Genomic DNA, 286278 nt, shown 5'->3' with positions numbered 1-286278 from the left:
TCACACCACACGGAATTCCCTCTTGAACAGTTTTACAGCAACGCAGCACAAAAGTAATGCAGGTACATTGAAATCTTTCATTCATTTTGTTTTGTTCTCATATGTGACTCTTCCAAAATCCTGCTGAACACTTGTTAATGTCTATGTTGTGTCACTATTCTGCAGCACGCCAGTTATAAGACACTGGTGTAGAAGAAGCAGAAGTTTTACATGTTATGGAAACATTAACAAATCTCCAGGACTGAATCGTATTCTCCCAGTTGTACTTGAAGAAAATGGAAAATTAGTCTTTAAAATTTTACATTTCCGGGTGGCTTCTGAAATTCCTTGAAAAGGAAGAAGATGAACAGTGCACTACTGAACTCGTAAGTTAAACTCAAAGAACTTACTTTTGAAGCCGTTGACTGACACTCTGCTGGGATGATAAAATCCTTTCTTGCACTGGCATTTATATTTATCCAGAACAAATCCATGGCCTCTTAGTGGTTTGCACTGAAAAAATAAGATAAAGTGTTCTGAGGTCAGATAAACATGTTGTTCAAATGACATGGATTCCAATACCATAGCTCTCTATTTTGCAATGCATGTTTAAGAGAAAGACAGTTTAATTTTAAGTAAATTATTTTTAAACAGTGATCTTAACTTGATTAATCAATTAATTGATTAATTGATCTTAATTTCAGAAAGGCATTACAAATGTAAATAAGGGGATTAGAACCAATAGAACCTGATGCATTTTCATAACGCCTATCCATATATTGTTATACTGTATACAGTATATACAGTGTATCAATGGGATTTCTTCCCATTGGTCCTGACAAGTTTGCCAGTCCCTCTGAAAAGCATCACCATAACATGAACACTGCTTAGCATTCAGGCCTAAAAGTGCCACTTTAGTCTCGTCAGACCACAAGTCTTTCTGCCACATCCCTGCAGTATCTTCCAGACGGCGTTTCGCTAACTCTTTGGGGGCAAGGATATGTTTCTTTTTTTTCCGCCAGGGCTCCTTCCTTGCAACTCTCTAATACACGCCCTCTTTGTGGAATGCTTCGGAGATTGTTGACCGATGTACATTAACGTACACCGCTGACTGACTTCTATCAGCCACTGACTTCTGTAGCTCGCTCAGTGTCACAGTGTCCTTGCAGTAGCTTCTCAGATAAGTGTCCTTCTTGTCTGGCAACTAAGTTTAGGAGGCCATCTGATCTAGGCAGTCTGGCTGTAGTTTCATACTTCTTTAACTTCTACACAATGGGCTGCACTGAGCTCTGATTCATCTCATTTTGAGTCTTTTTTTTCAAAGGTCTCTACCTCACAGAGACCTCACAGAAACTTAACAACTTTGTGTTACGTTGTCACAAGACTTTGTGTGACCTTTGAGGTATTGTATTGCACCTCTGCAGATTGGAGCTTGCAATTACAAAGCTTATGAATACTTTTTAAATTTAATCATTTCTGCTTTTTTTTTTCATTTTTAGAAAATTGTGGAAAGGTTTTGGAACATTTACAGTATTTTATTTTGACACAGTACTCCGTACTTTGTGGATCAGTGCCAAAAATCCTACTTCAATCTATTTCAAATTTAGAATCTGCAGCAACGCAAAAATTGTTGGGGGCTGAATATTTTTTCAAGGGATTGTACATCATCTTATTAAATGGAGGCAAATAGGGGATAAATCTAAAATTGCACAATACTAACTTATAGGCTGCATGGAATGTTCGGTCTTTGTAATTTCCATATTAAAAAAAAAGACAATTTGAAGTAGACAAATGTTCACATACCACACAAAATAAATACATAGGACTTAAAATATACAGTACAGCTAGGGAAATTAGACTATTAACAGTACATCTCATTTCAGATGCCTTACTAAATTAATTCCAAAGACAAACTACTTCTCTTTTACAATACGATCATTTTAAGAACCTCAGCTTCAATATTATATTTATACTGTTAGGAGTGCAAAAACTCTTCCAAGGGATATTCACAAAGTTTTGTTCTTAAAAAGCAGTAAACGAGCTGTTCAATAGTCAGCACATTCATGCTTCCCTTTGGAACCTATTAGAGTACAGAAAATACGTTATAACAAGGACCAACTATAGAATTGTTCTGTTGGTCTAAAGAAATGAATGATGATTTGAATAGCCTAGAAAAGAGGACATTTAATTAGTATAATGATGAACCCACACACAGTCATACTGTATCCATCATCTCTTCACAAAGAGCAAAATACTCCACTTTCACACTTACAATGCATGGACTTTATTCACGATTGAATTGTAAACTGCATTCTTTACAAAAGAAAACTCAGCAGACAAAAACTACTGTATATTATGGACGTTTTTTGCCACCCTTTCATTTGCACTAAGTTTGGATTCCTGATATTTTTAACTGGCATTAAAAATCCATGGAAATGAGTTTCCCTTCTGAGATTTGTAGCATTGCATAAGCAGAGAGTAACAAAGTGAAATCCACTGTAGCAAAATAACACCACTTCATGAGCTCCAATTAAATTGTGAAAATAGAGTATTAATCTCCCCCTATTTAATTAGTTTACAAGATAAACATCTGTTACAATAGATGGAATATGTTGCCATCATCATACTGTATGAGTAAGAGTTTCCCAGAGTTTACCTTACAGTCTCTAATTAGAAATTTTCATTTACTTTGCTAATACATGATCGAGAGTTCCTAGAAGCAATAACCATGCAGTAGTATCAGGGGGAATCCTTGGCAGAGTTAATTTCATACTTGCTAATTAAGGTGATATAATTAATATCTAAATAAAGTACAGCCTTATTTGAAGGGTTAGAACTGGGTTCACATAGATTTTGAATTAATGAAAATAAGGGACTCTGCAATGTACAAAATTATCATAAAGCTTCATTCAAAATACAGTGTTTTATATGTGTTTAGGCTTACGGTATGTTCATCTACTGTATGTGCAATGTCTACAAATTACTAACAGTTACATTACAGCTACTACTAAAGTTGCATTACAGATACTACTACATAGCAGTTTCTAAAGCAGAATGTCAGAGTAGACTTTCTAAACTTTTTCTTTAGTGGACAGATAATTCTAATATAGAGGATCTAATCTTTATATTCAAATTGTAAAGGACAGAAATACTGTACCAGTAAACTAGAAGCCCACAAAAGTTGTAATAAAAGCAATATGAATTTAGTTAGTATGGACGATCTGTGCATTAGGTAGGGCTTGCAAAAAAACTGGCTTGAATTTTTTGCCCATAATGAAATGATAATGCAATTATCTTATGATTTATAACTTTTGTCAGTGTTGTTTAAGGTTTTACCAAAAAAATCTCTATTATGTTGACATTTGAATCTTTCCAGTGCACGCGTAAGTTACGAACAGAAAATCTGAAGTCATTTTAAGGAACAAGACGACACTTTTTGGAGAAACAACATACTGTAGCCACAAGTCTGCAGACACCTAAGATGTTTTGGAAGCTGCTCTTTCACCATGAGCTAGAGGACCCTGGAGGTAGAGGACAACTGATCTAACCTGACCTCCTGCTCAGCCAATTATATTATTGTGATATCTGGATCATAGAGCCCTGCTCGCAAACAAAAGACTGCGTAAGTTGAGGCTTAAAATTTTAATTGGCTCATCCTTCTGTTACTTTCACAGAAGTCCTTCAAAGTGCAGGTGATTTTGGTCACCTTTTTTGACACCTGAAATAAAAGATGGAAAGAATTCTCCCATAATAAATGTGGATTTTGTGGTAAGGTAATTAAAATTGTATTGGCTGCACATAATCTGTATAGAATATTTTAATCATTATCCTTCCCTTCTGCTGGTGTAATTGATTACAGCTCCTTAGCTACTCTACTTTTAAGCACGTGATTAACACCTTCTTATTCAAATGGATCACAGATCTGTGCCTTAAGGAAGATCCAATACAGACATAACAAAATATGTACTGATTCTGTAAAAATGAATGAAGAATTAAAGTCTCTGAACATTACTTGGGCTTCTGAATTTTATAACACAGAGTGTTTTCTTTTTTATTGCATTCCAATCATTGTTATGTTAATCCATTTATAATTTATAATCATAGAATGTGAAAAATTAAGTAGCAGATATAATAATTGCTCAATTTATTGTCCTGGACTTTTGGAAAAAAAAAAAAAAGCAAACATTTTCACTGAGAAATCAACCTTGTTATTAATGGTAACACAACATGATCCCCAATTCCATGAGAGTTGTCACCATCACTGCAGCTACAGTATATTGTACATAAACAATGTCTTAACATCGCTTCAGGTTTGTCCCATCAAATCACAGCCAATGCAACAAATGCAACCAACAATTTCGGTAGTCAAAATTGGTATATTTTTTTATTGCTGTTCTGGCATTCTGTGGCATTATATACAGTACCATATATTAAAGGCTTATCTTGCTGCTTTATGTGGTGATTATGGTGATCATTGTGTTATTGGTTTAATCAAATATGTATAACATCTCCAAATGTAATTAAATGTCTTTAACAAGGAGTTAAGAAGCACTAAATCATCAAGCATCAAGAGATGCATCAAGCATCAAAATGTAGAGATGTTTTACATGTCTGAAATAAACATAAATACATATTAAATTATGTAGTTAAGCATTCCAAAACTATTTTCAGCAAAAATGCCTGTATGAGAAATAATTGTAGCCACACAAAGACTGAAATATCACCCTATAACAGCCCTTGTATTTTCATTTGGCCAATAACTAAGCTGCAGTATAAACACAATATACTACTGTTTACATTTTTAAGTAGAAAAAGGCTTTCACAAAGAATGCAACAATTGTAATTTATAAACAATCTATACATTCACATTACAGCGGTACCAATTACAGTCATTAGAAAAAAATGAGCGGCCATTGTTTGTTATTTGAACAACAATTTGCACAACACTGAAGACACATGAATACGTATTTGATTTATTTTAGTGACTTACTCAAACACGTCTCAATTTTCAGTATGCTCTTTTATTGTTGCAATGCTGTTACAAATAAAACACCAAATGATAGTTGAGCAACAGGGAAGGAAGTCCAAAATAGACATCGAAACAATAATAAAATCAATACTGTACTGAATACGGTGCTTCTGTTTCAAGCCTTCAAGACACCATTCTTCCTCCTACCTGCACTTTCAAAGTCATTACAACAAGACTAATACTGAGTCCACTGCTTTTCTTGGGAGACTTTGTTTTCAGCAGCATCTGAAATAAAGTCAAGAATGTGTTACACAGATGATGATATGAATTTCCATTCCTGGCAGCAAAACTAAAGGTTTTGGAACTTTGCTGTTTCTTCAAATTTTTTTCCATCCTGATAAGAATGGTACAGTACTTTATAATGGTTAATGGAGCTACACTAAATAAGTTCCCTAATAACACTCCAATATGATTGTGCTTTTTAAACCTGTATGTATTAAACATGTAATGTATTAAGCATTATGTTGACATAAAAATCTTCAGTTTGTTTCCTGACCAATTATGCTGACATGTCTGAGCTGAACTTTGAGTTCATCCATGTCTGAGCACCGGGAAAATTAGGTTTTCCCAGTTCATAAGGATAAATTCAAGACCCAGTGAGGCAAATTTGTATCTTCACAGCCCATCACCAAAGACAGAGCTTAATCAGCTGTGTTATTTACCCAGGTATTAAACTAATAAACCGTTCTCATCAAATATTTTAAAATCCTTAACTTTTTTTTTTAAACAGGAGGAAAGAAAAAAATTCCGCCTTCAAGCACTGACAGATGAACAATTCACTGATTAGAAGAAGGTTCTTGATTCATGATGGCAAACACACTAGGAACACATGCTCCTTTAAATCGCAGACATGGGAAATTCTCGCTCATTCTAATGGCCAATGATATCAAGAGAAATATCGAGAAAAGGACAGCAATCTTACCGAGTGCTGTGGCTGTGCAAGACTCTAGTTTAATGAGGAATCTGTTGAATCTGCTGATGCAGATGCATCTCCTCAGAATCTGAGGAGAAGCACTGTGGTAAAACATTTGAAGAGGTAGTTAACTTGTTGGAAGCTACTTTCAACGTTAAAACCAAAATCGAGAGAAAATGTATAGTGATCTATGGTCAATTCTCGGAATTAACAACAGAAAAAAAAACGTTGCGGATTAGCTATGAAGCGATTAAAATAATTGGAGTCTAATTTGTGGGATAAATAATGACTGTATCCAGCAATGTTTGTTGTCAGTAGTGGATTTAACATGTGTGAAAGTGCCGAGCACAGCTCAGGACATCGTATTTGTTAATGGAAATTTAACAGATTTACATCTGCCATCTAGGGAGGTCTTTAATGTCAGTCCAGATGTGCAAAGATCACGTGACAGCTTTCAGCACTGAAAAGCAACAGAAGCAAGCCAGGCTTCAGAGTCTGCAACCAGTCTAGAGGGAAATATTGTCCCCAGAACCACAGCTTCATGAATGAGATGCTTTGAAACTATGGTTGCATTGAAAAGGCTGGCAGAAATAAGGACAATGTTACACAGGAGCAACCTCCAAAGAAAGGAAAACCTAACCTCTACAATCCCAAAAAACCCAAAATACTTGGATGCATCCCACCTAAGAGGAGACGCACTAGGTAGCAGTAGGAGCTGGTCCCAACCTATTAGGTAAAGCCTGGATAAATGAAGTGACCTTCGGCTGGAATAAAACATCCAAAAAGAAATAGAAGCAAACTACCAGATACTACAGGGTGTGCTAAAATACAGTACGTGAGATGGTTTTTAATGAAAAATTATGCAAAATTATGCAGGGTACAGCACCAAACATATGCCGACAGAAATGCAGACCCAAAGATCTTTCTTCAAACACAGATCAGTTTGATTTCCCCAATGAAACTGTGGATGGAGGCTGAACTCAACCATACCTTGAAAGAAAAAAAAAAGATCAAGCTAGGGACAGTCCATACTGGCCAGTGATAGTGACAGTGGCACCCATATTTCCTATTCTAAAGAAGGATAGGTGTGTTAGAATATGTGGTGATAATCCATCCATTTTCTGACCACTTTCTTCAATACAGCGCTGCAGGCGAGCTGGATCCTATCCTGGCAAGGAGCAAGGCAGGCTACACCCCAGTGGGACGCCAGTCTATGTAGTGAATATAAATCAGCTAAACCATGTCTCCTGGAAGAGTACACCATTCCCAAAGCTGACGATTTGTTTGCCGCTCTAGCGAGATTTAACTTAATTCGACATGACCCACACCTTCCGTTAGTTCACACTATATGAGGACTCTAAGAAGTATGTCACTGTGAATATCCACAGGGGGTGCTCACATACTGTATAACCAGCTATCTTTTTGGTGATAGGTTCAGTGATCCTGTTGGCTTTGAAAGCAGCTGGTACAGTCATTGGATATGTTAGTGTGCTATGATGAGAACAAGGAGATCCCATTTTTGTGTGGTCTCACCATATGAAGAAGGGGCTGTACTCTCCCACTTAACACCATATGGATTGGATAACCCTATTGCCTTTGTCTCCAGAACCCTTAAAGCTTTCTTACATCATTTAGACCAAATTCACAACAGGCACGAGATACCTGTCCAATCTACAAGGAAAACATCAGGCATCCAATGGAAGAGACGTACCGTAGCACAGAATAGAGAAAAGATTCTGAGTCTGATGAAGGTCTGCTCAATTATTCAGATGCCTGTGTTTTATGCCTGTATTAGTGAAACATGAATGTAAAGTGATTTGAAATAGATCTAAGAGCTCCAGAAGAATGTTTAGTCAAAACTGGAAATACCTTTGTGATAAAGAGAGAATTTACACAAGACAAAAAACTTGCAGTGGCAGAAATAACGTATGTGGACCATGATGTGTGATGCCGGCATACTGTAGCGACCCTTCCATTGGCTGCAGAAATAAGATGAGTTCAAAGTTCAAACATGTCAAAGATTGTTGTGAAAACAAACATAGTGGGACAACCAAGAGCAAAGCTCTGGTGCAGAATGTTTTAGTGCCGTTTAGTCAGGAACATTTAGTTACAGACCTGAAAAATGCACACTACTTTGGGCATGTGTTCCCTTACTGTCAATGGTTCCCTTACACACTTCAGTATTTCAGAAATTGTGTTTTGCCCTGCAAAAACGGTTGAAGCCCTGAAAAATTTGAGTTTGTTGCAGCAGGGTATAAGGAGATACTGAGATGTGTAACTGCACACAGTGGTTTTTACTACCACATGCCATGCAATGGATCCTGTAGTGTTGAACATTAGCCTGTACTGAAACCTTTCTTTTGGTTTCTTTGTGAGAATGTCTGCCTGCAAATTATCTAAAGCACAGATAGGGAAGGTGGCATAAAGTGCAATGAAGCTCTATGAAGATACTACTATCCTTAAAGATGCGTTTGATCTGATAATAATCAATAAGACAATAAGATCTGATGCCAGGGAAAGAATGGGCCTTTTTTACACAATGAAAGACAAGCAACTGAATTGGGAAAAGCCATTCCCCTTGTTTTCTGAGTTCTGTTCATTTGCTGAACATGCCTTTAGTCACATACGGTACAGTATAAGCTATATGGTCAAATAAAAGATACAGGTTCTCAGTTGTCATAAAGTCCATTTTAATTTTGGAATGGAGAAGCACACAATAGCACAGAATATAAAATATTGAAATGTAAAATGCCTTTGTGCTGCAAAATAAAAGGCAAATAAGAATGGAAACTGAGGTGTGTAGGCAAAGTCATGCACAGATCACTAAATTATACATACAGTTATCTAGCATATTGTGTTTTTAAGCTGATTTTAACATTTTATTGGTATCTTGTATTTGCTATTTGGCTGTAGAGATTGCATAGTAATATATAAGAACATTTTGATATTAGTTTTATTAGCGTTCCCTTTGATGTTTTTTACCAAATATTTCTAGTCTCCAGTTTGACATCAAAGATCCCAAAACTAGTCTGTTCACATCCCTATATTTATACCAGCACTTTTCACAGGTTAAATAATTTAAAGGATAGAATTAATGTAACAGCAACACTTATAATATCACTGCTATAATCTTTTAAATATTTATTGCTTTTAGATCAAGTTTCACTTACCATGATAATAAGTCTTCAGAGTCATAGCTGGCCTCCGAAGTGTTGAGGTTCCCAGGAGCAGCAGAAGGTTGTGGAAGAGCTACACAACTCTTGTTGTGTGGAGAACTTACTACAACATTCTGAAGAAAAAATCACTTAAACAACAGACTTCAGTACCATGTTTCATAGTCATGTTAATCACTTCGGGAGACAATTTATTTTTCTGCTTAAAGGCCTACTAAAAGAATAATGAAAGTAGAAAGAGAGCACCTACTCTCTCTTTGCTGCTCTGCTACACTTTCTCTTGCCAATAACCTTAGAATTTCTGTTATAGCACTGTTATAGGGGCTATGAAGAAAGGAAATTAAACAACATAAAAACAAACTAAATGTTTTTTTTACAATGAAATAACATACAGTACTTTCATGTACTTCTCTCTTTAGAACCATTGCCTGTAAAGAGGTAAAACCCTTGCCAGTTGCGTATTGTGATTGGTCCTGCAGGTCGATTATGTTAAGAGCAGATGGGTCCTACAACAGCTATCCATGAAATGTCATATAAGACGATATTTCAGTTGGTGAATGACAGAATGGCCTATTTAAAAAAAAGCTGGGCAGAGTTGACAGTAATCTGTGAACCAATCATAAAGATGAATGCTTCGTTGCCCACTTTACAAAATTATCTTGGAATATATCTATTTATACTGTATAAATACTGCACCCATAACTAAATTGTAAAGTGAGTTACATCATTAAGAGGCCATATTCAAAAATCTTGAGTTACTTAGGAGGTTCCCTTAGCTTTCCGTGGAGATCGTCATTTTTCTCCTCTCCAAAGTGTTTTATTTATTAGTACTGTATTAATTTAGGGCCAGCTGTTTCTTTTTTCACCTGTTGTATTCTACCATGTCGGTGTCAGAGTCGGGCCACATTGCTTGTAGTGCCTTCTCTGGGCTTCACTGGGGCCAACACAAGTTTCCAGAAGCTTTATACTGCTACTGTATGTCACAGGGTTTACAGTGAAACAAGTTCTTCTGGAAAACGTTACACCCACTGAAATGTCATTGAAAAAAAATCAACAAAACAAAATTCAAGTAAAACAATTACATTAAAAAATACTTTTCATATGATTTTGTTATGATTAGTAATATATAGAAGTTGATGAGCACAACGGAGCATTCCACAGAAACAAGAAATTGCTGTTCTATGATTTTTTCCCTCCTCACCGAGGGATTTTGTTTATTGTATTATATCTCAGAATTGAAAATGTGTTTTTTTTTAATCCAGTTCTAAAAAAATATTTTACCTCAATCATAAGGACAATAGTGTCATATACTGTTTCTCTCTGTTTGAAATGCATGAGAAGCAGCCTGAAAATGTCAACAGATAGTGAAGTGCTTGTGAAAAATCTATTCTATTAATATTTGTGAAGAGGTACTATTCATTGCATTATTTTTACAGCCCTGACGTGTATGAATTTCTGATTGCAATAAATACCATAGATCATCCTTTGTCACAGGTACAGTAGAAAGTAGAAAGATAAAAATAATGAGCTTTATGATGTGTTCATTTCTGAAAAATAAACATCTGAAATGAATGATTTCAGGTAACCGTGGACGTTTGCTCAAAATTAAATCATTTGTAATTTAGCAGTTCCATCTAAAATTGCCTGTGATTATTGTGTCTCAAGTGTGCAGTCTAGGTCAAGAGAGGAATTCAGAGATATTCAATAGCATGGTGAAATGTGAATCAAAAGACAAGTAAGACATGTCTATTGATAAAAAAAAGCAATTCTAGAGACTATCACTCAATTTTTTTTAGTGTTTCATGGACAAAGTGGTACCAGGTCAATTAAAATCTAATCAATAACTGGGCACATTGTCTGATTCTTCTCCTAGATTATAATGTTAGCATGTTCTGTACATGTAATACGTTGAGCCAGAAGCTATATTGCCCTGAAGAATAAAACTTATCATATCTCAGAAAATAAATTAGGCCAGACTTTGTTAGTACTTGGGTGAGAGATGTCAAAGGAAAAGAAGACTTTCAGGCTTTCCTTGGAATAGTCTTGATAGTTGGTTCGTGTACGAAATCCAAACCAATGCTTAAGTGTTATTCAGTTTGATAGATGAGACTGTGCTAAGCCTACCTTTTAAAGTGTTTCTGGCTGAAACGATCAATGAAATGTGTGCTAACCTTTAATACCAGAACGCAGAATTTTGCTTTGAATATCATCATGTTCTTTTCACCTGTCTACTGCTGATATGTAACATTCACTGTGAAGCACGTTGAGCTGTATTGACACGGCACTATGTGAAAAAATAAAATGATAAAATATTTCACAAGATTCACAGATTTCCTCTTCCAGTTGAGAATTTACATGTTATAATAACCGCTTGCAATTTTCTAGCACTTTGTATCTCGGAGGATCTCAATGTATTTCATTGGGTTTCCGCCCCAGTTGCCAGGCAGAGTCTTATGTTCCCACATACTGTATGTAGAAGAGAAGAAAGGCTTTTAAATCAATAATAAATGCACTCACTCATCTACTACAACTGGAATTTGTGCATTTCAGGGATTGACCACACTGTAGCGAAACTTCCTCGCAAGAGGAATTTTTAGTCACATCTTTTTGACAAGTTGTGGCAAACCAGGCTGGGGAACATGATGTTGCGAGGGTGGGGGGCGAGGTTAGGGGGGGTTATATAATTTTAATAATTAACAAACTGACACCCAGTGAGCCTATTTACAGGAGCTGGAGATCTTTTGGTTGTTACTGACTGGCCTGCCACACAAACCCGCCACGTACATCAGTTTTCCAACTGTTGCTTTCAAAAAGATGGCACAGAATGGCAATTATGGTCACTTCCGATCACTCAGGATCATTTACAGCTGGGAGATCTGGTAAAACACTGTCACATAAACATCAGCTGGTGGCAGATCCCAAACAGCAGAAAAAATATTGGAAATAGAATTATCAGAGATGCTTAGCTGTTATTTTTTATTTTAAGATGAAAAGTATCACTGTAGAAAGGAAAAAACAACAGGATGGTTGTTTAAAAGGAGATGTTTTGCAATCATTTATTGCTGTTATCACCAAAAACATAATCATATCCATTAGGTTTATAACAAAACTGAATTTTCTAGGAAAAATGTACATTATCAGTTTTCAAATTGCTTGTCACTGCATCAGATCGGTAAAGTTGTACAAAAAGAATCTCATGGAGTATTTCTTTATGTTGGAGTGCTGCAGTCCCTAACAGGCAACTCTCTCAGCCTGTAATTCCTGTAGCCTAAATTCCCTTGTGATCCTAAGTAAATTATATAAATACAATGTGACTATATGGGCACTATTTCCTATGCATAATGTAAACATGTTGTAGCGACAATATTTTTTTTTCTCTTCTAGGTTTCTAATCACAAGACGTTAAAAGAAAGGTTATGACAGTAAGTGCACTTGAAATGAGAAGTTTAAAAAAAACTGATGTGATGTGTTTGATCTGCACAAGATCACTTTATGAAGCGTTCTCTGTTTGATAAACATGAATTACGAAGTCTCGGGGAAGGCAGGATCAAAGTTGAACAAGCGGGTTTGCAAAGATCCTTTTCTTGCATGCCTGTGCTCATAAATTTGACTACTGTTGAGGACTGCCATCAAACATAAATGCTACTTGAATGAGAAATCCCTGCGTAATTCAACTACTTTAGCTGCAGTTCTTCCAGTAGTAGTATGCTTCTTCAAATCATAATATATCATATTTAAATCTCCCTGTTGTGTCTTAAGCTGCAGGAAACCCAATATGAAATCTACAGAGCTAAATTCAAACAATTTATGGTCAACCCTCCAAAGTAAGCAATTCATTTCAAACTGTTCCCTTTGGAATGTCTAGGATCAAGCACTTAGTAAAGGAAACATCCTTTAATTGTTTGACAAAGCAGAATGTGACTTTACTGGCTTGAGCTATTTTCATTTATCACTAGCCAGCAGACACACAAGAATGTTGTTAGAATTTATATTTAGGATACACAGCCTAAGAATCAGCAAATGTGAGAGGATTGGATGTCTGCAAAAGCTGCTACTGTCAGATAATCCAGACTCTTTTCCACTGGTTGCCATATGTGCAGGATGCCCAGCTGCGAGTCAGTGATATTGGCTCCTCATGCCGCAAAACAGTAAAATTAACAACCATATGGGGCTATATTCAGTAATATTCTTATGGGGCTATATTCAGTTCAGTTTGGTAAAAGTCTTGTATAGTATTGCAAATTTTCTGCTTTACGTTATGTTGTACAGTATTTTTAAATAGCACCATACACAAAACTGTTCCAGTTTAAATTGGATTTAGGTATAATTTCAGAAATAAAACTGCTATACACCATGCAGTATTTATAGGTACTGACTGGCAGGGCTGATCTGAGGAGCACACTAAACCATGCAATCAGTAGGAGCGACGGACAGTGTACACAAATGGCGAGGGACTTAACTCAAGACAATGAATTTACTGGGAATTCTTCATTCAGGGCAATAATTAAAATCCCCAATACTCATCACACATGGGGACCCAGCTTGTGGTTCCAGCACCCTGTCAATGAAAGAGTAGAGACACACTGATCCCTTCAGTGTGCTGAACATCAAGGGGTGTCACACTTGTCCTCTCAAAGGCCTCCTCACATCCTTCCTCTTATGGCACTCTCAGCTCAATCAGGATGATCTTCCTTGTCTCTGGGGACCACATCACAACTTCTGGCCTTAGGGATGTTTGTACAGCCTTAGGAAACTGCAGCCTTCCTCCAAGATCCAGTCTCATGTACCCCTCTCTCCACAGAGGCTGCACAGTGGATTGTCTCTCACACCCCACTTGTACAGATCTGGGAGGGTGTCGTGGACTGCCCGCAGCAGGAAAGAGACGCGAAAGAGCCACAATTCTGTCCGAGATGAACTTCTTTCAGGAAGATTCCACTTTGTCCATGCTCCCTGAACTCCCTAATCCACTGCTGACCTTCGTCTCTCCCGATTCCTCTTCCTGTACCATAACTCTCCTCTCTCTCAAGCTATTCCCATTATTTTTCCCACTGCTGGAAGTTGACAATAACGTTCTCTATCTCTCGCCAGATGCTGGTAAAATATGCTGCCTGAAACCGTACCTTCATTCCTCCGTAGTAGCTGGTAATCATCCCCTTGAGTGGTGTGGAATATGATAGTGCTCCAATGCAACCCAAATCAACTATGTGGGATAAATCCACATGCGTTAGCCAGACAACTGTCAGGTCTCCTCTACTGGACGTCACCTCCTGGGTCATCTGACCCCTGTGTTCACCAAGCATCCTGAAAGGCCTGGGATTCCCCCTTTCTGTACAGATGTGTCAACGTACTTGCTCTCGGTCACGCATGTTGACAACCCTGTGGCTAATTCTGGAGATCGTCCCCTCCACGCTCAGAAGCAAGATGGTTCTAAACTGTCCAAGAGATGAAGAGCTCTAAAGACAAAATTCATAATTTAATCCTAAAGACAAAATGAACCTACCTCATACATTGCATTGCTGTGTCGCACTCCCTAATTCCTATGATTACTTTAATATGATTCTCTTTGCATCCGCTAATTAAAACGCGTTATTTCTAACAGGAAAACTGATGACATTGCAAAGTAAACTGACAGACATATCCCTGAGTGATTCACGTATAGATGTAGCTGGCAAAGGTCTCCGAGCTGTGAATGCAAACATGATTCTGGGGGATCTCAGGTCTACATACTGCAAACTAAAAGAAAACTAATCAAAACAAACACATTAATATCTGAAAAATATCTGAATATCAATATCTGAAAATATGAATTCTTATGCTTATACTTTTTTCCAGGTTCATTTTTAAGAGATTTGTTTTGTTGTTTTATTAACACAGTATATGAAAACACTGTGCTTTGGGTGAAAAATGAGATAGATGCACACTATATTTGTTGGGTCATGTGTTTGTTTCAGCATCATTGAGTAGATTTCCCATTTAGGTGAGTGAAAATATACATTATCACTAAATATTTTCTCCATTAAAACAAAGGCTGAGTAATTAATGGATTATAAGACTCTGTCCACAGTGAAGGAAGAGCCTGAAAGCACGGATATGAATCTATACTGTGCTGCTTCACACACAAAGTTAATTGGAACTGGGAAAAGTTAACAGGAGATCTTGGACTTGCCTTGAAAAAATAGTCACTGTCTAACTCAGACACCCCAACTGTAGCTGCTCTGGATTTTTTACTGTTTTGTATCACATTCAATACACAAACAAAGTGGTACATTTCAGAGGATTTGTGTTTGATTTCCTCTGATCAAGGCATTAATGTGAGTAACAAATGACAATTAAAAACTGTCCATGTGTAATACACCATGAATAAACATCTCATTTTCTTACGTTTGGACCTGTAACGAGAACATTTATAACCAAGAGCACACACAACCACATACGTAAAATGCATGTAACACAATGCACAAAGGAATACATTTTGACAGTTTTCTGAAAATACAGTATAGTCTGATATCAAGAGGACATAACACTTTTTCACAGCTCACAGCTGCACACAAGGAGGGAATATCAGGCTGCTGCACCAGCTCCGAGAGGGCGACTTTCTGATCTGAATTGCATATTTGTAATGAAGATTAGTTATGTATTCAGGGACACCTAGACATTTAGTACTGTACGTCATCCGTCTGAAGGGAGAACAAATTCCCATTCGCCAAGAATTTACTTTATGTACATCACATGTTGCTTCCAAACTCTTTGTTTTTGCAAAATCTGTGAAGGCACACAATCGGGAATATTGTCTTTATCAAAAAGGCTATTTTCATCTTACTATGACTTCATGAATCTTTCAGATCTCCATTCTTTTCTTATAGAAGTTGAGTAGTTGAAATTCTTTTTGAAATATCCCAGAAAAACATCTTAGTGCATACATATTATTTTAAAATATGACAATGAAACCTCTTTTTCAGAATTTCTCGTTTTAAATATACAGTATACAGTATATTCAAAAGGATGTCATTAATATTGCTGACAAAGTTTATTTTTCAGAAATAAGTAGCATTGGATATTCTATGTAAACAATATAAAAAATTAAAGAAGCATCCAATATAAAGTCAATACAATTCAGAGAATACAATGCCATACAATATTGTTATTCAAGAGACTTGATAAAGTTAATGAAATGTGATATGAAAGAATCTAATGATACATGCTACATTGAAACTGTTTTATAAACCTACTTTTTCATGCATCTATGTGGTAAATTTTAATAATAAGTGTATCTTGGACAGGTTTCAGATATCAGCAATAAATAAAAAAATTGGGCTTGAACAGTTCCATATTGCAACAACATCCGCAAGGTAATATTTGAGTAAATTGCCTATCATAAGCTCAGGTATGCACAAATGCCTCTTTATGATATCAACTAATGGTATCTCCTATCACGGTAGGCTTAAAGCCCTAAACAGATGTAAATTTGTGGGAATGTTGCCCACAACTTTTAAAATTAATTAGTTTAAATTAATAGGGTTGGAATGGCCAATTTCATTTCATTTGGCTCTCTCCTTTTCATGTCTGAGTTATACAGCGAAGGCAAAAAGTATTCATGAAATAAATTCTAATTGTCCCTTTCTAATAGAGCACTCATTTTTTAATACTAAATTGGATGGACAGTTTCCATAGAAGGTTTTTGGAAGTAAATGTGCAACAACAAAGCCAGGGCAGAAATGTTCTCTGACCATCAAGTAGAGTGATAAGTTATTTGGCATCGCTGCATCCCATTCACTAAACACTTCACTTCCGGGGTGAATACTTTCTTCCCAGCTCTGTAAGCAGCTTCTTCACACTCTTGTTTCTCACCTCACCCTTCTAATTCATGTTGCCATGATCAGCATATAACACTTTACACTCTTGTGTCAACTAAATCTCTTCTTTTTCCTGGTGTCTACCCAGTCCCAAATTTTGCCTGTCTTATCGAATTCCCTTTTCTCTGTCTACTGCAGTCTTCTATTTTAGTATTATCTGCAAAGTTCACTGATTTACAGACCGTACTCGAATCTAGGCCACTGATAAATTAGGAGCAACAGCGGTTCTAATACATATCCCTCTGGCCTACAGGGATGTCCTTAAGGCAGCCAGAGTTTCCCTCTACTCAAGTCATACTGAGAGGGGTCAAAGCAATTTCCCATCCCTTTCCTCCACCGTCATTAAAAGGCTGGGACCAGCTAATAAGTCTGTTTTTCCTCATTGCATCAAACTATGTAACACATTTATGCAGCTCTTTTATAAGAAAATACAAAATATTAATAACCCGTTTCTGACTTCACCTCCTCCATGACATCTACTCATTCTCCTGTTCTCATAGGATAGTTTCCCTCATTTTTCTGCTTGTTTTAAGCACTGTACTGTAGCTATAACGAGACCTACTTTATTGCCTGTGTTTTAATTTCTGTTTTGTTACTATTCAATGTTAGCTTTTTGGCTAATGGTTTCTGATGTTCAGTGACCTCATATTTCTCTCCTTTTGGGCTTTTGTTACTTTTGTTTCCTTATTGTGTCCTTTTGTACAGCTTCTGTTAATCACAGCTGATTACATGGAACGAATACCTAGCAGCCATTGATACAAACATCTACCTTCTTTGATCTAGACTTTGACTAGCAGGAGTCAATTTAGAAATCTTCAACGATCAGGGTTCTGTTGTAGAACCTTTGTTATTCAGATGTTGCCCCTTAGTCAAATCATGATTTGTATAGTAAATATGCTGTGGCTGAGATTATCGAAAGCCCCAGCTAAGCCCAGAAGAAGAAGAACATTAAGTGACCTACTGAGGCCATCAGCAGATCAATAACTACCAACGGATGTTTAATAATCATTATTAGAGATACAGTAGGTACATATTTATTCCTGTACTTTTATAGCACTGTTTCCCTTGTGTTGTTTAAGCTGATATTACCCAGGTGTATGAAATGTTCCATGCACATTTTTCATGTGCATGGCTTATATACCACCATAAAGAATATTACATTACACCATAAAGGCCATAGATAAGATATGCCATTTGGAAAATTGTGCTTAGTTTGCTCTACTACACGATAGTCCTATGGTCAGTACTACAAACAACCCTCCCTGGAAAAGTTATATTTAAAATAGTTAATCAAATATAAACCGAATTCTAAGAATGAGACATCACTCTTTTTAACGTACTCTATACGAGACCTGTATTGTAAGCACTCTGTCATTATTTCTCAGGTCTGGTTTTACTGATACTCTGTTAAATGAGAGTATCTCTTTTAACAGAGTATCTGTTATCTCTTGCTAGGAACCTCTCCTGCGTTCTCCGGGTCGTCTGCCATCAATCACACTAGGGGACCAGCTGACCAAGTTGGTGATATATTATTACATTATAAAAATAAATATTAAATAGTACTTTATTAGTTTATGTTATTGATATAGCCGTAAAAAAGAATGTGTCCTAATATTGAACTCTGCATCACTTCACTAATTACAGTAGCCAGCTGTGCAGGTTCTGCCCTTGTCACTGTCCTCTATTTTCGAACCATTGACTAGTCGCTAATTTACTACATTGTGTTGTTCCTAGAGCACACCAATCAGTTTTGTTGGGTTTTTTTTACTCAGAACTGACTTCCATACAGTGATCAGTCTAGCTAGTATTTATTTGGTTTGAAAAATTCAAATGCACCAAACCTCCTACTGTAGAGTAAAGGATTTAAGCAAAACACCTACGGAAACAAAAAAAGTAAATGGCGACATATTGCTCTTTCTAAGCTTTACGTACAGACTATAAATGTGGGTCTTTTTATTTCTTTCTGGCAAGCTACTGTCTTTTGTAATCAATCACATGGAAACATATAACTCTATAACAGCGACGTGCCTAGCCAATGTCCAGTTGATATTGATGGAGTGTTTATTGATGCTGTATCCTAGGATTTTCTGATCTTGCCAGAAAAAAAAAGAGTTTAAAGTACAGTATATTAAATAGCAGTGCCTGTGTCAAAAGATTTGAAGGCTTCATCTATTTTCAGAAGATTAATCTATTAATGTAGTAACTTTATAAGAGGTACTGCAAAGAATAAATATATAGAAATGCAAGGAAATAAGTCATTTGAGATTAGATACTAAAGTATGTTACCTTCATCCCCTCAATTAGATAGATTTATTGACCCTGTGTTAATTAAACCACGGCTATTTTGGGCCTTGCATAATTTCCTTCTATGAAAATACATTACCTACCATAAAGCCAATGAACCACATTTGAGAGCAGATGGAATTAGACAATATTACTGTCAGCTGCCGATATATATTTGACAGGTCTTATTACAAAACATATAAACAATTTTAACTGTCGAAGTAAATAAATGATTCAGGACTATTTCATAGTACTAGAAAAAAAACTGCACTTAATCAAAAGATCATGGTCCTTGGGGGTCTGAGTCTTAACCTGTGTGTCACATGAAAAAAATGAAAGAAGCATAGAGCAATATTTAATAAGCTTTATTAAGATGAGAAATGTTCTATTTTCAAAAACCATGAAACTGCAGTTCGTCTAGTTTAAAGTCCATCCAGCACAGACTGCTTCTCCTCATAAAATGCCACATTATTTAGCTGTCTTGCCTCGAAAAACATATGTACAGTAGTGATCCTCATAAAATTTCATGATGCTGTTTAGAAAGGAAGAGTTTAGTCCAGATGCAATATTTCAAAATACAGGTCTTTCAATAGTAAGGATCAGCACAAAAAAGATACCCAACGACACTAGTAAATTTGATCAGGTTTCAGAGATTTAACCCTCTGCTTCAAATTCAATTCTGGACAAAACAAATGTGAAAATTAAAAAATATATAATATTTATAGTGTCTATGAGTACTTACAAGCCTTTACATTTTTTTTTTGTATAATATGCTGTCTTAGTGTGTCACATTAATTTCATGCCAGTTTTTGCCCAGCATTTTTATTCATATTGTTTCATTTCAAAACACGTCTGGTTCATTTGGTTTCACTTCCTCTGCATGCAGTTACAACATTGGTAATTTTAACTATTAAGCAGCATTTCCATAATATTTAGATATTATATATAATGCTACTTTGCAGTGTAATGGAAAATGAAACTTTCTTTCAAATAAACCCATCACTAAGAAGTATTCCCGGCCAACGTACAGGTTGCCCCTTGGGGATAACTCTCTTTCTTAAAAATATGTATATTATATTGCCATTTTTGTTTATTTTACATATCACAGTATGTTAAATATTAAATCATTATTAATAACACATGTAATAACTAACTAAGTTATAAATAAATAATGTTCAGAAAATGCAATTATTTATTAATATTCCCTTTTTAAGGCTAAAACAGCCACATTAAGATACTTCAGACATTTAATTTTACTATGCACACAAATGCACATAAAATATTACTCAGATGCAAAATATCCACCACACACCCCCTACCCGGACAGACAACCTGAACAAAAAGACTACGTTTCCGAACGTGTCACACAAGTTAAAAAATCACATGAAGTCATATCCATTAAAATTATATTGCAGTGACTTTTTTTAGTGGCAAATTGGAATATTAACAACTTAAATCTAAATATAGTGCAGACTTGTATTAGCTATAATACAACATACTGTATTGTACAGTATGTGATGACAGTCATTCAGGTGATTGCCCAGAACCTACTGTATTTTTATCTACCCTGTTTTTTTTTACGTTTATTTGCTTTTAGCAGTACAACGCTGTGTAGTTATAATATGTCTATAAAATATTGTTATAGAATCAATTATATAAAATTACTAATAATACTATACACTCTTTTTAAGTACAATAAATAATAATTCTATTAAACAGGGAGTGTGATGACATTAGTCTTATATAGTAGTGTGACATACTGTACTGTGTTTAGAGATGTAGTGACCACATGGTAACAACATCCCGTTTTAACAATGCAATCATTGTATTTAATTAAATTGTCGGTCACTAGTACAGTACACACACAGTATGATTAGTGCAAGAAAGCAAGATCAATAGTAACTATAGCAACATATCCTTGTTCCTTAACTTGGTCAAAGCAGGTCAAAGCCTCCAGTTCCCACAATTTTGTTATCTATTGCACAACTGCCAGGTGTATAACTGCCTGTTGCTGGGCAGACTTGCGCCTTATAAGTAATGGGAAGTTTTTATGTTTTTGGTGCGTTTATGCTGTAACCAATCAAATTGTAGTACTGGTCTGTGCTTATGAAAACGCTAGGTATAAATGAAGGGACTTTTGAGAGGTGCTTCGGACTAGCACTATACACTGTGCTGTACGTGTGTGCTGCTTCTCCTATATTGCAATATTAAAGACCTTACTATTAGAATGAAGAATCTATTTCTGCTCGTTTGTCAATGTCAACGTCAAGGGGCATTCAGGAATGGAACCCATACATATTTAAGGTTAGAAGACACTGCAATGTATTTTTTCTATTTCAAATGATCAGTTTATATGAATAATGTCAGAATAAATCTGGACCATTGTAAGCTACTGTGAGTTAGTTCCCCAATACAGGCTGTTTCATCCATACTTTTGTACTTTGTCACCAAATTACAACATCAAAGAAACAGAATCTCTGTGTTATCTCATATCTCATTTTTATTTCAGTTTTGTAAAATAAAAATTAAAATTATTTTTATAATATCTACTTCATAATTACATTTTTATAAATCTTAACTTACTAATATTTATGGTAAACACCTGCATATGACTAAATAAAGTAGAATACTACAAAGTCAAGGTAGGTCATACTGTAAGTACTGTATGCTTCTTGAGTGAGCATTAGAGATTAACTTTCTTTGATTAAAGAAAAACCCTAAACAAAAATTAATAATTCTGTATACTGTGTGTAATTAAAAAGCAATAATTCTGTTAGTGTTATACAGCAATGTGATATACAGTATCTTATTTGGGGTTTTGCATAATCATTTTATTAGTGTGTTTGTCACTAGTACATGAATTGTGATGTGATGCAGCCCTTCCTGCTCACTTGTCACTGTACATGTACTGTAATGACTAATGTAATGAGAAGTAGGAGTGAATAAGTATAGGTTGTGCAACATTTTTAAATGAAATGTTCCAACATGATCTCCATGCACAGTTAACAAGTACTATAAGTAGTATTTGTTGGCAAAACCATCTCGAAGTTGAGAGCAATATTTCTATTGGATTAAATGAGATTCATATTTCATAAACCCATTTCACATCACCAGAAGTTTTGTTGCCTCATTCTGAATCGTAGAACGTGATGCTATGCATACCGCACCAGGAAACATTGTCTATGTATGATGTCAATTGGAGGTTTTACAAGTTACTATGTACATTTTACTTTCACTGTGGTTTGAAATGCACACATCAATGCAGATTTTTTCTATTTCTGAAATATGAAAATAGCGTTGCAGTTTAATGTCCAGCTCTTGTAGAATAGGATCCCTTTATGCACAGTATACCAAATGATGTATAAATAATAGAAGAAAATAAATGACCATTTAAAAATAAACTAAGGACGAGTGTATTGAAAACCTTAAAGCAGCTCTTCCCAGACAGCTGTCTGTTGTCTGAATCTGAAGGCATTCTCCTTCATATTGAAGCCCGGTAGAAGCTGCCAATCAATCATTCTGTCATTCTGGCACATTCATTTGCTGATTGACAGGTGCAACTGGGGACATCTGCGTCAAAATGAAGGCCTTTTGGCAGAAGCAATCATAGAAGCATGTGGTTTGTAAGTGTAGATTGTTAATGCTAGAAAGAGAAAACAATGTTATACTTATTTTCAGTCAAGTCATACAGTATGTGAACCATACCCCCTAATAGTTTATTTTTGTGTTGACTCTATCAAAGTTGTATTGCACTTTGTTTCGCAACTAGTTTAAATGTGATTTCGTCCATGAGTGAATTTTTTCTGCTTTAAGCCCTGGAATGTATTGGGTTGCTCTTTAAGTACTTAATAGTACATCAGAGAATATTGTTAATCATAATTCTTATAAGCGCTCAATATGCATTTGCATAAAATGAATCAAATCACGTTATATATGTTTAGTAGGACTAACTGTACATATGTCAGTCTATAAATCATACATCATTAGTAGGACTTATTATTCAGTATATTATGAAAGACATTGTGTCTTCCATAACTTTTACTTGATAAGTCTCCAATTCAACGTACTTTGTACAAACTGTACTGCAGCAGTGACAATATTTATCTGATGGTAAGAAACAGAATTTTAGAAAGTCCCCAAACACAGAAAATGCCAACTTATTGTGATACCTTGAGCATTCACGATCTAACAGAGGTACTTAAAACATTACAAGAAAATAAGGCTGATAATAAATGCATCTCACTTCAGACTGTATGTGACATTCAGGAAATAGGGCAGTTAATTACACTTTAAAAAACATTGCTTTTCATTTTTAATTAGAGCAAGACTGACTATTTTTGGACTTGTTGGTTAAAACCTAATTAGATCCTATACTGAAATACACTTAATGCCCCATTGTCCCAGTATATCAGGCACCAATTTGTAAGATATAAAAGTTTAAATTCATCTTGACTCTAAACAAAATTTATCTTAATGCTGAACCAGAATTGCTATGAACCACGTGATACCTGCTTTTCATACTTGCAATGATTTTTTTAAATTATATTAAAAAAACATTTTCAGATCAGTACATAAGGATGAAATCCTTATTTCTGGCAGTCCCACACCCTGAAAGCCTTTCAGCTTTTAAAGCAATGGGAAATAGGTTTCTGGTGAAATTATGTGTACATTGCTGTAGATTGACTATAAGGCAGACGTTCTCTTATTCCAACAGGAAAAATACCCTGTGGGGTCTCCTTTGTGCTCGATAGTACTTGACAGCCTCACTAATAATCACTTCCAGATTAATCTTATACTGTACTGAGAACAGACGATTCCAATTGCTGAAGTCTTGGCTGCTAAAGGTCCAAACAGAAAGCAACGGCGCTAAAGATACTGTACACCTGTAATGTGACATCACTTTTCAGCGACATCACCCATCTATTGAAAATTGCATTTATTCTCATCAAAGCTAATTAAGCCAAATGCATTAAAATTTTGGAAATGACCTTGGACACACTAAAGAAATTTAAAAAATGATTAAAAAGAGGAATTACAAAGTTGTCTGAACGTGACCCTTAAAACCTTCAACCAAAAAACAAAATGTGCTATGTGTGGGGAATAAACTTAGAAACTGCGATAAAATATAGCATCTGTGCTCAAATGCTGGTCTTATTTTTTTCTGCATTTTAGCTCAAGAAAAATAAGGAAAAATGAAAAAAACAAATATCTTGAATGTCACGTTAAAAGATATTTAGGTGCTTAATGAACCCCTTTATTAAGTTGAGTTAGTATATTAAAATGCCCTGTGATGGACTGGCGTCCCATCCAAGGTGTACCCTGCCATGCACCTGTTGCATGCTGGGATAGGCTCTGGCTTCCCTGTATTAGATAAACGTTGCATGCTGCATACAGTATTTCTCACAGGTCATACTGTACATGATGAAACCTAGTTTACTCCCACATTACTTCACTTGAAGCAAAGTGACTTGAAGGACTAAAGGAAAACCTTTAATATAGGTTGCCACGTTCCATAACCTTACATTATGGAACAATTATTGGAGCTCATCCATATGTATAATTAACATAGGCAATAGTCTATATTGATCTAGAAAAGGTAGGTCTTGTTAGAGTTATTTGAAAAAGCAACAGCTGTTTTGGATACACAGAGGACATACTGTATGACAGTGTATTTATATTTTTGGAAAAAAATTTAATTAAGTCCTTCATAAAACATAAAAGGTTAACTCTCAAATCACAGGCAGAAGGCATTTGGGCAGACACAACAGTTTGGACTAAGAACTGGCTAATAAATAGAAAACTGAGTTCATACGAGGAGGAACACTGGAATGGGGATAATGTAATTAGCACACTTCCCAGAATACAAGGGACAGTTTAGATAATGGTGATGAAACAGAGAAGGAAATGTAATTAGTGAGACCATTTTCAACCATTGCGATGACATTTTCGAGGTACATTTCATAATTAGTTGTTGAAAATAGCCTCACATCCACATGGATGAAGGCATAAATAACTACTGCATCTTCATGTTTAACTTACAGTATATAAGACCTTACTGCTGGTCTTTAATAAGATGCAAAGCTGTCCAGTTTATTACAGCCTAGTTAGAAGTAGGATGACTTTTGATAGCCAGTTAATATGAGCTAATAATGTAGTTAATAATTCCTTACACTTATATAGTGTTTTGACACTCCACTCAGAGCACTTTACAGGTAATGGGGATCCCCTCCACCACAACCAGTATGCAGCCCCACCTGGATGATGCTCCAGTCTGCTCACACACACCAGCTCTCAGTGGGGAGGAGAACAGAGCGATGAAGCCAATTTATAGATGGGGATTATTAGGAGGCCATGATTGGTAAAGACCAAGGAGAAATTTGGCCAGGACACCAGTTAAGATACAGGTTATCAGTAAATGAGTACATATTAACTTGTTTTTTAAATGTTGTCAATAATATGTATTTTTAAAGTGAAGATTGTGAATGTTAATGTGAAATGGAGTAAATAAACCAGCAGAACGTTAGGTAAGGCAACATCTGAGACAAAAAGTGATTTTTGTTCTGATAACAACCTCCACAAGCATGCTTACAGTGGGAACTGTCAGAATGAAAGTGGACCAGAGGAAACTGTAACGAACAGTTCTTTCCGGACCCTATGCGGACGACACAATCTGAAGAAGTGGGGGAACACTAGGGAAACGTCATGCAGGAATACGGGGCTGAAGACAGGGGGGCGTGTCCAAGGTGCGCTGGTGCACGGGGGAGGTGTGGCCGAGGCGAACAATCCGAGAGAGTAGTCCTTAGGGATAATCCAAAACGCAAGGGTAAGTCCAAAACCAGGAGATCCATCAGAACAAGTTAAAAACCACGAAGACCGGGTCGGAACCGGCGGACGGGGAACAGGAACGGGAACAGAAGTTAAAACCTTAACGGGACCAGGCGCTTCCAGGTCCCGGACTCGCACGATATGGAAATCAGATGCAGAGCCCGGATGAGCGTCAGCGCCTGGCTTTTAAGGTGGGCTGGGAATGGGAAACAGGTGCAGAGAATAAAGTCTTGAGTGAAAGGGCTGGAGCACCCTTTAGGAGGGGGGACTATAATCGTGACAGAAACAGGCAGTTTGTCAAGATCCTCATCTGCACACACAGGACAGGCTACCCTAATTTATCCTACTGAGGCACGTTAAAAAAAGATACTGTAATGATATACAATAAAAGGTCTGTTCTCGAACTCCTGATGCCACTTTCACATTCACATTCCAGAGGGGAAGTGTTAAAAGTAGAAAGAACATGCAACACAAAACTCTACAATTTGCAGACTTTTAATAGATTGCTTGTCTTACATAAGGCAGCATCTGTCTCCCATAGATCCAGTGTGGCTCTGGTGAACTGATCATTACAGCTGGAAATTTTCTCGAGCTATGAAAAACAGTTTCACCATTAATATGAGGAAACTGATAACTGAGGAAAAACTATATAATTCTTTAAATTTTTGTGAGCATGCTGTGAGAATCTGGTGTGATGCCTCAGGGGGGTAGTATACCGGAGGGCGGCTATTTTTCAATCCCAGTGGTGTCACATATGGTGGAGGATGCGGTCGTGTGCTGTCGCAGAGCGGGGCAGTGCTGTCGCGGAGTGGGGCAGTGTAGTTGAAATGTAGTGTAGTGGAAATAAAAAATACTAAGCTCATCATAGCCACGTTTTAACTGACGAGTACTTATCATATCTGTTACTATAGCATTGAGTTTCTGTGTATGGATTGGACACTAGAAAAAGTTGTCAATTGGCTCCATACCTCTTTGAGAAAAATAAAACAGGCAGGAGTTCAGACACTTTGTCACAGCAACATGTCTTCATACAGTATATGCCTTGGATAGGTAAACAAGTTGATTAAACTGGCCAGAGCTTTCATAAAATGACTGGCTTCCCTGTCCAGCAAGACCACGGAAGCATATTATGCCAGTCTATTATGCTAGTTCAATTGCCAAGGAAAAGAATTACCTTCTATGTAGTACTGCATTTCATTCAAGAATGTTCTCCAAAATAGGATGCTACATCTCTGTTCAAAATAAAATACTAAATGGCTGATATCATACTAGCAATATCATGCTTTTTTAATAATTCTTCAACGTTAACATGTCAGATGGGAAATGATTTCATTCTGATTTTCATACTAAACGTTTCTCTGGCAACTTGACTGAAGGTATGAAATGAGGTCTGGCTTGTTGGTTATTGAATCAACATTTTCAAGACTTCGTGGAAGAATGATGCGTTATGCTTCATTCTGAAACATTAACAGCACTGCACAGTATTAGCATTACTGCCTCACAGCTCCTGGGTTCAAACGCAGCTTGGGGAAACCGATTTGTGTTCGAGTATTTTAACTGGGTTCACAGGGATTTTCAGCAGGTGCTCCAGTGTCTTCCCAAATTCCCAAATGTTTGATTGGCTTTAAATGATCCATTTTTTTGTGGGGTGTTAAGATATTAACTGCTATAATTAGTGGGGGAGGAAAAAAGTGTTTGTATCTTTATTTATCTCATTAATATTTACATCAATTATCAAAAGAGATGGGCTAGCATCTTGAGGTCAACAGCCTGTCTTCTCCAGTTAATCTGAACTCTTGCTCAGTATCTTTACTGCCTCTCTTCCCTTATGCAAATGCTCTGCTTTACACTCTTCACTTGCTGCACCTACTGTCACATCTGTCTAAGAATTCTTGTCCTTTCTACACCTTCTCCCTCTTCTGACAGCCGCAACACATCATCAACCCACTGGGAAAAGCTTTAAGAATACAATAAGCTAAAAGGGCAATACTCATTCTCACTGTTTTGTGGCAAAATCGTTTATAGATGCTGCCTCACTGATGAAACAGAAAGGTTCAGAAATCTTCTCTGCATTCTTAGAGCAACTGAGTTGAGAGAGCTTAAAATGTGCTGTCACCAATTTAGAAAACTACAAGCAATGGCAACTTCATATAATATATAATAGCAAGATGAAACTACAGCTTGGCTAATGGTTTTGTGTTATTTGTCAAATGAGGTTGGTTGTATCCACCATTAGCCCTTGATGAGGTGTAGGTGACGTTCAAATGTGTTAAATCATAAAATCCTAAGGAGGTTACTTACTTTTTTATCACACTGTACTGTACTGTATATGTTCACAAAAGCCAACATAAATAGTTAATGACATTATAAAAACAGCATGCAGGACCTTTAAAAAGTAAGAGTTCTTCCAAGAATAAGAAATACATCAAAATGTTGTGGAGTAAAAATAAAAACGTTCATACACATAAATACACATTTTTTCTGAAATGCAAGCTTGTAAATGTCTGTTAATTTCATGATGGGATGGAGCATTTGAGAAAATGGCTTTGAAAATCCATTTATATCACATCCCTCATTAACTTCTGTTGCATTTACTGTTTTGTTTAAAAAGACTAATTAGGTGTTGCGGGATAAAACTCCCATTATGCAGCATTAAGCAGCTTTTTATAAAGCCAATGAAGTTTCAAGCCATTCTTGTAAATCGTGAAATATTGAAAATGAAAACAATTATCAAGTTGTGGCCTTTGATAATAAAAAGTTACCCAAACACAGAATTGTATTAAATAAAATAACTTATTGTGTTCATCCCATATAAACATCTATTTTGTTTAATATGCATATAGTATATCATATTTCAAGTGAATATGCTACACTACAAAATATTAATCTATGGGTTTGAAGTATTAAGTTGGCTAATGTGAAATTTTTCCAACATCTTTTTTTCTTGTCTAAAAATGTATTACCATTTCTTGCAAATGAAACTTGACAGAATATTCTGCAAAATGAGAAGGACACATTTATCTATTCTAATCTTCATCAAGTGATTAATCTATAAACACTTGATTAAACATGACCTTTCCTTCGCATTACTGAACAGAATAACTCATAAAATAAGACCAAAGCTTTTATATTCGAAGAGATGTTGCTACTTTGTAGCATTATAGGCTGTTCTGTGAGAAAGCTTTGTTATTTAAGCTTTTCGATGAAAAAAAATCTATTAACGTTTATTTTTTCATATAAACAAACTGCACAACATGGCTTGACTAAGTGAAAATAAACTTTTTTAAATCAGTTTACTAAAGAAGTGCAATATTTTGTATGTACTGTCATATTTTTTTTTACAACAACTAAAAATTGTTAAAAAAGACTTGTGAATAAACCATTTAGTTTCATGTAAATGAAAGAAAAGAAAAGGTAGAGAAAGTAATCAAGACAGTTTAACATTATACTGTAAGATATGCAGTATAATATATTCCATCAGCAAAATACTATCCATGAAATATTACATTTTATAGGAGATTCCTATGGGCCATAAGACTTTTTTTAAGGGTTATCCAAGAACAGCCATGGAAACTTACTATAAATAGACAGGTGGTTGCTGAAAATAACAGATTACAAAAGCCAAAAATACTTTTAATTCTTTTAAATAATAAGGTTGCTCTGAGGTGTTTCCTGTGTAAATGGTTTTAAAAGACTGACAACTAATTCATCTAATATAATTTTCATAAGCATTCAATGTAAAAACCTTGGGATCTACTTTTTAAAGAAAGGTTATCAATATTTCTCTAAAATGCGTATTATGCCAGACACCCAAGGATTTACATATACAGTATAAAAGTGTTTTATGCGCCTTCCACAGCTCCAGAGAAATCTTATTCGTTTTTCAAAAAGAACAGCCTGTGTGTATCACACAATTATACTGTAGAAATCCAAAAACATTTCTTTTTTCCTGAATCAAAGATTCTTTCTGTGTTATTGTAGACCTTTGCAAAAAGCGATATACTGTAGATTGGTTTCTCACAATTTAGCACTAAACGTTGTTGCTTTAACTTAGAACCTTCTGTTCGTCTGCTGCCCTGTCTTTGGAATGGGCTAAACCTTAATTTCTGTTTTATTCCCAGTTCATGTGGATTACGGTCAGGTTAAGTCTGACGATAACAACTGACCCAAGCTTATTACTGGTGGCTTGTTAGAAAGGTTACTGAAGAAACCTCTTCTAGTCCGTTGTACCAAGCTAGGGACATGGTATTTTTCAAATAATCAATTAATGATTAAGCTAAATGAAGCTATTCCAACATACTGTAGATACAAAACTGCTCATTACTGTATATAAAAAGAAAAGTACCTGGATAGTTATTAGTGTCAAACGTAATGAGAACAAGCTAAATCCTTATACTTTGCAAAGTCACTTTCAGAAACAAATTTCTGTATCAGTATGGGCTCTAGAGCTGGTATATGTCCTGAATGGACAGTAAAGGGAATTTGATAAGATACAGTACAAACAACACATGTCCACAGGACTGCACTCCCACAGACCTGTTTCCAAATCGAGGATGGACAACCTCATTCAAACGTGAGGGTAGAGCAAGCAAATAAAACAAACAGTTGGTTCAATTATTTGCTGACATATTTAATGTTTTGCCCAGGGTCAGACCAAGGTGCTACGACACAAATGTGGTTTTCCTGTACACTTCCTTGCAATGGGCACTAAAGGTATAGGATTTTTATTAATTGTTTTCCAGCTCTGAAAGAGCATGATTTTGACTTCATTCTCTCATTTCACTACACATTTGTGTTTGACGCAAAGCTTCGCAGGTAATTATAGGGGGATTCAGTGCTGCACATCGTTGTCCTTTATCAAGCGATGACAGAGTCATATGATTAAAGCTGCATATTATGACAACCTGCCTCCTTAGTTCTTCCAGTTTCCAAAGGAGCACTCACTGTTACTGAGTCTGATTTTCAAGTTAGTAGGAGTTGCAGGCTTTTTTAGGAGGTTTACAGTATGCTAGTTGCAAAGGTTTTGGATGTTGTGGTTTCCATCTTGTGTATGTTTAAAGTACACTTGAAAATATAATGAAAATATACTCTGACTTGTAGTTATCATCTAGGTAGATGTTGTGATTTTAAAGATCAGGGGTGTATAGTTAGTAATGGAGATGATGGTGTATTACTAGTAGCACTGTTAGTATTATGTGCAAAATGCTTGTGTGTTTTCATAGTGCGGATGCACAGCAGGGTTGCATGTATTTTGGATGCAAAAGGCCTAGTTGTTTGTGCCTGTGTGCTGTGAGGCCCACTGTGTGGTTACTTAAATGAAGTAAATAAGATTCAAACAGTATTAGCTTGTTAAATTGTGTTATGTTGACACCCACTTTAATATCATTATCTAGGCAGCTGCTGCAGTGTAAATACTGGCTAAATCTCAGTTTTCCATGAAGATAAATTATCCTCCATGGGGTAGTCCATCTGAATTTGACAGAAGAGGGACCTAATATTATTTCTCACAAACATTGTTTAACAAGATGTTCATCTCTTCTTTGTGAAGCCTAGAAAGTATTATGGTGTCAAAGCAAAATTAAGCAGTTATTGCTCAAAAGCAAAGACAAACAAGTACTTTCACTTGCATCTTGGAGAATAATTCATGTTTTTCTGCTTGAATCACTTACTTATATACTGTTATCTTTTAAAAATAGTGTTACAATTCCATACAGTAGCTAGCCATACAGTAGCTAAGTAAGTAAATACAGTCAAAGACTGGAAAACATGAATAAATGCTATGTTAATCTTAGTTCTCAGTACAAACAATAATACAAAAAATACTGTGCATATTTGTTGTAAATTACACTAGTTTTAAACTGAGAGAAAAATACAGATGTCTTTTCATGGCAGTTTTGGAACCTTTTTTAATTGTACAACATTACAACTATTCATGAGCCTAGCATTTACAGTAGGCTTGTTAATCTATGAAACTACCTATGAAAGGTAGTTTCAAGTAAAAAAAAAACTGTGCTGGTCATTAAAAGCCAAATGTACATTGACAAGCCCATGATAGTGTCCAAGACATTCACGCCACTTATACTCTTCATGCCTTTATAATATCTGAAGGTGTGATTTTGACCAGTTAAGGTGCTCTGACTGGGTTCTGTGATCCAGAGGAGGGGCAGTAGAGCAAGGGCCATGTCACTAGCCGACTGTGACTGGTATTTCCCAGGCTGTGGTGCACAACTGGCTAAGCACTGCCAGAGGATGTATCGTCTTAGTCGGCCCGGGCGCCCTTGGCCCCACATGATACAGCTGAGACACGATACACTCATGGAGGAGCTTGGCCATTCCGGATTGGGCAGCGAAAAAAATCATAGTCGATTCTAAGACATGTTCCTCATGTTTTAAAAAAGGGAAAGCTTTCCCCTTGCTAAGAGAAACAAAAAAACCTCATCCCCCATCAGATTTTGAAAATGTTAGATGTTTCCAACTTGGGTACTGGAAAAAGCTGTGAACTGTCAACGCTGATGCAATGTTTTAGGCAACAAGACAGTTCTTACTGTATGTTTTGACTGTATGTTTTGACAATATCCGTAGATGCCACTTCAACTGTTAAATTGTTGACATGTTTACTGATATACAGTAAGCTGCCCAGTTTGAAAATGTCAAGTGCCAGGGGTCAAAGTTCAAGTTTTCCTTTAAAAGCATGTGAACTAAAACATCATGTCACATGGAGAAATCAAAGCTGAACACGTTTCAATCACATCTAAACATGCTAACCAGGTATACAGAATTTCTTCATGGATTACACACATTACATAATAAATCACTCTACAATTCACTCTTAAGTCATTAAACACCTTAACAGATAATGATTTGTTCCAGACAGGACAGGAACAGGAGAAATATTTGCGGAAAATTATTCTGTTTGCATTCATTCTTAGTTTTTCATAATTCAGTGTAAGATTAGAATGGAACTTTGGTATCATTTTTACATTTGAACCATGCTCAAAGACAGACAGATATAAACACAGACAGACAAAGTAAAAGGCTTGTTACACAAATCCTCTGGTGTTTCTGTGATAAGCGGTAGAGACGACGTGTGCAGTACTATAATACAGTGTATGCAAAGCATCTCCAGCACACTCACAGTAGCCAACAACTATGTGACGCATTCATCAAGCTTGGGACATATTTATTGGAGCCCTGCCAGCTTGTAGGGTAATTTTTTTCAAATGAGATGAGCATGTTAATTTTCATTTGTTTCAAAAATTCATATAAGTGCATGCTGGTATAGGCTCCGGCTCCTCCATGACCATGAATTGGAAGAGGCCATTAGAAAATGGATGCATGGATAAATATAAAATCCAGATAGAGACAATAAAGGGATTTCATATATTTATTTAGCAAGTGTTAGAGTATGGGAGGTTTAATTTACACATTACTTTTGACAAAATGTCTTTTATAAAATGAAACGATGAGTTCAGTTCTTTAAGTCTCAGGTGAGATATAAATGGTAATAATCGATTAAGGGCTGGGAAAATTAAAGTTATTTGAATTTAGCTTTTCTTTGATACATGTACAAGGAAGGCGCGAAGGGACTGATGCACTCCTCCGGATATGTTAATAAAACAATGTAAGAATGACTAAAAACTGACAGAATTTATTTTGTAAGTGCATCACCTGCTCACCTGTAATACAAACAGATGCCAAAGCACATTTAGAACTTATGGCAAAACCTGGAAACGGCACTTTTCATACTGAGGAGAAGAAAATCCGGGTCTGTACAGTCAAAACTTAAGTAGAACTAAATTTCCAGTGAGCATTTCTATCACTTTAACCCCGACAAGGTCATTGAAGGGCAACGACTGAAAACCAATAATTCAGAAAACTATTTCAGCCGGAATTTTTTCAATCTCTCAACAGATCCTACTCAGGTTAAAAAGTCACCACTCCTGCTAGAACACTAGTTGCCTACAGAAAAGGCTTCAAATTGTTTTTTTTGCTGAGATTGTTTTGAAGGGTATACTGTGTTTATAAACACATTTCAGAAGTGACACAAAATGAACCAACCTATTTCCTTCTAGTCAAAAATTCAGAAATTCCTGGGTGCCTAAGACTTTTGTTTTCAAACAAAAAGACATTCAGGATGAATACTGATATTCCTTAAATAGAAACCTGTACACAAAATGTATATATTAATCAGTTAGTATTGATTAATATATACTAATTGAAGCTGGCAAGGATATTATCATAAAAGTAACCTTCAAGCAAATGCATGTGGTTCACTAAAATGGACACTCAAGTGCCACTGAGTCTTTAAACTTTTAACTTTTCTTTGACTTTTGACAATTCTTGAAGTGTACCCAGTATATGTTCATTCAAAGCAAACTTCAGTTGCTTTTAGGTTTCATACAAAAATGAAACTGATATTGTAATGAATCAGGAGGCTTGAAAATCAGTTCCTGACACCTGCCTGCTGTGCTTGCATGTAAGAAAGATTAATAATTTAACCACACGAAGTCAGGGATTTCTGAGTGTAACACCTCAGGTACATTCTTTTATTCTCTAACACATTGTAATAACAGAGCAAAAATGACCCGACTTTTATTTAGGACAAAGATTTATTTGGATAACTAACACAACTACACAGCAGACTATATACACTATGAGGATATTTACAATTCAGCTGGTTTCAGTGTCTTACTTGCAATGCCTTACTAAAGTATTCAGCCACTTGTACAGCTTGCACACCAGTTATTCCACTCATTCACAGCAAAAAAAAAAGTGAATATATAAGTCACGTAAAAGAAAATTTCAAAAGTCACATAACTACTCAAACCCTATGCTGTGGCAAACCTAAATTAATTTAGGTGCCCAGCATTACCTTTACAAGCCACATAATTAGTTAAGTGCCCTTTGTGGTTTATAACAGTGGTTTACATGATTTCAGAATAAATACTCCCATCTCTGCAAATATCTCAGTCAGGTAGTGAATTTCAGGCAAAGTTTCAACCGTGACGATAAAGGAGCTTTCAAAAGAACTCAGTGATGGATGAAGTTACATAAAGGCTCAGGTCAGGAAAATGGTCTAAAAACATTTCAAAGATCCACAATGTCAACTATCAAGCAATGGAAGGCTCCCAAATGGAGCAGCCGGACAAGGAGGAAACGGAAAGGAAAGGTTAGGGAGGCTACAGTCAGGCCAACGGTGACTTTGAAAGAGTTATAGAGTTCAGTGGCTGAGATGGGAGCAAATGTCCTTGGGTAAATGGTAGCCTGATTACTCTACAAAGAGGGTTTGTATGGAATTAAAAAAAACATATTGGATCCCACAAGGGGTGTTGCCACAAACGAACTCAGTGATACTTAAAGAAATTGTGCACAGAGAAGACAGAATCTGATTTTTTTACATGAAGTGCACAGTTTCACATCTGAGGCAAACCCATCAAGGTGCATCACTCAGTCAACATCATCCCTACTGTTAAGCAAGGCCATGGCAGCGTTATTTTATACAGTAGTTCTGTTTCTCATCAGAAGGGACTGGGGAGCCTTCAAGACTGATGAAAACATAGATGGGGCAAATTACTTGCAAATCTTAGAGACGAACCTGCCTCAGACCTGCAGCTGAGACAAATATTCACCACAAAACAATGATCCAAAGTACAAGACCAAGGCTACATGGAGTCGATTCAGCACAAGAAAGGGAATATTCTTGAGTGGATCATACTGAAAAAGTGTAGAAGGACTTGAAAGCTACACGTCATTGTAAGAAATCCCCAAAGAAGAGGTATGAGGGTCCTATGCAGACGCAGGAGCAGGTAGATATCGAGACAGGCGTACAATCCGGGACGTCAGGCGAGATCATGGTCGAAAGGCGAAAGGTAGTTCAAAATCCAGGAAATACTAAGAGAGGCGAACAATCCAAATCATAAGGCGAGGTTCAAGGTCGAGAGGCAGAAGGGTAGTTCAGAATCCAGGAGAAGTATAGTAAGCGAGGTTGAAATAACTGCGAGGTAGAGCTCTCTACAAGCAGACTCAACACCGAGTAGCGGGAAGCGGGTTTGGATGGTATAAATAGTGCTGTTTACCACACGGTAGAGCATGTGCTGATGGATTTAACACGTGCGGTGGCGCATGTTATTATTAACCCGCTGCTGGTACTGGTTAGTTCTCTTATGAGTTGATCATCGCTGGTTGGCGGTCGTGACAGTCATAAGCAATCCCCAAGAACTTGAGAGAACTTGAGCAAATCTACCTAAACAAATCGACTAAGATAACACCAACATGCTGGTGTGAGAAGTGAGTAGTGATCTATCCAAGATCTATCCAAGAAGATCAGAGGATGCAATAGCTGCCGAAACACAAAGAAACATAAGGACAAAATCTAAATCGCCTTTGTAGGAAGGATATTTTAAAGATATTAAAAGTCTGGTAGCTCCAAGTTGTCATAATAACGGGCTGAATAACAGAAAAAAGGGCTTCCATAAACTGTGTGGTTTATTAACATAAAGATCCATGAAGAGCATATCTGATTTTCTTAAGGAAAGGGGAAATTATTTTTTAAGTTAAAAAGAAAAAACATTATATTTCTTCCACTGAGTATAACTGAGCAGTACAGGTTGCTTCCAGTTAATCAAAATAATGTATCTTTATTGGAAGAAATAAAAATAAAAATGTGTCCAAAAAACAACATGGGTTATTGGACCAACAATGACATGATATATAAACTGTAAGTACATCAATTTGCAAGTGAGAGCTGACTAAGTCACGTTGCTCATTTGGTTGCCAGTAGCTAAATGTTCCAAGGATCTCATCTGGCATTTTGTGAAAGAAGCCAGAGTATCAGATGCAACAACATGGCTGGTTAGCTTTTTCCAAGCTCCTGTGCACATTACTGTTGTTTATTGGTGAAATAACTCTAAGATGTCATTTAAGGAAGATCTGTATTTTCCAAAAACATGAGGATTATCTCCTAGAACCCATGTAGATTACCTGTCATGTCGCCCTCTCTGAAGTGCAGCATGGCAGGCAAGCTCCCGGGTGGCAGACAGCCACGCCTCTTCCACCTGTCAATCAGGGCCAGTTGCCAATTATACACAAATAGACAGGAAGCTTGGTTCACCTGTGGTAATCACCACCTTCCCCGTCTCCAGGTAGAGCAGGCTATTTAAGTTCAGTCCTGTCTGTGCTCCGTTGTAGAGTTTGTATGTGTTTCGTTGGACTCTCAACCCAGCTTTGTTTTGCCCCCTGCTTTGGATTTTCCCTTATGTTCTTTTTGCCACATGCCTGGACTGCTTTGTTTGACCTCGACTTTCGGATAATCCCTTGTGCCTTCAGTGTGTCCCCCTGGTTTTGACCTCGGCTCATGCCCTGACTGTCACGATCGTCATCCCTCCTCTTAAGGGCACTCCCACCCTTTCGTATTTTACTTTATTACGTGCACCTGCCCCCTGTTGAGTCCGTCATTATTTAAGCCTGGTGCTCCCGCTATTCCTGGCTCAGCATTGGGAGATGGACGCTCGGAAGCCTGCCTACCAGCGGGTCCAGGAGAGACCTGACAGCACAGGCTTCATCACAGCGTCCTGACTTTGCCTCGTTACCCTGGTTTTATTCCCTGTTCCTGTTCTGAATCCTGTTCCGGATTTTAACCTTGTTTGTTTCATCTGGGATGGATCCCCCAGTTCCGGGACTCTGGACTCTCTCCAGATTTCCCCCTTGGACTGTCTGGGTTTGTTTGCCTGTGGCACGCTCCCCGAGCACCGGATCACCGCCGTCACGCCCCCCTGTCTGTCAACCCATCCTGATCCTCTAAGTCTCTTCCTTGTTGTCCTTCTCCACTTACTTCCAGATTATACCGTCTGCATAGGGTCCTGAACCATGCTTCACGGGAGCCTGGACTGGCGACCCATTACACTGACGCCGGAAAATCGCTTTGTCTGTTTGTCTGTTCGCTACACTCATCTGCTGCTCACCTGTTTACCTTTGCCTGCTCTTGGGTTCATCTTACAACCCGAAGACCTCTTCTTAACTCTACTTGAGTGACGGTACATTACATTATACTCATTATACACCAAATTATACATGTATAATTTAGTCCTAAATACCTTTTTTCCTAACAGAATAGCAGAATATGTTTAAACTGTTGCCATTCATTCTCTGTTGATTCAGTACCCATCATAACGCTTCTGTTAAGATCTGATTCTTTCACAACGAACTTTCTTGAAATTGCAAACTTTTGGACTCATATCCATAATGATTATAATAAAGCAGTTCATTGTAGAATTTGTGTCTGAACCTCTTATAATCTTGTTAATCAGAATATTATCATTTTAAAGACTCAACCTATTCAATGGGTGGTCAAATAGGTGTGCTCAGAAAGGCACTCCCATCAGAGAACATTCTGTATGCAAATAAATCCTTGCACTGTTATACTATTTTGTGATTAACCAAAAGTTAGCATTAGGCCTTAGGTCTTAGGTTAGCATTAGGTCTTCACACGTTTGATTTACTACACCAGAACAAAAGCAAATAATGGAAGTGTTCAAAGCTAGACTGTTACTAAAACAAGAACTCCCAGGGCAGAAAAAACTGCAAAAAACAACAACTACAGCAACAACACCCAGCAACGCAACAGCAAAAAATAAGCAAATGAGAGCTTTTTACTTGAAATAAGCTTCTAGGCTAAACTAAGCCTGCTTTAAAAATAGTGTTTATTGGAGGTTTTAAATCACTCTCTGAGCTGGCTTACCCACAGAATAACTCAACCTTTTCATCTCAGTATTAAACTTCAACATGATTATATATACACAAAGGGGCCCAAAGCAGATAACGTTAGATACAAAAACAAGTAAGGGTTTTTGTTTAAGAAACTATGCTCCTTATGTCTATCTCCTTCATAAGACTGGAAAGCATGAAGTCAATTCCTCAACAGAGCCAAAAGCATAGAATATAAATATACTGTAGGATTGTCCCCTTCTCTGAAACAATGGAGACCAAATACTGTCAATTAATTTACTGAGGCATTTTATGCATTCACTGCAACACAGAACCAAAAATGAGATACAGAATCTGGACAGTAAAGGCCTGGCATTTGCAGAAATGATCTGATTCATAGTTTCCATGGTCACACAACAGTTTCCTGCCATGATCAGCATCAGACCTCGTATATTTGACACTTATTTATTTACAGGCCCACAAATGTTTTATGAATACAGCCCATTGTGTTCATCTGCCTACTCTCATGTCTGTTTTGGCAGATATGATTATCTGGGATTCTGCCCTTTCTCATATCTGCACAGTCTAATCCCAGTGGAAAACTCTCAAAGGTGTGTTATCAATGGCTAAACACTCATTGTGAACACCGACCTTTTTTAAAGAGAATGAAGCTCCCTTATGTGTTCTTTTCGGGGGTTTTGGGGGGCTTAAACCAAGTAAATATCATATAAAATGACATCCTCACATGGATAGGGTGTGATGGATGTGAATGTAGATGTGCATGAATCTTTGGGCTGTTGCACTTGTTTTCATAAAAATGGAAATGTGTGGACTTCACATAACTGTCCTTCAGATAATACAAAAAAACAAAACTCAAGCTGTGGTCTTAAAAACATTTTCTAAGGCAAGATTTTCTAAGGCAATCTGACACACTAAATATTTTTTTTAAACAATGTGCTGAAATTCAAAAAAGAACACCATGTACTGTATATGTACTTACCTCTTTCCAGCACCTCATGATAAAAATAAAGCACAAGGTGATGTTTTATCACTAAGGAGAAGAAAACAACCGGAAAATGGTGCAATACACCATGAGGCCACTTATTTTTTGCCACTATGAATTAAGAATAAACTCTAGAGAATGTTTTGCTGAAAAAAAAAAAAGGTTTTGTTAATGGTGTTCCTGAGTCGGGGACAAGTATGAAATAAATGCCACAATGAATGAATGTGATAGACTGTCATTAGGTACAAGGATGTCATGAGGCATGAACATTGTGTCCATCCCAGCCCTTTAAAAACCCATTATTGACACGCTACCATTCCTCCATGAGATGTCACGACTGACAAGAGCAGGTAGGATCTAGACACTTGGGATAATGAACTCTGAAATGTCACAGCATTTGCTTGCACATTATTTTAAAGCCTATCGAGCAATCTTTTTCACCTGTTAGGCTATCTAAGGACAATTGTTATTGTTGGTGATCAATCTTGTCCTGGAACATCATGTATTAACAAAGCAAGCCAGAGCTTGTCGTCTTCAATATCGTCATCATCGATTTTAATTGGCCAGAGCTGCAGAAATTTCTACTGTAGTGTCTGGATTTGAAACAGACCAATAAGTGATAGAAAAAGTAGTGCTAGTCAGCTATGAGCTGTAGTTCTTGATGGCCAAATTCGTGCTCAGCACTGAGGGAGATAGCAATATACAGTATATGAGGACAACCCTGGGCACAGACGATGGAAAGATCTCCTTTTTTTCTGAGGTTAAAGCTGAGCTTTGCCTATGACTGAGTCTGTGTGTGTGTAACAAGAGTGGTTTCATGACAGAACTGTGATGCTGTGGGGTGAAAATCAGTTCCAATCCAAATGTTGTGTTGTACAAGGTAGTCACACTGGCCAACACCATGTGGACAATGTTGTGACCCGTCCTCATTCCATTGTTAGTGCAACCTGGTGGTCACAGATAGCTGGTATTTCAAGGCATTCCTTCCTAGTCCTATAAAAACCCATTATTGACACGCTACCATTCCTCCATGAGATGTCACAACTGACAAGAGCAGGTAGGATCTAGACACTTGGGATAATGAACTCTGAAATGTCACAGCATTTGCTTGCATACAGTGTACATGCATATTATACATATAGTGTTCAAGTGCTTCAGTAGACTTCACAGCCACCTGTTACAAGCCCAGGTGAACACCTTAAACAAAAAAACATGGCAAGCTCTTTTGAGATGTACTGTATGTGACTTGAGATGTATGTTGTGTGTTAAAATCACATCCATTGCTAGGCATCAGTTACCTGTACATGCCCTCATGACCTCATTACATTCATGTCAACCTCAGTTAATTGCATTCATCATATAAACTAAACAATGTTACTGCCATACACATCTCTATTGAAACATAAAATTATTTTTTCAAACACATGACAACATTGTTATAGCCTCACAGAATATGTACTGTATATGTAACCCAATAGCAGGTGATAGCCGTTACTGCCTTGTCTGGGTGCACAGGTAAACACAAATTGTGGTTGTCTCAAAGATGATGAACTACATATGCAAACTATACCTCCCATAAACCCACTGGGTGAGTTCTTGTAGCATTTCTGTGTTATGAGTCACTAAGCTGCCAGACAGTTGTGATGCCCTGCAGGTCGCACCCAGGAATGATGGTCTCACTGGTGGTGGTCTGGTGTAATACCCAAGAATGCACTGAGAACAAAGCCACATGGGCTCACTGAGTTACAAGGTTTATTTCTGAAAAATGAGAAAAATACTATGGAGGGTTTCCAGATTATTCCTAATGGTGGCCCAGGACACAAGCAGCACTGGTCCACATCCGGGAGAGAGAGGTCCATAGCTACAGCACTTCTTTTCAGTATTACACCATCCCAAGGCAGAACCGGACTCAGGGGTGTCCATCTCCACTACCCACCCCAGGGATCAAATCCCAGCCACCTGGCACCCTCTCTGGATCCACACGGGGTGGCAACTGATATTGTATAGGCAGACCACAGTGTTCATCAATCACATGTCTCCCCATAGTTCAACTGTGCGGATTGGCTCACCAGAAGGCACACCCATGTGACCCCTCCTCTCCCAGACAAACAGGAGTCGATGCTCTGGCTATGGCTGGGTGTACTAACACTTCCTCTTATTTTACCAGTCCTGGTCTTAGATGGGGTAAGATCACCCTCTCATTTGCTTCTCATCTGTAGAAAATATTTGATTCTGTTATTGATGTAGTCCCTAGAAAAGTCTCAAAACCCAATTTCGAAGACATTCAGTTTGCAATTATACTGAGCTACTGTATATTCTAAATCCTTAAACTATTTTTTTTCTTATTCAAGAACAATGATTGCTTTGCATTCTTTTTTTGTAGCGTAAACAAGTTTCTTTTTTATTTCCATAAAGTAATTTACGATTGACTCATGCTAAGTGTATTATGTTTCGAGGACATTTGTCCCAATAACTGAATACTGATTAAACAGAGAAAATAAATCCCCAAACTTCATACAAACAGGAACAGACTGATGAGACAGGTAGAAAGGCAGATATAAATATTTACATCCTCGCCTTCACAGACATTTAGACAGAAAGCTAATAACTTTTACAGCACAGCATGATGTATTTTAAAATCCAAAAGACCTCCATGAAGGGGAAAATCTTCACAAGCTGTCAGCAGAGCCAGGTCTCATTAACATCAGAGTTCTTTGAAGCTATTTATCTCCATTTTGACAGTTCTATAGCGCTATAGAAAAGACTCAATTAATATTTATTTTTTCCAAACTTACCCACATATGATAAACTCCTATTAACTCCTATAAATATATCAAATGCAAATACTTCTGAAACTTACAAATACTGAGCATTAAAAGAAATATATAATGTTTTAGTCAAATAAAATATGTAGATTTTAGATAGTGATTAAAGGTTTCTGCTGTCATTTTAATTAATCGATCATTAATAAATAATCATGTCATACTCAAGTAATCATGGCATGCTTGCACACATACAGTAAGAGCATAACACCATGCTCTTATTCACTAGTAACACTAACTCACCGCATTAGTGAAAGAGCTGACTGGACATGACATGATTTAAGATGAATGTCAAGCTCAGTGAAAAGAAAAAACAATCGCAGGAACCAGAAGAAGTAGCCCCTTCTTATCAAGAGAGCATCATCTTCTTTCCACCGGTACCCTGGGGGCTGACTAAGTCCAGGAGCACCTGAACACAGCCCATCAATAATACGCAATGATCTGGGAGACAAGACACCTCCCCCTGACTGACACATAACTGTACTCCACCTTCGTGATCACGTTGGTGCTGCCAGTTCCACTGCCCCAGAGATGCCACGTCTTATCACCCCAGATCACACAGGGGTCCGGTTCTCACCAAAGTTAATCAACACCACAAAATGTGGGGATCCAAGCAACACTCCAAAAGTATTTAACCAGCACCAGCTGAGCCAAGTGCTCACTCTTAATGAAGGAAAGTTTTGATTGACTTCACCAAGTGTGGAGCAGTTGAGCATTCAACATACTGACCAATAGGGAGGTCAAAGCGTGGTACTCTTGGCAGGTGAGACCAGTTGCACAGAGCTTCTCGTGACTGATGGCAACCTACCAATACCACTCTGATCATGACCGGGGACCCTCAACCTGCTGCCCTTCCTGCGTGCTCATCCTGATGGGACCCCACACCCCATTAAAACAACACACTTCCTCAAGCTGCTCATGTCCCAGTCCTGATTTCCTGACTGTCTTGAACTGAGAATCTGACCGTTGTGTGGTTGTGTGGGCGAGGCTCTACTCGCCAAACCTGAGCCAAATTCCGCCAAACTGTGTGGGAATGAGCCGAGATTATGTGGTGACATCTAGGGGCCACAGAGACCAGCGAACAGGCCAGTGCTTGTTCAGGCTCCGCAGGAGAGGAATGGGATAGAACCCTGCATGTCAGCATCTGCATCCCAGTGCAAAGCATTGGCGGAGTGGAGCTTGTCCTGCTTTCAATAGCAGCCACACATGTCACTAGCCTGAGGCTTTCAGAGTAGATCTCCCGTTGATCAACCCTATTGATGACAAATGTTAATCATCGTAGTCAATTCATCTACGCTATGTCATGTCTCTCCAACACAATGTCAATGCAACTGCAATAAAAAGATTTTCTGGTTTTCTTCATAATAAATTTATTGCACTTACAGTCGCATACTCCTTTTGATACTCAGTATAAAATGCTTTCAATAGTGCATTCAGCATCAAGAGAGGTTTTGTGCTCTGTAAGATGACTAAGAGCAGTGGTATCTTTAATATGAGTAGTAGTTTATGTCTCACAATTGATGGGGCTAAAATAGACTTTTGGATATCAGGTGAGGTAGGATAAGGAGTGGATGATTCACAGGTTTAAATCAATTGTTGGACAGGTCTTTTAGGATATTTCTCTGAATAGAAAATTCTATTGGCTAGAAGAAAGATGTACTGGAAATTTTCAAAAAAGCAATGGGGTAAAAGCCAGGAATAAGTGACCCACACCTTCACTTTCCACTGTGTTTTTTAAGGTTTGTACAGAATTAGCTCAAAAAATGTACAGCTAGGTCAAAACAGTGTAAAATGAATTCATTTGTCAAATAAAACAAGTATGACACATAAAATGCAAAAACAAATTCGAGAGCACATTCCGGAAAAGCCCCTAGATTTTAATATGAAACCAACACCTCTGTATTTTTTCCTTCTTTTATCGTAGCTCATCACGCTGGTGCTTTCTTTTACACAGTACAACACCCTGCACAGGCAGTGCTACCTGCCCTGGTTTGGAAAGCAGAAGAGTGTGGGAGTGGGATTTCTCCTCTGCCCAAGTCTCATTGCCTTTAAAGAGCTGAGGGGCTCCAAAACCAAGGTGGCAAGGTGATGACTGGTTGCAGGTCTCGTATGAAAAGGATCAAAGCGAAAAAAAGATCAAAGAGCGCAGAAAGCAGTTTATGTGCACAAAATGAACATTTAGGAGAAAGGACACTGCGCCACCTCGTATATTACTCCTCCAAAGTTGAAGCAAAATTAGTCTCAGTAGCCACAGACTTAATATACATGTAATGTTGGCAAAAAAATGTGATTAGGTTTACTGAGAGCATCTGTAAATGAAAGTGTGCCGCCTGAACTGTTCACTAACTCTACCTGCTTATTCATGCAGATGACCAAGAAAAAATGTTGACTTTTCTTTTTCAGTACATCCACTTTCTAATTTTACACAAAGTGTCATGTCATGAAGAACAGCAAACGTATTTCAATTACCCTAACCGTAGCTCATACTATAGAAAACTGAGAAGGGTACGTCATATTGTCCATATGTTTACAATGATGGAGGCAAAATAAATTCAGTGCAGTCTGTTCAAAAAGCCAGTGACACTAACAGGCTTCTTGACTTGTTATTCCATGGTTTTAACCTGAAGTGGATGTCTGTCTCATTATAAATAATTCTGTTTGTTTCATACATTCTGCTTCATTCTGTTTGTTTCATACAGAATTAAGCACATAAAAATGTTTAGATTGATTTTTGACCTACAGTACACTGAGAAATGCTGGCTTCTGTATCTCAGGTTGAATCAATTAAGTAGCTCCTGTAGCTATTTTTGATCTTGTGCATCATTCCGGATGTTTTCCAGCCCTGTTCTCCTGGGACAAATGTTTGCTAGAAGGTTTCCAGTGATAAAGTGAGATATATTTCCTTATTAGCACGTTACAGTACAGTACATGATGTATTCTGTATAATATTTTGAGAGGGTGGATTCCTGAATATTTTTATTGCATATTTTAAATGTCTTTCCAGCAGCGGGTTTAAAAACATCAAAAAATTATTTACTGTATACGTGAAGCCTTTAAACAAATGCTATTGGGATCCCCTGAGTGCAATTTCTGGTTACATTGCAGATTCCTAAATTCTATTTACACTAAGCATTCACTGACCCCCTGAACACAAAGACTGAGACAATTCCCAGGGTTTGCATTAACATGCATGAATTTCAGACAACACATTCAGCAGAATAAAAGCTAAAAGAAGAAGCAGTGCACTCTCTAAGGTTGTACAGGAATATTCAAGATCCACTCTCATACACCTCTTATGAGGCGTGGTGTACTTTTCTTAAGAAAGGTTTGACTAGTCACTTAAATTCATACACAAATTTAACGAAGACAATTTGGAAATATCTGGGTAAATACAATATTGTAACTTAAAGGCCTGATGTACTCCAGCAATCTCAAGCAAGCAAGCGAACCACACAGACAAAGAGCACAGTTAATTATTTAGGATGCCTGCTGCAATCCATTACTCTACATTTATTATAGAAGAGAAGATCCATGCTAGGTTTAAAATAACCTTTCTATATAATAATCTGATAATATTTATTAAAACAATTGGAAAGTATGAATCACCAATATTGAATTGGGTTTCCAGTTAAATTATAATGGGTTTTTTTTGTCCTTTGTATTTTTGAATAAAATTAAAAGCAGGAAAGAACGAAATCATCAAATCTAAATCTGACATCACTGACATTTCCAAATGTATCATACCACAAAAAAAAACCAAATGTCAATGTGGTGTAGAGCCGAGATGCATTTTCAAACTGAAGAGCAAAAAAACTTAGGAGCTGAAATATATTTTTCAGCATTCCTTTTCAATTCACAGCTTGTGTAATAATAAACTGGGAATACAAAATATTACTGCGTAATAATAAACTGTAAACATAATATTAGTGTGTAAAAATAGTCAATTATGGAAATAACTCAATTGCTCAAAAGACTTTTCATACTGTATGTGGAAAATATGTTATTTTCTTAAAACCTGCAAACATTTAAACTAATCATGCACAGAGTGATGTCTTTAAGCTCTTCTATAGACACATCAATCTGAGGGAAACCTCACCTCTGTGATGTTCAGGTTACATCTGTGGGTCCCAGCAAACCATCCATCATTGGAACACTGGTCAACATCCACATTCTGAAGGTTGACATCAACTCGAACCACTCCCCTGAAACAAATATTAGGAGAAAACATTACAGTTCTTGAAAATATCTGAATTCTACCTATTAAATACTGTACATGTGAAAAATGTATAAAAATACAAGATGCAAAACCCCTTCCTTTCAACTCACGATGTAGTTTTTTTTTTCAGTTGTGTTTCAGTTATGTTGCCACAAACAATAAATTATTAGCACAAAAAAACACTTCTGCTCTTGAAAACAGAAGCAGGCTCATTTCTGTCCTCCTCAGATCAATGTGCTGTAGCTAATGGCGTATGAAATTCTGTAATTAGCAGACACATTAAGAAGAATGAATTTGCATTAGAGTACCATACTTCTAGTAGTTTCTAAATTGGTTTTCACTTCACTGTGCACATTTTATAGCGGCAAAAGAACAAAACAAAAAACCTGTAAACTTCTTAAATTCCGTAATTAACTTGTGTAGATATCTGCGTTTTTCCTATTCAGTTCAAAACATTCCTGGCCTTTTTCATAAAAATAACAAAATGAGGATGAATGCTTAACATCTGTCTAAACTACCAGATTCTCTTTGTTTATGCTGGCAATTCTCCCCAAAGCTTTACGGCAGGCAGTTACTCTAAATGTGTCCACTTTGTGTGGCATACATGAAGGAACTATTGTATAATACTATTAAACATTGATTTTGATTGTTTCTTTTTAAAACAGCAAAGAAGAAAGCATAGGAAGCTCCAGCTAGTTGATAGAAATGTACTGTAGGTGCTTATAATTTCAGCTACTCGTTCAATTATTAATGCTTTTGCCCCTGGTGCTGCTGATCTTTAAAAAGCCATTAATGCTCTGTGAGACACCAATAAAATGTTACAAGTTCCAGCTCAGCACTTGCTCATAATGAAAATCCCTTTCACACATTTAACAATGAGGCTGTCTGAAAGGCCCTCTCATTATAATTAGTAGCAATAAAGGATAAGGTTACAAGAGTCGCCTATCAGATCAAAAATCATGCAAACAATTCCAAGGGCTATAATTTCATTAATATGAGGTTTTGTACTGTTAAATCTATAAAAGTAGTTGCACTTTACATCCACTGATTTATTTCTGGAGATCCGTACCCAAAATCTGCAACCCAGTTCCAATGTGTGGTAAATGTGGCCACAGCAGTTTCGAACCAGAATTTTGACTAGTTCTGTTAATAATTGTTGTAACCCATAGAAAATTATAAATAGCTGAAATAGGAAGTTTTTTTTTTAGAAATAACAATGAAAATACCACATCCCCAAAAAACTATGTGAACGTTATGCAGAGCTGCTTCCAGAAATTGATCGTTGGTGACATATGCGTCTCTTCTTTTACAATGGCTGTACAGCCCGCAAAGCAGATCTCTGCTTCAGCCTCAGCAGAGACCCAGTTTGCAATGAACAGGCAGCTACGTATCAACTTCTTCAACAAGCTTTCAAGCAAGCAATAGGGGTCATCTCAGGGGATCTCACTGGTTCATCCTTGCTTTTGATTGCTTCCGACTCTAGATGAGCAGTGGTCATCCTTGCTCAATGTGGGTGAAAACTTCATCATGGGCACCACCCGTATTAGCGGAGAGCCTCAGTACTGGTTGGACAACCTCATCTCAATGTTGTAACAGATACTACTCTGAACTTATTTAGTTTCGCAGAGTGAGAGCTCTAAAAACCGGGACTAACCAACACCTGTATAGCTTCTTTCCCCAGGCTATAACTCTCATAAACAAGGACACTTCTTAAATTCCTTCTCTGTGACTAGTTGTACATCTTTATTTATCGGCACATGCCACTGATATTTTTTTTGTAAATATATGCAGTACTCATTGTACAATTTATTATTATACTGTATATACTTTAAAATTGTACATATCACTGAGTTTGGTTTTATCTGTAGGTTTTTTATTTTATTTTATTTTATTGGAATTTATGTTGACACCTGCACAAAGAGAAATTCCTTGTAGATTTTGTACTTGGCAAATAAAAGTTTCTAACCCCAACTCTAATGCTTCAGTAAGAAACCTTCAGTGTACTCTAGACATCAGGTCTACCCCTTGTATAAACATTGTCTCGAAACAAAAAGCAGTTTTGTATTAGAAACATCTGATAACATCTGAAAATTTGGAGAGAGGACCACTGTTTAGTGATTATTAAATAATGTATTATCCTCACCACCTGTATGTGAAACAATTGTTTAATTTCAACCACTATTCTGAAAGCATAGTGTTCGATCCTTCTCTAACTTTTCTAAACCCACAATTTATTATAATTTGTCATCATCAGGTGTTTAAAGTAAAGTGATGCGTCAACCATTCTTTCCTCATATTTTCAATATGAGATGAAAAGAACAGCAACTAATTCAGTAGTTTGGTCAAATTCTGATAACAATGAAACAAGCAGGCAAATATAAAGGCATAGCATACATAAAACTATGGCATTTCCTGGCTGAGGAAATCACAGGGCTAGCCAAAGATCAGTAAAATACAAGGAATGAACCAGGGAGACAGCTATAAGGATGCAATTGGGGTGGAAGAAAAGATGTGCAGCGCCAGCGAGTAGAAGCAGACCAAAGTACATACAGTAGATGAGCAGGAGTGCAAGATCAGAATCTGACCTCCACCCAAACTCCTATTCAATAACACTCAATAGGAAAAAAGCAACAGTAATAATAGTTACTTGAATGAAGTTAGTAAAGGGTCAGCTGATCAGTTTGCCTGAAAAATATGAGAATTAGCAGCTAGCATTAAATCCATTTATAGAATATGGCAGCTGCAACACTCAGGCCAGGCAAAATGAGCCTCAACAGATGAGATGGAAAATCTGTTAAAATATGAAAACTCAGGAGACCTTGAGCTCAGTAGCACAATCAAGCATCCTCTGTAGAAAGAAACTTTAAGCACTCTCACTTGTATTATATATCCTAAAAACTCCGTTATGATTTCAGCATTTTAAAATTCAGAATCACAGCTTCTTATGTCACACCCTAACAGGCAGAATTAAACAATTAAACAGGACAATGTGTATATTAGTCAGAGATGAGAATAAAATAAATCAATGCTGTAAAAATGACTCAAAGCACTGCATTTGAAAGGCTTAGTGGCATCATATTGAATTAGCTGGCAAAACATCTTTCTTCTTGCATTAATATTGCATCTGTTTATTGTGAAGCAAATGCCCAAAATATATTAAAAAGTCATCACAGCTGGATAATATAACTGGATGATTAATAAAGAAAATAAAACTCTTCATTGTAGATTTTAAATGGTTCACAGAGGAAATATAATAGTCTGACGTTTTAATCATTTTACAGTCTATCATACGGCTAATGTCTTTTCTCACCATCACCTTACTTATTTTATGAATTAATTAAGAGAAACAATGTGTTTTTTTTCCTTTTATGCCTGTGATGTTGCGAGAGATGGCTCTGTGAGAAAGCCAACGTCTTGGCTCAAAACTCGGGCCCAGTGGTGTACTAAATACCTGGTAATTGGGAAAACCAGCAGAATGAAGCACACCTGATCTGAGCAAGTAATTAGCATTCAGAGGGAGTAAGATTCCATGTGAGGGAAAGGAGCTATCTGGACAGGCTCTGTATGGAATTATCCATGCCTCTGGGCTAATTAAGAGGCTTACAAGACCAATTAGGAGGAAATTGAACAGATTCAGTTTGCATCTAGGTTCCAGTGGGGAAGACAAGGAAATGACAACTCTTGCTTATAACAGATTGGGCTGGTTTAGAGGTCTGTGGGACTCAATGAGCTAGGAAGGCCTGAGAAGATATAACCTAGGCTGTACCGAGGGACTCCAAAGGTTCTGGGCAGACGGGCTAAGTGGTAGTTACAGTGGTTCAAGCAGGGAGCTGCGTCAGCATGCATCGGCTGCAAAGGAACAAGTAAAGGTTTATTCCATGCAGAAAAGACACCCGAAGAAGTCTCCACAGCTGAAACGTTGTGTTTGTTTTCTTCTCTTTTCAGCAGGGAATAAACCCTTACTTGTTCCTAAGTGGCAGTTCGTTTACCAGGCCCAACGAAGATCAAGAGCGATGATAAGGAAATGGGGTTGGAATCAAGGGTGAATCAGGGGCAAATGGAGGTGTTGTAGCATAAAGACAGCAGGGTAGCAGGGAGTCACTGGACACAATGTGGCAGCATACTGCACGTTCTCCCCTCTCCCGGGAGAGAGGAGTTTTGAAGGCACAGGTTGAGTCCCAGGTGCTCCCTGTGCCTTGAATTCAGCAGACAAATGGGCAGCCTTGGAGTGAAGTGAGAATGAGAGTGGAAAAGGCAAAGCTGAAGAGTTGAAGTGAATTCACTTGAAGGCAGGGAAATGGGTGACACAGTGTACATGGGGTTGAATACTCCAGTGCCTGGTGATTAACAACAGTAACATAACAGTAAATGTGATGTAGCGTGTGTGTGAGTAGAGCAGAGTGAAGACCAGCAGAAGGAAGAGGGATATGAAGTCTTCTCCAAGAGGAGGCGGACTTATAAGATATAGGATCCCAGAGAGGCACAAAAGAACCGGAAGGAGCAGTAAAAAAGTAAAAAAAGGTGGCAGCACTGGCACCAGACACAATGTCTGAGCTTGATTTATTAACAGATTTTTAAAAAAATGTTTAAAAGTAACAATTGCACCCTTATAACATCTGCATTTTCCATTACTTGAAATTGAGGGGTCGTGCCTCTAAAAACTGTTATGATTTCATATACTGTATATCAAGCATGGACATGCACAGTTTTTAGACTTGAGAAGAATTTAAGCTAACCTTTTAAACCTGCTGCACAATATACCTCGCCATATACAGTATATGCTGATGATTACATCAGAAGGAAATTCACTAAACATAATAAGCCATTATTACTCAAGGATTTGTTTTTTAAACCATTTTCATTTCTCGTCAAAAGCCAAGACTGATTTATTACCCTTTTCTTATTAGATATTTTGTCATACGAAGCATTATTATTAATATGAAAGGTCACACAACTTTTCAAGAAAAAGAAATGCTTGAAAGAAAATGACATAATTGCAAAACTGTTTACCATTTGTGTGATGCTGCTGTGTAAACATCAGCTGAACTCCCCGACAGACACACAGACTGCCAAGTGAACACACTCTGCCAAGAATTAAGCCCTCCAGAATAAACTCCCAATATGTGCTCTGATAGCAAGGCATTCATTTGGAAACCATTCCCCAAACCCCGAGAAACATTTGTTTGCTCAGTGGAGCTTTCCTTCTGTTACACCATGAAAAGCTGAAAACCGCAAACTCCTCTTTCCTGAGCATTCACTCCAGCCCCATCGCAAGCCTCTCAAGAACTCATCATTTTCTCTTCTTGAGCCAAAGCACACATATGGCCCAAAAAGGAACACTTAACATAATACTAATGCTGGGTCTCATCTCCTGGAAGCCACCTTTGTAAACATTCAGCGATTCCTATAAAAAATTCCGGGCAAATTGAATAAGGAACACAGCCTACAGGCCCATCGCAGCTGCCTTTCACCAGGTAGGAAAAAAAGACGTTAGGTAAAAGGAAAATAGAGGAACCTAATTGTCAGGTACTGTCCTTAAAAGTGGGTTTATATGCCTTATCATTATTAGTTGTCAGATTCTAAATGGATAACTGTTACCTTTGAAGTGGTATCCAGCCAAATGCCTATTTGATTTCTCACAGCCCCTTGATATAATAACATGTGTATATGTGTCAAATGTATATTGATGTAAAGAGGGAGGTTCAATAATGATTTAAAGAATTAATTACCAAATCTCATTATTAACTATTTTTCCCATGCAAACTAAATCATTTTTGCCAACAACTGTTCATTTCCACGCAAATATAAACGTGCAAGTATTTATAATTGTGCCGTCCAATAACTGTGCCAGGTCGGACTGTCTACTTGCAGAATTTAAATACCTTCGCCTCCCAAATGGCTTTGTTACAGATACTCCCTTGGCAGCGAAACTAGCAGGCCAGAAAACAGAAAACGGAAGTGGAAAAAAATGTTCTTTTTTCTTAAAATAAAAACTGTATTACACAGTCCCAAATTCCTTCCGTATTAAGCTGAGTGAACAACAAAGCAATGGTTTGCTGTCTGTCTCATCCTGTTCTACAGTGTTTCACAAACCCTGTACCTTTTTCCAGTCTCCTAATGTCAGTCCCTGCTGACTGGTAACAGAATATATCCTCAGGTAATGTTTACATTGGCCAGACAGGCACTTCCTGGAAACGCTGTATTGATCTGAAAGCCAAGAAGTATCTGTAGACGTAAGAGATGAATTGTAGGAGAACCCTACATATTTTTCTCCAGTTCCTTATTCTTTCTTGGCTAATATTCCAAACGCTGCCTTATAACACGTAAGAAGTACATCTTGAATGTGAAGTGTGGTAAAAAAAAACCTCTACTGTGCAAGTTTTGGAAAAAGAAATGCAAAAATAAAGAAGGGTATTTACTACAATTGTCATAATTCTTGATATAAAGAAGATAAATAGAAGGCCAATACATAAATAGCACTTAAGTGAAAACATTCTTAGTTAATAACAATTTTAGTGTTTTGTTAAGCTGTTTACTGATGCAATAATGATCCCAGATGTTTTGAGAACACACCTTGTCAAAAATACTCAGATAAGGCAATTAGGAAATCACAATATTAATGCTAACCATAAATCACCTGTTATTCAAATGCATTTTGTACACTGGAAAGTCATATCCTAATATTTTTAAATACATCTCCACCTTATTTTGAATGGTAGAAATAATATTACAAAAAGTCACAACAGCTTAAAATACATCCAATAATACATCAATCACAGTAAATAACACATTTTGAATACATCCGTCTCTTCTCACTTTTGTGACGGACTGCTTAGAAGTTAACATCGGAAGCATATCTTACAGAACAAAAACAACGTCTGAACCAGATGGATAAATTCATTTGGGCACGAAAGGTGAATTAGAACAATTTAAGTTGTTCTTCTGACTATTTTGTAGGTACTGTTTCAATGGAAACAACATCAAAATACTTGTTGCAGGTTTGGAAGTTACCTGTATCTGCATTTCCCTTTATTGTCCGGACTAGTAAGAAGAACAGAGCAAGATAAGAACAAATACCATGTGTCTAATCCCAATATCAGACATGCCGATGGTAAATGTCATGAAAATGAATTAGAAAGCAACTTCTTATGTGTTATCATATTCTTCTCAAAATATTTAAGGGCTCAAGAAAATGCTGGTCAGGATTAAATCAAAACCCTGAAGTACTATTAGTGCACGGATTCCAAGTGTGTGACTTGAGGGGTTTGGAATTAGCCATTAGCAGGAAGACTGATGTCTTGATTTGATCTGGGATCATTATAAAACAAATAATTTAAATGGTTGAATTGGGAAAACAAACTATTCAGGGCACATCGAGCTTTTTTCCAGAACAAGTGGATGTTCGGTAGCAGGGTTAGATCCTAATGAAAGCAATAGAAGGACGAATGTCTTAGAGGTTATCTGGCATACCTCACCTAGCTGAGAGAACAGCAGGCTGACCCTAATTCGAGAGGAATTACAGCAGCCGAAGCGTGGGAGCAGGTAGAATTGTTGTTGTTTGAGATGTGAAGACTTGGTCTAGCCCGCTTGGCTGAGGGCCAAGCTCCCGGCCCCTGGACGGGGAGGATAGGGCCCCCATGTGACCGAGAAGGGTGGAGCAAGGGAGAGGAAAGGGTGAAGTGTGGTATACATGGAGACTGAGCGCTGAACGCCAGAATTAGTGCGAGTTGCAGCAGCTGAGTTTAATTACTTCGGCTGCCTTCATCCCTCCCGAGCCTTCGTTAAAAACTCTATGGACTCCATGGATGAAGCTGACTGAACCCCCCCTTGCTTTCCCCCACTACAAGGAATGAGCTGGGGAGCTGCTGCAGGAGTGTAGATAGGATGGCAGGAATATCGTGAAAGAAATGCAAAAACGGATGCCAAGAAGGTGAAATAGTTATATACAGAGGAGCGAAAATAAGCAAGACCAGAGTCTAACCTCCTCCTGAAATATTGCTATAACCTCCGTTTTTAGGTGGCTACATTTTTAGCCAGACACTTTGAAACATTCAATACAATATTTTATGTTGATAAAATATTTTAATTATCCAAATAATCCCATCCAGTTCAATTACAGTATCTAAAGAACCAACATTTTTCTAAACAGCACATGGTGTATATTACTTAGGCAATGGATTACCAAAACTTGAATTCAGAGGTGTGTGCTTGTTGTGAAAAAAATCGTAAGAAACTTATGTTCAGGCTCAAAATAATTTTATTGAACTGAAGCAACTGACATTTTTTTAGGAATATTAATAGCTTTAGATTTACAATATGTTCAAACAGCATCTGCTCCATCTGTGCCATTTCTGCTAGTCTGAGGTATTTCTTAATTTGTTAATATGGAAACAATAATTGTTAATGAGCTATTGTATCACACACAAGCCTTCTACAAAACAAAGTTTTACATTTTGGGCTATCAAGGGCTTGCATCTGAGATTCAGGGAGTTTCACTGAGAGTGGGAATAAACCTCAGACCTAGTAAATTTATTAGCATACGTTACTTTACCACATAAGTTACATTATACGGTACCTCTGTGTTATTTTGATTCCTAAAGAATTTTCATAGACTGAGGATATATGGTACAGTATAGGATTCTGATTTGTAACAGAATCACTTTTTGATCTGTATTTGGAAAGTACAGTACGTTTATCACCTAATCACATCACTTTCAATAACCATTTCTCCAATTCAAGGTCATAATGACCCGGAGCCTATCCCACAAAGCACTGGGCACAAGGCAGGATACACCCTGCACAGGGCACCAGTCCATCACAGACCATACCCAGACACACACACTCACACCAGGACCAATTTAACAGGAGCCACTTAACCGATCAGTACGTCTTTGGACTGTGGCAGGAATCTTCCACAAGAACAGATGGAACATACAGACTCCACACAGACAGCACCCCAGGAACTGAACCCAGGGCCCCAGCGCTGTGAGGCAGCAATACTAACCACTGCGCCTCTGTGTCATCCGTAAATACATAAATCTATTCATTTCGAAATGAAACGAGGGCTACAGTACATCTTCTAACGGGAAACTTCTTGGCGATGAATAGGAAATTGCTGATGTACTAATAGAGTATGTCGCTCAAGCGTTCACTAAAGAGAAAAGCCAACAACATGCCACAGGTGTGTTGTTGTGTTAGGCCATGAGCCATTATCATAGGCGTTTAAAGACATCACAGAGAGATCTCTGTAATTATCTCTCACAGATTACGTTTTATTTTGTCATACTAATATACTGTAGGTGGCTCACATGTCTACTTTAATGCTTAAGCTTCCATATTCTTCTAAAATATTTTGGTAAGACTGCTTTTATTACCTTATTATTACAAAACTAAGAAATTACCACACATAAAAAATGTATACAACTGAAGAAGTAACAAACATGCATGAAGCTTTATTTGAAACAAATCTTGCATATTCAAAAATGTTTTCAAAACTACGAAGCTCTGAGACTAGTGCACAATACTTGCAAATATTTTCTGTTGATTTATGGTGTTGTTAGTAAAGAAAGATGACCTGGTTACACAGCTAAACAAATGGAATTCATTGCTTTGTTTACCTTATCTGAACAACTACTACCATAGCGTTCCTGTCGATATAACCCTGCCACACATTCCTTCTGAAATGTTTTGTCGTGTCAGGCAAGGTATTTTTGGAAGCAGAGCAAAGATCTGTTATATTTATTCTCCATGAGCTCGGAGTCAACAGCAGCTATAATAGCAATTACCCAATCGCGCCCTGAATGTAGCAGGTCCCGTGTGAGTGGAGACGGCCACACAGCCACACACTAACGGCAAGCACAGGCGATAATCGTGTACCAGGCTGTTCCCACGCTAGCGAGTGGGAAACTGCGACTGGGACGACTCGACAGTTAAGGCAGCGCATTATATATGAAGAGTAAAACAAAAACAACGGAAGTCACAGCTTGCCGACGCATTGCAATACTTCGATTCAAACTTCCACTCAATTCTGCAATTTGAAATCAGTCCTTGTAAAGGAAAAGATCTTTCAGCAACGAGACCACAACGGGATGGCTTTCTTTCAAGTAGTTTAGTAGTTCAGTGCATAGGGCAAGTATTTTATTGCCCTATGTACTGTACATACTGTATTCACTGGAATTCTTCATCTAACGATCTCTCGGGACATACTGTACACAGTACAGACAACACTTCACAATGTAGACAACGGGAACAATAAATATATTGTGGGGAAATAAATAATTATGTAGTAGTGAGACCGAGGGAAAAAAGAGGGTAAGAGTATGTAAAAAGTGCAGAGAGCAGAAGTGTATTGAGTCTGAGGCCCCGCGGTTAGCTGTTGAAGGCCAGTCTAGCAAAATGAAGAGCTGTCGCGATAAATCGGTTTATCCATGAGGGCAAGTGGATTTCTAAAACCATACAACAAGAACAGCAGCAGCAGGCAGGGGTTGTTTTTGTTGCTTTGTTTGCAGGCGGCGCGCTGTTCTATTTGTGGCACTAACTAGTATGTTTTTTTTCCACTTCAATGTGGAAAATACTCTTATTCAGCTGGGGACCCTTGTGAACTTACCATGTTTATTTCCTCCGAGAAATTACAGATGCACGGCTTTAAAGTCGTCCCTTTCTGACGTTTAAACCGGGAGAGTTATTTATAAATTATGAGCATGCAGCAGAAATACTGAAAAGCCAGATTTCTGAGGCATTTTAAAAAAAAATCTATAATGACTTGATATTTAGTATATCGATGTCCTTGCATCCTAAAAGTATTGCACAAAAATCATTTAAAGAGACATTCGGTACATTTGCGCATTATTACACATGAATATAATGAATTATTTGAATGTTCTGTATAAAAAGAATTCCCTGGTATGACACAACATATTGAATGTTCTGTATTGGTATACCTAGCGTTTACTCATTTATACTTTGAGACATCATACTTTGGTAGTATGCCTCAGTTGTTAAAGGAGAGCTTTTTATCATTCAGTTGTGGGATTTATGTAACAGCTCTCATAGTATGAAATGAGATTATTATGGTATTGTCACTCCCAGGGGCTACCAGTTGTATAGCTGTATTGCAGTCTTGCATGGTGGGAGGCTGTCCTCCTGGCCTCGTGGGATTGCCCACTGCCTGTGTGGGCAATGTGTGGCAACTGCTCGGTGTGGATTTGAAAAGCAGGTTTCATCACACACACTTCAGGCCAAATGCATCATCCTCTTATAGTCAGTACAAACAGCCCACGAAACGCAAGTCGTTGTGGAGAAAAAATGAAGTAGGCTGGAGTGAAAAAAAAATGTAAAGTTTATTTAGCTGGTTTGAACCCTGGACTGACCATTGCGATCTATATATTTCACCTAAAAATGCTGCAAAAAGGCAATTGTTTTATTTAGCAGACCTGTAAGAACTGACAGCTAATCCCACATGCTGTGCATGGATATCTGTGTGTTTAGCTCCTATCAACCTAATCTCTGAAACTGTGCTCAGACGTATCCATGAGTTTAGATTTCCATCTGTTTTATATTCTAATTATAGGCACTCCTTTTGAAAGGCCTAAATGTATCGTATAGTCAGCATCAAAAGAAGCTGAACATTTCCAATTGCAAAATGATAAATTAATATTTCTTATTCTAAATGTTTTGCTCCTGGTTGCAATCTGTCCCCTTCCTCTCTCAGAGTCTGGTCAAGCGTTTACCTGTTCATTAAACTCGGAGAGCGAGATGTCACATGTCACCCTGGCTTACTGCACAAATGCTCAATGAGACTCAAGTCTGGCAAGTACTGTAGGGCTTCCCTGACAAACATGTCACCTTCCTTTCTCTCACGGAAGCCGGTCTTGCACAGGCAGCCTGAAGACCCATGCTGTCCTGCTGGAGTGTTGTCACTGCAAGATGAGCTTTCGGGAAAGGCAACAGGGGGAGGACTTGCCTGGACTTGAAGTGCTGTGTGGTCAGTTTGCAATCGGCCACTACAAGTGGAATAATAACAATAATAATTCCTTACATTTATAAGGTGCTTTTCTGGACACTCCACTCAAAGCACTTTACGCTTCATGGAGGAGAGCAGAGTGATGAAACCAGTTCAGAGATGGGGATTATTAGGAGGCCATGATGGGTAAAGGTCAGGGGGAAATTTGGCCAGGGGCCACCCCTACTCTTTTCGAGAAACAACCTGGGATTTTTAATGACCACAGAGAGTCAGGACCTCGGTTTTACTTCTTATCCGAAGGACGGCGCCTTCTTACAGTACAGTGTCCCCGTCATTATACTGGGGCATTAGGACACACACAGACCGCAGGGTGAGCGCCCCCTGCCGGCCCCACTAACACCTCTTCCAGCAGCAGCCTCAGCTTTCCCAGGAGTCTCCCCTCCAGGTACTGACCACCAGGCTCATTCCTGCTGAGCTCCAGTGGGCTGCCAGCTGGGAGCTGCAGGGTGATATGGCTGCTGGAATATTGTAGTGACCATCCTTTCCTGGCCAGACCATCACACTTTGTGGTCCCCTTCAATCAGTATGTTGTACATAACAAGTGACACCACACTTGCTCACACTACCTCGTTCTGTTGTGTCAATGAACAGAATGACTGGCCCCTGTGTAGTTATCTCCTCGGCCATGGTGACTGTTTTGTTGCCTCCAATTGAAATGCTGATGTGCAGGTTGGTGTTTCTGATGCTGTGACATTGGCAGCACAAAACCAGTCACGGAGATGGAACACGATAATGAGTTGATCATGCTGATCTTTCATGACCAGCGGTCTCCCAGATCAGGGCCTGTCATTGACAGTGTGTTTGCCTCTAACATCTTGCCTGGTTAGAAATTGCTGGCTGTGAATTCACCAGATGGTGAGCAACAGTGCGCTGACTTATCCTGCCTCAAACAGACCGATGGCATGAAGGCGTTTATTGACAAGCAGGGCATATTGCTTCTTTCCTGTGCTTTTCTTTCTCGACTTTCAACCAACTTGATATTCAACATGTTTAAGCACCTCATACCCTTATCAGCTCTCTCCAAACTGAAGTAATTTAGTGTTTATGCAACACTCATTTGAGTGTTGTCACAACTGGTGTTGAATAATCCAAATAATAAACTTAATAAAATCACACCAAAAGCAAGAAGTTAAAAATGCAAAGTCTGTATATTCTATTTCTTTAATGTGCATATATTGAGCAATGCACAGTATATATTATCTGTAAGATTATTTTGCAAGTGCATGTAAAGAGATTTTACAATGATTTTGGATGTATTTTACACAATCACCAATTGCATACCGGTCAACCAAATTTGGCACCCAGCTATATTTTCACTAGTGGATTCCTTAATTAAAAACAACACTCATTGCCGAATCTGTAGCAGGGCTCACATGAAGCTGAGGTTGTTACAGAGGGTGACGTTATCTCAGGGGTACCTAGAGAGCACTGAATCATCCCACAGCTGTTCACGCGTAGCGGTATTCTCTGCAGGGCAGTGATCTGCGGCTCAGCTGAGGGCACCTGGTTTTCCTTACGCGTGCGCCGCAAAACAGAGAAAGAAAGGTGGGAAAGGCAATCATGCTTTTTAACATACTTTCACCAGAGTTTTTAACGAACGTCCGGAAGGAAGGACAGGACGCCAGGCCTCCCTCATCTGTGCTACTTTATGTCACTTACTCAAGAGGCGCTGAAGGCCATTCTAAGCCTCTCTCCCTTGCTCGCAATCATCTTTCTCCATCCTGCCTCAACACCATCTGCAGCTGCCCCTTGGTTAACTTCTCTCTCGCTGTGGGGGTCCTGACTCCCTCCTCCCGTGGCCAGGTTGTTGACCCCCCAGCCAAGTGGATGAAGCCAATGTTTCTTGGGCCTAAATGCATTTTCCTAACGGCTGACACATTCCCATCTGATCTGACTAATGGTGATTATGGAAACAGGGGTTATCGAGGAGGTCAACTCTAATCTCGCACTTCCACTCTTCTGCATGGACACGCTTGCTGGCGGCACGCTGAGCCACACACCCCTTCTTCTAGCACCCGAAACAGCAGCGCTGCGGCGTTTTCTCTCTCCGGCTCGTCCCTTGAGCGGGATGGGCTACGTCACTTCCTCGGCCTAGGCTGGGGCAAGCGAACGCCAAAGTCTTAGGTTCTCTGTCCCTTTGTACTCGCCGGCTCTTTCCGCCTGTGTAAGAATTCAACCAGACTACTGAAATAGTTATAAAACAACTTCGCCGAAGCGATAAATCAGAATCCCGAGCTGCCGGTTTTCTTAAGCACGCTTCATCAAATGCGGAAGATCTCAAGGTTGACACGGTCTGTATCCGAGTTTGTTTTACACTGTGTAAAATAGCGCAGGTGTCTGGAAGCATTGATTTTCTGTGCTCAGTCCGCGTCTTCCTCACCCTGATATACACACATTCACAGCTGGCGCCTCTGGGCACTTGGCTCAGAACGGCTGCCTTGAGTCCCAGCTGTTCGGCTGAACATCTACAGTACAGCCCAGATCTATTCCCCTTTTGCACTTACTTTATCTCCCATTAGAGTTGGGCGCATTTAGTCTTTTTTAACCTGATAAAAGAAAGTGTAGACATAAAGCTATTTTTTCTGACCCCTTTTACTCCATCTGTGTGCCAAAATAGGAATCTGTAGATATGCCTGTGCAATAATTTTTAGTGATGACAACCTGCATCATGTGACAGCTCCGTTGTGTCATATATAATTGTAATGATAATAATTGCTATAATAATAATTGCTTACACTTAAATAGTGCTTTTCTGGACACTCCACTCAAAGCGCTTTACAGGTAATGGGGATCCCCTCCACCACCACCAATGTGCAGCCCCACCTGGATGATGCGACAGCAGCCATAGTGCGCCAGAACGCTCCCCACACACCAGCTCTCAGTGGGGAGGAGAGCAGAGTAATGAAGCCGGTTCATAGATGATGATCAATCTTTTGGGTAGTGTGAGGGGAAAGCTTACTGGAGGAGTAAATGTGAGTTAATTTAGCTCTTGCCTCTCCTGGCAGCTCCAGTAACAGTTGCCCTGGTAAATACATGAGCACGGTAAAAGGTGAAAACAGGAAAAAGTAGGAGTGAATGAAATTAAATGGCAAAGTAAAAGATGGAACAACAACTGGAGCACTTCTAAAACACGCGAGCCAGCTTCAGACACAGCTTCCAAAGCGTTTTCTTCTTTCGTTTTCCATTTGCCATTTCATCTTAAAAAAATCTATTTCAGGATTGGTGCACTTTCTAATGCATTGTACTGGACTTTAATCCCGATGGAAAGTGTTTCCAACCAGTTCCAGAAATGTAAGGAAACACAGAAAAATGCATTAACTTGACAGAACAGGCCAAACCTAACATAGCTCAAGCCTTTGGCAAGATTGTGCTCTCTCGATGTGATAGGTGCAATTCTGCGTGCTAGAGTCACTGATCATCAAACCCATTCTCTCGTTATTGTCCATAAGCATGAACAAAATACTTGAACTGACTTATACGTTTGCATGCTCTGGAACTCAATAGACCCTGGACCTGCTGTTGCACTTTCTAAACTATTCCAACCTCTCAATCAGTATTATTTTTTTCTGACTTGGAAAATATGACATAAATGGTTAATGAAGCTCATGGACTCTGTGCTAGGGAAAGAGAGTCGAATTCCAATTTTCAATCCCATAGTGAAAGTTAGGTAAAATATTCTAAATGTGTATGTACTGTATATGAATACTTTCTTCCATTATTTGTTTTAATTCAGTACACCGTGAACTCTACATAAGCAGAGAATGTTTCAAGATCAAATGGACTGTATTGGCTTGTGGCGTACTGCACTGGTTTATACTGTACAATGAAAAAGCAAAATTTAAAAAATAAATAACTTTTATGCCATGAAATCTGGTTGTTGTAAAAGCTCAGTCTTCAAATCTATCAAGAACCAGGGAAATGCTTTGGAATGAGGTATAAGATCCTACCTCCAGGTACTTGCGTGACCAGATTTATATGTTACCTGTAATATTTTTTTGATCAGTCTGGGCAATGACTTTCTATTCATACCAGAGGTTCTATGCCAACTATTTAAAGACATGGCTGCTCTGTAAAGGGCAACAATGAAGTTATCTATCACTTCATAGATCGGGTATAAAACTAAAATTGAAGTCCTAATATTACCACACAAGTTCGAAAAAATACACGTTTGTATAAAATGTGTCTTATTATTTAATACTTGGAATCTATTCTCTCCATGTTGTATTTTTAATATCAATGTTTAAATATAGACAGTTTCACAGATGGCAGAATGTTGTGATTAAAACTGGAATAATGAAATTCACAGCATTGATAAAAACGTAGGGGGATGCAATAAAAAATATTAAGAAACTACAGGGAGAAAGCGATACTAACTTGAAATTACAGGATGCAAAAACAAAAAGATTTAAAGTAAAATGGATGAATGAGACAGAGACGCTTGAAAATTCAAATGTTACTCAGATTCAGGAAACTCCTCTGAGAGTAAAGAAAACAAACGCATCAATCTGTGTGCGTGTTTTCAGAGGGAGGGAGTTCTAGAACAGCAAAATACTTCCAGTAACAGTAGCTTCTGGTATCACTCATTTAGTGGTTGCGTCTTACACACCAGAGTGTATCGTATCGTATCCATACGCGATAAAAATACTATATCACGAAAATTCATTTTCATTTAATCATTTTTTTACATTGAAATCTGTAGTCCAAAGTAGATCAGGGTGTCTCCAGTGTAAAGGTACGTAACAAGCAGTCCTGTAGCACCTGGCCAAGACTGAAATCAGGCCGGATCCACTCACCCATTCGTTGGCTGGCGATGGGTTTGAAATGACACCTGCGAGAGGCAGCACTTGACACCCAGTACATACCTGCAGCTGTCAAAAAGGGAGGTGGGTAATGACCTGGGGCCGAGCGGATGGCCGGTCTGGCACAAGGGCAAGGGAGGAGGGAGGCAGCGTCTGACCTGCTCCGGCGAGCAGCGGGTGACACGTCATCCAGAAACATCATTTAAGGGACAAGTGCTAAAGGCTAAACGGGGGAGGCATGAGAGCTTTCCCCATCCTATCTCTGGTCAAGTCGTTGCAGAATACCTCTAAAATCCTAACACTGCGAAAGGCAGCACGGATTTAAAGCAATATACTACAGTATATACTGTAGGTGAAATACGTTACCACATGCTGTACCTCGCCGTTTCCCAACCCTGGTCCTGAAGGAACGCTGTCTCTTCTGAGTTTTGCTCCAGTCGAGTTCTTAATCAGAAGCCTAATTGATTTCAGTTTCCTATTTGGGGAATATGTGTTCGGCTCTGCAGGTGCGTTGTCTGAGAAAAGGTAACCACTTGCACCTTTCAGAAGGAAAGGAAGAAGACAACGGGGTACAACACTCAAGGTCGAAGCTCTCCGACCTAGATTGTGCAGTCGAGGTCTAGTCATGGGGATCTGATGGTCAGTGAGTCCTCTTTCAATTGCCTTGTGCCAGCCGGCAAAATTCCCCAAATACTTTCCCTCCCTCTTCCCCTGAAGCCAGATATAGGGGCACCCGTGTCTGTTCATCGCCAGTCTTCCAGTAGTAAGAGCTGTTTCATGAGAAACAGCAGCGAAACAAGCTGACGAGAGGCTGTGTAAAGTTCTGTATGCTGATGACGTTGGAAACGTGCGCCTTTGAGGCCAGGTGTTTCTGAGGCTCAGGACTGACCGAAAAAACAAGTTAAGTACAGGTCCGAACAAAGCAAGGAGATCAATTAGTTCTTCAATTAGCAGTAGAAATTTAGAGTTCATCTGGAATAAAATCCAGCAAAAACAGTGTTGCTCTAAAACCAGGATTGGGAACCACTGCTGCATTCAATATATACAAATAGCTGACAAATATAAACTGATATTCAAAACAAGCATCAGACAGAATTAAGTCATTTTTTTCATCTATACGTTCTGGATGGAACATCATTTCATCCTTTGTTAACAAGTCCCTGACAATGAAGTAGAAGGCTGCACATGGGCTGGAGTTAGATACTGTTCCCCTAGGTAAATGATGAATAAAGGATATTGACACCATGAACTCAACAACAAGCATTCTGACTAGGTAGCCTAGCTTAGCAGACATATTGCTTATGGAGTATAGTTATGATTTTCTTAAAACATACCAATCTTAAAACAACTGTTGGATCAACTCTGATATCAAGTTGCATTTGGCATTGACATGATCTACACACCCATCCAACTCATTGTGCAGGATCTACTGTAGGTCGGGGTAAAGCTCAATGCTGCATTGAAGCAGTAAGCATAACACTGATCACTGATCTACACAGAAAGCTTTAAGTGCATTTAGACATGTGACAATGTGCAATAGACAACAACATTTAGAGATGAAAGGATTATACTGTACCTACAGTTAATGTGTAATAAATCGCCACACCTTGCCAAAATTGACCAGGCTTTCATCTATGTCAATATACAAACTTCACTGCTGACTCACAACTAGAGTGAGTCAGGATGTTTCCCATACGGGTACTCAATGACTGTGATTCCTGTGGCTTGTGGGTATTCCTTGACATCCAATGGAAGGAGCAGCCACAGCAATCCCTCAAGCTGTCCTTCTCAATCTGAAGGTCTCCTCATTGGGTCGACACACAAGATTGACCACGACTGGACTGATCACAGGTGCGTCCTGTCAGTTGATAGTGCAGCTGAAGTCTAGTGATGGCAATTCGATGGAACCTGAACACTCTAAATGTCTTTGAACTGCCTTGTGCCAGCTGGCCAGATAAGCCAAGTAGATTCCCTCTGTTCCCCTGAGCCCAGGTATAGGGGCAGTGTGATCACCACTGGCAGACCCGCACACTGTCAGTACAAGCACACTTTACCTGTGCGTTGGCCCTCTCACAAGCACACATTTCTCAATGTGTAGAGAGTCAGAATCAGGAGGAAATATGGAAATATGATATGCAGAGGTGGGCTTGTGGTTTTTAATTTTCATTTCCTGCTGGCAGGAAAGCCGGATTTAGTGGTGAGCATTGTGGGTGAATATTTTATACATATTTTTATTTATTTTAATATATTAAGGTTGCATATGGATGTACCACTTACAGTACATACTTTTTTATATATTATATTGCCATTGTCGTCCACATTTCCTCATACGGTATTTTACAACATACTTCCATCCATCCATTTTTAGCAACATTAAATACATATTCTGCACTTTCTACATTCACCAATTTGATTTAAAAAAAATTATATGGTCAAAATATGACTGGGTTAGTAGTCCACAGTGGAGCTTTACCTAAATCCTGATCACTGATCATAGCTGCTGAAGGCAAGCATACTATCATACAGTACAAAGCCCTGACTGTACACCAAGGTGTTATAACCCACCCTTGTATCTCTGGAACAGTACCAGAAGTAAAGTGTGTTACACTTAACAGTAACATGACAGTGACCAATACATAGTAGGTGGATGACTCAAGGTAATATAGGCATTGAAGGCATTAACCCAAGCCCCTCTTAAAGCATCTACTTCTCGTCCAAACAGCATATGAATTTACCCACACCCCTATTGCTTCACTCTTTCAGATTGTCACTACACAATCTGGCCTCATGTCAACAGCTGCACATTAGTTTGAGTCAGTGCAGGGTGAATGCCCGAACTGGCTTAGCATCGCCAAGACATCCACCATTCAAGTGAAGCAAATATACCAAATGATTCCTGTCCACCCTGACGTGCAAGACGATACTCTATGCAAGTGAACTATTAAAAGTCACACATTTTAATGGATGTACTCTGGAGAGTACTTGAATGTTCATTCTTTTTTTTCAAGTGCAACCTACAGTTTAAAGTGTATTGTATCTGGCATACCAGATGAGTGCATGATACACCATTACATTATTATGATTACGATGATCCATCCAACATGGATGGTTAACAAGTTTATTGAAAGCAGCCTGAAGGATTTGCCTACTGGCCCTGCCGAAGCGCACTGACTCTTGGAGAACTATGGTATTAAAGGCTGGCTGATACTCATACCAGCAGCCTTGTTACCTTTGTGTCTCCTTTAGGTGTCTGAATGAAGATAATCACAATACCATCAATACAGAGAGATAACACTTGATTCTGGTTGTTGGGTTTGCGACTTTTCATAGCTGCCTTATGATAAAGACAAAAACATATGACCTGTAAAGGCTCAGTGTGCAGTATGTTGTCTGCCATTTCTTTCTGGATCACCAACCTCACGATAAGCACACCGTACAACAGCCTCTTGCTGTAGAAGCTACATTCCAATATTCCGCACTACCTACAGTACAATTAGGAGAAAATTCAGCTTCGAACGATGTCATATTCAGGCATTCAGGCAGAGTGACGCTCACTTCCAGGATTATGACAGAAGTGGATCTGTTTCTGGGGCTTGAGTCGGGCTGTAAAATGCTTGAGGAGTAGATTACAGCAGTGAGTGAAATCCAACAAAATACAGTTAGTCCAATCCTTGCAGTCATGTGCACGACCCAGTGTGACGTCACAAAAGCACCTCTTGAACACAAATGATGTATTAGTCCTGATCTATTAACAACAGCCAATGAGCAAAGGTGCAGGATCAGATCTCAAGGGAGATTCCCCCTGAAAGTGCTCAAATTAAACGCTCGTGGTACTTTTTGGAACTTTTAACTCACAGAACCAAAGAGTTCCTAAACTTTTCATTGCCAATTCCTCCTTTAAAATCCCCAGTTGGAAAATCGTATTTTGTTTAAAAAATGAAAAAGTGGGTGATTTTGCCATCATAAAGTTTGCAAAATGTCCTTCTAGGAAGAAGTTCCACGACAGGCCCTTCACTGAATCAGAACCCAACACAGAGATAGGCTAGACATTTGCAAGACAGTTTACAAAGCTTTGCACAAGGCTTCAGAATGTACTTCAGTTTCAAAGAAAGTGACCTAGTGATGGTAACATTAACTTCAACTGATAACAGAGCATCATCACCCTCTTTACAGCTATATTTTCACCCTTCCACATTTTGTAACAATTTCAGAAAATGTGAAACAAACCCTTCCTGTGAAGCAAGAAACTTTGGGATTTCTCATTGGTATACTGGTTTACCATTTCAAATTGGATCTGATATAAGCATTTAGTTTTGTGCTAAATAATTACAGTTCAAATTCATATTAAAATATTGTGGCTGAGATAAGTAACTCTTGAGACAAGTTATAGTTTTGAAAACATGTGCCACTGGTACTAGTAATTTTACACTGTTAATGTTATGCACATCCCCCGATGTACTTGTGCGAAAGAAATGAGAAGTATAGTTTGAGGATACTTGTTGTCTATCAACAAATTCTGTTGTCTATCATTTTCCTTTCTTATTCTTTTATGTGTATTTCATGTATTGCTCCCCTCACCATTTTGTAAGCTTGTATGTTCCATGTTTAGTTTCTTAACTAGTGTGTTTCTCGGAATGCATTCATGACACATTACCCTGATGTAGAAAACACAAATTCAGATCTACCGAGAGGTGTTTTGTTTCCGGATATCGAGTATGGAAGGCGAGTGCCTGCACTAAGCATACTGTATCTCACACACCCGAATGTTTCAGTGCGTCAGGAAAACAAAATGTACGAAAGATCAAATAACGTATACTGTATGAAATCGTCTTCAAGATAACGTTATTAAGGGTATTTCAGTACTTGCCAATCCATCATTGTATGTCAAGAAAGATTCACAGTCCCCCGGTTTAACACATTTCAAGCATCATATCAACCGGTTAAAAAGGTGCGTGAACGAAACATCACTTTATACTTGAACGAACAGCTTTCGTTCAACATATGGTGGAAATACATGAATTAAATAGATCTATCGTATTTTTGCATACGTATCTGGGAAGAGAACATATATCGAAACCGAGAAAGAGAGAGCTAGAAAATAAATGTGGATTTTCGGTCACTGATCATTTACGTGCGGTTGGAGCCCAAGTGTTATTTTTAGCTCGGCACCTGCTTTACCACGGCTTAAGTGCACTGTCAGTACAGCTACACCCCTAAAAAAAACCATAGCTCCGCGCAGAGGGCTCTGCGTGCGCTCCGGAGAACAGCCTCGCCGCATTCACTCTGAGTGAGCACTGCATATTTGCTCGCCTTGATTCAGTATTCTTTATGTGGCCTTAAAACGGTTTCAAATGGCAAAGCACCGTTCGGAAAACTCTGCGTTGCAATTCAATTTAAACCCTTAGTCCACCAGGACCACGATAAAAGAAATAAACATCTAATTGCACTTCTTTTTTTTTGCAGAAGATAATTGTCAGATTCTACTTGCCGTTAGAAAAAAAGTTCTTAAAATCAGACCTGACTAATTATTCATATCACAAACTCAAAAGTAGTTATTTCATGGAAATTACTGTACTCTATATAAGGTATACGATGGTATATTGTATGGGTTTATTCATAATGTATACATACTAAGATATGCAAAGTTTTGATCACAAAAGTTCTGAATTGATTTACCAACTAACTTTGAGACTATATGTTTCAGATTAAGTTTACACATACCTGAATTCAGGAGCCATATTTGACTTGAGTCCGTAGAACCCAGCCGACAAAGTCAGAAGCCAGCGGGGGATATAATTTCCTTTTTCACACTCCAAGTAAGGGTCTGACCACTTTATTTGAGTTTTATCAACGACGTACGTGTCCCCCTTTCTCCATAAGGAATCTGCCGGCTTTATTTCTTGTTGCAAAACTCGTCGAAGCAAGCGGGGCTTCTTTCCGTTTTTGAACTCGTTATACCACTGTGTTTCGGCCGTCTTGTTTTTCAGGTGATGGTGAGCCGTCGTCGAAAGGTCCTGCAGGACTATCTCGCCGCCCGTTCTCGTCGCCTGCAGGAAGACCTGAGGACCGGACGACAGAGGCTTGACGTTGAAGGTGACCACGGCTCGATGGATTTGGGGATCGCCTTCCAAAATGCTCCTCACTAACGCGTGGTACCATTCAATGTCGCCTCTCAGGTTTTGCTCTCTTGACCTGTTCGCCTGCAAGATCATGTTGAGGAAGTTGGTGGCGTGCATCACAGTGTCAAGCACGCTGTGGAGGGGATGAGGAGAAGCCAGGTACGATGCGTTTCGGAGGATGCCCAGCTCGCTTCGCCGAGAGCAGTTGGCGTGTTTCAGCGTGGAAGAATCCCCAGTATGAAAAAAAGCCTTTACAACCTCTGGAAGATCTTCCACGATTTTCTGTAATACGACGGAGCGCTCGTTTGCTGGTTTCGTCGAAGACGCGTAATACTGTGGTTCCTTGTTAATGTGGCTGTTGTAAATAGGCTTCTTGTCCTTAATTGCCGAGTGCCCGGGGTGAGCTGCCCACCCCGTAAACCCATGATTTGATCCAATAACAACTACCGTTTGCAAGAGTAAATAAAACAGGAAAATAGCCATATCGTTGTACCTTGCTCTGCGCTTGAAGTCTCCGTTTATTCCCACCAAAGCTGCTTACGAAGAAGGAAATGCTATTCCTCAGTTAATGAATTGAGATATATTCACCTGTGGATAAGGGAATGCAGTTCTCTCTCTTTTTAGCTCTTCTTGAAAATACGGTGAGGACAGCGGGTCACATCCTTTTCTCGGAGATGCTATAGTTAGCTCGCTTACGTCTGTCTCCGCTAGTCAATGATTTTCATTAAAGGTGTTTCTGGAGTCCGTTTAAGAAGCACATCCCCGCTCCTGCTAGAAAAGCCTTGTATTTTACACGTAGCCCTTCGTATCTATCAATGCTTTAACCCAGGGTGCTAAAATTGAAAAAGCAAAAAAAAAAAAACCCCATCGGATTACTTATGCGCAGGGAGCCGTACCCCTCTCACACTTCAATAACAAACACACTCCGCCCTCTTCGGCTTACAACAAGCTGTAACTAGACCAGCGGGACGGCAAGAACCAATTGCTCTTAAATCCCGTCTCCTTCATCATCTTATAGGGTTCTTATAGTGTCCTTGACTCGCGTATGGCCATTTCTTCTGTCAATCACTTCACCGGGGGCAGGTTAGGTAGAGAGAAGGAGCTGTCCAGTGCTGAAAAGACCTTCGGGCAGAATGTTGCGAAATAAATACTAGTACTGCAGTTTAAAAACATGGATATCTTTCCAAGCATGAAGTATCCCAAGTGAATAGGAACGTTAACGCGTTTGTGTTGAGCATGCACAGACAGAAAACCTTTGCCTTGGGTTCCTGTTTTCCTTGCTGAGGTAAAGACAGACGAAAAATAAGTCAACTGGTTTTAGTCTGAGGCGCTTATTTGTGGCATGTTTTTACAGGCGATGAAGATTTTATCAGGGTATGCTTACTTCGTTAGGGAGAGGCTTGAAACGAAAAAAAAATAGTATCTGGCATTCGATGCAAAAATAATACTTGACTTAAGTCGAAAAAAAATCGAACTTAGATCGATTTCAAGAATTTCGAATCTCCTAAAGTGCACAGTATCACATGTTTTTCCGCTTCATCTGAAGTTAGCGGTTCAATGCGGGAAGACCCGCACGCACACAGTTTACAGCAGGGTGTCCAACTCTGCTTCTGAAGGACAACTTGAACACCTTCTCCCGGCTTTCCGGGTGCTGCCGCTTTTATACCGCCTTTTCCGACCCTGAAACCCTGCAGACACACCGGCCGTGCAGGACCAGGACTGGACACCCCTGACTTCTAAACACCCACCCGAAACAATTAGCCTCCCCAGTGGGGTGTTGGAGAGCGCTGAAGCAATCCCACACGAACACGGGGAAAACACGGAAACTCCACACAAGGGCACCCCAGCCCCTAAGGGGGACCCCCCCGAATTGCCTGGGTTCCAGCGCTAGCCAGCGTGCCACCTCGTCGACCTCATTCACAAGATTTAACCGACGAAAAAGTCACATCAAAGCCAGTGTCCACATAAGACAACCCTGAAATTGACCGATTTAGTGTTTGTGTTCGGAACCAAATTCCAAGATATCTCTCTATTTTGGCAACGTGCTGATTCATGACACGAAATGGAACAAGTGAGACGGTGGTCTTTACAGAAACACCTGACCTGACAATATCGCGGCCCCACTTTACCCCCGGTGATTCACGGTGTGGATGAGTCATTTCACCTCGCGATCACTTATTTTGTCCACTCTGGTCATAGAAGCGTACCGGCACGAGCAATGTAGGAATATTTCCCGCTAATGTTTGCTAGACACAAGGCAATTAACAAAATATCAACTAAAATCCATAAGCAAAATAAGCAGACTTGCTTTTTTTCCCCCAAAATGTGTAGCGTCTCCAAAATGCAGACGTGCTTTTGTTGCTATTTTTAATTGCATTAACTGACCAGGCTCATCTCCTTTTCTAAACAAAATATTTTAGGTCTCATACTGCTAAACAATTATTTTATGGGGTTTTTTTTTGTCGAAAGCTAATAAAAACATGATAAAAGTTTCAGACGGCTAGGTGTGATACTCCGTCCTAAGGAGGAGCTGCACAAGGCGTTTCTTGAACGGAAATAATGTTTAAAATATCTCCAGAGCAAAAAACTTGGAGATCACAAGAGGCAACAGCGAAGCTTCAGAAAGCACAGCATAAGCGAATTATTCTCAAGGAAATTTGATCGCAGTTCTTACACATACAGTAGTACTCCGGGCTTCCTGGAACACAAATTAAATATGCAGCCATCTCTTCCCATAAACGGTATCTCATATAAAGAAGGAACCAACTGAACTTTTTAGCCTATTAAAATATTGCAGTGCAAGCGACGATTAGGGATGAAAGCAATTGTTCTTGCGCGAAGACAACCTCGACATTAAATATTTTTAAATGTGCCACTTAAAACTACTGTAATATCCATTTGCACGTGGGGATTTAGTCTTTTTCTAGTTTTACACTAATGAAAATGTGTTTTATTATTGGACATGAAATAAAGTCAAGTGAGGAGAGTTTTGACTACTGTATCAGAATTTGTGTTGACTGTTACTACAAGTGTCATGCTGATGCAAGTTACGTTTATAGCCACAGTGGGCACTTTAGGATGTGGACATCCCTTGGGAGATCTTAATTTTCCTTCATAGAAAGTGGGGAGATCAACAGGGATGTTAGCAGCAGACACTGAAATGTTGCACATGAATAACCAGAGGATATGTTTGTATTGATCTCTTTTTTTTTCATAAAAAGGAAGAGTTAGGAAAAAGTAGTGGGTGAACCATTTGGAAATGGAGGCGTGGTTTGAATTATATTTCGAAACTGTACAGGTAGAGTCCAAAAAAAAAGTTTTGAATTTAGGCACAGTGGGTTATGAAGGACTAAGGCAGGGCTTAGGAGAAGCGAAATATAATAGGACACATAAAGAATCGATAAAGAAGAGTTGGTAACAGGTTACAGAAATTCTGCTTGAAATATAGAGATGATCTGTCCAAAGAGTAAGAAAATAAAAGGTAAGAAAGCAGGGGCTTCAAATGTTTAAATGTAGAGAAAGAGAAAGAAAACATTTAAATTTATTTTAAAAAAGGAAAAGGTGCAATTACAAACAAGGAATGCCAGGAATTGCAATATATCAAAAGCCAAGACAGAAACAAAATAATGAAGGCTAAAATTAATGACAAACACTTTGTTTAGTATTTCAACTACAAGAGAAAAGTTAAGGAAAAGAAAAACGGATACTAATGGGGAACTTGTTGACGATGAAAGGAAAATTACTCACGTATTGCGTTATATTTCACTGAGGTGTAGTATTAGTATAGCAGCAGAAACACCTACAGGACCGGATGGTATTCTGCCAATTGTACATAAGGAAACAAAAGACGTTATTCATAAGATGTTACGAAAACTCATCGAAAGCTATCTCAATGCAATGTAACACCCAATGAGCAGAACATTCCTGATGTAGCACCCAGCCATAAAAACGATTAATCGTATAATTACAGACTAGAAGGTCTTACATATATTACTGTACATTAAAAGTAAGGAAACAATCGGTATTACTGTAGCAGCGGTATTTTACTTTAGGAGATAGTCAGTGTGGCTTTGTTTTCATTTAGATCTTGAGAAACCAGAAATCTTTAACAGCAACAATGAATACACTCAACATTCAAAATTGTATGTTTTGTTTGTCAGCAAGTAATGCTATAATTCCTCCCAAACGTACAGCTGCTTAATTGGAGAACATAGACTGCTAGTGTGCTTGTGTTTGGACTGAGAACTTGTAAATGGAGAGAAAATGTATAGGTGAATGCTCAGGTTGGGGTGATGAAATTAGTCGAATGCTACAGAGATCTTTACTAGGATCACTGCCCTGTATAATATATAAATAATCTAGATTCTGGTATACTTATGAGGGACTAGACAAGGAAGCAGATGATAGCAAAAGAGCAGGACTGGCAAACTCTGTACAGCTGACAAAGGACATAAAAAGCTCTACAACACAATTCAAGAATTGTCATTGGCAGATGTCATTTAATGTACTGTAGACAACTGTTGCGTACTATTTTAATATAGTAATAACTATGTATGAGAGATGAGAAATACTGAAATTGAAGACACTGTGTATGCAAATGGACCAGGTGGTTACAGCTACAGATTTGGTCCTGATTCAGATCATATAGACAAGGAATAAAACAAACCGACAGAATGTTAGCATGTACTGTATGCTTGAAAGTGCAAGCAACTATCGCACCAATCTCAGTCTTACCCAGCATGACCTGTGGCTGTCAGTCAGTGTGCTGCCTGTTGCTGCCAGTGTTGAGCTCATGGATCTGAATACTTATATGATGTGATCAACATGTTTAATTTTTTTCTCCTTAGTTTTCGCTGACTTTTACTGGAAATCATCTTACCCTTAGAAGGCTTCAGTTTGTGTGTTCATGCTTTGAATAAAGCACGACATCTAAAAACATGAGAATACATTGCTTTGTCATTTCTCGAAATGGGACACCATAGAAGGGGTCAGAACACTTTTGATTATACTTGAAAAGAGCTACGACATTCATCAGGAGAACTGCCAAAACGAAACCCAGAAAAAAACATGATGTGTAACTTTAATACGACGAGAAGCCTCTCAGAACTGCAGGGCCGAGAAAGTTGTGACCACCCAGGTTCTGGGCGTCTGTCAGATTGTGGCACACAGCCAGCGGAGCAGAAATAGCTCCCAGCAGGCACCACCAGACAGAGCCCGATGCTGTGAGAGTGATGGCTCAGCCAGATACTGTGGAGAGACTGGATTGAGAAAACTCATCTTTCAGTTTTTTTCTTTCAAATTTCTCGCACTTTCAGTATCACACCTCTTTACAGCCTAATACACATCTAAAACTCCTTGCCACATTGTCATTCCTTCTTCAGGACTCGCAGCCTCTTGCTACATCGAGGAACTTGAATGCCTGCCCTTTTTGCATGTGCAGTGGCTCATCCGTTTTCCTCTTGCGTTACTATTGAAAGTATTTCAAAAAGGACTCCCTCCTTTCACATGGCCTTGCCCATGGGCAGCTCTATTTTGTGACTTCTGTCACAGATTTCTACTCAACAAACGAAAAGGAAAACTGTAGACAGAGGCTGTAAATGTCACTGAAAACATTTTAAGAAATCATCCACATCCGCAATACACCACATACCTTTTCACATTTGCTGTCTGTCCTTATTGAGAGTAAATAATTCTACCTTCTCTGGACTTTGAGTAATTTTATTTCAAGTACAAGATTTTTGGACTATGGTACTTATTTTAACAATGCTGTCAATGCTGTTTTCAGATAGAAATCTGTGACAACCTGGCATACAGCCACACTGTCACAGATCTGTTTGCACTATGGTTTGCAAAATGTAATCTAACTGTACTTTCGTTGAATTAAAGTTTCCGCAAATGAATGTAAACAACTTATGGGGCTTCTGTGCTTCCACCAAACTTAATAAAATAGATGAAGCTCCAGACTCAGCTGCACAGTCACAACACACACATCTGAAAGCACTTTAGACATCTATCCATTCATTTTCTAGCTGTTTTATCCAATATAGGGTTGCTGGGAGGCAGAGTCTATCATAGCAAGGAATAGGAGCATGGCAGGATACACCCTGGATGGGACGCCAGTCCATTGCTGCGCACAAACAGACACATACACTCTCAGACCTGAACCAAATTGTCCCACAAATCAATTTACCTACCAGTACGTCTTTGGACTGAGGGAGGAAACCCGAGCACCCGGAGGAACATACGAACATGGAGAGAACATACAAACTCCACACAGACAGCACCCCAGCAATTGAGATCACTGAGCACCACTCGGTCACGTTAATCACTGAGAGGTTCGGCAGTAATCATTATATAAGACTGTTTGGCTGGTGTTGCATACATTAAAAGTACAGATTTCAAATGGATCAGCTGGTGTGCCGGGTTTGTAGAGGAAGGTAAAGTATTGTCTCAGACTGCATCCCTGCAGGCTGCCTATTAGCTTGTGTCATTCTCTGTTCCATGTAAAAGGAGTTGGAAGGCTAATGATATCAGAGAAGAAAATGTGATGTGGAAAAGCTGGCAAGCCCCTTGTTGTGGGTGTTGAAACAATTCGATCAGCCACTTGGAGGGAGAGTACAGCACAGTCCTGTGGTATAGAAGGCTGAGATATATACTGTATATACAACTGGAAAATCAAAGGAGAGGGCTGTATTCTTCACACACAGGCCATTGTCATGAAAGAAAGAACATAACCTGGTCACCTTATAGACCAAGGTGAGTTGGCAGAAAACTAAGAACTTATCAGTTAGAGACGATTACTCCAAAATCGTTGTAAGCTCGTGAAAATTGGCTGTCACGAAAGCAGCTGACTTTCACATGTCTGTCCAAACTTTCTGTATGGCTTTGGCCTGTACAAAAGGATAAAGCCGTGCCCTTGGAGTCTAATTGGCGTAATTCAAGTTCCTTCAAATGTGGGCACCATAAGGATGGTGTTGCCGATTCCACCCATGTCCGAAACTCTCAGCTGTACACCGCAGTAGCTGTGTCTGTTCATATCAGAGCACTGTACGGCCATTAAGCAAGCCCCTGGCCACATTCCCCAGCGAATGAGACTAGCTGTAGCACGATTACCTGCAGTTCATTCGTTGTAGATATTTTGATGGAAGTGAAATGGGGATCGTGGCAAATAAATGATTGTGAGGAAGTAGATCCACTTTTAAAAAGAAGATTCTGTCATGTAGCTTAAACTTGTAAAAAAGGGAAATCTGCTGTCATGCGATTCAGGACCTTGAAAACACTGTGCTCTCTTTACATACTGTACCCGCTGATAATGAGGGGAGATCTCGATACACCCAGATCACTAAACCTCAAGACTGCGACTCAATAATGTAAAGTATGGCTTGGTGAAGATGTTGCCATAACAGTGGAAATCAAGGGCACGAGTTTTGGTCTCAGCCCATTCATTTGATATAACCCGAGAGCCTACCAAAGTAATCTGATAGGTTTATTCCATAGGGAACCGAGCTACAGATCTCAGTTACAAACTACCTTTAACCCCTGCAGGAAAGCACAGTAAGTCTGAAAAAAAAAGCATTCTTTACTAATGTTTCCTGAATTGTATTTATTCCTTGGGAAATCATGATTTAACACCAAAAACTTGTTGTTTTCCCCTCTAAGCAAGCGTCATGCAGCCAAGAGTGAGGGACTGTCCAAATACTGAAAAACATTCATGTCTCCGTGACGGTTGTTGGGTTCATCATCACTTCTTGATTGCGTGACCGCATATAACATTAACAGCCTCCTCCACGTCCCATTTCTTTATTGCATTACAACACATCCATAACTTGCTGTGCACTTATGAAAGAAATCAAACCACATTACACTATAGTATGCTTCTAGTCGTCTACTGTCGTAAGGTGGAATATATATATATTTTGATTTTTTTAAATAAAGACTCATTTCTGTGTTTTGAGGTAGGTGCAAATAGGCGTGACAGGAGGTAGAGAGTTCTGCAGGGATAGAGGCATTACTTCACAGTCAGATAACCAGTATGATCAAAAGGCATTCCTCCTGCATGTCAAATCTGATGGTAATTTGAGTGTCTTCTTTTTGAAGGACGTGTACTGGGGTTTGCTAACTCATCCTGATGAGTAATGCCGAGGTTTAAATCATTCCATGGTGCAAGTCTGGACCGACTTCTCTCATGACATCGTAAACTTGAAATGACAGAAAATGGGTTTATAAGGAAAAAGGGACCGTTTCTATGATAAAAAGTGATACAGCTCGTGTGCAGCCTTGTATTGTCACAAGTCCTACTAAAGGATCATTCATGCCAGCTGAAAAAGATTTCTTTAGTGTCTGTGGAAAGCATGTACAACAGCTTCATAAAGTACTCCTCACTTGAGATAAATATTAAACCTAGAAATCTTTTTGCCTTCTCGCTTATCATTTTAAAAGTTCTATGGATTCAATTAGATCTTCATTTAATCTCTCATGGAGAACCATTCTAGAATCATCTACCACATAAAAGCAGGAACACGTATATTTGCCCATTGATAATGGTTGCACAAGCATGTAATTACTAATGTGGGAGCAGTAGCATCTGAATTCTTCCATTCCAGTCTGCCCTTAAGCCATAGATGGCTTCATTTAACATGTCTTTTTACTTAAAAACATTATACTCATACTATAGAAGAAGTTGTACCATTTTCAAATAGCAGAAACCTGTAAGGCATGTGTTAGTTGTGTTTGAATGAATAACACATGCTCTCCATACATTATTAATAAGGGATGTATTAGGAATTTGCTATTACTGAACTAGCTCTGAAGAAGTAATACAAGCATCACAGTTTTCAGCATTACAAAATTTTAATTACCTACAGTATATTATCACATTTTAATAAATACACCACTGATTTTGTGTAGCTAGATATTTATTCGGGCTATTGAATATAAATTAGAAACAGACTCTGGAGATTAAAACACAAAACATCATGGCAAATAAAAGTGAAAAAGAACAGGGCTATGTTTCTTTCACTCTAATGATATATAGACTTATTATTCTGTAGACTTGTGCGATGTATTTGTAGAAAACAATAATTGCAAAGTTGAAGTTCAATATTTATTTGGTGCAACATAACCATGCCTTTAATGGGGAAACATAATAAAGGTTATATAAGTGAAAATCTGAGTTTTCATAATAAACACTAGAGTTTCCACTTTATGGAAAAAACAAATAAGAAGGCAGTTGGCATTTCTTCAATGGGCTTTTTAAATTGCTTTTTTTATTCAGTCTTCTCTAATGCAACCGTCTAGATTTCTGTAAGATAAGGAAGTTAAAATAGCTGCTTCAGCATAATTTAAATTTTCCCTATTTTGTACAAATATCCTTTCTTGTAAAGCCCTAATCTGTGCTCCAAATAAGGGGAAAAGTGGGTGTTCTATAATCTTCTCTTTTTATAAATGGAGCACAAGCAAATCAAATAAAGCCTGTTCTCAAACAGAACTGTAAATGTTTCAGATAGGAAAATATAACAGTTGTTGTGCGGCACGTAACTTGGAGTTTTTTTGTTATCAAGCGAAACTGAAGAAACTATTTATAATGCCAAGAAAAACGTTTGTAAACCACAGAGATAAAACTGGAAGTTTTAATAGTTTTGTCATGATAGCGTTGTTGAATCCAAAAAAATGTTAAGGGGTTTACAGCATGTGAACCAATTCCTTCTCTGGAAAAAATGGTGTGTGAATTAAACAAGCAAGGAGAGATTAAGGTACAGGGGATGTGAAAAAGTAAGTGAACTTCTAGTTTCATTGGCTCACTTAAGGAAACTCAGCCCACTTTTCTGGGCTGCGCTTGGAAGGTTCAAGACTATATAAAGACCAGTCATCTCCAAACAGGTGTCTGGAAGCAAGTCATGCTACCCTCTGAGAAAAGCCCTGAGTAATAATAATCATAATTCCTGACACTTATATAGCGCTTTTCTGGACACTCCACTCAGAGCGCTTTACAGGTAATGGGGATCCCCTCCACCCTCACTGTGCAGCCCCACCTGGATGATGCTCCAGTCTGCTCACACACACCAGCTCTCAGTGTGGAGGAGAGCAGAGTGATGAAGCCAGCTCAGAGAGGGGGGTTATTAGGAGGGCATGATGGGTAAAGGCCAGGGGGAAATTTGGTCAGGACACCAGGGTCACACCCCTACTCTTTTCAAGAAACACCCTGGGATTTTTACTGACCACAGTTTTCTGTCTCATCTGAAGGATGGCGCCTGCCTTACAGTATAGTGTCCCCATCACTATACTGGGGCATTAGGACCCACACAGATCGCAGGGTGAGCGCCCCCTACTGGCCCCACTTGCAGCAGCCTTAGCTTTCCCAGGAGTCTCTCCTCCAGGTACTGACCAGGCTCATAATTAATTTGCTTCATAATTAAGGCGTAATTATTGCATAGCAATAACATAGTTATTGAAGCTTATGATCCAGAAAGGGCTATAAAACAATTTCTATTTGTGGATCTGGTGCCCAACCAATCCACTATCAGACAGTCTAAAAATGGAGAAGGGACAAGACCACATTCGCTCTACCCAGGAGCTGTCCCTCTACCCAGGAGCTGTCAACCTACCACAATCTCTCCAACTGGAAAAACAAAGAAGTTGCAAAAAACCCCAGAGTAACATTCAAGGAACTGCAGGCCACTCTGACCTTGGGAAATGTGAGTGTTCATGACGCAACTATCAGAAAACGACTGAACAAAAATGACATTCATAGAAACATAGCAAAGAGAAAACCACTGCCCTCCAAACAGAGCACGCACGTGATCGACAAGGCTTCTGGAACAATTTTCTCTGGACAAAGGAGACAAAGGTAGAACACTTTGGCCTTAATGAGAAACAAAATGCAATATGTTTGGCGATAATCAAACACTGCTTTTGAACAAAGAAGCTCACCTCCGCCATCAAGGATGCTGGTGGCAGTGTGATATAACAAAAAGTCAGAACAAAAGATTGGCTTCAGAACAAAAAATTCTGCATTTTACAAGTGCCTAGTCAAAGTCTGGATCTAAATCCCAATGAAATCTTGTGGCAGGACCTGCGGTGAAGTACTGTATGTGAAACATGTGAATATCCTTAGGGTTCACATACCTTTTCAATGCATTGTATCAATTACTGAATGCAAGGACATTCGTTGTTGGATTTATAGTGTTAGTTATGTCATGGTAGCACCCAAAACTACTGCATATTTTAAGGGATTATAAAAGTACATTCCTGGCCAGTCAACAGAGGTTTAGCTATTCATCTCAGTATATATTTTAATATTACTAAGTTGTTTACACAGAGCCCTATGGTGTCAAAAGAATAAATTGAATCCAGGGCCCTGTCTTGCAGTCTGCAATTTTTGTGTCACATCTGATTAATGAATTAATTGCAACAGATACGTGGATTTGTTTCAGCCTTCCCAAGATGTTATGCTAGCATGCTATGAACCGACGGAAATACTCTTTTTTCCCTCCACCACGAAAAGCCTAGATACAGTATGCATTTGCTAAATTCTAGTGCTGCTGTTTAATTATGACTTCAGTAACACGTTGCCCTGTTTGTTTGGATAAACAAGAATGCAATTGTTTAAATCTAAGTAAGAAGATATGTCTCCTATAGGAAGATATGTCAACATGCAGGCTGCAAAGTCAAGGTTAACTGCACACTGAAAAAGTAAAACGAATGAAAAAAAACATTTTGGGTGTGGAGCCTTCTTAGGCTGTGAAGTCGCTTCCTGACAACTGAAGAAGACTCCACAGCTGAAAACACTGTGCTTATCTTCTTTCTGCTTACCAGCCCAAAGTGCAATTATTAGTAGTCAAAGACACAAATATTCCATATTCCATGTGTCCATCACAATTCATGCCAAGTAAGCATCTTATGTTAAGATTTAAGAACAATACTTCCAAACCGCAATGTGACATTTTTTACAAACCGGCTTTTTGAAATGGTTTATCACACATACTGTAAAATGCAAAATGCGGTAATGTGTTTGCATAAAGATGGCAAATGTTATACAATTGTTCAAAAAGTACAAAAAAAATTGAATAAATGAACGTAAAATTAGGCCGCTATCAAGATACAGGAGACAGACGAATGCACTGAGCATCACAAAACATATGTATTCCATGTTTATTTATGAAAAATACATAAGACTTTTGATATACAGTAGATATGTGTATTAACTGGCAGAGTTTTACAAATCTTTATTAATCCAAAACTCTCCTGGCTAATCTTCACTTCTGAACAAAGTCCTATCTAGCTTTGGTTCATGCTGATGATAAGAGGTTTACATCTTGTGGTGTGGACTTTGTCTGCTGTCTCAGTGTTCTGCAAACTCAATTTTGATACCTTCACCCCTGTTGTTGTTAGTAGTTGTTATCAGCTACGGATGTGTTTATATTACCAACCTGGTCTTGTCACGATTGTACTCCAAACACTACAGTCAAAGCAAGAGGGGCTGAGAGGGTACTCACAGCTCTTTTATGAATGTCATATCCAAACAAAAAATATCTGACCAAAAAGTGACAGCGGGCATCAAATTGTCTATAAGGTTCCCCAAACAATTCCGATAATGAATTCCTGTTGCAGTACTGTGTGGTATTCTCAGTATGATTCTTATGTCATGAAAACCTTTTGGTTCCAGGCTTTTAAAAAATCAGTAGAGCAAAAATATCCAACATAAGTATAAAGAGTTCAATTTATCTTCCTGTCAGGAAGAAAGGAGCCTGTGCTCTACTTTCTTCAGCAGTATTAAAAGGACAGCCTAACATGAGGTTCATTTTGTTTTCTCTCTCAATAAACAAGGTCCCTCACACAGTATTCTCCCTCTAGGTATTTCTTTCTCTCTTCGGAAATGTGACTGTTGATGCAAAGGAAATTTTCTGCGAGGGATTCTAGCCTGGTCTTCTGCGTCAGAATCCACAGAGTTACAAAACGTACAAAGAAAGTCCAATGAGATACTATATGAAAATACTCCCTTTCAGTGGCTGTCTGCGTGGTGTGTGTCTGTGCTTAATATGTATTTTTCCACCTTTTGAAGCAGATATCAAATGACCGAAATGGTACCATAACAACGTTAATTCCTGTGATTTCATGCAAAATTGACCTTTCTTTTCGATCACAGCACTTTCAAGAACTGGGAGCCCCCGAGGATGGGGAACCTTTCTCCCCTTTGACAAGATGTTAAACAGTTAAAATAGATTTTTTTTTGCTTGCGGTCTGTTCTCAGCTCTCTGCTCAGTAATGGCACACTTTGATGTGATATTTTACCAGACTTTACCTGTCTGAATCATAATTGGAACAATATTTCACACATCCCATCAGAAACAGATAAAATATTCAAAAGCATGTAATGTAATAAAGAAATATGTGTTCGATAAGTTTCTTTAAACCTCTTTGCTGACTGACTCAGTGGTATGTTGAAATAACAGCCTGGATTTGTTGTAAATATGTATTATTGCAAAGGTTGTTTTTTTTTTAAATGACACTTTCATGGAGGATCAGAGTTTGCTGTATTAAGGCTGATTGATTGCACTAGAGAAGCCAAATCTTATGTATATTCTAGTGAGCTAGAATAACCTTCCCCAAGAACACTGCAGTAAAGTCTCTGGTTGCTTGGAGGTCCGGAGTTTCGTTTTCAGCTCAACTCAGATGAAATAAGGTAGAGGTAGAGGCTGGTCTGGTGTTCTTAGACAACATCTTACAGTATGATGAGAGGAAAACCTTTCTTGCTTCACTGACTTGTTAGAGTGCTTTTGAGCAAGCAACAACAATAATGGACTCAGAGGGGTGCGTAAGACGGTATATTTAGATTTTCAGAGGGCTTTTGATCATGTTCCTCATAAAATATTGATCCTCTAAAATCAGCAGGTAGGCATTTAGGGGAAAAGCATGCATTTGGATTGAGAATTGGTTAATGGATCGAAAACAGAGAACAGAGAACAGAAGAGGGGTAGGAATAATGCAGAGAACTGCATTGCAACAGTTCTGCAGGGATCTCTGCTAGGAACACTACTCTTCCTTATTGATCTAGCGTCTAGACTATTGACTAAATACGTGAGGTTTGCAGATCATAGAAGCATTAGCAATAATTGTAGAAAGTAAGTAAATTAAGCAAATAAAATAACCAAGTACAATAAATACAGTATTTAAAATGTATACTGGACTGGACAACACCTGGAAGATTACATTTAATGCAGTAAAAAGAAATTATAAATGCAACATTGGAAACACAAAGATTTTTCATAAGGCTTTTTATGTTGTCACATTATTAGCATCTTCTAGAAAATGCAGAAATGCAATAAAAAGGCAAACATAATTAAGGTTTAATTTAAATTAAGGGGTTTTATGTTAAAATTGCATTAGCAAGACCACTAGTATACCGTATTTAGAATACCATATCATTTAGAATTTTTGCACTATTTGGGTCATCACTTCACAAAAAAGATATCCTTATTTTAGAATCAGTCCAGAGAATAGAAAACAGATGCATCCTGGGGCTTAAAGGAATGCCCTACCCTGACAGGCTAAAAAGCTGAATGCTTTCAGTTTCTAACAAAGAATACAATGACCGGACCTATTGTAATCCAAATATTCCAAAAATCTTCGAAGGCCTTCACAAACTCAGCCCGGTGAACTTGTTTGTGATCAGCAGTGAAACATGAACCAGAGATCACAAGTGGACACTACTTGGAAGTGTTTTTCAATCTGAGAGCAGGATGGGGTTTTTTTACACAAAGTGGTGTGGGAGCATGGAACAAGCTACACCTTGTTTCATTCATCGAACGGCTAGATGACATCCTTGTACCAATTTCAAACCACTAACTACCAAGCACTGAACTGGCCAAATGATGTCCTCTCATTCGCCACCTTTCTTACAGTGTTAAAAATGGCTTTGAAAGAAAGGCCTAAGGCTGAAATAAAGGCGCAAACTAAGGCCCCCAATAGAAAGTAAATTGCACCCTCTTCCAAACAAGGTGGTGGTTTTGCTATCCTATTTTAATTCTTCAAGAAGAAGAATGGATTTAAGGAAAATCCAGCACAGCACCAAGACATACAGTACTGTACTGTCTACCCATCCGTTATCAGAAAGGTGATCATTCTTGTCAAAGGTTGTGACTTATCCAAGAAGGAAAAAGACAGAACTGAATCCTGGGTGGCAGCCAGCCCATCCTAGGACACACGAGTAAGCCTCCCCCTGTGTAAAAAGCACTTTGGAATTATTTGAAGGCAAATGCATCATCTCTAAATTATGATCATCATTATCCGTACGGCAGTTTAAAATCTTGGGGAAAGCATTCTATGTAATATCCAAGCAGCTTTTGCTGCACACAGAGAACCAACACATTATTCAAATGGGAAACAGCTGCAATTATCCTGATATTTGTGGGGGGGGTTTCTTGCATTCACTATATTTAAGAAAGGCATTTTATATTTACGTAAAACACCAGTGGAAGCCATTACTTCATCCGCACACGTCCAGTGTATCTCTCAGAGAGCGGTGCTAAAACAAAAGCTGTGTTGTAACAAAACATTCCGGTGCTGTTCTGGGCAGCACAAACCTTTCATTTCTTGTGCCCTCGCAACTGCGCCGGTGATACTTTTTCAGATGTTGCGGTTTTTCAAATACAATATTCTGGTTTCTGTCACTTCCACCTGTTTCTTGTCCTCTAGGACATTTATCGTGTTTATTCGAGAAAGTGAGCATTGCCAATGTACTGTATGTTTCCCTCCAAATTCACATTAAAAATTAATGACCTGATAAGGGATATCTGACAAGCAATTAATAACAGGTCAACTGCGACAGTGAGGATGATTTTATGTTAAACATTCTAAATAAATGTAAATAATCTGTAGTTTTATAGGTTTATATTCTAAAGAAGACTAGCAGGAAATTCCACAGTAATATGCTGACGGAATGTAGAGACTCATTGATGTGCAGCAGCTATTGCAAAATTAAAAGGATAGCAAGCCCTGGAAAGGGCGTACAGAGATGTTAGAAAAGAACCTACTGTTGATTTTACTAAAGCGATCAATGGAAACAGCCAGAAGCGAAAAAGTAAACAACCAAATTATACATCTAAGCATCTTGTTCTGCAGGGGCCCAAGAGACTCTTCAAACATGCCTTCACTGTTAATTAACAAAGACATAGATTCTCACCAGAAAATTAGTAGCAAAATCCGACAAATAGAGAGGAAATTGAGTCCAACTGGCTGACAGACTCAAACTCATGGGACTTGGACTTGCTTAGCAGGACATCGGTTTGCAAGCTGTTAAACTAGGCTCAGGCACTGCAGGCTCAAGTCCAAATGCTACACTTTGTCCCAGTCAGAAGATTATTATTATTAATAATACTAATAAAATAATAAATGATTTTATGAGACTTGGTACCACTACGTTTGGCAACAGCTGGCGTATAAAAGGTAGCTATGAGCAAGTGTTAGCTTATATCTCAAAACTTTCTCTTGCGGTATTATTTTCAAATGCATGAAACTGAACAGGAACAACAGGGAAAGTGTTGCAAATGGTTAACTGGTGCTGTGGCCTTACAACCCGGAGTTATAAAACACCAAGCACAGTCACAATTTTGGTTACATTATAAAGTTTTCCTTGAACATCAATGTTCAATGTATTCAATGGGAATAGCACAATAAATTTTTTTTATTCTTCATGACTACATGAATGCACATGATAAAATGGAAGAAATATACATAGTAGTAATTTTGTATTCAGTGGGAAGACAACAAAGCCTAAACAAGATGCCAGGTTTACATTTAGTGAAAGTGTATTTTATTGGCATTATTGTACATTCAGAATATACTTATAGGGAGTGGCACTGACAAAATAGTTAGCATTCCTGCCATGCAGGGGTGGAGCCCCAGGTTCGATTCTGGGCCTGGGGTGCTGTCGGTGGGGAGTTTGTATGTTCTGCCCATGATTGTCTGGGTTTGTTCCAGATGCTCGGATTCTTCCCACAGTCCTGGTGACAAAATGGTGGATTAATTGGTATCTGGTAAAACTGGCCCTGGTGTGAGAGTGTGTGTGTGTTTGTGTCTGCATATCTGCCTTGTGGTGGATTTGTGTCCTGTCCAGGGTGTAGCCTGCCTTGCGCCTGCCATTTGCCAGGATAGCCTTAGGCTCCCCCATGATGCTGTATTGCATAAAGCAGCTGGAAATGGATCAATGGAAGAATGTTTTTTTAATATTCTAGACCTGCATCAGGAGGTATCTTTGCGTGTGTTTGAGGAAACAGTTGCAGACTTGACAACAACAAGGAGTCTTAAAATGCACAGCATTCTCCCTCTGAGCCTGATGATGCTCTGATTGGAACTGCACACCATCCATTTACTAAAAATGAGGGCAGAAGTAGATACCAACTACTTGATAGACAGTTTCAAGAAAGCCGCAAAATGTTCTTTTCTGAGATCATTCTCATATTTGTTTCAGCAACTTTGTCATTGAACACTTGCTAAAAAAAGGAATTGTTTATACAAGCAGAACAATCTTCACTTCAAAGGAATGTAGACAGCACTATCTAGATTTACAGAAAATTATGAACACTGCTAATGGTGACTGACAATACCTCATTACTGAACAACTGACAACTAAATTATAGTTGTTGCACAAACTAAATTACATTGTAGTCACTGGCCACCCAGCAATATTTTGACAGCAATGTAACCTAATATACAAGCTGATCATTAATAGACCCTATTGTTAGATTCCAGTTTCAAAATAAAAGCTCTTGCTGTGCCTACATACAATTAGGAAAAAACATATTTCATAATAGTATATTTGTTTAAAGTATTAAAACAGAATATTTAAGTAACTGACTTTTGTCCAGGACTCAGAGGTTCAGGAAAACCTTTTTTACAAAGTTTGACCTAAAAGAGAAAACTGTGATGCATTCAGTGAGTATTTCAAGAGAAACCTAAAACACAATGTATGTGAAAAAGTATAAAAAGGGATTTGGGTTGTTTCTTTTATGGTACAGCTAGCATTAGCTTAAGTGGATCTGCAGATCTTCCAAAATCATTTATAGCCTTTAACAAATACAATTAAAACGGTGTGCTGTAAATGCTTTTGAATAAAAAAAAGCTAAAGGTTTTATGCATTTCATTATCCATCCATCCATTAACAGAAAGCTTCTATTCTTGCTAAGGGCTGCCACAACCCAGAGCCTAACTTTAAATAATGTATGTATAACAGCATACCAGCCAAATGTACTGAGATATATTTTTGCATTATGTTCAAATGAATAAGTATTTCTATCCTTTAGTTCTGATCATCTCAAGGACAGACTGTCTGCAGCCTTTTCATTTTAAGTCCTTTTATCACCCTATGTTCAAGCCCATTGGTACCAGCCTTCACTTGAAAAAGCCAGGGTATGGGCCTCAACAGCATGACTGGGACACTTGCTCCATAATCCGTCAACATTCTGGCCAAAGAGCATTTTGTTCTGGATTTGAAATGCATTTCAGCATAGTTTCTGCATACTGGTATGTCCTTGGGTCTGTTTCTCGTGGTTTATTCTGAAGACGTCCCATATAGTTGACTTTGTGAATGCCTGTGATTGGAATTGGGATTTCAGGATTTTGAATCCTGACCAGATCTGCTCAAGAATAAAAAGGGTCTGTTCCTTCAGCCTGTCAGTATAGGATGCTCCTTTAGTCCCAGAATGGGCTGTATCAGGCTGCTGTTCTCTGGACTGATTCCAGAACAGAAACATCTCTTCTATAACCTGATGACCACACTTATACTAAAAAAAAAATCAAATTGTCTTGTACAATTTTAACAAATCACACCTGAATCTGAATTTGGAACTTTTAACTCAGAACATTATTTGATATTTTCCCATATAGTGTCTAAAAGAGGTAAATGAGGTGTTATAATAAGCACTCAATTCTTTTTTCTAAGTAGCCATTTCAAAGTCAGTGTGTCCCATTTTGTATTTGTAGTTTGTTTTTACGACCTGCAAGCAATATCCTGTTCACATTAAACACCATCTGCCAGGCCTTTGCACAGTCTTGAATTTTGTCTAAATGGGTTTTTATTATCTTTGCCAGATTTATAGTGTTGGCTACACCTCATATTTTAGTATTGCTGTTAAACCTGACTAATTTACTAACTATACCAGAATTTAAAAGCCTGATATTAAGAAGAGTAGTGATCCCAGTATAGATCTCTTTGGTACTCCACTAGTTACTTCACTATAATTAGTGTCTTTACCCCCATACAGTGCTTTCTGCCTGTAATTTGAGAATTAACAACATTACAAAAAGCATTCTGAAAATCTAAATCCAGTATATCTTATGCTTTCTGTGTGTTTGTTACTGTTGTTGATTGTTCAAAGCTATTAACTTAGATAAGCAAAACCTTCTATTTCTAAATCCATGTTGACTGTTCCCTACGATCTTATTTCTGTATACTGTAAGTGATCCTCCAGTGTAGTACTATTGTCTGTATAATTTAAATGTGCTTCAAATTAGACGTGTTGGTCTGTAATTACCCTGTGGTGACACTGCCCCTGAGAGAAGAGACTGTCACCCGCAAAGATGCTCTTGAACCCCACAGGAGATAGACTTTCCCATAGAAAACAGAGCTCAAGAGTGACTAGTCAGGGGACCATTCCTTGTTGATCACGCCATAAAATATATGTAAATATATATACAAAATAGAAACAAAATAGAAAACAAGACAAAGTTGAAAACATCTGATGTTTTGAATCATTCAAATTCATAGCAAATAGAAAAAAACAGTACTTATGGCCAGCAGCCATATCACCCTGCAGCCCCCTGGAGCTCAGCAGGAGGGAGCCTGGCCAGTACCTGGAGGGGAGACTCCTGGGAAAGCTAAGGCTGCTGCTGGAAGAGGTGTTAGTGGGGCCAGTAGGGGGCGCTCACCCTGTGGTCTGTGTGGGTCTTAATGCCCCAGTATAGTGACAGGGACACTATACTGTAAAAAGGCACCGTCCTTCAGATGAGATGTAAAACTAGTCCTGACTCCCTGTGGTCATTAAAAATCCCAGGCCGTTTCTCGAGAAGAGTGTTACCCCGGTGTCCTGGTCAAATTTTCCCCTGGCCTTTACCCATCATGGCCTCCTAATGATCCCCATCTCTGAACTGGCTTCATCACTCTGCTCTCCTCCCCACTGAGAGCTGGTGTGTGAGCAGACTGGAGCATCATCCAGGTGGGGCTGCACACTGGGGGTGGTGGAGGGGATCCCCAGTATCTGTAAAGCGCTCTGAGTGGAGTGTCCAGAAAAGTGCTACACAGTATATAAGTGTAAGGAATTATTATAGCACTTTTAAGCAACAAGAAACAAAACAACCACTAGGTTTAACCTTCAGTGAAAGCTGTCAGCATCCTTCCTCCACCTCTGCAGCAACAGCTTGGTCACTCCTCTCTGCTTGAGGTCTCTCCCAGCCAGGAGGCTGGCCCTCGGCAAAGCGGGATCAGCCAAGTTGTGAGAGAAACACTCCGCGATCCCTTCAGGACACGCAGTTCTGGGCGTTTTTCTTAGTGAAGGTGAGACAGGGCAACAAAACGAAACAGAAACGAAATAAAAATTCTCCGTGTCAGCTCTGACGTTGCCATGTAAAAACATCATCATAAATTCACGTTTAGCTTAAACACGTGGGAGTATTAATGACGACAGTTCTACTACATGGCTGCTGCACACTGAGAGAAATAGATAAAGAGTTGAAAATAAATGTAACAATTAAGGAAACATTTTGAAAACAGCTCTAGAATATTCAGAATCACAAGACTGAAAAGTGAGGAAACAAGAATGTCACCTTCAGCAGAGGCTGATTTAGCAGCACTGGAACCTTAAATGTCAAAAGTCTCAGCTTTTAATCACAAAGATAACAGTGTAATTTAACTGATAAGTAGGGGCTGAGCGGAGATTAAAGAGAAACCCCCTGAGATCGCTGAGAAGCGAAACTATGCTGAATATTTTGAGTTTCTCGGAAATTAAGCTTTCATCTTTAGTGACTGCACATTTTTAAAGCTTATCAAAACTAGCATTTAATATCATACATATCCTGAGGCCTAAAAGATGTAAACAAGATCTATTTTTAAAAAAAAGATATGTGGTCCCATTGATGTTAGAATCTGCAGCAATTATATTGTCTCCAGTAAGGCGCTTATGTGTGGAATTTCTTAAACCTATAGGAACCTCGTATAATAAGTCATCGGCAATTATTTTTTTACTTAATTCCCAAAATGTTACATTTTTGCAAATAAAAAATAGTAAACAGCAGCAGGAATCTAAGGACCCTGATTCTTTACGGACAATATATTGTCTTTAAGAACCTTACAGTGGCACTTCTGATAATAAAGACTTACAGCTACAGTAGGTGCCATGGTTTCTGTGAAAAGTAAACCATTTACATTAGATTAAGCTACAGGTCTGTTTTAAACCAAGGGAAATAAGTTGACACTTGTAATTATTCCTGTTCACTCAACCTTAACGCATTAGCTGCATAGTAGAAGCTGAGATGCTGCTTTCCTTAGACCACAGATCCTTAGCCGTTAGAGTAGAGGGGCCTTATTAATCAGATTCAAGCTCGGTGGACCTCATCCACAGCCTTGGCGAAGCACCGCAGATTAGTCAGGATCGTATTGTGGAAAACTTCCACAGATAGTAGAACGATTAAGCCTTTGAGCTTTTGTTAACAAAGAATCAAACTATAACTTGTAGGATTTTACTGTTCGGTATATTTAAGTGTGGTAACTAAATAATCTTTAAGAAATAATGAGCCTGCAGCATCATTTGGCCATCATATGTCCACTCAACACTGATGCAGTAAACTGAGCACGCTTGCACACCTGACGTTATAGAGTAAAATAAGAGACGTAAGATTTACACCCATAAAGGCACCTGCAGGCCAAAAAGTTACTAGTCAAACTCGCTTCCAAAATATTTATCTACTTTGACCAAGAAATTAAAATCAGTCTCAACTAAGCATACTGTACATGTGAACAAGTAATAGGTTTATTCCATGCTGAAAAGAGAAGAAAGAAAACACAACGTTTCGGCCGTAGAGCCTTCTTCAGGCATGCTGACGCAGCTACCCACCTGAAATACTGTACATATGATATTTAGCATTCATCGTGATAGTATTATCCAAATCTCTCATCAATGTATACTGTACTTAAATGAATTTAACTTCACTTTGTTATAAATGTGTATTTATATATGTAGTATAGAGTAATGAGGATTGATTGAGACAAGAGAAATATTCAACTTTCAAAACACGTGGGATCCCAGGAAAAGCAGAATGGCCATAACAGTGAAGAAGCATGTTGACAGAGTTGGCAAGATAGAGTGTGATCCCTGGCCTTCGTTTATTGAAAACGTGACACCGGATCTGTAACTCCACTCTCCTAACGGACGGTATCCCATCTCGTGCTGCACCAGAGGGAATGGCGGGAAGAACTGGGAACAGGTACCATACGGACAACAGTTCACTGTACCTCTGCGTCTCATAACTTATTGGTGTGGTACAGAAATAAACACAAAAACAGCACCTGTCTACCCGCTACGTATACTTACAGCACCTGGAAACACATGACTTTATTGCTCTGAGGTGAAACAATCTACAAAATCGACTCATTTTTATATCATATTAAGAATATTAAATTCCTTAATTGCTTTATTCCAGTGTTTCCACCTAATCCACTGTGCAGTAGCGTTGCTGCCACACAGCAGTATGAGCTGCACTTTACTGGTGGATGAAGTAAGTTGCTTCCTATATGCAAAGTGCTACAGATTTCTTTGGAGGTGAAAACCACCTTATTAATACAAATACACGTTTTCTCAAGATCACTTGCTGTACATACAGTAGGTCTTTCTTGATAGCAATACTTGTCTTATTTTGCTTAACTCTGATTGCAACCACCTGGTGACAGTTCTGTATACTGTAGCTTCCAGGCGCGGAGTTGAATTGAGATTAATCAAGCCTTTCTGGAGGCAACAACAAGAGACTCAACACTTAACCCCTAATGTTCACCATTCTCTGCAGCATCCAGATCAGATTCCCTTTTTTTTCCTAAGGAGATACATTGATGGCACCCAGGAGCACTGGTTTTGCAATCCTGATGTTTCGATGCATGTTAATGGTTTTGCAAGGAGAGAAGAGTTGCAGGACTGGGAGCTAACTCACTCCTTTATGGAGTTCCTATTTCCACTCTTGAAAGAATGAGTTATGAAATCTGTACTGTATCTGTATTGTATTTGTATGTGTTGCTCTCACACACAGCTTGTACCTTTAACTTTTACATGTGTATTTAAAACACAGCAGTGCACCACATACCAGAGCAAAATAGCTCTTACTTCTTTTGCTGAAGTGTGAAGTGTGAACTGTATGTATTAATAATTAGGAGTATAAAAATCTTCCACAAGAAGCTTCACATCCTCACATGGAGGAAGAGACAGCTGCAAAATTAGATCTAATTCCCACAGTACTACCCTGTGGTCAGTAAAGAGGGACTAGGACCCTTCCCCATATGAGATAAATCTGCCTCTTTTCCATCACACTGCAGTAAAAAAGTCTAAAACCCTAGCCAACTGTTATAGCAACGCACAGAGCACACTTAAGTTATTCTGACATTTGAATTCCCTTAGTTGTTATCCGTACGACACTACAGGCATGGCGCCCAAATGAGATTAATTTCACCACCGAGCTGCCAAATTGTTAAATGTCACCTCTCACAAGTTGTCCTGCTGTAATGATTTAATGAAAGAAACTTGTGCTGATGGTGTGCATTGTGTGAAATGTCAACCAGGAGAACTTGCATTTTACGGCACGTCCTTCAGATTTCCAGCAAAATAAAGCCAAACATCTTTTTATAAACAACTGTACCTGTCCCGCTAGACCTTCAAATGCTTCGCCAATTGAAGTCATACCAACATCCTTGAGCTCTACGAGCCTTTCTTGTTTGTATTCTCTACCACCGAAGCTCAAACTCAGTTTAAATTGCCTCATTTACTATTCGCAGAGGGTACAGATTCAATTCTGACATTTGGAATGCCGTGAGACAAAGGATATAAATTGAGTGAAACTTCAATTTATGTGTTCGGTATTCCGTATGAAGAATGAAAATAAGGTTCTTAATAAAAAAAAAACAGTCAAATAGGATACTACGATATAAGCCAGAGAGGAAAATATTCTAAAAACAGTTTGGGAGAAAGAGATACTGTTATGATCATGATGTAGAAAATATCACTCAATCTCAGTTTTTATTTTTCTGTAGCAGGTGCAAATTTACAATCTCAACCTAGCACGTTCAAATTAGCATAACACAACGCAGTATGGATAATGTCTTCCAAAACCCATCGAGAAATAGTTTTGTTTATGCAATTGCTTGAGAAGTACCATAATGTCACAAATACAGTATATGTGACTGAACAATAGAAAACTGGATATTGTGTTTGAAAAGCAGACCAACAGATTTCAGAGCCAAAGTGTTTTAGGGGTAAATAACAGCTGAATTTGTTGAATATATCAGTCACTCCAATATAGAAGTGAAATTTGTAAAAAGTATAAAGTATATACTATGTATATATGCAATAAGCAACATGAAGCATGAAGCATGCAGCCTGCAACCTGTTCTCCGGAAAATATGGAGTTGGACAACATTTGTAAAATAACATTACTCAGCAGTAATCTACTAATCTGCCCTTCTACATTCTGCCTCGTACGAAGCTCGTTACTCCGCGGCTAGTTGTGGTCCTGCAGTCGGAACGATAGACTGAGACCTAACTGCAGAACTCGGGCTGATTCTGGAGGACTCAGAGGAAGCAGAGCCAGAAGATGGAAGCAGACAGAGAGGGAAACCAGGAGCAGAGAGGCTGACTGGGGAGCCTGGAGCAGAGAGGCTGACTGGGAAAGGCTGGTGCAGAGAGGTTGACTGGGAAGCCACGCCACTGGAATCCGTACCAACTGCAGGAGAAGATCAGGAAACCAAAGGAAAGCAGCACTTCTGAGATCTGGAATCAAGCAGACAGGTTTCTAAAGCAGGCGAGAACTTGCACTTCTCAAGGTAGCTCAATGTCAGAGCTCTGGACCAGAGTGGTCTCAGGATTTTAATGTGGTTCTCACCATCTGGTGAAACAAATGACACAAAATATGATACATTTCAAGGTTTATTTAATCTCATATGATATAACATCCCATATCCATGTGTGGCAAAGTATGCATACCTTTAGATTCAGTAACTGCTGACAGCTCCTCGAACCACAGTGACTGACACTAAACATTTCCTGTAACCATGGATCAGTCTCTCACATCAGTATTGAGGACCTGTGGCCCATTCCTCCTTACTCACCCCCTTCAGCTCTGTGACATTTGGTTGCCTTGCATGGACAGCTCACTGCAGGTGTATTCTAATGGGGTTTACATCTGAACCTTGATTAGGCTGTTCTAAAATACAGCATTTCTTCTTCTACTGCCATTATTTTGCAGATCAGTTTTTGCTGCAATGCCCACTTCTATTTAAACTTCATGTCACGGATGGATGGCCTGACATTCGCATACGAAATTGTCTGATACAATGCAGAATTCTTGGTTGCTCTGAACGACCGCACGCCGTCCAGGTCCTGAGACAGCAAAGCAACCCCAGTCCATCACACTGCCAATACTATGCTTGACAGTTGTGGTGAGCTTCTTCTGTCCAAAAGCAGTGTTTGGTTTTCGATAAACATAACCGTTCTCTTTGAGGCCAAAGAGTTCTACCTTTGACTCCTCTGTCCCCAGAACATTGTTCCAGAAAACCTGCAGAAACTTCCTCGTTGGCGAACTTCAGATGGGCAGCAGTGTTCTTTTGGGAGAGTTATGGTTTTCTCCTTGTTATTCTTCCATGAGCATTTTTTTTCAGTCATGTTCCGATAACCGAGTCATGAACAGTCATATAAGCCAAGGTGAGTGTGACCTGCCGTTTCTGGGATTTTACTCTGAGGTTCTTTGAAATTCCTTGATCTTCCATTTTTTCTTGGAGAGATTTTGGTAGGATGACAGTTCTTGGGTAGAGTGGGTACATTTTCTCCATTGCATACTGTCTGCCAGTGGATTGCTGGAGCCCCAAACTCTTACCAGTGGTTTTGTAACCGTCTCTGGACTCAGGAGCTTCAATAACTCTTTTTCTGAAGTTATCAGAGATTTTCCTTCGATCGCTGCTTAACTTGTTTCCAGACACCCGTTTGGTGAAGGAACAACTGACAGCATTTCTGATCTACAGTCTGGAGCCTTCCAAACTCCTCCCGCAAGATCTATTTAAACACCCGAGTCTAACTACTCCCTCAAGTGAGCTAATGAAACTACTTTTTCACGTCCCCTGTACCTTAATCACTCATTGCTTGCTGAATTCATATACCATTTTGTTTAAAGAGACATGGAATTAGTTACAATGAACTCTATAGGCCTGTGTGTCAGCCCTGCCATGGACTGGTGTCCCATCCAGGGTGTTCTGTCTGTACTTTGCCCGGTGCCCACTGCTCCAGCACACCTCTTACCCTGAATTAGCTAGGGTGAGTAGAAACCCTATTAGATATTTACATAAAAAAACTATTGTGATTTAAGGCGGCAATCACAGTAAAAGGTAAAGGTGGATCTGTTAATATTACTTTGCTAGTTGCTGACAGTTTCAAAGAATCATTTTTTTTAATGCAGAAAAATCTTGTTTAGCCCCATAGATGAAAAAAAATGAAACATTTTACTGTTACCACGAAACATGTGACCTAGAAGGACTTCAGCTGTATTATTATATTTTCTTGGCTTTCTTGCAGAGAATAGCAAAATATTGTACCTATTAAAGCCATGGACTAATCTTTTTAGTGCCATTGAAACATAGCTAATTGAACTTAGTGAGCTTGCTGCTCCGGTAATTGTCAAGTATATATGCAAAGAGGGCCACACAGTGTGTGATCCCTTGTGCTAATGCTGTCAGACATATTAACCATAACAGATCATTTTAAAAGTAGTTTTCTCTGAGATGTATATTTTTAAAAGGGAGTATATCATTTATTTTTTCTTTCATTTTATGGACAGTTTCTCAGAATATACTGTACGGAGTTTCTAAAACTGCACAATTAATCATTAATGATACAGGCACAGACTAAGACATGCAGACATTTTCTGTGTTTATTGTGGATCTGTGTTATCCACATAACAGGAATGTAGAATGGCATGTTTTCTATTATTTGTCCTCTGGCACTGTTTTCTTTTTCCGAAACACGAACTTACAGTGTCAGATGCTATATTAAAATTTGTAGGCTCACTTGGCAATCAGCATTGCAAAATCCCAAGAGTTGTTCACAAGACAGCCAGTGTTTCGCCTTTTATACCGATTCAGCTGCAATGTAACACCGAAGCAATATAAGACATTGAACACCTTAATGTGTTCTAAGGCTTCTAAAGTTTAAATAAAACTAAATGTATGCATAAATCAGAGTATCCACACGCTCTCAGTTCTTGGTGTATCCGCCAATCTATTTTTCCAGGCACTGTACAGTATGAGCTATCAGCACGTCTCCTGTGAAATGTTTCCTCACTCTTTGATGCAAGCAGCTTTGAGTTTATTCAGATTGGAAGGTTTCCCAGCAGCCACGGCCTCCTTCAGATGCATGTGTGACATTTCTGTTGGACTCGGGTCGGGTGATTTGAAATGACCTTCTCTATCACTTTTATCTGTTTCCTCTTCAGAAACTCTGCTGTTAATTAGCAGGGCTGGAATCATTGTCCTACAGGCATGAGAAGCCCCAGTACATCCTGTGTGCTTAAGGGCGTTTCTTTCTCTTAGCAGTGTGTGCAGGTATTGAACCTCAGTTTCCTTGACAGAAATGTTCTAGTCCCTGAAGATGCCTGTTCAATTACAGACCATGCTTGTTAAGAGGCAAAACTGTCCCTTCTAATTCAAGTTTTTTCATGTCTGTAGAATTTTTGGTCATTGCTTTGGAAACTGAGATTTTGACTCATAACGTCATGTCATTAGCCAGATTAAGTTAGCATGCTCACTTAGAATTTTGCATACAGGATTTTTTCTAGAGGATAATGTCATTAAAAGTGATCCAGGTTGTGAGAGTATCTACATAAAATGAAAATGTGTAATTTGAAAAGGACAGCAAATACAAAAGTTTTCTACCTATCAAATCACTTCAGAATTTTACAGTTTCAACATGTCACAGAATGTTTCTCGAGTTCCCATTCACGGGAATGTGTGGAGAAGTTTCAACAGTTTTATTTCTTAGGTTAGTTTTGCCTCCCTGTCTTCCTGTGGGTTTTCACTGGGTGCTCCAGTTTCCCAGCACCTTTGAAAGGCCTTGCAGCTGAAAGAATTGGTGTCTTTAATTTGTTGCCGTCTGCGGGTGTGTGTGTGCATCCAGCAATCCAGCTTCTTGTTTTACTTTACATACAGAGGCCCTAGATTGACATGGTACTGATAGCTGCCGGATATTAATTTGCCTTAAGGGAGAAAAGTTAGTGAAACCAAACATATGTAAAATATCTGAGTAAATATCTGCATACGGTTCATTTTTAATTGGGTTTGCAGGACTAAATAACGCTTTCAGGCAGTTAGATGTTCAGTTTTTATCTTCAGTCGGTTTTGATCATTGGAGAATTCTCCAGGTACTCCAGTGAGGTCAGCATTAGAGGAAACACTTCTTTCAGTGAGACATTCCAGAAGATCACACGCTGCCAGTGAAGTCTGATAAATTACATTTGTGCTCTTTGCCACTGACTTTTTATTTAGAAAACCCAGGCAAACACTTGAATCATTTTCTGCTGAGAAATAATTCAGATACAGTACCGTCCTTGGCAATGTGTCATTATGTGCATTTCTCCAAAAGCATTAATTCTCTGAAAGAAATTATCTAACATCTGTGAGAATTCATTTATTTTTTTCTGTGTTTTGAAGCTACATTTCACACTCACTCCTGTTTCAGAGTTATGAATTTCACACTCCATTACAATGTATCTCAGGCACAGCACTTGCTGTTATATCTGTGCGAAGTAATCAGGATTTCTCAGCTGATGTCAAGAGGGGTGATATTCTCAGTCTGAATACCTGCAGGGTACATCCTATCTTATCATATGCGTGATTTACACTTGCTTTTTCACATTCTGCAAAATGCGAAACACCAGACCAAATTAGATCATGCTGTAAACTTACAAAGTTTGAAGCCATTTTTCCTTGAAGAGAAGAGTACACTGCAATAATACCACTTATGGAGTTAAAGAAAAACATTAATTCTGAAGTGTCTTTTATAGAAAAAAATGTGACAGAAGAGACAACATTGTACACCAAAACATTGTACGCCCTTATTTTGCCTAGTTAAATTTCATTTAACTACTCCGATTTAAAATTATCTACTACTGACCCCTTTGCCTGTTATTTCAGGAGACGTCTAAATGTTTAAGTGGATTGTGCAGGATGAGTTCTGAATACACAAAGTTTGGCTTTGCTAAAGTTACCTTTTCTCTTCACATTAATTTGTAGCTGTTTTAGTTATGTCAATCTCGGATCTTTGCTATGTGGTTAGCCAAATATTTACAAGAACAATTTTCAGTATATTATGCGAGTGCACCTCACACGGCCCACTGGGAGACCTGCCCAGGGACCCCAGGGAAGACCCAGGACATGCCAGAGGGATTATCTCTCTCAGCTGGCCCGGGGGCCACATGGGAATCTCCCAGGAAAAAAACGGGAACTGCTGCTGGGGAAAGTTAAGTCTGATCAGCCCTGCTCTGCCTGTTACACTGCGACCACAACGCTCACCAGGAGTAAGTGGTTAAAAAGATGAGATGAGCTCTCTCTGTAAGGACCCTCTGTTGGGCGGTGAATTTCAAGCAAAGATTCAACCATGGAAATCAAAGAGCTTTCGAAACAGCTCAGGGATGAAGCCTTATAAAGGCCCTGATCAGGGCAAGGGGACAAAAACATTGAAAAGTCCATCATTAAGAAGGGGAAAACACCACTGACTGATGTCATTGTCCCTCCTGACTGAGTAGCCCAGTAAAGAGGAAACTGGTTAAGGATGCAAATGGCAGCCAGCAGTGACTTTGAAAGAACTACAGTGCTGAAAGAACTACAGTAAGATTGTCACCGGCCGAGTGACCAGGTTTGGCTCAAAAGAAAAGAAACTTCCACACAGCAGTCTTCAAATGCAAACAAAACTGGATTTATTGCCATCAAAATAGGGAAAACAAAAAAAACTCTTCACAGGAATACTCTCCACACCTTTCCTCCGAGGCACCCTCCTCCATACTGAGCTCTCCCAGTCCCTTTTATAGCCTCTCCTCTTCTAAGGACCATCCTCTTAAAGGGACTCGCTCACATTTTCTTAACAGAGATGGGCAGTTTGACCAAAATAAAGTATTTAACCATCGCAAAAAAACTTATAAATTTTAACAGAGTCATGCAACCGTGATATATTCACTTAAACAAAACAACTAACCTTACATCGGTTATTTATAGATGGCTCACCAGTCACCTTTCCCTTTAAGATCATTTGTGTGATACTACAAACAGGAAAGGTGACTGGTGGCCATCTTGACCAACACAATACAATACAATACTCTACTGGGGAACCACTGCAGTGATTTTAGGGAAACAAAAAATGTAAGTGTCATTCATATTTCATTCGTATCACATACACACTCTCAAACATACCAGAAGGGTAGAGGGAAATACTGGAGTATTTCATATTCAGTAAAAGAAAGAAAACATAACAAGCACTGTGTCACAAAGATATGAGAAAATGTTCATGGCTCAGGACTATGCTAGGAATACTCCACAAAACTGGCTCAAATATGGCAGAATACAGCAGCGAGTGTAGAACGACGCATCTAAGCAATACTGAAACATGCATCAAAAGTATTTATGGTCGGACAACAGAACTCGAACTTTTTGGTTCCACAATGCTGCACTCAGGACGGATTTGCGTCAGGTGTATCACACAGTCAACACCATCCCCACATCAAGCGTGGTGGTGTCAGCGTTATGGTCCAGTCCTCCTTCTCACCAGCAGGGACGGAAGCTTGTTAAGGCTGATGGGAATACAGGTGAATCAGCACAGGAAAACCTTTTTCAATCTGCTAGGCTTAAAAGTGGGATGACAATTCACCTTTCAGCAGGACAATTGATTCAAAGCAGAAGGCCTGCTTGAAACCTGCTTGTCCCGACTTGAATCCTATTGAGAAATCTGGGGAACGGCTTGAAAACTGCTGTCCAGAAGTGAACAGTAAGCAATCTGAGACAGCATGAGCAAATCTGCCAAGAAGAATAGGCAATGATTGCACCAAGCTGGAACACGGAATTGAAAGACTTAACCCAGACTGGCTTCTACCAAATTACAGGGCTGAATACTTGGTCAGTCAACACATGTCAGGGTTTTTCTGTCTTGAGTTTTTGGTGATATTTAATGTAACTTATCTTATGCCTAGAAGGCTTCAGTTTAAGAAAATATGAACCAACAAAATAAAAACTCAATAATTAATACTACGGATGGGGGGGGGTGATTATTGTCTTAATTACTTATTGTTTTAAATTGTGGTTTATTCTCCAATCCCCCAAAAAGCTAATATTATTTATTATAATTAAGAAAATATTTTCAGACTTCTTAGTTTATACTTTCAGACCCTTAGTTTTTAACAAAGTAAACTGTAGCACATGTTCGTAATTATACTTTTTTATTATTTCTACTTAGGTTACTTCATTTACTTATTCTTCATAGACACTAGAAAGCTTTTCCAAACCCACCCCATACAATTACTGAGGAATGATGTACCAAAACAGACCAAAACATGCTTTTAACAAAATGAAAGTAAATGCATAAATGTACTTCTTATCATGTGTTTTAAATGAATGTCTCTTTGATGAAGGCAACCAAAGTGCTTTAAATTTCAGATGTTTTTTTTTTTTACCGAAATGTATTGTTTTTAATTCTAGGAAAAAAATACCAATTCGAGTTTCTACAAAAGGATATGTCTGCATGGACCTGGTGTTTGAATTAGAATAGATCAAACAACTGTTAAAACATTTTGGAGTGTATGAAGCAGAGGAGAGTGCAAAGGTAGTCAGTGTGCTCCTGTTTTCTCTTCTGTTTCTACTGTATAATCTTTTCAAAGACAACACTATTAACAAGTGGAAACATCTAAGAGCTCCACAATTACAGCATAAACTAAAGTCATAAGGTTGTAATCACAAATTTAGACTGTAACTGTTCTAGCCTCTATAAGTGATTTCCATTATTGTCTCACCTCTGACAACAGACAAGGTCACTCGCCAACCCTTTCTATAATGGACGTTTGCCTGCCACCTAGTGGCCATTTCCCATTACTGATTGCTATATCAGCATAACAAGCGTTCTCAATGATGTGTGAAAATATTATTTTACTGCTTTGCAATTCTTTCATTAAAACATCTATATATATAAAATATCTATGCACAACTGACATGGAATGTAAATATCTGTCTTAAGAGCTAATTTACTTCCAGATTAGAAATTCAATTATATTAATTTAAATGATTTCCATCCATTTTCTAACCACTTTACCCAGTACTTTTCAGTACAGAGTCGCTGGGGGAGCCAGAGCCTATCCCAGAGTGCACTGGACACAAGGCAGGGTACATCCTGGATGGGACACCAGGCCATTGCAGGGCAGACACACAGACACAAACCACACTCACACCAAGGAGTTTTCCCTGAAGTCTGTTAACCTACCAGTATGTCTTTGGACTGTGGGACAAAACCGGAGCACCTGGAGGAAACCCATGTGAAGACAGAGAGAACATACAAACTCCACACAGATAGTACCCCAGGTCCAGAATTGCACCCAGACCGACAGCACTGCACTGCCCTGCCACCCCTAAAATATCTTCATTAACAATATATACCGTGAACAGCTGGTAAAACTTGGAATTCATTTGGAAACCCAAATAAAATGAGGCAGTATATGATTAAGTTTGGTAAACATTGAATTCATTAAAATAAATCTGAAAGTCAACAGTGGTGTTCATTTGCTCTTTAAAGAGTCTAAACATAAACTGAACAAACTAGCAGAGAACATGAAGTTCAATACAATGTAAGCAGACCTGCAGTTTCCACAAAACATAAATATATCTTGCCTACTGTGTTAAGACTTGTCTGTTTTAAATTATGTAAGTGGGGCATCCCTATATCTGTAACTGACAGCATCTCTGACACATAGTAAGTTAAAAGGCAAATGTATTCATTGAGTTATGCAGCACTAAACCTGTCTAGCTTTCCATGCTCAGGTAACTTTTAAGAATGAATCTCGAACAACAGTTTCAACTTCTTCAACTAGGTCACTGACGTTAGCATCACACACCTTGTGCCTCCTTGGATCTCTTAGAGACTTCAAGTCTGCATGCATGGGAGGCAGGGAACCTAACGAGCTGAGCAAATTAAGCTGATCGAATGGATCCTCAGCAACATCCTGAAATTTCAATGCTTTTAGCACAGCGGATGCGAACTTGGCGGGGTGAACCGTGGAGGAAATGATAACTGGGCACGTCCTGTCTTGCAGGCGATCTGCTACGACTTTGGCAGCCGCGGCGCGGGTGTCCAGAATGTATCCTGTGGCTGAATGAACAGCGCTGATGGCAGCCAAACACTCCTCTTCAGAGCACCAGCCTGCCAGACAGTCCTGATGCATCCTTTTCAGTAGAGCTCTTGGCACCTTAAAATACCTCTCCCTCTCAAACTGAGAAAATAACCCTCTAACGAGCTGCCAGTCCCCATCTGAGATGTGAAAGAGGTATCTCTCGAGGTTAGAAGGCTTTAGGAGTTCTGTTGCCGGAGAGCTTGAAGGCAGGAGCTGTCGGTCTCTAAGGTCATACTCCCCGGTCTTCATGAATTTCCTTAGAACACCACTCTGGTGAGAGGCACAAATAAATTTCCTGATAGGAATTCCCATTTGTTTGGCATACACGGCCGATAAAATATTTCCAAAGTCGCCAGCGGGGATGCAAACGTCCACAGGCTCTCCGAAGGCAACGGTGCCCTGGCTGACGAGGTCGAGATAGGCGGAGGCGTGGAAAATGAGCTGCGGAAGCAGCTGAGCCCAGTTAACGGAGTCGGCAGTGGTCAGCACCGCGCCACACTCCACCGCCAGGTGGCCCGTCAGCTTCGGATCGCCGAGCATCTGCCGGACCGCCCGCTGGCAAAAGGCCAAGTCCGACTGCACACCGACCGCCTTCAGATTTCCCTCCTGAAAACCCGTCATCTGCAGCCTCTGAACGGGGCTCACTCCCGCTTCGGGGAAGAACACCAGCACGGCGCTCCTGCGCTTTTCAGCCTCGGGGAGACGGCTAAAGCCGTTCAACGCCGCGCTGCCCGTGTCCCCGGACGTGGCCCCCAGGAGTAAATGATTGCACAGGTTCGAGGTGCAGCACGCAAACAGCTGAGGCAGCAGCAGCAGGGAGAAATCTCGGAAAGAAGCCGTGGGGCCGTGAAAGAGCTCCTGAACGTACTGGTTATGTACGAGGTGTCGGACTGGAGCAATCCTTGGGCAAGCAAAATTATCCGCATAAGCCTTCTTGACCATGCTGTAGAGCTCCGGAGCCGGAACATCAGCAGGATGGATACATTTCTCAAGCAGGATCTGGGCTCTTTCAGAATACGGCAGGTCCACCAATCTCACCCATTCCCACGGGGGCAGCTCTGAAAGACCGCCTTGTGGCACATACAGCCCACCGTCGGGAGCCAGACCCTCGACTAAAACATCGCTGAAAAACTTCAGCTCTGACACCGATCCGACCTCTGGCGGAAACTTGTTTCTGGTTGAAACAAACGCTTCAGATTCAGTATCTTCACATCTCTTCACAGCTTTTAATACTTTTTCGGCCACTTCTTCAGCGCTGTCTCCAGAATCACAAAGGACCCTTGCATCACACCACTTGTTATATATTTTCCTCCTGCAGCGTAGAATCTCTCTCAAAGACGCTCCTGATCCGCGCCCAACGATCCTATTCCCTTTCCCTCCCGACAGCCTCTCTATGATGACTTCAGGGTTAACATCAAGGTATATAACAATCCCATTTTGCTTCACATGGTGCATAGCTGCAGAGTGCATTGGACTGGACTCCGTCAATAAAACAATACTTCCAGACGCAGAGAAACCTAAAAGAGCTTTGCCTTCCTCTTCAATAAACTGTTCCCAACTGATTTCTGACAGCTTCTCCCCCGCAGTCATGTTCCACTCTTTCTTGAGGATGTGATCATCTAGATCAATGACAGGATGTCCTAACTTGCTACCGAGGATGTTTCCTACTGCTGTCTTCCCTGAGCTCGGGAGGCCCATGATGAAGATGTTTTTATGTCCTGTGCAGGAGCTCAGACTTGCTGTTCTGGATGCTGAGAAAGAAACTACAGGAGAAAAGACTGTCTTCCGAGTCAGTAAACGAGAATTACTTTCATTAGACGCTCTTCCCAGACGGTAAGCCGGGAGTCTTTTGATTACAATGTTTTTCACAAGTCGACAAGACGGAGGAAACATCCTGAAACAGTCACATAAAAAGTAGGAATCAGTCTAAATGACAAAAGAACTACAAAAAGTGGATCACAGTTTTGTTTCAGGCTTAAGCTTAAATCAATAAAAAAAAAAAAACATTTGAAAGCAAGACCCACAGTTTTCACATTAAACTAATAATTTTAAGAGAAACATGACTTGATGAGCGCTCACCTTATTTATGCAAAATACTTCGACAGTCTCCAATTACATCAGCAGTAACTAAAAGGGTCATCAAAGCTCAGTCTTAAAGACTAGTCCTGTGCAAAACATTCTTTATCCCACAGTCCTATAAAGAAAGAAAAACAAATATTAATATAATAAGTATCCACTAATAGATCTATCTGAAGCAACTATATCTCAAGGGTATCTAATTAAGTGATCATAGGGAAGAACATTATTATATAAATAGAAATTTTGCTGGACTATTACACACGTAAATTCATTCTCACTATTTTTGGGTTTTAAGTGCACTGCAGAATTTGTTTTACAACTGGTCTGTTTTCTAATTCAGTTTGTCAGACTGCTAAATATACACACATACGGTAACGCGATCGAACTTACTAATAATATGATCAAGATTCAGTCCTTCTAAGACTAAGATTCAGTCCTTCTGTTTAGTCTTTAGTCCTATTTTTCTTTCAGGTGAATATACATTTTTAAAAACTTATATTGAAGTCAAATGAAGTGTTATAAAAAGTAGAAGACAGGAACATGCATTCATTATGGATTAAGTATAAGCTACTGCCTGTCTTCATGACTTTGTTAGATGTGACAGTCATTGGTCCAGGCCTCCATGAATTTTCAATCCAAGGCAAAGGCAGCCTATTTAGAAGTCCTGGATCTAACAGAGTTTGATAAAATCCGATTAAAATGAAAAATTATCAGATCCTTTCAAAGTGTTAAATCTGCTGGATATATCCAGAATAAATCCTTGAAAGTGTAAGTGCAATGGAACAACTTCAAACATTTCAAACAGTAAATAATAATCTGTAAACCCATACTGTATTATGATACATCTTCATCCATGCATTTCCAACCTGACTCAAGTACAGACTACATAAAAATGGTGTAGCTTATCGAAGTTCACAGCATCTAATGAAAATGCCAAATTATCCAATCTAATATGTTCTAACCTCATTCTTTTTGCACTTGTTTTTATTTAATACTCATCCACTTTGGATTTTTGCCAATTCTGAAAATACAAAATTAACAAACTACCTTAAACTGACCAGAAAAAGGCTTTAACATTTTAGTGTGTTGAATGGGTGCTTTTTCCTTTTTATATAAAGAGATCTTCCTATATATAGTCTACTTGGGATCATATTTCTAAGAAGCTTCAAAACAGGTACATTGCGTCTACATTGAAGACTGCTTTGACCCAACGCTGTGAAACAGACATCATACTTTGAGACGCACCTTCTGCTCACTGCTCACATACACTGACGGCCAGAGTCACTTCCACCTTGCAGATTCACAGAGTGGCATCCGCATCAATGTTCATATACTGAGCAACAGAAATCCTACTTGAAGACCCATGGTGCAACACAGCTAGTGTACTCCTTAGAGGATACAGAATCACTGGCCTTTATGGAATATGGCAGGATACAGATCGCACTATAAAGCATTTAATTATTTGTAACAAATGTAATGTTTAGTCACTGGGACAGCCTCCATGAAGGAGTGTAGTTCAGTTACCTAAAATTATGCCTGGCATTGCACTCAAGGCCATTCTTTAAAAGCGCTGCATTCATATCTGCTATACTCTACATGAGGAGTAGATTTTCTGAATTCTGCTACTCTGACACGCCACTAAATTCATTAAGGTTCTACCGTTTGCTGAAATTCTGCAAATCTCCTGCTTTCTAGATCATGCTATCCCCTATACTGACCAAAAAAAGCCATTTAGTGATTGGCACCTTGAAGCTCAGCACTGACATTTCTCAGATTATCGCTCAAATTCAAGAGCAAAGTTTATATGCAGCTATGGACACGAATTGTTGATGTGGAGCAATGCAATCACCTGTGTCATATCCCACCACTGTACAAGCAGAATGATCTGCTGTTCCTCTGAACTTAGGCCATCTTTATCATGAATCTCTAAATAACCAAATAGTCCACAAAAAATAATTATTGCAAATAAAATGCTATATACCATGCTGAATGTGAGCATACACTTTTTTTTTCAGTAGCTGGACACCTATCAGAAGTATGGCTGCATGTATTATATGTTAACAAAAAAAGGAGCATTATGCGAATAAGAAGTACAAAAATCATGGAAAAAAGTGTTCACGCAATAATACTATTTTCAAACAAGTGTTAATTGCTCACGAAAGCACTTGTCCGGTTAATTACACAGCTACAAGCCATCACTGGGACTATATTGATCCTAGCTGATACAGTGAACCTTAAGATAATTGCTTTCATTATGAGCAATGAATAAAGAGTATGATACAAGGTTCAAAACATAACTGACTTTTACACAAATAACAAAATACAGAGTTAGCCCAAGCACTTGGTCTTCCTATATGAAATAAGAAGATCGATTACCAAGAAGTACAACTTTACAGGTATGATCACTCCTCCATTCAGATCTGACAGATTGTCTGCATGCAGAAACTTTAGACCACTGAAGACGAATCTGTGCTTGAGAGCTGGAATCATGTGGATAGTTTTGATTAAGCAACTGATGACGATTTGAAAAGTGCAACAAGTGATCTGGATTTGACACCAAAATAATTAGACTAATTAAGCCATCACAATCAGAAGTGATTGTCTCATAATTGGACCGATAACTAGAGAATCTATCCATCCACTTGTGCAACTTTATAGATTTACCACTTTCTGGAAAAAGACACTTACAACGATATGATATGAACTGACATGATTTCTCAGAATTTCTTGCAAAAGTATCCGCAGTGTGGGAAAAATTTTTTCACATCCACTTCCATTTGCTGAGCCTTCCATGAACATCTGTCCTGGGCCATACTCTTTACTCCCTCTGATAACAATATTGCTCAGGCTATATTTATGGGGAAATCCTCAGCTAGAAGATGTGCTTTACTTTGGTACAGCTGCCAAGGCAGAGACAAACAAAAGCCCAACCGAAATCTGAGTTATTGTTTCCAATAAAACCCTGTTGTGCAACATGCCCAACATGACTTTGTGTGATTTCATTCTGTATGTTGTTGCTCAGTTCATACAAATTAAAGCACAACTATTGAAATACCATCTGGATACCTGACTAATGAAATACATTCCGAGCCAGAGAACCTGTTACAAGCTTTCAGACCAAAACACTTCACACATCACATCACTTTCTATAACCAATTATCCAATTCAGGGTCCCGGTGGCCCAGAGCCTATCCAGGGAAGCACTGGGGGCAAGGCAGGATACATCCTGCATGGGACACCAGTCCGTCACAAGGCACACACGGACACAAACACACTCACACCAGAACGAGTTTTTTACAAAAGCCCATTAACCAACCAGTGTGTCTGTGGACTGAGCTGAAGCAGAACATGCACCCTCCACACAGATGGTGCCAAAGCAATTGAACCCAAGGGCCCTGCGCTCGAAGGCAGCAATGCCAACCGCTGTGCCACTGGCACACACAATATTTGTATTTTGATCAGTTAGACAAAATTTCCATCGTGTTGAAAAACATTTCTGTATATACAATTTCTGTAAATAAGATGGTTTTATTTTTGGGGGTTTTAATTGTTTAACTTTAACTGAGTTCAGAGCTTCACCTGTTTACAGTAAATCAACTTTCACGCTGTGCAGAAAAACAAACCAAGCTATCATATGACAGTGTGAACGAAGGGACAGCTTTGGAAACGTTTGAAATTTTGTAAGCTTTTCAAGCTTCAGAAAAGGGTACATGTTTAATTAATGTGATACAGATATGCATGATTGTTTTCTTTGAGTTTAGAGGATATTAAGTTGACCATTACTATAACTGAGCATTCATCATCTCAGTGTTTGGTTTTAATGTGACTGCTACCCAACCACACCTGAAGAAGGCTCCATGGCCGAAACGTGTTTTCTTTCTTCTTTTTTTCAGCAAAGAATAAACCTATTACTAGTTCCTTTGCAGCCTACACATGCTGACGCAGCTACCCACCTGAACTACTATACTATAGTTCTATACTATGCAGACTATAAGCTTAAAATTGACTTTTTAGTGAATTCACCAATAATTATATACAGTATAATTGGTTAGCACCCTAATGCGACTATAACAATTCAGTGTAAAGTCTTGTGGGAAGTCACGAATTTCCAAATTAGGTGTCTTTTGGCAACGAAAATAGAATAGTAATTTCGTGGGTTTCATACAACTTTAAAAGCTTCATGAAGGATCAAACAAGATCTTCAGAACTTAATATTTTAATACCTTCGCAGTTTTTATTCTCATGGCGCCTCACTCGATATTACCCTTGTGGCGATGCATTTACTCCAACCTCTGAAACCCATACGTGCGTGCACGTTCTTCTGGTATGTTACGCTGAAGTCCGCTGAATATTTAAGGGCAAGGTAAAAGCTCCGTGAAGTTGGCCCCCCTACCGACAGCACAAACGATTAAACCCACCTCATTCGTTAGTGCTACGTCTGTGCCGTTGAAAGTACCGTTTGTGCTGCTTTCGTTCCCGAGATATAGCACCTTGTTTTTGCCGGTGATCACGTGACCATGCACGGTGACCTCCGAGTGACCCCGTCTGCCGAGTCCAAGGGCTATGTTACAGTTTAGCTCCTACACTTAACATTGTAAAGACAATCAATATCTATAAACATATGAGCCTACTTAGATGTGAATAATACTAAGACATGACGCATGCCACCAAGTTAACCATCTATGACATAAACCTGTGGTTGTAATGTATGTAAAATCACCGTGATTGTAAGATCTATGCTTTTTTATTTTCTAAGGCACGTTTTTTTTCTTTCCCTACCGTGACACGCCGTTGCCAAACGCGTAACTGTGGGATACCATCGCGACAAGACCTCCGCAGCATGTTATGATAGGGACCTAATGTATAACGCTTGTATATCGCGGCAGTATATATCGCAACTGGGCGCCTTGGTTCCATGCCACCCTGGCACCGCTGTCGCAAAAAAGGTCTCATATCAGGACATGATATACCCAGATTGGACCTGTCGCAACATAAGGACTCCATGTCGCGACATGGGGTCGGGGCATTTTGTCGGGGTATTTCATATCGCGATATAGGGGCTTCATGTCGCGACATGGGGGCGGGGCATTTTGGTCGGGGTATTTCATATCGCGATATAGGGGCTTCATGTCGCGACATGGGGGCGGGGCATTTTGGTCGGGGTATTTCATATCGCGATATGCGGGCTTCATGTCGCGACATGGGGGCGGGGGCCTCTGTCATATCGTGATATGTGGTGGAGGCGTTTTGTCGGGGTATGTCATATTGCTGTATATGGACAGTGATGCGCCAGTCGCAATGGGTATCGCGATGTGATCGTGATGCGCGCACTCCTATCGTGACATGCTATCGGAGTCGTGAACGCGCTGTGGATGCCATGATATTCTTTGTCTGCTATTCAGTTTTGACCTCAGTGCGACTTCTCTTAGATTGATCAGTAATTGGAAACCAATGGATGTGTTACTGTGTATCCAGCGTGCTCATACAGCACACACGGTACCCACAGAACTTCCGCTGTGGCGCTTTACCCAATCAGAGTGTCGATTCTCACTCTTCACCCAATCGCGGCCCGAACTTCACCCAATCGCGGGTCTGAGAGCTGAGAGCCAGCAGCGCCAGGTGGATCAGCATGTTTACTGTCAGTGAGAATCTAGTTTTAAAATGCTTTACTTATTTGTAAAATAACTACATAAATTAAACTATATTTAACGTCTTTATTGATTCACAATGTCCCGTACTCTTCGAAATAAATACATTTTTTATTTGCAATATAACGGTCTCCGCTGCTTTCTGTAATGAATACATGGTATTTGAACAATTTTAATCGTATATTTAAGGGAAACGTCTTCTGCTTTGTACTTTAAAAATGAATAGAAATGTAAAGTGTATGATCTATTATAATGCTCGTGCTTTCAATTTTGTTTTTTATTGTTTAATTATATCGATCTAGAAACTAATACCTAAAAATGTGAATATGGGCTCTCGTGTTGTACCAGCGGTAGTTTGGAAACTGGTGTCTCTTCACCAATGAAAGGAGTACACAAGCAATACATTTTCGAGAACGTGGCTAAAAATTAAAAGAAAACACCTAACCCAAAGAACTAACATAGTAACTCCTTCCTAAATGCAAGGCTGTTTATTCGTGTAAAGGCTCCAAATTCTGGGGTCAACTGATCAAAAGATCACAACTGAAAGATCTGGTGGTCGTGACTTTCCTGTTTTGTACGTCACAGAGTGACGTCAGAGCCAGGAAAAGAATGCGCTATATTGAAATATATTGAAACATCCACCCCACCCGACCAGACAGACTCGGAAAACAAATTGCCCCCTTTGTTTTCATCACAATCAGGAGTTCAAGTACCGAGTTTGTTGGTACCTGTAAACATCCTTGTAAATAGTCACGTGATTACCCGAAAAAACAAGGCGCTATATCTCGGAACCGAAAGTAGCACAAACGCTACTTACAGCGACACAAACCGGCACAAACGCAGCACTAACGATTGCGGTGAGTTTCGTCGTTTGTGCTGTTCGACGGGTGGTTGGCCAACGTCATGGAGCAGGACAAGCAAACTTGTCTGGGTCATTACATTGCAGACTGCAGAAGACTCGACTTCACCTGAGGATCTAACACAGGCGCCCATACCTGTGTCTTCACAGGGCAGGTGTGCCCTCACGCTGTATTCTACACCAAGGACTGACCGGAAACACGAAGATAAAAGGACTGTGAGCTCATCGCTTCACGTTTACCCCTGTAAACACAAACACACTGATAATGACAGTTTATTAAAGAATTCAGATATATGTTCACTTCTGTTATGTGAAAATAAAAAATATATATATTTCCACTATTGCCGCGGTCCGCAGGTGTGAGACGGTGGACTTTCCAGTGTTGCTTCTCGGATGTGTTATTTACTACCCGCGACAACCTTGTACGTAGTGACCCTTTAAAACACCCTGGTTCTTTTTCACGTTAACGAATGTGCTTTGCATAAAAAGTGCAACAGTGGTCTTGCTCGTAAAGTTGCAGATTCAAGCCTTTTTGAACACGTGGCTCGACAGACGGGTCGACTCTTTACACGTCCCTTGGTGCGCGTTTAAGAAGGAGACAGAGAGAAACTGCTCACTTCTTCAGGTTTTTAAGAAAGCACACCTCTACGAAGTATTAAGACGTGCTCGTTAAAGCCTCTTGGTAAGAACATGCAATTGTTTTCTAGTGTTCGCTTTTTGAGACTACACCCACAACTCTTCTGATTAGGGTATGTGATATTCGTAACAAATTTAATTTTCCTGCTCACACAAACGCACAGAAGACACTGATATTAAATGCAAAATCCACTGCCGACCCCCACCCGGGCAAACAGGAACACAGTTGCAGAACTGTTATTCTCGCACCGGTAACAGACGGGGTCACTGGAGGTCAAAGGCACCGTGCAAACAGGGCGCTATATCTCGGGAACGAAAGCAGCACAAACCGCCACAAACGTAGCACTAACGAATGAGGTGGGTTTCATCATTTGTGTTTTCTGTAGGAGGGCCAACTTCACAGAGCTGGAAAAATATACTTTTTTCCCGTTAATACAACCATTTTAAAGCGTAATTCAGAAACGCATTTTCACGCCGGCATCGTTAGTTGTTTTTATTTTCGTTTAGCGGTATTAGAAAGAAAAGGTACACACTTCAGGACGGATCGGCCGAGCCAAAGGCAAACGAAGCCGCAGTCTTTCTTTCCGCTAAATTAAAATTTAAAAAATATATTTATCATATAATGTGAAGATAAACTTCTTACCTGGCAATAACGTCATCTAGACTCGAATCTGCGATTACCAAACCTGGTGCACTTCCATGCTGCCATGATTATACTTCCCAACCCTACCTGACCATACATCTACTAATATAAGCACCATTTACCGTATATTACCGTACATTTCATAAAACACGGTCTCATAATTGCTAACCATTTGTTGGATTAGTCTCAGATGGGGGGGGGGGGGCGGTGTTGTACTCAGTCCAGTCTCCCCTGGGAATATGTGTCTCCCTGTAAAATGCGTTAGTTCAGGAACGAGTGAGTTTTCTCACCCCCCACATAAAAAATGATATATATGTAACACATAAGGACAAAAGATGAACATAGACTTCGCGTGCTTTCTCTTTGGCTGTCTCTTGTCTCGTGTAGAAACAACTTCGTCTTGCATTCAAGCGGCTGACCTGTTTTTGACATTACTCTAATCGCTAGCAAACGTATGAAATACAGTGAAAACCCGATATGAAAACACACGAACAACAGGCTCCTTTTTTATCCATAGCGTAGTAAGCAAACGCACGGACACACGCGCAGGCGCCACCTGTGTCTTTACCTGGAAAGTTTTGTGCGCATTACGGAGGGGGATACAGGTTTCCAAGGATACCGAGTTGGATACGACATCGGCCCCAAGTTCTGTATGTGAGGGGGCTTGATGTAATTATCAGGGCTCAGTCTCAGCAGACCCACGAGCTCTGTGGGTGGTGTTACAGTGCTGTTAAGCTGTTTATGAATCTCTGAAAGCAGGGTGTGTTGTTTTCGTGTGCTAGAAGTGTGATATATTGCCTAGTGTAATAGCACTTTGTACTGTACCACCCAACCTGGTGGAAATGTGTGGGAAACAATGAGTTTGGGGGGCAGTTAAGAGACACTTGGCAGAGCTCACAATAAAAAGTTAACAATATCTCGGTCGTCTCCCCTATACATACTGTACACCACGGCCAGATGACACAACAGGGTACCTGAAGATGGCTTGTGTTGTAACATACTATACCGGGACTCAGCTGGAGTAGTGTTGAGTCAGAAGTGTGAGTAATCCCCGCAGACAATACCATTCATTGCAGTTCAGTTCTTTGTTTTGTATGAACGCTGCTAAGGAGCTGCCTGCCCAGGTTATTAGACAGTAATGGTGAAGAAGTGAGAGCCAGGAGCCAGAAGAAAGGCTTGGTGCTCTTTTAGTTTATTATTTACTCTGGTGCTGACGGATGTATTACTTGCACAATGGTAAACACAGATTATCCTTGCGGCTTGTGCCTGTGGTGTTTGCTGCTCAGGGACTCCCTCCAGGTGGGATTATTATATATATCCACAGTATATCACATTCTCACAAACAAATCATGGTGCATTCGTTTCATTTCTCAAATTTATCTTGAACTGTTTCATCCACATTCTTAGAGCAGGATACTTTGAAATTCCATTTTTTCATTCATTTTTGTTCTGATGTGTTTGCGATTCCCCCAACAAGGTCATGAGTTTTCATAACACATAAAATTCACCTTCGTCTCTTGGTGCTCAAATCCAATGAAATCCAGTCCGCATATTTGTACTACGCATTAAGATTCAATTTATATTTCCAAAGAGGTTTCAAATTGCTTAAAAAGGCTATTCTTTTCTTTCAGCACTTTCTGTGTGCTATACAGAGTCAATAACCCATAATTAATATAAAAAGTCATATTGCAGGTATTGCAAAGCATTGGACCTGTTTGCACATTTTGACAGATTATCAAAATGTTATACAAAATGCCATTGGAGCAGTCTCCGCTCCCAGCAGTCCTCTCCAGCGCTCACTGAGGACTGCCTTCGCCCCTCCCGCTGTCACTCCCTGCTCCTGGAGCAGTCTCCACTCCCAGCAGTCCAGATCTCTCCTCAGGCTACCTCAGCCATACACCTAATCCTCTGTCCAGATCATCACTTCACTTTTCCTTTTTTCCTTTATCCCTCTATCCAGGGCCACCTTCCTGCTTCCCAATGGAGACTTCCTTGTTCCTGTGATTCTGTTCTTTAGGAGACGCCCCTAGCAGCTTACGTTCTGTACAGAATGGCACTGGCGCGCCTCCCTTAGACCACCTTGGAGTGAGTGACCCACCCAGCCTCCTTGCTGGACCTCTCCACCTTCCACTGCGCCCTGGGGCTGAGCCCAGTTCCAGATCTGGGTGGCTCGCCCCACTGGAGCCCTTTATGTTCCTGAGGTCCAGTCCTCTCGGGCTCTGGGACCTCTGCCCATGGCTGTGCTGTCCAGACGTTTCCAGTAGCTGAGAGGACACCAGAAGACAGGCCAGAAGCAGTAATGAAGTAGAGGACACAGCAGAGGTCTGGAATCTAAGGCAAAACGAAGAAAATAGGAACAAGGCAAAGCTAGGAAAACAGGAATCCGGACTCAAGGGGCTCAGAGACAGAACTATGTAGTAAAGCCCTGAGCAGACTCATTAAATACACTGCACCACCTGCTGTGGGCGTGGATGTGACTTGCTCACAGGTGATGCAGATTTCCTGTCAGCACGTTTCAACACCGAGAGAGGTGTGTGGCCGCCTGCCTCTGGCGAACGCTAGCACGCCCCGTAGCTGTGCCACAGGCATGAGCCTGACATAAGGGGAAAAACTATCTTTCATAATTAATGGACCATTTCATTCTTTTTTTCTTGCTTTTAACATTATTACTACTTATATATTATTCCCAATTTAACTTCCCATTTTGTGTTATAGCTAGCATGCTTTATGTACCCTGGGCTACTTCGTTCTAACTGAAGGCTTTTGCTGATCTGCAACTCTATTTCCACCTCCTCTCTGAAATCACCTAAATATACGGTGGCACAATCCCTGCAATGCTTCAGCCTTTACTGGTTATCAGCTTTGATCCTTGTCTCTGCTGACAGTGACTCACCCTAAGGGGGTAGCACATTCACTACGACAAACAACACTGCCTACCCTCTCTCAACGCTAAGGATCAGGATGACTGGAACCAGCAGTGAGTGGCGATAACCCACCCTGTTGGTCACGCCAAATGTAGGAACGCAAAAATTCACAACACAGCTAGCTTAGAGCTGGTCTGCAGAGGTTTAATCTTGTTTCTCCCAATCTGGTTTACATGTAAATACTCACAAGGAATTTATACACTCTAAAGCATCTCCTTCAAATGCCATAAATTATAATAAATCAGTCAGAGAACACATTTTAGGAATAGTATATTTACAATTAATCTTTTGATCCTTCATGAAAGAACTGCGATAGATAAGACAACAATATGCCCTACTCAGCTTAACCATCTCACAAAAGTTGTCAGCTCAACACAACAGCTGTTCATCTCTTTACTCGTACACAGTATTTAACCACCACCACAAGATTCTTCTCACAAAAATCCTACAGTCAATATAAAGACAGAAACACAAATGTAAAGTCCTTGCACTGGCTTCCGGTCAAATTCCGTGTAGACTTTAAAATCCTCATGCTCACCTATAAGGCTCTGCATGGCTTGGCACCTCAGTACCTGTCTGAACTATTATCGCCCTACTCCCCACCTCGCAACCTCCGCTCTTCAAATTCTGCCCTCCTTACTGTCCCCCAAGCCCGTCTACATTGTATGGGTGACAGGTTCTTCTCCTGTTATGCCCCCAAGCTCTGGAACTCTTTGCCCAAGGATATCAGAGTCACCTTCTCTAAACTCCTTGAAATCCAGACTCAAAACCCTCTTCTTCAGAAGAGCCTTTACTTAACTGGTTCCATTCTTCACCCCTCTGCTCTTCTTAGTACCACCTTCCACGGTCTCCTCTATTGGAATTGTTGTATTGTTGTATTGTATATTGTAATTGTGTCTTAATTGTGTATTCTTCTTATTTATTGTTATTGTCATCCTGTAAAGCGCTTTGAGAAGCCACCTTTAAAGGTGCTATATAAAATAAAGTTTATTATTATTATAAATGTAAGTTTTCACTGATAGAATTGTCTGAAGCAACTATATATATATATGGTTATAAAGTATATTTAATTAAGAGAGCATTATAGGAAAATAACATTATTATTAATAGAATAAAACTTTCTTTGTGCTTCCACTGACAGCCTTCTTGAAGGGTATGAATGCAGTACTGGGTGGAGTCTTGAGATTGGTCCAATATGTGACCAAATCACAGTATATGTACTTTTTGAGCTGAAAAATGGTATGTTCCACTATTTCTGAGTAACGGTGATGGCAGGCAGAGAGATGGTTATCTTTTTGGTGGTCCAGAAGGCAATTCCTTTACTATAGTAGGCACATTCATTCACAAACACAGGGTACACAGTCTCTTCTCCTCCAAAAACAAGAGGGTCCCCACCACTGAAGGGCTGGAATATAGGGTCCTCTGGATTAAGAGGCTCAAAATCCCTGTCCTGAGAGAAAGACACACAAAGAAAAAGGAGTGTTAATACAGACTACTACCGCAGTGACAGGTAGTCTGTGTTTGTAGAGTACACTACAGTACACTAATACTGCACTAAGAGAGAGGGGTTAATACAGTCCAGACATACTGACTGGACACTTCAGTACATTAACAATGCACTGTGATAAAACAGACTCAATACAGAGAGAGCCGGTGTTGGTTGTTGTACATACCTGAAGCTGAGGGTGAATGCAGGCTGTGAGTTGCCCATCTGAATCTCGGGGGTAGTCAATCTTCTGATCAACTTCGAAACACTGCACTGAACCAGCTGGGATCACTGCGCCTGGGAGAGTCAGCAGGGGCATCAACACATTCTACTGTAACAGAGACTCACTTTGACTTCATATTCTGATGCTAGGAAAAATGACTAATATATGCATTTACAGTATATACCCACTGCCTCCCCTTCCCCACTGGAGTGCAGGAATCCCACCTGGGAGACACACAGCCCCCTCCTGCCCCGGCGACCCCACCTGGGAGACACACAGCCCCCTCCTGCACCAGCGGCTCCACCTGGGAGACACACAGCCCCCTCCTGCACCGGCGGCCCCACTTGGGAGACACACAGCCCCCTCCTGCACCGGCGGCCCCACTTGGGAGACACACAGCCCGTGACTGTGACCACAGAAACACACAACAATAAAATCTGGAGTAAAACACACACTCTCACACAGATGGGGGGGGGGCTGTTCAGTGTCACCTGTGTTGAAGAGCTCTATCCAATCCAGCAAGCACTGCAGCAGACGGAGAGTCTTGCTGTAAACATCTGCTCTTATCACCCCTGGAGGTTGTGGCCCCATCTCGATCGCTGTTCGGAGAGAGACACACAGCCCAGATTATACGGTCGACAACAGAGATCCCCAAGACATGCAGCATTGCACTTGTCCACATGCTGCTACAGCCATTCCAGCAACATGCCTGTAATTGTTCTCTTCCATGTGATCACACCCTGTGAGGGAAAGCCACATGTCTGAAATGCAGAGACTCTCGTTTCCCTGCTGACACAGAAGTGCAGCTCAGTGCTGGAACGTGTCCCTAAGCTGGCTGCCTAGGGCTGCTGGCCTTGTCCACACCTCTATAGGCCTGTGACCCCTAGATCACGCAGCAGCTGGAGTGATGTTAGACGTACTGAACTGCACTGGACAGTTCATCATCTAAGGGATGTGGGAATCTAGAACAAGCTGTTGAACCATGTGTGTCAAAGCGATACCCTGGAATCTTTCCAGAAACAGCTGCATGGGATCCTCCAGTTAGGACTGGAGTTTTACACAAAGAGTTGTGGGAGTATGGATCAAGCTACCCAGCCATCTCGAAGCCATGTTGTTGAAGCTGATACCCTGGATTCTTTCAAGACACAGCTGGATGAGATCTTATGTTTTCATACTCATATCATCAGCACCAGAGGACACAAGTGGAAACTACAGAGAAACACATTTGAAACTGGGAACTGGAGTCACTTTTTTTAAGCAAAGGGTGGCAGGAGTGTGGAACAAGCTGCCTGGCCACACTGTTGAAGCCGATAACCTGACCTCTTTCAAGAAACAGCTGGATGAGATCCTCCAGTCAGGACAGGGGTCTGCTGATAATCTCAAAAAAATATTCATATACCACTTGAAGCCGATATGTGGGTGTCATTCAAGAAACAGCTGGATGGGATCTTCGGACTACTTAGCTACTAATTACTGAACAGGCTGATTGGGCTGAATAGCCATCTCTAGTCTGTGAGCTGAATTATGTTCTTAGTGCTCTTATCACCAGCCCACCTGATAAGAGACTGTGAGCTATTTGATTTGTCACGCTTAATGTGGAGGAGGTTATATAACACACCACAAGCAGTTGACATTTTTAACAGTTTGAATTCCTAAATGTACCTCTTCCACCCTCAAAACATCACTCAGTGAACAGTCCTCAAACTATCGCCGCAGTTTCTCTACTGCATCCTGTGACCCACACAACGACATGGTCTTATTCAAACTGATCCCATCTATGTGAAGAAAAGTGTTGTGCCAAGAAAGAAAACCTAAGCATTGCACCTCAGCTTTTTTTGGCGTTTGATAAGAATATTTACAGATGTTATCCATGAGCCTGAGCTGGGACTACTGGCCTGATTTTGGCCAAGTCTTTCAAAATTTCAATCAACTGAGGTTAACCAACTGCTCAATTTCACCACTAGAGGGGGGTGTTGTACTTGTTTTAGACAGTATTAGGCAGAACATAACATAGATAATGCGATATGGCTGATACATTTACCAGAAGAGTATTATGGACTCTTGGTAAAAACATAGTATCAGTCTCTTACAACAGGCCCTCCGTTTTATATCTGATCCAAAGGCCGGAGCCCCCGTGTAACTCGTTCGAGAATGACGCACAGTGTGAGACAGAGCCAGGGGTCGATCTGGAAATCTCTTGGTCAACGTCCCTGACCTTAAAACAACACATCGACGACCCTGCTGCATGAACATTTACCTCTTCACTAATGAAACTAAACACGTTGTGCCTGCAGCAGTATCAGTGCTACGCTCTAGCTGGAAAAGACACAGGACAAAAAGAAAATCCACCCAACAGTCTCCACACCCCCACAGGCACCCCAAGGTGCAGCAGACAAACTGTAAGGTAGTCCGCAGAAATTAATTCACCCCTACATATTCTGAGTTCAGCTGTGCTTTCCCCACATTAGAAGAACCCCCCATTCTGCTGTAGCCATCAAGGGTGCAACAGCAGAATCCTGCCCAGGATTTGAACCCGAGATCCTGTGGTCCGGTGGTCTGGACGGCACAGCTCTAATCACTTCTCCACAGGGCTGCCTCAGGAAAGCTCCTCAGTGTGAAGAGGAAATAAAGGAACAGCTTATCCCATTGCAAGATACATTGCCAAACCACACTGCATATTATTTCATATACCTTCCCCGCTTTGATTTCTCCAGCCCTAACACTAATCCTTTTCGTTTTCTGTTACTGTTCTGTGTGTGTTTTGTCTTCTTCTGGGAAGCCCCAATCTCTGATCAGTTCCAGATTTCTGAGCCTCCCGTTCGGTCATAAAGGTGAGAATATGTCAGAACCATGTGTCACGGATTAACGCCTTTTGCCTAGTTAATCATATAGCAGAGAATCACTCTCTCAAGGTAAAAGTCTGTTTAATACATTTCGCTGACAACCCCTGAATGGAACTGCAGATCGCCCGCCTCCCTTCCCTCCCTGCCAGAACTCACTCATGTTGTGTTTCCCAATCGACATGAACGAGAACGAAGGAGTGTTCCTCTTCATCAACAGGATGCGACAGGGCTGCTTTGACAAAGACTGAAAGAGAGAGAGGAGTTAATACAGTACATGAACTGACTGGACACTCCAGTACATTAACACTGCACTGAGAGAGAGGGGTTAATACATATCTAACATATCCAACAACTAATTCTCAAACCAAACACTAGCAATTTCCTGAATGCCTAACACCTGCAGATGAGAATTAACCGTTTATGGGGAACTGTGGAAACTGTAAACACACCATATAATTTGCCAGGCGTGTATCCATTACTATTGTTGCTTGATTGAAGAACACTAACAAGTTGGTCGAGACAACTTGTTTTAAAGTTTTGTTGTTTGAAAATGCCTACCTTTTCTGAATCCATTTGGACTATTTTCCTTACAGCCATATAGGTGATCCACTAGTTCAGTTCTAAGAATTGTTTCCTTTACCTTACATGTAAGAGAAGTCAGATTTCTTGGTCTATAATCACCTGGTTCAGTTTACACTCCTCTCTTCTTTATGAGAAAGGTATTACAGGAGCTGTTCTCCAGCCCCTGGGTCCTATCTCTGTTATTTAGGGACTGATGGAGGAGTAGTGTCAACAGTTTCTGAATATCTCTCATTGCCAGGAGCACAGCTGGTGAGATCCCACCGGGCCCTGGGGATTTATTAACACCGAGAGCTTCTGGAACTGAAGCTCTTCTCCCTCTGCTCTGCTGACACTGTTTAACACAGAACCTTGTCCTTCTGCTGCCCGAGTCACGGTGCTGGTTCTTCTTTGCTGAACACCTGAGCAAAATAGTTCTTTAGCACATCATCCTCTTCTTTTTCATCATCTAAAAGTCAAATATGCTTTTTTAACCGTGCTTGCAACACGCTGTACTCTTTTTCTTGAATTTGCCTAACACTGAGTACATTAACACAGGGAAGGTCCAAGTGATGGCAATCTAAACTTCATGAAGAGTTCCTTCTCAGCCTGTTTTTCAGGAGCAGACTTCAGCAAATGTGTAGAAACTGATGCTCCTCAGATCAAGGTCAAGCCTTAGGGGAGTATGTGGTCCGGAGCACAGGGTGCAAATCTGATAATTCACTAGTGTGCACCTCGGTCAGTACCTGAAGGTATCTGGCAGCATGCAGTGACAGGTAGTCAGACTGACTGTCACAGATCAGGCAGGCCTGTGTGTTGGCAGTAGTGTTGTGAAGGTCACAGATGAAGTCCACAGCTTGATCTGACCCTTTGGGGCCAAAGATCTGGTTCAACTCCAGAGCTCTCCGGACCTCATAAGGGGAGTCAGCTGAGGCACACTGACTGAAAGAAACAGAGCAAGAAAGGGAGTAAAAGCAAATTCAGTACAAAGAGGTTGAAGTAGTTCAGGTGGGGAGCTGCGTCAGCATGCGTAGTCTGCAAAGGCACAAGTAATGGGTTTTTTCCATGCTGAAAGAGAAGAGAGATAACACAACGTTTCGGCTGTGAAGCCTTCTTCAGGTTCCTCACACAGGGCTTTCTACTCTGTAAGAAACAGACTCAACAATCTCGGTAAAAAGCTGCTACAAATATTTGAAAGTGTAATCCAGCTCATGCCTTATATGGCAATTAAGTGTGGGGTCCAAACACAGACCAGGATTATAGTACACTGAACAGGACAAACACCCCGTAGAAGCCCTGCAGACAGAGGTCTGTAAGAACATGTGCAAAGACAAATACCACAGTGACCACAACCTGGACACAGAAACATGGCAACAGTGAGACCCAGAGAGGACAGGCTCAGTGAGCACAGCCTGTATATAGACACTGGACACAGACAGGCCTGACTGTCCAGAGAGGACAGGCTCAGTGACCACGGTCTGTACACAGACACTGGACACAGACAGACCTGACTGTCCAGAGAGGACAGGCTCAGTGACCACGGTCTGTACACAGACACTGGACACAGACAGACCTGACTGTCCAGAGAGGACAGGCTCAGTGACCACGGTCTGTACACAGACACTGGACACAGACAGACCTGACTGTCCAGAGAGGACAGGCTCAGGGACCATGGCCTGTACACAGACATGGAACACAGACAGACCTGACTGTCCAGAGGGAAAAGGCTGTGCTCCCACTGCCAGCAGGGGGAGGCAGAGACAGAGACACACTTTCTGCTGCAATGCGATAAATACCTTGGGTTTAGAAATTCTTCCTTAAAATAACAAATCTAGTCCTAGATTTCCCACACCTACCAGTACCAGAACAACTTTCAGTCCTGCTGGGGGAGGGAACTCAATTGAGCTGCAGCCCAGTACGTGACCTCTGAGAGAGAGAGGAAGCCTCTGAATAAAAATGTTTGTCTGTAAATGTTTAGTTTAGTTTAGTTGTAAATGTTTGGGGTTTTTTTTTATTGTTACTGCTTTAGTGACCCAGTAATGTGTTAGGTACGCCGGCACAGCTCCTTGAACCTGAAAACCGAGTCTGTCGGGCGGGGACTGGCAGCCCCGCTCGGACCGGCGCCGGTACCTGAGCGCCTCCAGGGTGAAGCAGCGGTTCAGGTCGGTGTCGATGTGGCGCACCCCGCCAGCTGTGGCCCTGGGGTTGGTCAGCACCGTCTGGGTGCTGAAAGAGGGTCTCCGCAAACAGGGGGCGCCGTGTCTCACCACATAAACCCCTCCCAGCTCGTTGCCGTGGGTGCCACCAGACACCAGCACCCGGCGCAGAGGGGGATAGCACGTCCTCTGTCCCTCCATTGCTCGCTGGGGCAGAGGGAGCGAGAGGAAACGACCCGTGAGCAACACGTTATACTCCACGGCGTCTGCGCATGTCCGCCCCCACCACAGAGCGCGGGTCCTGCCGGCTGACAACACGAAATGCGCATGATTACAGACATGAGAAGACAAGAAATCTTATCTTTTCAAGTAAAGGACAAGGGGGCACTCAGCCCATCTAGTCCGTTTGATAAAGAAAATCACGTGTGTGTTCTCAGACTGTGTCACGACTGCAGTAAATGACTTTAATTACTAATACTGTTACTTCAAAAAATAAAAACACAAGATTTTAAACTTCTATGATTAGCACTATCTCCCCGTTGTAATGCCCCAGTTTAGTGGATAAATAAGATTTAAACTCGTCTGTCGCTGTTAAAGCGGTTACCACTATCTTTTACAACAGCTCCTAGTGACCGCTGATGTGATACTGTTAGAAACACAATGCGATCGGCTTAATTAGTTAACAGGTTAATCGACGGTCTAGATGATGAGATTACAAAACATAACGAGCAAGTAATTAAATGTTTCGGTTAAAAGAAAAACTAAAAACTGTTCCTAATCAGATTACACGCTTTCTATTCTAAATTAAACAATTCCGCATTCGTTCTACAGCAGCGCGACAGGCTTTTTCAAAGTGAGAAATTTAAACAGATGACAACATAATCGATTCAACACAGCGCCAGTGAGTCAAATCCCATCTAATCTCGGATAATGTAAACATACATAAACACTGCTTCAGCTACGGCCCCGACCCTCCTCGGCCTGCTGCGCTGAATTCCTGAGGCTGCGTCTGACGTCACCGCCCGCGCAGCGGACGCAAGCCTGCTGGCGGGAGCCGCGAGAAATCCGGCTTTCGGAAGAGCACGCGGTCCTCAGTGGACGACTGTGAGAAAATGCGTATTACAAATAATTAAAAAAAATGAGCGAGTTCTGTGCTATCACATGAATAAATAAATAAATGATATTTATTTTCTGTCTGTCGTGTGAGCGGCTGTACAGGGTTGTGAGTTTCTTGATAAACGCTGAAAAGTTAAATTCTCAATTCTTATTCTAAAGCAATTCTTGATTCTAAGTTGTTATTTCAGTTATTCTAATGAGTGGGGGAGATAAATGCACGGAGAAGTGGGGGCGACGTAAGCGCCGTGTGTCTCTGGATTCAGCTGCTGGGCTGTGGGCTTTGAAAAAGCCTGAGGTGTGTATGTTCACACATCTTCCCGTGGAAAACGAATAAAAACCACAGCGTCTTGGGATGTATGGTGATTAGTGTAGAATTAAGATCAAGGGATGGTGTGTGGTCACTAGACTGCAGCACAGCCCGCAAAAAGTCTCAGACATTAACGAAGTCCACCCAGCGTGCTTCTTCAGAACGTGAAGCATGTTGTTTCAGAACTGTGAAGCATGAACCAGGGGACACGAGTGGAAACTGTAGTAGTGCACTTAAAACTGAGAGCAAGGGTGGTGGGAGTGTGGAACAAGCTACCCGTCCATATTCCTGAAGCCGATATCTTAGTTTCTCTCACAGAAAAGACTGACTGAGATTCTCAGGTCCACTGAGTGCTAACAACCCAACGAGCTAGGGCCTCCTCTCGTTTGTGACTCGTCTTGTGTCATTCCCATGTCTGGCTCTGCCAGGAGCGGGGTGACTCCGGGGACAGCCAGAGCCCCCCCCTTCCACCACACTGCAGCCTCGCATCCTCCGTGTCCACCTTTGTTTGACCGTTGTTTGCACAGCTGGGCATCAGGCGGCGGGGAGAGTTTGAGACGGAGTGGACAATGTCCAGCCTGGTGAGGGACTGCAAGTATTGACACAGGCCCTATAACAACAACACGGACCAAGTGCCGCAGAACAGTGCGAACGTCACAGATCGTAAAAGAAAAGATGTTTACCGTAGTGATCTTACCATGTTTATACTGTGGTGTCAACATTCCTTCACTGCTCTCTGCTACACCAGGCCATGGGAATGCCAAGCTATAATAAGACAGTTTTCTCTGGTGCAGACGAGGGGAGTACAGGATCGCAGGGTACAAGCTACCCAGCCAAGGGGTTGAAGCTGATACTTTGGGATGCTCAGGTCAATAAATCAATTCAATTCAATTTCAATTCAAGGTGCTTTATTAGCATGACCGATGGGTACAATCAGTGTAGCCAAAGCAGATAAAATAACGAAATTCCCAGGAAACAAAACAAAAAATAAAAGTAAAATAAAATCTACAGACACGTTACAGGCATTTACAACAAAGACATATTATAAAATATTGACATATACTGTAGACAGAAGGAGCATTACTGGGAGACGGACTCCCAATAACTACCAAACAGACTAGGGGAGCTGAGAGGCTCCCTCTTTTTCTGGTAATCTTCCTTAGATTTCCTCATTTCTTGCCTTCCTGCCAGCTCGACACTTCCGATTTCCTCCTTGCCCCAGAGGTATCGATGAAATGCTACAGCGCTGTCCCTGGTGCAGCTCAGGTGCCAATAACTGAAAATGGGACTTGTGCTGGAACGGGAGGGGAAGAGATAAGGGCTGGATGTCCAGATGAAAACCAGGGACCAGATGATCAGGACAGAGAGGGACCCCCTGTTGTCTCCTGGCATGGGGAGGGGGGTGACAAAAGGGATGATTAAATATTTGCCCCGTCTGTCTGAACTGCTCTTAACGACTTCCCTTTCAGCTGTGCTAATTAGCACCGTGCTAACAGCTCACCACATTCCAGAGAAAACTCAATCACTCAGGACGGCCCTTTCTTTCTTTGCCACCGGTCCCGACATCATCGGCAGCATTCAGAACGCTAGGGGGATTTGGTGTCTTGTTGCTCTTTGCCCTGTACCATAGCCTGGCCATAGAAACTGTACCACACAGACAGAGCTGACTGTCCACAGGGGACAGGCTCAGTGAGCACAGCCTGGACACAGACAGAGCTGACTGTCCACAGGGGACAGGCTCAGTGAGCACAGCCTGGACACAGACAGACCTGACTGTCCATAGGGGACAGGCTCAGTGACCACAGCCTGGACACAGACAGAGCTGACTGTCCACCGGGGACAGGCTCAGTGAGCACAGCCTGGACACAGACAGACCTGTCTGTCCACAGGGGACAGGCTCAGTGAGCACAGCCTGGACACAGACAGAGCTGACTGTCCACAGGGGACAGGCTCAGTGAGCACAGCCTGGACACAGACAGACCTGTCTGTCCACAGGGGACAGGCTCAGTGAGCACAGCCTGGACACAGACAGACCTGACTGTCCATAGGGGACAGGCTCAGTGACCACAGCCTGGACACAGACAGAGCTGACTGTCCACCGGGGACAGGCTCAGTGAGCACAGCCTGGACACAGACAGACCTGTCTGTCCACAGGGGACAGGCTCAGTGAGCACAGCCTGGACACAGACAGACCTGACTGTCCATAGGGGACAGGCTCAGTGACCACAGCCTGGATACAGAAACTGGACTCAGACAGACCTGTCTGCCCACAGGGGACAGGCTCAGTGACCACAGCCTGGACACTGAAACTGGACACAGACAGACCTGTCTGTTCACAGGGGACAGGCTCAGTGAGCACAGCCTGGACACTGAAACTGGACACAGACAAACCTGTCTGTCTAGAGAGGACAGGCTCAGTGACCACAGCCTGGATGCAGAAACTGGACACAGACAGACCTGTCTGTCCACAGGGGACAGGCTCAGTGAGCACAGCCTGGACACAGACAGACCTGACTGTCCATAGGGGACGGGCTCAGTGACCACAGCCTGGACACTGAAACTGGACACAGATAGACCTGACTGTCCACAGGGGACAGGCTCAGTGAGCACAGCCTGGACACAGACAGACCTGTCTGTCCACAGGGGACAGGCTCAGTGACCACAGCCTGGATACAGAAACTGGACACAGACAGACCTGTCTGTCCACAGGGGACAGGCTCAGTGACCACAGACTGGACACTGAAACTGGACAGAGACAAACCTGTCTGTCTAGAGAGGACAGGCTCAGTGACCACAGCCTGGACACAGAAACTGGACACAGGCAGACCCGACTGTCCAGAGAGAGTGAGCACAGCCAGCAGGGAGACATGCACTTTCTGCTGCACTTTGAGAATTACTCTGGGATTAGATGAGCATTCTTCCCTAAAATAATTAATCTTAAGCAACTTCCCATCCTACTGGGGAAGGAAAATCAATATCGCTGCAGCCCAGTATGTGATCTCCTGTCACAAAACAGAGAGTGAGGGAGCGTCACAAACACAAATATTTTGTCATTCTTGTAAATGTTTATTGTTACTTCTTTGGCAATGCTGTAGTCCAGTCAGTGATTTTGAAATGTGAATTTGTGTTTGCTGTGTAGCATCAGTGAAAGGAATGTGTGGGTGTGTCATCTCAGTGTGTATTCTGGGTGTGTGGTGTGTGGAGGTAGCAGTGTTTGCCTTTTCGGATGTTTACTGGAAACGGGGTCTTCACACAGAGCGGGGAGGAGAGAGAAAGGGGAGGAGGGCTGGAGAGAGAAGGAGGGAGGGGACTGGAGAGGGAGGAGAGGAGAGGTCTGCTTGGAAAAGAGAGAGTTGAAGCAGCTGTAGATCACTCATCCCTCCTGAAAGAGAGAGGCAAGAAACTGAAAGACAGGCAGAGTGGAAAAGAGAGAGGGAGCCACTCTCAGTGCGGTCTTTCTGAAACACACCAACTGGATTTAGGAGAGAAAACAAGCAGAAGAAAACAGAGATCACAGCTGTGAGAGGGAGAAGTCCCAGTTTTTCAGGGCTCGTTGAATGAAGGTAAGAAAAGATCAGTTCTTTACTCACTGGGTCTTCGATTTCTCAGCAGAGATTAGATGATGATGGTGATGATGAAGATGATGATGAAAGGGTCATATGGTAAAATAAAGTTTCTGATGGACTAGATTGCATTTGTGCATCCTCTGCAATAAAGAGTGTGATATCCTGCAGATCTAGAATAGAGATTCTCTCAAAAGGTTTAATAGCAAATGCTGGATTGCTTGCTTGAAGTCAGGAAGGATCTAGACTAAGATCTGCCGATGAGCGTATGGAGTAAATTCTCCTGGTTTCCCTATGTGCATATTTTAAAAAAATGTGATGGAGTCTGTTCTGGATGCACAGTGTCTGCTTTGGGACATAGAGTATTAGTTTGAAGAAATGAGTCATCTAGATGATTTCTTTTTCTTTTCCGAACCCAGATTTAAATAGCAAAAGTGGTTCCTGTGGGACCTCGAGTCTCTGATTTGCTTTCCTGTTTCTTTCTAATCAGGGCAGAGGAAGAGCTGGAGAGATGGGAGGATGAGCGAGACGGGGCAGGAAAAGGGCACGAGGGAGTCTGGGATGCGGAGAGGAAGAGGCAGAGGGAAAGAGGAGCGAAACAGCCAGACCGGCTCGCGCGCACAGCTGGGCTGACTCAGCGGGTGGTAATCAGAGCCCAGCAGACCCCCCGGACAGAGAGCCAAACCAGCTAGACACGGACACAGCGGGGCGCCCTCGCGCTCACACCCGCCCACACAGACAGCCCCGGAGAAGAGCTCCTACCACTCACCTGAGCGCCATGGAGGCCTCTGCCCCCGCCCCTGGCCTGGCCCTGCCCACCCCCTCCCCCTCCCCGTCTGCCCTGGCCCTGTGCGACTACAGCGAGTGGAGCCCCACCTGGGTCCTCATCCCCCTGGTCTACCTGCTGGCCTTCGTCCTGGGCTCCCTGGGGAACGCGCTGGTCCTGTGGCTGTACCTGGGATGTTCGGTGCCCCGGCTCCGACGGGCCTGCCCCGTTCTCCCGCGGGTGCCCCCCCCTTCCTCCTCCTCCTCCTCCTCTTCCTCCTCGCCCGCCCCCTCCCGGCCGGGCCGCTCCCTGACGGACTCCCTCATCGCCAGCCTGGCGGCGGCCGACCTGGCCTTCGTGGCCACCCTGCCGCTGTGGGCGGCCTACACCGCCCAGGGCTACCACTGGCCGTTCGGCCGGCCCCTCTGCAAGCTCAGCAGCTACCTCGTGGCCCTCAACATGTACGCCAGCGTCTTCTCGCTCACCGGCCTCAGCGTGGAGCGCTACTGGGTGGTGGCGGGGCGGGGCGCGGGGGCGCGCCGGAGAGGCGGGAGGCTGGGGGCCTGGCTGGTGGCGGGCGTCTGGGCGCTGGCGGGGGTGCTGGCGCTGCCCGCCCTGCTGCTGAGGACGGTGCGGGAGGTGCAGCTGGGGGAGGACGGGGAGGAAGTGGAGACGCAAGACGGCGGCGGCGGCGCCCACTTCCAGGACCAGGGGGTGGAGGCTAGCGCCCCGCCCTCCCACAATCCCCTGCAGCCCGACGACGGGGACGCCTTCCACCCCCACTACTCCTGCGTGATGGATTTCTCTGGCCTGGTGGGGGCGGACGACCCGAGCGAGAGGGACAGGGCCGAGCTGCTGTGGACGGCCGCGCTGGGGCTCAAGTCCACCCTGCTGGGCTTCCTGCTGCCCCTGGGCATCCTGCTGCTCTGCTACGGCTCCCTGGGGCGCCTGCTCTCTCGGCACTTCGGCAAGAGGGCGGGGGAGCGCCGGCGGCAGAGGCGCCTCCTCAGGGTCATCGCCACCCTCGTCCTGGCCTTCTTCCTCTGCTGGCTGCCCTACCACACCAACAAGATCCTGGACATCCTGGTCAGCCTGGAGGTGCTGCCGACCTCCTGCGCCTTCGAGAGAGTCCTGGTCCTGGCGCACCCCTACGCCACCTGCCTGGCCTACGCCAACAGCTGCCTCAATCCGCTGCTCTACGCCTGCTGCGACCCCTCCTTCCGCCGCCGCTGCCAGGGCCTGCTGGGAAGGTGTCGGGGGACAGGAGGGCGAGAGGAGGAGAAAGGAAAGGAGGCCAGCCGGAGCTCCGGAGTGCAGTCTGGGTCTGAGAGCAAACAGAAAAGCAAGAGAGAGGGGGAGCAGGACAAAGTAAGGAGATGCAAGGACCAGCCTGATGCAGAGCAGTACTCAGAGACTGGACACTACAGTACATTAACACTGCACTGAGAGAGAGGGGTTAATACAGTCCAGACACACTGACTGGACACTACAGTACATTAACACTGCACTGAGAGAGAGGGGTTAATACAGTCCAGACACACTGACTGGACACTCCAGTACATTAACACTGCACTGAGAGAGAGGGGGGTTAATACAGTCCAGACACACTGACTGGACACTACAGGACATTAACACTGCACTGAGAGAGAGGGGTTAATACAGTCCAGACACACTGACTGGACACTACAGTACATTAACACTGCACTGAGAGAGAGGGGTTAATACAGTCCAGACACACTGACTGGACACTACAGGACATTAACACTGCACTGAGAGAGAGGGGTTAATACAGTCCAGACACACTGACTGGACACTCCAGTACATTAACACTGCACTGAGAGAGAGGGGTTAATACAGTCCAGACACACTGACTGGACACTACAGGACATTAACACTGCACTGAGAGAGAGGGGTTAATACAGTCCAGACACACTGACTGGACACTACAGGACATTAACACTGCCCTGAGAGAGAGGGGTTAATACAGTCCAGACACACTGACTGGACACTACAGGACATTAACACTGCCCTGAGAGAGAGGGGTTAATACAGTCCAGACACACTGACTGGACACTACAGGACATTAACACTGCACTGAGAGAGAGGGGTTAATACAGTCCAGACACACTGACTGGACACTACAGGACATTAACACTGCACTGAGAGAGAGGGGTTAATACAGTCCAGACACACTGACTGGACACTACAGGACATTAACACTGCACTGAGAGAGAGGGGTTAATACAGTCCAGACACACTGACTGGACACTACAGGACATTAACACTGCACTGAGAGAGAGGGGTTAATACAGTCCAGACACACTGACTGGACACTCCAGTACATTACCACTGCACTGAGAGAGAGGGGTTAATACAGACACACTGACTGACTGGACACTCCAGTACATTAACACTGCACTGAGAGAGAGGGGTTAATACAGTCCAGACACACTGACTGGACACTCCAGTATATTAACACTGCACTGAGAGAGAGGGGTTAATACAGTCCAGACACACTGACTGGACACTACAGGACATTAACACTGCACTGAGAGAGAGGGGTTAATACAGTCCAGACACACTGACTGGACACTACAGTACATTAACACTGCACTGCACTGAGTCCAGACACACTGACTGGACACTACAGGACATTAACACTGCACTGAGAGAGAGGGGTTAATACAGACACACTGACTGACTGGACACTCCAGTACATTAACACTGCACTGAGAGAGAGGGGTTAATACAGTCCAGACACACTGACTGGACACTACAGGACATTAACACTGCACTGAGAGAATCTCTGAGAGTGGCTGAGTATCACTGATTCTGTTATGGACCAAAGACATGAACAGAAATAATGACACTTCATAGCTGAAGAGTTGCCACATCCACTCCAGGACAGAGAAAATGCTCAACAGGAGGGAGAACTTTGTACTTGTTAAAGAAGGATTGTATATATTTATTTCTTACATTTAGAATAGTACAAATAAAATACTATTTTAAATGGTGTGTTTATTATTTTACTATTGTTCACAAATTTGTATATTGGTATAACAACCTGTATTGAGGTATCTCTATCAAATTCAAAACATCAGAATGGGTGTTTTAAAATACAGTACAAAAGTGGCAGGAGTCTTTAGTAACAGAGTGTACATAATTATATTGTGCAGTGGTACAGAGTAAAAGATGTGTAAAATACACAGTTGAACAGTGTGGACAACATCCACCGTGTGGGCTGGGATTACAGTACAGGCAGTGTACAGTGTGTGGACAGTACAGTGGGCTAGGTGCACAGTACAGTCAGTGTAGAGTATGTGTACAGTACAGTGTGGGCTGGGTGTACAGTACAGGCAGTGTACAGTGTGTGGACAGTATGTTGTGCACTGGATGTACAGTACGGTCAATGTACAGTGTGTGAACAGTAAAGTGTGCTGGGTGCACAGTACAGTCAGTGCACAGTGTGTGGACAGTACGTTGTGCACTGGTTGTACAGTCAGTGTACAGTGTGTGGAAAGTACAGTGTGGGCAGGGTGTACAGTACATTCAGTGTACAGTGTGTGGACAGTACGTTGTGCACTGGGTGTACAGTACAGTCGGTGCACAGTGTGTGGGCTGGGTGTACAGTACAGGCAGTGTGCAGTGTGTGTACAGTACAGTTCACTGGGTGTACAATACATTATTCACTGTACAGTACACTGATGACACCATACTGTACAATAGTATGAGTGAGATGGCTGTACAGTATATGCAGTGTAGTCAGTGTACTGTACAGTGTAGACCTATTTTACAGTACTGTGTGAAGCAGTTTATCAAAATGCAGAGCTTTTTTCCTGAAATACCGTGGAAATGGAGGGTGAAATTGTTAAATCCTCAATGAAATCCTTAGCCCAACACCCACACATGGGCTTAGAAACTATTAAGTCTCCATCTTCCACTCCCTCCTTCATTTGTAAAAAAGGAGGCATTTCTCTCCCATTTCCCACCTTTTCCCATTATAACTCCTGCCCTTTACTCTTCATCCCCAATTCCTGGAGAAAGCTGTCTCACTGTGTTTTATGTTCAATTTGTTCATTGTTTTTTCAGGGAAAAGAAAGAATATTACATGGTACCACATACGACAATGAATACATGTGAACAATCATCATGGCAGGAAAGACTTGGTACCTAAACAAACTGTGTAAATCAATCATATAAAAACAGGAAGACATCAGTAGAAAAAAGGAAACCAGAAATCTGGAAGAGAAAAGCAAAGGAAACAGAGAAAAGGAAGTAAAAAAGGGTAGTGAAAGGACAGAAGAGGGACGCCCCAGTCTTCAAGGTCTTTCATATGTCTGGGTCAAGCTGCAAGCTCTTAAAGAAGTTTAAAAAGGGCTGCCAGGCAGAATTAAATTTTGCAGTTGAGCCACAGAGGGAAAACCTAATTGTTTCAAAGGTGAGGAAGTACATCACATCCCTTGCCCAGGGAGTGAAGGTGGATGCAACCGGGTGTTGCCAATGGGGCACAATCAAACAGACTGGTGAGATACAGCTTGCCAAGGGTGAAGTGAGGCAATATTCCCGCAGAGCCCAGTGATGCCACCCAAGTGAGATAAAACCATCACGCTAACTCCTGCCAGGGCTCTTTCATTTATCCTGCGGTCATAAAGATTCTGCTCCTTCCCCCCGGCCCGGAGCTCTGGAATCCATCTTGCATTCACATGTATTCATTTGGACAACGCTGACTGTATAAAGCACTGGCACCTCACCATTTCTGAACATGCAACACAACTGCCGTTCAAGTGCCACCTGTTGGACGCCAGCCACACATGCAGTCAAGGGAATCGAGGCTTCCAGATGTGCGAACAATTGTTAGGTGTCTCTCAAGTTCTTTGCTGCCTCATGGGTAGATGCTAAAGTACTTGTAGTGGTGACATGCAAATAAAAGATTCTTGTCTGTCCCAAGATTTTCCCATTCTTTCTGTGATCACAGGAGCTGTTACAAAGAAGAGGCGGCAATTCAGCCCATTTGGTGGTGGGTTGTCAATTGATGTAAGGATCTCACCCAGCTGCTTCTTGAAAGAAATCCAAGAATTACATTCAACCACATGGTTAGGCAGCTTGTTCCACCCTCCCACCGCCCTTTTTGTAAAGACGTGTCTTCCTTTCTTGACCGGAGGATCTCATCCGGGTATTTTTTTAAAGAAGCTCGAGTGTCAGCTTCAACAACACGGCTAGGCGGCTTGTTGCACACTCCTACCACCCTTTGTGTAAAGAAGTGCATCCGAATCTCACTTTTAAATGCACTTTCACATAGTTCCACCTCTGTTTTACTGTTCACTAAGACGACATGAGAAAATAAAGAATCTTTTCAAGCTTTTTAAACTTTTGAAAGTGAGGTATGCGATACATTAGCTACTTTAATTTTTCTCCTGAAAGACCAGAGAGGGGTAAGTAAAGGCCAGTTCCTCTGTAATCCTTTGCTGACTTTCTCCTAGAAAGTTGTTAGTGTAATAATCCACCAGTATCTCATCATGCTGCAGTCAGGTCCAACTGAGGTGGAGGTGCCAATTTTCAAAAAGCACTGGTGGGTTATGTAACATTAGTGTGAGTGTTAAAGTGTGTTTCTTCAGTAATCTTGGAGTCTCATGGAAAATGTCCGGCTTGAACAAGTGGATTGTGTATATTCTATGTGAACTCATCTCCTGTCTATAATAAACTGTGCTAGAGCTATTTGTATATATTCTAATATATTTGTATACATTCTAAGCAATCTCATTACTCATCTCATTAAAACGGTGCTGTCTGTAAATATTCTGTTTTTTTAGGTAAGCAGTTATAGTCTTCTTCAGTAAACATCCGTGCCTTTCTTTATTAGTACATTTGCTGATTTTGTATTCCTCAATTGCTTTTTTGCCACAAGGATTGATTTGTTGAATTTGGGATTAGACTTCCTACTCCTGGCTAGTTCTCAGGAATTCTTTTTGTCTGCTTCATACAGTAGTTTCTACCCTCTCTCTTGGTGTGGTTAGTGTGTCTGGACTGTATTAACCCCTCTCTCTCAGTGCAGTGTTAATGTCCTGTAGTGTCCGGTCAGTGTGTCTGGACTGTATTAACCCCTCTCTCTCAGTGCAGTGTTAATGTCCTGTAGTGTCCAGTCAGTGTGTCTGGACTGTATTAACCCCTCTCTCTCAGTGCAGTGTTAATGTCCTGTAGTGTCCAGTCAGTGTGTCTGGACTGTATTAACCCCTCTCTCTCAGTGCAGTGTTAATGTCCTGTAGTGTCCAGTCAGTGTGTCTGGACTGTATTAACCCCTCTCTCTCAGTGCAGTGTTAATGTCCTGTAGTGTCCAGTCAGTGTGTCTGGACTGTATTAACCCCTCTCTCTCAGTGCAGTGTTAATGTCCTGTAGTGTCCAGTCAGTGTGTCTGGACTGTATTAACCCCTCTCTCTCAGTGCAGTGTTAATGTCCTGTAGTGTCCAGTCAGTGTGTCTGGACTGTATTAACCCCTCTCTCTCAGTGCAGTGTTAATGTCCTGTAGTGTCCAGTCAGTGTGTCTGGACTGTATTAACCCCTCTCTCTCAGTGCAGTGTTAATGTACTGTAGTGTCCAGTCAGTGTGTCTGGACTGTATTAACCCCTCTCTCTCAGTGCAGTGTTAATGTCCTGTAGTGTCCAGTCAGTGTGTCTGGACTCAGTGCAGTGCAGTGTTAATGTACTGTAGTGTCCAGTCAGTGTGTCTGGACTGTATTAACCCCTCTCTCTCAGTGCAGTGTTAATGTCCTGTAGTGTCCAGTCAGTGTGTCTGGACTGTATTAACCCCTCTCTCTCAGTGCAGTGTTAATGTCCTGTAGTGTCCAGTCAGTGTGTCTGGACTGTATTAACCCCTCTCTCTCAGTGCAGTGTTAATGTACTGGAGTGTTCAGTCAATCAGTATGTCTGACAGAGTCTAGTGTACGGATGTTATCCAGCTGGTGGCTGCTCTGTGCCCTACTGGGAACTTGATCAAATTTCACAATAAGCCTCTTTTTAAATTCCTCGTTCCCACACCGACGATTCGACTCACTCGTGACACGCAGTCCCTCGCTCCTCATTTCCCATCACCCCCTCTCCGTCTCAGCGCTGTCCTGCTTTCTCTCTCCCCCTCGCTCCGCCCGGAGCGGTGGGGGATGATGTGTGCAGATCCCTTGCAGCCAGCGACCCGGAGTCGCCACTGAGGAGAAAGAGAGGGGGCGTGGGCCTGTGTGTTGTATAGGAAACGCGCGAGCTCCCTGCCTTGAGATTTCCCACCTGCAGCCTCTGGCAACCAGCCGGTGAGAGCAGGGAGATGGAAGAGAAAAGAGAATTTTGCAGCAGACGCGCTGTGTTTTTAGTGATGCGCAGACGTTATCCATTTGCAACCTGAAGATCCTCCCGCTCTGAGCTTGTCCCTGCAGGTCCAAGGCCTGCACTTTTTTTTAAAAAAAAAACAACCTACTGGTTTTTAAAGCAGAAGAGACTTGGGCCTCTCTCAGCAATTCAATCCCAGAAACTGTCCCACCACTGACCCGCCCAACCCAGCTCATGATATTGTTGAGGTTACAAGATGAGGCATTTCCTCTCAACAGGAAATCCGAGCAATGAGTTGTTCTTTTAATTAAACTTGTTTTGTTTCCCCTTGGAAGAATGGCAACATAGTAGGCTGTATCGGTGTGCCCTTCTGGAAAATGGATAAAAACCAAGGTCAAAGGTCAAAGTTTACATGTTTTTTATATATATAGTTGTAAATCTTATACAAAATAGATCCATTTTACAGAATATCTGCAGTGTTGTAATACAATATTTTGCACATACTGTCCAGAAAAATCTATTGTAGTACAATACTGCACAGCAGTAAGGTATTTTGTAATACGATAGAGCTGTTCCCTCCCTCTCTCTTATCACATCACTTACTCCTTAACACGAGGAGCTTCCTCTGTAATGGGGTAATATCTTTTTTGCTTGTGGGTTTACCCTGTTTTCACTGCGCTTTACTTTACTAGAATATGCTAAAATCCTCAGCTGTTAAATGTTAAAGTTATAGATTTAGAAATGGAGTTCACAAGTTCCAGATTTGTATTACCAGCATCTCTTTTCCAATGACATCACAACCCCCTCCCAGTGTGGGACACACACAATCCCACTCCATTAGCTGCTCCAGATGTGCACAGCTGTAGAGAATTAACTAACATCGGAAGCACAAAACATCTGTGCGGATACCCACCCACCTTTTCAGAACCTACTGTGTGTGCATTACTGTAGGGTTCTCGGTTTTCTCCCTCTCTCCAGCTGTGTCTCCTATCCTGTTGTGTGTGTTAATGAAGGACGTTATCTCTTCTCGCTCGGTCTTCTGTCCTGTTATATTACTGAGAGATTCTCCATTATCTCCTGTCTCACTGTGTCTCCTGTTCTGTTATTTGTATTACTGAAGGATTCCCTGTTGTCTCCTTGCTCTCTAATTGTGTCTCCTGTCCTGTTGCTTTGCCGAGAGATGTTCTCTGTCTCACTGTGTCTTCCATCCTGTGTGACTATTCCAGCAAAAAGAGCCTCGGTACAGCTGTCTGAAGACAGCTCTGAAATGAATGAATACACTGTAAGAGAGAAGCAAATTGGTCAGATTATTAGCTGATTTGGCAAAACTCTGCATTTTGTTCCAGTTTCAGATACTGTATATAATGCATCAGATAACCCATTATATCTGTGTATTTGAACGTGTTCTTACTTGTTTCTCGGCAGGGGGGATGTTATTTATCCCTCTAGAGTTGTCAGCAACTCGTAAGGATTCTGGATCATACTGTCTCAGTGGGGGACCATGGACCACCGGCAGTGACGTCTGACCACTAATGCTGAAACTATTCTCCTTCCATCTTGACGTTGCACAGCGCGCGCCGGTTGCATCAGACGCCTGTGTGGGTTTGAAATGAAGCAGTGGGCAGATGGGGCTGCATTAAAAGCCAACGAGAGAGGCAGCCCCAGACTGTCTGATGCCGTGATATTTTCAGATCTCACGGCTGCTCAGCCCAGTGGCAGGAAATGAAGGTTTTGGGTGGCGTGACCCCAGTGCAGGATGTAGGTACAGGACATTCTCGTTAGTCACCTCTCTCTGGCACTGGGTTCATTTCCCGTGTCTGTATTTAGACTCTTTCCTCTTGACCATGGGCTCAAGGAGGCTCACGTACAGATCTGGCAGGAGTTTAAACATTCACAGGAGTGTGTGTGCCTTTATACTTCCAATGGTCACACAAAGTGGTTCTTTTCCTTTGGAACTGGCAATCACTGATCCACTTGGTAGATGAGGGCGACAGGCAGGGGTTCCCCCATTGCGTGGCTCCCCTCTTCTTCAGCCAAGCGAAGGTACTGGACAGCGGACTGGCAGAGCTCTCTTAGTGCTGCCAACTCCCAGGACTCCCAGCCAAGCTGCCTGGGCTGTAGACCCATATCCCGGCTGATCTCAAGGTCACCCAACCCCAGCTGTTCTCCTGCAGTGGTGCGCCGCCCTGCTGGCAGTCCTGCGCCACAGCTGGCTGATGATATCAGCCTGATGGCAACCAGCGATTCCAGGACTTAAAGGGCACAGCTGAGTGAAACCACTGGGGATCCCCCTCCAGCCCAGCCCCGCAGTTATTTTAAAGCAACCCTGAATCCAAACTTTTGTCTCGAGAAAAAATGAATTGCTCATAATGGGATGGGGTACAGGTAGTGTTTAGGGGTGTGGCAACATAGGCAAGCTGAAATTTCATTTAGTTGCATTTGTGCACAGAGGTCATTTAACCCACTATTTCTCAAATCAGGTGGCACAGTGGCACGATGTTTAGCATTGCTGCCTCACAGCGCTGGGGCCCTGGGTCCAATTCCTGGGGTGCTGTCTGTGTGGAATTCCTGTGTTCTCCCCATGTTTGCATGGTTTCCTCCAGGTACTCTGGTTTCCTTCTGCAGGCTTGTGAGAAAATTGGCCCTTGGTGTGTGTGTGTGTGTGTCTTGTGATGGACTGGTGTCCTATCCACAGTGTACCCTGCCTTATGCCCATTGTTTGCTGGGATAGAGTTCCAACTCTCCCGGGATAAAGTGATTAGAAAACAGAAGCATGGATGAGTTGCAGATGTTGACCATTTTCCCCATCTTTTTTTTTTGTTTACCCAAGCAACAGCAGTTTTAACTGAAATGTAGAGCTTTTACAATTTGCCCCTGGACTGACCAACTAGAACTACTTGGTTAAACAATGCATAGGGCTGGTTCTGCTCTCTTTAAAACACAGAACAAAACTACTTGAACAAACTGAGTACATGATAACATACAATAGTTATTGTGCAATTTACACCCTGCTGTCATTTATAGATACAAAATAGGGAACAAAATACAAACTTACTAAATGCTGGCGATGCCTGTGTATCACAGAAATTTGCCTTTAGCACAATTAAAGACAAAATGACATGGTTTGTGGCACATGCATGTTATTTGAAGGGGGATTCTGATTTAGTGGCCTTCAGTCATCACGGTAGGTTACCCAAAGATGATACTGTAGTTTCATACCATTGGCTTCTCAGCCAAGCATTGACACCAACTGTTCTCGTAATATGCAGGGCTAGTATTGCAACAAGACATCGTCTAAATTAAAAACATCTTTTTAGCCATTTCTTTCTGTGTTGTCAAAAATATAGCAAGTATTTTACTACACGACGCTGACGCTGTGCTCCGGTGGAGATTAATTTAGCCCTATCTTTTCCAGACTGTACCTGTACGATGATGTCCTAACATACGGTACTGCTGGGCAGTAGGGCGTTTGGTATTTCTCCGCCTCAACAGTAAGTTTTACGTCGTCCATCTTCGACGTGAATCTCGAACTAATCTTTTCACTGCAAACAGACGATGTGAGACGCGGTTTGACACTTTATTGATTGCTTGGTCCATGGCCTCATCACCTGTCTTTGATGACAAAGCGGCTCACACTACTGGCATTCGGGCTTGTCGACACCCCTATAAAAACATTTTGGGGGGAAGCAGTTTTTTGGACAGGATATCAGTATGTTACAATGAAAACCTAAATATCCAATTGCTAATTGCTAATTTACGTGTTTAAAACTACATTTACGCACACAGTGAAGACTTATGCCTCCCAACGGTCATATCGCACTTGCAGCTGTGAATTGCTCATGTGTGCTCTGATTGGCTGTTAGAGCGTCAGTTGTCTAGGCAACCTGAGGTTTGCGGCGCTTCCTTTTGTCTGAACCGGAAGGAAACTGTCGCGCACTGTAGGCCATTCTGGCTCCAGAGAGTCTTTAGAGGCAGGCATCTCGCCTTACCGGGAGTTAGAGCCGAAATGACTTTGCTTTCACAACCGTAGCAGAAAGCAAGATGTCTCTACCGGAGCCTGTGCGAAGGCGCCTGGAAGACTTGTCTCGCACGGTTTTTACCGACCAGAACCGAACTCGGCCCCTGTATGAGGAGCATTTCGCTTCTGTCAGTAAGTCTTCAAGATATTTCATTGTCAACTTACATTTAATAGAGGCGGATCATGGAGTATGACGTACTGCACGTTACGGTTTACCCGTGTTTTGTTTTCTGGCTGTTCTAGTTCTTGCTACAGAATTTGTGAAAAGACCGAGAGGGAATATTTATAATAAGTGTGTCTGGACTGTATTAACCCCTCTCTCTCAGTGCAGTGTTAATGTCCTGTAGTGTCCAGTTAGTGTGTCTGGACTGTATTAACCCCTCTCTCTCAGTGCAGTGTTAATGTCCTGTAGTGTCCAGTCAGTGTGTCTGGACTGTATTAACCCCTCTCTCTCAGTGCAGTGTTAATGTCCTGTAGTGTCCAGTCAGTGTGTCTGGACTGTATTAACCCCTCTCTCTCAGTGCAGTGTTAATGTCCTGTAGTGTCCAGTCAGTGTGTCTGGACTGTATTAACCCGTCTCTCTCAGTGCAGTGTTAATGTACTGTAGTGTCCAGTCGGTGTGTCTGGACTGTATTAACCCGTCTCTCTCAGTGCAGTGTTAATGTACTGTAGTGTCCAGTCGGTGTGTCTGGACTGTATTAACCCGTCTCTCTCAGTGCAGTGTTAATGTACTGTAGTGTCCAGTCGGTGTGTCTGGACTGTATTAACCCCTCTCTCTCTCAGTGCAGTGTTAATGTACTGGAGTGTCCAGTCAGTGTGTCTGGACTGTATTAACCCCTCTCTCTCAGTGCAGTGTTAATGTACTGGAGTGTCCAGTCAGTGTGTCTGGACTGTATTAACCCCTCTCTCTCAGTGCAGTGTTAATGTCCTGTAGTGTCCAGTCAGTGTGTCTGGACTGTATTAACCCCTCTCTCTCTCAGTGCAGTGTTAATGTCCTGTAGTGTCCAGTCAGTGTGTCTGGACTGTATTAACCCCTCTCTCTCAGTGCAGTGTTAATGTCCTGTAGTGTCCAGTCAGTGTGTCTGTACTGTATTAACCCCTCTCTCTCAGTGCAGTGTTTTGTAGTGCCCAGTCAGACTGTGTGTCTTTATGATTAAAACCTTGCCCTCTCTCTTGCAGACAGTGAGGTGGTGTCTAGTCTTCCTCTCCAGATGTCTCTGTTCTTCAATCTGTGGTTTTTCCCCCTCTGGTGGGTGTGTGAGGTTGTCATGCTACAGCTCAAGGTAAACCTATAAGCCTTCGTGTCTGTTGTTCTGTACCTCTTTCTGTCACTCTCACAGCCTGCCTCTCTCTCTGTTTGGGTTTCTGTCTTTTTTTATTCTTTGTTTCTGAAAAAACAAGCATGTCCTTCACTCTGCTTCCTTCTTTTACCTGTACTGTGTTAGTGTCCTGGACTGTGCAGATATTTGGTGTTTGAACTGGGTTAATGGCTCCCTTGTTCTGTCTCTTTCTCTCTCAGTATCCAGTGCTCACTGATTACTACAAGTTCATTCTCATCACCATCCTCATTTTAATGACTGTGATAGAAGCCATCAGACTTTACCTGGGCTACACTGGGAACCTGCAGGAAAAGGTACTGTCTGTGTCTCTGTCTGTTTTTGAACAGTCCTCATTCACCAGGGGCTGTGGTGAATAGCCGTCCTGAAACAGGGACAACAATAAAAGTACAGGTGAACAGTCATGTTAAACCAGGGGGCCATGGTGAAAGTACAGGTGAGTCATGTTTCACTGTACTCTTACTATAGTGTTTGCACTCACCCCCATCATAATGAAGTGCTTTGAGAAACTACTTATTCCACACATTAAAGCCAGCATTCCAAAAACACTGACGCTCCAGTCGCACACAACTAGACTCCAAAATAGCTTCTTCCCCAGAGCCGTCAAGCTGGTGACGCCCCCACTCCCTCCCATCACACTATGATCTCTCCTCACTTCTTTCTGTACCCACAATGACTGTACTCCAACACCACTACATACACGACAACTGAAAGTAAGCCGAAATTGTACTTAAAACTGTACTAGTTTACCAGTCGTAATACTTATTGATCACTGTATTATTTTTGCACTGTTCCCCGAATTACTTTTGCACTGTTTTTGTCCTGTTGTATATTTTTCTCTGCATATTTGCACAGTTTCTGATTACACTGTTATTGTTATTGTTTTACTGTCTATTGATTTGTTTTCTGTTCTATTTATATACTGTACCTGAGAGACTAATGAGAAACACTTTTCACTATACTATGCACCCGTGTAAGTATAATGACAAATGAGGTTGAATTGAATTGTGTGTTGGAATTACAGCAGGATAGTCCTGTTACAAACAAGCTAAACACACATTAAAAGATGAAGATAGTTGTAAATGTCCATTTTAGTGTCTACTACATCATACTGTGTTACAACTGTAGAAGCATAAATTTCATGAACTACGGACTCATAGACAAAATTTACAGTAGCACAGATATGACACTAGCAGACTCAAGTCAAAGCATAGTCTGTTGCAAAATTACCAAAATGTACAATACAAAAAGAACCTTGTTTTGGAGTGACACATTATTGCACAGGTACAGGCCAAGTGTTAGAGAATTTCCTAGGTGTGCAGTTTAATATGAAGCAGCACCGCGGGGTCACTGAGCTGCAGTGTCTCTGAAAGCCTGTTGTGTGAACCTCTGTCTCCCCCTGGTGGCAGGTCCCTGAACTGGCCGGGTTCTGGCTGCTCAGCCTGTTGTGTGAACCTCTGTCTCCCCCTGGTGGCAGGTCCCTGAACTGGCCGGGTTCTGGCTGCTCAGCCTGTTGCTGCAGCTCCCTTTGATCCTGTTCCAGCTGTTCAACGAAGCCATCCTGATCCAGCCGCTGGAGCGGGGCGTCCACATCGTGCTGGCCCTCTTCCTGCTGACCCAGGTGAGAGCCTGCCTCAGTCCCGGCACCGGAATCCGGAAGATGAATCCTCTCTGGCCGAGCCCAGGGCCCTTGGCTGGCGGCTGTCCGTTTCTCTTCCGGGTTAAGGCTCTATTTCCGATCGGAAAGCCAGTCTGTCCTTGGCCCGGGCAATCTCGTTTGCATTGCAGGCTCCAGTTGGTGCTCTGCATAAAACTGCAGTCTCTGTACCCTTGAAGGGCGAGCTGGTTCTTCCCAACATCTGTTTGAACAACAGTATGTCCATATCAGTACAGTCCAAGCTAATGCATTTCATTCATCAGAATAAGACCCATTTCTCTAGCAGCCAATTAGTTTACAGTGGAGGAATTTTGCTAAAAAAAAGGTGGTATTTAAAGCAAAATTCGTACAGCAGGAACCAAAAATGTCTAGCAGTTAACTTATTCAACAAGACAGTTAAAAGACTGAGAAGAATGGTTTAAGTGAAGGCATGTGATATTTCAAAGTAACCTCTGTAAATTCACAGCCCGCATAACTCATATACAGGAAGAAAGGTACTTGCCTTTCGATGACTTCCCTTCAGTTTTTATTCCAGTCAACGTAGACAGAATATAACATCAATTGACTGATGAGAGTCTAAATATTTAATTTTGTGGATTTTCTTGAAATTATTTGATGCTAAGAAATGTCCTAGGGTGTTCATTTCCAAACTCAAGGCTACGCCCTTCCTGTGTGCTCCATTCCAGAGTTTTGATATAACCAACTCCTTCATTTCTATACTGATCCTGTATTGACCCTGCTGATTATCAGTTAATTAAGAAGCCGCTTGTCGCAAACTGGAAGGCCTGCGAACTGGGTTGAATTAGGAACAGATCCTCTGATAGATGGATCCTTCCAGTAAAGCCACATGGGATACGTGCTGCCAGCAGGAGGCAGCAGTGAGGAGCAGTGATTAGAGTGCCGGACTCGTTCATGGAAAGCTGTGGGTTCAAATGACAGGTGAGATGCTGCTGGTGTAACGTCTGAGCAGGGTACTTCACCAGAGCCAGTAAAAGAAATTCCCAGCTGTATAAACGGGTGCAAATATCAGCCACCTTGGGTAAAAGTGGCAGATCAGTAAATTAGTAAATGGCTAATGAGCAGTAGCTATGACACATGGAATGGTTGCCAGCCATCCACTCTTCCAGGGAGAGAACCCAAGCTTCTCGATAAAGCACAGCTCAGAGTACGTGGATTGGCTGTAGTTTTCAGTCAGAATGCCATGGCGTCTGTAAACCCCGTCTTTCTCGTTTGCTCGCTCAGGCTCTCACGGGGTTGACTGCTCTCCGCTCGATGGTCCGACACACTGAGAACCGCTTTCACCTGAGACAGTTCAGCGGCCTGCAGGAACTCGGGACCTGACATCCTGGAGCGAAAGAGCGCCTCCGGTTTTGAGTGACTGGCAGTCTGATGAGGACTGATGTTCTGTCTGACATCATGATTCACCTCCTGGTTGACTGGCAGACACACAGGCCTGTGACGTACGGGCAGACATCCAGAATGACTGATCGGGTACTTCAGCAGATGGAATAACAGATCATTATTTTCATATGTATATATTTTTATTTTGACTGATACGCTAAAACCCGACTGAAAACAATTGTAAAAGTATTGTGTGTAAATGTGTGTACCAATAAAACCAGTATCTTCTTGATAAAAAAAAACACTCATTTTGCCTTTTGAACAAGTAAAATGGCCTTTCCTCCTCTCCTCTCCCTCTCACTGCCTCCGCTATCCTGTTTTGTGTTTATTACCGAGAGACTCCGTAATCTCCTCTCGTTTTGATTATCTTGTTTGTGTCAGATGAAATTTAACTTGAGATCTTGGAACGGGAATTTTGCGCGGGAAGTTGCCTGTAACTTTTCCTCTTTGTTTTAATCCCAGTATTTTTACTCATCTTTCCCGGTCCAGATAATCAGTTTCCTCTTTAATAGGTTGTAGTTACTGTTTTACCAGGGGAAATGTGCATTAAAGGTGCACGGCCTGATTAGGACATTTGGGAACTTAAATTTGATTAATTAATTTGATTAAATTTGATTAAAAATGATTAAAGCATTAAAGTGGAATCTTTCTCAGAATCTACATGCCATAAGCCTGATTTAGCAAGAAACTCAGAGTTGTGCAGCTTTTACTAGTAAACAGATACTAAAATGTCATTGCTCTACTGAGAATTTTGTGTCTGTAAGTCTTAGTCACTGTCTAGGGTGCAAAGTGGACATTTTTAATGTATATATCTACGTACAGCACAAAGTGGGAGAGTAGGACCAACAGTGTCCTGTTTCCTTCTGTACAAATTGTTTTTAAACCTCTTCTTAATTCCAGCTGTTCAGAGAAAATAACGGATTTAATAGCTTGTGGTTTGTGGCACAGTGGCACAGCTTTTTATGGTAAAGAGGGCACATCAGGCTGCCATCACACCTAGAAAAGGCAGAGACAGCCTTCTGTGCGGGGGTGCAGAGAGAAAAGTGAGTCCAGGGACTGCACTGCAGAAAGAGGAACGATGCCTTAAACATTAAACACACCATGAATCTGGGGAAAGTCGCTTTTAAAAATAAGGACTCTGGAGAAATGAAACTGAAAAAAAAATTAAAGGGAAACCCAGAAAGGCAAAACGTGTACATAAACATTAAGCATTTTAAGCATAACCTTAGGAGACTCTGGGACATCAAAAAGAAAAGGATCAGAATGTCATCAGTCATCAACAACAAATGTGACAGCCAACATAGAATTAAGCACACATGTGAAAGCAAGTATTATGAAACATACCAGAAATGAAAGACACTCACCTGCCTCATGATGGGGTTCAAGCAGTGGCCCTAGTAAAAACTCGCACCTGAGTGCACGAAACTTAAACAACGACAACAGAGACCTCTTCCCAGCAAGACACACCTGAGCACACCGCAAGGTAAGAGCACAACTAAAACAATAAAATTGACATAAATAACCAAGTCACAAGAAATATTCAGTCACACTATGGACATGTTGATAGCCACTGTCCTGTCACAGTCCCCTTCCACCTAAACAAATGCAAAACTCATGAAAAGAAAAAAAACAGTTGAAGCGTCTTAGTATCATTAAAGAAGTGACATTTACGCAATGTGGGTTACAACAACATAGGAATGCAAGTAAGAATCATCATCAGTTAAATCTACAGTACAAAGGCACAGATCACACTCATTTAATCATGATGTCTTTGATATTTTACCTTAGACACACACTTCCCACACTGGAAATCCTGATGCCTAGGGGTTCTGGGGTAGCAGTGATTATACAGATGAATTGCAGCAAGGGTATAAAGTGTTTTTAAAAGAAACCCCCAAATCCAGTTGTGTGTTTTAATGTCTCTACTTACAACTCTGAACCCTGTGACCGCACACGGGGGAGAGTGAGGAAGGGCGGTCAGACTGCTCTGATTGGCCTGTCTTCCAGTCACAGGAAGCTCCGCCCCACACCGGAGGATGAGCACTGATTGGAGGAGAGCTGTCCCGCTCACTGCCAGCACTGTACACTTGCAATCACTCAGGAGGCCACAGGGGAGGTAGGGAGGCTATATCACCCAGAGAGACCGAACCAAATAATCCCACCCTACCATCAATGGTAGGCCAACAGTGGAATTCCAGTCACAGCCATCTAGAGACATGACCCAGGCTTGAACGCACGATTATAGAGCTCAGAACAATCAGCACGGCTTCTGTCCCTGGTGGTCCTTCCCATCCTCACCTGCCTTCGCTACAGCCCTGTTCCTGGCTAGCCCACTCACTGCTCCTTGTACTCTGCCTCAGGCCGCCAGCCCCTCTGCCTGCACCGTGTCTTGCCCGACCCCTGGGACTCTACACTGGATCCGGTCCTCAGTGGGAGCACTGTCGGGTCCGTTCCCTGGCACAGCGCCCCGACAGCGGAGGAGACCAACTTGGGAAAGCAGACCGTCCAGATGATGTACGCCCTGTCCTGTCTGGCTCCAGGTGCAGACAGACCAGATTCTCCCTGATCCAGTGCTGACGTTGTGTTGGGTTTTGCAACCTGTAAAGAAGTAACAGAAAGCCTCCTCGGCTCATGAAGCCTTGCGAGAATTTATCCATACAGACCCTGGGGACCTCCCAGCTATGTGTGGGGCCTGGCACAAGAGGTTGCAAAGAGTTTTCACAAGGGTGTCGTCTCTAAGAAGTATTAAATGCCAAACCGAGCCGAGAGCCGACGTTAACTTGTGTCCCAGATTTCCAAGATGAAGCCAAGGACCTGTGCTCTTGCTCCATCTCAACAGGTTTGACAGATCTGATCAGCACAGCCCTGTGATTCCCACAAGCGTGAGGGCAGCGGTTTGTTCGCCATGTGTGTATGGGGTTAGGCCCTGCAGCTCCATGCTTAGGCTTCAATTGGAATAAATTGGACCAAAGAATGGGGGCTCCACCTGTACAGTCACCAGGAAAATAGGAACTGCTGATACGGACCAGATGGAGCCCTACGGTCTCTCTTCGGTGTGAGTAATCAAGTGCCTCTTAAGGTCGCTGGTCTGAATGAAACTCTTCTTGCAGATGGTGCAGCAGTAAGGCCTCTTTCCCGTGTGCGTGCTCTGGTGCCTCTTCAGGTTGACCAGTTTGCTGAAGCTCTTCCCGCACTGGCTGCAGCAGTGCGGCCGCTCGCCCGTGTGAATCTGGTGGTGCGCTTTGAGGTTGCACGACTGCCGGAAGCTCTTCCCGCACTGCGAGCAGGTGTACGGCCTCTCCCCGGTGTGGATGAGCTGGTGCGTCTTGAGGTGGCCCAGCTGGTTGAAGGTCTTCCCGCACTCGGAGCAGCAGTACGGCCTCTCTCCGGTGTGGATGCGCTGGTGGATCTTCAGGTCGCCCGCCAGGCTGAAGCTCTTCCCGCACTGGGCGCAGCAGTAGGGCTTCTCTCCCGTGTGGATGCGCTCGTGGGATTTGAGATGCCCCGAGTAGCTGAAGCTCTTCCCGCACAAGGTGCAGCAGTACGGTTTCTCTCCTGTGTGGGTCCGCTGGTGCATTTTGAGAGACCAGGCGGTGCTTAAAACTATGCTGCAGTGGGCGCAGCGATACCCCCCAGCGTTTGTGCCGGACGCCGCGGAGCTCTCACCGGCCGGTGACGGGGCGATTGAGCAGGACAGTCCAGTCGGCTCCTGTCCGTGCTGTACCGATCGGCTCTCATCCACGCCTCTCTCTGGGGGCGTTTCCCCCAGCTCCTGGCGGGAGATCTCCCTTTCCCTCTGCTCCGCAGGCTGTCCACCATGTTCCCAGTCCCCCCGGTATCGGACCAGCCGCTCGACCCCTTCGCTACACTGCTCCTCTTTAACGGGGGCCGGATCCGAGCTGTCAGGTTCCGGGTGCGCCCCGCCAAGTCGTTCGTAGGGTCCCAGCGGTTTGCCATCTGGGCCCTCCACTTGGGTGCGGATGGGCTCCGGCTCGATGTGTTGCTCTGCGGTCTGATGGGGCTGGAGCTCGGCACCCTGCTCTGTAATCTTCAGGACAGCCACTTCTCTGTCGCTCTGTGTTTCCATGACGACGGGCTCCAGTTGGCCAGTTGTCCACGTACCGCAATCGCGTCCGACACTGCTGAGCTTCTCCGCGTGGTGCTTGGATCCCAGCAGGTTACACTGCAGCGTGACGCAGTCAGGCCAGGAAGCCATCATCTGCACAGAGTCACGTCTCCTAGGCCCGTCTACGCTCAGTCTACATCTTGGCCACCTGGCAAGCTCTTTCTCACCCCCTGCGGGGGCGGGCTCTGTCTCTTGCCTCATGCCAGAGCCCCACCTCTTCCTGGGGCACTGCTGCTCAGCAGGGCTCCGTTCTCCAGAGTCAGGGAGCACGCTGCCCTCTGAACCTGCTACAGACCAGAGAACAAGGTGTAAGAATGACTCCCATAAGGAAATGCTAAAGCTACTAAATTTCGGAACTGATTTATTTGTTCCTGTCTGATATATGAGAGTGGATGTGTCCGTTCTTGTATGATTGGTGTGAGTGGATCTGTCTGTACCTGTCTGATCTGTGTGTCTGTCTGTACCTGTCTGATCTGTGCGAGTGTGTCTGTCCATTCCTGTCTAATCTCTGTGTGTGTTTGTCTGTACTTGTTTGATCCGTGTGAGTGTGTCTATCTCTTCCTGTCTGATAGGTGTGAGTTGGTCATGTGTAATCTGTGAGTGGATATTGAGGATCTTTGTGCCTGTCTATCTTGGTTGTCTGTGCTTGTCTGATCTATGTGCGAGACCTGACTTTTCGACTGACTAAAGAAAGGTGATCTGCGCTGGGTGTGTCTCAGAAGTGTATACTCTACCGTGTATAACAGAACAAAAATTCCTCAGTTCCTTTGTCCACCATATAGCACAGATAGCAATGAAACGGTGTAACCAAATGCAAATGCAACACATGCAATAGCTATGTGACAGATTATACCGTTTAATTAATGAGGTAACATTTATCTCCACCACACTCCTGTCATGCAGTTGATTAAACATGACACTCACGCTGTACACCCGCAGAGATTAACTGGGCCGTATCTTTTCCAGACCATATCTGTATGGTGATGTTCTTACATGATTTGCAGCTGAGTGGAAGAGCACATTGCATTTCTCCACCTCAACATAAGTTTGACGTCGTCCAACCTTGATGTGATTCTTGAACTAAACAAGATGCAGTCTGACACCTCACTGAGTACCTGGTCCATGATCTTGTCACGTGTCTTTAATGACAAAGACGGCTCAGGGAATCTAGTGGCATTTGGGCTAGTCAGCACCCTTAAAAACACCCCGTCTTTCATGGAGGTAGCAGGCTGATGATATGATGAAAACCTTTAATGGCACTATAAATCTAATGCATTTTTACTCTCCACTTAATGTACAAATAGACTTGAAATGTAAAACAAAAATGAACAGAAAGCGGGGCCTCACATTCTTCCAAAAAACCCCACCAAACCGAATAAGATAACGAACACGCAAATCGTGAGTGCAAGGAGAATTTCTGCCAAGGACAGCAAAGTGCATTCTGGGGCACCCTACTCAATCAGAGTCTGTTTCCCTGGATGTAAACACGTTCATTGTCATTTTCAGCGGTTCGTGCTTGACACACCTGTGGCTAATTCTCCCTTCAGACAGCTGCCGCCCGAGTCCTCTCCAGGCCTCTCCTGTTTGACCAGAAGTGATTCCTCCATGTCTTTGTACTATAAAAGACAAGAGGAGATTTCTGAGCAACACTGCACTACATGGTTCTAGATATGCACTGCAGTTACCACTGGTAGTCCACACCTGTACAGGAGTAGAGGTGAGCTATCGGAATATAGTGCTGTCCAGAGCACTGTTTCTTACTGTGTTGCCTACAGCAGTGGTTCCCAGCCCTGGTACAATGTCTCTACGGGTATTGACTTCAACTACATGGTTAAGCAGCTTGTTCCACACTCCCACCACCCTTTGTGTAAAGACGTGCCTCTTGTCCTAACTGGACAATCTCATCCTGCTGCGTCTTGAAAGAAGCCAGAGTATCGTCTTCAACAACATGGGTAAGCAGCTTGTTCCACACTCCCACCACCCTTTGTGTAAAGACGTGCCTCTTGTCCTAACTGGACAATCTCATCCTGCTGTGTCCTGAAAGAAGCCAGAGTATCGGCTTCAACAACATGGGTAAGCAGCTTGTTCCACACTCCCACCACCCTTTGTGTATCACCATGCCTCCTGTTCCTTGGTTTATTAGTTTAGGAAGTGTTTAAGAACTCAACCAGTGTCATTCTAAGCCTTGGCAGAAAACATTATACAGCTGAAGACCCAGACTGAATTCATACTACTGACCTCCTCTTTAATCACAACAGATTCCAGGTCAGTGTCCTCCTCTGTGAGATGGACAGGATACCGGTCATCAGCTCCCACTGGAATGCTGCCAGACATCAGCTCTCCGAATGTCCACAGACCCCGTTCCTTGTCAAAGAGGCTCTCTGTGACTCCAGAAGCTCTGTCCTCCTCAGCCCCTGCGAGAGAGAAATTGCTGACAATTCTGAGTACGGCTACAGAGGAATAATGCCAGTACTGGAACCAGGCCTGACACAGTGAGCGGGTCACACTCTGGACTCCTGGACAGTGGAGAACTTTGCTGGTCTTTTGATGGTGACCGCTGTCTAGGGAGTGGTGCTGTGTCTGACTCCACTCTGTGGGAGACTGTGATCCAGTCCCAGCAGGGATGGAGCAGAGCTGCACGTGTTACGCCATAATGTGTTTTACTGATACAATGCCACTCCTACTGTGTGCATGTCTGACACAGTGCCACTCCCACCCTGGGTCTGATAGAGTGTCACTCCAACTACTCACACTGTGAGCATGTCTGACACAATCGCACTCCCATTGCAGGCGTGTCTAATATAGTGTCACCCCCAGTGTGGGCATGTCTGATACAGTGTCTCACACAGAGTCTGTGGGCGTGTCTCATATAGTGTCTCTCCCAGTGTGGGTGTGTCTGATACGGTGTCTCAAACAGACTCTGTGGGTGTGTCTAACACAGTGTCTCACACAGACTCTGTGGGCATGTCTGATACAGTGTCACCCCCAGTGTGGGCGTTTCTATTACAATGTTTCACACAGAGTCTGTGGGCGTGTCTGATACAGTGTCTCACACAGAGTCTGTGGGTGTGTCTCATATAGTGTCTCTCCCAGTGTGGGCGTGTCTGATACAGTGTCTCAAACAGACTCTGTGGGTGTGTCTGACACAGTGTCTCACACAGACTCTGTGGGCATGTCTGATCTGGTGTCACCCCCAGTGTGGGCGTTTCTGATACAGTGTCTCACACAGAGTCTGTGGGCGTGTCTGATACAGTGTCTCACACAGAGTCTGTGGGCGTGTCTGATACAGTGTCTCACACAGACTTTGTGGGCGTATCTGATATAGTGTCACTCCCATTATGGGTGTGTCTGATACAGTGTCACTCCCATTATGGACGTGTCTGATACAGTGTCACTCCCACTATGGGCGTGTCCGATATAGTGTCACTCCCATTATGGGTGTGTCTGATACAGTGTCACTCACCCAGCTCCGTGTGTAAAAGCCGTTGAGAACCGAAGCCTGTCTAATTTTTAGAAACAGTGCCTTGTACCACAGAGCTCAAACTAGGGGATCTGGGGGGATCTCTCAGAGGGGTCTCAGTAGCACACAGGAACTCCAAGGCTGACTGGCACCACACCCACACGCCCGAACCCAGGACACCCTGAGCCTCACACAGTACTTCTGCCTTTCTGAGCTCCCACCGTCTGCTGGGGAAGACATGCTTTTCAGGCTGGGGGCTCGAGTTTTTTTATAACCCCCCCTCAGCTCAGAAACAAGGGCCTGAGCTTGTGCACTGACCTGCCGGGGCCTGGACCCCCACGGAGCATGCCCCCCCAGCCGCGGCCCGCCGCCGCAGGCGCCGCCGCAGGGCCTCGTTCTCCCGCCTGGCCCGGGCCAGCTCCAGCCGCGCCGCCGCCATGCTGCCCTCGAACAGCTCCGAGACCTCGCACACCGCCGCCCGGAACAGCGCCTCCATGACGGAGGCCAGCTGGCTGCGGAAGGGCATGCCGGCTCTCGGAGATCGGAGATCGGAGATCCGGGTCTCAGCCCAGCCCCCGCCGGGTCTCCCCTCTCTACAGCAGGGCGTCCATGTGAGAGGGGCTGTTCCAGAGCAGAGGAAAGCGCCGGACCTGGACCTCGGCGCAGCGGCCTGGGAGGGAGAGGTCAGAGGGAAGAGTTACTGCCCTGTCTGTGCCACGCACACTCATATCCCCCTGCAGCTCCCAGCTGGCAGCCCCCTGGAGCCCAGCAGGAGGGAGCCTGGTCAGTACCTGGAGGGGAGACTCCTGGGAAAGCTAAGGCTGCTGCTGGAAGAGGTGTTAGTGGGGCCAGTAGGGGGCGCTCACCCTGCTGTCTGTGTGGGTCCTAATGCCCCAGTACAGTGACGGGGTCACTTTACTGTAAAAAGGCGTTGTCCTTCGGGTGATACGTAAAGCCAAGGTACGCAATGACCCCCATCCAGCTGTGTGTTGAAAGAAGCCTGGGTATCAGTTTCAACAACATGGCTGGACAGCTTGTTCCACACCCCCACCACCCTTTGTGTAAAGAAGTGATTCCTGTTTTTTTTTCTGTATGAAATCATTTATCTCCTCTGCAATTTCACTTTTCAATAATGCAAAAGAAGTACGTATTTTACTGTATTATGTACTTCTAATATATGTTCCTCAAATACTGTTTAGCAGGACCTCTTGGATGGTGAAGGCTTGTTATGCTGCACTCGGTCGCAAAATAAATAAATGATAGGGCGTAATTAGATAAAGTTTGAAAATTGGAAAACATAATTGTTCTCGGTTTTCAACGTGCTTCTCGCGTTTACAGAAATCAATATTGGAACAACGAATCTGAATGATACTAACAGTAGTTATTCACCATTTCAGGCATGCTACATATTCTCAATGTGTGGCCCATCCTTCCCAGTCCCAGTAAGGACTGCACCTGCGTCATCGCGGGCACTGTGATGCTAAACTACATCTGCGGACAGCCTCGTCACGGCTCAAACGTGTCCAGTCATCCCAGAAGAGATACCGCCGACGTGTTAGTCTGCAAGCATCCCATTATCTCAGTGAACAAAATTAATGAATGGCGATGTCCAGTCAATCCCGGTGTGTTCTACTCTATACACACACGATGAGCTGACTGCCTCTTCTAACCGCAGTATGAATAGTTAACGGGAACCACCCTAGGCTTCATATCTGAAAGGCACACACTGCCATTCCGTATGTGCTACCTTCAGATTATTCTTCACCTTCGTAATCCCACGATGTTGTACTCATTTTGTATCTTCACTGACCGTGAGTGTTGCCCATGACGAAAGTGGTTTACATCGAGAATTTGTATTTTTAGTTATTAGTTATCTTTTCTTGCTTTTCCCCTCAATTCCGGCTTTACTCATCCTCCAAACGCCACCCTTTTTGTCAGAAACATGAAGTAACGAGATACTCATTTTGTACACTGCCCCGACACGTAGGCTTCATGTGGCACCCCTAGGGTTGCGTGCTGGACAGTTGTAGACAGTGAAGGTTTCTATACTGTCTGTAGCAGCGTATCATATATACGTGGATGTAAGACGCACGGCGTGATGCATTTAGGGTAAACGACCACAGTGTAAAGAGACAAAACGTTCACGATTCACTGAACGACCTGTAACAAGCACGCTAGGAATTGAGACCTCATCGACATGCAAAAACGATCCATCGTGAGGGGCGATTTACAACAAGGTTTACGCAAGGGTTACGCACCGCACGGACAAAACTCTGCCCCGCAGCGAGTCTGGCGACGAGAGACGCTCCGCTGTCCCAGGCGGTGACTCCCCAGGCTGTCACACGTACTCACCGCCAGCAGGCGACGAGAACAGCAGCTGACGAGCAAAGCTAGGAAGTGGACAGGAGTCCACGGTTGGGCCCCTACGGAAGCCTTATTTGGACAAGCAGAACCAGGCTGCTGCATGCGCGCCCCCTCCCCACACACACACACCTCCCACCTCCCAACAAAGGCAGCATTTGATGCGACATCTGCAATTTGGGCATAGAAATAACAGTTCTCACTCTGAAGTTGAAGTTGAAAAACTGAAGTTGGGATCCTGTAAATAATGCAACTCCGTAGTGACTGTAATGGAAGTAGACTCTGCCTTGAGAAAGGATAGGTTTACTGACCACAGCTTGTCTGGAGAAACTGGACACGGACAGACAAGAACGCCTCAGTAGTGGGAGTCACTAAGGTGCTGGTTCAGTTCTGGTGCAGCCCGGGAGTGGGTGTCAGTTCCACAGAACCAGGAGGCCATATCAGTGTAACAGTAGAAGAGTGTTTTCCAGGCCCCCAGGTTAGTGAACTCGCACTGAATTTACAATTTCTCTGCCATTATAATGGTTATAATGCTTAGAATATACAGTAGGTTCCAAAGACGTCAGAAGAATCAGGCAACACTATTTATTATTTACTTTATTTAGATGCTTATGCTTTACAAAATACATACAAGAACTTGGAAGTATTTCCCCCCCCAAATTATTAAATAGGTTCCATGCAAGGAACATGTCCATTATCCCTGAGTTTGTCTTCCCCTTTGAACATGAACAAACACTGCAAGTCCACCGTATCCTCTGTCCCACTGCTCGGTCAGCTCCCAGCTCAAGAAATCCAAACCTCTGACCCACTCCTACCCATGCATCCCAGACAGGCCCACAGACCTGTCTGGGATGTTCAAAGGGGAAGGGAGAGCCCTGCCAGCTCCAGGAAGCCAGAGCTCAGCCTGGCCTACCACTGCCCCCCGGCGCTGGACAGAACAAATACCCCAGACCTCGTCTACCACTGCCCCCTGGGGCTGGACAGCAGAAAAACCCCAGACCTGGTCTGCAACAACACTGCCCCCTGGGGCTCTATAGTGGAAATACCCCCAGACTACCACTGCCCCCTGGGGCTGGACAGAACAAATACCCCAGACCTGGTCTGCAACAACACTGCCCCCTGGGGCTCTATAGTGGAAATACCCCCAGACTACCACTGCCCCCTGGGGCTGGACAGTGGAAACACCTCAGACGTTGACTACAACAACCCACCCCCGGTGCTACAAAGGAAACACCCCAGACCTGGTCCCTGGTCTACAGCGTCCCTGCCAGGCCTGGCACAGCGAGCCACAGGCTGGCAAGGGCTCAGGCACAACTCCTGCTCACCAAGTCCTGTTCGCCTGTGCCAGGAAAGCCCCAGGACTGCCACCCCGCGCTCAAGCCTTCATGCGCCAAGGCTGGCAGCAACAGAGAGGGGAAAAAAGTCACAGCAACAGGGTCACGGGCTAAATCAGGTTTTCCCAGCCCAGAATAAGTGGGTTTTTGTGGATCCTGTGTGAAGTTCTAGAGGAGCAGTTCAAACATCCGTCCGGTTGCTCAGCTGGAACTGAAAGCTTTCCGCGTCGAAAACAAACCAGACCCCATCGAGACGTTGATCTCCAGCAGTCTGACCTCTCCAGTGAGCGCGGCCCCGGGCCGGGCCCTACACGCCCCCGTACAGGTGGATCTTGGCAAAGGAGACGGACTCGTAGGCGTCCCGGTGCCCTTTCTCGTAGACCACGTAGATGTACTTCCTGTCCTCCACGCGGCCGCGCAGCGTCGTCATGGAGGAGTATGCGCTGGGGCCCCGCCACAGCCGCAGCGTCCGGGGCTCCCAGGACGAGCCGTTGGTGAAGGACCAGCGCAGCGTCAGGTTCACGCCTGGGGCGGGGAGAGGGAGAGGGGTTACCGAGAGCGAGGCCACACCAGGGGGCAAGCGCCCGGCCCGGGGTTTCTCTCTCCTCGGCCTGAAATCCGGCGCGACCGTGGCTCTGCTCACGGCCTTGTAGCGGGCCAGTCCACGTGTGCTGTTACTAAGGCAACATGCAGGCCCACGCCCCACACCTCACCCCCAGTCACTCAATTCCCAGCAGCCCCAGTTCCCAGACTGTCTTCATGCCAGATTAATAAACAACAATAATTCCTTACACTTATATAGCACTTTTCTGGACACTCCCCTCAAAGCGCTTTACAGGTAATGGGGATCCACCACCCCCAGTGTGCAGCCCCACCTGGATGATGCGACGGCAGCCATAGTGCGCCAGAACACTCACCACACACCAGCTATCAGTGGGGAGGAGAGCAGAGTGATGAAGCCAGTTCAGAGATGGGGATTATTAGGAGGCCATGATGGGTAAAGGCTAGGAAGAAGTTTGGCCAGGACACTGGGGTTACACCCCTACTCTTCTGGAGAAAAGCCCAGGGATTTTTACTGAACACAGGGAGTCAGGACCACGGTTTTACGTCTCATCCGAAGGACAGCACCTTCTTACAGTATAGTGTTCTCATCACTATACTGGGGCATTAGGACCCACACAGACTGCAGGGTGAGCGCCCCCTGCTGCCCCCACTAACACCTCTTCCAGCAGCAGCCTTAGCTTTCCCAGGAGTCTCCCCTCCAGGTACTGGCCAGGCCCTGAGCTCCAGGGGGCTGCCAGCTGGGAGCTGCAGGGTGATATGGCTGCTGGATATCTGGAGGGGAGAGGACCACAACACAGACTTGCGGACTCGGACGTTACACACTGCTGAGAGAGAGGCAGAGAGGCAAGCAGAGAGGATGGCGGGGCACTAACTGCGCTTGAGAAGAGTATTAACAAGGTGTGTTGCATGTGCAACAGAGCTCCCCCCTCCCTGTGAGAAGTGACCTGTCTGAAACACCAGGGGGCGCCATGGGTCTTGAGAAAGAAAAGCTCCAACTCTTCCCTCAGCCTCAAAGCATGTGCCCTCCAGGAGCTTCACAGGCGGCACAGGAGTGAGCAAAGTCAACAGGTATTTGCAAGGTGGTCAGGAAGACCCACTGCCCAGGGGTGGCCAGTCTTATCCCCTACAAAGCACTCAATTTCAATAGTCGGAGACAGAAAACACTACGCCTGGACACAGATTCAAAATTCAGAGCTCGAGTTTCAGAACTCTTAAAGGCACTGACAGACACTCCAGAGTACTTCTCCAGAACCACAAGTGGGAGCTATGTGAAAGAGCACTTAAACCTGAGAACAGGAGGTTCTGCTTTACACAAAGGGTGGCGGGAGTGTGGAACAAGCTGCCCAGCCATTTTGTTGAGGTATACCTCCGATACCCTGGATTCTCCAAAAACACAGCTGGCTGAGACCCTGGGATCAATGAGGTGCTCACTATCAAACGGGCAGGGTGGGCTCAGGGGTCTCCTCTCGCCTGTGACCCCCCCCCTCGTGCTCGGGCTCTTACGATGGTGGGGGTTGGCGGGGTTGGTGAAGAACAGCACCCCGTCCTTAAGCAGGGCTCCGGCCGCCACCACGGGGTCCACGAGCGTCTCGTCGAAGCGCACGCTCTCCACGGGCAGCGTCTGGCCGCCGTCCTCGCTGCGCGCCAGCAGCCGGCAGCGGCAGTGGTACGCGTTCTGGTTGCGGGCGTTGACCACCACCGAGCCGTCGGGCATCTCCACCGGCTTCCAGGAGAGAGAGAGAGAGGTGGGGGGTGAGGCGGACAGAGAGGGGAACGGGACACAAGGACAACAGAGGTCAGTATCCACAGACAATGAGCTACTCAGGCAGGACAAGCAAAGACAGGCTGAGGCCAAGCGCTCAGGTGCATCACCTTTAGTGTCTGAAAACAAGTTTATTCTAAAATCCCTGAACCAGCACCCGAGTTACACCCCCCCCCCCCCGCCGTGTGCGAGAGACCTGCCTGGCACTCGTCTGGGTTGAAGTCCCCGGCGCGTTTCGGCTGGTTGTAAGGGATACTCTTCAGCGCTGCTCCGTTTCTCCAGCTCTGCCCGTGATCGTCGCTGAGCACACAGAACACCCCGTCCCCGCTGATCGTCCCGTGACCACACACTATCAGCCTGCCCCGAGCCGGGGGGAGGCGCTTCTACACGAACACGGGACAGATCAATACACCAGGCGGTCAGGAACACTGATCGGGGACTGCGGCTGACTTTCTTATGCTGTAGTGTCCAGTCAGTGTGTCTGGACTGTATTAACCCCTCTCTCTCAGTGCAGTGTTAATGTACTGGAGTGTCCAGTCAGTGTGTCTGGTCTGTATTAACCCCTCTCTCTCAGTGCAGTGTTAATGTACTGGAGTGTCCAGTCAGTGTGTCTGGACTGTATTAACCCCTCTCTCTCAGTGCAGTGTTAATGTCCTGTAGTGTCCAGTCAGTGTGTCTGGACTGTATTAACCCCTCTCTCTCAGTGCAGTGTTAATGTCCTGTAGTGTCCATTAAAACACATGAACCCCTCCCCCTCCTGCCCCCATACCTGGAGGCCGTAGCCTGGCCCTGGCATGAACATCTTGGTGCCCAGCTCGGTGGACAGGTTCCTGGGCCTGCTCCAGCTCAGCCCGTCATCAGCGCTGTGAATCAGCATGGTGCTGGACACACTGCAGCCGATGTAGTGAGGGCACAGGGTGTACATGACAAACACCGTGCCCGTCTCCTCGTCCACCACCACAGAGCCCAGGTTCAGCCCATCGGTCACAGCCCCGTCGTCCACGATGAAGGAGGTAGGGCTCCATGTGGCACCTGAGAGAGGAGAGGGATCACAACTCAGAGCCAGGGAGACAAAACACTCTGACCCCATGATGACAAATACCACATACTACATGAGCAACATAAGACTGTACAGTACAGGCACACTGACTGGACACTACAGTACATTAACACTGCACTGAGAGAGAGGGGTTAATACAGTCCAGACACACTGACTGGACACTACAGGACATTAACACTGCACTGAGAGAGAGGGGTTAATACAGTCCAGACACACTGACTGGACACTGCAGGACATTAACACTGCACTGAGAGAGAGGGGTTAATACAGTCCAGACACACTGACTGGACACTACAGGACATTAACACTGCACTGAGAGAGAGGGGTTAATACAGTCCAGACACACTGACTGGACACTCCAGTACATTAACACTGCACTGAGAGAGAGGGGTTAATACAGTCCAGACACACTGACTGGACACTACAGGACATTAACACTGCACTGAGAGAGAGGGGTTAATACAGTCCAGACACACTGACTGGACACTACAGTACATTAACACTGCACTGAGAGAGAGGGGTTAATACAGTCCAGACACACTGACTGGACACTACAGTACATTAACACTGCACTGAGAGAGAGGGGTTAATACAGTCCAGACACACTGACTGGACACTACAGGACATTAACACTGCACTGAGAGAGAGGGGTTAATACAGTCCAGACACACTGACTGGACACTACAGGACATTAACACTGCACTGAGAGAGAGGGGTTAATACAGTCCAGACACTAAACTCAGAAGGAGGAACAGCGGACTGGGGACAGACCTCTGTCTGTGGAGCGCCTAGTGGCAATGAACTTGGCTCCGCTGTCCGAGGAGGAGCGCTTCCTGGCCTCGCTGAAGGCGAGCAGGCTGCCCTGCGGGGTGAAGGTCACCAGGGGGATCCGGTAAGTGTCCACTTCTCCGGCGCCGCCGCTGACCCACAGCAGCTGCTCATTCAGCAGCAGGGGGCTGACCTGGAGAGACAGAGGCCTCCTCGGTCCCGGTTCTGGAGCTGGGCCTGGGGCAGACCCTTCTCTGACTGATCTACAAATACTGACTGATCTCCTGGCTGAGACTCTTCCGAGCTCAGTCTTGGTTTCCACAAATACCCCAGTTAAAGCACATTATTTCCCCCAGATCCACAGCTCAGAACTCTATTGTCTCTCCTCACTCTGACAGTCAAGACTTTGCTCCCTATTTCAAGTCAAGGAGCTTTATTGGCATGACCAATGAGTAAAATCAGTGCTGCCAAAGCAAAACAAATACAATTAATATAAAACAAAAATCTACAGACATTTACAATAAAGACGCAATCATAAGATATTTGCATATAAACAAATGGAGCATTATTGAGAGACAAGTTCAGTTTTCCTCAGGCTGTGACAGGGGATCACATACTGGGCTGCCAGTTCAACTGAGTTCCCTCCTCCCTCTCCCAGTAGGATTGGGACTTGTTGTGATTCTGGCAGGTGTGGGAACTCGGGGATTAGATTTCTGAATTTAGGGAAGAATGATTCTCTAATCCCAGAGTATCTGTCACAGTGCAGTAGGAAGTGCACTTCTGTCTCTATTTCTCCCCGCTGGCAGTGGGAGCACAGCCTGTCCTCTCTGGGCAGCCAGGTCTGCCTGTGTCGCCCAGTTTCTATGGCCAGGCTGTGGTCACTGAGCCTGTCCTTCGTCAGGGTCTGTTTCTGTTTGCTGTTTCTTATCTTGGTCAAATATTCGGCTAGTGTGTCTTGTCTGTTTAGGATTCTGTAGCATTCTGGTTTGTTGTGTTTGTGTGTCCCAATGTGCTAGATATTGCTGTTTGATCTGTGCTGTGAGCAGCTCTGTCTGAGCAGCTCTGGGTGTCCAGCTGATGATAAGCAGGCAGGTGGACACCTGGGACACACCCACAGCGGGAGTTCTGATTGGTTAGATTCCAGCACACCTGAGGGAAGGCCACTCTGAGCTCAGAACCTGGAACAGTGCCAAGAGCAGTTACAAATCAAATATATCAGTCAAATATAAACCAGACAGAAATCTGAAGTTAATTAGCCTGTAATTAAGAACTCGGACGAAACAAGAAACAGAAGAAAGTCTTTCACGTGGACCAGGAGTAGGAACCCTGCCTTATTCCATTTTAGGAACTTCTTGTGCTCAAATAACTGTAAATAACAGATCAACGTTTACTCTTGCCTGGACAAAGTCATCCCAATGGGCTTCTCCAGAATTAGAGAAGCATGAACCAGAGGGAACCAGTGGAAAATACATGGAAGTGGATTTAAAGCCTAACATGAGGCACTTCTTTACACAAAGGGTTGTAGGAGTGTGGAACAAGCTGCCCAGCCATGTTGCTGAAGCTGATTCCCTGGCTTCTTTCAAGAAATGGCTGGTGAGATCCTTGGATCTATTAACTATATCGAACAGAGAAAGTGGCTCGAACTTCCTCTTGTACAAGGAGTTTTTTGTTCTAAATCTTTGTAAAATATGGCAAAAAACCAACCACAAGCAAAGACACTGGAAGCGCGGCGGGAACCAAGCCTTACCGCACTACCAAAACGGCAGCTTCAGCAAAACCGGATGTCTCTGAAACAAGCTTCTCTTAATTGTTGCTTTTGTGTGGACCCGACTAAAAAGGGGAACTTTTAGCCGTTCAAATACATTTCTTTGCGACATCTTTATCAAAAACAAACTACCAGATTCGAGACAGGTGACAACACTACAGGGAAGGCTGGACCATCTCAACACCCTGCTGCCCGTAATTTGATTAATAAATGAAAACTTTCCTCACCGGAGATCTTGTTTATTAAAGGGCTACTTTGCATTATTCCTCCAAAGAACTATTACAAACATCACCCATCATTAGCGTGTTACTTACCTTCTCAAATCCCCCCGAACTCAGCGGGATTAATAATGTAATGACGACTCCTACTGGAAGAAGGCGAATCCAGTTTCCTGGACTCTCCGTTTGACCAAAACTCCCCATCCAGCCTGTCCACGGCTCTATAACACTCACCCCCTACCGATACTCACAAGCCTGTGTCACTGCTGCGACTCCACCACCAAGGGCGGAAAACAAACGGTGAGATCATATGACTTTAGCGGTCATGTGACCAAGAGGAGCCGTTGGCAGGCATCGGGCGCCATTGCGGCTCGGAAAAGGGGAATCCCCTGTGTCATGCCTGGGGGAAATACGGAGCCAAGATGGCGGCAATGTAGACGCAGTATCCCGAGATCTGATCGGCACGTTCGTCGTTTGTGCCCAACCTTCATTTCTAGGAAGGTAATGTGATAAAAATTGGTTAAGGCGGGAAGATAATTAAATCGACCTAACTAAGTTTTAGGTGGAGCAGATTTAACGTCTGGTCTTTTCTAAAGGCCTAAAACGGATTCTGGATCCTGAGGCCAGGGAGTTGAGAGCTCTTGGAGTAAAGTATTGTGGCAACTGTCGGCGTTTTGACGCTATTGCAGGTAGGGGTGGGACAATATAGTTCTTCACCTACCACAGGGACTGCTGGGAAGCTGTTAAGAGCTACTTGTATGGGACTCCCTGCCCTGTAGGCGCTGTAATTAATTGCTCTACTTGGACTCCTCACCTGGTTGTTGTTTGTGGATCCGTCAGCCTCCCTTGGACTGGCCCCCAGTGGTCTACAGGCTGGTCATGGGTGGGGTTATTGAGTCCTTGTGGTCGTCCTGAGTGGTGTCGTCTCCCTTGAGCACCTTGACGTTGAGCCCACAGCAGTCCCTGGCCTCAGGCTGTCCCCTCCTCAGGTCTCGCCTTTTCCTGCGTTCGCCCCTGTAAAAACAGACAGAGGTCCGATGTGCACCTCTCTTTCTCTCTCTCTCTCTCTCTCTCTCTCTCTCTAAGTCTGTAACTCTCTTGCTTTCTCCCTTTCCAAGTCTCTCTAACGCCCCGGCTCCTCTCCAGGCTCATGATTACAGGGCTCGCTGTAAAGAGAAGGGCAGTAAAACTGTCGGCGGTCATCTCCGGCCTGTTATTCCCCACGCCACACACACAGCCGGATCTGCCACAGTATTAAAAAGGAAACTAAAGTGCTAAAATAACCTGCGTGATCGTTTGTAAGCAGCGACATTTGAGGTACTTTTATGACCCCAGCTGCCACTGAGCACTTCCATACTGAAGGCTTAGCTGGAGAATTGACCTGCAGTGGCACTGCAGGGTGTCTGGGTGCTAAGGTCCCACCTCTGTTTCCTGCTCATGACAGGCGGCTTTAGGGAAGACTGCTGTGAGGATTTTCTAACAGTAAGCAATGTGAAGGAAGAAGGCCAAAATAGGTCATTATTCAATGTGAACAGCCTCGAACAAAGTTCGAAGATTGTTCTGAAACATTTATTTAGGGTTGGTATGTAGTTATGGTGGAGCAGCAGCAGTGTGGAGCTGTGGTTATAACTTTGACCTCTGAAATGGAACGTTGTGGGTTTAAGTCCTCTCTCCTTTTTGCTCTTCTCTCTTCTCCCTCTGCCTCTGTCGTCTCCTCAAATTCAACAGCCTATCAGTGTGCGACACTCCCTTCAGGCTAGAGACTCAGTTCCTTCAGTGTGTCAGTGTGGGAGACTCCCTTCAGACTAAAGAGACTCACTTCCTTCAGCCTGTCAGTGTGGGAGACTCCCTTCAGAATAAAGAGACTCAGTTCTTTCAGTCTGTCAGTGTGAGACACTCCCTTCAGACTAAAGAGACTCAGTTCCTTCAGCCTGTCAGTGTGGGACACTCCCTTCAGACTAAAGAGACTCAGTTGCAATTGAGTGGAATTAAATAGCTTTCTTTATTCAGTATCACTCAATGGTGGCACAGCTTGTAGGGCCTGATGCCTTATAAAGCCTCTGTGGGAGATAATTCACAGAAGGGAAGATGAATTGAGGGTAGAAATTAATTAGAAAAGAGAAAAATTAAATAACAGAGGCTAAAATGAATTAGCAGAGTTAAACTAACTCCATAACATGGGCAGCAGCAACAGACTGACAATGGACTTGAAAGACAGACTTTCAGGATTTATTCTTCTTCTTGCATGTATATGCCTAGTGTTTTAACATATCCTGATGGGGACAAAGCCCCCATGTGCATTTGGGAAACAGCAGATATGTGATTCCTTGCAAATTATTTCAACCGAGAGCTGTTCTATGACAAACTACGTGTGGTCCCCAAAATGATTAGTTCATTAAGATAAGATAAAACTCTATTGATCCCGAAGGGAAATTGAGGAAAATGTTCCGGCTGTGTAATAAAAACTATGCAGCCAGGTGCCGTGAGGTTTGGTTACCTGCTTGCCTGTGATTCTCTGCTTGCCTCTATGCCTGCCCTGTCTGTGAAATGAAGAGCTGTGTGACCTGATCCTTGCTCACTCTCTCTCTCTCTCTCTCGCCTGCAGCGCAGGGCTCGTCACTGCTGGGAGGGGTCTACCTGGGAGCAGACTGTGTGTCTTTGATATGTATGGACAAACCTGACACAGTCCGATGTGATTTGCCATCTGCCCTGTTTGAAGGTTTCCTGCTGGCAGGCTGAAAAAGGCAAGGCAGGGTGTGATTGGTGAGTCTGGGGGCCATGATATAGCTAAGAGGCTGGGAAGCGAGAGTCTCAGCTCAGTTGCCCCGTGGGCTCGGGTGTGAAGTCAGGGGTCTGGGCTGCAGTCAGGGGAGGGCTGGTCCGTCCTGACGATGATGGAGAGCCGCCTGTTCGTCTTCGCTCTCGCTGTCCTGGCGCTGCCCACCTCAGCCGGTAAGTACCATAGTCTTCCTCCTCTCCAGCCACTAAGGGACTTGGAGGGCCGAGGGTCAGGTGTGAGCTCAGGTGATTCATCTGCAGTCTTTCCTGTTACTCGCTGGCATGAACCTGGGCTCACTGGACTTCTAAACACCATCACTGATTAATCTGTATTGTGTGATAAACCATTTTACTGGAAGAAACTAGTGAGAATTGCAGTTGTGGAAGAAGGGCCCTTCTTTACCTGCTGCTGTAGAGGTAAATATAAACGGGGTGAATCAGAGAAATATTCCATGTTTCATGAGCAGCGCTGGTGTGCTGGGGCTCTAGCAGAGCATTAGGAGAGGGACATCCTGCTCAAAGAGCTCTCTGAATTCCCAGGCAGGCTGTCCAGGGTTTTTGATTGTCTCTGCATTAGGATTTGTTGGGGCTCTGGCAGTTGGGTTCAGGAACAACCAAGTGTGATCACAGCAGTGTTCTGGAATAGCAAGATGTGCTCACAGCAGTGTTCAGGACCAGTCTGGAGTGCTTACAGCAGTGTCCAAGACCAGATGGATGTGCTTAGAGAAGTGTTTAGGAGCTTGTTCACAGGGGTGTGCTCACAGCTGTGTTCAGGAACAGTAGGGTTGTATTTACAGCAGTGTTCAGGAGTAGCGGGGGTGTACCCATAGCAGTGTTCAGGACCAGGTAGGTGCGCTCACAGCAGTGTTCAGGAGCGGCAGGGGTTGTACTCACAGCAGTGTTCAGGAGTAGCGGGGGTGTGCTCACAGCAGTGTTCAGCAGCAGCAGGGGTGAGCTCACAGCAGTGTTCAGGATATGGGGGTTGTACTCACAGCAGTGTTCAGGCACAGTGGGGTGCGCTCATAGCAGTGTTCAGGAGCATCAGGGGTGCGCTCACAGCAGTGTTCAGTGTTCAGGAGCAGTGGGGGTGAGCTCACAGCAGTGTTCAGCAGCACCAGGGGTGAGTTCACAGCAGTGTTCAGTGTTCAGCCACAGCAGGGTGTGGTCACAGCAGTGTTCAGGAGCAGCGGGGGTGAGCTCTTAACAAAAGGAGCAAAAGGAATAAAAAAAAACTCCCTCTCCCCCCTGTCCCCCGGTCAGTGACGTGAGGCTGGTGGGCAGTGCCCACTCCTGTGAGGGCAGGGTGGAGGTCCTGCACGCGGGACAGTGGGGACAGTGTGTGACGATGACTGGGAGCTGAAGAACGCCGCCGTGGTGTGCAGGCAGCTGGGCTGCGGATCCGCCGTGTCAGCACCAGGGGGCGCCTGTTTCGGACCGGGGTCTGGACCGGTGTGGCTGGACGGTGTGTCCTGCGAGGGGACGGAGGTCACACTGAGCCGCTGTGTTTCAGAGGGATGGAGGGCAGGTGGAGCTTTTCTACAACGGCAGCAGGGGCAGCGTCTGTAGCAACAACATGACCGACCTCGCGGCCGCCGTGATCTGCCACCAGCTGGGCTGCGGAGACGGCGCGGGTGTCGGGGAGATGGCGTCCAGGCTGACCGGCGCCCCCCGGTGGCTGGACGACATTCGGTGTCGCCTGCAGGACTCCGCCCTGTGGCAGTGCCCGTCGTCGCCGTGGGGCCAGAAAGGCTGCCGGGATAACGAGGTGGCTGGGATCATGTGCTCAGGTACTCGGCTCGTACTCCGGGACCGCTCTGCTCGGCCGGTCCAGCCCCCCCTGTAGTCTGAAGTCCGAGTTCTGCTGGTTCTGTGGAATGTGGAGCAACATGTGCAGCAGTGTGACCTGTGTCTTTCTATTGGATCTGTGATACGAAGTTAAGTGTCCCTCAGTATCCTTGTCCCCTCTTCCTGAATCGTGAGCTGTTCTGTTACCCAGCACCCACCTTTATTATCATGCAAAACTGGTTCTCACATCTGATTGGCTACACACCATGGCCACAGCCAATTAACTGCACCAATGACGTCACAGTCAAGGGGCGAATTACTTTGCTGAGCTTGTCTAGTAATTGGTTATAATATTTGAAGAAATAAGGTCTCCTCTCCAGCAGGATGGGTTTCATCACAGCCTGGCCATAAATACTAAAGCTGCAAATTGTTTGAAATAGATGTACATATATTCTTGTTAGATGTATCTGTAAGATGATGTGACTTTATTTTGAAGAAAAAAGGAAAGATTTTATTTGAACCTTGTTTAGGAGAGCTTGCCATTCTGTTATTTTAGGGAACTGATTTTCTTTGCAAAGAATCCCCAGGTTGAATCCCCATTCTCTTCCAGTTAATGATGCCTTATTTGAATGGGATTTTCATTGAAGTAAGATTTAGCCCTGGGTTGGATTCTCTTTTATTGAGGAGGCAGGTTGCTCTCTTGTTGGCCCATGTAGCTGTTATGTAGGATTTGTGAATACTGGCTAGCTGTCTGGCTGATTAAAACAGTCCTCAGTATCTTGTATGTTGTATCAGTAACTTGTATCTTGTATGTTGTGTTGTGTGTTACTTTGTGTTATTGTCATTGTTAATAAATATTGGTTTGTACCTGATTTATTACTCTTACACCAGAGGAACAAAGAGCTCAGGTGCCTCTAACTATGCCGAGACCTAGGGTATACTCTTGCCATTTGGGGGTTGTGATTATTAAATTATTGATTAGCCCACTCTGTATTTTGCTGTTTTCTTAATCTCCATATTTGTAACAATGTAAATCATTTTATACATGGTAAGAAAAATCATGCATCCCCGAGCTTGGAAGAGAGATATCAGCAGCTCATGTGCATTTCAGAGGGGGATACAGATTTCCAGGGATTACTGAACTGGACAGGACACTGGTTCTCTTCCTGCTGCCATATACTGTAGAGGAAGCACACAACTCTTTCTGATGTGTGATCGCTGGCTCTGTCTGCTCCCAGACCACAGGTCCCTGCGGCTGGCCGGGGGACCAGACGGCTGTGCCGGGAGGCTGGAGGTCTATCACCGTGGCTCCTGGGGGACGGTCTGCGATGACTCCTGGGGCCCGGCGGACTCCCAGGTGGTGTGCAGGCAGCTCCAGTGCGGGACGGCCCTCGGGGACCGGGTGCAGACCTCCTTCGGACCGGGGACCGGACAGATCTGGCTGAACGAGGTGGGCTGCGCGGGGAATGAGTCGTCTCTGTGGGAGTGTCCCTCGGCGGGCTGGGGACAGCACGACTGCGGACACAAGGAGGACGTGGCGATCGTGTGCTCAGGTACCGAACCCACAAAGTGATCAAACTGCTGCTGCAGTTTTGAAATAGACACATATCCAAATTAGATGTAGCTGCAAGATGACGTGAGTTTTCTTTAAAGGTGAAAGCAAAGATGTACCAAGATACAATACCTCACTGCCGGGAAACCAGACTCATGAACGCAACCCAGGTGAGTCCACTGAGCACTGTGTACATGCACTGCCCCATGTGAGATTCATTATTTAGATATAAGAACATAAGAAGGCTTACATACAAAAAGAGGCCATTTGGATCTGCTAGCTTGTTTGATAGACAGTAGTTTACTTAAGTGAGGATCTCATCCAGCTAGCCAGGATATCAGCTTCAACAACATGGCCGGGCTTCTTGTTCCACACTCCCACCACCCTTTGTGTACAGAAGAGCCTCAGACTCTTAATTCGCCTTCCAGAGCTGGCACTGCGCCTGGTGGGACCCAGTAACTGCTCTGGCCGGGTGGAGGTGCGGTTTGAGGGCTCCTGGGGGACGGTATGTGACGACTCCTGGGACCTGCAGGATGCCCAGGTGGTCTGCAGACAGCTGGGCTGTGGGGCGGCCGTGAGGGCCGTGGGCAGTGGCTCGTTCGGCAGGGGACACGGCACCATATGGCTGGACGAGGTGAAGTGCGCGGGCGATGAGCGCCACCTGTGGGACTGCCGCCGCTCTCCCCTGGGACAGAGCGACTGCACACACAAGGAGGACGCTGGGATTGTCTATACAGGTGAGCGGGGAGCGGGTGAGATGAAAGATCACTCAAATCCAGTCCTGAAAGGCCCGAAGGTCTCTGGTTCTCTTTCCACTTGAGGCCTCAATTAGCTAATTTGACAAACAGCCTTTCCTTTTCCTTGAGGCCCAGCGCCTCTGTTTATACCATGTCTTCCCGCCCATCCAGAGGTGCTGCCAGGGGGCGGCCTGTCCGTGCCGCTGACGGCGCTCCTGCCGCTGGGCCTGCTGCTCCTCGGCACGCTCCTTGCCTTGGCCTGGCAGACGCAGCAGAACCGGCAGCTGAGGACAGGTCAGGCGGGGTGTCCTGCCCACGGGCACGCGTGCAGCAGCGCCAGACTGGGGCGTGACTGAGCCCATCCCTGGGGCAAGTGTTCCCAGGGATCTTCGCACACATACATGCACTTGGTCGCTCTCACTCACACTGGAATACGCACATGTGTTTACACTAGTGCTCACACTCGCACTTGCATTTGCACACACTCGCACATGCACACACTCACACTTGCACTTGAACATGCAATAGCACACACACATACACACTCTTTGTCATGCACTCCCACGTGCACTCGCTCTCGAACACACTTGCACACAGACGTACACACCGACGCAATTGCACGCACACACACTCGCATACACATACAATTTGTATTTGCACATGTGCTTGAACTTGCACATGCACACAGGCATGCACTCGCACATACATATACACATGCATTCACACTTGCAGACTTACATGCCTTCTCAGTCGCTCTTGATCATACTTGCACTCACACTAGCACACACATTCACACTCACACATGCACTCACGCCCACACACGTACACAGACTCACACATGCTAGCACATACACTAGTACACGCACACACATACTTGCACTTTCACACATACATAGACTGGAATACGTACATGTGTTTACACTAGTGCTCACACTCACACTTGCATTTGCACATACTCTCACATGCACATGTGCTCACACTTGCACTTCAACGTGCAATAGCACACACACATACACACTCTTTGTCATGCATTCCCACACGCACTCGCTCTTGAACACACCCGCCCACACACGTGCACACTCTTGCACACACACATGTACACACACACATGCACTCCTACTCACACTTGCACATGCATTTGATCACACATGCACACAGACTTGCACTAGCACCTGTACATGCATTTACACACTTACATGTACTCAAGCATGCACTCAGACATACACAGATTCACTCACACCCATATACACGCACTCATGCACATGTATACACACTCAAACTCAAACTTGCTTGCACATGTGCTTAGCCTCGCTCTCGCACATGAAGTTGCACACGCACACACATTCACACTCTCACATTTACACGGTCACACGCACTTGCACTTGCACTCGCTACATACACAGACTTGCATTTGCGCGTGCACTCGCGCACTCACACACACTCGCACTTGCACATGTTCGCTCACACGCATAGGCACACATGTACACACACGCACACGCATGCGTGCACACAATGGCTGTAGAAGCAAAGTGGGCGAGGCTGTATCTCAATGTCCATGATTGATAACAACACCCCTTGACTGCTACCAAACCCAACCACACCTATCACCATACAAGGGCTTTTTGTACCCAACACACCACTGATTAAACCCGTGTGAGAATGTGCACTTCACCCCTGTTACCAGACATCTAATCCAGTGGTGCACAAGTCTGCAGCTCTTCATTCCAGCTCAGCTTAATGATCTAATTGATAAGAAATCAATTCATAGTATAATATTAATGCTTTTCAAAGATTTTCATCTGTTGGTGTTTTAAAGAGACCTAGAAAACCTGCTGGATTCTGCCCCCACAGGGACAGGAGTCATGCACTTAGTTTAGCTCCCACTGAGATTACATACTCTTTAATAAAAGCCCTTTGGCGTCTCTAGTGGCACACCAGCACATCTGCAACCACCTCATAGGCCTGCCTGCCACAGATCCAGTTAGCCCGCCAGCATGTCGCGCACAATCCAGAGAGGGACAGGACCGAGGAAGGACCGGCCAGTTGTTCCTGTACAGTTCGAACAGGAGGGCTGAACTGTTTCCCTTCCCCTCTCAGCTGTAGCCTGGAGAGAGATCGCTCTGCGGCAGGATGCCATCTATGAGGAGCTGGACCACAAGCTGTACACGGTGAAAACGTTCGGACCCCCCCGCAGAGGTGAGGAGAAAGATTGTCTTGGAAACTACCCCGGGCCTCCACACGCGGCTCACGGCAGGGCAGGACTAGCAGCCGTGCAGCCCGTTTGATTGTTTGTAGTTAATTGATCACAGGGTCTCATCCAGCTGTGTTGTGAAAGAAGCCAGGGTAACAGCCTCAAGAACATGGCTGGGCAGCTTGTTCAACACTCCCACCTCTCTTTGTGTAAAGACATACTTCTTGTCCTGACTGGAGTATCTCAGCCAGCTGTGTCTTTTAAGAAACCCGGGTTTAACGCCATGACTGCGGAGCTTGATTCTCACTCTCACAACCCTGTACGTAAAGACGTGACCCTGGTTCCCACTTTTAAATGCACTTCTGTGAGGTCTGCACTTGTGTGGGCTACTAAGTAGTTCCAGCTTGTAACTTCCACCTGGTTAGGTATGTCTGGTTACATAACTTCAGTGAAAGGCTTATGTTTTAAAGGTAAGGTACTAATCTTACATTAACTTGTAAAGTATTTTTGTTCTTTTTGAGCAAAAACAAAAGCTTTTTGCAAAACTTTGCAAATGTCTTAGAAACTCTTACCTAACACCCACTCCTCATGTTGAGTCATTGCCTGAAGTCTGGCCTGCTTTCCTGCTCACAGGGAGACTCCTGTTTGAAGAGCCGGCCTCCAACTATGATGATGTGGAGATCAGGGAGGGGCACCCCAACCCAGGTAGGGCTTCTGGTCCTCAGCTATCCCACAGTGCACCACACCAGCGCTCGCTCTACCCCAGGTAGGGCTTCTGGAGTCAGCAGAGGTCACTGGTCCTCAGCTATCCCACAGTGCACCACACCAGCGCTCGCTCTACCCCAGGTAGGGCTTCTGGAGTCAGCAGAGGTCACTGGTCCTCAGGTATCCCACAGTGCACCACACCAGCGCTCGCTCTACCCCAGGTATATTAATTTCAAGATTGAATGTATTACTTTGCATAGTTACTAAACACATCTGACATACAGCACCATGTAAGAACCGTTAGCTGGACTAACGTTGGGGCTGTAACAGCAGCCAGACAGCCCTGCGATTGCAATTCTGAGACTGATGAGCAGCTCATAACAATGATCATTTGTGACCTCTGTCCCTACAGTATATGACTGTCTGGTAGATGGAGAAATCTTCCACTGTGTTATGAAAGACTATTCAAGGACCCAGCAGGTTAATCATTCTGCATCTCGCTGTGGGGTCTAGGTAAGGCAACACCCCCCCTGAAGATAGAGGCTCCAAATGACTACGATGACGTTCTCCCTTCCAGCCAGGGTCCAGATGTGGTGTCAGGTGAGACATTCCCAGCTACAATTCCGGCAGATCCGTATGGGATCAGGCGTGACTGCCCTGCTCCGCCGCTCACAGGGAGACTATATTGATCTGGTGCTCCTGTAGTCCCTGAGGTCTTAAGAGCAGCAGAGTGGTTGCTATCACAGCCACTGTCCACTACATCGATAGAAATTAGGGGCTGTCAAAAAAATCGGGAGTGGTAAATAAAATATTTCAAATAAATGAATGATAAAAAAGTTTGGATTTTGGATTTTTAAATGTATTTTATATCTTAGTCCAGCCATGTTGTTGAAGCCGATACCCGGGCTTCCATCAAGACACAGCTGGATGAGATCCTCCATTCAGCATAGGAGACTTCTTTACACAAAGGGTGGTGGGAGTGTGGAACAGGTTTGCCAGCCATGTTGTTGAAGTCGTTATCTTGGCTTCTTTCAGGAAAGGCCTGGATCTGGGATCTAGGCATCACTTAGCTACTAATTACCAAAGGGGGCTGGATGGGCTCTCACATGTAACTGAACTTGTGCCATTAAATGTTCAAGCATGAACTCTTAGGGCTGGGTTTCTAAATGCTTTAAATCAATAGTCTACATGTTCTGTGTTCTGTACGTCTTCGCACATGATCTGTAATTGTAGCTGGAAACTCTGACACTGTCATGTAAAGCAGTTATTGTACGTCTGTGCCCGGAATCAGAGCATGTGTACTGTATGTCTGGTAGGCACCGCCCTCACTGCCCCTGGCATGGAGAGTGTCCGGACCACAATGCTGTGGGACAAAGACATTCCAGCTCTTGACAGGACGGACTACGACGACGTCGGGGTGCAGGCCTCTGCCAGGGGCCGAGCGCCGTGAGAAACAGTCAGATACCTTCAAGCGTTCATGACGGGATTCCATCTAATCTGCTTTGCTATCCTGAGCGCATGCTTGCATTGTCATGTCCTGCAGCCCGAGAAGCTTGAGCCCACCCACGAGAAAATTCCCACCCTCTGCCCGGGGTGTACCCCTGTCTGTGCTCCTCCCACGATCACAAGGGGGCGTCCCACATTGATGAGCACAGAGCGCATCTCAAGTATCAGCTCTTAGCAGTCGTGGGAGAATTGCTAATATCTGTTTCTACCCTGATGCTTTCCAGGAAGATTTGGAAGGTCTTGGCTCTCAAGCTGGCCTCAGGGAGACCCACTCTGAAAAGTATGATCTCCCTTTTGTCGCTCGTTCTTTTTTTAACGTCATGAAAACACAAACAGCTCCTTGGCCAAAGCTGTGCAAAGCAAAAAGTTTGAATGTTTGAAATGATCAGATATGTAAGAAAGATATCGCCCTGTCCACAGTAGAACCTCTAGGGGCAAAATCATGTTTCTCCCTCAAAATCTTTCAGATATTTCAACTAGGGAAGGGAGAATTCTTGTCAAAATCGACACTTGAGGAATGCAACACTCTTGTACACATTGCATTATGGCTCAGCGAATGTTTTTACATATGATATAATTGCAGGATGCAATACACTTAACATACTGCTGGAGCTCAGATCCCCTTATTACAGGCTGCCAAACAGTGGTAGAGAAACCTCTGAGGGAAACAGATATGGGTGTTCAAATTCCCCATAGGAAAAGGCAAAGTTAGCCCAGTGAAATCAGTGAGATAGGAACCAGAAGACAGAATGTAAACTACATGAAAGTGCATTTTAAACTTTTTAAGTGCATTTTTTTGGGGAAACAGCTGGATGAGATCTTCAGGTCTATTAACAACCTATCAAACGAGCTAGATGGGCTGAACGGTTTACACCGTTCAGTTGCACTTTTAAGCTTATGTGGTTGCACCTCATAGCTGGGCAATTTGTTATTTTCCCAAAAAAATCTAAAAGACATGCCAGGATGTCTTCATTGAAATGTGGCTAAAATGTGAAGAAAATCTTTCGAACTTGGCCAGCTGTTTTTCTGACGTAGTCAGCACTCTTGTACAGCAGGGTCTGAGATCACTGTTCCTAAGGTTCTTAAGGTTGAGCTCTCACGAAGAGAAAACGTGGTTTTGCTATAAGGGAGAGCTCTAGACCTAGGTGTGATTGTACAAGGACACTACTGCCTAATACTTATACCTGGAAGGGCAGAATGTTTTTCATGCAGAATGTATCACATTGTATGTGTGAAAAAGAAAGAGGGGATGTAGATAGAAAATAATAAGTCCTCTTCTCAGATTAAAGGAGATCTAATGATGCTGACTACACTCAAGCGTCTTTCTCAGACTAGGAAAAATCCCCAAAGCCAGAGATATTTAACATTTGAAATACAATTGGGTGTCTTCTAGATTCCTAGAAACATAATGGAGCTGTTTATTTTTTAAAAAAAAATCAGCATTGCCATCAAAACAGCCTGTCGCTGGTTTAGTCTGGTCTAGGTTCATTCCCCATTACACAGATTCATATCCTGATGTTTGAGTCCCTGTACCTCTGTTAGACTGACGCTTTTATTCCACACTGGGAAGGGTGGCAGGGCTCCACTTCTGAAAAGGAAAAATGTCAAAATATCAAAATCAGGGATCCCCAACCCTGGTCCTTATTCTTCTAAGTCACCCCTAATCACCTATTTATAGATCAGGAAGAGTTATTTAAGAAATTGATCAATAAAGTAATGTTTTGATGAAGGGAACACTGGTCCTTGAGACCTGAAGGATATTCTGATTTTTGTTCCAGATGATGTGTAAGCGAACATCATTCAACCCCCCGGTAAAATTGTTGCAGATAATTAAACGCCATCTGTAAAAGCTCTCCACAGCCAGGGTTTGTTGTAAACTGATATAAAGCATCCATCACAAGTTTAATGTAGTTCTGATTCTAAACAGAACCCTTTACTCAGATGAATATTGTCAAATTCAAGTCACTTTGCGTCTGTCAAAGCAAACAATTTTATTGTCTACATTGAGAAGGGTTATAGGTTTCCAGTTCTGGTAAAGAATTACAGATTTAGGAGTTACAGTGATAGGAACATGTCTCATTGGAGAGCTCCTGACTCCGGGTATATTGTGTCACAAGAAAATACATAATATATAGCGATCTCAGAGCATGACACAAAATTCAATTTCCTCTTGCTTTGCCTTATGGAACAGCTTTGATAATCCAATAACAAGGGGATCTATATTCATGTGTGATACATTTGCCACACTATCTGTAAAACAATTTGTGACCAATTGATTGATTTCAGACAAGCACAGACGAGTGTAAAAGATCTATGTGTGTCCTGAATGTACTCTGTCAGCTCGTGCATATTTTTAATTTTTAATTTTGCTTGCAATTTTGCTGTTCTCCAAATAACACAATAAAATTTGCTCATTGCATTCACTCTGTTGTACTCCCTTCACTTTTTGGCAAATAAAAGGAAAATAGAAATGATGAGGCACTGTTCTTAGTAAGGAAAAATATCAGAAAAATGATTTATGCAGTACCATTCAGAACTCTAAAACCTCCTATACAGACAAGTGAGAAAATACAGATACAGTACTTCACTTTAATCCCCAGATTCACTCAATTTTTTCTGTCCCTGAACAGATAACTATTTCCTCTTTGGCAGTATATTACAGATATGATGGGTGGATTATATACATCAATGGAGGGGACATGCATGTGAAATCCATCGGTTTCGCTACAAACACCCTTGTGCAGGCAGGTCGAATGTCAGTGCCAGACCACAGAGAGCAAGAATAAGATAATAACAGGAAGACAGTGCAGGTGTGAAACTTGACTGTTACCTCAGGAGCTGCAATTAGTTGCTAGTGCCTTCAGTGTCTGTGGGCATCCAGGTTCAGAGACCCTGCTCACAGCGAGGCACAAGACCTGCCTTTAAAACATGGAAACAAAGCCCTTAAAAACCTTCTAGACTGAGTTTGAAGACAAACTCTCCTTTCTGAACCTGAGAAAATGAGTGCAACCATGTAAATAACCAGGCTAAGGTGAACAAGACCAATGGGCATCACAATCACACAACTCCAGTCCTCAAGGGTCACTGTCCAGCAGGTTTTAATCTCTGGTTAAACAAGGAAAGGCTGCAATTTGTCCCAATAAGCAATTAAGGAGAGTCCAGTTAGGTCATTAAAGGTTAGGGTAAAAAGAAAGCCAAAAACCTCCTAGCTCCCCAGGACTATGGCTTCCCTGCAGGAAAGCCATAACAAAAAGTAACGAGGGTGCTAGGATGTAGCGTACAAATTGAAATCAAGGGACATTTAAATTGCATAATGCACTAGTAAAGTCTACTGTATACAATTTGGATAGTTTTGGTTGCCACATTATACAAAAGAATTTAATACTCTGCAAGCAGTCCAGATGAGAGAAACCATATAGATTCCCAGGGGACTGTCTTACACCTACACGCTGAAGGAACTGAGTCTCTTCAGTCTGAAGGGAGTGTCCCATACTGACAGGCTGAAGGAACTGAGTCTCTTCAGTCTGAAGGGAGTGAGTCTCTTTAGTTACAAGAGTGTGTCCTACACAGCAACAGGCAGAAGGAACTGAATATTTGAACAGAGACAAATAAGAGAGGACCTGATACAAGTATTCGAAATCCTTGAAAGCATCAACAGAGTTGACCCAGTGGATTTCTTTGAAATTAACATCCAACCATTTTCTAAACTTGGGGGTGGGGTGTGGGGTGGAGTCTAACCTGGCAAGAAATGGGTGCAAGTTGGTGATAGACTCCGGACAGGATACCAGTCCATCACAGATACAGGAGGCACCCACTCACACTAGAACCAATTTTACAAGACAGCTAAGCTATCAGTGTGTCATTGGACTGTGAGAAGAAACCTTAGAACACTGAAAGGCCATCCCAGGACCTGAGCCCAAGACCCCAGCGCTGTGAGGCAACAACACTAACCACTGTGCCGGTAAGTACCACCGGTACCACCCTCTGAATGAACAATGAAACACAAAACAAACTTTTTTTGAAACAAGCCACCCAACCATGTAGCTGAAACCGATCTTTACACATTTTCAAAAAACAGCTGGATGAGATTAGCATTTGTTAACTAAGATTTGGTAATTAGCTACTAAGTACTCAACTGGCTAGCTGGGCTGAATGGCCTCCCGTCATTTGTGAGCTGTCCTACAGTATGTTCTTAAAATCTGAGTATCTCTGAGACCTGCTGAAGCATGGGTTCAATATTTTGATTCATTTATTTTGTGTTATGGAATACACATATTTTATTTGCAAACTTTCTAAGGATTTTTTTAATTTAAAAAAATTAAATCTATTGAACCAGAAAGCTCAGGTCTGTGAAGCTTGTAGATGCCTCCGGTCCTTTCCTTCATTTTACAGATCGCAGCACGTCAGTGAAATAAAGATTTTTTTCTGTTCTGCGTCTTCCGTATCGAGCTAGCTGTCTCTGCAGGGCGGACCCTTCAGGTGGAGGGAGGTGTCCTGAGAGGAAATCATGATGCCGTTGCCGATATATATGGAGAAAATGGAAACGGGCCCATTTGATTTGTCGGTGTGCTTGTCTGGGGGTTTCCTGCAGACGATCCGAAAAGGCAAGGCTGGGTGTGATTGGTGATGGATGGGGGAGGGCTGTGCTATAGTGGGGTGCTGGGCGCAGAGTCTCAGCTCAGTTGCCCCGTGGGCTCGGGTGTGAAGTCAGGGGTCTGGGCTGCAGTCAGGGGAGGGCTGGTCCGTCCTGACGATGATGGAGAGCCGCCTGTTCGTCTTCGCTCTCGCTGTCCTGGCGCTGCCCACCTCAGCCGGTAAGTACCATAGTCTTCCTCCTCTCCAGCCACTAAGGGACTTGAAGATACTTTATAAAATAATATATATATAGTTGTAATATCGTTGCTCTGTTCTGCCACGAAGCTTGTCCTCACTCTTCATAATTACAATGCTGTCCTCATTCTCCACTTCTGCAAGGTCACAATATGTGCTACTTGAAGACATCCTTTCTTTTCAAATTGTAAAAAATTCATAGGGTTTTCTCATCTTGGGTCTAGTAGGATAAAGACAACACCAATGAAGGAGAGGTAATAAACTCAGAGTCAGGCACCGAGAAGTGTGCAGACGGGCTTTTGTAAGGCATAGGGGGAAAATTATAAGGTTTCCAGAAAATATTTGTACCTCAGATTTTATATACTGTATATTGCTGGGAATAGGGGTGCATTTGTTCACAATATAATTTAGAGACATGTGGGATACCTGCACTTGTGAGTTCATGCACAATAAACACACAAACAGTACAGGGGTTCTGGGAATATAAGAGTTGTGTTGGTTGATTTGGGAATTTTTAATGAAGTTAATCGACAGGGGAGGCGAGTGTTGTTAATTTATTAATTGCTGATGAATTATGAATTCTCCCGAACCCAGACTGGAAATGTAGCAGTGCTCTCTCACGTTCGGTGGCAGCTCTTGAAGCCTTTTAAGAATATTTCCCCATGAAACTACGAATTTCAGATATTGGATTGTCACTCAAAACGAGCCAAAAAGTATTAAAATCTTTTGGAATCTGCAGGAGTTCCAGCTGCTTGTGAGAAGATGTATACAGTCATCCCATTAGACCCTGCTCATAGAAAAAACTGTAAAATCCAGATTTGTGACTTAAAATCACTTCAGTAGCTGTTTACAGTTTATTTTTTGCCATTAATGTGTTTGTTTTTTAGGTCATACAGATGTCAGGATTTCAGTGTTTTTGTGAGAGAAGTTTAATTTGTGGGCAAGGTTTTAGTTTTGAACCACTAATGTTTATGGACATTTTATGACTGAAATTAAAAATTGATTTCAATGTCAATTAAAGACTTAAATTCATGTGATGTGGTTTGATAATAGTAAAAATAATAATAAATTCCTACATTTGAAAAAGTAAATAATTATACAAATTAAACCATTTAAACATTAAGATGAAAAAATTACAACAAAATAATAATGTGGAGTGTTTGACCCATTATAAATATACTCATTATTTCCCATTATGAATTACTGCAGTTATTGTGCTTTCAAGCACAAAAATCACCATTTAATTTGATTTAATGAACTGATTAAAATGTATTTTGGTCTAAAGTAGTGCCACTGTCCAGTAAAATACAGTAGTGAGGGCTATAAACAGTACTATTAGATATATATAACAGTAGGCAAAGCACAGCTGGAGCTCTTCAGTAGTGAAACTACCCCAGCCACAGTTTAAAACTAATTGCAGTTCACTTCTTGAGTAGCTTTTACAATTTTCACAAGAAGGATGTTTATAAAGGGGACTGTTGTTAGCATTGCTGCCTCACAGCACTAGGGAGCTGGGTTCAATTCTTGGGGTGTTTCTGCACGTGGAGTTTGCATGTTCTCTCCATGATCGTTTGGGAAATTGGCCCCGGTGTGTGTCTGTGAGTGTGTGTGTCTGTCTGTCTGTCTTTCTGTCTGTCTGCCATGCAGAGTGTACCCTGCCTTGTGCCTGTTGCTTGCTGGGATAAGCTCCTGCTCCCCTGCCGGCCTGTATTAGACAAAGTGGTTAGAAAATGGATGGATATATCTAAACAGGGCATTTTTCAGTTGACAATTCACTGGTGCACATTCAGGTGTCCGTTGTCTGCAGAAATAATGAATTAGAGCAAATACTGTATGTGAAGTTTGAATATATGAAGATATTCAGTTATTTGGTCTGTAGCAAATGCTTAAATATTAATTTCAAGTACAGGGCTGGTACAATTCTAGTTCATGGCTTTATCAAATGAAATAGCAATCAGTAGCCCTCCAGGACTCCAGAGGAACAGTGACCCTGCACATGATGTATGATCTATTTAAGATTAAGGATGTTAAATATTAGCCCAGAGAACCCCTGGTCCCTGTTCTGGAGGAGGCGCTGTGTCTCCAGCAGGGTGTCCAGTGTCCAGTACCAGCAGGGCTGAAGATTCCAGTTCTAACTCTACAGTCCCAGTCTCCGGGCTGAAGATTCCAGTTCTAACTCTACAGTCTCCAGACTGAAGATTCCAGTTCTAACTCTACAGTCCCAGTCTCCGGGCTGAAGATACCAGCTCTAACTCTACAGTCCCAGTCTCTGTGTTGAAAAGCATCTTTTCTACTAATAGCCACTTTGACAGAGCGCAAGCTGTCTGTTTTCCCACCACCAGCGCAGAGGTGCAAACCACATTCATGTGGCTGCTCTGCAAGCCTCCCTGCTGAAGAACAGCTGTGCTGTCACTGCGCCAGCCGCTCTAATGCAGCCTCTGGGCTGACAGCTCCAGCCCCACCAATACTGCACAAAGCCCAGGGCTGAAGACTGGCAGTGCTGCACTGAAGGCTGCTGGCTCACCGACACAGCCACAGGGATTTAGACTGCAGTCTCAGGGCTTCCTACACACACCTCTGCTGCTCTCTTGGCTGCATTGGACAGGACCCCTATGGCAGAGCTGTGTTATACAAAGTTCCAGTCAGTAAATGATTGTTTAATTATAACTAATTCCTTACACTTATATCACTTATACACTTACTCTTTCCTGGACACTCCACTCAGAGCACTTTACAGGTAATGGGGATCCCCTCCACCACCACCAGTGTGCAGCCCCACCTGGATGATGCACCAGAACACTCACCACACACCAGCTGTCAGTGGGGAGGAGGGCAGAGTGATGAAGCCAGTTCAGAGATAGGGATTATTAGGAGACCATGACTGGTAAAGACCAGGGGGAAATTTGGCCAGGACAACAGGGTAACACCCCTACTCTTTTCAAGAATCACCCTGGGATTTTTAATGACCACAGGGAGTCAGGACCACAGTTTTATGTCTCATCCGAAGGACGGCGCCTTTTTACAGTGTAGTGTCCCCATCACTATACTGGGGCATTAGGACCCACACAGACCGCAGGGTGAGTGCCCCCTGCTGGCCCCACTAACACCTCTTCCAGCAGCAGCCTTAGCTTTCCCAGGAGTCTCCCCTCCAGGTACTGGCCAGGCTCACTCCTGCTGAGCTTCAGGGGGCTGCCAGTGAGCTGCAGGGTGATATGGCTGCTTCCTGAGTTTAACTTTGACTTGTGTGGGGTGTGTCTGTGACCAGGGCCCAACGCCCCATGCGGCATCACAGCGTCCTTCGGGGAACAATGGACTCAGACTGAGGTCAAGGCCCAACACTACTCTCAGCACCCCAGGAGTGGTGCCCTGTGTGCAGTGACTCCCCCTCTCCTCCCTGTCCCCCCAGGCAGTGATGTGAGGCTGGTGGGCGGCACCAGCCCCTGTGCGGGGAGGGTGGAGGTCCTGCACGCGGGACAGTGGGTGACCGTGGACGGGGAGGGCTGGGACGCGAACGCCTCGGCGGTGGTGTGCAGGCAGCTGGGCTGCGGACCCGCCGTGACGGCGCCTAGCGGGGCGCACTCCGAGAAAGGATCGGGGAAGGTGTGGCCGAGACGAGCCTCCTGCACCGGGACAGAGCCAGCCCTGAGGGACTGCAGGTTGCGGGAGGTCAAATACTTCGTCTACAATCACGAGGCCGACGCTGGAGTGCTCTGTTCAGGTAGGGGCATTGAGACGCCTGTGGTGCTCTTCCATCCTGAATCACCCACTAAGTGAGCAGATTTCTCTTGATCGGTGATTCAGCTCAGCTCCCAGAGGGCCTAGATTCCTCTTTTCGTTTTCTCTCAACCATGTTCTCAGTTACATAGTTAACTGTCTGATTACCTTTGTAATAATACTAACCAGGCTCAGGGGAGATTTACAGTTTACTGTATTTTTAATTTTTGATTTTTAAAAATCCTTATATGACTAATTTAAAAAAGAATTAGGTTAATTGTTTCATTGACTGCTCAGTTTGGAACATAAACCAGAAGTTGTTGGCTCTCCAGGAGTGGGGTCTGAGACCCCTGATATAAAGCAGGTGATTCCAGTCCTGGAGGGGGCACTGTGTCTACAGCAGGGGGTCCAGTCCTGGAGGGGGCGCTGAGTCTATAATAGGGTTGTTCCATTCCAGTCTTGGAGGGCCAGCGTGTCTGTGGGTTTTCATTCCTACTAAAGAACCATCAACGACAGTAAAGGAAACACACATTTGTTAAATTTTCTTATCTTTCAACAACGTGCCTGGGCAACCACATGTAACGAACAGCCTCCTGTCCTGACTGGAGGATCTCATCCAGCTGTGTTTTCAAAAAAGCCAGGGTATCGGCTTCAACAACATGACCGGTAGCTTTCCTGATGTCAGCCCTGCTGGCCAGACTGAGCCTGTGTCCTTAACACAAGCTTGGTGCCGCCGTCAGGTCCTATACTCTCGAAGCAGTCTCGGACAGAGCCAGTCACTGTGCCCACCCATCTCCGCCCCCTCTGTCTGGATGTGCAGATCACCTGGGCGTCAGGCTGCGAGGAGGCGGGGGACGCTGCTCGGGGAGGGTGGAGATCCAGCGGGCGGAGACCTGGGGCACCATGTGCGATGCCGACTTCGACTGGACGGACGCAGAGGTGGTCTGTCGGCAGCTGGACTGCGGGATGCCCTCAGAGGTGCTAGGGGCGGCTCGTTTCGGCCGGGGGCAGGGCCGGGTCTGGGCGGAGGAGTTTCTGTGCCAGGGAGACGAAGCCCTGCTCTACTCCTGCCCGAAAGCAGCAACTCAGAGCCTGAACTGCAGCCATGACAACGACGCGGGACTGGTGTGTTCCGGTAAGATGGGCATGTTTGGGGCTTTTTAGGAGGCAGGATTTCTTGTCGAAGGTGAAGTCAGCATGTGAAGTCCTTAGTTATAGAGGTAGTGACATCATTGTCCTTAGTCAACAGATGAAGTTGTGAAGGTGGTGACATCATTGTCCTTAGTCAACAGATGAAGTTGTGAAGGTGGTGACATGACATCATTGTCCTTAGTCAACAGGTGAAGTTGTAGAGGTGGTGACATCATTGCCTTATTCAATTAGTTTCCATTTAGCTTATTAGTCCTTGATTTGGTAGTTACTGTATTTTCCCAAATATTATTTTCAGTGACACTGTTTTTTTCAGCCTAAATCTACCATTGGGGACCTATAAGAAATCTAAAGTAATATGTTGCTTGACATGCTTTGTTTCACACAAGAAGGCAACTCTGAGGATTCTTTTCAATGCCTAACAGCAGAAAAAAAGCTCTCTAGCAGTGCCTAAAGGTTTTAATAGCAATTGCAATGGTTTTTATTGTCATTGCTTACAATATTTTTATGATTTATTTATTACATGCGAGAAATTTAATTCCAGGTCCAGTCTTCACAAAACATTATGTAGAATTTTTTCAAATTGATCAATTTGTCCCAAATGTTTATCCAAGCTGGTAGGCACCTAGGACAAGGCCTACAAAGCATTTGCAGCTACCTGACATGCCTAGAATTGACAATTCTGACCTCTGAAGACCAAAACAAAATTTCTGCCTGCTGTTTTGTTTTTTTTTTTCATATGTTTGTCTGCTGAGTGGACGCATTAAGAAATAAAAGAAATTTGACTCTTCACACTCAAAGCCGAAGGGGTTAGCTTCGTTTCTTTCCATTGAAAAAAAAAATCAAAATCAAAAGAAAAAAAGGCTGTGCTTGGTTACATCATGCCAGAAAAAAGCCCAGCAAATCCAGGGAAAGCCCCAGCTCAAAATTCTGATTTTGCTGAATGTCAGCAAAGCAAATCATTTCAGAAAACCAAGATCTGTTGTGTCCATAAATCCTCAAGTTAGATTTCAAGAGCAATGGGATGTACCTGGGATTTTGATATTAGAAAATTGCATGCAATCCCTTTTTTCATATTACTAGAGAAACAAAACATGGAAACTGATTAAAAAGTTAAATAATTTCTGACAGGACCTTGCCAGGAATCTATTTTTAAAGATGAGAGCAAAAAAGTAAGACATCAACAGTGTAAATTTAGAATATACAGATTAAAGATTTTGTTTTCATGTTAGTTAATTGATTAATTGGATGATTGACTCAATGTTACTCTTTATGGGTTCCCTTGGTTTAAACTCAAAGTATCTGCAGGGACAATACAGTGAAATACAGAGAAATACAGGGACACAATAAGAGTAATACACAATAAATTATTTATTTCTTGTTCTCTGGTAGGAACAAGCACTTGCATCACTCAGGAATTGACACCTGGGCATTATTTCCATTGTAATTTCCCCAGCGACACAGAAATATAATAACACAGGAACGGTTGCATTCGAGAGGAGACCATCTGACCTGTCCAGCCTGTTCAGTATTTCCTTGATCCTGGAATCTCATCCAGGATGTGGTAATTAAGGGTGAAAATTCCTAATATCACTCCGAAATAAGGTGCATTTCAAGTATAACTACCTCACTCTCTCACCCCCCCCCACACACACACACACACACACACACAAGGGGGTGTAGCTTGGCAAATCTTCTTTACCGATGTTGAATACCTGCCCTGTGTCCAGGCCAAGCTGCTGTCTTCCCCTACCAAGGTCTAAGCTAACTGGAACCTGGGGTTTCCTTGAGACATTCGGCACTGAATGTCCTTGATGTTGGAAACCTGGGATCTCCCTTGTCGTTGGCACAGGGTACTCGGACTATCGGCTGGTGAACGGCAGCGACTCCTGTTCCGGCCGGGTGGAGCTGCGGCTGCAGGGCGAATGGGGCACAGTCTGCGATCGGCACTGGGGCCCGAGGGACGCCAGCGCCCTCTGCTGGCAGCTGCGCTGCGGGGCGGCCCTCGCGGCCCCAGGAGGAGCCAGCTTTGGAGCAGGCAGTGGCCCGGTGTGGAAAGACCATTTCAACTGCGACGGCAGCGAAGCCCACTTGAGCAAGTGCCCCGTCTTCTCCCTGGGGGAGGGCGCGTGCTCTCATGCCAGCGACGCGGGAGCCGTGTGTTCTGGTGAGAACGAGAACTCACGCGCTCTCCTACGGAATCAGCAGCGCTGGCTCCGAGTTTGAATGCCCACAGGCGACGCAGGACTGAGACCCTTTCTGCTTTGATCTCGCAAACCACTCTGCAGGAAGTGGGTGAGATTAGGGTCTGACCTCCTCCTGCACTTTTGCTGTCATCTCCATTTACCATTCTGTTTCCCTCAATGAGGTTTTGCCTTCTGTTGCCTGTCCCTTGAGGGCCGTCTCTCCTGGCACACTCACACAGTCCGGGTTGTGATCGTTGTCGCTGTAGGGTCGTCGTTCCCGGTGCAGGATGTCCGGCTGTCGGCGGGAGCGAGCCGCTGTGAGGGCCGGGTGGAGGTGCGCCACGGCGGGACCTGGGGGAGGGTCGTCCAGGACTCCTGGGGCCCCGGAGAGGCCTCTGTGGTGTGCAGGCAGCTGGGCTGTGGCGCCGCCGTGGACGTCTTCGGCTCCTCTCAGTACGGGACAGGCGAGGGCAGCGTGTGTCTGACCGGCATCCGGTGCTCCGGGGGAGAGTCTCACCTGGGGAACTGCAGCTCCCCCCGGGCACAGCGCTGCAGGACCGAGAGCAGCGTCGCCGTGGTTTGCTCACGTGAGTCTTTCCTGAGACTGAAACTTTATTTATCTAATTGAATAGGTCGAAGTCTAATTCAGTAGGCGTTCCCAAAGTTCAATAATTTGGTAACCCTTTGCCCCGTGTGAAAAAGGGTTTCACAGTGTGGAAGACCTGCCTAAGAACTGACCGCAATAACAGTCAATCTTCCACTAGAGGCCACCAAAAGCTCCTTTTATTCCTGTAAATAGACTCACTGGGTGTCAAGTATTTAATTACTGGATTACTGGTCATGAATAGAGAAATGCACCATCTTTTTGTAAAAAAAGCAGACTGAGAAAGCAGATAATAAATACTCTTAATGAGAGCCTGTTAATGTCTTGTGCAAGGGTTACTTCTTCAGGTTAATTAACAAGTAATTTAGAATTGGAATGGATTATATTTATGAGGCGTCTTTCCACAATACTGCTCATTAAAGAGCGAACTGCCCTGATTGGACCTGTACTGATGAAAGTGTCTCTGCGCCCAGACCACAGGTCCCTGCGGCTGGCCGGGGGACCAGACGGCTGTGCCGGGAGGCTGGAGGTCTATCACCGCGGCTCCTGGGGGACGGTCTGCGATGACTCCTGGGGCCTGGCGGACTCCCAGGTGGTGTGCAGGCAGCTCCAGTGCGGGACGGCCCTCGGGGACCGGGTGCAGACCTCCTTCGGACCGGGGACCGGACAGATCTGGCTGAACGAGGTGGGCTGCGCGGGGAACGAGTCGTCTCTGTGGGAGTGTCCCTCGGCGGGCTGGGGACAGCACGACTGCGGACACAAGGAGGACGTGGCGATCGTGTGCTCAGGTAGGAGAACCAGAATGACTTCTTACATCTCTCAGCTGCTTCCCAGGTCCTGTAGAGTCCCACTGTATGGAGAAGCAGCCCACTGAGATAGGAAATACTTTAGTTATTTTTTAGTGGATATTTGAAAATATAGTATATCCCACTGGTGAAGACAACTGCACCACTTGACTGTTCTTAACAACAGAAACCAAGAAAGCAGAAATCTATTTTCAAATGTCTCTTCCTACTTGGATAAACATAATCACCAGAGGGGCCCATATCTAGAGGTTGCAAGAGATTCTGTCTGAATCTTCGGACTCCTGCACACGGGGATTCACAAAACCCAGGTCCACAAAAGGACTTCTTCTCATACTCCAGAAGCCCAGCGATTCCTCGCCTGAATTGAGTGAAGTCTGTTCTGACTTCTTTCTAATTCTAAAATGCAAGAGGTTTTGTCTGTGACAGTTCACAGAGTAACAGGGTTCTTGTCCGGAGTAGTGTCCATCACAGCCAGTCCCTTACTGCCTGATGAACTACATTTTCCTTCCTGTGTCAGAAAAGACATCTGGAGTAAACCACACCTGTTAAAAGCACCAACTGTGTTGAAAAGAATACTGTACATCAAGGGTCTTGGAAGGCCAGTGTGTCTGCAGGTTTTCATTCAAGCTTGGACTTACCAGTCCTGAATTACCTGAATCAGCTTGTTGTTGGCTTAATTGGATCAGTTTAACAGCTTCTCCCAGCTCTTATACTGACCAGCCCTCCTGTGGACTCCTGGGGACAGGGGGCTCCTGGTGTACAGCACATCACAAATCCTGTAGGCTCGACCAGGACAGGGACATACTGTAGGTGGAGCCCTGAGCTCTTAAGAAAATTGGCAAGAGCGACAACAGTCATTTAAGAACACAAGAATGGTTGGGGAGTACATAGCTGAGGATCTCATCGAGCTGTTCCAGGGTATCGGCTTCAACAACACGGCTGGGCAGCTTGTTCCACACTCCCACCACCCTTTGTGTAAAGAGGTGCCTTTTGTTCTCAGACAGAAGTTGCTAGAGGTGGAGGTAGCAGTGGAGGCTGAGCCCTGGAGTTATCAGGTTGATGTCAGAGCGGAAGCTGTGTTTCTTCAGAAGGGCTGTGCTGTTGTGTTGGCAGAGCACAAGCAGCTGAGGCTGTCCGGGGGCTGCTCGGGGCAGGTGGAGCTTTTCTACAACGGCAGCTGGGGCAGCGTCTGCTTCAATGATATGACCGACCTCGCGGCCGCCGTGATCTGCCACCAGCTGGGCTGCGGAGACGGTGCGGGAATCAGAGAGACAGCGTCCAGGCTGACCGACGCCCCCCGGTGGCTGGACAGAGTTCAGTGTGAGGCGCAGGATTTCTCTCTGTGGCAGTGCCGCTCCTCGCCCTGGGGCCCTGACAGCTGCTGGAGCACCGAAGTGGCTGAGGTCACCTGCTCAGGTAACAGTGTCTCTTTCTCTGTCTGGAACATAAACCCGAAGAAGGTCCATGTTCGTGATTATGATCCCTGAGTTATCTGTCATGGTCAACGATGCCATGTTGTCACATTCCCTCACTGGGATGACTGAGCGCGCTCAGCGTGGACTTCACAGGGCAAAGGTCACAGGAGATGGGCAGGGCGATGAGGTGTGAGACAGGAGCACTGTTCTGGGGCAAAGCAAATAGGTGAAAAGCTCTCAAATCAAGACAACCTATTGTACAGCCCTGCTCTTTCTGCTGCACCACGCTGTGTGTGAGGCCTCACTAGACTTGCAATGTCTCAGTCTAAACCTGAGCACCAAAAGAAATATACCTGTGCTTATACATGTTGGTTTCTGTAAAAACGTAGATGTTTTTCGTACATTTTCATGAATGGATAGTTAAGATGTATTAACAAGGGTGTATTTTACAAGGAATGTATTTCAGGTTTATTAGGAGCTTGATCAGCATTGTTAAATCGTAGGTTAAATAATGAATTAGTGTCTTATTTTTAATAGCACTAAGAGTTTAATAGATACCCCTTCCCTTCGGGGAATATAGAATAGACAATTAATTAATCAACCTTACAGTATATTAAATGTTATGAAAAGGGAAAACTATTCTATTAATTTAACACTGTCAGACAACAGACCATTACAATATAAAACAATGATGACGGTTCATTATGTCTGAACAATTTTAAAAACAGCTATTACTAACCTCAATGTTTAAAGCTTATGAATGAATTGTAGGTGAGACCACGTAAAATACATGAAGGCTTAGATATGTTTAAAGTGTATTCATTTGTTTTTTTCCCTGAAAAGGTAAAAAGGATGAAGTTCCTGGAAGTGATGCATCACCTAAAATGAACCAAACTAAGGAGCACTGTCCTGGTGAGTTCACTCTGTAACATTCTAGCTTTAGAACTGAGCTGAGAGGATCTCAGCAATTCTTCTGTAGAGCAACTGAGCTGAGGGGATTCAGGAGCACCAGTGTTCTTCTTTAGAGCAACTGAGCTGAGGGGATTCAGGAGCACCAGTGTTCTTCTCTACAGAAACTGAGCTGATGGGATTCAAGAGCAACAGTTTTCTTCTCTAGGGCAACTGAGCTGAGGGGATTCAGGAGCAACAGTGTTAGTCTCTGGAGCAACTGAGCTGAGGGGATTCGGGAGCAACAGTGTTCTTCTCTACAGCAACTGAGCTGAGGGGATTCAGGAGCAACAGTGTTCGTCTCTAGGGCAACTGAGCTGAGGGGATTCAGGAGTGCCAGTGTTCTTCTCTACAGCAACTGAGCTGAGGGGATTCAGAAGCACCAGTGTTCTTCTCTAGAGCAACTGAGCTGAGGGGATTCAGGAGCAACAGTGTTATTCTCTAGAGCAACTGAGCTGAGGGGATTCAGGAGCAACAGTGTTCTCTAGAGCAACTGAGCTGAGGGGATACAGGAGCACCTGTGTTATTCTCTAGAGCAACTGAGCTGAGGGGAATTATTAAGCATAATGGATTGATAGCCTCAACTTTCTCAACTAGGTCTGCGCCTGGTGGGACCCAGTAACTGCTCTGGCCGGGTGGAGGTGCGGTTCGAGGGCTCCTGGGGGACGGTGTGTGACGACTCTTGGGACCTACAGGACGCCCAGGTGGTCTGCAGACAGCTGGGCTGCGGGGCAGCCGTGAGGGCCGTGGGCGATGCCTCGTTCGGCAGGGGACACGGCGCCATCTGGCTGGACGAGGTGAAGTGCGTGGGCGATGAGCGCCACCTGTGGGACTGCTGCCGCTCTCCCCTGGGACAGAGCGACTGCGCACACAAGGAGGATGCTGGGGTCGTCTGTACAGGACTGAAGGGTAAGTGACTTTCACCGAGATCCTGCTTGGTAAGGTCAGCCTCCGTGGATTCTCAGTCTATGGCAGCTGCTGGACCAGATTTCTGTAGCTGATGGGTAACAGATTTCACTGCTCCTGTCCAGAATGCACTCTGGGGAAGGCACGAGGAGCAGGACATTGTGTCTCTTTGCTAGCATGTTGGCCTTCTGCTCACCAGGTGTCGCTGTGAGCACGCCGCAGGCCCAGTCCACAATCCCCATGGTTTCCTTCCTGGTGCTAGGGGCTCTGCTCTTCGTGGTGCTGGTCCTGTGCGCCGGGCAGCTGTACCAGAACCGGGGACTGCGGAGAGGTAGGGAAGGAAGTCCCAGTGTGGAGACCGGGTATCAGCAGTATGCAGATTTCAGTGTAGGCCTGACTCCAGCACAACTGGCCCCAAGCCTTTACTTAATCCCTGGGCTGAAGAGCTTCTGGGCGCAAACTCCCAGAGCCTTTCTTCTTTCTGTTGGGTGGGTTCTGCTGGGAACAGAGAGCTGGCAGCACCTGCAGTTGTGTTTCTTGGTTATTTGAATTTGGTTGAGGATTACAAAGCTTCCTGCGCTTTGGGAAGTTGAAAGGGCTTTGACTTGCTTAAAAATCAAGGGTAGCTGAGGGCAACGTGCACTGCATGGTGTGCACTGTCATTTTAACACAGTATAAGAAGCACAGCTCTGCTCTGCATGAAAACAGCAGCCCAGGAATCATTCATCGAGCATTACAGTCACCACAGAGAACTGTAGAAACCTCAGGCAAGGTAATAGCCCCTTGATGTAGCTGTGTGTTTCTGTGCTGCCTGCTTCCAGTCATCGCAGAGAGAGATTTGACTGGGTCTCCTGATGCCGTATATGAGGAACTTGAGTACAAATTTGGCAGAGAGGAAGTCTACAGTGACTACAGGAGAGGTGAGTGGGACCAATTTTCGATTCCTCACACTGCAGGACAGGCAAAGACGCTGAGATCTGAACTGTCCGGCAGGGACTGGCTTGTGAGGAAGCATAAGAGCTAAAAACAATGTTTTTTATTTTCAGCTAGTTGTTCTTTCAGGCCGGTGGTGAAGTTTATTATTTCAGTTTAATTTCACACGTTCATCTAAGTGGAGAAATATTTCTGTCAGTTATTCCCTGGGGATGTGATCAATATTTCTGCTGCACAAAATAGATCTAGATTTTAAAGAATTAGAAAATTTGACCATTAAAAACCTTTTAACTTAAAAATAACTCACTTCTATCATTAGGATAAACGTCTGGTATAAAATATAAAATATAATATTGATTTGCAATCATCAGCATTCATGATTGATTATTTAAGGTTGATTCCCTTTATAACACAAAGAGCTGTTTAGCTCTAATTTCATAATTATCCCACTGTACTCCTTAGATGTGGAGGGTTTGTAGGTTATTGGTGTAGACCAGGCTTTCAAAGATCTTCACTGCATTATCAGTTTTTAAAGACCTGGAACCATATACCGGTGATCAGTTGTTGTTGGGTTAAATGAAGAAGGAATTTTGAGATCTGAGGGTCAAATCCATAGTCCAGGGGTCCCCAGCTCTGGCCCTCCAGCACTGCTGTCCAGCAAGTTTTACAAGTCTAAATTTCCAGCATCCTAAGAACAAGGAAAATTTAACTTGTCCAATTAAGCAATTGATGAATCCAATTAAAGTAATTAAACTCTCAAGTGGAAGAAAAAACATAATCTACCCCAGATGCCTGTAAGGGAATTTGTCTTGCACATCAAAAGCTCATAAACATGTGACATAAAAGACAATAACACAATACAACAACCGTACAATACCATAATACACAACAACATTCAACAGCATCGATCAATCAGGACTCTTCCAGTATAATAAGATTAAAAAACAGAACATTAGCTTATAAAGAGCCTTAAAAAATATTTTTTCATTGTTCATTATTCAACCATTCCATGCTTTTGGGTGGAAAGGCAGTAGATGCTCTCTTAGTCTTTCTGCAGGGGATCTGCTACCTCCTCCCAGAGGGTAGGAGAGTATAGTCTAATACGAGTGGATGACAGGGGTCTTCTAAGATTTTTATGTGCAAGATTAATAATAGGTCTCTCCATTAGACATGTTATTGACTCCAAGGACACCCTGGTACCAATACTTGCCTCCAGTCCTGATCACTTTGTTCACCTTATTTTTGGCGAGCTCAGACTTCAGAAAGGATTGCCGAGCAGCACGTTGGCGCAGGGGTTAGCCCTGCTGCCCACCCAGCCCTTGGGTCTCGGGTTCGAGACAGGTCTGAGAAGGCAGGGTTTTTTGGGTGGGTGCTCCAGGTTCCCCGTGGGTGTGTGTGTGTGTGTGTCAAGCATGGGCGGGCGAAATCCAGTTGAATCGCTGAGTCAGACATGCAAAATGACCGGAGTCGTGGGCTGAAGTTCCGGTGACAGCTTCAGCGCGCCACACACCCAGCACTTGACCGGAAAGGCAGAGTAGTAACCTGCTCCTCTCTCCGCAGGGAAATTCCTTCTGGATGAGCTGGCGTCAGGATACGATGAGGTGGGGGACATCGACAGAGCAGGTAAGACATCAGAGGAGCGCAGGAATAGATAAAGCAGAATTGCATTGTGGGAGAAGCACTACAAGAGTGACACAAGAGTGTGCAGAGGGAATTAGAGGACATGGGCACGAAAAGGAGGCACTTCCTTCTTACACTGCTCATGCAGAACTCCAGTCCACTGGTAAAACCCGTGTTACAGAATCACACTTGAGAACAAGGGTCTTAAAGTCAGACTTGAGCATCGTGTCTCTTGTAATGTAATGAGAGCTTCACATGTGAGGAGTGCAGCACCGGAAGGCTCTGCCCCAGCAGAATTAAGTCAGTGTCCGTGAACAACCAACAGCTCAGTCTTTTCTGATCTGAGGACAGGATCAGAAGCTGTTAGAGGGTGGTAGGATCGAGTCGAGATGGCAGATCTTGTCTGAACTACATTTGCCAGAAAGCAGTGCGGAATGACTGGCCGCCATTTGTCACCTGACCAATTGGAGAAATACAATTGGTCAGAACACAGTTCAAAAACAGGAGGCAGAAGCTAGGAACACAGCAGAGTTTATCAGAGGGAGGAGAGAGCAAGGAAGTGGTCAATGGACACTTTGTTGGGAGAGTTGATTTCTGTATTTGAGACAAAATTTGTTTTGATGCCAGGTAACGCTTAGCTGCCTGGTTATTGATGACGAGGACAATTGAAGAAGTTCAGTGAGAGCTGGAAGAGGGTTTGGGGATTGAGTTTAAGCTCTGTGTTTTACCTCGCAGCTGTGTCTGTTACCAAGACTTATCTGTTAAAAGATACCTGCTACCACACTGTGCCCCTGCGGTGTCAGAATATACAGGTCTACAAACTACGAAACAACATAGTTTCAGTTGTATCACATGTATAGTCAATGGAGGGACTTTACATTGGGAAAACCTGTCAACAGTAGCAATAAAAAGGCAAGCTGTGATTCAGGTAGAATCTGTCAATAGTGCTTTGTATACAATAGTAGGTCTGAAGGGAGAAACTACATACTGGCCTGCTCTCTTCTTTACAGACAGTTTCCATGCTGAGGAGCCCTTAGGGTATGATGATGTGCAGGACATTGAGAGCAGCCCCAGCCCAGGTAAGGGGATCCTGTGTACAGTGTACTCAGCAGGGCAGGTGCCCAGGAGAGTGGCTTTAGAGTTGGGGTGTCCATCCCCAGTCCCAGCCCAGCCCTTTTCTAAAGAATAGCAACGCCTGTAAGATATTGATCAATTCAGCCAGTCATGTATTCAGGTAGGAGAAGTCTGATCCTGAGGAGTTAAGGGGCACTAAGACTTTGGTCCTCTATGATCTCCTATTTAGTGCTTATGCTTTATGCTTAACCGATCACAGTGAAATTGTTCCAGGCCTTTAAACCTTGGTGAGTTAATGGCGACCTACACAATCTGCTGGATTGGAGCTCACCAGCCTCAGAGGTCCAAATGCAATGAATCTCAGTCCTGCGTCTTCTGGATTTTGCTCTGGACTGCTTCTTAATCTTGGACTAATTGTTCAGTTTTCTATTCGAGGCCTTTTTAATATAAAATAATGGGTTTCAGCTGGTAAAATGACGGTTTCCCTGGCGGTCTCTCTGGCAGCTGGCCCTCCTCCGGCCGCAGTAGACTACGATGATGTCGGTGTCCCAGCCTCCAGGAGAGACCAGGATTGGAGAGACTGACGGCGCATGATCGGAGATTTCCACTGGGTTCTTGGGAATTGACCATTTGGCAGCTGGAAGCTTTCATTAAATCTAAAAACAGTGTTTGCACAGAGGGTTGTGCAGACTCTGCAGTCGCTGTTGTGCAAAAACGAGAAGAGGGAAGAGAAGCCAGTGTCCCAGAATGTTTATATCAGTCGCCTTCATTTAGCCGTTTTGTCTGTTTTTTCTTCCACGTTTCAAAACCATAAAGGTGTAAATTTGTGAAAGGACAGGTATTACAGCGAGCTTGCGCTGTTTCCATTTTACCTGAGGATAATCCCTTTCGCTCCCAAGTACTCAGATGTGAACAGTGAGACAAGGTGCACAGGCCATCATTTTTATCTACCTGTACTGCTCTGCTCCACCTCAACTTGCCCCGACCTGATCTGCCCCACCCCACCCGACTCTTTCCTGCCCTTTGTGCCCAGCTCCGCCCACCCTTTCCTGCCCTGTGCCGCCCCACCCCACCCTGTCCCACCCTTCCGTATCTAGCTCCGCCCAGTCTTTCCTGTCCTTCTGTGCCCAGCTCCGCCCAGTCTTTCCTGTCCTTCTGTGCCCAGCTCCGCCCATCCTGCCCCACCCTTCTGTGCCCAGCTCTGCCCACCCTTTCCTGTCCTTCTGTGCCCAGCTCCGCCCACCCTTTCCTGTCCTTCTGTGCCCAGCTCCGCCCATCCTGTCCCGCCCTTCTGTGCCCAGCTCTGCCCAGTCTTTCCTGTCCTTCTGTGCCCAGCTCCGCCCATCCTGTCCCGCCCTTCTGTGCCCAGCTCCGCCCCCCCTTCCTGTCCTTCTGTGCCCAGCTCCGCCCATCCTGTCCCGCCCTTCTGTGCCCAGCTCCGCCCACCCTTTCCTGTCCTTCTGTGCCCAGCTCCGCCCACTGTTTCCTGTCCTTCTGTGCCCAGCTCCGCCCACTCTTTCCTGTCCTTCTGGGCCCAGCTCCGCCCACCCTTTCCTGTCCTTCTGTGCCCAGCTCCGCCCACCCTTTCCTGTCCTTCTGTGCCCAGCTCCGCCCACCCTTTCCTGTCCTTCTGTGCCCAGCTCCGCCCATCCTGTCCCGCCCTTCTGTGCCCAGCTCCGCCCACTCTTTCCTGTCCTTCTGTGCCCAGCTCCGCCCACCCTTTTCTGCCCTGCCCCAGTGCCTTTATCCTGGCCACCAGGACTACCTACATTTATAAAGGCCTGATGGATTTGTGTGTGTGTGATGCACATGAACCTAGTGGTTAAAAGGACCTGCACTTCTGTAGAAGGCTGATGTATGGCAGATCAATGTATTGTCAGAATTCAAGGTCTTGATGACATGAAACCCCCAAAGCTAAGAGCAGCCCAGATTCACGAAGTGGAGGACAAGCTGGGGGTTGAAACTCTGCACACCTTAGCTTTAATGTGGGGGAGTATGCTGTGGAGCAGCAGACGATATTGGTTGTTGGAAACTTAAAACAGTGAGACAGTGAGGCAGCAACAGGTGAGAGCACGTCAGCACATGGAGAGTACATCTGTCTGTTGCTGCAGACATTTACTGAACAAATGCAGACCGACACTGTGAAACCAAGGACTGACACCCGATCGATCAATCACATGAGTTTAGCCCAGCTGCCTGATCTTCTCTGCAGCTTCAGATCTGTTCCCTCAGGTGCATCTTGGGACACCGAATGTCAAGTTCCAGCCAGTACTGTCATCCCAGAGCTGGCCAGTTTCTTTTTCTTCCATTGAATGTTTCCAGAAGGCTTTTCTGTATGTTCGGCATTTCTGAGTATTGCTTTTTGATGAAAGGATTTCTTATGCTTTGTGATTTTGCTTTACCAGTTTCTTAATAAAGGTATTACAGTCTTGCACTGTGGTTTGCCGATATTCTGTTGCGGGTACAGCCGCCCTGAACGAAAACCATTGTTTTTAAAGCGTCTGACCAGCCAGGGAAATTAAGAAAAAATAATTAGCACCTATGTCCTTTGTCTACCGGGGTGCTTTATTCGTTTAAACCAAGCTGATATGGGAGTTACTATTAAAGCCCATATTAACGAAGTGACACAGAGTGCCCAGGGCGTTTGCTCTGGTGATGTGGACAATCGTGCAGTGGAGTATAACTCTCCAGCACCTGCCCACACTTCTGCACATTGTTGCAGGCTACTCCAGTCACACGCTCTTTCTCACAGAGGCTCCTAGGGGGGCTGGAAACAGGAAACTGCTGCTGCGGTGTCCGGCAGGTCAGAGAACCCGAAGCTGCAGGCGGGGCTAGGCGGATCCCCATCCAACATGCCCGGACTTCCTGGTCATCTGCTTTCATCTGTGGAAAATGAGGAGAGTTGGGTCTGAGATCAACTCCAAACACACATTCTCATCACATCACATTTCGGGTGTCCAGTCACACGCCCATTCCCGGGCGGCACGGTGGCGCAGTGGCTTCATTCTGGACCCGGGGTGCTGTCTGTGTGGAGTCTGCATGTTCTCCCCGTGTTCGCATGGGTTTCCTCCAGGTGGTCCGGTTTCCTCCCACAGTCCACAGCCAAGCTGGTGGGTTCATTAGGTTCTGGGAGAATTGGCCCTAGGGTGAGGGTGTGTGCCCTGCAGTGGACTGGCTTCCCATCCAGGGCGTGCCCTGCCTCGTGCCTGTGACTTGCTGGGATGGGCCGTGACCCTGAATTGGAAGAATTGGTTAGAAAATAGATTCCAATATTGCAGTCTACAGTCTTAGATGCTTCCTTAACTTTTGCAAGCAATAATCACTTTTTGGTACTGTCATGAAGAACAAACTCACTCTCAAAAGCTATTTAGAAGAACCAGGTCCAACCAGACTGACCTATGCTGTTCGGGGAAAGGAGTTCACTGCTTTGCTTGCTGCATGATAGATATGTATCAGCAGAGAAACCAATAAAGACAGATGTAAATTTTCCCACAGCGAGCGATCCTGGAGCCAATATAATTTATCCCCACATGGAATTTTTTAATTAATTTATTAAACTCTTGTTTGAGAAAGTGCATTTAAAACTGAGAAAAGGCGGCACTCCTTCATCTGCTTGCACAAAGAGTGGTAGGAGTGTGAAACAACCTGTCTAGCCATGTTGTTGAAGCTGATACACTGGGTTCTTTCAAGAACCCTCATTTCAAATGCAAATTCCCTTATGTTCCTGTTGAAAATATGGAGGGCTTACTTTATATTTTATATAACACAGTAAAAAAAAAAATACTGTCCTCCCACCCTGAGCTCTGGCTCTGCCACTGTGGGAAGTCAGCAACACTTCCAGTGCTGTCCTGCAACAAGTTAAGAGCCAGGAAATCTCTGCTTCTGATTTTCTGCTTAGCAGTTATCTGCACATCTCCCAGTTACCACCAGGTGGGTTATACTACTGTGTCTGCTGAAATATTCGTGCAAGGGGAAGACACAATTTTGCCGTTGAGACAGCATTTTACTTTTCCTTAAGTGTCTGTGAACTGCCAGTCATTTTTCCAGAGATATATGTTCCAATAGAAATGATGTGACAGGTCAGCAACGTGACAGCGGTATTACTACACAGAACATCGCAGCTCGGTGATCAGTAGCAGGTAATGCTCTGTGGGAGCTCTGATACTCTGTATACTAATATCGCGCTGTGCAGAAGCAGTAAAGTCCAAACCAGAGCGGTTCCACAGTGTTAATGGACTGAGATCACATCCACTTAACCACCTGGACGGTCCATTTCAGGAATAGCCCCCCCAGCAGTGCTGGTCTCCACTTATAGCAGCTGGGGTAAAGTACCTGAGCACTGCACTGTCTGCTGCAGCAGGGACTCAAACCCACAACACTGTTAGCTACAATCTGGTCACCCCCCTACACACACACACATATACACACCCGCTCTGTGCTGCATGGGACGCCATGATGTTCAGGTCGTGTGTCGGGCAGTCGTTTCCCGCACAGCGCTCGACCAGCGGGCGCCCCCTGCTGGCGGCTGAGGAACACTAACGCCGGTCCTGTTGGCCTGTGTCTGGCACAAGAAGACCTACCGGACTGATCCGGAGCCCCACTTCAACAGCGCCCGGCCCCCGGAGGAGGTGCAGGTGACCGTGCCGAGCCCGTTTCCCATCCTGGAAAGACACAGATGTGTCCCGCTGGACACGGACCTTTTAGGAAGTTAATTCCATATCAGCACGCTTTATACGTACTACACTGCCCACGGTGGCGTGAATTTGACACGAATGGGCGTGTTTTCTTGGTTAGGTTTGGTACAGTCCCCCCCATTTGGGGGGCGTTTTCCAGAAATGACCGTTACACAGGCTGAGAGATATCAATCTATATTTAGTACCCGCAGACAACTACACAGCAGCAACGCGCTGGTCTGTTTGGATGTTAACAAGAGTTCAGCACCGATGCATCTCGTTTAACGCCAGTGACTTTCAGACCACAAAACCAGCGACGAGAGCCAGCCGCCCGCCCGCCCGCGTTGGGCGCTTTTATTTTGAAGACGTCCCCTGTACAGCTCAGCCCCGGGGAGCGAAAGTGTGTTGCGAGTGTGGCGAGGGTGAGGCTGTGTGCCAGGAGAGAAACACACCAGCGCGTCAGCCGCCGGTGCCTCTCTGGCGGTTTGGCAGGGCGACACCGCCGGACACCTACCTCCACGGCAGGGGGGCGAAAAGATGTCCGGGCCCGGCTCGTCTTTCCCGGCACGGCTCGCTTCTGTCCTGGAGACCCTGGTGCGAGCAGCGCTGTGCGAAATCACGCAGCTGGTGGAGGACGAGCTGTCTCAGGCCAGGAGGGAGAACGACACGCTGAGAAAGAGGCTGCAGGTGTCGGCGGGCGAGCCGGCAGCAGGGCGGGATCACGGCACCGACACCTGGGGAGGAAGAGCCGGTAACTGACGAGGCGTTGTATAGCCTCTCTCTCTGTCCGAGGCTGCATGTTCATTAGCTGTCAGTAACTTTTATTTTATGTTGCACCTTTAAAATTGGCTCCTCAAAGCGCTTTGCAGGAAGAAAAAAGCACACGACGAGAGGAGACAGCAGGATTACATTCTTACGCTGAGGGTTTGGAGTACAGTGTGAAAGCAGAGGGGCAGATACAATCGCCAGGGTAAAAAAAAAATGGAATAATTTCGCGTTAGAACAGGCTTTCACCCCGGTCCTGTGTCCTGCTTGAGCTCTGCCTCTCCAGCACTAACTGATGCTTTTGACTGACCTGCTTGTTTGTTTAAACGTCTGTCGGACTTGCGTGTGCACACTGTCCCCAAGTTTCACAGAGTCACGCAGCTTCCAGCGCGTTGACTCCAACAGCGTGAGCACACAGCTTCTACTCAAACCTGCTGGCCTTGATTTCGGACAGACCCGCTCCCGATGGGAATGGGGCTGTGTTACGTCCTGCCTCGCTGAGCTGTTTCTCTTTCTGCAGAGCTCCGGTCGCCCGTGTGAGGGCGGTTTGAATCTCCGGCGCAAACTGGGAGGACACGCATTACTGACTGTACAGACCCCATTCGAAGCTTTAGGAGCTGAAAGCGTGTTTAAAAAGATGCCCCTCGCAGGGGGTTGAAGTGTGGTTAACTTGTGATTACTTCGTCAGCTGGAGTAGAAATCTCCCAGAATCAGGGTTGGGGAGACACTGGAATAAAACATAATTCCTGCCCTTACGAGATCTGAAAAAAAATTACAACCCAGCTCCTGCCTGAACTCCCAATACAGCCACCCCTGCACCTTTTAATACTGCAGACAACAGCAAACTCTACAACTCACAACTGGCAGCCCACTGGAGCTCAGCAGGAGGGAGCCTGGTCAGTACCTGGAGGGGAGACTCCTGGGAAAGCTAAGGCTGCTGCTGGAAGAGGTGTTAGTGGGGGCTGCAGGGGGCACTCACCCTGCGGTCTGTGTGGGTCCTAATGCCCCAGTATAGTGATGGGGACACTACACTGTAAAAAGGCGCCGTCCTTCGGATGAGACATAAAACTGTGGTCCTGACTCCCTGTGGTCATTAAAAATCCCAGGGTGATTCTTGAAAAGAGTAGGGGTGTTACCCTGTTGTCCTGGCCAAATTTCCCATTGGCCCTTACCAATCATGGCCTCCTAATAATCCCCATCTCTGAACTGGCTTCATCACTCTGCTCTCCTCCCCACTGAGAGCTGGTGTGTGTGAGCAGACTGGTGCATCATCCAGGTGGGGCTGCAGACTGGTGGTGGTGGAGGGGGTCCCCATTACCTTTAAAGTGGTTTGAGCGGAGTGTCCAGAAAAGCGCTATATAAGTGTAAGCAATTATTAATTATTACTGGAACTAACGCAGCTCTTAGACTGAAGAGAGATGTATAACCCCAAAAAGTTTCATTTCTGATGGACACATACATTCTCATTTTTCATAAGAGTGCTATACGCGCGTTTGCAAGCAGCGTGCAGACAGAAGCAGCGTGCAGGCAGAAGGAACAAATGGCTCAGCTAAACCTAACCACACGTTTCCATTGAAAGGGCTGTGGCGAAATTAAAGAGGACCGCGAAAATTAGCTTGTTCGTGAAATCAATGAGCGTTGGTCACCGGTGTTCAGCAAGTCCAGTAACTGAGGCAGCCCACGCATAATGTCAGCAGAGCACAGAAATCGAAAGCCATACTTTAAAGCTTGATCACTTTTTATCAGTCATACTGAAACCTGATTTTTAACCAGAACAGTTTCTAATCACAGGAGAGCCGTTGTGTCTGTCTGGCTTGCAAAACATTTCCCAAAGGTGCCTAAGCAAGTTAGCAATAGAAGTGTTTTTCAGGCCTATGAGCAGTATATTTTAGCATGAGGCTGTATTTAAAGACTCAAACACACCAGTGTGCAGAGAACCAGTTTTAATGTCCTTGACTGTTCACATGGGGGTCTGAACAAGCCGCAGTCTGAAGCTCAGGTCGAACTTCTAGGGTCCAGAGGAGTTGGGTTGAGAAAGCTTCTCTGGTTGCACCATGGGAGGGGGTGCGGCTCCCTGCAGTTACCAGGGAAACGAGTGGCTCCGCCCCCCTGCTGCCCCCCTCCCGGTGCAGGTCCAGGTGTTAACTTTTGTCTGCCTGCAGTTCCCAAAGAGGAAGCATCTCTTGTGGTAGAGAGAGTCTTTGGCAAAGAATGGTGCAGCTGTCTGTGGAGACCTGGGGAGCCAACATCCAGGGACACTGAGGAGGTAATAATGATAACTTCTTGCATATATATAGTGTTTTTCATGCCAAAAGATCTTGAAGCACTTTATATACTGGAGGGGATTCACTTCCTCTCCGACTGAAGTACATCCCCAACTGGGAGACACACAGCTCCCTCCTGCACCAGCGGCCCCACCTGGAGACACACAGCCCCCTCCTGCACCAGCAGCTCCACCTGGGAGACACACAGCTCCCTCCTGCACCAGCGGCCCCACCTGGGAGACACACAGCTCCCTCCTGCACCAGCAGCTCCACCTGGGAGACACACAGCCCCCTCTTGCACCAGTATCTCCACCTGGGAGACACACAGCCCCCTCTTGCACCAGTATCTCCACCTGGGAGACACACAGCCCCCTCTTGCACCAGTATCTCCACCTGGGAGACACACAGCCCCCTCCTGCACCAGCAGCTCCACCTGGGAGACACACAGCTCCCTCCTGCACCAGCGGCCCCACCTGGGAGACACACAGCTCCCTCCTGCACCAGCAGCTCCACCTGGGAGACACACAGCCCCCTCTTGCACCAGTATCTCCACCTGGGAGACACACAGCCCCCTCTTGCACCAGTATCTCCACCTGGGAGACACACAGCTCCCTCCTGCACCAGCAGCTCCACCTGGGAGACACACAGCTCCCTCCTGCACCAGCGGCCCCACCTGGGAGACACACAGCCCCCTCCTGCACCAGCGGCCCCACCTGGGAGACACACAGCCCCCTCCTGCACCAGCGGCCCCACCTGGGAGTGAAAATTGAAAATCTGCCTAAAGCAGATACGTTATTGAAGCAGATGCATTTACAATAGGTTTTTTTCAATGGAATCGATGGCTTTAGGCTCATATTCTGTGTAGAGAGGAACATTTTCAAATCTGATGACTGGAGGACTTCATAGGCAGATTGCAGAATTGCTCAGTTGAAACCCCAGCTGGCGTTAGGGTTAGCATTCCCACAGTACTTAGACATTTTTAACCTCATGGGTGTATTTGGGGGCCCAAGTGAAATTAAGGAACAGTGATACTTTTCTCCCAACTTGAATTTTTTTCAGACAGATTTGACTGTTTACATTTAATTGCACATTTCAGGAAATGTAATTCCAAAAGAGAGTCAAAGTGTTAAAAAAAGATACCTTTGGGCAATCTCTCTCAATTGTGTCATGTCAAGTGGAAGCAGAAGTGTTCACAGAGTCAGAACTGGATGGTTCTTGTAACCCTAACCCTAGGCTGGCCTGAATGACACGGTCATTTACTGTAGTTTTTGTATCGGTATACACAGTATTCTATACGAGGTCTTTCTGTTGCAGTATACAGTTTAACAGTTTTCCACTGTTCCAGTTCAGCTCCACGGAGGTCGGGAGACAGAGACTGGAGGAGAGCCTGGCCAGCTGTGACCAGCCGAGAGGAGAGGTGCTCTCCGAGAACAGTACGAGTATGTCTTCCGGCCAGAACCACTTACAAGGAGCTGCACATGACCAATAGGGCAAAAAATCACCCACTGTATTCACACGGTTTCCATTTCCAGTTTACACATCTTTATCGCGTGTTCAGCCCTGGCTGACTCGTTTATCGTCTTGATCATTTGCCCGTGCATCTGTTTCGAGAGCTGCACCTGCAGATGGGTTGCAGGAAAAGCGCGGAGACTGACATCTGCCGCGGTTTTTGCGCCGCCTCAGCCGGCCCTCGCTGAGGCAGGAAATGCAAACCACACCTGCAGGGAGGGTTTGTCCTGTCGGGCTCGACACCTGCCTGCAGAGCAAGCTCTGCCGACAGCAAGGCAGCAAATCCGAGCAGCCACAGCGCACATGTAAACACTGAAGGGGCTGTAGTGTAGGGTAGTGATACAGTCTCCGCGAAAAAGGACTCGGAGGTATAAGGAGACAGGCAAGCCTCTTTCAAGGCTTATTCAAGTTAAGAATAATAGTCCTTTCTTTTTAATTTTCAAACTGTAGCTTAAGCAGAGAGAACACCATCTGGCCCGTTGAGCTCATCTCATCTCAGCCAGCCGTTTCTTGAAAGACGTCAGGGAATCGGCTGCCCTGTCTCCTGCCTGGAGGAGCTCATCCAGCTGTGTCTTGACAAAACCGGGGTATCGGCTTCAAAAACCGCGTGCAAAGATGTGTGCCTCCTGTTCTCTGTTTTAATCAAACTTCTACATGTTTTTTCCACTGGTGTCAGGGAAATGCAACGGAGAGATTTAGAGAGAAATATTCTCCTCTCCTCCTTTTGTAACATGAGAGGGTAGAAACCGTGTCTGGGTTAGATATAAGCATTGGATACAAAAACCTTTTTGCTTCCGTTTAGAGGATATTAAGGTAGGGAAAGGCATTTCAGTCACTATAAAATCCAGCGCATGTAGAGCCAACATGATACTCGATTTCTTTTACAGATGATTAAACCTTGTGTATTTGATGCTATTTGTTTATAGCATAAGTATCAAGCACGTGGCTCCTAATGAGTTGAATGTTTAAATGTCTTTACTTTTGCTACAATGCAACATAATCTGTATCTGTCCTTCTAAACTACATTTGTCTTATCTACATATCTATCCACACGCTTCACACTCATTATCATGTCACTGTTTCAAACTACTGTAAACCGCCTGGTTTAAAGAGCTGTTTAGAATCTGAATCCCAGGTTAGTCATGTGCACTCCAGGACTCTAGGTGGCAGCAAAGTTTCACGACTGACTCGCTTTTCAATATTAAAAGCGGAGCCCAGAGTGGCTGTGAATGTCGTGTCTGTTACAACGTGGCAGAGCAATTGTCAATGAGGGTTTTGTTTTTGCTAGGCAGATACTGGTTTCTTGAGATTTGAGGAAGAGCACCAGGGGCTGTGTTTCAGCTGTGCAAGTCTGCGCTGGAGTCTTGTCTGTCAGAACCTCAGTGAAGTAGGTCAAAGCAGCAGCAGCAGCAGCACAGAAAAGTGCAAATGGAAGGCTCCTACTATTCTGAACGAGCCAGTGGCCATAGGTGCTGTTGTGTCTCTGGAAAAGAGGCTGCAGGTTATACAGATTTTTAAGAATCTCCACCGAGGTCCCACAAGGGTAAAATATGTGGAAGTGTATTTAAAAGGGACAACAAGAGGCACTTGTTTCTACAAAGGAGGGTGGGGGTGTGGAACAAACTGCCTAGCCATGTTGTTGAAGCTGATAACCTGGCTTCTTTCAAGACACAGCTGGATGAGATCCTCCGCTCAGGACAGGGGGCACTTCTTTACACGGAGGTTCGGAGATGCTGGAATAAGCTGTCCAGCTGAAAGGCCTCCCGTTTGTAACGGTTCTTTATCTAAATGGCACTGCCACCCTTGGGTGCCCAGGCCTTATTTTTCCAGGAGCTGCTGATGCCAGTTCTCCGTCTGAGGAGTGCAGCCTGACGGAGCAGCAGCATGTTGAGGACAGCAGCTTTACTCTATGGCTGGATACAGAGCCCACAGCCGTGGGGAGCAAGGAGGAGAGAGGAGCCGCGCGGAGTGGACAGGAAGACCCCAAGCTGGATGCCGAAAGGCTCAGTCCCCCGCAGACTGAGTACAGGACAGAGGCGCTTGAGGGCCCAGCCCCAGGCCTGGACAGCAGCGCGGAGAAGTCCCTCCTGGAGCAACAGTGGAAGAAGGTGGCCTTAGAAACTCAGACCAGCATGCACTGCACCGGATGGCTCCCGGAGCGGCAGCCGGCTCTCAGTGAAGAGCAACGCTCCGAGCTGCTTCCGCTGCCCGCGAAGGAGGAAGAGGCAGGAAACACCACGTGGGTGTCCCTTTCGGGAAATCCCGACATCGGCTCGGGCTCGGGCTCCGTCGTCGTTAAGGAGGAGGCGACGGTTTCGGGCAGTGGGAACTGGATAGCCACGCTGGGCCGTTCCCGAGCGGGACGATGTGACACGGACCCACAGGGCGGGGACGCCGGAACCCTGCCCCGGGAGCTCGGGAGCATCCTGAGATCGTGCTCGGTCAGACTGGAGAGGCTGTGCCTGCCGCGGGAGCGCGGACCCTCCGGGAGCGAGAGCGCGGCGCCGCCCCCTGCTGGCGGAAAGGGCTCGGCGCGGTTATCGCGACGGCGCGGGCAAGGGGATGCGCACCGCTGCAGGAGGTGCGGGAGGAGCTTCAGCCAGCCGAGAAAACTCCGATCGCACCAGCAAACCCACAGGGGGGAAGGGCCGTACTCCTGCGCGGAGTGCGGGAAGCATTTCAGCCGGTCCATGTACCTCAAAAGACACCAGCTGATCCACACGGGCAAGAAACCGCACCGCTGCGCCCAGTGCGGGAAGAGCTTTACCTTCTCGAGCGACCTGACCAAGCACCGACGCATCCACACCGGAGAGAAGCCGTTCCGCTGCTCCCAGTGCGGGAAGGGCTTCTGCCTGTCGGTAAATCTGAAGACGCACCTGAGGACGCACACGGGAGAGCGGCCCTACGGCTGCGCGCAGTGCGGGAAGAGCTTCGGGCAGGCGGTTAACCTGAAGATTCACCAGCGGGTGCACACGGGCGAGCGGCCCTACGCCTGCGGGCAGTGCGGGAAGAGCTTCACGCAGGCGGTGGGGCTGAAGCTCCACCAGCGCGTGCACACGGGCGAGCGGCCCTACCGCTGCGCGCAGTGCGGGAGCCGCTTCGGCAGCCCCTGCGTCCTCGCCCGCCACCGGCGGACCCACACCGGCGAGCGGCCGTACGGCTGCGCGCAGTGCGGGAAGAGCTTCAGCAGCTCGGGGAGCCTGAGGAAACACCACAGGATCCACACGGGAGAGCGGCCGCACTGCTGCCCCCACTGCGGCAAGAGCTTCTCTCGCAAAGACAACTTCACGGTGCACCTGCGCATTCACGCTGCCAGGAAGTCGTAACGTCTCCTTTTCATTAAAAAGCCTACCCGTCTGCACGATATCTGAAATAATACCATCTATTCTCAGAGGCACAGCAATAGTCTGAGAATCTGTCCACTTTAAATCAGTATTTAAGGAAGAAACCGCTTTTTCTCTACTAACCTGATCCACAGTAAAGACACCCATGAGGTGGTGTCATCAGCTTCTTCAGATCCGGCTCCGGCAAGTGAGTGTAATAATTAATAATTATAATAATTGCTTACACTTATATAGCGCTTTTCTGGACACTCCACTCAAAGCGCTTTACAGGTAATGGGGACGCCTCTCCACCACCACCAGTGTGCAGCCCCACCTGGATGATGCGACAGCAGCCATAGTGCGCCAGAACGCTCACCACACATCAGCTCTCAGTGGGGAGGAGAGCAGAGTAATGAAGCCAGTTCAGAGATGGGGATTATTAGGAGGCCATGATTGGTAAGGGCCAGGGGGAAATTTGAAAAACACCCCTACTCTTTACGAGAAACACCCTGGGATTTTTAATAACCACAGAGAGTCAGGACCTCGGTTTTTATGTCTCATCCGAAAGATGGCACCTGTTTACAGTATAGTGTCCCCGTCACTATACTGGGGCATTAGGACCCACATGGACCGCAGCGTGAGCGCCCTCTGCTGGCCCCACTAACACCTCTTCCAGCAGGAGCCTTAGTTTTTCCCAGGAGGTCTCCCATCCAGGTACTGACCAGGCTCACACCTGCTGAGCTCCAGTGGGTTGCCAGTTGTGAGTTGCAGAGTGATATGGGTGTAAGGGCCTGAAACGTTGAGTGAAGTCTATGAAATGGAATGGGTAACGCACAGAATAAGGAATCGGAATAAACTTTCTGAAGACAGATGGGAGAAAGTTAGAAGGATTAATATTATGTGAAGTTGTGAAGCATGAAGGTAGTAATTGTTCAATTCAATGACTACTTTAGGAATGTAAATTACAATGATCAATATAAAAAGAATAAAAGGATATTCTCACTCCAAGAAATATAAATATGATATAATATGTAAATACAAATACATTTTTTCATGTGTGTTGATTGTATATTATTCTATATGTAAACACTTCTTCTTTTTGGGTGAGGGGTGGGGGGGGGGGGGGTGAGGAGCGATCTTTTTTACTTGTGTGTGTGTATATCTCCTATTTTATAACTTTTTTGTTTCTTATTTATATGATTAATTGTGGGAAATATTGGATGGCAATAAAAAACCAAAAAGATCTGGCTCCAGCTGGGTGAGGAGCACTGGGGAGATGGTGCACAGCAGAACAGGGGCAGGACAGAGAAGAACTGCCGCCCAAGCTGAATTAACGGGGAACCGTTAGGAACAGTGTCCCGCGACTCCTGATGACCCAGGTAGGCAGGGTCCCTGTTTGTCGCGTCATCAGAAGGACGGCACCTGCTTACAGCGCAGTGTCTCCAGTCACCGTGCTGGCCTGCGTCTGAACCGGGCTGATTTCACTACCAGCGTTGGCATCGGGCTGTGGCTGCTGGGCTTATTCGCCCCCTTCAGCCCTGGGGGGGGCGGGCTGGTGGGAGCAGTGGCCAGAAGAGGAGGAGCAGAGACTTTGAGGGATCTGGCAGGGCAGGAGACGGAGCAGCTTCGCACACCTTCCTGGACCCGAGTGTGGGGCTGAGATCGGATAAATTCATGGGGATGTTTCTGGCCACGCACACACATTTGTCGACCTGACATAGAACCAACCTCACACAATGCATAGCAATCGTTTGAGATTCGCCTGTTGAAGTGAAACCAAGCTATGCTTCTCAGTGCCCTTTGGGACAGTATTATTGTGGTTTTAGGTAGCTTATTATTTTTATGTTTATGTTCTGCTTTACAAGCTTTCAGCATTATTTAGGGTTTGGTACTTGAACAGGTGAGCTCAACTCTGGTTCAGACGGGCCGCTGTCCAGATTTTTTAGGTCTCTCCAAATCTCCAGCTTTTCAAGAACAAGGAGAGGCTTCGACTTGTCCAATTAAGCAATTAATAAACCCAAGCTGGCTGCTGCCCCCCCTGTTCTAGAACATGTGAGTTCCATATGGGCATTTACAAATGAAAGGTCACAGTTCATAGGTCGCAGGTTACAGGTCAGTGTGGCCGAGTCCCTGGCGTTTCTGGGGAGGCTGCTCCAGCAAGGCACATGGGAGCTGTGTTTGGTGGGCAGTGGGCAGCAGCGTGGAGCAGGGGTTAGGGTTCTAGATTTTTAATGAGATGTTTGGGGGCTCAAAAGCCAGGTGAGACAACCTTGGAGCGAAGCTAGCTGTCGTAGTAAAACATCCCGCTGTAAAAATAAAGTTAAGATTAACTTAAGCTGCTTTGTATAGAAGTGTGAACTAAAACAGTATTAGAAATTGGAGACTGAAAGGAAACCAGCCAGTCGGGATGAAAAATGGGAAACACTGTCGAGCAGGGGCCACTGTTCCTGCAGAGCCTCAGTCCAGCTGGTCACCTGTTTTTAAAGAGTGGGCTAACACCTGTAAGCAAGCGATCTGTTGAATGACAAGAAATCTAGTCCTTGAGGGCTGAAGGGGGTGCAGTGGTTAGCATTGCTGCTTCACAGTGCTGGGGCCCTGGGGTGCTACCTATGGCTTACCACGGCATCCATACGGTATACACAACAACATACAAAATGAACAATTAACTTATCAAAATAAAATTAAAATTAACAGTTGGGCTATGAAGCCTTCTTCAAACACCTGAAAAGGCTCAGCTGATGAAGCTCTGTCTTGTTCTTCTTTCTGCTTTTCAGTTTGGAAATAAGCTCCACTTGTTCCTCTGACACAGCTCCCTGCCTGGACCCTTAAAGAGCTGCAGGTCCTTCAGCCCGGACAGTCAGTTGATCTGTCTGAGTCAAGAAGCCCAACAGGCGGCCGGTGTCAGCGCCCTGGAGGATTCTGTATACTTGTATGAGGTCCCTTCGTAGTTTCAGTTCATTTCATTTTTGTTCAGTTTCCCTTCATAAGAGGTTCACTTCCTGTCAGTGCAGGACTTTCCCTCAAGTCTCAGAATGTCTCTGGTTGCTATTTTCTGGACTGTTCCCAGACCAGCAGCACCTCTTCTATAACATAGTGGCCAAGTATTTACATGTAGTTTAAATGAAGTCTTTCTAGTTTATGATACATTTTAGTTACCTGCACTTGTGTTCTTTAATACATCACTGCATTTATATGTGGAAAACATGCCCTGTTCACCAGTCACATTTCACTGAAGAGCCCCAGGTTTAGGGTCCTTCGTTGTGGGCTGTGTGGACTTTCACTGGGTGATCCAGTTTCCTTCCAAAGTCCAAAGACTGGCTTTGCATCCGGGATGTATCCCGCCACGTGCTCACTGATCAAATATTAAGAACATACGAACACTTAGAAATGAGAAGAGGCCCATCTAGCTCATTGGTAGCAGCTGATGGATCCAAGTCTCCCTTCAAGCTGTTTCTTCTCCTGTCCTCAATTTTAACTGCACTTACCCCCAGTTTCCACTGGTGCCCCACATGAGTCCATGGTTGAACCAGAATCCATCATTATACATTTGTAAGAGAACTTGCCTTGATGGCTTTTTTGCTGCTCCTCCTAACTTGGGATGATTTGCCAACTTGACTAGTTGAATCAAGTTTGGTATTCGGGAATCTAAATAATTGATACATTTAGGAAGTAGCAGTGGTCCTAATGTGGATCCCTGTGGTACTCCAGTTTCACGTATGAAGCCCTCGTCTGAACTCATCACTGGCCTGGGGTGAGCGAGTGTGTGTGAATTTATCACCAGGAGCGAGGGAGGGGGGTGTAAATTCATCGCTTATCTGAGTGGTGGGACTTTCAAACTTTAGTATCTACCTTTTTTTTAAAGAGAAAGCATTTCTTCACTTCCATTTAGAGATATAAAGATCAATCAGATTTGAAAGCACATTTATCCCCCTCCCCTGCCTCCCCCATTCAAGCCCTGCTTATTGGTCTCAAACCACGTGGTTCAGTTTTCTCACCTTATTTTGTAGGTGGGCGTTATATTAACATATTTCCAGTAAACAGGTTTACCCCAGTCTCGAATGACTGACGAAAGAGTGGTGTTAAATCTATTTTAAAAATCCGTCATTTCCTTTGACACACATGGTTGATAAACGTGGGGCCCTGGTGATTTACTGTATGTTGAGTGCTTACAGTACCTGTGTCACTACTGGCTCTTCTGGGTTAATATTTAATACAGGACACTGTGATGTGCCTGAGGCACAATGTCAGCAAATAGTTGAAATTAAACAGTAAAGGAAAATCAACCATTAGTACTGTATCTCCAAGACACTTTAATTCATCATGTACTGTTCCACCAGCAAAAGAACACTTGATCAGTTTTAGCCTCTGTTTCTGTAGTCATATCTGTGTCTCTTGGCCAGTCTAATATCCTGTTTACCAGTGCTCACAATTACACTCCCCTTCATGAACTGGATTCTGTTGTTTTTTTAATCATTTTTAAAAAGAAAGTGTTTTCATTCTGTACTACTATTCTCTTAAAGTTAATAGTAAAGTTCTGGACTAGATGGGCTAGACGAGCTCAACAAGTGAAATGTTGTCTTTTCCTCTCATCCACCTTTGTAAACTGCAGTGATTGGACAGATCCACTTTAAAAAGATCTCCAACTACCAATCTCACAGAATATTTTAGAAGCTGTAGTAAATTACAATCTTTTAATTCTAAATTACATCTTTTTAGTTTTTGAAATTGATTTTTTAATCATTTCATTTGTATGCAAATAAGAAAATACAACAATTTAGGGGATATATGCAGTGCAAAATATTATAAAGACAACATCAAACTAATCAACAAAAGACAGAACATTATTAACGTAATGAACATTGAGGCCACTTACTGCAAAATAGTTAGTTCAGGTGGGTAGCAGCATCAGTATGCACAGGCTGGAAAGGAACAAGTAATAGTTTTATTCCATGCTGAAAAGGGAAGAAAAAAACACTTTTTGGCTGTGGAGCCCTCACAGGAAGGCTTCTGTGGAAGAAGGCTCCACAGCCAAAACATTGTGTTTTCTTTCTTCTCTTTTCAGCACAAAATCATGAGTTTATATGCAACAGTATTTGTGTAAACCAGTTTTCCAAGGGTATTTTTAGATTTTGTTAAAGAATCTGAGTACAAGGTGAATTAACTTTTTCAAAGCACATAGATTTTTTAATCACTCCACATGTATGTAAACTTTTGGGTAAACTTTTACATGATACGAACTGTAATCTATATTTAATAAAGAGATTGGCCTGCAGTTATCAATATATTTCCAATCTTTAGCTGTTTTAGGAATTCATGTAATGATATCTTGTTTCATTGTGGTCGAAGCAGTATTATTAGATATGCAATCCAAAAACGTTTGATATAAAAATGTCTTTAAATCCTTCTAAAAGAATCCATAAAATGCTACAGTTAATCCAACTGTACCTGAAGCCTTACCCTTAGGTAACGTCTTAAAAGCCAGATCAAAGCCTTCAGTTGTTAATTCTGATCACACAAGCTTCTAAACTGTGAGGTTATTTTTGGTATATCTGTATCAGTTTTATTAAAGAGCATCTGAGACTGTGCTTGTGAAAACTCTGATGTATACCATTTTGAAATGAAATTAGAACTGTGACTAAAATCTCATAGTCTCGCCATCTATGGCCAATTCTTTGATGCTATTTTTTTCTGCCTATCACATTCTATCTTAAAGAAGTAACTTGAATTTTTGTCCCCTTCCTCGATCCATTTTGCTCGATTGTACGCAAGCTCCTTTTGCTATTCTAATGTCAATACCATCCATATGCTTGAGACATTTACTTAGATTTGACCTTTCCACTTGATGATAGTTTAACTTCAATTTTATGAAGGTTTATTACAGTATGAACTACTATCCTTAACAAGAAGGATTTCATTTTCCTGTCTAATTTTAGCTAATTGTTCATTGTATTTTATTGAAAATGCACGAATCTTCAATTTCCGATACTTCAGTTTTTCTGTATATCAAAATCCATACTTTTACTATTATTTTCAACTAATAATTGAACTAATCAACTGTATAGGCCAACAATACCTATCATTGTTTAGCAAGTCATTGTTCAGTTTCCAATATTTCCTTCTTCTGTACAAGATCCAAATTGAATTGGAGAGTTTGAAAGAAGCCAATGTTCGATTTATGATTTAAGGGTAGGATTAGGTTTAAACCAGGCGGGTTGTTTAGTACAGTATATGGGGGTACCATCCTCCAGATATGGCCCAAAATCACTTACAATTAGTGTTTTAAGTGGAATATCATCTTTGAATGTGTCTCTATCAAGGTATTCATCAAGACACATTAAAAGCACCTCCTATAATGAGTTGTACATGTAATTGTCTGTTATTTCTTCCAACTAATTTCTGTTTTGGATTACTGTGGCATTACTGAATTGTCAACAAAAAGATACTTATTTTTGACTGTTCACATTATGGACCTTTAAACACAATAAGCAGAATCTTCAGACATTTCCCCGAATCAGAAAGGGGACGTTGTTATATTTTAAAAAAATCTTTTTCTGAACTCTTAGCTCTCGCTGGCATTTATAGCCACTGGTTCAGTAGGGACTTTCAGTTCCCGTTTTTGGTCTGAAATGAGGAAGAAGACAATTTATTCAATTCAAGATGACGTCGAGAGGGAAGCACCAAGAGCAAACAGCCGCTAATCCAAGAACACGGACTCAATGGTCAGATACAAGAGGAAATACGTTGTAGTCATGGGGTTTTCAACCACCAGCATCCAAATCAACACATCAACACCCTATGGTAACTTGCCCCAGCACCTGCAGGAGTCCTTAATCTTCCTGCTTTTTCTCTATTTCTGTAGACGCTTTACCGAAACTGGGGTCCATTGATCTCCATCTTCACCTAATGAGAACAACAGCCAAACAGTAAGTAACCTCTCATTGCTTCCACACACCATGCAAAAGCTAAGCCCCACAGTAGACACAACTCTTTACAAAGGACGCGATACTCAGCTGAGTAAATCATGTCACTCCAGACTGAAATATTTGGTCACAGACGATTTTCCCGAATTCCTCCCATGACTGCAAACCTCTTCTGCACGATTGTTCAATCGGCAATCAGCCCTTGCTCAGGTATAACAAGGGTCACTTCAGAATTGCTGTGTGCAAGACGGGACCAAGTAAGGGGCCGAGGGCGAAGACAGGGAAGAGGGAGAGATACAGGGGCCCATAGAGGAAGAACGGCTTGAATGCATGGTGTAGCTCAAAGGAGGGTACAGACAGCTGTCCTCTACGTATTCGTGCAGATTCGTTCCGCACTTATCAACCTTGCTGATCTGGCAAGACACCCATGGGGATGAAACAACTTTACAAGGTCCAGTTCCAGAGAAACAGTGAGTGAAGGAGACTTGGCTCCAGCATGTACAGGTAAGGGTTTGTCATTTTAATCCCGTTCCTTACAGTAAAACATTGCATTGCGTGCTGATGGAATTTTTTGCAGTGTATTTACAGTATGCATACATAGATTCTGCTTTTATAGTATTCATTTCCTGGAGAATAACAGAGAATGAGGCAAACGCAGGACCCCATACATTCATTCGTGTGAACGAAGCTGGCTTCACTCTTGTAGAGAAGTGAGGAGACGAGGGAGGAACACCACTGGTCAGAGGGGTGCAGACATCAGCCCGTCTGCCGCCAGCTCCTGCACCTGCCACGGGCCCCCTAGGTCAGCAAGTGGGACAGCGTTGCTCTCCACCCCTGAAGGGACTGCAGCCAAACCGCGAACACCGATGCAGTTTCTCCCTCCAGTCCCCCCTAGACCCCAGTCCAGTCGAGGGATTCCTCTCTGCGTGTGGGTGGAAAGTCTATGAGCACCACTTGGGCAGTCTGCGTTGGAGAGGGACGGGCCCTGCCAGGAGATATCTTCCTCGCTGCATTGCCAGGCAGGAAAACGCCCAGCAATGCTGAGCTATGTGGGACCCGATCAATAAGAGCCAATGGCCTGAATGTGGTCTGTACTGTACCAGTGATGCCTCTTTTGAAACTGCTTTGATTTGACAAGTGATTTGTTAATCACGTGCTGTATTTCGTTTCTCTTCTCTGTATATACGGCGTCACGGACTTGTACAGGACAAAATGGCAAAGGGTGAAATAAAGCCTTTGGCTTCTGGATATTCGGGGTCTCGAGTGACAGTCATTTTGCATCAGTCATCTGTGGTCAAATCATTTTAGGGAAAAAGAATAAAGCCCATGCTGCGATAAGGTTTGCTTGCGTTTTATGGTACAGTACATACTGGAATTACAGAAGCAACAAAAGGCACAGACATGTACAGTACAAGAAGGTAAAGCATGCTGGGGTACTATTGATGGCCATAGGTAGTGTTTACTAGGCCACTGTGTAATAATGACTAAATTGTAACTTCATTACATAACAAGCTGCATGTTTTAATGGAGGAATGTCATTGGTCAGAGGGCCACTGTAAATGTGCCCTTGTTGATTTTCTGCCATGTACTTCCTGTTTTGAGAGTCCAAATGCTTTCTGCTAATGCAATGTGTCATTTTGCCCGGCGTGTTTTGGCTGGGGCTGCGTGTTGTTTTAAGAAAGTGTCAAGTGTTTGCTGATATTGGAACGGTCTCCATTCCCCAGCCCTGACATTGGACAGTCTTATCCAGTTCAGTAACCCCTGGAAAGAGAAGCAGAAACTGCGCGTGTCTGTGCCTTCACTTATGACAGGGATAAAAAAGGAGCCTGCTTTACTTCAACACTCAACAAGCATCATGAAGTAGGTACCTGGCACGTGAACTAGGTACAGGTACTAGGACCTCACGCCTGAAGAAGGCTCCACAGCTGAAACATTGTCTCTCCTTTCTTTTCAGCATGGCATAAACCTTCATCTGTTCTTCTGAACTAGGTACGGCACGAGGATACTGAAAGGAAGAAACTCCTAGTTCAGCACAGCAGGGGGGGCACAGTTCCAGGTCTGGGGGGTCCCGAAAGTTTCTGTTTTTCTTTCCACCTTCGGTTCTAATTACTTTTAACCATGAATTGATTCATTGGACAGGTCAAAGCCTTTTCATGTTCTGGAGAAGCTGGGGAATGGAGAAGAGACCCTTTAGACCTGCTGGACAGACCCCCTTGAGGACCAGAGGCGGCCTCCCATAATCAACCGCTCCCAATATACTTGTCCTCACCCTCGTCACTGAATCCAGAAAGGAGCATGGTGAAAGAGAATCAAGTTCAGCTCCACGCACTTTAATTCACTGTCGGGGTCATGAGATCTCATGCAGAGAACACTGCTCATGCCTCTGGACATGTTTCAACCCTGGCTGATAGTGGGATCAGTAAATAAGGGATATACTAACCAACAACATGATAGTTAATACCTGACAGGACACAGTCAATAAGTGCCGCACCCTGTACATTCCAATACCTGCTCATGGTTACTTCTGCAAATCACAATCAGTAACACACCCCCTCCCCCCAACACACACACACACACACACACACACTTGCACCCCCAGCTGACCTCCGCACCACAGCTGGGCAGGTTTCAGCCCGATCACATGAAAGCAGTCCTTCCTCTTTCGAACGAAACCCCCATCTACAAGCTCCGCAGGAACACACACACACACTGACACACTCAGTCACAAAGGGACGTATTGGAACCCGTTCAACCTCACAGACTGAACTGCAACTGGAACCAAGAGGCGGGTTTCGACAGCCGGAGCCAGAAAAACCCCGCAGCGCCAGTCGAAAGATTTCGTGTGGATCCCTCGCCAACGCCGAGGTTTGAAAACCAAAATCTTCCCCGATGCTCAGAAACTGAACTGTGGCCGACTTCCACCGATTTGTAAAGAAGAGGCGTCTTCACTAATAGTATGGCTCCAACGTTTCGCGCGTGCCTCCAGTCAGCGTTGACCCTGCTCGCGATGACCTTCCCCAGGTCCTGCAGCTCCCTGCCGGTTTCCCCGAGACCCGGCAGCGGTATCCGGGAGTGCAGGAAGACTCTGGCCATGCCGGTGCTGGAGGTCCTGCCGGGCGGCGGCTGGGACAACCTGCGCAACCTGGACATGGGCCGGGTGATGAACGTCAGCTACGCCCTGTGCCAGACCACCGAGGACGGCGCCTACCTCATCCCGGACGAGGTGTTCGTGGTGCCGCAGAAGGTCAGCAACGTGGAGACGCACTCGGAGCTCATCGAGAGCTGGCTGCAGCAGAGCAGCTCGGTGGCCCGCTCCATCAACGCCGACGTGTCGTTCCTGGGCGTGCTGAACGGCAAGTTCTCCGCCGAGAGCCAGAGGATGAAGACGCACCAGGTGCGCGAGGGCTCGGTCACCACCCGTGTGCAGGTGAGAGATTTATTACGAAGAGTTCTCTCCAACACCTACCTCTAAGATCAGATCAGATCACTTTATTGGCCAGATACAATTTCTTGCATTTCGTGAATTTGTCTTTTCGCATACCCCAGCTTGCTCTCCATGAGACACACAGACAGGGAGAGAAGCTTGGGGTCAGAGCGCAGGGTCAGCCACTTATATGGCACCCCTGGAGCAGCTGGGGTTAAGGGCCTTGCTCGGGGGCCAAACGGAGTAGGATTCCTCTGCCAGCCATAGGATTTGAACCAGCAACCTTCCAGCCACAGGCGGAGATCCTTAGCCACAGAGCCACCGTTCTGCCCCCAAAACACTGGCATTTCCGAGCGACTGCGTACCTCATTACTCAGACACATCAGCACTGACAGGAGACATCCAGCTGCAGGACAGCTGTGTGGCACAGTGGGCAGATATCAGGACTTGTAAGTGGGAGGTTGTGGGTTCGAATCCCAGCTGAGACACTGTTGTAGCCTGGAGTGACCTATTCCAGTCAGTAGGCATGCATACAACGTGAATGTAAGTTATGTGGATCTAATCTAATGTTAGGAAAAAGGATGTGCTTAGACAGCCTTAATGCAGAAGACAAAATAAAAGCACAAGTGGCAAGTATGCTTAAGGATCAGTTCAAATATATTGTATTTGTATAATCTGCACTTAAGTATTATATTATTTAACTAGTAATGGAAGTTTCATTAGTATTATTTAACTAATAATGAATTAATCTAATAGAATTTTATCCAACATGTTTTTAATTAATGCAAGTTGAAAGGATAATTAAACTCACACCTAGGTTTACAAATTTCGACACTGTTGAAGAGGAATTTTGACGAACCATACATGCCTTTAGGCTTCATATTCATTAGAGAATGTCATGGCGTACAGAGCTTCGTCAGCACGCATAGGCTGCAAAGGAGCAAGTAAAGGTTTATTTCATGCTAAAAGGAAAATAAAAGAGACAACGGGTCAGCTGGGCAGAACAGGACCTGGAGAGACCCGGTCCAGTTGGGACAGTGGTCTCCAGCCCTGGCCCTGGAGAGACCCGGTCCAGTTAGTCCAGGGGTCTCCAGCCCTGGTCCTGGAGAGACCCGGTCCAGTTAGTACAGGGGTCCCCAGCCCTGGTCCTGGAGAGACCCATTCCAGTTAGTCCAGGGGTCTCCAGCCCTGGCCCTGGAGAGACCCGGTCCAGTTAGTCCAGGGGTCTCCAGCCCTGCTCCTGGAGAGACCCGGTCCAGTTAGTACAGGGGTCTCCAGCCCTGGCCCTGGAGAGACCCGGTCCAGTTAGTCCAGGGGTCTCCAGCCCTGGCCCTGGAGAGACCCGGTCCAGTTAGTACAGGGGTCTCCAGCCCTGCTCCTGGAGAGACCCGGTCCAGTTAGTACAGGGGTCTCCAGCCCTGCTCCTGGAGAGACCCGGTCCAGTTAGTACAGGGGTCTCCAGCCCTGCTCCTGGAGAGACCCGGTCCAGTTAGTACAGGGCACTTCAAACTGTCAGTGGAAGACTTTCCCTTCAGCCCAGGGATGTGTTTTGTGTCTCTTCTCCAATTCCAGAGTGGCAGTATCTCTTTTATAATGTGGAGACCACAAGTGTGCACAATTTTGAAAATGCAGTCTTGCTACTGCATCATACGGTCGTAACACAACTTCCCCCTGATTTTAATGAACCGCTTTTCACTCTGGGAGTTAACGTACGTCCTCGCCTTTCTCTTGCCTTTTTCACCCGCTCGCTCTCTCTCCGGCAGGTGCGCAACTTCATGTACAGCGTCAAGGCCCACCCGGGCTTCTCCTTCGACTCGCGCTTCAAGCAGCAGGCGAGCGAGATCGCCGACGCCCTGGAGAACAACCAGACGCGCCGCGCGACCTTCCTGGCCGAGATGCTGGTGCTGCAGTACGGCACGCACGTCCTGACGGCGGTGGACGCCGGCGCCAGCCTGGTGCAGGAGGACTACCTGCGCTCCTCCTTCCTGTCCAGCAGCCAGTCCGAGGGCTTCTCCTTCAGCGCCTCCGTGGGCATCAACTTCTTCAACAAGGTCAACGTCGGCCTGGGCGGGGGGGAAAAGGATACGGACTCGCTGACCAAGGCCTACCAGGGCAACGTCACCTACTCCGTGACCCAGAGCCACGGCGGGGCGCCCTTCTACCCCGGCATCACGCTCCAGAAGTGGCAGGAGAGCACCGCCAACAACCTGGTGGCCATCGACCGCTCCGGCGTCCCGCTGCACTCCGTCCTGAACCCCGACACCCTCCCGGATCTGCCGGCGCCGTCCGTCCGCAAGCTGGCCCGCTCGGTGCGGGAGGCCATCAGGCGCTACTACACCGTCAACACCCACCCGGGCTGCGTCAAGCCCGACTCCCAGAACTTCAACTTCCAGGCCAACGTGGACGACGACTCCTGCGAGGGCCCCGCCACCAACCTCAGTTTCGGGGGGGTGTACCAGCGGTGCACCCCGCGGAGCTCGGACGCGGGGCCGCTCTGCCGGGTCCTGGAGCAGAAGAACCCACAGACGGGCTCCCTCTCGTGCCAGCAGCCCTACGGCCCCACGCTCCTGCGTTCGGAAGTGCACGAGGAAAGCTACAGCCGCCTGGAGTGCCACAGAGAGTGCCACGGCTGCTGGCTCATCTTCTCCTGCTGCGAGCAAGTCTGCGGCGATGCCTACCACGTGCGCCGGGCCCAGATCGACACCTACTGGTGCGCCACGGAAGGGCCCGCACCCCGCCTCTCGGGCTTCCTCTTCGGGGGTCTGTACGGGCCCTCCCAGCAGAACCCCTTCACCCACTCCCAGGGCTGCCCCCCGGGCTTCCTCGCGCTCACCCTGCTGTCCGACGGCCTGAAGATCTGCCAGAGCGACGACTACGAGGTGGGCGCCCGCTTCGCCGTGCCCTTCGGGGGGCTGTTCAGCTGCGAGGCGGGCAACCCCCTGGCGGCGGGGCGCCCCCGCTGCCCGGCGGGCTTCAGCCAGCACGTGGCGGCCGTGAGCGACGGCTGCCAGGTGCTGTACTGCGTGCGCTCGGGGGTGTTCAACGGCGGCGAGCTCCTGCCCGTCCGCCTGCCCCCCTTCACCCGCCCGCCCCTGGCCAGCCTGGGCGCCACCAACACGGTGGCGGTGATGACGGAGGGCGAGAGGTCCTGGATCAGGGACGGCAAGAGCCGCCTGTGGAAGGTCGCCTCGCCCGGCCAGCTGCAGAAGATGGCGGAGGTGTTCGACGGGTCCCCGCGGGGCCTGTCGGGCGGGGAGACGTTCGGCGTGGTCCTGGGGGCGGCGGTGGCACTGGCGCTGGCCGCCGGCGCCGTCGCGTACGGGCTGAAGCGGCGGCGCAGGTGGGGCAGGGGGTCGCAGCGGGGGTACGACGAGATTCCGAGCGAGCAGGCCCATGGGGCAGCAGGGCCCGCCGAGGTGGCGGAGACAGAGATGGACGGGGGCGGCAGTGGATCCACTCAGGCCCTGTTGGCTTGAGGGTGTTTGAACAGGACTTCCCAAGCACTTCCTGCAAAACCCTGGTTGACGTTTTTCCCCCATTAATAAATTTGCTGTAGAGAGGAACGGTGGCGCAGTGCTTTGCAGAGCTGGGCTCCTGGGTTCAGTTCCTGAGGTGCTGTCTGTGTGGAGTTTGTATCTTCCCCCTGTGTACACTATGGTTTCCTCCAACAGTCCCAAGACATACGTTTAGGTTAATTGGCGTCTGGGAAAATTGCCCCTGGAGTCAGTGTGCCCCGTGATGGACTGGCGTCCCATCCAGGGTGTACCCTGCCTTATGCCTGTTGCTGATCAGGGTTAGGCTCCAGCTAACTCCAGACCCAGACCCTCTACTGGACCTAAACTGGTTTAGTAAAATGAACGGGGGGATGGAAGGACTTCGCTGTGTCCCCCAACAGCAGAGAAAAGAAGTGCTCGGCGTGGATCTGACCAAACTGTGTTTTTGTACTGCACGGTAACATTCATTACGATATACGAACAATTGTATGACATTAAATGCCAGATATCTTCTATGCTACACATTTCTAAAGATTGGGAACGCATGGGAATTTTCTGATCCACTGAGCAAAGGACGCGCTCCCGTAGGACTCTCGATCCCTTCACCGATAACCCCCAAGGTCATGGGAACACAACACGAGCTAGGTGCTTGCTAGACGGATACAGGGCAGTGTCTCCTTTACATGCATAATGTTGAATATAAAAAAAAATTGATGATTTTTAAGAAAATAATCTTATAGTTATAGCTTTTAATAGCTTTTGTTTATGGTATCCTTAAGGGGTCGTCACTGATGAGAACGTTTACTCACTTGTCTTCTGTAATTGTATAATTCATTCTTCACTGTCTCGGAGCTCTTTTTGAATCGTAATGACTACTAATAGTCTAACCATTATTAAATTTGGTAGCATTAAAATACCAGTTGGCAATAGCACCTTCTGTGTTCTTTGGATAGCTTTCTTTCAGGCACTTTATATGCCACTGCAGGAAGATAAGTATCGCCTACTGACAACACTGACAACACGTACACGATACAATAATAAAACGAATTAATAAGCTTTAACTCTGGATTTGTGCTGTTCGTGCGGGGGTGACGGGAGAGTAACTTTAATGATGTTCCCGTGGAAAAGCCAGCGCTTTAATGATTAGAACACATTTAATTCACAGAAAAGATTACAAGTCTGATTCTGATTTTCTGAGAGAAAAGGAAACAATATCGGGCCTTTTCGGTTGAGACAGTGGGACTGGAACTCACAATGTCCATGGCACTGTCCTGCATTCATAACGCAAGATCCTCTATTACAGTGCCTTATAAAAATAAAACAATCGCATAAATCACAGCACACGCAATTTCACTTATAGCGAGACGTTCCTTCTTCACAGCTAATGCGGTTGTGGGCGCCTTTCAACCTACTAGTATCACCCTGTACAGAAGTGGACAGTCCCGGCTTCTGTCTTCCCTATTGCTGTCCATTTCATCGTTTTCACAAAATGAGTCAGTCGGTTCCGCGGTTCCGACTGAATGAGTCAGTCGGTCCCGCGGACTGCTGCCTAGGCAAAACGCCTTTAAACATAACTGCAGTTTGCTCGGCCATTTGCTCAGTGTGGTACTAAAGAGAATCAGTCCTTCCGGGCTGTCAGTGGAGGTCTTTCCCTTCAGCCCAGGAAGGCACCTGGTTTCTGTCCTCTGGGCCGCTTCCAATATCTTTTCCATAGCGTCGCGCCCTATACGGTACAAAGTAATTAAATGTGACCTTAGTAGTGCACTACACATTTTTAACCCAACATTCCTTAATTTCAGTTCTACGCTTTCAGCTATACGTCCTCGCTTTCTTCGTGTCTGGTAATGTTTGTGGAGAAGGACTGCGTTTATTTCCCAGCTGGGAATCTCGGCACAGCCCGCCGTTTGGATCAATATCGTGATGTGTCGCCACAGGCAGCCCGCTACCTGTTACTGTGCACAGTGTGAACACTAAGCGTGCCGCTGCGGCAGAAAGCCGAAGTGAAATTTCGCAGTAATAGGGAAGAGGAACGAGTCGACACCGGCCGTTTCCTTATTCCGAGTCTGAAACAGGAACCAGCGACCTTGATTTTTACCTTCGCAGTATGCGGTTGTCTTCCAGGAGAGCAGAAATTGTGTGGTGCTGGACTGGCTTGTCCGGACATTGACGTTCGTCTTTAGGGAGCGTCAACGTGTTTGAAAGAGCTTTATAGTCACCACCGGCACTACTGACACTATTGCCGAAGCGGGATCAATTAACGGAACATTTCACAGACACTTTTGTGTGCTCCATTTGAGATGAAGCTGCCCCTCCGAGATTTGACATTTAACATTAAACAGAACCTAAAGTAATGGACACACACAACTGGAATATAAGCATTAAGAACCAGAAACAGAAATGCAGGGCACTCTCCCCGAGCAGGAGATGTAATAAAAACCCGCACCCCAGTGCGCGAAACTTAACAACGGAGAGAAGGACACGTCTTCCCAGCTAGATACGCCCGAGCACAACCGCAGGGTAAGAACACAAACACTACAATACATTTACAAAAATAACCAGGACAAATGAAACACAGTCTCACACACTGCCACGGGGAGAGCACCCGCTTGTCACACAATGACATTAAAATATGTTGTTGTACATTTTCATTCAACATAAAACATTATTGTGGAACAGTCTCACTGTTTCTCAGGCTTTGACAGGAGATCACACACTGTATTATTATTATTGAGAGACAGGCTCACTGTTCCTCAGGCTGTGACAGGAGATCACACACTGTATTATTATTATTGAGAGACAGGCTCACTGTCTGTTCCTCAGGCTGTGACAGGAGATCACACACTGTATTATTATTATTGAGAGACAGGCTCACTGTCTGTTCCTCAGGCTGTGACAGGAGATCACACACTGTATTATTATTATTGAGAGACAGGCTCACTGTCTGTTCCTCAGGCTGTGACAGGAGATCACACACTGATTTATTATTATTGAGAGACAGGCTCACTGTCTGTTCCTCAGGCTGTGACAGAAGATCACACACTGTATTATTATTATTGAGAGACAGGCTCACTGTCTGTTCCTCAGGCTGTGACAGGAGATCACACACTGTATTATTATTATTATTGAGAGACAGGCTCACTGTCTGTTCCTCAGGCTGTGACAGGAGATCACACACTGTATTATTATTATTGAGAGACAGGCTCACTGTCTGTTCCTCAGGCTGTGACAGGAGATCACACACTGTATTATTATTATTGAGAGACATGCTCACTGTCTGTTCCTCAGGCTGTGACAGGAGATCACACACTGTATTATTATTATTGAGAGACAGGCTCACTGTCTGTTCCTCAGGCTGTGACAGGAGATCACACACTGTATTATTATTATTGAGAGACAGGCTCACTGTCTGTTCCTCAGGCTGTGACAGGAGATCACACACTGATTTATTATTATTGAGAGACAGGCTCACTGTCTGTTCCTCAGGCTGTGACAGAAGATCACACACTGTATTATTATTATTGAGAGACAGGCTCACTGTCTGTTCCTCAGGCTGTGACAGGAGATCACACACTGTATTATTATTATTATTATTGAGAGACAGGTACACTGTCTGTTCCTCAGGCTGTGACAGAAGATCACACACTGTATTATTATTATTGAGAGACAGGCTCACTGTCTGTCCCTCAGGCTGTGACAGGAGATCACACTGTGTTGTTATTATTATTATTGAGAGACAGGCTCACTGTCTGTTCCTCAGGCTGTGACAGGAGATCACACACTGTATTATTATTATTGAGAGACAGGCTCACTGTCTGTTCCTCAGGAGGTGACAGGAGATCACACACTGTATTATTATTATTGAGAGACAGGTTCACTGTTCCTCAGGCTGACACTGCGCTCTGACCCCAAGCTTCTCTCCCTGTCTGTGTGTCTCATGGAGAGCAAGCTGGGGTATGCGAAAAGACACATTCCTAATACAAGAAATTGTATATGGCCAGTAAAGTGATCTTATCTAATACAGTGGTTCTCAAAGGTCTATGGTCCGCGGACCACTTACACCAAGTCACAGATGCGGTGGCCCACCTAAGCCTACGTCCACTTCTTCCTCTGTAAAACTTATCACCTATTCATGTGCTAAAAATAACTAATATTGAATTAAATTTTATAAGAAGTACTAATATTTTTCCAAACAAAGCTGCATATTTTGCAAATGTTTTTATTACTTAAAAAGTTAATGTGAAGAATGGAGCTGCTTTTGTTGAGCAATCAGAGAAGTGATATCTGGATCCAAGCTGGACAAGTCTCATGTGTGGACGAAGACATCACATCAAGCACCCCTTCTGCTTCCTGGCACATCACATTTATCAAGCTGTTGGAATTAGAGTGACAGCACTGCTGGTATGGTGCACCAATCACCTCACTCGCATTTTCACTCCTATTCTGCATCTTACTCGCACGTGCACTGTCACTATCCTCGCTATATTTGCATTTCAGAGTCCCAGATTTGAGCCAGTGCTCCATAATAACCCTTCTGCTTCGACTGCTGCTTTAAATTACAGCCTGAACTTTAAACTCAAAGTAAGATATTCAAAAGTGAGAACACAACGGTACGGACAATAATAAGTGCAACGGCCAAACCACACCTACATGTCACAACGTAAACAGCGTAAACTTGTATCGTGACATTTAGTGATGCGCGGACTGACTCGGGTTAAAAAGAAAGATTTAAGATCGGGTTGGGCGGGTGCGGGGTTGATATATGACCGAAAGCAAAATATTGCAGAAAACCGATCATTTGTATCTTAAATGAAAGTGATTTTAAGGTTTAAAACTGACGTTTTACCATATTTAAGCTCCAGTTGGTTGTATCACCACAAGACAAAACGGGAGAAAACATACACCTGCTGAGCTCCAGGGGGCTGCCAGCTGGGGGCTGCCAGCTGGGGGCTGCAGGGTGATTGAGCTGCTGGCCTGTATACAGTATAGGCTTCTCAGTGTGGCAGAGTGACAGCAGTGGGAGAGCGCTGTGAGTACTTGAATTTCATGTGTAATAGCAAGTGTGTTTGGCTTGGTGTGGTATCTGCTCTTCTCTTTCTCTTTTAAACCTACTTCCTCTCCATTTTCAAGCTCTTCCTGGCATTTTTGTGCAAACAGAGCAGGCCTCAGTCTTTGGGGTAGTGAGTGGCTTTGTGTGACTAGATGCCCAGTGTTAAAGGGGAGCTGCAGTCCCAGTTTCTCAGACCAGTTATTAAATCTCGGTAACAAGATAAATTCACTCACGGCATCGCAAAATTGTACAAATTTTAAATTAAGAACAAAATTAATTCAAAACTGAACTTTGTGGAAGTACTGTATAGCCACCATGCTGACAAGAGTTAGTGAGAACTGTGACATAAATTGGCCCTTCCTGCTCACTAGTCACTGTAATGACTAATGTAATGTGATGTACGAGCAAATAAGTACAGGCTGTGCAGCAGGCGTTTCACCGCAGAAATGTTCCAACATGATCTGCAGGCAGAGTTAACAAGTAAGTAGTTTTTGTCTCGAAGTCGAGAGCAGAAACAAAGCAGAGAGGAAGGAGAGGCAAAGTTCCAGCATTTGTCACCACTGGTCACCACTGGTCACCACGGGTCACCACTGATTACCACTAGTCACCACTAGCTCAGTCTGGGGTCTACAGTGAGGTCGGTGGGGTTGATACACTAGCCCAGTCTGGGGTCTACAGTGAGGTTAGTGGGGTTGATACACTAGCCCAGTCTGGGGTCCACAGTGAGGTCAGTGGCGTTGATACACTAGCCCAGTCTGGGGTCCACAGTGAGGTTGGTGGGGTTGTTACACTAGCCCAGTCTGGGGTCTACAGTGAGGTCAGTGGCGTTGATACACTAGCCCAGTCTGGGGTCCACAGTGAGGTCGGTGGGGTTGATACACTAGCCCAGTCTGGGGTCTACAGTGAGGTCGGTGGGGTTGATACACTAGCCCAGTCTGGGGTCTACAGTGAGGTCAGTGGGGTTGTTACACTAGCCCAGTCTGGGGTCTACAGTGAGGTCGGTGGGGTTGTTACACTAGCCCAGTCTGGGGTCTACAGTGAGGTCGGTGGCGCTGATACACTAGCCCAGTCTGGGGTCTACAGTGAGGTCGGTGGCGCTGATACACTAGCCCAGTCTGGGGTCTACAGTGAGGTCGGTGGGGTTGTTACACTAGCCCAGTCTGGGGTCTACAGTGAGGTCGGTGGGGTTGTTACACTAGCCCAGTCTGGGGTCTACAGTGAGGTCGGTGGCGCTGATACACTAGCCCAGTCTGGGGTCCACAGTGAGGTCAGTGGCGTTGATACACTAGCCCAGTCTGGGGTCTACAGTGAGGTCAGTGGCGTTGATACACTAGCCCAGTCTGGGGTCCACAGTGAGGTCGTGGGGTTGATACACTAGCCCAGTCTGGGGTCCACAGTGAGGTTAGTGGGGTTGATACACTAGCCCAGTCTGGGGTCTACAGTGAGGTTAGTGGGGTTGATACACTAGCCCAGTCTGGGGTCCACAGTGAGGTCAGTGGCGTTGATACACTAGCCCAGTCTGGGGTCCACAGTGAGGTCAGTGGCGTTGATACACTAGCCCAGTCTGGGGTCTACAGTGAGGTCTGTCAGTGTCAGGGACCCCTGTCACACAGAATGTAATGTTGTTGTAATTTGGCAGTCAGCAGCTTACTTCTAAGCTAATGGGCAGTCAACACCTTAACATTGATGTGAGTTACCTGCACCCAGCCAGCTTGCAAATTCGCAGGTGGATTCTCGAGTAACAATAAACTTTAAAATGACACCACAGAAATCACTCAACAGAGCTCATCTTCAAATATTAGCATTTATTGAAAACAGGCCAGCATTCAGATCAATGTGCAGTAATCCTGTGTACATTTATATGTTGGTAGATATACAAAGTTTACACCATTTCCCAGCCCAAATAGCCATAAGCCTGGAGTGAAAGAGACTGGCTGCAGAGATAAGAGTAAGAGAGAGATGGAAGAGAGCAGAGGTCCTGAAAGGCAGGAAATCACCTTGGATGATTTTTAGGGCTCAAAAGGGCAAAGAAAAATCAATTGTCTAAACAATGTTTAGATTACACAGTTTCCTCATTTTTCCTTTGTGAGCTGCAGTTGCCCCAGTGTGCCTGCACGATTTGAGGGGGCGCTCTCCCCTTCTCTTCTGTTCTGGGCACTACCGACGGACTGTACGTGGTGTCCGAAAACGCTGGTTTCTTTTACCGTCGAAAGGTGTGGCGCGGTGCCCAGTGCACTGCGTCTCCGTCAGCTCTCCCCCTCTGCCCCCACCCCCACCCCCTTGGTGCTCTCCTGCTCCCCCTCACTTGTTGGCCATGGTGTAGCAGCCGTGGGGGTGCCACTGCATGTCGCGGATGCGCCTCATGGACTGGATCTGGGGAGTGCGGGCGCCCCACTCATTCCAGTGCCTGTAGTCTCCCTTCTCCAGGAGGTACTGGTAACCACGGTAACCGGGGAACTGGTATCCTACCCACCTAGAGAGAGAGGAGAAAGCAATTAAAATATTTTCACTAACTGACTGGACACTCCAGGACATTAACACTGCACTGAGAGAGAGGGGTTAATACTGTCCAGACACACTGACTGGACACTACAGTACATTAACACTGCACTGAGAGAGAGGGGTTAATACTGTCCAGACACACTGACTGGACACTACAGGACATTAACACTGCATTGAGAGAGAGGGGTTAATACAGTCCAGACACACTGACTGGACACTACAGTACATTAACACTGCACTGAGAGAGAGGGGTTAATACAGTCCAGACACACTGACTGGACACTACAGGACATTAACACTGCACTGAGAGAGAGGGGTCAATGTGTCATTGAATCTGTGTTACTGAGCTTCTGTCTGAACTCACGTTCCACAGCTGACCATGATGCTGCCCACTCTGTCAGTGAAGCCGTAGGAGAAGAGGCTGGGCACATCATCGTCCATGATCTCCATCTTCCTGCCCTTGAACTCCCCCACCTCATACAGGCAGATCTTGTGCTTCTCTGGGTCCTGGGGGGGGAGAAGGAGGGAGGAATTAGCTGAGTCAGTGCAATCTTCTTCAGGAATAGCCCCAGCGATTAAGTCTTTAACAGAGCGGCAGGAAAGCTCGGCTCCATGCACCCACAACCCTTTATGTAAAGGAACAGAACCTAATACCTGCCCTAAAAGATTTAGAAAGAGAAGTTAACGGAAGTGGATACTATTGGCTTTGGAAGAGGAAGCTACCCCCCTTCTCAAAGATGTGACTTCATCCAAGACCCCGAAAGTCACAGAATCAGAGGACGCTGCTACTTTGTGCACAAAAACGCCAAGGCAGCCTGGGGGCACAGGCAAGGGATACAAGTGGCACAGCTCCTCACGGAGGGGGGCGGGATCTCGGGTGCGGTAGCAGGCGACGCTGGCAGAAAGGCTGAGGGGAGGGTTACCATTCGGACAGGCCGGAAGGACATCATCCACTCGTTCCTGTAGCTGTTGCTCCAGCTGTCCCAGCGAGGGTACTCGCCCTTCTCCAGGATGTACATCTCGCCACAGAAGTTCATCTGCTCGTAGCCCACCCAGCTGCGCGGAGAGGGAGAGAGGAGAGCTGAGGCCCAGCGCTACAGCACAGGCACACCTCCCCCCTGAACACTGCACTACAGCCGCACTGAGAGGGATGGGGATATTGGCGATACGTGCCCAATCCGTGCAGTTTACAGTGTATTGAGATTGCCTTGGCAGATGATGCAGTGGATGCATTGTATTAATCAATCAATCATGTCCTTCAAGACTACACTCAGGTGGTGCAATGCTTAGCATTGCTGGCTTGTAGCACTGGGGCCCAAGGTTCAATTCCTGGGGTGCTGTCTGTGTGGAGTTCGCGTGTTCCCCCTGTGCTCGTGCGGGTCTGCCCTGCGTGCTCTGTTAGTGCAGTGCACAGACAGCGAGGTCAGCCGTGACCCTGTATCGGATGAAGTGGATGACTCCCAGTGCCGTGCTGAAAGCGTGTGGGCGGCGTGTCTCAGTGGTCGGTGCGCCGCGCAGGGTATCTGCTGCATCGCCCAGCAGCGGTCAGACACTCACGGTCCACATTCGACCCGGATGGAGCGGACTCTGTCGATGCCGCTGTCACAGATGCTCATGCACTCTCCAGAGAACTCCACACAGCGGCCCTGGAAGTTCTCCTGGTCGAAGACGTACATCTGCGGCGGGCAGGGAGGGACAGAGAGTTAGGGTCATGCCTGACCGTGCTCCGAGTGCCGGGCTGTGGCGGTCTGGCTTTATTGTGGATCCATGTGTGTGACATTGCTTGGCTGTTTTTTTGTTGTACATCTGTAATGTTTTCTGGTTTGAGTCTGAATTGTCTCTCTGTGCAGGGAGGTGCTTATAGTGTCTGAAGTATTCATATGCTATGTTATTCATATGCTAGTTCAGTGTTGTGCTGTGTTGCACAGTGTTGCACAGTGTTGTGTTGTGTTGCACAGTGTTCCTGTGTGTTGCAGGGTGCAGGTGTGAGTCTCCAGGCTGTGTAGTTTAGTGTTGTGTTGTGTTGTGTTGTGTTGCACAGTGTTCCAGTGTGTTGCAGGGTGCAGGTGTGAGTCTCCAGGCTGTGTAGTTCAGTGTTGTGCTGTGTTGCACAGTGTTGTGTTGTGTTGTGTTGTGTTGTGTTGTGTTGTGTTGCACAGTGGTCCAGTGTGTTGCAGGGTGCAGGTGTGGGGGCAGTACTGTACCTTGTAAGCCATCATGCCCGTCTCGGTCTTCTTCGTCTGAGCGCTCTTCCCGTCAGTCTGGGAGGCGGCCTTGGAGGACTTCTCTCCGCTGGAAGACATGGTGACTGAGGAGGCCCAGGACAGAGGGGCAAAGAGAAACAGCAGCACAGGCAGTGAGAGAGAACAGGAGTCAGGGACAGAGGGCAGAGAGAGAAACAGCAGCACAGGCAGTGAGAGAGAACAGGAGTCAGGGGCAGAGGGCAGAGAGGCAGGAGAGGGGCAGAGAGAACAGGAGTCAGGGGCAGAGGGCAGAGAGGCAGGAGAGGGGCAGAGAGAACAGGAGTCAGGGACAGAGGGCAGAGAGAGAAACAGCAGCAGAGAGAACAGGAGTCAGGGGCAGAGAGCAGAGAGAGAAACAGCAGCACAGGCAGTGAGAGAGAACAGGAGTCAGGGGCAGAGGGCAGAGAGGCAGGAGAGGGGCAGAGAGACAGAGAAAGAAAAAAATCTCAATATATACACAAATGCACATTGAACCCACATCCATGTAGCCTTGGTCTTGTGCAATAACTGAGCAACACACTGCCCACTACAGCACAGAATAATGTACTAAACTACACAACAGTTTACCAAAACCGTAGCATACAGATTAGAGCAATATATCCTAACATCATATAGCTCCATCCACACAGCATTACAAGTTAATTATACTGCACAGTGCACTGTCCCAGAGTATACTATATAGTGCACATCACTACAGAGCAATATAACACATTAGTAAAGTGTTAAAGTAAAGCACATTAAAGTACAGCACAGACCGCCATTCCTGAAATTATACTACAGCATATTGCCCCATTCCTGACATTACAGTACAGCATAGAGCCCCATTCCTGACGTTACAGTACAGCATAGACTGCCATTCCTGAAGTTACAGTACAGCATAGACTGCCATTCCTGAAGTTACAGAAAAGCACATTGCCCCATTCCTGAAATTATACTGCAGCATGCTATTGTATTGCAAAGCCCCATTCCTACCATTAAGCTAGGCTGATACTGTATTGGGGAGTGCAGAGACCAGCCCCTCTCTGGGCTCTTACCTCTCTCTGTGTGAGGGGTTTGCTGTATGTCTCTCTGACAGTGTGTGTCGGTGTACCTCGCTCCCTGCCCTTTTATACCCTGGCGTGCTCCAGAGGGGGATTAAGGCCAGAGAAACAAACCCGCTGAGCCCACAGGAGGGAGAGAATAGAATCCCCCCATCATCATCCCTGCCAGAGAGAAGGGGGGCCGCTGAGCACACCGAAATGTGCAGAGTTACAAGTCAGCAGTTCAGTGAAAATGGCGTGTGCACTCACAATACAGCCATGACAGAAAGTGACCTGCTGCTACACACTGAAGAAAAAATCATAATTGCTTGAAATTATATTGTGCATTTTATCCGAAGGCAACCCACAGTGCTTCCCGTGTAGAAGGGGGCTCAGGTCCTCCCTCTCTGACGTGCAGCCCCACCTGCAGACACACAGCCCCCTCCTGCACCAGCAGCCCCACCTGCAGACACACAGCCCCCTCCTGCACCAGCGGCCCCACCTGGGAGACACACAGCTCCCTCCTGCACCAGCGACCCCACCTGCAGACACACAGCCCCCTCCTGCACCAGCAGCTCCACCTGGGAGACACACAGCCCCCTCCTGCACCAGCGGCCCCACCTGGGAGACACACAGCCCCCTCCTGCACCAGCGGCTCCACCTGGGAGACACACAGCCCCCTCCTGCACCAGCGGCCCCTCCTGGGAGACACACAGCCCCCTCCTACACCAGCAGCTCCACCTGGGAGACACACAGCCCCCTCCTGCACCAGCGGCCCCTCCTGGGAGACACACAGCCCCCTCCTGCACCAGCGGCCCCACCTGGGAGACACACAGCCCCCTCCTGCACTAGCGGCCCCACCTGCAGACACACTACTGCTGTGAGGTTTGCATGAACTGTTTTGAAGATGTAGATCATTTTTCTGGAATTTTGTTTAAGCAATTAAGAAAAACTGCAAGACCATGAGAAGCGTTACAAATAAAGGGAGGCCATTCAATGAGTCTAACGGGTTGTTAGAAGCTAATTGATCAGATTACCTCATCCAGCTGGTTCAAGAAAGGGTATCAGTTTCAACAACATAGCTGGACAGTTTGTTCCACGCTCCCACCACCCTCTGTGTAAAGAAGTGCCTCCTGTTCTGACTGGAGGATCTCATCCAGCTGTGTCTTGAAATAAGCCAGGGTCCAAAGTTGAACAACATGGCTGGACAGCTTGTTCTACACTCCTACATACCCTTATGCTCTCATGCTCTTTTAAAAGTGATTTTAAACCACATTTTTAAAAACTTTTATAATTCTTATAAATAATATATCAGGCTCAGGTTAGCGTGGTTCCACTTCAGTAGGGAACAGCTCTGATCCTGGAGCATCGCAGTGTCTGCAGGATTCTTCCACCATACTCACTCCTGCTGGACTCCGCTCTTGAGTACAGACTCTTATTGGAGACTCTGTATACACACACACACCTGGAGTACAGGCTCTTATTGGAGACTCTGTATATATACACACACACCTGGAGTACAGACTCTTATTGGAGACTCTGTATACACACACACACACACCTGGAGTACAGACTCTTATTGGAGACTCTGTATATATATACACACACACCTGGAGTACAGACACTTATTGGAGACTCTGTATATATACACACACACCTGGAGTACAGACTCTTATTGGAGACTCTGTATATACACACACACCTGGAGTACAGACTCTTATTGGAGACTCTGTATACACACACACACCTGGAGTACAGGCTCTTATTGGAGACTCTGTATATACACACACACACCTGGAGTACAGACTCTTATTGGAGACTCTGTATATATACACACACACCTGGAGTACAGACTCTTATTGGAGACTCTGTATACACACACACCTGGAGTACAGACTCTTATTGGAGACTCTGTGTATATACACACACACCTGGAGTACAGACTCTTATTGGAGACTCTGTGTATATACACACACACCTGGAGTACAGACTCTTATTGGAGACTCTGTATACACACACACACACCTGGAGTACAGACTCTTATTGGAGACTCTGTGTATACACACACCTGGAGTACAGATTCTTATTGGAGACTCTGTATATACACACACACCTGGAGTACAGACTCTTATTGGAGACTCTGTATATATACACACACACCCGGAGTACAGACTCTCATGGAGACTCTGTATACACACACACCTGGAGTACAGACTCTTATTGGAGACTCTGTGTATACACACACACCTGGAGTACAGACTCATATTGGAGACTCTGTATATACCAGTATATACACACACCTGGAGTACAATCCCCTACCATCCCTACCACAAAATGAGCGTCTGGGTGACTCGTGCCCATCTCTTTTTCGTTTTGATTTTTTATTTCTGAAGAACGGGTACGGGTTGCGTTTTCAATCAGCGTGTAACGGGAACAGCCAGAGGGAAACCATGCTGAAGTTGGGAAATCGCCACACAGCGAGTTTACCATCAGAACTGGCGTTTTCACACAATGCGGTACCGCTGACAGCTCATTCGCCCTCCCCGTGTCCCCGTCTCTCTCACACACAAACAGTTAATCCCACCAGTGAAGGGCTGTGCTGAATGTATAGCCAAGCTATTGTCTATAGGATACGGACTGCTGACCCATCCTAACTGCTCCGGTCCGCTGCGCAGTGGAGTGGACAAGGCCTTTACATCCGAGTCTATACTATTTGCTGACACGAACAGGCTAGCAACCGCGTTGAAATAATACATGGAAAACTGGCTAGGTCACGCGTGTTGTGCGCTCACACACACTCAGAAAAAGGATACGCACACACAAAGGGAGTACAACCTGGACAATATAAAACCAGGCCGCCAGAAACACGAGAGCTCTACGAAGTCAAACGGGTTTGCTCTGGGGACGCGATCCGACACATCCCGTAGGTAGGACTACTTATTTATTTTATTGAGTAAAGGTGTTAAACTGACGTTTGCTTACAATCCCTACGAAGACTCGCGCTAATATCCCTGCATTATATTTATTGTGGATTTGTGACGACATTTAAAAAGCAGTTTTGCACAGAGAACCACTGAGAACTTAGCCTAAACTGAGCGAAATTATGAGTAGATCTGTTGTAAGGTTTTTGCCGCACATCTCGACAAGCAATTCGGGTGAAAGAGACTGCACGTGTTTTGTTGAAAACTTTTTATGTGAAGCTCACTCAGTACAAGTTAGCGTTATTATGTTGTTCTGCTCGAGGAATAGAACATCAACATCAGGAGGGCACCGGTGGAAACTACAAGGAGGTGCTTTTAAAACGGAGAAAAGGAGGCGCTTCTTTACACAAAGGGTGGCGGGAGTGTGTAACAGGCTGTCCAGCCGTGTTGTTAAAGTCAGTACCCTGGCTTCCGTCTAGAAACAGCTGGATGAGATCCCCGAGTCAGGACAGGAGGCGTTTCTTTACACAAAGGGTGGTGGGAGTGTGGAACAACCTACGCAGCCATGTTGTTGAAGCCGATTCCCCGACTTTTTCAAGAAACTGCTGGATAAGATCCTCGGATCGATTAGTTACTCGCAACCAAGCTAGATGGTCTCTTGTTTATGACTTTTTTATGTTCTCGTGTTGCTCATCTTACCTTTCAGGATAAGGATGTCTACAGGGTTAACTTGATCAATTCAGCACCACCAAACAAACGAGCTAGATGTCCCGAATGGTTTTCACTGACGTTTATGTTAAAAAAAATTTTAAATGACAGCGAAATCATTACTCTCTTGTGCTCTAAAAAAGCCTCTGGGGATACAATTTGGAATTTTTTGTTATGGGATATATCAATACCGAACTAGCGTTCACCGCTTAAAACTCTGGAAGCTGAACGGTGTTGGTGGGAGGGACTTAAATGTGTTAATTATGCTCCGGCTGGATGTTATGTGTGTCCTGAGTTAGAGAAGGAGCCTTAATACGAAAACCCACCCGAGTTTGTGCGACTTTCCCATGTGAGAGGGCGAGTCGGGATGTGCGAATAACAATTAGATATCCCAGCCTCGCAAAGCGGCGGCGAGGAAGGCGGTAGCTTGCGTTTTCTTTAACGAATGATCAAGAGGACCTGATGTCGCTTCAAGTGTAGAAGGGGACTCGCCTCATTCCCTCAGGAAGTGCAGGCTCCTGTATCAGTCACTCACGGCGCGGCTGGGCGGTGTTACTGTCTCGCTTCAGGCAGTCCAGGACTGGTGCGCTCAAGCCCAGAGCGCTTCAACAATCAACAATCAATTTTTCTTTACATTTCTGATTTATAATATTGCATAACAAAACGTCTTCAATATGCATCGTTTTCAAAAGAAATGAGTGGTTGTCACATTTCCGTGTGCACATACACAGCACAAGAGAGTCTGCCAGACACACATTGAAACAGCCAACGAGATATAGGAAGTCTGATTGACACACAGTCACATTGGACAGTCAGATACAGATAGTGAATCACACTGACAATCATATACAGTCAGATACACAGTGACTCACATTGACAATCAGATACAGATACACAGTGAGTCACATTGACGATCATATACAGTCAGATACACAGTGACTCACATTGACAATCAGATACAGTCAGATACACAGTGAGTCACATTGACGATCATATACAGTCAGATACACAGTGAATCAGTTCCACTGAGAGTCAGATACTGTTAGACTGATACACAGTGAGTCAGTTCCACTGACAATCAGATACAGTCAGATCAGACACACAGTGAGCCCCAGTGAAAATGAGAAACAATCAGACAGATACAGAGTCGACAGTCACACTGACAATTGGATACAGTCAGATAAAGAGATCCAAGAAACATATTGTTCTCGGTTCACCTGTGCGTGTCTCTCGCCTCTCTCTTACCCTCTTTCTCTCTCCAACAGCTAAAGATGCAGAAAACTACAATGACACAGCAGGGAATGGGCTTTGCTCCTTTCTGGAAGGTATAGCTCACTGTACATACGCACTGACCCAGTATAGACACACACTCTGACACCCTGTATGTGTAGACTCATATTGAACTACTGTATGCCATACACAACTGCATAGAAAAACAGAATTTATTTACTGTATTAACCCCTCTCTCTCAGTGGTGTTAATGTACTGTAGTGTCCAGTCAGTGTGTCTGGACTGTATTAACCCCTCTCTCTCAGTGCAGTGTTAATGTCCTGTAGTGTCCAGTCAGTGTGTCTGGACTGTATTAACCCCTCTCTCTCAGTGCAGTGTTAATGTCCTGTAGTGTCCAGTCAGTGTGTCTGGACTGTATTAACCCCTCTCTCTGAGTGCAGTGTTAATGTACTGTAGTGTCCAGTCAGTGTGTCTGGACTGTATTAACGCCTCTCTCTCTCTCCTGGTCAGGTGACAGTGTGGGAGCAGGAATATTTCCAGGGCAAATTTCAGGAGTTCACAGCTGAGTGCTGCAATATCCAGGACTGTGGATTCGACAACATCCGCTCCATCCGTGTGGAGAGTGGAGCGTGAGTTCGCCAGTGCTCTACTGTGTCCTTGTCTCTGTGTCTGTTTCACTATCTGTGGGCTCATTTGTATATGCAGCTACATTAGGCTGGAGAACTGCAGTCTGAAAACAGTCATTGGAAACTATAAGAAAAATGGCGATTTGACAACTTAGCCTAAAACTTAGGTCACTTACTTTATTAAGATCTGAGGTGCAATGAAACTCCCAAGGCCTGAAGCCTTTGAGGTTTATAGGTGTCCATTCCTGGACAGTGTCCTTCACTGTACATCTCTGACAGTCAGTAACTCTGGTTAATTTGTCTCTCATCTCTTGCACAAGCTCAGGAGTAAAATAATCTTTTTCATTTTCTGCTTCCCCCCCCATCAACTCTTTGTCTTTGTCCCTCATTACAGTGTCTGTAATGTATTAACCCCTCTCTCTCAGTGCAGTGTTAATGTGCTGTAGTGTCCAGTCAGTGTGTCTGGACTGTATTAACCCCTCTCTCTCAGTGCAGTGTTAATGTGCTGTAGTGTCCAGTCAGTGTGTCTGGACTGTATTAACCCCTCTCTCTCTCAGTGCAGTGTTAATGTCCTGGAGTGTCCAGTCAGTCAGTGTCTGGACTGTATTAACCCCTCTCTCTCAGTGCAGTGTTAATGTCCTGTAGTGTCCAGTCAGTGTGTCTGGACTGTATTAACCCCTCTCTCTCAGTGCAGTGTTAATGTACTGGAGTGTCCAGTCAGTGTGTCTGGACTGTATTAACCCATGCCATGTCTTTGCCTGTAGGTGGGTGGGATATGAGCACCACGATTTCCAGGGGCAGCAGTTTATCTTGGAAAGAGGAGAGTACCCCCGCTGGGACAGCTGGAGTGGCAGCCTGTCCTACCATGTGGAGAGACTGATGTCTTTTCGACCAATCTACTGCGCTGTGAGTGTTCAAGCCGAGTTTAGACCATGTGCAGTAGTGCAGTTACTAACCCCTCTGTCTCAGGGCTGTGTTAATGTACTATAGCGTGCCATCAGCGTCTCTGCTGTAGAACACTCACCCTTGCTCCCCTCTCCAGTCTCACCACAGCAGTCGCATGATGATCTTCGAGAAGGAGAACTTCATGGGCCGCAGTGTGGAGCTGTGCGATGACTACCCCTCCCTGCAGGCCATGGGCTGGTGCAACAATGAAGTAGGATCCATGCATGTGCAGTGTGGAGCGTGAGTATTCACTTTGAACCTTTAAACATGCATCAGCTATAAAGCCTCAGGCTTTGTAAGCTCCATCTCTCAAAGTCACTCTTAATGGACTGAGTCAGTGTGTTTGTACTGAACTCTGAACTAACGTGCTTAATGTCCTGTTCTCTCTGCAGCTGGGTGTGTTACCAGTATCCAGGATACAGGGGCTACCAGTACATCATGGAGTGTGAGCGACACAGCGGGGACTACCAGCACTGGAGGAACTGGGGCTCCCACTCCCAGACCCCCCAGATCCAGTCCATCCGCCGGATCCAGCACTGAGCCCCATCCCACTACTGACACAAGACACACACACACACACACACACACACACACACACTGCAGCACTCACTTCCCACGACCCTACTACTGTATTACCACACTGACACACTGATACACATTCACACAACCCTTCACACACACCTGCCTCTGGCTTTTATTAGATTTGAAGATGGCAAAGCGTGCACGTACGCACACACACACTGGCAGTTCAAAAACACCGTGGAAACGTGTATGCGTGTTCGTATTCAGGCTGTATGTCACTGATGAGATTACACAGCACATATGCTGCTAGACACCACAGCGCCCCCTCCTGCAGCACGTAGCACACAAAGTGGCCAACACTCCGCAGCATGTACAGCGCTGGAGACCGGTGGGCTGTGTGAGCCGATGCTCAGGGAGTGACCATAACCACCAAGTCTGGCACCTGACTAGTGCATTGTGGGCTGCCGCCGCCATGATATCATCAGGATATACAGTGCGCCACGTGTCTAGGAGTTTGAACCACAATAATAAAGTTCCATTCAATGAATTTTTTCTCCGTGTCTTAATTACGAAGCTTAATTATATGCCTAAAGCACTTTCTCCAATTCCCTAATGCCTCCTTAAAATAACTGTAGGTATAGCAAGGTTTGCAAAAGTAATATATAGCAGTGCACTCAAAACTACAAAACTCACTCTATATAGTCTTAAGTTGCATATTTCAGAGGGAATTTAAGTTTATTTAAAAATTTGGCAGTTTGGTATTGTAACGGTCAATCGTAAACTTTTTAACTTACCCTTAAATATCCTGTTCACAGGACAGGTATCATACTTGTAGAAGTGAGGTCAACAGGGCTGAACGACAGCGAAAATAACCGAGAGCCATCTAATGGACTCTAGATCGTAAACACCCCAACAAAACCAAAAGACGGAGAACACATCGGCGAAGACAAAATAAAGGACCAAAAAAAATATCCCAATAATAAGACTGAAAAGATGGTTGCACCGATGTTATAAAACACATACATCAACACGGTTTCAAATAAAGGCACAGTGAATAGTAGCGTCAAATCCTTGGAAGTCTCGACAGTGACAGCCGGCAGGCGTATCGCAAAAACAAAACCCTCAGCCTGGACGGTGTCGAAGTCCACCCACAGGGTATTAAGAACAAAACCGCTCACCAGGTCCATAATGTTCCAACGCAGAAAATGACCCTTAAAACGTACAGAGCTCCCAAACCTAATCCAAAATACGAGGGTCTATAAACGGGGTTTACAGGTTAAAACCGTATCAAGGCTTTTAGCAGCAAGCAAAACACCGGAGGCACAAAAATAAAAATTACAAGAAAATAAACGCCGTAAAACAACAGAATAAATTGGTCCTAGCTTATCTCCAAAATGCTTATGATGCTTCATAACCGGAAATGTGAAGGGGCGCCTTCCATCTTTTTTTTTTAAAGAGGCAGCAACACAACAGCTCACCCCGGACGATATTTTTATCTTGAATTGTTATATGTACTCTTGTTTGTATTGTAATTTTTGTTCCTTTGTTAAGCATAAATAAATTTTTTTTGAAAAAAAGCAACACAGCAGCTCAACAACGGGACCGTGGTGCATCACTGCGGATCACCCCTCGATCATGTAACACGTGTTGCAGCACAGATGTATTTATAGGCACTACAGCTCACAGCAAATCTCCCTGCTGTTTTTACTGTAGATGCCCTGTTATAGACCATACAGAAAAGTCCAGGAAAGTGGAACTCTAACCACTAAAACCCTCTAATGCAGACATGGCTGTAAGTAGCCAGTCCTACAGTGAGACCTGAAATGCAAGTCACAGTGATGTGGTGATAGTTGGAGATTTCAACTTTCCATACATAAATTGGGACACTGTAAAGGAGACTACCACAGCGGAAATAGTTCAAACAGTTAGTGACTGACTTTAAAAACACCAAATACAAATGATGTTGGCAACCTTTTTTTGAGCACTAGGATAAGACTGAGGAAATAAAGATGACAATCAATATTTTCACCATAAGATTGTAATTAAAAAAAAAAATTTAAAACATGAATCTAAAATGAGGGATTGTAATTTTAGAAGGAATGAGGCAAAGCTTTATCGGTGACGACACACAGTATCACAGGAACACAGATACAAAGTCAGTAGAAGAAGGATGGTGTTAACCAGCAACACAATATTAAAGGCGCTACACAAATTCATCTCTAAAACAAACCAAGGTAATGGTTTATAATGGTTAAATTGAGATATTCAGAAAACAATTCAGTGTAAGAGAACTCTTTACAGACTGTAAACACGTTCTGAGATTCTGATACAGACAGTGAATCAGAGCTCCAGGCACAGCTGGAGAAAGACATGAGGATCACCAAAGAGCAAAAATAATACAAAACAGTTCAATAATAATAATGGAGCAGAACAAAACGAAACAGTAAACAAGAATGAACTGCAACAGCATGGGCAGTTTTTAACGCCACTGACACCATGGGTCCGCAGGCACTTGTCTGGCTTCTGCCCTTTAACCCCCAGGGCATGATGGGTATTTCCCAGCCGTGCTCGAGGACAGGAGCTGGGTTACTTGTGGAGCCCTCAGTCAAATACGGGCAGCACCCACAGGTGGGAGAATTCATAAAGAGGGAGACACAACTAAATGAGGAAACTCTAGACCAACCCAGCCCTGCAACAGTTGTGACCAGTTAAGCAGGCGATTTAAGTAACAGATATCATTTGACCTCTCCAGCCCTCCGAGAGCCTGGGGGTTTCTTAATTGAACAGTGTACTTGGTGACCTGATCAATAGCGTCTCTAGAAACCGCTGAACTGCAAGACTAACTGGTCTCCGGGTTCAGGGGCAGGGTGAGAGTCTATCTGGTGTAGACCAGGCAGTGTCCTGTTACTGGGGAAGATACAGGCCCTGAGCACAGCCAGAAGAAGATTCACTCTAACACACAGGCAGTATGGGATTGACTGACTGGCTAGAGCTCTTTGATCAAGCAACAAGGACAGTCATAGCACTAAAGCACAGGATATCGTACAACGCTGGGTATCTTGTTCCACACTCCCTCAATCCATTCCTGGTTCCTGGTTTTCACCAAACAGCTGGAGCTCAGATGTCTTTTAAGAGTGGAATTTACATCTGACTGTACTGCTGCAAGCTCTATCGCTGTTCAAAGCATTGCATCTGAGAACAGGGGGTGAGCTCTTCAGACGTCCTGGGTTCGACCTTCGGTGTCTGTATGGAGCTTCAACACAGGATTCCAGCAGGCGCACTGGTGTCCTCCCACATCATAAAGACAGGCAGGTTAGGAAGACTCCCCTTCCTTTCTCCCTCACAGACTGTCCGTGCTCCTCTCTCCCTCCTCACTCCTTTCTCTCACAGAGAGGGCTGTACATACTCCTCTCTCCCTCCCGCGTGCTCGTAAGCATAATCCCGCCTCCTCCTCGCGCCGTTGCCCTCGCCCTCTTCCTGCTCCAGGGAGTGGACCCCATGCCCTTCACTGTCTTCACCCCTCTCCTCTCCTGGCTCCTCGCGCTCACTCTTCTCTGAATCCGACTCATCCGAATTCTCTTCCTCCAGATACCGATAACCCTTGACCTGATAAGAAAGGACAGAGGATTGTTTCGTTAGGCGGTTTGAGTTGAAGTGGTCTTCATTTGGGATTGCCATGGATGCTGAACACCACAGTCATTTTGTGTTTACTGCAGATGCTGACTGAACAGCTCTGTACCTCCATCTCACAAACATACAGCACTCTCCGTAAGTACTGGCACAGTGAAGTCAAAATGGCTATTTCTGCTGTATACTCGAGCAATTCGGATTTGAAGTGAAAATACTGTACAGAATGTACAGAATGTCACCTTTTGTGTTTATATGTTGCATCATTTTAAAATAACAGCACTGATTGCGGAAGAAACTGGAGCACCTGGAGCAGACCCACACAAACATACGGAGAACATACAAACTCCATACAGACAGCACCCCAGGAATTGAACCCAGGGCTCCAGGCAGCAATGGTGACGGCTGTGCCACCATACCACCTGCTGCTACACTCATCTTTTTAAATAATTATAACTTAAGGTAAGCTAACAGATGGTGATTAGTGTAAACCTGTACAGCCTAAAGATAGTGATTAATTAATGAAGACAACTTGGAAATCAGTGACCTTGTGCCGTGGTCGTGGGATCCGAGGAAGGCGGTATTGATCCTTCCTGGCCAAACGACGTTCCATTATCCAATAGCAAAGAGAAGCCACCACGAGAGTGACCAAAAGGATTGAGAGCTTGGCCTGAGAAAGAAACAGAGAGGGGTTAATACAGTCCAGACACACTGATTGGACACTACAGGACATTAACACTGCACTGAGAGAGAGAGGTTAATACAGTCCAGACACACTGACTGGACACTACAGGACATTAACACTGCACTGAGAGAGAGGGGTTAATACAGTCCAGACACACTGAGTGGAAGTTTAATAATAGTTAATAATACTTCATAAGGAGAAACAGGAAGAGGAGAGAGGTACCTTCATGGGCAGCCACGCCCACAGATAGACGACGAAGATGGCCATGGCCTGCCACCAGTGATACACTGTGAACACGAAGTCCAGACGCTCCTTGTCCTCATACAGCATCCCCAGCAGAGCTGAGACACAGATAGAGAGTGCTCAGTGCACACAGTCTCACAATCATACACACAGCAGCTGCAGCTAGGGCTACCCACTCTGGTTCTGGGGACCCCCTGTGTTGCACACAGCCCCCCAAACACACTCTGATCACCAATTGAAGAGACTGCAGCAGGTGAACCTCCAGACCCAGCCTGGGCACTGGGCACTCCAGATGGGGCTCACAACCCCAGTTCCAGGGACCCCCCTGCTTAGACAAACACAATACGTGTGTGACAGTGATCACTGATCAAAATGACTCCAAAAACTGTGCTCTATATCCCTGCTACTTTTCTGTCTCTCAAGAAGCTCAACAGCCGAAATGCTTTTTCTGCTTTTCAGTGTGGAATTAAGCTCTGCTTGTTCCTCTGAAGCCAGCACATGCTGATGCAGCTCCCCGCTCGAAGCTCTTGGGATACAATATACTGCTTTATCTTCAATTGTTATATTTTTAAAAAAAATATCCTCGGTCAGTTGTCATCCGAGTGGGGCGGGACCGGTCTGTACAGCCCACTCGAGCACGGAGATACAGGTCTATACAGCCCCACTCGAGCACGGAGATACCAGTCTGTACAGCCCCACTCGAGCACGGAGATACCAGTCTGTACAGCCCCACTCGAGCACGGAGATACAGGTCTGTACAGCCCCACTCGAGAGGGGCGGGACTGGTCTGTACAGCCCCACTCGAGAGGGGCGGGACTGGTCTGTACAGCCCCACTCGAGAGGGGCGGGACTGGTCTGTACAGCCCCACTCGAGAGGGGCGGGACTGGTCTGTACAGCCCCACTCGAGAGGGGCGGGACTGGTCTGTATAGCCCCACCCGAGCAGGGCGGGACTGGTCTGTACAGCCCCACTCGAGAGTGGCGGGACTGGTCTGTACAGCCCCACCGGAGCGGGGCGGGACTGGTCTGTACAGCCCCACTCGAGAGGGGCGGGACTGGTCTGTACAGCCCCACTCGAGAGGGGCGGGACTGGTCTGTATAGCCCCACTCGAGAGGGGCGGGACTGGTCTGTACAGCCCCACTCGAGAGGGGCGGGACTGGTCTGTACAGCCCCACTCGAGAGGGGCGGGACTGGTCTGTACAGCCCCACTCGAGAGGGGCAGGACTGGTCTGTATAGCGGCCAGTACTCACTGCTCACGCCGGTCTTGTTCAGAGCGGTCCCGACGGCCCACAGAGCGGTGAGGATGTAGATGGCGGGTTGAACCCTCGGGTTGCGGGGTTGCGGAGACCAGATGAAGAGCACCACGATCAGACAGAGGTGCAGGGCAGCGCCCCCCAGCAGCGGGACGGGGCGGGGCAGGCGCAGGAAAGACAGGGACAAGGTGGAGGAAATGGAGGAGACCAGGCCATACAGGCCCACCACTTTCCACAACACCTCCAGCCCCAAGGAGCAGACACTGTAGCACTGAGAGAGAGAGAGGGAATACTGTAATACAGTCCAGACACACTGACTGGACACTACAGGACATTAACACTGCAGTGAGAGAGAGGGGTTAATACAGTCCAGACACACTGACTGGACACTACAGGACATTAACACTGCACTGAGAGAGAGGGGTTAATACAGTCCAGACACACTGACTGGACACTCCAGGACATTAACACTGCACTGAGAGAGAGGGGTTAATACAGTCCAGACACACTGACTGGACACTCCAGGACATTAACACTGCACTGAGAGAGAGGGGTTAATACAGTCCAGACACACTGACTGGACACTACAGGACATTAACACTGCACTGAGAGAGAGGGGTTAATACAGTCCAGACACACTGACTGGACACTACAGTACATTAACACTGCACTGAGAGAGAGGGGTTAATACAGTCCAGACACACTGACTGGACACTACAGGACATTAACACTGCACTGAGAGAGAGGGGTTAATACAGTCCAGACACACTGACTGGACACTACAGGACATTAACACTGCACTGAGAGAGAGGGGTTAATACAGTCCAGACACACTGACTGGACACTACAGGACATTAACACTGCACTGAGAGAGAGGGGTTAATACAGTACAGACACACTGACTGGACACTACAGGACATTAACACTGCACTGAGAGAGAGGGGTTAATACAGTCCAGACACACTGACTGGACACTCCAGGACATTAACACTTCCTCACCAGCGTCAGTCCAGTGATGGCAAACAGCACCTCGAAGCCGCTGTAAATGAAGAGAGGACAGAGCAGCCGCAGCCGATAGTCCCTCATGTGTTTGAAGGGCAGCTGGAAGATGTTGCCCCAGCCGATGCTGCGCAGGTCGATCTCCTCTGTGGGCCGGTAGGCGGAGCCGCACAGGGCCAGGAACTGGGCAGAGAGGAGCGCGGTTAACAGCCTGGGCAGAACAGTCGCTGACCAGAGGAGGCCATTCCGACTTTCTTGCCCGTTTGACAGCTAGTAGCTAATTAACCTGTGGGCCTTAAGCCATGTCTGTTATGAAGCCAGGGTTTTAAACAACATGGCTGGGCAGCTCGTTCCACACTCCCGCCACCCATTGTGTAAAGAAGTGCCTCCTGTCCTGACTGGAGGATCTCATCCAGCCAGGGTATCAGCTTCACCAACATGGCTCGGTACCTTGTTGACTGCTTTAACTTTGTCAGTGCCCTTGAGGATTTTGAATACTCAGATCAGATCCCCTCATAACCTTGTCTGCTCAAGACTGAAGAGATTTAGTTCCTCCAGCCTGTCAGGGACAGAGAGGGGTGAGGAAACCAGAGAGGGGGCAGGTGCACATCTCACCGTAATCATGGCGATGAAGGCCACCCCCATTAGAGCGCTCTCCACCTCGATCAGATTCATGCTGCGGGGCAGGCGAGACAGGACCGTCTTGTTGAGACCAGAAATAATCCCCACTCCGTCCGACCCTGGGGACGAGAGAGGAGCTTGACACAGCACATTTCTAGGGGTCCGGGGCCGTGTGGTCGCTGTGACCAGGACCGGGACAGTGACAGCTCCGAGTCGCCTGGGCACTGCCAGAGTTGGGACAGGCTACAGTGAATGCCAGGACCTGCCTGGTGCCCACAATCTGGCAAAGACCTCAGCGAGAGGCACTATCCTTCCCATAAGGCATTGCAGCAGATCACATGACGAACGGCTCTGACAGAGGCTCCCCTGAGGAGCACCTCGTTAGCCCGTTACTTGTGCCTCAATCAAGCATCCTGGCAGTAATTTTCACGTGACCTCTCATGTGTCCGCAGTCGGCATTAAGACAGGAGCAGCAGAAGGGAGAGAAGACAGACAGCTGGCACTCTGGTGTCCGGGGCTGGAAATCTGGGATTCTGCTGGAGTCCCGCTCCCTCCTGGTCCCGGCAGCCTGTGGCTATCCTGGGAAGCAGTGACGTCACTCACAGCAGCTGGGGGGCGAGCCGGCACGGGCGAATCCGAGGGCCCTGAGGAGCTCTCTCTCTCGGCCTCAGACTGCGTGGCCGTCCTGCCCCCTACCTCGTCCCCTGTCCTGCTCCCCTCCTCTCCAGCTGGAGCCACACGGGGGCAGAGCCCTGTCTTACCACAGTGCCTGACGTTGTACAGCGTGTGGTTGTAGTCGTAGAGGTACTGGTTCAGGAAGAACACCATCGGGAACTCGGCAAACACGAAACTCAGCTGGAAACGACAGGATGTCACACAGAGTAAGCCCGCCGTCGATGGCTGAGCAGCTGAAACTCTGACTGACTGGCACACGGACACACAGCTCATTCACACGCCGCCCGACGGAGGAGAGCAGAGCTCAGGGGTGGGCTTGGCCAACTCACATGGAAGATGCAGTAGAAGACAGAATGGAAAATGATGATGTAACGGTGAAACGCCCCCTTGGGCGGCTTCTTCTGCTCCTGGACATGTTCCTCCTTGTAATGGACAAACTCATAGTATTGCTGAGCCATCCTGAGAGAGACAGAGAGAGAGGGGTTAATACAGTCCAGACACACTGACTGGACACTACAGGACATTAACACTGCACTGAGAGAGAGGGGTTCATACAGTCCAGACACACTGACTGGACACTACAGGACATTAACACTGCACTGAGAGAGAGGGGTTAATACAGTCCAGACACACTGACTGGACACTCCAGGACATTAACGCTGCACTGAGAGAGAGGGGTTAATACAGTCCAGACACACTGACTGGACACTACAGGACATTAACACTGCACTGAGAGAGAGGGGTTAATACAGTCCAGACTCTCTGACTGGACACTCCAGTACATTAACACCGCACTGAGAGAGAGGGGTTAATACAGTCCAGACACACTGACTGGACACTACAGGACATTAACACCGCACTGAGAGAGAGGGGTTCATACAGTCCAGACACACTGACTGGACACTACAGGACATTAACACTGCACTGAGAGAGAGGGGTTAATACAGTCCAGACACACTGACTGGACACTCCAGTACATTAACACTGCAAGTCAGTTATTGAGATAACCAGTTGCAAATGCCAGGCTAACAGTTGTTCATACACTGCAGGAGCCAGGGATCTTCTGCCAGGAAAGTCCAAATAATTGTACTCTGATATATTTTATGAACTGTCTATGCATTATGATGAAGAGCTCTGCTAAGGAAAACCAGGTTTCTGGTGTAAGTGGTGCTGGTGGATCTTCTCTTCTCTTTGGAGCAGAATTGAAGCAGTGCCCCAGTGTGAAGACCAGGGGTACTGTCCTGCTGTCCTTCAGGGAAGATGTTAAACTGAGGTCCTGACTGCTGATCATGACAGCAGGGGCATGGATCTCAGTGTCCCGGCTCAGCCTTGCTCTGGTTCTGAAGAGTGCTGTGTGCACACGCACCTATGAGTACACACACACACACACACACACACACATGTATGCACACACACTAACACACTAACCTGGTGATGTAGTTGCCCAGTGATGCCCACAGAGGGACGATGGCCACTCCAATGGCAACAGCAGAGGGTACCAGGGTGTAGTATCGCTCCCAGTAATTGGTGGACACAAACAGGGCGTAGATACCAGAGGCCAGAAACATCATCCATTTGGTACCCAGGAACCTGAGAGGGCAGGACACAGACAAGGCTGAGCAGAGCGGGTGGACTGGACACACCCACACCTCACTCACTAGGCACCCCCCTGCTGCCCCCAGGGACCCCTGCCTTTCTCACCTGATCAGCACAGGGGTGTAGAGCAGAGCCACGATGGGAGTGACATTGATTCCCATCAACATCTTGCTGTCAATGTCCTCCAGACCCAGGTTCCCATACTTCACCTCCCGGTATGTCTCGTCATAGTGCAGGATCAGCTGCATCTGCAACAGCCCTGCAGCACAGGAGTGATATTGACACTGTAGTGCAGGATCAGCTGCATCTGCAACAGCCCTGCAGCACAGGAGTGATATTGACACTGTAGGATCAGCTGCATCTGCAACAGTCGTGCAGCACAGGAGTGATATTGACACTGTAGGATCAGCTGCATCTGCAACAGTCTTGCAGCACAGCAGTGATATTGACACTGTAGGATCAGCTGCATCTGTAACAGCCCTGCAGCACAGCAGTGATATTGACACTGTAGGATCAGCTGCATCTGTAACAGCCCTGCAGCACAGCAGTGATATTGACACCGTAGTGCAGGATCAGCTGCATCTGCAACAGCCACAAAGCCTCCACTCACTACCATACAATGTTATCGAACTCTACAGCAGTAGTGATGCTGGCAGTTGGCATGGTGTTTCTAATGACAGTTCCATTAACACTGGTGTGGCTCTCAGTAATGAAACTGTTGCCGACACTCATATTGACTTTACTACAGCTGTTGGTGCTCATTACCCAGGTAGACGCTGTAGGTCAGCATGCCCCCCACGCTGGCGGCCACAACATTCTTAATTACACACAGACGCTTCCTCCGGTAGTACTTCCTTTCCTCCTCCTCCTCATTGTAGTCTTGATTCGGGCCCAGGAAGTCATCCATCTGAGAGAGGGAGAGAGCTGTGTTCATGTACTGGAGTGTCCAGTCAGTGTGTCTGGACTGTATTAACCCCTCTCTCTCAGTGCAGTGTTAATGTCCTGTAGTGTCCAGTCAGTGTGTCTGGACTGTATTAACCCCTCTCTCTCAGTGCAGTGTTAATGTCCTGTAGTGTCCAGTCAGTGTGTCTGGACTGTATTAACCCCTCTCTCTCAGTGCAGTGTTAATGTCCTGTAGTGTCCAGTCAGTGTGTCTGGACTGTATTAACCCCTCTCTCTCAGTGCAGTGTTAATGTACTGGAGTGTCCAGTCAGTGTGTCTGGACTGTATTAACCCCTCTCTCTCAGTGCAGTGTTAATGTACTGGAGTGTCCAGTCAGTGTGTCTGGACTGTATTAACCCCTCTCTCTCAGTGCAGTGTTAATGTCCTGGAGTGTCCAGTCAGTGTGTCTGGACTGTATTAACCCCTCTCTCTCAGTGCAGTGTTAATGTCCTGGAGTGTCCAGTCAGTGTGTCTGGACTGTATTAACCCCTCTCTCTCAGTGCAGTGTTAATGTCCTGGAGTGTCCAGTCAGTGTGTCTGGACTGTATTAACCCCTCTCTCTCAGTGCAGTGTTAATGTACTGGAGTGTCCAGTCAGTGTGCCTGTACTGTATTAACCCCTCTCTCTCAGTGCAGTGTTAATGTACTGGAGTGTCCTGTCAGTGTGTCTGGACTGTATTAACCCCTCTCTCTCAGTGCAGTGTTAATGTCCTGTATTGTCCAGTCAGTGTGTCTGGACTGTATTAACCCCTCTCTCTCAGTGCAGTGTTAATGTACTGGAGTGTCCAGTCAGTGTGTCTGTACTGTATTAACCCCTCTCTCTCAGTGCAGTGTTAATGTCCTGGAGTGTCCAGTCAGTGTGTCTGGACTGTATTAACCCCTCTCTCTCAGTGCAGTGTTAATGTACTGGAGTGTCCAGTCAGTGTGTCTGTACTGTATTAACCCCTCTCTCTCAGTGCAGTGTTAATGTCCTGGAGTGTCCAGTCAGTGTGTCTGGACTGTATTAACCCCTCTCTCTCAGTGCAGTGTTCATGTACTGGAGTGTCCAGTCAGTGTGTCTGTACTGTATTAACCCCTCTCTCTCAGTGCAGTGTTAATGTCCTGTAGTGTCCAGTCAGTGTGTCTGGACTGTATTAACCCCTCTCTCTCAGTGCAGTGTTCATGTACTGGAGTGTCCAGTCAGTGTGCCTGTACTGTATTAACCCCTCTCTCTCAGTGCAGTGTTAATGTACTGGAGTGTCCAGTCAGTGTGTCTGGACTGTATTAACCCCTCTCTCTCAGTGCAGTGTTAATGTCCTGTAGTGTCCAGTCAGTGTGTCTGGACTGTATTAACCCCTCTCTCTCAGTGCAGTGTTAATGTCCTGGAGTGTCCAGTCAGTGTGTCTGGACTGTATTAACCCCTCTCTCTCAGTGCAGTGTTAATGTCCTGGAGTGTCCAGTCAGTGTGTCTGGACTGTATTAACCCCTCTCTCTCAGTGCAGTGTTAATGTACTGGAGTGTCCAGTCAGTGTGTCTGTACTGTATTAACCCCTCTCTCTCAGTGCAGTGTTAATGTCCTGTAGTGTCCAGTCAGTGTGTCTGGACTGTATTAACCCCTCTCTCTCAGTGCAGTGTTCATGTACTGGAGTGTCCAGTCAGTGTGTCTGGACTGTATTAACCCCTCTCTCTCTCAGTGCAGTGTTCATGTACTGGAGTGTCCAGTCAGTGTGCCTGTACTGTATTAACCCCTCTCTCTCAGTGCAGTGTTAATGTACTGGAGTGTCCAGTCAGTGTGTCTGGACTGTAGTAACCCCTCTCTCTCAGTGCAGTGTTAATGTACTGGAGTGTCCAGTCAGTGTGTCTGGACTGTATTAACCCCTCTCTCTCAGTGCAGTGTTAATGTCCTGTAGTGTCCAGTCAGTGTGTCTGGACTGTATTAACCCCTCTCTCTCAGTGCAGTGTTAATGTCCTGGAGTGTCCAGTCAGTGTGTCTGGACTGTATTAACCCCTCTCTCTCAGTGCAGTGTTAATGTCCTGGAGTGTCCAGTCAGTGTGTCTGGACTGTATTAACCCCTCTCTCTCAGTGCAGTGTTAATGTCCTGTAGTGTCCAGTCAGTGTGTCTGGACTGTATTAACCCCTCTCTCTCAGTGCAGTGTTAATGTACTGGAGTGTCCAGTCAGTGTCTGTACTGTATATGAATTCTGTCTTTACTGTAATGTGTACTTCTCTCTCACCTGCCCTTGTAAATCCTCTGCTCTTTGTCCAGACTGCTGTTCCGCAGTGTTGTCAGCAGGGGGAGCTGTGCTGGGCTCAGCCTCAGTGTACACATTGTCAGCGTCCTCCATCTGCTGAACAGTCACAGAACTGCAACAGCCATCGACATCATGGTGATTGTGAAGTAATAAATAATAATATTAATAATAATAATAATTGCTTACACTTCTATAGCGCTTTTCTGGCACTCCACTCAAAGCGCTTTTACAGGTACTGTTATCAACAGTTCATATGCAGAGTGAGCACTAAGGTCTCCAACCTTAGTAGTACAAATGTTCCTTTCTGGCAGCAATCACAGAACTACAGGTATAGCAGAGTGAACACCAAGCCTGAAGAAGCTACTTACAAAAAAGCCGAAGTCCTTTATGACAACATATTATTCACATCTTCTAGACAATGTGGGAAAGCAATTATAAAGACAATCAGAGTGCGAGGATACAGCTTTAAGAGGGTAGAAATGAAATTACAGGACGCAGTGTTAATACTGTCTGATGCCCTACTGTAGTAAGGCCTCATGGAGAATATTGTGTATATTGGTTCACCGCCTTACAGAACAGACACTGCTGCTCAGGAAGGAGCCCAGAGCAGAGCCGGCGGGTACCGTCCCGGGCAGAAGGAGCTCCTCCTCTCTCAGCAGAGCCATGATGATCTGGCGGACCTGGCAGTGCTGCAGGGCTCACAGACTACATGACGAAACAGAGGGAAGAGAAACTCGCAGCTGCGCGGAACATGTGACAAGAGGAGTGAAAGTAATGGTGAACAGCTGCTGGGGTTCTGTGGCGATTTTGCCAACTCTAACTCGATACTTCATCCCTTCACCAAGGCACAGGCCTGGCCAGACTCCCAGGAAACTCGCACCAAGAATTTGTTGATTTAAACTGTTTAAAAACGGAACGATTGCAGTGAAACAGAACCGTGGGGGAATGGCATCCACAGTACAATTATGGCTCGCCACAGGAAGAAGTCGCCTTGGTCTGGCCAGTGAGCAACAGGAGAAACATTTCCCTTCAGAGAAACAGCAGGCACAGGACTGAAGGGCTCAGCCTCAGCTCCGGTGTGGACTAGAATCAGCGCCATCTCAGCAGAAGAGATTTTAATTGCATAAGATAATATCACAAGCAAGAAGAGGCCCCTCTGTCCATCTAGCCTGTTTGGTCTTTAGAGGCTGAATGAGCCGGGGAGCTCATGTAATTTGTTCCACACCCCTACAACCCTTTGTGTAAAGCAATCTTTTTTTTCTGTTTCTTTTCTCTTTCTTGCTTGTTGTCCGGAGGCTGTCCTCGGCTGTAAATGCATATTCCCATAGCTTCCACTTGTGTTACTGTGCTGATTTTTTTTCCATTTGTATTAATTTTATGAAAGAACATCCTATTTGCAGGATGCCTTCCAAAGTTTCCGAGATGCATCTGTATATACTTCTGAAGTATGGGGCAGGCAGGTTTTCTGACAGGCTGAAAGGCCTTTTCTGTTAGCCAGTTATTCTGTATCACTGAAATTGTGATTGAAATATTCCGTATAATCTAGAAGTTAAACAGTTCTGTGTCTCATTTCTGTCAACCCTGACCAACTCATCACAGCCACCCCACCCTGCAAAAAGATATTAACCACTTTCTTAGCTTAGGTACCTGAAATGATTTAATAACCTGTAGTTTTCTTTACAGTCACCATCACAGCTGAACTGTACCTGCAGAAACACGCAATCCCCTTCACAATCGAACCCAAGCAACACACACAGCCACTCGCACCCTCTCACTCTTACACCCACTCGCTCTCACACACTCATGAAAACCGGGGAAGAAATCACCAGACTGCTTCATGAGTCAATGTGAGAGGAATAAGAACTGATTTGAAAAAGTCATTCAGTGTCTTTTCTAAGTTTGGCATTTCTGCTTTCATGCACTCGCTTGGTTTCTGTCAGAGAAGGAACAGAAACACAACACAAGATGAACACAGGACACACTATTTCCCACTCAAGCTCTCGGTTATCTCTACTGATTTATGCGTCCATTTTCTAACGGGTACTTCTAATTCAGAACTGCATAGCCACAGGGGATCCAGAGCCTATCCCAGCAAGCAATTGGGCAGGATACACCCCGGAGAGGACGCCAGTCCATCACAGGGCAGAGACATAAACACACAGACTCTCACACCTGGGGCAATTTTCCCAGAAGCCAATAACCTACCAAACAGTTCAAACAGTTAGTGTCTGACTTTAAAACACCAAATACAAATGATAATATTGGCAACCTGTTTTGAGCACTAGGATAAGACTGAGGGGAAAATTATGACAATCAAAATTGTCACCACAAGACTGTAATTTTTTTTAAAATTATATATAGAGTAAATATAAATCCGTATACATAGAGTGTATACTAAGATACTGGGCATCAAAGAAACCACTTATAACTGCAACAGATTAAAAAATGTACCAAGAACATGACAAGCTTTTTTTTTGCACCAGGTGCACTGACATATTAGTGAACAGATATGACAGACGTAATTTCATTGTGCTGATTAACGTTGGCTATCAACAGGGCACAACGTTTCGGCCGTGGAGCCTTCTTCAGGTGTGAGCACCTCACCTCAATAAACCTCATTAAAAAATGATTGCGCTGATCGCTCGCTTCAATTACTCAAAAACCCATGCTGTCTCGCAGCGTCCTGGAGCTCAGTGGCCATGGGCGACCGCTGAAATTGTCGCACTCTTTCACAACAGGGCTGTGGGCACCACATCTCGTCCGACACTTGAGTACAATCCACAGCCGAAACTCAACACGGCTTTAACGCAGAAATTATTACGATTAAATACCGACAGAAGCAATGTCGCACCTCAAAATGAACTCCTAAAGATAATACCGTATTTGAACATCTACCTGTTCCCAAACCAGCCATGTCGGGCATGTCGCCAACTCGAGGAAGCAATCTCATTAATGGAGTTGGCTCGTTTTTTTTTAATCTACATGTTTTAGAAAACTCAAAAATCTTAGAATTCAGAAGCGACAAGGTAATGCAGAGACACGATTACAGCTGGAGAGCAGGAACGCACCTGTTCATTTAAAAGGCACGTAAAGTCGTCGCAAAACTCTTTATAAAATTACGGATTAATTAAAAAAAAAACAAATCTGAGGCTCATCATACGGAAAAAGAAAACATCACCTCGCAAGGTAGACTCACCTTTCCGAAGGAAACAGCTGTCAGTAAGAGTGGCAACTATCTTTCAACTCTATATTTTTGTTTGGAAAAAAAAAAAGCTGCGACTATATTTTGCTCCTTTTTCAGAGCGAGGGGAAAGTAAGCGGCCGTGTGTTTTTTTTTTTCCACCAGGTTCCTGTTTCGTTTGCGACAGTACATGAGAGGGACAGAAATAAAAACTCAAATCCTATCAGAGAGGGAAGCGAAACTGGCCAAGCCCGGTCAACATCCAGCCGTCCTCTCTCTCCCCGCTCCCGCCCATCTTTAAAGGCGCAGCACCCGAACCGGCGCGCCACCTCCCTGACGCGGGGAAGACACTCACGAAACTGATATGATACTGTTATCAATATTATATGAATGAAAAAATATGAATATTATATGTTAAGTTATCAGGTAACACCTGACTTGCGTCACCACTTCCAGTTCCAAAGCAAAGGGATGTTTGGCTGAGATGTGGTGGTCCCAGATTCAGTGATCAAAGCTAACGTAATGTTTACCTTGGTTTGCCTCACTTAATTACGCTCTGGGTAAATAATCCGGTGTCAAATCAACAGTGAAGCAGCAGATCATAGAACAGGCAGACCGGAAAGGAAAAAGGTGAAAAGGTAGGTAAAAGAAGAGAAGAGAAAGACAAGAAAAGGGATAGGGCAAGAGCTCCTTGTCCTAATCCCCCTTAAAGACCAGACTGGAGAAAGACCGAAGTGTTTGAGCCTTGTTGAGACAGCCTGCTGCTCTGCGGTTGTAAGGGAACTCTGATGTGTTCCCTGTGTAAAGAATTCGCTGGTTCTCCTGGTTAATGAGCGCGGTTTTAGAATAGGCAGATGGGCTCCCTTTCATTTGGTGGCAAATGGGTTTACAGGCAGATTTAACTGCAAGTTGTATTCTATTAGGTTTAGAAGACAGCTTTTCTCTTCTTTCGGCCTCTGTAGGCATTACATAATAATAATAATAATTATTATTATAATTGCTTACACTTATATAGCGCTTTTCTGGACACTCCACTCAAAGTGCTTTACAGGTAATGGGGACTCCCCTCCACCACCACCAATGTGCAGCCCCACCTGGATGATGCGACGGCAGCCATAGTGCACCAGAACGCTCACCAGTGTCCATGTCCAGGTTGTGGTCACTGAGCCTGTCCTCTCTTGTGAGTCTGTCTGTGTCCAGTGTCTGTGTGCAGGCCGTAGTCACTGAGCCTGTCCTCTCTGGACAGTCAGGTCTGTCTGTGTCCAGTGTCCATGTACAGACCGAGGTCACTGAGCCTGTCCTCTCTAGACTGTCAGGTCTGTCTGTGTCCAGTGTCTGTGTACAGACCGTGGTCACTGAGCCTGTCCTCTCTGGACAGTCAGGTATGTCTGTGTCCAGTGTCCATGTACAGGCTGTGGTCACTGAGCCTGTCCTCTCTGGACAGTCAGGTCTGTGTACAGGCCATGGTCACTGAGCCTGTCCTCTCTGGACAGTCAGGTCTGTCTGTGTCCAGTGTCCATGTACAGACCGAGGTCACTGAGCCTGTCCTCTCTGGACAAGTCAGGTCTGTCTGTGTCCAGTGTCTGTGTACAGACCGTGGTCACTGAGCCTGTCCTCTCTGGACAGTCAGGTCTGTCTGTGTCCAGTGTCCATGTACAGGCTGTGGTCACTGAGCCTGTCCTCTCTGGAGAGTAAAGTCTGTTTGTGTCCAGTTTCTATGTCCACTCTGGACAGGAAGCACATCTTTACACAAAGGTGGGAGTGTGGAACAAGTTGCCCAGCCATGTTGTTGAAGCCTGTACCTTGGCTTCTTTCAAGAAACATATTGATGAGATCCTGACATTTTTTATCTACTAAGTACAAACTGGGTAACTATGTGGGCTGAATAGCCTCCTCTCTTTTGTGACCTGCATTGTGTGATCAGGTTCCCCATTTCCCTGTATGGTACAGTATTCACAGCTCAGTTACCAGGCAAGTTCAGTTTTTCTGTTCTCTGCAGGGCTCAGATTCTCACAGGCTGTACAAGTGTACAGAGTACTTGTAAAAGATGTTTGTGTTTTTGTGAGTATTTGGCATGATTTGAGTTTCCTGATTCATTACTTTCATTCATTTTTTCATTCAATTAAAACTTTCCCTGACCGTAGAAAGTGTGTATTTCTTAAACAATTTACTTCATGTCTGCCTTTTAAAATCTATATTCTCTCTTGCTTGAATTATTCACACACTCTCCCTTTTTACCCTGTTCAGTGCCCAGAGGCTGTCACAGCCTCTCTGAAGCGACGCAGTTGGAGTCCTAACAGCCTGAAATCAAGACACATTAAGTGAGAGTTTATTTTACCTTTATTTACACATCACAACACAGGCCCATCCATGCATTTCCTGACTGCTTCATCCAGCTCAGGGCTGTTGGGGGAACCGGAGCCTATCCTGGTAAGGATTCAATTAAATAAATGGTCTGATGAAGCCAGGAAGGAACTTCTGGTCCTAAATGCAAAACATCCCATTCAGAAAAAACTGAGTACAGCTCCTCACCCACTGAGCACCATCCCTGCAGTAGAGCATGGTGGAGGCTGCGCTCTGTTATGGGGGTATTTCTCTGCACCTGGGACTGGGGCTTTTATCAGGACTGAAGGGAAACTGGATGAAACCAAATACAGACTCTTGGCAGATAACCTGCTGCCCTCTGCTAGGAAGCTGAAATGAGGACTGGATTTCACTCTTCCACATTACAACCCCAAGCACACAGCCAGAGCAGCAGTGCAGTTGCTGTAGAACAGACAGATAAGCGTCCCTGAGTGGCCCAGTCAGAACCCAGACTCGCAGGCTGCAATCCGACAGCTTCAACACCCCCTCGGTGTGAGTGAGCTTGAGCAGCTCTGGAGGGAGCAGTGAGCAAACACTGCCAAGTCTCGGTGTGTTACGCTGGTACAGGTGGATCCTATCAGATTCATGGCTGTAATTCAAGAAAAAGCTGCTAACCCAGGGGTGTGTACACTTCTCCAGCCCACTTGTCCTGGGTATCATTTGGGACGATTGTTCAGCATGTTTGAGCATTTGCTTTGCATTGAGAAGTTGTGTTAGAATGTGTGAATAAAGGTCAAATAAGTTCTAATTTAATGTGAATTGGTTCCAATGTTAGGCCACACTGTGCTGTTTTGGAAAGGGTTGTAAACTTGCTAGCTACAGGCACACAGTATATAAATTTAAAAGAATCCCTGCTATCCGTAGATGACATTTCCCTAGCAAACTTCCTGTGTTCTGTTACAGGGTCAGAAATTAGAGTATGGCCCCACATTCTGCCATCCTGACAGCTCAGCATTTTTCTGCCTACTGACCTGCACTTCTTAGCAGACAGGAAAAAACATTCTGGGTGACAGGAAACACTCACTGATACCAGTCTGATCTGTAGAACCAAATGACAGAGACAAACACTCAAGGTCTTCAAAAAAACTGCTACATCTTTATAATCCTGAACAGCACAGAACAAACCACACCATGAAAACACTTCACGGGAACACAGCAGAAAGTCCATCATAAGGTTATTCACACATTTATAAAGATTAATAGTTTATTAAACTGTATTCTTCAAGTCTAGGTAACTGTGTCATCACACATATGCTGGCAAATAGTCTCCAGACAGCAAAACTCAATTCAGACCTACAGACAAAACTGCAGACTGAAGTAGCTGAGTCTCCTTAGAGGTGAAGAGAGAAGAATAAAAGGGGACCTGAGTAATTAACCTCTCAATGGAATCAAACAGTGAAAAGTGAAACAGAGGACAGGAGTAGAAACTAAGAGGAAGTATATTTAAAACTGAAAACAGGAGCAATGTCTTTAAACGAAAGGGTGCTGGGAGTCTGGAACAAGCTGCTCAGTCATGCTGTTGAAGCCGATTCTCTCAAGACACAGCTGGATGAGATCGTCTGGTCAGGACAAGAGACTTCTTTACACAAAGGGTGGTGGGAGCGTGGAACAAGCTACCCAGCCATGCTGTTGAAGCCGGCGCCCTGGTTTCTTTCAAGTCTCATGAGATCCTAAGATCAATGAACTACTAACAACCAAAATGGGTGGATAGATTGAATGGTCTCCTCTTGTGGGAAACCATGTCTTATGTTCTTGTCTACACAAAAAAGAGTGTGTAGAGGAAACAAGTTAATAAAGGTTTTATTTACCAAAAACTGTCCCAATTGGGGACAAAGCAGCACAGATACACTAACAATTGCAAACAAGAAGCTGAAAAAAACATCCAACATCATACAGCATCAACTTCCATGATAACACGAAAACTGCACAAACTTCAGTCCTATTATAAACCATGAGGAACTGCGGCGTTAAGTCCGACACAGAAAGGGGCTAATACGGAACAGACACAGACAAAAACTGGAAACTACATTCATACAATGAGAGAGGTTCATACAATACAGCATACAGATAGAGACTATAACGTATTAACCCAGCTCTCTTAGACATGAATGTACCGAAATGCTCAGTCCTCTAGTGTAAAGTGTGCTGTACTGACAAACCCGGCCCCCTGACCCCCTGTCCTTCCCCACAGCTAGACGGTGGCTGGGGCTCCCTGCTGCACCCTCTTCATCAGCTCTTCGTCCTGCACAGACAGCTCGGTCAGCTTGCGGCCCATCCTCTCGTGGACGTCCAGGTACTTGGCCACACACCGGTCCAGACACACCGCCTCGCCCTTGGACAGCTCTGCTTCCTTGTAGTGGGGGGGGACACACTTCCTGTGACACGCACTGGTCATCCTGGCAGAGAGAGAGAGGGGTTAATACAGTCCAGACACACTGACTGGACACTACAGGACATTAACACTACACTGAGAGAGAGGGGTTAATACAGTCCAGACACACTGACTGGACACTACAGGACATTAACACTGCACAGAGAGAGGGGTTAATACAGTCCAGACACACTGACTGGACACTACAGGACATTAACACTGCACTGAGAGAGAGGGGTTAATACAGTCCAGACACACTGACTGGACACTACAGTACATTAACACTGCAGTGAGAGAGACGGGTTAATACAGTCCAGACACACTGACTGGACACTACAGGACATTAACACTGCACTGAGAGAGAGAGACGGGTTAATACAGTCCAGACACACTGACTGGACACTACAGGACATTAATACTGCACTGAGAGAGAGAGAGGGGTTAATACAGTCCAGACACACTGACTGGACACTACAGGACATTAACACTGCACTGAGAGAGAGGGGTTAATACAGTACAGACACACTGACTGGACACTACAGGACACTAACACTGCACTGAGAGAGAGGGGTTAATACAGTCCAGACACACTGACTGGACACTCCAGTACATTAACACTGCACTGAGAGAGAGGGAATAATAAACTTGTACCCACAGAGAGCCGTTAGCAGAAAACAGAAGTTGTTATATATCTCTCTAAGTGTAATGGATTACAAATACTGGTGTGGCGTCAGGACCAGATTAATAACATTACGTGTGGAAAAACGAAAGACAGACAGAAAAAGCACTCCTTTGGCCTATATTTCTCCAAACTCAGGCAAACGCTATCGCGGAAAACGAACTGCACAGCTTGTTTTAACCGCGCAGTCTTGTTCTTGTTCCGCATGAAGCTCGAGAGCAGCTCTTGCTGGGTGTCTTAATGACGGTGTTCAGAAAAAGAAAAGGGTACAGTGGGGAAAGAAAACATGCACGTAAACAACAGACTCGCTCGCACACAGGTAGGCTTATTTCTCGATATAATATCACGACAAACATCACTGTACCGGTTGTACATGTCGGCCATCATCTCCACCTCCAGCTCTGCGGCGAGCTGCTGAGCTTTCATCGGGTCCATCTCTTCGGGACAGAATCGTTTACAACCACCGGCATCCGCTGCGTCTTATTCTGCGTTTCACCTTCACTAAACGCACATGTGTCCCCTCCAGTGAACCGCTTTGCTGCTTCCGCTGTCAAAAACAGCCACTGGGCCATCGCCAAGAAAAACACCATAGACACATTGAGGTGCTCTTTGGGTGCATCTTACGGGAGCGGGTGACGCTTGGTGGCGACCGCCAGGAACTGCTGTTTGGGAGGAATATCACAGCATGAATAAGTAGTCCCGTACGGGATTGGACACCTCCGCCCATTTACGAGACCATTCCCTAATCAGCAAGTCTAACGAGCAGCGTTTCACGACACCCCGTGGAAATCTCTGAACTTGTAGAAATGAATATTTATTACGGCCTGCGTTAATTCAATCGAAATTCTAACTCCTGTTAGGATGAAAGTTAGGTCAGAAGACCAATTCAGAGTTAAAGCAGTCTTTATCGTACATATTGCTTAAAGAAATAGTGCCAGCACGTCTCTGCAACTTGATTTTGAAACCAGTGACATTTTAAATTTTGCAAGAGAAATTTTACAACGTGTAAAGATGTTTTTAAAATGTAGTCTGGAGTAAAACACAGGGGCCTTATTTTTAATTTTAAACTAGTCTATGTGGCATACTTGTTTTACACTCCACACTGACTTTGTAAAAGGAAAGATGCTGACCTGACAGATGTACAGACTGATGGACTGCAGGTACAGAGGCAGGTAACAGGTGTTCAGGGTCAGTAGTATCAATACAGGTGTAACAAGTCTCAGGTGTGCTGTGGACAGGTCTCAGGTGTGTTGTGGGTCTCAGGTGTGTTGTAGACAGGTCTCAGAGGTGTATTGTTGGTGGTCTCAGGTGTGCTGTGGAAGTGTATTGGGTTGTGGACAGGTCTCAGGCTTGTTGTGGGTCTCAGGTGTGCTGTGGATGTGTATTGGGTATGTTATAGACAGGTCTCAGGTGTGCTGTGGATGTGTATTGGGTTGTGGAAAGGTCTCAGGTGTGTTGTCAGTCTCAGGTGTATTGTTGGTGGTCTCGGGTGTGCTGAAGACAGGTCTCAGGTGTGTTATGGCTCTCAGGTGTATTGTTGGTGGTCTCAGGAGTGTTGTGGATGGATCAGCCAGGGCTCTCCAGGTATTACAGTGCTCTCTTGTGACCACCTGAGTGATTGCAGGCATGCAGTGCTGGCAGTGAGCAGGACACCTCTCCTCCAATCAGCGCTGATCCTCTCGTACGGGGTGGCACTCCCTGTGACATGCTGACAGGAAGACGGGCCAATCAGAGGAGTCTGATCTCCTCCTTCCTCAGTCTCCCCCGTGTGCGGTAACAGGGTTTGAAGCTGAACGCCAGGACGTGGAAAACACAGGACTGAATGCTCCAGATCAGGTGGGTTAAAGAAAATAAATAATTGTTTTTATTAAGAAAAATAAAGACAACAGACTTTGCTTGTGAAACCTGCCTCCTTCGGAACACAAGAGTTAGTGTATCCACACACCAATAACAACAGAGCTCCATGCAGACAAAAAGCTGCAGGAGGGGGCAGGGAGACTGAAAACACAAGCCAGAAGTGAGAGAGGGACGATATTGCTTGTTGATCTAGTTCACTTTGTATGGAAATCTCTAAACGCCCCATTAATGGGGGTTATGGGAAGGTTATCTTCAATTTAAGTTGATCACAAGCACTGGGATTCCTGAACAGGCTTCATGGGTGGGGGAGAAGCTGGAGCTGACAGAGGTATTTTCCACATGTCCAGGGCAGGCCTGTTACACTGGGCAAGAGAGAAATCCACTGCTACCCTGGCATGGCCCTCTGTTCCACTGAAGGATGTAATGGACATTCTAGGGCAAAAACCCACAAAGAGAAAATATGGCACAAGTGGCACTTACAGTACGTCCTACTGCTGCGTCTCCCAGTTCCAGCAGCAGTGTCCCAGTCAGGGAGAACTCTAGCATGCGGGAAGCTGAAAGTCGCGTCTCACAGTTCATGTCAAAAACGTCATGCAAGGGGCGTGAGTCTGACAGCCACGTTAGTTTATTCAGACTTGCCAAAGAGCACACTTTACAACATAAGGGCCTGTCCAAAACAGTAAATCCAACAGCTGGAGCTGAACGTCCTGGGAAAACTAAAGACGGACAAATGATTTTCTGGTTCTCTTGAGGATTTCCCTCTGCCACACAATTCTTTTCAAACACTAGAACCAAAAGGAACACAAGAACAGTGAAACATCACACCCTTCTTCACAGTGCTGGGAACAACCCCAGACTCTCGTACAAGACGCCAGATCTGTTCTCAGCGCTGATCTGGCTTTAAACAGGATGTCTCTGCAACAATTAACAAAATACGTAGGAACTCAATTTCTAGACTGCAAAATCAACAAATAGTAAGGTGTTATAATAAATTTGCCCACGATTCCTTGTTCTGCTGAAACTGTGCACACCTACAGAACTTGTTGGAAACATTACGTCCACTATAACGAGATTGAGTGTGCATGAACTAAGAGCACAACATAACATAACACAACACAAGAACACATGGCTAAAGCTCTCGGACAGTCACTCACCTGCCCAGGAACCTGGTAAAGGCAGGTTCTCCATCCCTCCCTACCCGACCACATCGATCTCCAGCTCCCTGTCTTCCTCTTCCTCCTCCTCCTCCTCCTCCGACTGGTCCCTGGATCCAAGGCCACAGTTCTGCCTCAGCACTGCCAGCAGGAAGTGACACGGCAGGGGGTCTGGGCTGGAGCACTCAAGGATCTCCACTTCCTCTTCTTCTTCTTCTTCGATGTCCAAGCTGCCAGTCGAGCCCTCAGTGGCCCGGAAGTCCTGAAGTGGGGCGGGAGCAGGGAGCCGTTCTGTTGGCCAAACCTGAAGGGTGCTCTTGGACAAACTCGGCCCGCTCTTCGCCTTCCGCGCAACCTCATGGCTCCCTTCTCTCTTCCTTCTCTCTGTCCTGATTCTGTCCTGCTTTGCTATTTCAGTCTGCCCTGCCTTGCTTTCTGTGTTGAGACCCATCCTTGTTGCTGTCTCCGTCTTCTCCTCATCGCTCTCTTCAAAATACTTCTCCTCTCCTCTCTCTCCCTCCTTTCCTGGCTGAATCAACCCTTGGGGATCCTGGCTGCCCTCTTCCCGACTCAGCCCTGCTCTGTGCATGACATCAAGAGAGGTATCAGACATCCCCCACCCTCTCCCGAACACTCCCGATTCTCCTGTGCTGTTTCCGCAGGTGGGATGTTTCCTCTGCATATCCTGAAGTCCAGGGTCACTTCCTCCAAAACTGCTAACCGATGAATCGCGCACCTCCTCACTCTTCTCCTTCTCTCTCTGTCCTTTGCCCCAGACACAGGCCCTCTCCTTGTTCAGCTCCGCCACCCCCTTCTTCCTCGCCCTCCTGTTAGCAATGCAGTGGAATTCCAGAGGTCCCCTGTTTTCCTGCACCCCATCCTCCGGGGCTAGCACCATGTGTTTGGAGTGCGCCCCGCTCCCCGTGTCTGCCACGGTCTCTATGGCCGTCACGGTGGAGTCATGATCTGCCCCACCTCCTTTCCGAACCTTGGGATCCAGAGGCGGCACAAGTCCCTCCCCACACACAACTGGAGACGCAGGGTTTTTCACACACACCCCCTTTCCCTGTGGGCTGCTGACACTGCTTCTCGAAAGCTGCAGATCAGCTTCCTGTCGTGTCTCCACCTTGTCTATTGCACTCAGAATGCTATTTCTGTCTTTAATTTGAGGCTCAACCTTTCTTCTCCTTCCTGCATGGCTCAGTGTTCTCTTCAAGATATAGGAATCTCGTGCATCCCGCCCTGTCCTCTTGGGACCACATCCCACACACAGTGCGGCCCTGCTATCCCATCTACTTTGAGGACCTGCCCCAGGACTGAACACTTGCCCAGACGTCCTCGTCATCAACTTCCTCGAGATGCCCTGTGCCCCACCCTTTTCTTCGCTTCTCTCCCTCCCTCGTGCTGACCGATCCATGGTCAGTGGGGAGCCTTCTACTGGTTCTCCACTACAAACCTTGCCATTCCTCACCTGGGAACCTGGTATTCCTTCTCTCCGAGCACTCTTTCTGTTCTCCATAGGCACTGGCTTTTGTACAGATACCCCCTCCAGCCCCTCCTGCTCCCTGGATGAAAGGTCCGGACAAGCATCAGCATTTAAGTGAGAATCTCTGGCCTTTTCTCCATCACCACTAGGCTCCGGGTTTGTTTCGGCCTGGGCCATGTCCTCCAGAGTCGTGGACATCTCTGGAGCATCCCGGCTGGGTCTGATCTTCCCAGTCTTCTTCACAGGTACTCCTCTCCTTCTCTTCATGGGCCTGCCTGGGTCCCGCGGTCTTCCTCCCATGCACCCCTTGACTCTCCTTTCCTCCTGCAGGCCATGGGTATTGACATCCTCTCTTGTGACTTTCCTTGCACCCCTGTTCTCTGATTTCAGGTCTGCCATGTACGTACCACCCTTCCTCGGTTGGCCTCTCCTCGTTCTCTCTAATTTTACCAGGGTCTGTGAAGGCTCCGTCTCTCTCTTTCGCTTCCTGTGGCACCTTCTCAACTTTTCCATTTCTTCCTGCCTCTGCTCTTCCAGCTCCCTGGACCTCTTCCTGGTTAGGATGAAGGAACGACTGGACGGCACATCCTGGACAGCTGTGTCTCTCTCCGACACTGGTCCCAGCTCCCCTCCAGAGCTGGTTTTCTGCTCTCCCTCCGGGCACTGCCTCTCAGAGGACACAGGGGCTGCCGCAGGAGGCTCAGGCACCATTCCCACTGGAGTGCCCTCCTCCGCCTCACAGCCGTGCCATTCTGAAGGTCCGCTGATGTCATCCTGGCCACTCTGCTCCAGCTCTCGAGGTTTGGGACTGGTACGAGTCTGCCCCGACACATCACAAAGCTCTGAGACTGAGAGGGATCTCTTGTGAGAAGATGACAATTCTGGACAATCCGTCTCCCGGAGGGGAGAAAGGAACTCTGGGAGTCGTAGTTCCATCCAAGGGGACAGGAGAGAAGAAGAGCGCTCTGGGGTTCTTAGATCTTGAGACACCATGGAAGGAGAAGGTGTGGGGAAAGCAGCAGAGGAGAATTCTGGGACACACTCTTCGCCCGCAGGAAGTGAACATCGGCATTCTGGGTGCTGCGGAATCTCAGAGTCAGCCCTGCCGGAGACTGAATCGGACAGAGACGTGTCGACAGAACTGCACGGGTCAGGCTTTTCTCTGGCATCTAAGGGGTAAGGCAGCAGCCCACTGCTGCCATGAACCCCGTCATCCACGTGGGCCCAATCTGCAGTAAATTCAAATGGAGACGAAAATGGGGTCTCCCTGTTTCTCACCGGCTCAGAGGATTTTTGCAAATCCGGGAGTGTCCTCTGTTCCCAGAGTCCATCTTCTCCGACTGCATTTTCCCTGCACAGCCCTGTCCCGTTCATCTGAGCGCGGTCCCCCGCAACACCATCCTGTGTCGGTGACCTCTGACCCTCCCTCCCAGCAGCCTCTCTCCTCCCTCCCTCTGTTCTAAACCACTCTCCATCCACACTCCCGACATCACCCAAACTCTCACGGCAATTCACTCTCTGGCCTGGGGGTGGCACTGCCTCTCCACCTCCCCAGCTCCCTGCCTCGGGGGAGGTCACAACACTTTGGAATGACAACAGGAAGTGACTGAGTATGTCCCGCAGTTTGGGAGGGGTCTCTCCCTGCCCAGTGCGAGCTGTGGTGTCCTCGGATGATCCAGGGAAGAGTGGTGCCCTAGCAGAAGCCGTTCCCTCTGAGGAATGGACGAGAACTCCGGGCTGTACTGTCCCTCCAGAACCGGTGTAAAGGGGCTCTGTGAGATGGGCCATGTCTAAGAAAGAGGAGACAGGGGACAGAGTCAAAGTGTGAGTGCAGGAAAAGGAGCAGGCTGTGTGAGGAGCAGTGCAGGAGTGCAGAAAACTCAGGGAGCTGCTGAAGTGGGAGTGGCTCTTTGAAACAACGCTATGGGTTCAATGTGCAGCGAGTGATTAACCTCAAGGTGGAAATCAGTACGTGAGTACACTGAGAGAATGAAAGACACTGAGAGAGAGGGGTTGATACAGTACAGACAGACGCCTCTCACCTATATCAGCTACCTGCACTGTCAGATCAGAAGACCCAAAACCAACGGCGGGATCCCCCTGCTGTCCCAGGTCACTGCCGTTGACCGGAGTAGCCTGGACAGCATCCCCCTTCCCATAATTCCCCAGCGCTGCCACGACAGGGCTGAGCGGCGGCTGCAGGAAGTTGATCTGCATCAGCACGTCCTCCAGCAGGCGATCCATCTGCTCATCGCCGTCTTCGGGGCGGGGGTTCGGGGCAGCCGCGGGCGCGGGGGTCTCCAGAGGGGCCGGGGCCAGGGCCAGAGGGGGAGGGGCGGAGAGGGGGTACTTCCTGGGCCGTCCCCGACCTTGCTTCAGCCCCGGCACGGCACTCTGGGAAGACACCAAACAGAAGCAAGCAGCTTTCAGCGACAGAAGCGTGGCGACACAGATCAGCACGGTCCACCCGCGGAGCCAAACAGATCCCCATGAAAATCAAGGAAACGGGGAGCCATCGGATGATCCTGCACGTGGGACACCGGTCCCTGGGAACAGTCAGCCGGAATTCTGTATCACAGCTCCGAACGGAGACGGATGTGTCAGAGAGCATTCTGAGTTCTGTGGGTGGACACATTTAGGTATAAATATCTTGTGAAAAAACAAAGTTATTCTTTTTAAATGGTAACGTATCAATTATCAGCAATGAATGATTGCAAAATAAAAATAAAAAGTGGATCAAAAGCACCACTTTGTCCTGAGCGCGGGTTCATAGAAGGGGTCGCCTTGGCAGAAATGACAAATATCCTTGTGTGCTGCTTTAAGGTTTTCGAGAACTCAAAACACTGTGCAAAACAGTAAAACAGAAGAGATAGTTCAATGACACCTATTATATGCTGTTCATTTCAGGCTATTCATTGGCTGTTTGGATAAAGAAGAGCCTCCTGTTGTTGGTTTTCAATCTGCTTCCCTATAGTTTCCACTTGTGTTGCCTGGTTTGTGTTCACAAGGGAATAATATCCATATGTATATATTAACCACAGAACTCAAAACGCCAGCTGGGTATGAACAGCACACAGGATGTTTGCTAGGGAAATGCAATATAGTGATAGCAGAGATTCTTATATATTTATATACCGTGTGCCTGTAGCTAGCAAGTTTACACACCCTTTGCAAAATAAATAACACATTTTATGACCTAACAGCCTGAAATCAAGGTAAGGAAATTAGAATCTATTTTACCTCTATATTCACACTGTAACACAACCTCCAGGCGAAAAACAAATGCTCTGAGGTTCTGAAAAGTAGTAACAAATGAAAGCCTAGAACAATGCATTGGATACAGTAAGGGTACACACCCCTTGGTAACAGCAATTATAAATGAGCTCGGGTGAAGCCAACAGCCTTCTAACTCACACAAGCTAATTGGTCTCCACCTGTGTTCAACTGCCAGAAGATTTCAGAATAAAATGGGTTGTTGCTTGAAATCTTGCGTAGCGTATCTCAAGGTAATGGAGCTCTCGAAAGACCTCCAGGATACGGCGCTGGAAAGGCACAGAGCAGGAAATGGATCTAAAAAGATTGCAAAGGTCTTAAACTTCCCTCAGTGCACGGTCAAGACCAAAATGAAGAGGTGGAAGGCGTCAGACATCGCCGAGACCATGCACAGATCAGAACTTCCCTCCAAACTGGACGGCCAAGCAAGAGAGGCTACCAAACGGCCAGGCAGCACCTGAGAAAGAGCTACAGGCTTTCGTGGCCGAGACTGGTCAGAGTGTGACTGTGACCGTAATATCCCAAGCAGTACACAGCATATTCCGCTGTATGGCAGAACGGCCAGAAGGCAGGCAATACAGAGCAAACAGCAACAGAGTGGTACTGCAAAAATGGGGAAAAATGTTTTGTGAATCTTTTTTTTTTTTGCCTGAATGTGTAAACCCATCACAGCACACCATCCAGAGAAGGCCATCCCTACTGTGGGGAATGGTAGTGGTAGCATCATGTGACTGGGATTTTTCCCACCGGCAGTAGCTGGGATACTTATTAGGACAGAAGGTCAAAAGAATGGCGCAAAGTACGCTATTGTCCACATAAACCACAGAACTCAAAATGCCTGGAACAGTCAGTACAGATATCATTAACAACGGGTTGCTTACCTGACTGGCAACCACACAGCGGCTTGCTGGCTGGGTTTGTGCCTGTGTCCTGTCCCTGAGTCTGATGCTCTTCCTCTGACCTCGCCCTCTGGCTGCGGACTCCTTAAGGATCACCCACCCCGAGGCCAGCTTCTTCAATCTGATCTTGGTGCAGGTCTTGTGGACAGCAGCCCTGGGGACTCTGGAGCTCGCACCACTACCCCTCACCCCTCCACTCCTCGCCATCCCTCTTCCTCTTTCTGTATGCCACACCGGCGTCCGCACCCTCCTTCCCACCTCGTCTACATCGGGGCGCTCGCCATCTCCTCCTGCACCTTTCCTCCTGCCTTTTGTTCCTTTTCTCAGCTTGCCTGGACTCCTGCCCTGGTTCCCTGTCCCCATCTCTCTACAGCGTGGCCTCCCTCTCCGTCTCCTTCCCATGTTCGTCTCCGCGAATCCAGGGACGGCGTCCTCTATCCTCGCGGCTCTCCCGTCCCTCCTCCTGATCTCTCCTCCTTCACTGGTGGCAGCAGTGGGATTGCCCTGCCACCTGACCGGCCAGTCTGCAAAGTCTGGGCAGAGACTCCGAGATCCTGCGGTCCCCGGGTCTTCTCCTCTCCCTCCTCTCCTCTCTCTTCTGCTCAGCCCTTTGCCGTGGCAATCCGGCGGTCTCATCCCCACCTCCCAGCCAGACCCCGTGTCCAAGTCGTGGACAGGGTCCCCATGGGGGCCAGCGAACGGGTGGGCAGGGGCCGGGAGGAGATACAAACACGACACCTGCCCTGTCTCCGCGGGTGGGGGAGCATGCTGCCATCCCCCTTCCAAATTGCGCCCTGCCCACAACAGAGTGGGAGCAGGAGGAGGGGGGTAATTTTCATTATTCAGGGGTAAAACGGAGACAGGAAAGGGGAGACACAGGGCTTGCGCAGCGGATGACACAACTACAGAGGCGCTGGCGCCCGTAAGCCGGGCAAAGGGATATATAGTCGTAGCAGGAGTGGGGGCAGGAACAGCGCAGACAGGATGACCAGGAGCACCAGGGCCTGGGAGACCGTCAGCACTCTCCAAGATGGCCTCTACAGTGGGCGTGTCTGACATGCTGTGGGACGTCCTAGGGGGACCCTGGGGAGCTTGCTCTCCCTGGGCTGTGTCCCCTGTTTTGCGTGCAGCTACCACAGGCTGATGACCCTGCTGTGACCTCTCATGTGTGTCCAGTGTCTGCACTAGGACAGGAGCAGCAGAAGGGAGAGAAGACAGACAGCTGGCACTCAGGTGTCCGGGGCTGGAAATCTGGAATTCTGCTGGAGTCCCGCTCCCTCCTGGTCCCGGCAGCCCGTGGCTATCCTGGGAAGCAGTGACGTCAGTCACAGCAGCTGGGGGGCGAGCCGGCACGGGCGAATCCGAGGGACCTGAGGAGCTCTCTCTCTCGGCCTCAGACTGAGTGGCCATCCTGCCCCCTACCTCCTCTGCACTGGGAGTGCGTTCCCAGCTCTCCGTCATCCCTCCCGGCGTGACTCCTCCTCCGGCCACGATCTCCTCCAGCGCCTGGATGCCCAGCGCCCGTGCCGTGCTCAGGACCTCGCGCAGGTCACTCTCACCCTCGCACCGCACCTCCCCCGAGTACAGGAAGCTGACCACGGTCTGCAGCCCCTGGGGGGTGACCCCCTCCAGGTCGATCCTCCACTGCCTTCGGGGGGACGGGGCGCCGGGGGCCGCGCCGAGGTGCTGGAGCAACACGGGGCTGTGTGCCGAGAGCAGGCAGCTGTGGACCATCACCAACATGTCTGCACAGGGAGAAACGGGGCAGAGGAGAGAGCCACGCTCAGAACTGCCATTTCAACCTCCCTGAAAACCCACTCAGAAATATCTGGTCTTCATTAATTTACAGTGATTGTAACCAAAGAGACTTACATGTGCGCCCATTTACACGGCTGGGAATGGCAATCTGAGTGAAGTGCCTTGCTCAGGGGTACAACAGCTGTGACCCACCTTGGATTCGAACCTGCAACCTTCCAGTTGTGAGTCCAGGGCTCTGACCAATCTTTTTACATCAGTAAAACTCCTTGATGGCTGATGGTATATTTCAAATAAAAGCGATAATGCAGAGGTATGGAGGGCAAACAGGATCGTGTTGCAAAAGATGCTTGCAATTATGAGTCATTTTACCTGGAGAACCCGTCTTCTCCTACAGCATGTATAAGGTGATTCATTTTAATATTATGTACAAATTCATATCAAATGTTGTGCTAAGGCATTCAACATTACTTTCTGGATTGTTAATTTTAGTTGAAAGTTACTACAGAATAATAAAGTTAATTAACTTTTCCCTTAGATGTACTGTATATACACCCGTGATGACACAGGAACATTAAAAACAATTCTAAAAATGTTACACTATTATTGTAACAGCATTGCACAGAATCAGTCATATTTGTCAGAAGTAATTCAATTTCAGAATATATGAAGGATGCACTTATTCACACCTCTAAGTATTAACCCCTCTCTCTCAGTGCAGTGTTAATGTCCTGTAGTGTCCAGTCAGTGTGTCTGGACTGTATTAACCCCTCTCTCTCAGTGCAGTGTTAATGTCCTGTAGTGTCCAGTCAGTGTGTCTGGACTGTATTAACCCCTCTCTCTCAGTGCAGTGTTAATGTCCTGTAGTGTCCAGTTAGTGTGTCTGGACTGTATTAACCCCTCTCTCTCAGTGCAGTGTTAATGTCCTGGAGTGTCCAGTCAGTGTGTCTGTACTGTATTAACCCCTCTCTCTCAGTGCAGTGTTAATGTCCTGTAGTGTCCAGTCAGTGTGTCTGTACTGTATTAACCCCTCTCTCTCAGTGCAGTGTTAATGTACTGTAGTGTCCAGTCAGTGTGTCTGTACTGTATTAACCCCTCTCTCAGTGCAGTGTTAATGTCCTGTAGTGTCCAGTCAGTGTGTCTGGACTGTATTAACCCCTCTCTCTCAGTGCAGTGTTAATGTACTGGAGTGTCCAGTCAGTGTGTCTGGACTGTATTAACCCCTCTCTCTCAGTGCAGCGTTAATGTCCTGTAGTGTCCAGTCAGTGTGTCTGGACTGTATTAACCCCTCTCTCTCAGTGCAGTGTTAATGTACTGTAGTGTCCAGTCAGTGTGTCTGTACTGTATTAACCCCTCTCTCTCAGTGCAGTGTTAATGTCCTGTAGTGTCCAGTCAGTGTGTCTGGACTGTATTAACCCCTCTCTCTCAGTGCAGTGTTAATGTACTGGAGTGTCCAGTCAGTGTGTCTGGACTGTATTAACCCCTCTCTCTCAGTGCAGTGTTAATGTCTTGTAGTGTCCAGTCAGTGTGTCTGGACTGTATTAACCCCTCTCTCTCAGTGCAGTGTTAATGTCCTGTAGTGTCCAGTCAGTGTGTCTGGACTGTATTAACTCCTCTCTCTCAGTGCAGTGTTAATGTCCTGTAGTGTCCAGTCAGTGTGTCTGGACTGTATTAACTCCTCTCTCTCAGTGCAGTGTTAATGTCCTGTAGTGTCCAGTCAGTGTGTCTGGACTGTATTAACCCCTCTCTCTCAGTGCAGTGTTAATGTCCTGTAGTGTCCAGTCAGTGTGTCTGGACTGTATTAACCCCTCTCTCTCAGTGCAGTGTTAATGTAGTGTAGTGTCCAGTCAGTGTGTCTGGACTGTATTAACCCCTCTCTCTCAGTGCAGTGTTAATGTACTGTAGTGTCCAGTCAGTGTGTCTGGACTGTATTAACCCCTCTCTCTCTCAGTGCAGTGTTAATGTACTGGAGTGTCCAGTCAGTGTGTCTGGACTGTATTAACCCCTCTCTCTCAGTGCAGTGTTAATGTCCTGTAGTGTCCAGTCAGTGTGTCTGGACTGTATTAACCCCTCTCTCTCAGTGCAGTGTTAATGTCCTGTAGTGTCCAGTCAGTGTGTCTGGACTGTATTAACCCCTCTCTCTCAGTGCAGTGTTAATGTACTGGAGTGTCCAGTCAGTGTGTCTGTACTGTATTAACCCCTCTCTCTCAGTGCAGTGTTAATGTACTGTAGTGTCCAGTCAGTGTGTCTGGACTGTATTAATTGCATCCTGTATCTCACCCTCAATTTGCAGGACGACATCACAGAACAGGCTGAGGTGTTGCTGTCGTTGCAACTCAGCCAGGAGCTTCTTCTCAAAGTCAGGATCACAAAGGGTCAACATGGCCCTGCTCTGAGAGAGGCAGAGAGGAGTTCAGAAGGAACGGCACAGCATGAACACTCATGTCCATGTGTCAAAGGCAACTTTACACCTGATACCGAATTTACTTCACGTCAATATCACACTTCTGCATTACATAAAATAAACTATAACCAGCTACTACACATAACCTTTATTCCAGGACCCCATTTAACCACAGCATGTTTAAATAATTTAAGGTCACTTGAGGCATATAAACATTCATGTAGCTGGGAAGCTTGTTCAACACTCCTACAACTCTGTATGTAAGGAAGTGTCTCCTGTCCTGACTGGAGCATCTTATCCACCTGTCTTGAGGGAATTTAGGGTTCAAGAGCATGGCTGGTTATCTTCTTCCACACTCCCACAACGTTTGTGTAAGGATGTGCCTCCTAAATGCAATGATTCTATCATACACATCAGGAACACTGATCTTTTTTCTTGGTCTGATCAGTGTGTTATACCACTATCCAACAAGGAATCGTGACCTTTCCCATCAGTAGATTTGGGAACAGGCGTGGACAGTGTCCTCTGTCTCTCGTCCTTGCTCTTGATGTCTCCTCCTTCTGTGTGGCAGCTGTGTGATTGGCGAGCCACCCGTCTGGCGAATCTTCTGGTCTTCTCCTCTAACAAATCACAAACCTTTCCGACAGTGGATGTGGAAAGAGGCACAGTGCTCCATATCCAACAAGGATTCATGACTGCTTCCAACAATGAATGTGGAAATATGCATGGTATTCCTGCAAAGAAACAGGACATCTTCCAGCAGTATAGTTGCAAAGAGGCCTAGTGTCCCATTTCTAGTAAGGAAACCTGCCCTTGACAAGACAGAGGTATCCTTGTATTGAAATCAGGCACCTGTTTAGAGAACGCAATGCTTCTGTTTTCACAGCATGTATTACATTCTGTAGCAAGATGGCTGCTTCTTTCCTTGGTACACCGGGCGGCACTGAACAAAACCGAGGTCCACTCGCAGATAGCGAGACGGCTGCCCCTTTCCTCTGCACAAAAATGTGGTGCAGAACAAGATCAAGGACCACATAGTTTGACAAGTCGGATTTTAGCAAGTTGGGGGAGTATCTGTACCAGCAGTGTGCGGTACTGGACTGATTCCATGGGATACAAGAGGTCCTGTGGAATATCCCATTCATTGTGAAACTGTGGAGTTCCCACTGGAAATGACTTGGCAAGAGGCAACGTGCACTGTGCAAATGCACACCATGCCGTTAACACAAGTGGCCCAATTCACCTCCATGCCCATTAAAAGTACAATTAATATCACGCACCAGTGCAGCATAAATCCCCAACCTGCAGCAACTGCAGCCCTTTCCTTTTCATGAACACCTACTGGACTGATGGACGGTCCCACACAGCTGAAGGACCTGAATCTCCTCAGTCTTGAACAGAGAGGAGTAAGTGGGTACCGGATGCAAGTATTCAAATTTCTCAAGGGTACCATCACAGTCAACCTAGTGAACTGCTTCAGAACAAGCAGTGGAATGCAAACCATACAGTACAAGCGCATTGAGAACTGAGGGTTTTTCCCAACTGAAACAAAGGGTGGTAGGGGTGTGGAACTAGAGAGCAGAGGGGAGGTGTATGTGGAGGTGTATTTACAAATGAGAAAAGGAGGCACTTCTGTGCACAGAGGGTGGTGGGAGTGTGGAACAAACAGCTCAGCCACGTTGATGAAGCCAATACCCTGGCTTCTTTCAAGACACAGCTGGATGGGACCCTCCAGTCAGGACAGGAGGCACTTCTGTGCACAGAGAGTGGTGGGAGTGTGGAACAAACAGCTCAGCCATGTTGTGAAAGCCGATACCCTGGCTTCCTTCAAGACACAGCTGGATGAGATCCTCCAGTCAGGACAGGAGGCACTTCTGTGCACCGAGAGTGGTGGGAGTCTGGAGCAAGCTGCCCAGCCATGTTGTGAAAGCCGATACCCTGGCTTCCTTCAAGACACGGCTGGATGAGATCCTGGGATCATCAATCAACCTTCACCTACCAAATGGGTCAGTAGAGCCTAGTGGACTAGTGATGAACCTACAAATGTACAAGTTCACTTCCTTCTTTTTAAAAGGACAATCATGTGCCTGTGAACAGACCACTCAGTTACAGATTATCTGCATTCTGTGAACTGCTCTCGGTGGCACAGGGCATTGCAAAACATTTAAACAAATTCGAAGCAGATTTTAAAATCGCGAATGCCTGTGTTTTTGGTAATGCGAGTTACATGATCAAGGCATACAATGACATATTTTCAGGACTGTTGTCAGATTAATTACATTTGACATGTCCCTTCCAAAAAGAGACTAACCTGTTGCAAAGGTGAAAAAAAAATGCAAACACTGTCGAAGGTGAAAATACTTTTTAAAGCACATTTTAGAAACATAAGCAAATAAGAAGACTGTTATTTCGCAGATAAAACACAAAGGTGGTGGGAGTGTGGAACAGGCTGCCCAGTCACGTGGTTGAATTCAATTCAATTTTTCAATTCAAAATACTTTATTCATCCCGGGGGGGGGGCAATTTAAGCAGCAAGCGATGCAACATACAACAGAAGACAAAAACTGAGACATAAAAAAAACACATTGCCAAGAAAAAGTTATACAGTACATAGGTATAACAGCACACAGACCATAGAAGCAATTGAAAGTAACAGTGTGTAGTATTAGGACGTTATTAGTACATGCACATATGTGTCTGGGTGGGGGTGGTGGGCTCTGGTTTCTTTCAAGAAACAGCTGGATGAAGCCCTCCAGCCAGGACAGGAGGCAATTCTTTACACAAAGGGTTGTGGGAGTGTGGAACAAACTGTCCAGTCATGTTTTTAAAGCTGATACCCTGGCTTCTTTCAACAAACAGTTGGGTGAGATCCTGGGATCAGTGAGCGACTAACTACCAAGTGGCCTAAATTGGCTGAATGCCCTTGTGTCTTATTTGTTTTTATCAAACGTCATGGTGTTAAAGGAGTGGAAGGATATACAGTACACCCTCAGAGTAAACACACACTGTACACACACACACACTACGCGGTCACAGTATACACACACAGTACACCAACACGGTAAACACACATTATACAGACATAAACACACACTGTACACACACACTGTGCATGTACACAGTAAACACATGCAGTGTGCACACACATTATACATGCATACAGTAAACACACTGTACACACACATTATACACACATAAACACACACTGTACACGCACATGGTAAACACACTGTACACACACACTGTACACAAATGCACTGTATACTACATGCGCACTGTAAATACTGTACACTGCACATGCACACACCGCATACACAGTACGCACTCACTGTAGACACTACTGTACACAGACGCACATTGTACATGCACACTGTACACACGTCAACTGCAGACGCACACAGCACACAATGTACACAAAAACACGCTGTACAAACATACCGTACACACACTTTGTAGACACACTGTACACACGGCCATGCCTTGACCACGCACGCATGGAAATCAACCAGCGAGTAACAGTGATCGTCACCGTTATCACCTGCCAGCCGGAGTGATAATCCTTGACTCTAACTATCCCGTTAACTAACACCAATTAGCACCGACGCCCGAGTGTCCATGTAAACAAACATTTAGCACACTGCTCACCGCACGGCAATACCGCTCACCTCGACGTTTTTTCCAAAACCACGTTGTAAAAATCGTCAAATTCGCACTTTTACACCGGTCGAACTTGCGTTGGAAGGAAAATAATGTAAATATGATTGTACGTGAAATTATAGGGGAACTTTCTGCGTAATTACTTATTTGGTCCGCTCTTCTTTCCGTCTCTCGCGGTTCGACCGTCAGCCGAGTTCGGTGCGGAAGTTTCCGACGCCCGGAGCGTGCTCGAGCTCGGGACGGTATCGATCTCTCGTTAGAGCGTGCTACTGAAACACGCATGGTGGCCATTTTGGATCTGTTCCCAATGCAATGTCTATACGCGTTATCGCATGTAACGGAGCCAAAATGGCGTCAGCTGCACTCATCCGTTGCACTCGATGCGGGTATTATCCCTGGAGACTTAAGGTGTTAACAGCAAATCTCGCATTCCTAATCAGCAAACACATTTAGTCAAAAATGCAAAGCTAGAAAACAACATCCCAAATGGTTTAACAAACCAAACTGGAAAAAATTCAGGGAAATAAAGAAAAGGAGTACAATGGACTCCAAATATAGGTAAAAATGAGAGGCTGAGAGAGAGCAGTATTGAAATGGAGCCTCTTTTAGCTTAGTTTTTCACTCATTGTACTCATAGTAATTTAGATTTTTTGCTAACTGTGTGCAACGCCTTGTACGTTTCTGCATTATTCATCATCTCCCATGTGTTTGCCCCCATAGTGAATTTATTTTTTAATTTAATTTGCTGCATTTACAGTTTTTGCTAGTTTTCCCAATTTGTTATCATGTAGAAAATTGATTAGTTTACTAAGTATTTCAGCATCTAGGTTAATGGTTTAAATTAAGAAGACCACTGGTCCGGTACAGACCCCTGTGGTACTCCACTAATTACTGTACATCATTGATATAATTAAGAAGACCACTGGTCCGGTACAGACCCCTGTGGTACTCCACTAATTACATCATTGATATAATTAAGAAGACCAGTGGTCCCAGTACAGACCCCTGTGGTACTCCACTAACTACATCATTGATATAATTAAGAAGACCAGTGGTCCCAGTACAGACCCCTGTGGTACTCCACTAATTACATCATTGATATAATTAAGAAGACCTGTGGTCCCAGTACAGACCCCTGTGGTTCTCCACTAATTACATCATTGATATAATTAAGAAGACCAGTGGTCCCAGTACAGACCACTGTGGTACTCCACTAATTACATCATTGATATAATTAAGAAGACCAGTAGTCCCAGTACAGACCCCTGTGCTACTCCACTAATTACATCATTGATATAATTAAGAAGACCAGTGGTCCCAGTACAGACCCCTTTGGTACTCCACTAATTACATCATTGATATAATTAAGAAGACCAGTAGTCCCAGTACAGACCCCTGTGGTACTCCACTAATTACATCATTGATATAATTAAGAAGACCAGTGGTCCCAGTACAGACCCCTGTGGTTCTCCACTAATTACATCATTGATATAATTAAGAAGACCAGTGGTCCCAGTACAGACCCCTGTGGTACTCCACTAATTACATCATTGATATAATTAAGAAGACCAGTGGTCCCAGTACAGACCCCTGTGGTACTCCACTAATTACATAATTGATATAATTAAGAAGACCAGTGGTCCCAGTACAGACCCCATTGGTTCTCCACTAATTACATTCTTTCAGCCCTTATTAGTATGTTTTTGTCTTTGTAATATCTAATCCGCAGTCTAAAGACTTGAGGTTTCCCTAATGCCTGCCACCTGTAATTGAGGATTATTTTATCGGGAATTTTATCAGAAGCTTTATGAAAATCTAAACACACTGTATAATTTGTCCATTACTGTTGTTGTTTGTTTGAAGAACACTACAAAAATTGGTGAGACAACTTTTTGCTTCAAAATGTCTTTCCTAAAAACTGCCTTTTAGTCAACTTGTTTTCTTCTGTCTTTTCTAAAAACGTTGACTATTTAATGTAGGCAATCCTCTAGTTCATTTCTAATAATTGTCTCCATTACCTTACATCTAAAAGAAATCAGCTTTGCTGGGCTTTAATTGGGCTGCACAGAGGCGCAGTGGTGAGCATTCCTGCCTCGTAGAGCTGGGGCCCTGGGTTCAGTTCTGGACCTGGGCTGCTGTCTGTGTGGAGTTTGTATGTTGTGCCTGTGTTTGTGTGGGTTTCCACTGGGTGCTCCAGCTTCCTCCCTCAGTCCAAAGACACACTGGTAGGTTACTCAGCTTCTAGGAAAACTGGCCCTGGTGTGAGAGTGTGTGTGTGTGTGTGTGTGCACTTGCAGGTCCCATCCAGGGTGTATCCTGCTTTGTGCCTGTTGCCTGCTGGGATGGGCTCCAGTTCCCTATTGACCCTGAATCCTTTCTTACGCTGATACGTCCTTATTTCCCGAAGTCCGCCTCTGTGTCTGCCGCAGAGGGCTTGAACATCAGGAAATGACTTGTCACGTGGAGCAGGGTAGTAGCTGTACTTTTAAAGGGCAAAAATAAATCTCCTACTGCTACTACAGCTGCTACTGCTACCCTACTGCTGTTACAACTATAGCTACTGCTACTCCTACTGCTGCTACTGCTGCTGCTACTGCTGCTGTTACTACAGCTACTCCTACTGCTACTAGTCCTACAGCTACTCCTACTGCTGCTACTGCTGCTGCTACTGCTGCTGCTACTGTTACTACTGCTACTCCTACAGCTACTCCTACTGCTGCTACTGCTACTACCTCTGCTACTCCTACTCTTCCCAGTTGCTGGTGCTTTAAAGAGACCTAGAAAACCTGCAGACACACCGGATCTCCTCCAGGAGCAGGACTGGACGCGCCTGTTCCAGCTCAGGGGTATTGACTCCTGGTCCCGAACAGCTGACATTCGCCAGGTTTTACGTGCAGCTAAGACTCCTTCCTGAACAATGACCCAGAAACCGCGGTGACTGGAACGAGTGCTCCTGAGAAGACTGCAGTAACCACAGCTGCCACTAGAGGTCACCCTGCAGACAGCCTTGAGGACTAACCTGGTGTATGCAGCGCACCCGTGGACCTCTGCGAGCTCAGTGAAGTTGCCCCCACCTACAGACAGCACAAACGATTAAACCCACCTCTTTTTGGGAAGGCCCGGACTGGTCTCAATCGTTAGTGCTGCGTTTGTGCCGGTTTGTGTCGCTGTAAGTAGCGTTTGTGTTGCTTTCGGTTCCGAGATACTGTATAGCGCCTTGGTTTTTCGGGTAATCACGTGACTATCTAAAAGGATGTTTACAGGTACCAACAAACTCGGTACTTGAACTCCTGATTGTGATGAAAACAAAGGGGGCAATTTGTTTTCCGAGTCTGTCTGGTCGGGTGGGGTGGATGTTTCAATATATTTCAATATAGCGCATTCTTTTCCTGGCTCTGACGTCACTCTGTGACGTACAAAACAGGAAAGTCACGACCACCAGATCTTTCAGTTGTGATCTTTTGATCAGTTGACCTCAGACTTTGGAGCCTTTACATGCATAAGCAGTCTTGCATTTAGGAAGGAGTTACTATGTTAGTTTATTGGGTTAGGTGTTTTCTTTTAATATTTAACCATGTTCTCGAAAATGTATGGCTTGTGTACTCCTTTCATTGGTGAAGAGACACCAGTTTCCAAATTACCGCTGGTACAACACGAGAGCCCATATTCACATTTTTAGGTATTAGTTTCTAGATCGATATAATTTAACAATAAAAAACAAAATTCAAAAAGCACGATTATAATGATAATACACTTTACATTTCTATTCATTTTTGAAGTACAAAGCAGAAGGTGTTTCCCCTACCTCAAATATACGATTAAAATTGTTCAAATACCATGTATTCATTTCAGAAAGCAGCGGAGACAGTTATATTGCAAATAAAAAATGCATTTGTTTCGAAGAGTACGGGATCATTGTGAATCAATATAGACGTTAAAAAAAAACAAGCCGATGTAGTAATTTTGCAAATATGTAAAGCATTTTAAAACTAGATTCTCACTGACAGTAAACATGCCGATCCACCTGGCGCTGCTAGCTCTCAGCTCTCAGACCCGCGATTGGCTAAAACCCCGAGCATTTCGGGCCGCGATTGGGTGAAGAGTGAGAATCGACACTCTGATTGGGTAAAGCGCCACAGCGGAAGTTCTGTGGGTACCGTGTGTGCTGTATGAGCACGCTGGATACACAGTAACACATCCATTGGTTTCCAATTACTGATCAAACTAAGAGAAGTCGCACTGAGGTCAAGACTGAATAGCAGACAAAGAATGTCATGGCATCCACAACGCGTTCACGACTCCGATAGCATGTCACGATAGGAGTGCGCGCATCACGATCACATCGCGATGCCCATTGCGACTGGCGCATTACTGTCCATATATCGCAATATGACATACCCCGACATAACGCCCCCACCCCCATTTCGCGACACTAAGTCCACATATCGCGATATGACAGACGCCCCCCCCCCGCGTCCATGTCGCGACATGAAGCTAGTATATCTCGATATGAAATTGCCCCACAAAAATGCCCCGCCCTCATGTCGCGACATGAAGCCCGTATATCGCGATATGAAATACCCGACAAAATGCCCCGCCCCCATGTCGCGACATGAAGCCCGTATATCGCGATATGAAATACCCGACAAAAATGCCCCGCCCCCATGTCGCGACATGGAGTCCATATGTTGCGACGTGTCCGATCTGGGTATATCATGTCCTGATATGAGACCTTTGTTGCAACAGCGGTGCCAGGGTGGCATGGAAGCAAGGCGCCAGTCGCGATATATACTGCCTCGATATACAAGCGTTATACATTAGGTCCCTATCATGACATGTTGCGGAGGTCTTGTCGCGATGGTATCCCACAGTTATGCGTTAGGCAACAGCGTGTCACAGTAGGGAAAGAAAAGGAAAACGTGCCTTAGAAAATAAAAAAGCATAGATCTTACAGTCACGGTGATTTTACATACATTACAACCACAGGTTTATGTCATAGATGGTTAACTTGTTGGCAGGCGTCATGTCTTAGTATTATTCACATTAAGTAGGCTCATATGTTTATAGATATTGATTGTATTTACAATGTTAAGGGTACGAGCTAAACTGTAACAGAGCGCTTGAACTCTGCAGACGGGGTCACTGGAGGTCAAAGTCACCGTGCATGGTCACGTGATCACCGGAAAAACAAGGTGCTATATCTCGGGAACGAAAGCAGCACAAACGCTTCTGTCAACGGCACAGACGTAGCACTAACGAATGAGGTGGGTTTCATCGTTTGTGCTGTCTGTAGGGGGGCCAACTTCACGAAGCTTTTACCTCGCCTTTAAATATTCAGCGGACTTCAGCGTAACATACCAGAAGAACGTGCACGCACGTATGGGTTTCAGAGGTTGGAGTAAATGCATCGCCCCAAGGGTAATATCGAGTGAGGCGCCATGAGAATAAAAACTGCGAAGGTATTAAAATATTAACTTCTGGAAATCTTGTTTGATCCTTCATGATGCTTTTAAACTCGTATGAAACCCACAAAATTAGTATTCTATTTTCGATGCCAAAATTTGGAAATTCGTGACTTCCCACAAGACTTTACACTGAATTGTTATTGTCGCATTAGAGAGCTAACCAATTCATCGTACCTTTAATTGCAAGAATGGTCTGCTAATAAAACCGTCAAATATATACTTTGGATGTATTTTAGCTCTCTAAACGTCGTTTACTTAAAAATACTGCGATATGGAATGCACACTCGCATCTATCCGTCAATATTATCTTAATGTTGTTCATGCATTCCAAAACTTGTAATTTGTTTACAGGAGAAATTTTAGAACCTCTTCGTGCTTAACTCCTACAGGTGGAGCAAGTATGCTGCTACAAGCAAACGCGTGCACTGGGAAGCTCGATAAATGCTCTGGGAAGCTGGGACGCAGCTGGGAAGTTACTTTCAACGGCACAAACCGGTACAAACGCAGCACTAACGATTGAGATCGGTCTGGTTCCCCTACGACGTTGTAGGAGGGCTGAGTGACGTCACCCCCCCAAAGAAGGCGCTATATATCGGGAAAGAAAGAAGCTGGGAAGTTACTTTCAACGGCACAAACCGGCATATACGTTTGAGACCGGTTTGGTTTCCCTACGACATTGTAAGGGGGCAGAGTGACGTCACGACCCCGAAGAAACAGGGCGCTATATCTCTGAAACGAAAGCAGCACGAACGCTACTTTCAACGGCACAAACTGGCACAAACGTAGCACTAACGAATGAGATGGGTTTCACCATTTGTGCTGTCTGCAGGGCGGGGGGGGCAACTTCACAGAGCTACCTCAGCGTGATTGCTGTTAAACGCTGAGTTGCCGTGCTATCTGTATAAAAGGGTGTGTCACTATGAGTAGTGGTAGTGGGAGGAGGAAGTGGAGAATAAGCTTCTCAATCACACACACGTGTTCATTAATATCGGACTGTTTGGAGTATTTCAGCATTTTTTCGTATTCAGCTGCTTCCTTATGCCCTTGTCTGTAATTGTCCGGCTGCTGGGTAGGCAGCGAGCTGGGTGTGCCGAAGCCCTGGAGCGGAGCGCGCTGGACCGTGACCGAGCTGGACCGTGTGCTGCAGTGTGTTTTAGATGAGCTCTGACATCACACAGGAGGAGCCTGTGCGGACAGGTGTCAGCGAGCTCCATGACTCATGTTCACTCGTTTTCCTGCAACATCGTGAGAGAATTATCTGTCATTTCTTCCGATACTTAAAATGCAGTTGTTACAGACATAAATAAACGGCCATCCGGTATGAGAAAAGTATCCAAATCTGGTTCTGGAAAGCTCCAATATTTTTCACACCCCAGAAGTTTTGGGAGTTGTTTTTAAATCACCTCTGCTCCGTCAAATTGGTAGATTTCAGATTGCTATCAGTTAATTCCCCAGGGTGGAGCAGTGGCACCATGTCTGAGGCTCTGTGCCTCTGGCTGGAGGGTTGCTGATTCAAATCCTGCAGTCAGCAGAGGAATCCTACTCTGTTGGGCCCCTGAGCAAGGCCCTTAACCCCACCTGCTCCAGGGTCGCTGTATAAATGGCTGACGCTGCGCTCTGACCCCAAGCTTTTCTCCCTCTCTGTGTCTCACGGAGAGCAAGCTGGGGTCTGTGAAAAGACAAATTCCAAATGCAAGAAATTGTATCTGGCCACTAAAGCTATCTTCTTCTTATTTTTGCAGCCGTGTATCAAACAAATCAACATTCCTCAGGGCCGAGGCCCTGATTTCTTTTTAGTACTTGTCAGGGATCCATTCCAGGACCTGTGGGAAAGTTCTACACTGACAGGCTGAAGGAACTCATACCCTGGCTTCTGGTTGAGATCCTCCCGTCAGTCTTTACACAAAGGGTGGTGGGAGTGTGGAGCGAGCTGGATGAGATTCTCAGATCATTTAACTGCTAACCCAACGGGCTGAATGGCCTGGCCTTGCTAGTAACAGTTCTTCCGTTCTCACGGTCTGAGCCTGACCCCCCCCCCCCGCGGACACAGGCGGCCAGCGCTGACCCCTGTATCGGTGCGGAGCCAGTCCCTCGCGCTCCGAGCGGGTCGCCGGGCGTGCTGGCGGCCATGATGTGCCGTGCGCGTCCAGGCCAGCGTGTGACGAGCGGTCACGGCGGCGTGCGGCTGGGCCTCGGGATTGTGGAATGTTAATAATTTCCGTTTCTAAACAATTCCACTTCCCCTTTCCTTTGTGTGCCTGTTCCATGAAGGATGACATCACCCTGGCCGACTTCTCCCCCGGGGGGGCTGAGCTCCGCACACAGAAACAATCTGGCCTCACACGGCGCCCGTGGCTGTAGTACAGGGCCGTCACAAGTTCACGCCAACACACCCTGCTTACTTTTGCTCCTGTACCGCCAGGAACTTGTCTGATTTTCTTAAGAAGCTTAGGCCTCTGTGAGTAGGCCTCGGGACGAGGGAGAAGATGGAAACAGAGGGAGAGGGAGTGTCGCTAAGCACTGGACCCCAGGAAAGACGGGCTCTCAGACTCATCACCTGCTGTCTCCTGGGTTTTGCGCTGAACCGCAGAGCCAATTAAACCGTTCGCGATTTGGCTTTTGAAGCCGGCTACTGAAAGGTTCACTCCATTGTTGTGGCATCTGATCTGCATTGCATATGGCACCTTTCATGACACATCATTGCTTTTTACCATGAAACATGGTATGGTACCATGGTGTTTACCATGAAACACGAAACATGGTAAAAACAATCGAGGCACTCGCACACAGATCAATGCAGTAAATTTATGCCTAATTGGGGGGATTAGCGGACACTGCAGAAGCTCCCAAATTCAATCAAAAAGGATTTAAATAGACGTCAGAACAGGGTAAACACCTGGCAGATGACATTCAATGTATGTGCAGACAGGGAACAAATATCAATCCAATTTCTTTGTTGTTCCAAATTGTGAGGACAATGAACTGAATCTCTTTAGTTTTGAATGGGGAAGACTATAAGGGGACTTGATTCAAGTAAATGAAAAAATTAAAATGTATTGACAAAGTCAGCCCAGCGGAGCTCGTCAGGATCTACAGGGAAACAGGAACCAGTGGACACAGGTGGAAACTACAGGCCAAACCATGTAAAACTGAGAAACAGGCACAGAGAGTGAGTGACGCTGTGGACTGGAGCCCCAGTGGACATCTGTCCTGAGAGAGCAGTGTGACAGTGATACTGTGGACTGGAGCCCCAGTGGACACCTGTCCTGAGAGAGCAGTGTGACAGTGATACTGTGGACTAGAGCCCCAGTGGACACCTGTCCTGAGAGAGCAGTGTGACAGTGATACTGTGGACTAGAGCCCCAGTGGACACCTGTCCTGAGAGAGCAGACAGTGACAGTGAAGCTGTGGACTGGAGCCCCAGTGGACACCTGTCCTGAGAGATTAGTATGACAGTGATACTGTGGACTGGAGCCCCAGTGGACATCTGTCCTGAGAGAGCAGTGTGACAGTGATACTGTGGACTGGAGCCCCAGTGGACACCTGTCCTGAGAGAGCAGTGTGACAGTGATACTGTGGACTAGAGCCCCAGTGGACACCTGTCCTGAGAGAGCAGTGTGACAGTGATACTGTGGACTAGAGCCCCAGTGGACACCTGTCCTGAGAGAGCAGACAGTGACAGTGAAGCTGTGGACTGGAGCCCCAGTGGACACCTGTCCTGAGAGATTAGTATGACAGTGATGCTGTGGACTGGAGCCCCAGTGGACACCTGTCCTGAGAGAGCAGTGTGACAGTGATACTGTGGACTAGAGCCCCAGTGGACACCTGTCCTGAGAGAGCAGACAGTGACAGTGAAGCTGTGGACTGGAGCCCCAGTGGACACCTGTCCTGAGAGAGCAGTGTGACAGTGATACTGTGGACTAGAGCCCCAGTGGACACCTGTCCTGAGAGAGCAGTGACAGTGAAGCTGTGGACTGGAGCCCCAGTGGACACCTGTGGGATAATCTGGGACGACAGGTAGCACTGGGGCTCAGAGACCAGTGAACAGACACACGCTTGTCCAGACTGTAGGAAAGGAGTGAGACACAATCCCACAATCCTGCTTCTTACAGCCAGCCTGCGACTTTCACAGCAGAGCCCGTTGAACAAGCCTGTGCATGACCAACGTTAATCAAGCACCATTCATTTATCTCTGTTACAGGTGATGAGAAAAGCCACAGACGAGAAGAGGACCCCACCTGATCACAGCTAAACTGCTCACTTGAGGGAGGGCAGCTGCTTCAGCACAGTGCCTCACCTCCCCGAGACGCTGAAAGCTACACACACTGCTCCCGGGGCAGGCGTGAGCGCACACCCTGGAGGTGAAGGTGCCGGCGGGTCGGGCTCTGGCGTGTTGACAGAGGACAAGGGGCCGAGGCGCTCATTTGCATATCGCCACACGCGCTCTTTGACCCCGCGCAGCCAGACTTCCGCCCGCCCGCCCGCCGTGTGGCGCTCGTGAACTCCCGCCGGCAGCGCTCGACACGCCCCGGCCCGCGGGCTGTAATTGTCTGCGCTTAATTAAAGGACCGGGGCGCAACTTCCTGACTGGAGCTCGCCGAGCCTTCTCTTAAGCAGGGCGAGGGAACGCAACACGTCGGATAAAAAAAAGCGCCTTAGCTATTGGTCGGCTCCACACCCCTCCCTTTTTTTTCGGGCTAATCCTCCTCCTCTCTTCCCGAAAGAATGATGGGAGGATCCCATTGGACTGGGAGCCGCTCCCAGCTGCCGCGCCCTGGGGGGTACCGTAATACACGGGGTGTGCGCGCATCTCTAAACTACGAGCTCATGAGTTTGTTTTCTTATATTCCAAGCGTATGGAATAAAAGCAGAAACACAGATCCTATTACGTATTATTATTATTATTATGATAATGATTATTATTCTTCATTCTTGGGAACTCGCAAACA

The 286278-nt window shown here is 44.8% G+C and overlaps 15 protein-coding genes and 2 long non-coding RNA genes across 29 annotated transcripts in view; 8 read left to right on the top strand and 9 right to left on the bottom strand.

Annotated features, from left to right (window-relative positions):
• The window catches only part of gpr158a (G protein-coupled receptor 158a), a 119360-nt gene extending 48817 nt beyond the window's left edge, over window positions 1-70543 (bottom strand). The window contains exons 1-3 of the mRNA XM_088918693.1: window positions 69341-70543; window positions 46679-46784; window positions 390-492 (exon numbers count right to left, since the gene is read on the bottom strand). Coding sequence (XP_088774819.1) covers window positions 390-492; window positions 46679-46784; window positions 69341-70221 — 1090 coding nt within the window. The 5' untranslated portion in view covers window positions 70222-70543. The remainder of the gene's footprint in view (window positions 1-389; window positions 493-46678; window positions 46785-69340) is intronic.
• A 32492-nt stretch (window positions 70544-103035) lies between these two features.
• On the bottom strand, window positions 103036-105282 carry thnsl1 (threonine synthase like 1). The gene has a single exon (XM_088919705.1). The coding sequence runs from the start codon at window positions 105280-105282 to the stop codon at window positions 103036-103038; it is 2247 nt and encodes a 748-aa protein (XP_088775831.1).
• A 9192-nt stretch (window positions 105283-114474) lies between these two features.
• Window positions 114475-124465, bottom strand: LOC148832640 (N-acyl-aromatic-L-amino acid amidohydrolase (carboxylate-forming)-like). 4 transcript variants are annotated; one of them, XM_088918654.1, is made up of 8 exons: window positions 124387-124455; window positions 123419-123651; window positions 122035-122230; window positions 120887-120974; window positions 118379-118486; window positions 117852-117961; window positions 117574-117628; window positions 114475-115585 (listed from the first exon to the last, which is right to left on the bottom strand). In XM_088918654.1, exons 2-8 carry the CDS (start codon window positions 123643-123645, stop codon window positions 115443-115445), a joined length of 927 nt encoding a protein of 308 aa, XP_088774780.1. In that variant the 5' UTR covers window positions 123646-123651; window positions 124387-124455; the 3' UTR covers window positions 114475-115442. The 4 variants fall into 4 exon arrangements, 3 of the variants coding, with proteins under 3 accessions (XP_088774780.1, XP_088774778.1, XP_088774777.1); XR_016091243.1 differs by lacking the exon at window positions 114475-115585 and having other exon boundaries at window positions 116305-117628; window positions 117852-118293; XM_088918652.1 differs by lacking the exon at window positions 114475-115585 and having other exon boundaries at window positions 116305-117628; window positions 123419-123752; window positions 124387-124465.
• A 3744-nt stretch (window positions 124466-128209) lies between these two features.
• aplnr2 (apelin receptor 2) lies at window positions 128210-132206 on the top strand. Its single transcript, XM_088918791.1, has 2 exons — window positions 128210-128430; window positions 128921-132206. The coding sequence occupies exon 2, from the start codon at window positions 129209-129211 to the stop codon at window positions 130640-130642; it is 1434 nt and encodes a 477-aa protein (XP_088774917.1). The 5' UTR covers window positions 128210-128430; window positions 128921-129208; the 3' UTR covers window positions 130643-132206.
• An 8277-nt stretch (window positions 132207-140483) lies between these two features.
• On the top strand, window positions 140484-145161 carry tmem17 (transmembrane protein 17). Of its 2 annotated transcripts, XM_088919434.1 has the most exons (5): window positions 140492-140656; window positions 141704-141807; window positions 142044-142157; window positions 143339-143482; window positions 144761-145161. In XM_088919434.1, the coding sequence occupies exons 1-5, from the start codon at window positions 140548-140550 to the stop codon at window positions 144857-144859; spliced, it is 570 nt and encodes a 189-aa protein (XP_088775560.1). In that variant the 5' UTR covers window positions 140492-140547; the 3' UTR covers window positions 144860-145161. The 2 variants fall into 2 exon arrangements, with proteins under 2 accessions (XP_088775559.1, XP_088775560.1); XM_088919433.1 differs by lacking the exon at window positions 144761-145161 and having other exon boundaries at window positions 140484-140656; window positions 143339-143695.
• On the bottom strand, window positions 142935-154917 carry LOC148832637 (uncharacterized). Of its 4 annotated transcripts, none has more exons than XR_016091259.1 (6): window positions 154764-154916; window positions 152824-153175; window positions 151284-151459; window positions 150571-150661; window positions 147218-149332; window positions 142935-143720 (listed from the first exon to the last, which is right to left on the bottom strand). XR_016091259.1 is itself a non-coding variant. In XM_088919430.1 (5 exons), the coding sequence occupies exons 2-5, from the start codon at window positions 153029-153031 to the stop codon at window positions 147957-147959; spliced, it is 1851 nt and encodes a 616-aa protein (XP_088775556.1). In that variant the 5' UTR covers window positions 153032-153175; window positions 154764-154917; the 3' UTR covers window positions 146664-147956. The 4 variants fall into 4 exon arrangements, 2 of the variants coding, with proteins under 2 accessions (XP_088775556.1, XP_088775558.1); XR_016091260.1 differs by having other exon boundaries at window positions 147218-149329; XM_088919430.1 differs by lacking the exon at window positions 142935-143720 and having other exon boundaries at window positions 146664-149332; window positions 154764-154917.
• Window positions 154918-155448: 531 nt separating this feature from the next.
• Window positions 155449-162639, bottom strand: LOC148832636 (sialidase-1-like). The gene is made up of 6 exons (XM_088918650.1): window positions 162434-162639; window positions 160358-160547; window positions 159296-159558; window positions 158727-158909; window positions 158268-158487; window positions 155449-156725 (listed from the first exon to the last, which is right to left on the bottom strand). Exons 1-6 carry the CDS (start codon window positions 162539-162541, stop codon window positions 156508-156510), a joined length of 1182 nt encoding a protein of 393 aa, XP_088774776.1. The 5' UTR covers window positions 162542-162639; the 3' UTR covers window positions 155449-156507.
• A 121-nt stretch (window positions 162640-162760) lies between these two features.
• LOC148832635 (uncharacterized) lies at window positions 162761-166838 on the top strand. Its single transcript, XR_016091253.1, has 3 exons — window positions 162761-162838; window positions 164943-165100; window positions 166626-166838. It is a non-coding gene; the product is annotated as an uncharacterized LOC148832635 (long non-coding RNA).
• A 24-nt stretch (window positions 166839-166862) lies between these two features.
• Window positions 166863-198488, top strand: LOC148832634 (scavenger receptor cysteine-rich type 1 protein M130-like). Its single transcript, XM_088918134.1, has 28 exons — window positions 166863-166902; window positions 168139-168453; window positions 168881-169189; window positions 169361-169483; window positions 171287-171385; window positions 172014-172085; window positions 172599-172685; window positions 173402-173531; window positions 178299-178405; window positions 181828-182139; window positions 182956-183270; window positions 185137-185451; window positions 185737-186057; window positions 186548-186862; window positions 187994-188296; window positions 189841-190152; window positions 190349-190480; window positions 190971-191069; window positions 192643-192705; window positions 193438-193500; window positions 193713-193781; window positions 194281-194319; window positions 194810-195257; window positions 195349-195476; window positions 195989-196044; window positions 196529-196579; window positions 196872-196922; window positions 198348-198488. The coding sequence occupies exons 1-28, from the start codon at window positions 166893-166895 to the stop codon at window positions 198486-198488; spliced, it is 4785 nt and encodes a 1594-aa protein (XP_088774260.1). The 5' UTR covers window positions 166863-166892.
• A 226-nt stretch (window positions 198489-198714) lies between these two features.
• Window positions 198715-207322, top strand: LOC148832633 (uncharacterized). The gene is made up of 5 exons (XM_088918133.1): window positions 198715-199200; window positions 199735-199750; window positions 201126-201480; window positions 202824-202917; window positions 204803-207322. Exons 1-5 carry the CDS (start codon window positions 198987-198989, stop codon window positions 206311-206313), a joined length of 2190 nt encoding a protein of 729 aa, XP_088774259.1. The 5' UTR covers window positions 198715-198986; the 3' UTR covers window positions 206314-207322.
• Window positions 207323-212782: 5460 nt separating this feature from the next.
• On the top strand, window positions 212783-214261 carry LOC148832632 (uncharacterized). Its single transcript, XR_016091281.1, has 3 exons — window positions 212783-213233; window positions 213614-213734; window positions 213937-214261. It is a non-coding gene; the product is annotated as an uncharacterized LOC148832632 (long non-coding RNA).
• Window positions 214262-215907: 1646 nt separating this feature from the next.
• LOC148832631 (macrophage-expressed gene 1 protein-like) lies at window positions 215908-221209 on the top strand. Its single transcript, XM_088918649.1, has 2 exons — window positions 215908-216657; window positions 218418-221209. The coding sequence occupies exons 1-2, from the start codon at window positions 216187-216189 to the stop codon at window positions 220128-220130; spliced, it is 2184 nt and encodes a 727-aa protein (XP_088774775.1). The 5' UTR covers window positions 215908-216186; the 3' UTR covers window positions 220131-221209.
• A 6287-nt stretch (window positions 221210-227496) lies between these two features.
• Window positions 227497-238781, bottom strand: crybb1l2 (crystallin, beta B1, like 2). Its single transcript, XM_088918956.1, has 6 exons — window positions 238706-238781; window positions 229902-230005; window positions 229255-229373; window positions 228621-228753; window positions 228062-228204; window positions 227497-227668 (listed from the first exon to the last, which is right to left on the bottom strand). The coding sequence occupies exons 2-6, from the start codon at window positions 229998-230000 to the stop codon at window positions 227497-227499; spliced, it is 666 nt and encodes a 221-aa protein (XP_088775082.1). The 5' UTR covers window positions 230001-230005; window positions 238706-238781.
• On the top strand, window positions 235860-237929 carry cryba1l2 (crystallin, beta A1, like 2). Its single transcript, XM_088918957.1, has 5 exons — window positions 235860-235913; window positions 236329-236447; window positions 237209-237350; window positions 237487-237629; window positions 237782-237929. Exons 1-5 carry the CDS (start codon window positions 235860-235862, stop codon window positions 237927-237929), a joined length of 606 nt encoding a protein of 201 aa, XP_088775083.1.
• A 1158-nt stretch (window positions 238782-239939) lies between the features above and the next one.
• Window positions 239940-254196, bottom strand: unc93b1 (unc-93 homolog B1, TLR signaling regulator). 6 transcript variants are annotated; one of them, XM_088918949.1, is made up of 14 exons: window positions 253981-254145; window positions 251357-251489; window positions 250767-250877; window positions 248377-248518; window positions 247717-247870; window positions 247444-247605; window positions 246345-246474; window positions 246102-246195; window positions 245335-245459; window positions 244720-244902; window positions 243718-243991; window positions 242446-242564; window positions 242086-242208; window positions 239940-241517 (listed from the first exon to the last, which is right to left on the bottom strand). In XM_088918949.1, the coding sequence occupies exons 2-14, from the start codon at window positions 251447-251449 to the stop codon at window positions 241296-241298; spliced, it is 1932 nt and encodes a 643-aa protein (XP_088775075.1). In that variant the 5' UTR covers window positions 251450-251489; window positions 253981-254145; the 3' UTR covers window positions 239940-241295. The 6 variants fall into 6 exon arrangements, with proteins under 6 accessions (XP_088775075.1, XP_088775076.1, XP_088775077.1 ...); XM_088918950.1 differs by lacking the exon at window positions 251357-251489 and having other exon boundaries at window positions 253981-254196; XM_088918951.1 differs by lacking the exon at window positions 251357-251489 and having other exon boundaries at window positions 250767-250896; window positions 253981-254153.
• A 3209-nt stretch (window positions 254197-257405) lies between these two features.
• timm10 (translocase of inner mitochondrial membrane 10 homolog (yeast)) lies at window positions 257406-259976 on the bottom strand. Its single transcript, XM_088919447.1, has 2 exons — window positions 259744-259976; window positions 257406-258725 (listed from the first exon to the last, which is right to left on the bottom strand). The coding sequence occupies exons 1-2, from the start codon at window positions 259812-259814 to the stop codon at window positions 258521-258523; spliced, it is 276 nt and encodes a 91-aa protein (XP_088775573.1). The 5' UTR covers window positions 259815-259976; the 3' UTR covers window positions 257406-258520.
• Window positions 259977-262430: 2454 nt separating this feature from the next.
• LOC148832626 (uncharacterized) lies at window positions 262431-275991 on the bottom strand. The gene is made up of 5 exons (XM_088918265.1): window positions 275873-275991; window positions 272084-272195; window positions 268031-269793; window positions 265919-266270; window positions 262431-265666 (listed from the first exon to the last, which is right to left on the bottom strand). The coding sequence occupies exons 2-5, from the start codon at window positions 272184-272186 to the stop codon at window positions 262431-262433; spliced, it is 5454 nt and encodes a 1817-aa protein (XP_088774391.1). The 5' UTR covers window positions 272187-272195; window positions 275873-275991.
• Window positions 275992-286278: the final 10287 nt, after the last annotated feature.

Source organism: Atractosteus spatula, chromosome 6 (genome assembly GCF_055471065.1).
Source record: "Atractosteus spatula isolate fAtrSpa1 chromosome 6, fAtrSpa1.hap1, whole genome shotgun sequence".
Taxonomy (NCBI): domain Eukaryota; kingdom Metazoa; phylum Chordata; class Actinopteri; order Semionotiformes; family Lepisosteidae; genus Atractosteus; species Atractosteus spatula.
The sequence above is the reverse complement of the archived record's forward strand: the minus strand, read 5'-3'. Positions and strand labels throughout refer to the sequence as shown.

What these genes read in the sequence shown, in the direction of transcription:
- LOC148832640 (XM_088918652.1), bottom strand. Translation starts at nt 123,645, where the DNA reads ATGGAGGGACAGAGGACGTGCTATCCCCCTCTGCGCCGGGTGCTGGTG. An exon ending in ATGCTGCCAGATACCTTCAG is followed by an intron (nt 120,975 to 122,034) that starts GTACTGACCGAG and finishes TCTCTCTTTCAG; the next exon opens with TCTTTGTCAAAGCAGCCCTG. An exon ending in GCATTCACCCTCAGCTTCAG is followed by an intron (nt 117,629 to 117,851) that starts GTATGTACAACA and finishes TCTTTCTCTCAG; the next exon opens with GACAGGGATTTTGAGCCTCT.
- cryba1l2 (XM_088918957.1), top strand. Translation starts at nt 235,860, where the DNA reads ATGCAGAAAACTACAATGACACAGCAGGGAATGGGCTTTGCTCCTTTC. An exon ending in GCTTTGCTCCTTTCTGGAAG is followed by an intron (nt 235,914 to 236,328) that starts GTATAGCTCACT and finishes TCTCCTGGTCAG; the next exon opens with GTGACAGTGTGGGAGCAGGA. An exon ending in ATGCATGTGCAGTGTGGAGC is followed by an intron (nt 237,630 to 237,781) that starts GTGAGTATTCAC and finishes TTCTCTCTGCAG; the next exon opens with CTGGGTGTGTTACCAGTATC.
- LOC148832633 (XM_088918133.1), top strand. Translation starts at nt 198,987, where the DNA reads ATGTCCGGGCCCGGCTCGTCTTTCCCGGCACGGCTCGCTTCTGTCCTG. An exon ending in CATCCAGGGACACTGAGGAG is followed by an intron (nt 201,481 to 202,823) that starts GTAATAATGATA and finishes CCACTGTTCCAG; the next exon opens with TTCAGCTCCACGGAGGTCGG. An exon ending in GCTCTCCGAGAACAGTACGA is followed by an intron (nt 202,918 to 204,802) that starts GTATGTCTTCCG and finishes TTGGGTGCCCAG; the next exon opens with GCCTTATTTTTCCAGGAGCT.
- LOC148832626 (XM_088918265.1), bottom strand. Translation starts at nt 272,186, where the DNA reads ATGTTGACCCTTTGTGATCCTGACTTTGAGAAGAAGCTCCTGGCTGAG. An exon ending in TGTCGTCCTGCAAATTGAGG is followed by an intron (nt 269,794 to 272,083) that starts GTGAGATACAGG and finishes CTCCCTGTGCAG; the next exon opens with ACATGTTGGTGATGGTCCAC. An exon ending in AGTGCAGGTAGCTGATATAG is followed by an intron (nt 265,667 to 265,918) that starts GTGAGAGGCGTC and finishes CCTCTTTCTTAG; the next exon opens with ACATGGCCCATCTCACAGAG.
- timm10 (XM_088919447.1), bottom strand. Translation starts at nt 259,814, where the DNA reads ATGGACCCGATGAAAGCTCAGCAGCTCGCCGCAGAGCTGGAGGTGGAG. An exon ending in ATGGCCGACATGTACAACCG is followed by an intron (nt 258,726 to 259,743) that starts GTACAGTGATGT and finishes TCTCTCTGCCAG; the next exon opens with GATGACCAGTGCGTGTCACA.
- aplnr2 (XM_088918791.1), top strand. Translation starts at nt 129,209, where the DNA reads ATGGAGGCCTCTGCCCCCGCCCCTGGCCTGGCCCTGCCCACCCCCTCC.
- LOC148832636 (XM_088918650.1), bottom strand. Translation starts at nt 162,541, where the DNA reads ATGGGGAGTTTTGGTCAAACGGAGAGTCCAGGAAACTGGATTCGCCTT. An exon ending in TCAACCCAGACGAGTGCCAG is followed by an intron (nt 158,488 to 158,726) that starts GCAGGTCTCTCG and finishes CTCTCCTGGAAG; the next exon opens with CCGGTGGAGATGCCCGACGG. An exon ending in CCCCGCCAACCCCCACCATC is followed by an intron (nt 156,726 to 158,267) that starts GTAAGAGCCCGA and finishes TCCCCGCCCCAG; the next exon opens with GCGTGAACCTGACGCTGCGC.
- thnsl1 (XM_088919705.1), bottom strand. Translation starts at nt 105,282, where the DNA reads ATGTTTCCTCCGTCTTGTCGACTTGTGAAAAACATTGTAATCAAAAGA.
- unc93b1 (XM_088918949.1), bottom strand. Translation starts at nt 251,449, where the DNA reads ATGGCTCTGCTGAGAGAGGAGGAGCTCCTTCTGCCCGGGACGGTACCC. An exon ending in GACCTACAGCGTCTACCTGG is followed by an intron (nt 247,871 to 248,376) that starts GTAATGAGCACC and finishes CCTGTGCTGCAG; the next exon opens with GGCTGTTGCAGATGCAGCTG. An exon ending in CTGGGCAACTACATCACCAG is followed by an intron (nt 246,475 to 247,443) that starts GTTAGTGTGTTA and finishes TGTCTCTCTCAG; the next exon opens with GATGGCTCAGCAATACTATG.
- crybb1l2 (XM_088918956.1), bottom strand. Translation starts at nt 230,000, where the DNA reads ATGTCTTCCAGCGGAGAGAAGTCCTCCAAGGCCGCCTCCCAGACTGAC. An exon ending in CGGGCATGATGGCTTACAAG is followed by an intron (nt 229,374 to 229,901) that starts GTACAGTACTGC and finishes TGCCCGCCGCAG; the next exon opens with ATGTACGTCTTCGACCAGGA. An exon ending in CCTTCCGGCCTGTCCGAATG is followed by an intron (nt 228,205 to 228,620) that starts GTAACCCTCCCC and finishes CTCCCCCCCCAG; the next exon opens with GACCCAGAGAAGCACAAGAT.
- tmem17 (XM_088919433.1), top strand. Translation starts at nt 140,548, where the DNA reads ATGTCTCTACCGGAGCCTGTGCGAAGGCGCCTGGAAGACTTGTCTCGC. An exon ending in GGAGCATTTCGCTTCTGTCA is followed by an intron (nt 140,657 to 141,703) that starts GTAAGTCTTCAA and finishes TCTCTCTTGCAG; the next exon opens with ACAGTGAGGTGGTGTCTAGT. An exon ending in TTGTCATGCTACAGCTCAAG is followed by an intron (nt 141,808 to 142,043) that starts GTAAACCTATAA and finishes TTTCTCTCTCAG; the next exon opens with TATCCAGTGCTCACTGATTA.
- LOC148832631 (XM_088918649.1), top strand. Translation starts at nt 216,187, where the DNA reads ATGGCTCCAACGTTTCGCGCGTGCCTCCAGTCAGCGTTGACCCTGCTC. An exon ending in CGGTCACCACCCGTGTGCAG is followed by an intron (nt 216,658 to 218,417) that starts GTGAGAGATTTA and finishes TCTCTCCGGCAG; the next exon opens with GTGCGCAACTTCATGTACAG.
- LOC148832634 (XM_088918134.1), top strand. An exon ending in GTTCGGACCCCCCCGCAGAG is followed by an intron (nt 171,386 to 172,013) that starts GTGAGGAGAAAG and finishes TCCTGCTCACAG; the next exon opens with GGAGACTCCTGTTTGAAGAG. An exon ending in CGTGGCGATCGTGTGCTCAG is followed by an intron (nt 186,863 to 187,993) that starts GTAGGAGAACCA and finishes TTGTGTTGGCAG; the next exon opens with AGCACAAGCAGCTGAGGCTG.
- LOC148832637 (XM_088919430.1), bottom strand. Translation starts at nt 153,031, where the DNA reads ATGCCCTTCCGCAGCCAGCTGGCCTCCGTCATGGAGGCGCTGTTCCGG. An exon ending in GGGGGTCCAGGCCCCGGCAG is followed by an intron (nt 151,460 to 152,823) that starts GTCAGTGCACAA and finishes TCTCTCTCGCAG; the next exon opens with GGGCTGAGGAGGACAGAGCT. An exon ending in CTGTTGTGATTAAAGAGGAG is followed by an intron (nt 150,662 to 151,283) that starts GTCAGTAGTATG and finishes TGTCTTTTATAG; the next exon opens with TACAAAGACATGGAGGAATC.